The sequence below is a fragment of the Desmodus rotundus genome, chromosome 11, assembly GCF_022682495.2.
Source record: "Desmodus rotundus isolate HL8 chromosome 11, HLdesRot8A.1, whole genome shotgun sequence".
Taxonomy (NCBI): Eukaryota; Metazoa; Chordata; class Mammalia; order Chiroptera; family Phyllostomidae; genus Desmodus; species Desmodus rotundus.
This window is the reverse complement of record NC_071397.1, coordinates 35131306-35419663: the sequence shown is the minus strand read 5'-3', so window position 1 is coordinate 35419663 and position 288358 is coordinate 35131306. Positions and strand designations below refer to the sequence as shown.

Here is a 288358-nt window from a genome sequence, read left to right as displayed (position 1 = left end):
TTGACTATAAGAAAATTCTCTGAAAACCCCATACACACTTTCTGTGCCACAGCGGCAGATGCCTTTCCTGCAGAGTCCTTCCCTGCAGGTCTGCTGCAACTTCCAGGCAAGCACCAGCCTTCCTCGGTGGATGTCAGGATGCTAATAACCTGAAAAGCAGCTGCTCTGAGATGAATGTGCTACATGTGGCCTTCTTATGGCCCTGTGAGGGGACAGCGACTTTTCCACCTTAGTACAATGCCATCTGTACAATTCCTACATATATTCCCTGTCCACAAAATACCAAGTGAAGTGGGTATTTGGAGAGTTAGTGGCTTCATTTCATCAACAGGAAAGTTAAACTGAAACCACTAAACCAGAATAATATATAACAGCAAGTAGAAATAGTTTAGCTCTGGCATACCACTCACATTCCTACTTGATTTACAGAGCATTCTTATCTGAGGGGATATTTTTTCAGTTATGAGGTTGAAAAGCATAACATACAAGTTAGCTAATAGAATCTCTATGTGTGCTCTGTAAACCAAGCTTTTGGCCACGTTTCCATTCAGTTAAACAACCAGAATATAATGGGAGGATCATGCAGTTCAACCCTGATGGGCTATCTGGACACTGACATTTGGTTGAACCGTGGCCATCAGCATGTAAGGAATGGCACAGCTTCAGGGAGCAGAACTTGTTGGTGTCAATATGCAGCAATTCTGCTGCGTTTCCTTCACAGGCCTCACATTACCTACAGCTGTATGAAACATGAGTGTAGTTCCCTTTCCTAATGTACTTCTGAATAATAAAATACAGTACAGTCTTTTCTAACCACTGCATCCCACCTCCCCTGATTAATCACACTCCATCCATTCAAATGGCAGGAATCTTTTGTTCTGTTACTATTTTGCTCTATTAATCTTTTGTCTTATTAACTGCTATTACACAATCAGCTGCCCCTCCCATTAGTGATCTTATTTAATTCTTAACTGAATCTCAGTGTGAGGGATTATTATCCCCATTTTGCAGGAAGCCAGGGCAGCCTCCCAACGTTAAATGAGCTGCCCCAGGTCCCCCAGTGCCTCCAGTGAAGGACAGTGGTCTCTCCTTGAAGCCCGGTGCTCGCACCCCGGTGTCAGGCAGCCTTCTACTACATAGTCTATAAAGAAGTGCGGCTCTTCAGAATTAGGAGAAAGATATATTTTTTTAAAGATTGATCTTTTCTCTTCAAACTATGGAACCATTAAATTCAGAATTCTTAGGAAAGAGAGAGTCTTTTGTATTATCTTTGTAATTCCTTTCCCCTAAGTTTTCTGTGGTGCATACATCCTATGAATGCTTTTAAAGCAAGTTCTTCATCAGCTTTACTTCCTCAGGTACATTTATTAGATGTGTGTGAGGCTGAAAAATATCAGTCAAATCATTTGCAGTTATTTTTAAGGCATAATTATGTACAAAGGTTTAAACAGAAATGCTATAGAAAAGACTTCATATGAAATTCTGTGCAGCTTTTAATGTTACAAGGACAGGACTGGAAAGGATTTCTGTGGCTGAAACATCAGACAAATACTTGGGAGCTTCTTTTTTTAAAGAAATAATTATATGCAAGGGTTTAAACAAAATATTATGAAAATAAGAATGAATGTTGTATAAAAATATAAACAGATTTTATTTTTTTATTGTTGTTCAATTACAGTTGTCCCTATTTTCCCCCATTACTCTCCCATTCCTTACCCACCCCCACCAACCACTTTCAATGCTCCCCACTGGTGTCTTTGTCCAAGGGTTCTTTACACATGGCCCTTGACTTGACCCTTCCCCTGGATAGTACTGGATAAAATGCTGTAACTAAACAATACTTCTTTACACAGGTTTTGTGGGAAATATTTAAAGGAAAAGTTTCTAGGGAAAGAAAGGCTTAATTTTTTGAAAAGTCTGGCATATTGCTCTCCATACCTGTGAGGCAGCCAGGACCATGCTCTCTAGCTTTCCATCTACCTCTTAGAACAAATTGAAAAGGATATTTGAATTAGCTTTTGTCTTCTTTATCGATTTGCACGATTATTAATATAACCTCACATAGAAGTTTCTGAGATATCTGGTCCTTTTCATTTCTCTGCATTCATGGCAGCCACAATTGTAAGTATGTTACCTTGCAGGGGCAGAACTTTAACATTGATGAAATGCATTTCTAGTTGTAAACCCACTGAATTGGAAATGGACTATGAAAATGGACTATGTTGAATAAGGGTTATATAAGTTAATCAGTTTAAAGAAAGTCTATTTCAGATGGAAGATGATTAAATCCATGGTTTGGAGAGGGCAGGTATTCATTTCACATAACTGAAATATGTGGCAAAATATACAGTGCCCCTCTCCTCTATAAACTGATTTTGAAATGGAACAAGATTTTATGGAGTAGAAGATATGTTTTGAATGATGAATAGGAATCAACAAGTAGGAATCAATTAATAGGGGAGGGATGATTCTATATAAATGTTGCATTTAAATTTTGGGAACAGGAAGCAGACCAGTACTATATCCCTGAATCACTTTTGCCAAGGAACAGAATAATCAAATAAAAGAATCAGTTTGGCAGCATACTGTATTTTGCCATGTATAATGCGCACTTTTTTGCCTAAATTTTTGAGGGAAAAATAAGGATGCACATTATATATGGGTGTAATGGTTATATACCACAGGTATAATAATGGGCTTAACAATCCCCTGTATGATGCACACGAAAACGTGGCTGCGTATCATATAGAGCAAAATATGTAGCTAAGCCAGACCAGTGAACACAGGGGGCAAGAAAAACCCTCTTGGTAGAGAAATTGACCATTAGTTCAAGTGAGAAGAAATAAAGCCTAGAAAGGGGGTGAAGATTGTAGAAATGAATTGAGAAAAGCTATTGCAAGAATGTTGTGGAAAGCCCATGACGACAGGAAGCATGACTGGTTCGCCTCTCTAGCTTTCTACCTGGTTTAGTGCCTGGAACTTAGTAAAGACTGATTATTTATTGAAAGAATGAGTGGTTGAATGAATGAATAGATGAAAGCTATAATTTATAGGATTTAATATCTAACTAAATGCACGTACCTAAGTGAGAGTATGAATATGAGTCAGACTTATTGTGACATTATTAAAATTATTAACTTAGGAGCAGGAGCCAATTTTAGGGGAAGGGGGTATTTTCATTTTGGCAGGGTTGGTTAAAAAACCAAACAGGATATCCAGGTAGAGGTATCTAATAGGCAGTTGAAATATGAATTTATCACTAAGGAAAGAGTGTGTTTGTTGAAATAAATGAGACATCTTCCCAAAGTGCTGAGTTCACATTTCTTAGATATGAGATTATGTTCTATTCTCATCTTGATTACTTATGAAATAAACTTTCCACTTAATTTTTCCACTTGTTCCACTCTCATTCTGTTCTAGCCATCCACTGCTGCACAGCAAACCACCCCAAACTGAGTGGCTTGAAATATCAACTTATTAGTATTATTTCTCAGATTTTTTGGTTGATTGGACTCAGCTTGATGCTTGGAATCTTTAATTCAGTTGTGGTCAAATAATGAAGATACAATTACATAAAGACTTCTTCACTCACATATCTGGCGCTTGGGTTGAGATGGTTGGCGGAACTGAAAGCTGGTCGGACATCTGTCTCTCCAAGATGCCTCTCTACACAGGACTACCTTGGAATTTCTAATAGCATGGCGGCCGCAGCACAGTCAGACTTCTGACATGGTGGTTGGCTTTCCCTGGGGTAAACATTCTAAGGGAATAGGACAAAGCTACATGGCTTCTTACGACCTATGTGAGAAGTAATACTGCATCACTTTCACCATGCTGTGTAGGTGAAAGGGAGCCCAGATCCAAGAGGAGGGGACTACAAAAGGATCAATACATAGTTTATTAGGAGATCATGTCTGGAGGCCAGCTACCACATTTCCCTGTTACCTTTTTATTTTTTGTATGTGTATAGTTGTTCGGTTTTTAATTATGAAAGGTTTAAGGATTATGAAGCAAACATCTACTCATGTTACTACCACCAGTCAAGGAACAACTTGGCCAACATAGAAGAAACTCCTTGCACCTCCACCCCACCTTCTGTGTGTCTGTCCTGATTACAGTGACCTTCCTCCCACCGGAGGTGGCCATTGTCCTGACTTCTATGATAATCATATTTCCTTCTTTTTCTTCAGAGTGTCACCATCTACATACATATCCCAAAGCAATATAGTTCAGTCTTGTTTTTAAACTTTATAAAAATGGAATTATACTCTTTGTATTCTATTAATACTTGCTCAACATTATGTTTGCAATCAGAAATGTTACTGCATGTAGACATTGTTTATTCTTTTACATTGTTGTATGAATGCCATTGTGTGAATACAGTCAGATTTATAAAATATGTTTTTACTTTTATTTCACTTCTATCATCGACACTGGGTTGTTTCCACTTTAGGGCTGTTATATATAATGCTGCTATAAACACTCGGGACCATGACTTCTTATGCACATTTTCAACAGTTTATTGTTATACTTAGAAATATATTTAGAAGTGGAATTGATGGGACATCAGGAATGAAAGTTTTCAACTTACTTAGATAAGTCAAATTACTTATGTAAGTTCTCACTGCACCACCTCCTACCAATACTGGATATATTAAGTGTTTTAATTTTTACTAGTCTGGTGGACGAGTATTACCCTTTCAAAATAATTTTAATTTGAATTTATTTTATTGTTATTGAGGTAAAGTAACATCTCTTGTGTTAATTGACTTATTGGAATTTCTTGTCTTTGAAAGACCCATTCAGGTCTTTTCCTGATTTTGTAGTGAATGGTCTCTTTATTTTAATGATTTGTAGGAATTTAAACTTACTTTTTGTGTGTGGCCAGTAGGTCTTCCACTTTGTGGTTTATCATTCTCTTTTACGTAGAATGGTTCTTAATTTAAATGTATTTAAATTTACCAGTGTTGCATTTATCCCTTCATTAAAATGACATGAAAATTTGTAGCTCCTATGAAAGACCTGAGTTGAAATTGGAGTGTTAATGTATTTACAAAACAACAGACATTAATACACTGTTCCAGTTTTAAAAACATCACATAAAAGCACTGGAGTCAATGGTGTATTCACAAGAGAGAAAAAGAAGGCAGAGAGGAGAGAGAAGAGCTGAAAAAACTAGGAGCTGAAAAAAAAAGAAATAATAGAGAGGAGTAGTCTGAGACCAGGAGAACAGCCAATGTCGTATAGTGCCTCAAAAGAGGAAATGGAGCAAAGCAAGAGTAAGGGATGTTCTAAGTGCTGCTGAGTGTCCAGGAACCACAAGAGTTCAACTGTCCCTTCTTTTCTTTCCTTTCCTAACTCCTATCATGGAGTTAAGTGCTGCTTTCTAGCCCATCAAACTCTCTACAAGGGTCAGGTGGCCAATCCCTTCCCTAGCAGCTCCTTGGCTCCCTTGGTTCATCTGCTCCCCAAACTGTACCACAGATGGGGACATTGGGGGACAAGTTACATGTGTCATTCAGAATCACCAAGATAGCCAGAAAATTGAACACCAGGTAGTTTTTACTATTGATTTTAATGTGAGACAGCAATTTTCAGTGCTTTGCTCCAGTCATATCTGGGACTCAGATGTCAGCTTCTACTGTTCAGTTATTTATACTCCAGGGAAGTTAAAAGAGAGATCAAAACCAAATGACCCTGAGATCATGCTGAGAGATCATTAAGGCACCGATATGGAGTGGAAGGAAAATAGACTTTAGAATTGATTTGATTGAATCTGTTTTTTTTTTTTTTTCTTTTGGGGATATTATGGCCCTATCACCAAGCTACTTAATTTTGCCAATAAGTAAAACTTGATATAGAGTTTACATTTCCTAAGAATAATGGCGTTAGAGGGTACATAAACATCACACACTACCCTGGGCTTTCTGCACTGTAGTGGGAGAGATGTCTTATGTGACTAATGGTACATGATTTTTTTCGCTATTACTTTGAATAACAAGGTAATTTTAATGAGTTATTTCTTTAGCATATGTATATATGGTAATTTATTTAACCTAAGGGAGGATGACAAAGTAACTGCATTCCTAATAAAATACATTTTATGATCAAGATATTTTTTGGAACTTTTAATGGAGTTAACTTCTGAGGTTTTTATTTAAAGATACTTTAAATGTTTTTCAAGCCATTACCTAACAACACTATAATGTCTATGTGAAAAGTCTAAATGCCCATTATTTTAATAGGGAGTAATATAGCTCTTTATTGCCTTTTATTTCTGTGGCTTCTCCAAATAGCAGGCTGTCAAGAAGCTTTCTGATGTAATTACAGTTTTGAATAATAGCACCTCCCACCACCTGTTAGTTTTTGTTTCTTATCTTCATGTGTTCTGCAAACACAAGGAAAGCTTCTTTGGAAGTTCATGGTAAAAAGAATCCTGAAGGTTCTTAAGGAACTCGAACTTAGTGGATAAAAACAAAAGTTCCTATTTTCAAGTTCTCCCACTAGGCCAGTGTTTGAAAGTGTACATGTCTCCTGTTATGTGATTCTTACCTCAATTCTATAAAATAGATACCATTACTGTAAACCTAGTTTACAGATAAGGTAAATGAGGCTCTGCAAGTCATTCTCAGCTAAAGGAGTCTCCTGGGTGGAGTTTTTATCTTTCCTAGATCCACCCTTCAGAACTGATAGAGCAACAATATAGGCAGGTAAACAAACAAAAAAGCCGAAGGACAACATCTACTACAACAGGTTACCAGAAATTCTCTTGAATTCCAAAATATGCATGGGATGCATATGATACCAGTAGCTGTGCTTTGCAATGCAGAGAAAAAGTGACTCAAAATAAACGACAAAGTGTTAGGTTGGATAATCCATTGAAATATAAACTGGGAGGGAACTGTGCAGGCTCCAGTTATCAGGAGAGGGGAAAGGACGCAGGAGGACCTAACGATGTTTGTACAGCTGGACTGTGTGAACTTGCCAAACTCACCAACTGGAGCTCCTTCAGTCCTGTACTGAAGAGAAACTACTGGGAAGAGGATTCAAATTGAGTTTGTTAGCTTGATTTATATTCTAAAATAATTAGACATAAATTGTGAGCTCTCATTTGGCCTGTTGCCCTGGGCCTTGCAAATGTCAGTGGTGGGTCTCATGCTGAGTATGAGGGAGGCAGCTGCTGTCCACCCTTAGGCCACAGGAGCCCCACAGTGGCTTCAGGAAATCACAGAGCTGCTGCCCGTCCAGAAAACCAGGCTGTGCAGAGCCCACGCCGCCCTAGCAAATCCATTTTGCTTAGCTGATATGAGTTTGAGAGCATGGACTAATATTGATTTTCTTAATTTTCCAATCAGTAGAAAAAGAAACTTCTCTACAAGAAGTTCGTAGCTTTTCTTTTATACTTTTTAAAGGTCTCAGAGAGATAAAAATGTGATGGAATGATATTTGTCATAATGTGAAGAATTTTCTTTGTGTAGTGTCTCATCATATCATGGGGAAAGTGATATCCCTGGCAATATTCTCTTCTTTTTGTACATATACATTATTGTATTTTTTAAATTCTTAAGTCTTATTTATTAACTTATAAATAAGAACTTAATTCATTTTTACACCATTGCTGTGATGGACCTGTTATTTGTTTGTTCTTCTTCACTTTATCAAAAAGTTCTAATATGTTCAGGAAGGAGAGAGAAAAGGATTTTAGCACAGAATTTAAACATTCTCCTCACTATTTTAATAAAAATCACATGACAGAAGAACAAAAATAAGTCATCTCGTGAGGCAGTGCCCAGGCTAGGGGCTGGTTTCTCGTAGCTCCTAGGCTCTGACTGAGCCTCCCAAACTATGTGATTCTAACCCAGGACAGTTTTCTCTCACAAACAGCTTCAAAGGTTTGGCCTGAAGGAGAGAAAGTCTAGTTAGAAAACTTAGTTTTTTAGGTTTACCACAACAAATTACCATGTACTTTGCGGCTTAAAACAGCAGACATTTATTCCCTCAAATTTCAGGAGGCCAGAAGTCTGACATCAAGGTGCTGGCAGGCTGCGCCCCTCTCAGGGCTTCAGGGGAGAGCCCTTCCTTTCCTCTCAGCTGCTGGTGGCACCAAGCATTCCTTGGCTCGTGTCAGCGTGACTCCAGTCACTGCACTCATCTTCACATGATCTGTTTTGTGTCTCTATATCCTCTCCTCTTCTTGTAAGGACACCAGTCGTTGAATTGGGGGCCACCCAGTCTAGGATGATCTCATCTCAAGATCCTTAATTATACCCGTAAAGACCCTTTTCCAAATAAAGTCATATTTACAGGTTCCCGTGAATTTAAATTTTGGGGAGCTAAACCCTCCTTCAACCCTCCTGGAGACTGACATAGATAAGAAGGGAAGGATTTTTATATACTTGAAAATGTATCAGCGTGATAGATAATAAATACTGGGCTCATATATATACCATTATTAAAAACCGAAGAGCTTATCAACCTATTTAATGAAAGAAGACATGTACATTTTGAGTTGCTTTACTGTCACAGTAAAATTAAATACAATTTCATAATCATGAAATAAATTATGTTTTAGAGAAATTGATAATTCATGCTGAAGCTTCTCAGAATTGTGGGTTATTCATCAAAATCATCCTAGTTGTACTGGGATCTTAAATGGATAATCTTGAACCCTATAAATAAAATACAAGTCAGAAAATGCCAGAGACATTTTAATAAAATAATTTAGTTTAATGCTCTCATACTGAGTCATAGCTTTATTACCATTATTATTAAATATTTTTACATTGTTCCCATTTGGGATCAATCAGTTGTGAGATCAGTAACTTGTAAATGTGAAGTATAACCAGGAATTCTAAAATGGCTGGACTTTTTCTATAATATGAGGAGAAAATTAAAGAGAAAAAAATGTTTCAATATGAAGGTTCTTTTTCATATTTCCCAAATAGGAAACCTTAAAAAAAAGTCAGTTCATAAATAAAAGTAAATCATTGTTTTTCTAATGTGATGAGGCAGAAGCAAATTTTAAATAAAGGAGTAACAGTAAGGAGAAAATAATTGTATGTGCTATTTTTACTTTTAAGACAAAAGGGTGTGAGAGAGGGAAACGGGGAAGTGCAGAGGTGGGAGGAGAGAGAGGTAAAGAACACTCTGTCCCAGTCAGTAATGTCATGTTTGCCGCTCCTCTTGTAGTCTGGTAGGAGGTGCTTGGGTTTTCTGCTACCCAAGAAGGATTAGCTAAAAGGCAAGGAGGCAGTAAAGACTGGAACAGTAGAAGACAGAATTGGTGAGTCTGATTTGTTTGTAAGTCTGACTAAGCTCCTTTTTCTTTCTGTTTCTCAACAATAAAAATTCCGTGTAATCAAGATCTTACCTTACCTCACAGAAATTTTTGCATGTAAACTCCAGGAATTAATCTTTGGGAAAGGGAATATTGGAAACCTTGTGCTCCCTCTCAGAGCTGTTTCTTCAAATTTCCCATGATCTAGTTTGACAAAGACATTGATGCTCACCAAATGTTCTCTCTGTTCCCATACCTTTTCCAGTCCTCTTGCAGTGAGAATTGGGGATATGAATAGTTCTGATGAACGAAATGTGGGCTGTAGTGATGTGTCATTTCCTCTCTGAGGCAGGGGAGCACAACAACAACAACAACAATAGAAAAAACCTGCATGATTCTCCAGTTCTGCTCTTACTCCTTGAGGGTAAGAGTAAAGGTCACCTGTTGTTAATGTTGGAATTAGAAATTTGAAGCTGCCTGAATCTCTGAGACACCAGATTGACTTTAGCACTCTGGTGAGTTCCAAAACCCACAGCAGTCTTTGCATGAGTGAAAAATAAACTTTATATTTTAAAGTACATTTTATGATGTACTTTGTTGGGGGGCTTTAACGCAGCCCTCTGGTCCGCCACGGATGAAGAAAAAGACTACCAAGACATGATCTGCTTGGGGAGGAAAGGTGGCCGCTTCTCTCAAAGGAGAAGGGCCCAGAGCCTCTCTCTCCAGGGGCTTTTATTAGGTTCATTCGCATAGGAATGCAGATAAAGCTCATCAATCATTGTTAGCCAGTAAGGGTTAAACAATACATGATTTACAGAGAACTTTGAGGGCTTATTCTGAGTTATAGCCAATTAGTTAGAGGGCCATAAAACTTTAGGCGCCAGACTCATCTCAGGTCTGGACCCTTATCTTTTAAACTGAGGGTAAAAATTAAGTAGGTTTCACAGGAATGTATGTATTTTTATTAGGCCTGATTCCCCAGGGAATCTTCCCCTCCCAGCACAGGACTGCACTGCCCTCTGTTATTGTTTCATGCTTAAGTCAGGCAAGGGAAGTAAGGCAGCCAAGAGATTAGGAGACTTCTTGCAGACAGAATGAGGACTCAGGCTATTTCAAAGCCGAGGGGCAAGGGTCCATCACCCCCTTTTTCTACAGCCCCCCGAGTCCTTCCCTGCGGGCCTCTTCCGTGACCATGCCTGTCTTAGGTTGATTCTCCCTTGAGGATTCTTACCCTGTCATTGGCTAACTGGCCAAGCTCAGGGCCAAGCAGGGTGACGTGGGCAGAGGTGGCACTTCTGCCAGGGAGATAAGCTTTGTCTCCTTAGTGGCTTATGGTCCCAACTCTGATTCAGCCTTAATTATGGGGGTGATTACAGCCTCTGAAACCAGGCAGGGCGGTTCCCAACAGTACTTTATATTTTAAAGTATATTTTAAAGTTTATTTTATAGTTTAAACTATATTTAAAATAAAGAATAGTTTAAAGTATATTTTATGATGTAAAGTACAGCATAGGGACTTTGGTCCATCATATTGTAATAACTGTGTGTGATGCCAAGTGGGTACTTGAGATCTCAGGAGAACCACTATGTAAGGTATATGATTGTCCAACCACTTCTGCGGTCTACCTGAAACTAACACAAATCATCTGAAATGTAAACTGTAATTGAAAACAACTGCTTTTTAAAAACTCCAATCTTTTTAATGCTTCATGATGCTTTTGTTACTCTTAAAAGGAAAAGTATTCTTGTGATTCTGGACATGGCTATATGATTACATATTTTCAATTTTGCTAACAGAAAGGTCTGTGACTGCAAATTATTCTTACACTTTTCATAATCTTCATTAACTTAATCGATTTTCCACACAATGAAAGTTGTATGGAAAAACTATGAAATATAAATTTATTGATGTCAAATATTTTCTTCCAGATATTTGTAAATGGTAATGATGTAGAGTAAACCCTATCATCTGGAATGACTGGAGGGGAGTTTTGGCAAACCAAAAATTTAAATTCAGATAGATTTTTTTTACACTTTGGTAGAACTAATAGAATGGATTTGGAAAAATCACCAAAGCCCTGATCAAGTCATATAAATCATTCTTTTTTATGGAATTGTATGAAAATTGTAGATAGTGACCATTGTTCTTAAGCCCTAGGGCCTCCTGAATGACTGAGCCTCTTCTTTAATAAATTTTCATATCTACATTGGAACACCACCTGTTGTGTCCCTTTCCTGTCAAGTGATCTTGACAGGAAAGGGACATGTGACCCCCACCTATCCACCTAACCTGCAACCTCAGATGCTTTGGGCATCAAACTGCACATGTATATTAAGACTACGATAACTACTTGCTCTCCAGGTTCTCTTAGTAAACAATGGTAACTGTCACTGGTTAGAAATGGGTAGATGGCAGCTGTAGGACCTTTTCCTGTCAAAATCATTAACAGATGATATGGTTTGAGGAATATGTATCTCAGACTAAATTCTCCCAAGCAGGAAGAGAAACAGCCTGCTTTGTTGGTAGTGGAAATCCCTCTCTCCTATAGGACACCCATGTAACACTGTGAAAATAAACTACCATACAATTTCACACTGAGTCAAGAGGTTAAATTATGGGAGAACCAAGATGGCGGCGTAGGTAGACACACTGCGCCTCCTCGCACAACCAGAACTGACAGAAAATTGAACGGCAAGGAAGTCCGACACCAAGTAGATAAAAAAATAAACATTCATCCAGACCGGTAGGAGGGGCAGAGACAGGCACTGGGGCGGAGAGGACTCGTGTTGCTGTGGCAGGACCTAGACTGGCGGAGAGTGGGATGAAAAGGGCAGGCAGTCTGACCACTAGCAGACCCTGTGGCCCCACATGCGCACAGATAAACCGAGAGGGCCGTACTCAGAGTGGCGGTGAAAGGGGCAGGCAGAGTGGCGGGAGGCACCCCGCGGCCCCACATTCGCACACAGATAAACCGGGACACGGGCGGGGAGCAAAGCAGACCTCGTAACCCAGGGCTCCAGCGGGGGGGAAATAAAGCCTCAAACCTCTGATTGAAAACGCCCCTGGGGGTTGGGGCGGCAGCAGGAGAGACTCCCAGCCTCACAGGAGAGGTCGTTGGAGAGACCCACAGGGGCCTAGAGCGTGCACAAGCCCACCCATTCAGGAACCAGCACCAGAGGGGCCCAATTTGATTGTGGGTAGCAGAGGGAGTGGCTAAAATCCGGTGGAGAGGGGAGCGGGCGCCATTGCTCCCTCTTGGCCCCTCCACCACATATAGCATCACAGCGCAGCAATCAATGTTACCCCGCCCCGGTGAACACCTAAGGCTCTGCCCCTTTAAGTAACAGATGCGCCAAGAAAAAAAAAATTGCCCAAATGACAGAACACTTCAAAGCTCCTGAAAAAATACATCTAAGCAAGGAAGACATAGCCAACCTATCAGATGCACAGTTCAAAACACTGGTTGTTAAGACGCTCACAGAATTGGTTGAATTTGTTCGAAAACTACATGAAAAAACAAAGGCTATGCCAAGAGAAACAAAGGAAAATGTATAGGGAACCAATAGTGATGAGAAGGAAACTGGGACTCAAATCAATGGTGTGGACCAGAAGGAAGAAAGAAACATCCAACCAGAAAAGAATGAAGAAACAAGAATTCAGAAAAATGAGGAGAGGCTCCAGGACATCTTGAAACGTTCCAACATCCAAATTATAGCGGTGCCAGAAGGAGAAGAGGAAGAACAAAAAATTGAAAACTTATTTGAACAAATAATGAAGGAGAACTTCCCTCCTCTGGCAAAGGAAATAGACTTCCAGGAAGTCCAGGAAGCTCAGAGAGTCCCAAAGAAGCTGGACCCAACGGGGAACACACCAAGGCACATCATAATTATATTGCCCAAGATTAAGCAGAAGGAGAGAATCTTAGAAGCAGCAAGAGAAAAGGACACAGTTACCTACAAAGGACTTCCCATAAGACTGTCTGCTGATTTCTCAAAAGAGACCTTACACGCAAGAAGGGACTGGCAAGAAGTATTCCAAGTCATGAAAGGCAAGGGCCTACATCCAAGATTACTGTATCCAGCAAAGCTATCATTTAGAATGGAAGGGCAGATAAAGTGCTTCTCAGATAAGGTCAAGTTAAAGGAGTTCATCATCACCAAGCCCTTGTTATATGAAATGTTATATGAAATAAGAAAAAGAAGATAAAAATATGAGCAGTAAAAATGACAGCAAACTCACAGTTATTAACAACCACACCTAAAACCAAAACAAAAGAAAACTAAGCCAACAACTAGAACAGAAACAGAACCACAGAAATGGAGATCACATGGAGGATTATCAACAGGGGAGTGTGAGGGGGAGAGAGGGGGGAAAGGTACAGAGAATAAATAGCATAAATGGTAGGTAGAAAATAGACAGGGGGAGCGTAAGAATAGTACAGGAAATGTAGAAGCCAAAGAACTTATAAGTATGACCCATGAACATGAACTATAGGGGGGGAATGTGGGAGGGAGGGGGTGGGCAGGATGGAGTAGAGTGAAGGGGGGGAAATGGGACAACTGTAATAGCATAATCAATAAATATATCAAAAAAGAGAGGTTATATTATGAAATTGGGAGACACTAATTTTAAAGGTCATCCCCTGCTGCTTCACGTGAATGTTATGAATGGGAGTCAGGGTGGGGGTGACTATTTCTTTGCTTTCAGCATTCTAGTGCCACCCACCTTTTTCCCCCCTACTGGTGACATATGTTAGGACTGGGACAATATAAATTGGTACTATAGTACCAGTAGGTAACATCTGTGGTAGGATTTTCTTTCTGCTGTGAGTAACAGAAATAGAAATCATTTTGAGCTAAGTCTAAACCATGAATTCAAGAAAGGAGTCAACAGTTAGCTATTTTTATTTGCAAATTCCATGCTTTCAAATTGCACAGATAAGTGTCACTTAAAAAGAGTGTTTTATTCACTTAAATGAGGATTGAATGGAAGCTTTGGGTGACATAAGGACTTTATTCCAACAAGAGTGTTATTTGTGAAAGATAATAGGAAAACACATTAGTAAATCCATGGTGTATGCTTTGAAAGTCTTTCAGAAGTTGCATTCTAAGAGCCAGGTGATGACTGACCCACCAATGACTGTCTATGGAATGACTTCTTTTGCAGGAAAAGTAAGGCAATATGGTACTCAAATGAGTGATTAGATCTTAATTAAACTCCTGGGCTGGTAATTAGTAGGCAGTAAGGGTAATGTGCTTTTCATTATAAACAGACAAGCTGCACATCCATTCATTTTGGTTGTTTAGTGCTCTTTGCACAGGGTAAAAAACCCAGGAAATTAGTAGCCATGCTGACTTAGCCAAATAAATTCAGCAAGCTAGTCTTACTTTTTAATTTCAGTTGAGACTGACTATTGAGGATGATTTTAAAGACCAAGAAGAGGAAATTTTCATGGAGTTATATGTAACAAAAGGATGAATCCAATAAGCTCTACCCTATTCCTTTCTTCATTTCTACTTTACACCTGTCTGCCCCACCACGCCCTATACACAAAGTATTGAATACTAATAACAGCAGCTCATTGTTTCCTGAGTTTCCCTTTCGCCCTAAGCTTTCATTTCCTGAGAAGTGAAAGATAATCAGAGAACAGTGATAAGCTAGCAAAACGCCATTAATAGCAGCTTAGGTTTTACAGCACAAAAGGGGATACTGGGATGCAAGTTTTAAAAAAAGGATGCTTCTCCTGATGTGTTCTCCCCCAGGAATGGAAGGTTTCACTCCCTTTTAACAGGCTCTCTCTAGGAATACTCTTTGAAGGGAAAATCACAGGGCTTTCAATAAGAGTCTTTTCAGGGTTCCCCCCCCCCCCCCGCCAGACTGCATCTGTTTCTTTTCTTACAGTCTGATGGATCACAGTTTACTAAAAGGATTCTATCTACAAAGTAGGAGAGAATTATACGCTGCTTCAGGACCTGTTGCTGGTGGGAACAGGATGTCATAGTCTAGGATCTTTCCTTTATTTTAATTTAATTCTACACTTCAACTTCAGTCTACTTGAATTGGTAATAATAAAATAAACAAACTTTTCTACAGTCCAAAGAAAAGCATTTTAACTCAAGTCTTTGGAAGGTGAATATAATTAGAGGTAAAGTATATTTATAATGCACAATGCATTAAATGCATATGTGTATCTGTACAGATAGACAGCTTCTATAATTACCTGATAAAATAAGTACTAACCAACAGATGACTTTGAAAACAGGATAAAATATAGACATTAATATAATAATTAAAAATAAGCTAAAATTTTAAAACTGATACATATAAACAAACTGCAATTTTGAGTTCATTACATGCATTGTGTCACTTAAATTTCAAAATAATGCAATTAGTAGATACATTTATTTTGTCAGTCTTACAGATGATTCAACTAAGACACATTTAATTATGTAATTAAATATTTATTTTTGATTGATTGAATTAACTATTTACCAATTGAAGATGTATTTAAATACAGTCATGCATCACATAACAATGTTTTGATCAACAAAGGGCCACATGTATGGCAGGTCCCAGAACATAATAATGGAACTGAGAAATTCCTATTGTGAGGTAGTAGCCACAGCGGTCTTAATGTCGAAGTACAAAGCATTAATTGCATTTTGTGATGCTGCTGGTGTAAATAATGTGCTGTACTGCCGAGTCATATAAAAGTATAATAGCACAGCCCTGGCTGGTGTAGCCCAGTCGGCTGGAGCATTGTCCCATAAACTGAAAGGTAGCACATTTGATTCCCGGTCAGGCACATGCCTATGTTGCGAGTTGGGTCCCTGGTCAGGGTGCATACAAGAAGCAACCAGTTGAGATGTTTCTCTCTTATATAGATGTTTCTCTCCCACATCAATGTTTCTCTCCCTCTCTCTCTCCCTCCCTTCCTCTCTCTCTGAAATCAATAGGCATGTCCTTAGGTGAGAATAAAAAAAAAGTATAGCATGTAAATTATGTATAGCACATAATACTTGATGTGATAACAAATAACTATGTTACTGGTTTATATATTTATTATAGTTCTTATGGCTATTTTAGTGTTCCCTTTCTACGTATTAAAAAATGTTTGCTGTAAAACAACGCACCATGTCAGGCTGGCAATAGCCTCACGCCTTCCCTGTCTGCCTGGTCTCTTGGTTGCATTGTGTTTCCTTGTGCCTGATTTAACACCATGGTGATTGATTCATGGTGTTTGATTCATGGTGTTTGGTCCCTAAGCATTCCCACAACCATAAAGTCGCTTAATGATGCGTTTTGCAGAACACCTCCCTGTCATTAAACTTCCTGTGACTGTATATACTTATATATTAAATAGAAATTTACTTTAGATATTTATTTTTAACATATTTATATATTATATATTACTATATACTTACATACTATGTTATACACTTTATATAATTAAATATCTAGTTGGTAAATAATTCAATCAAAAGTATTTATTAAACTGCATTCTATATAGTAGTTAATTAACCTTGCTGCATCCATGTGTGTGCAGTAGAGAATATATAAATATATGTGTGTATATTTATTTTTACATGCTGAGGAGAGAAAGATAAAATTCTCATGTCCATGAGGTTCTTGCATTCTTACACATCTTGCAAGTGAGACCTTGTCTGCCCCTTTTTGTTCCGAACTGTTTTATTTTCAAGGATGTTTGTATAGTAAACAGCCTTGGAAGACAGAAATAGTGTATTTGGGGCAGAGATAGGCTTGTTTACAACCTTGGAAGACAGAGGTAGTGTTATCCTCTGAGCAGCAGAGAGGAATACACCCTATAAAAGATTCAGGTAACATAGCTCTCCCATCAGGCAGTGCGGTAAGTGTGCCAGAGTTACCTGATCCTCCTCACATTGCTGTGGGAATCAGGTTTGAGAAAGCAGCATGGTGAATGCGGATACTCTGACTACTGATAATTGATGTATCATAAGTTCCTTTGCCGGCATCCATGAAACAGTGACAGGCTAACTTGTTAGCTTACAAATAGGATAAAATCTCAGGTCCTTCGTAGGTTCTTGTCTGCTTTTTGATATACAGGTATATTGTGTCTCTTTTCTGATATTTCTCCAAGTTCAAAAAGTAGCAAAATTCACTTACTAATACCTTTATTTCTCTTTTTTTTCCATCCTACCAAATTGTGGAAAGGGCAAATGGAAGGAAATGTGAAAAGGGAATATAACTACAACAAAAAAAAGGCCTAAGAAATGACACTTTGGTCAAACTGACATATGCATGGACTTGGTGACTGTACTTTGGGGCTTGGTCTGTATCCCATGCTCTTCGGGCAGTTGGGACTAACTAACCTGCTGACAAAGCCTGTCCTCTCCTGAAAAGGTGACCTGGTCCACTTTCTTTCTCTAATAAGGTCCTAAATATTTTCTTCATAAAGTACAGGCTGACAGCATGGATACAATTTGGTGATAGAAAAACAGCTCTTTAAAAGAGCTATTCTGCTGAAGGATAGCAGTTCCCTGGAAACCAGGTAATAAATGACAACTGCTTCAAGTGACAAGTGAAGCTAATATCCTTCTTACACTCTCTTCATAATTCTAGATGTATTAGAAAATGATATCTTAATGGCAACTGCTATTTTTAGGTTTGTATTTGTAATAACAAGTGTGTTCTATAATCATGTAAATATTATGTTACTAGCATCAAAAGATCACTGTGAATTTTATGGGTGATTATAATATTTAAAGATAATACTAAATATACCTAGATCTTTGCTGTGGGAAACAAACCTTTAAAACATTTAGGAAAATTATGTACTAACTTCTCTGAATTTTTTTTATACCCAAGACAACTGGTTTATTTTGGGTTTGTTTGTGTAGGTTGATTTAACTGTTTTAATTAAAGGCCAGTGCTCAAGAGTTTCCTGCTTTCTTTAAACCTCCATTGTCCTTGAGTTGCTTGTAAAGCGGTTTCTTCTTATTCTGGAGCCTTGGGTAGAGGGTGTCTTTATGTGTTAGTTGGGATAATGCATGCTGTTTTAACAAACCAGCTTTCAAATTTCAGTGCCCTAATTAATGAATTCTTATTTTTTATTGATATGAAGTTCTGTGCAGGTCCTTTGGGTTAGTGTGGTAGAGAATTCTACTCTATATAGCCATTTAGGGACCCAGGATACTGGAGGTTGTACCATCATCAACACATGTCTTCCAAGGTCATGCTGGGTTAATATTCAGCTGTCAGAGAGGAGAAGAGAAAGTGCAAAAAAATTATTCCCACTTCAAAACTACCTTGACCCACCCTGGCTGGTGCGGCTCAGTGGATTGAATGCCGGCTTGCAAACCAAAGGATCACTGGTTTGATTCCCAGTCAGGGCATGTGTCTGGGTTGTGGGCCGGGTCCCCAGTAGGGGGTGTGGGAGAGGCAACCACACATTGATATTTCTTTCCCTCTCCTTCTCCCTCCTTTTCCCTCTCTCTAAAAATAAATAAACTCTTTAAAAAAACACCAAAAAATTATCTTGACTCAAAGTGTCACATATTACTTCAGCTCATATTCTGCTGGCAGGAGTTAACGGCCCCACTGAGATGAAAGGATGATTGGATGAAAGGATATCCATGACTGGACAGTCACTTCTTAAAAATAATCTCTGAACTACTGCTGAATTGGGCCATGCATATTTAGTGGAATAGCTGATCCTGCTTCATTCCCCATTCCCCAGGCCACCTTTAGAGACCTCCCAATATTTTAATAATGTATTAATTTTATTCTTGTGAAGTTTTGTGATTGAGCCTGAAAATCCTTCTGTAGCTATGTGGAAACACTGGTTTATTGTACTACAAATAACACAGTGAAAATTTCCACAGTTTTACACTGGTTATAATCAGTGCAGTCACAGTGGAACAGAGTATTAATAACAATTGTAAAAATATCCTTCATAGTTATCAGGTTTTTCAGAACAGTAAGCTAATGCACATGTTCAAGGAAGGAAAAGGAAATGAATAGAGTATATTCACTCACAGAAAAACATAATTTAGTTCTCAAAGTACGTGGTTATTAACTAGTGAATAAATCCATTGAATTTTATGGATGGTGAAACCAAAAACTAGGAATTTCAGCTGTTGTCCATGACCATTCCACCTATGGGAGATAGGAGCTGCAACTCAGTTCTTCTAGCCCTGTGCCTTTTCTGGCCCCAGCTGACAGCCTAGGCAGGTTAAGTGTTGTGGTAGAAGGCTCTCAGGCTTCCTGTGAGGCTGCCTCTGAATCTCTGTATTGTAGACTACAAGAAATTAGAGTGTCATTGGATGTAAGGATTTTTAATAATAATGGATTATTTTTGGAAATGTTTTATTTGTCTCTTGTTACTCAAAAAATTCATTTTCAAAAATGAGAGTCAAACTCACAGGAGAAGAAAAAAATATTTCAGATAGCCCTTGGCATATGCAAGCTAATACAGTAGAAATAGTTTTCATCATTAGAGGCCTTATTTAATGTTATCCTACGGGATCTACAAGTAATTCTTTCTGTACATAGTATCAGCACATACTACCTACTACATAGATGAGAATATACATAACTGAGTAAATGAGAGACAGAAATGGCATGCATGTGAGGAGTGTCTTGCTGCAGGCCATTCCCTTCCCTCGTGTTCATATTTTATTCTCAGGAATTTCAGAAGAGGACTTGTGGCTAATCTGGTATGTAGCAATACTATCAGTGGGCATTTTTAGGCGTATTGGAGCAATGGCTGAGTACTGTGTCTCTGTACAATTACATTTTTGGTGGTGAGGCTTGAATTGACCATTAAAATACCTGAAGCATTACAGGGGTTGTATTTTATAATAGAGGGTTCCCTCGATTGCCCATATGTAGTAATTCACAGATATAAGGTAATTTTCAGAATAAGCATGTTTAAGAAGGTGGAAGTGAGATTCAGTTACTATGTTTACTACATATAGTGAGATTTCCTGAAAGTACAACAAAATTTCAAAAATTAATTTTCAAAAAAAGATTTAGAGTAAAAAATGAATATATGACATGAAAATGACATCTGCCATAATTTAGTCTTGAGAAGTAAGAAGCACCACTATGTTTTTGAGAATAATTCCCTTTGGCCAGCTCCTTTATTTCTCATTTGCATTAATTATTACACTTGTAGTTATTCATCTGTGCCCCCTCTTCTCAGCAAGACTATAAACTGCATGAGGACAGCTTCCAAGTGAGTGCTTGTCGCCAGCGCCCCTGCCTCCAGCACAGCTTTCCTTCGCTGTGCTGACTCTATATAATAACTCTCAGATGAATTGGTGTACAAGGCACTAAACTCATCAAAACTATTTAAATGAATTAATGCATGCTTTGGAAAAGTTCAAGCAACACAAAGTATAGGGTACTCCTACTAGGCCTCTGCCATCCAGAAAAACAGTTGTTCATTATGTGAAAGAACTTTAGAAACATTATTTGCTTTTTGGTGCATTTGATAATCAGATAAATATTTATGGGAGCTACAAATGTATTTATCTATATAGCTTCAAATTGACAATGATCAAAAGATGAAGAATTTGGTTGAATTCTTCCAGTTCCTCATAGGTCATATTCTGCATATTTCTCAAAACAAAATCCTGATGTTGGCCCCTTCCTCCGTGATTTATCTATTTATTACCATGAGACCAGATCAAAGGTAGACTGAAACAATTGCCTTTCAACATTAGTTGAACTTTCAGGGGAGTCAGGAGAAATAACAATAGACAAAATTTACATATGGCTTTCTTAGCACAGGTTCTTGATTGTAGTTGTTTGACATTTTTGGCAGTGACTGAGAAATTTATTGTATCTGGTCATGTGGTCACTTCTACTTAAAACAATTTTTTTTTAACTAATATGCATCCAGGTAGATGCAAACAGCCCAGGCTAAAGGAACCACAGGAGGGCGCTCAGACACTGCACAGATTTACAGATTTTAGGAGCCCTTCTAATTATGAATTAAGTCTAATCATATCATTTGGTATTAGGCTATTGAAAATGTTTTGTGTATAGGAATATTTTATGAACTATTAAAATAATAGCACGATCAGTTGTGACCTGGGAATTTCTGTTCTACGTTGGTATAATGCGGTATGGAATTGTTTCACCAGAAATTAACTTATGGACATAGGATCTGTATTATCTGGTGCTTGTAAAAGTATATGTAGAGAAACTAAAGCTACATTTTTTCCATATGAATATATATTTTCAACCACAGTAGAATCATCTTATAGTATAATGTAGGATATTTTATAATCTATAGTATTTATACAAATAACATTCTCTGGTGCAAACACAGACCTAAATCATGCTGGTCTCTCTTTTATATAATAATTCTTTTTAGAGTTCTCTTGTTATTTGTGGAATCATAATGGACTGCTTCTCTTTTCATTCAGAATATGTACCCCATATTGTGCCATGTGTAATGCGCACCCACGTTTCTGTGTGCATTACACACGGGATTATCATACCCATTGTCATACCCATGGTATGTGATTATACCCATGTATGCTGTGCATCCTTATTTTTTACTCAAAAATTTGGGCAAAAAGTGCACATGTTGCACAACAAAATACAGTACTTTTTTCAAGGATTTGTTTGTAAAACCATAGTACTGAAATCTGTCTAAACCTACTTGGGTAGTTTAATTGGCATCTGCTTATTTCTTTTGGCTGTTCTGTATCTTTGATAAACTAGCAGTGATTTTCAAAGTATGGTTCCCAAACCAAGAGCATCACCATTACCTGGTATCTTGTTGTAAGTTCAGAGAACCTGGTGCCACCTGGACCTAATGAATACCTACCTACATTTTTAGCAAGGTCTTCAGTGTGAGTCGGTGTACAGTAGAGTTGAGGAGCACTGCTACCACTGTGCCACTGCTTATCTATGCCTCAAGAGTGCCTTGGTTTGGGGTAGAATTGGTCATCCATTTTCCTTGTACCATAGGGGCAGCATGGGTATCAGCTTTGGCCAATCACAGCACCATGACTGTAAGATCCATTTGCTTGATTCAGAGATGGTTAAGTGACCCAGCCCATGCAATCTGCATTGCCCATAAAGCCTGTGACAGAGCTATCAAAAGTAGCTCTTTTTCTATGGAAGTTGCTCAGTTTTCAGATTTAAGTCTCATAACCCTAATGGCAACATTTTCGTTGTAGTGGGAGAACCTACCTAAGAATGAGGGCAAGAGATGGGGAAGGAGAAATGGGAGGCAGGAAAGAGAAACAAGAGAAGAGGAAGGGAAAGGGAAAGACAAAAGGTATCATTAAGTATCTTGAAACCTTCTGAGCCTTAAGCCAGCATCGCCTATGGGATTTCTCAATTACATAAGTCATTAAATCCAATTTCTTAAGTTAGAGTTGGTTTTCTGACACTCGCAGAAATGAATGTGTCCTAATTGTACAGATGATAAAAGTGTTTCCATGAGGAATTCAATTACCAAACTACCAGTCAGCTATCTCTTAGTGTGCCTTACATTTAGAAACACGTCAGCCTCAGCCTAATTTACTCTAATGTATTCAACAAAGCAAGTTCATGTTTTAAATTCCTGAATCTCAAAACACGTGCTTTTTCGTGAATAATTAAAAATGTGGTTGTTAGTGATCTTGCTATAATGGCTGTCTTGGTAAGGGTCGACAAAAATGACAGGGATTAGTGTTTTTACTTGGTTATTAAAAATTCTTAGTGTGAACTACTTCCTGTCATCTCAATGATTTTAAAACTCTTAATACTTTCTGTAAATATATTTGACAATATTGACATACTTTTAGGTACACAGATTTAAAGAACATAGATGGAAAAAAACAACTCTACCTTCCTTCCCACCCTTCCTGTTCCTTGCTTTCTTCCTTAGCCTGACTCACCTTTCACCTTGAATTCCTTACCTTCTCTTTCTTTCTTTTGACTTTTATTCCTGGACCAAATACTTGGCATCATCAAATTCCAAAGCATATATTTATCATATTGGAATTAAATAATTTGTCATTTTTCCCACACTATGAAATTTTAGTTATCAAAATGTCCAGTAACTATTATATGTCCTCTTCATGGGAATGTTCAAAAATAAAAAAAAATACAAAGGAGCAATTAGGGTTAACTTAAATACATTAATATCATTGGGCTAATATATTAATTTAGAAATTATGCTGTAGATTCCTAAACTATTTTATTTTTAGATAACATTTTTACAAAAGTTAAGGCAATTTATTACAAAAGAGAAAGTTTCAATGAGCAGCACTGGCCATCCATCCTTCCACCCATCCATCCATCCATCTATATTTTTTCCCCATGGTAAGCCAGATCTTTCTATGTTGAGATAGACTAAGAGCAATACTAAATCCTAAACCTCAGAGAGATTCTCTCCCTACCTACCTCTTGTTGGTCTATTTTAAGTTATAAATATTTTCCAGACAGAAAGAACAAAGGCTAATTTTCATTAATTTAATCAGTCACCTGTTGAATACTTGTGTGTTTGTAGGTTCTGTGGTTAGATCTACGGATAGGAAAATTGTTAAGTCATTATTCTATAATGTGATATGTTTGTTGAGAGGTTGGTGCTTGGATAGGTCTGGGAGAAGGAGGCCTTATAACTTACCCTGGGAATTTTTAATAAAATAGCCAGAAGCCTAGATTTTTCTCCTTTCCCACCCAAGTCTGAGGATATGTTAAAATTTGGAGTGGTCTTTGTGAGAAAGTGTTCCAGGGCCTGGTTCCTTCCAATATACTCCAACTTGCGCTGGCTCCTCACCCATTTATAACTGTTTCATGGTGTTTCCATCAAGTGTTTGGGAGCAGAGGTGAGAGGGCAATTGGTTCTGTGCAGAGTGAAGTTGAAGAACTCAGGGAAATTTCTAGATGCTACTATGATTTTTACCTTTGTATTTGAGGTGGATCTTGAAGGATCAGAACAAAAATAATAGTGAAGAAATGGGGGAAAGAGCATTTCAGCCCATGAAAAGGGAGGCATAATTATTATTAAGTTTAACTAAGCTTTTCCCATATGCCACACACATTCCTCAGGTCATAAATGAAAAGGTAAAGGACAGAGATTACATGTTTTTGCCATAGTTTTGTAGGTAGTAAAAGATGGGGCTAGTTTGTGCATCCCAGCTTTCTATCCAAAAAAGTATGCTCTAAACCTGCACACTTCCTTGGCTTCTGTGAAGGTAGGTATTTAGGGAATAATGATCAGTTTGATGTACCAGGGCCACTGCTCATTGGGTTTATATGCTTCTGTGCCCTGTGTGCCCTATGAGAGACATATAAGGCTGATGAGAACTGACTCTATCTACAACATAGTGTTGGTCAAACTATTTATCTCCCAATATATTAATGTTGATTTTTCCTCCAGCACAGCCTATTGTCTAAATTAAAGCACTTTCCTCAAAATTCTCATTTTTCCTATGTCGTATTTCTGCCTCATAATGAGTTCTCCATGTGTGTGAGTTCCCTGAGTGCACACACACATTATGTATGTGCTGAGTCTTCCAGTTGCTTCTGCCTGGGGATAGCCTATCACCAGGCAAATGGTGCATTCTTGACATGGCACAGGCCATGGGCTAATGCATGGTCAGAGGCCGAGCAGCTTATTGAACTATGGATGAATGAACACCAGTGCAATGATCCTGCAGAATGAAAGTTTCTTTCCAAACAGAAGTCTGGTGGCTTGGCTTTTTAAAATAGAGTTTGATATGCAATATCTACTTTGTAGAGAGAATAGGAGTCTAGTCTCAAATGTTGTTTTACATGTGAAAGTGATGTCAAAGACTACTGCTTGCTCTCATTTTTCATAGGCCACTTTATTCAGTCCCAAATTCATTATCAAAATCCTTTGACCTTTAGTTATCTACCCCTCAATTTTATTGCATGTAATCTTGAAAGAACAGAGGATGTTTCAAATATTAACAGAGGATGAGTGTGTGGTTGTTACAGTAGGCTGGACACCTTATCTAGCCCTCTGTATGAATTTCCACCTCACTGCTTATGGAGACTCTGAAATGGCAAGCTTCACACAGCTCGAAAATATGTGCTGCCTCGATAGCTCATCCTCCTCTCTGTTTGTCACAAATGGCTCTTAGTGCAATGAGATATGAATTAAAGGAATGAAAAGAAGTAAGTTTTCAAGATATTTTTAACACTTAAAAATAATGTGCATATTTATTATAGCCAAATATTACATTCCGCTCATTCAAAAATTATATAGTGAAACTATAAACCTTAATATATACTAAGGTCAATGAGACACAGGAGAAATTCTTGGTAAATGTTAGTTATGTAAAGTGAAGCTGTTTATACAGCTTCCATTATTTGCACTTCCATTCCCATGATGAAACATTTGATATCCTAAGTAAGTATAACTTTCTTATTTTAATCAAATTTTCTTTGGGGGACCAGGGCCATCTTGTATTTTCACTTCCTGCTTGGTTATTATGTTATGAGAAAAAGGATTATTTTGTCTAAATGGACTTTAACATGGTTAAAGACTGAGCTGTTTCAAGAAAAAAGGCAAAGAGGCATGCAGCCTCAAATCCCTGTTGCAAAGCAACATTATTTCAGTTGGAGAAATTCCTTAGTGTGTTCCATATATAGTATCACTAAATGAGATTATATGTGTTAGATTATACATTTAAAAAATTCTGTATATGCTGGTCTTTCTATTTGCTTCCACAGGATACCTTCCTTTTGGAATTAGCTTTGAGGCCCAGTGAGTATAATTTCTGACTAAAGAATTCTATTTTCTCATGTAAATGGCTTGCATTGATAAAAAGCAAGGCAACTGTGCTTCTACGCAGTAGAGGAATATGAGAAGCTTTCTCAGGACAAGACAGAGGGACAGGGAAAGGGAGACAAGGAAGGGGTATCATTCTAATAGTGGCCAATCTTAATGGAAGCAGAGAGGCTGAGGAGGAGAAATCCCACCCCTGTCAGGATCACACGTTTCATTTCTCGGCCAGAATTTGCAGAGTACAGAAATAATGCTTATATCTGTTGGAAGGTGAGAATTGAGAAAGGACAATTTCAGGCACGTGCATATTTTTCAAGTTGACACCAATAAATTTTCATTTATCTGCAATGTGATCATTTCATTGATTTTGAGAGCTGGGGTGTTACTAGCTATCTCAAACATTTGGCAAAAGTCTTCTTAGTACACAAGATACTTACTGTCTAAAGCCCTGATCATACTGCTCTTTGTTCAGCTGTAGCTATATATTTCTTGCTGTTTAATGACCCTATTCTCTCAGTTTATTGAGCACTTAACATGTGCAAAGTTAATATAAGCATTATTAGGTCCAGTCCCTACATATACTTGTATGTGTACAATCTTATGATTTACACCATTTGAGCTGCATTTTTTCAGCCATAAAACTTCTTTTCATCAAAGCGAAGACTTTAGTAAAAAATCAATACATAACATAAACCTGGAAGAAAAGCAGTTAAAGTGCAAAATAAGGATTGTAGAAAATGCTTGCTAAAAAAAAAAACTTGATTTAGAATAGTTTTTGATTTATAGAAGTTATAAAGAGCACAGAGAATTCCAATATACCCTAGATCCCACTTTCTCTATTGATAACATCACATATTACTGTAATTAGTGATTTGTCACAAGGAATGAAACAATATTATTATGCTACTGTAACTAAAGACAGCACTTTATTCAGATATCTTTAATTTTTAACAAATGTCCTTTCTCTCTCCCAGGACCCTGACATTCAGGATTCAGCATACATTTAAGTGGGATGTCTCTGTATCTCCTGTTGGCTGTGCTAGTTACTCATTTCTCGTATTGGATTTAGACTGCAGTGATGGGTTTCGGTGAGAAAAACCAGAGATAAAGCACCATTCTCATCACAGCATATTAAGGGCACATCTTATAAATATGACTTAGCACTCTTGATGTTATCCTTTTTTATTGTTGTTTAAGTACAGTTGTATCCATTTCCCCCCCAGCTACCCCCCCTGCCCCACTGAACTGCATGTCCCGTCCTCAATCCTACCCCCATTTGGTTTGTCCATGGGTCCTTTATACTTGTTCCTTGACGACCCTTCCCTTTCTTTCATCCATTATCCTCCTCCCACTACCCTCTGGTTACTGTCAGCTTGTTCTTTATTTCAATGCCTCTGGTTATATTTTGCTTGCTTTTTTGTTTTGTTGATTAGGTTCCACTTATAGGTGAGATCGTCTGGTATTTGTCTTTCACTGCCTGGCTTATTTCACTTAGCATAATGCTCTCCAGTTCCACCCATGCTATCCCCAAGCTCCTTCTTTCTTTCTGCTGCTTAGTATTCCATTGTGTAAATGTACCACAGTTTTTTGATCCACTCATTTAGTAATGGGAACTTAGGTTGCCTCCAGCAGTTGGCTATTGTAAATTGTGCTGCTATGAACATTGGGGTGCATAGGTTCTTTTAAATTGTTTCCAGATTCCTAGGGTATAATCCCAGCAGTGGAATTGCCGGATCAAAAGGCAGTTCCATTTTTAACTTTTTGAGAAATTCAATACCATTTTCCACAGTGACTACACCAGTCTGCAGTCCTACCAACAGTGCACTAGAGTTCCCTTTTCTCCACATCCTCTCCAGCACTTGTTTGTTTGCTTATGATGGCCATTCTGACCAGTGTCAAGTGGTATCTCATTGTGGTTTTAATTTGCATCTCTCTGATGGCTAATGATGTTGAGCATCCTTTTGTATGTCTCTGGGACCTCTGCATGTCCTCCTTGGTGTCTGTTCAGGTCCTTTTCCCATTTTGAATTGGATTGTCTGTCTTCCTGGGGTGGAGTTGTGTGAGTTCTTTATATATTTTAGAGATTAGACCCTTGTCTGATGTATCATTGGCATATATATTTTCCCATACAGTTGGTTCCCTTTTCATTTTGCTGATGTTTTCTTTAGCTGCACAGAAGCTTTTTATTTTGATAAGGTCCCATTTGTTTATTCTTTCCATTATGTCCCTTTCTATAGGGGACATATTGGTGAAAATATTGCTGCTTAGAATATCAGAGATTTTCCTGCCTACATTCTCCTCTAGGACTTTTATGGTGTTGTGACTTATATTTAACTCTTTTATCCATCTTGAGTATATTTTCGTGTATGATGTAAGTTGGTGGTTGAGTTTCATTTTTTTGCATGTAGCTGTCCATATCTCCCAACACCATTTGTTGAAGAGGTTATTTTTACTCCATGTTATATTTCTGCCCTCTTTGTCAAGTATTAATTGACCATAGAGTCATGGGTTTATTTCTGGGCCCTCTATTCTGTTCCATTGATCAATGTGTCTGTTCTTATGCCAGTACCAGACTGTTCTGATTACTGTGGCCTTATAATATAGTTTGATGTCAAATATTGTGATCCCTCCTACTTTGTTGTTCTTTCTTAGAATTCTGTGGCTATTCAGGGTTATTTATGGTTCCATATAAGTTTTTGAAATGTTTGTTTTATATCTGTGAAATATGTCATTGGTATTTTAATAGGGATTGTGTTGAATCTAAAATACCTTTAGGTAGTATGGACATTTTGATGTTTATTCTCTCAATCCATGAACATGGTACATGCTTCCATTTGTTTGTTCCTTCTTTAATTTCTTGCTTCAGTGTTGTACAGTTTTCTGAGTATAGGTCTTTCACCTCCTTGCTTAGGTTTATTCCTTGGTACTTTATTTTACCTGTTGCTGTAGCAAGTGGGAGTTTTTGCTTATTTCTGTTCCTGATATTTCATTGTTGGTTTACAAAAAAATGTCTTTGATTTCTGAATATTGACTTGTACCCAGCTGTTATGCCACATTCATTTATTAGGTCGAGTAGCTTTTTGGTGGAGTCTATAGTGTTTTCTATGTATACTATCATGTCATCTGAAAACAATGACAGTTTCATTTCCTCTTTTCCAACTTGGCTGCCTTTTATTTCTCTTGTCTGATTTCTGTGGCTAGAACTTCCAATTCTATGTTGAATAGAAGTGGTGAAAGTGGACAAGCTTGTCTTGTTCCTGATCTTAGTGGGAAAGATTTTAGTAGTTTTTGTCCATTGAGTATGATGTTGGCTGTAGGTCTCTCATATATGGCCTTTATTATGTTCAGGAATGCTCCCTCTATTCCCACTTTGCTGAGTGTTTTTATCATAAATGGGTGCTGTACCTTCTCAAATGCTTTTTCTAAACCTATTAATATGATCATGTGATTTTTGTCTTTCCTTTTGTTTATGTGATGTATTACATTTATTGATTGCAAATATTATACCATTGTTGTATCCCTGGAATGACTCCTACTTGATCATGGTGTATGATCTTTTTAATGTATTGCTGGATGCAGTTGGCCAATATTTTGTTGAGGATTTTAGCATCTATGTTCATCAGTGATATTGGCCTGAAGTTTTCTTTCTTTGTTGTGTCTTTATCTGGTTTTGGGATTAGGATGATGTTGGCTTCATAAAAAGAGTTTGGGAGTGTTCCTTCTTGGATTTTTTGGAATAATCTGAGGAAGATAGGGGTTATCTCTCCCTTGAATTTGTAAAATTCTCCTGTGAAACCATCTGGTCCAAGGCTTTTGTGTGTCAGTAGTTTTTTGATTACTTCCTTGGTTTCATCAGCTGTTATCAGTCTGTTCAGGCTTTCTGCTTCTTTTTGATTCAGTTTTGGAAGATTATATTTTTCTAGAAATTTGTGCATTTCACCCAGGTTTTCACATTTCTTGGCATATAGTTCTTCATAGTAATTTCTTACACTCCTTTGTATTTCTGTGGTATCAGTTGTAATCTCTCTCCTCTTTCATCTGATTTTATTTGTATGGGTCTTCTCTTTTTATTTCGATGACCCTCTGTACTTCCGGAACTGGCATGGCTTTTCCCCTCTCCAGGTTGGGGAAGTTTCCTGTCATTTTTTCAAACACGTTTTCTATCCATTGCTACTTTTCTTCTCCTTCTGGCATTCCTGTGATTAGAATATTGTTGCATTTCATGTTGTCCATGTTGTCCAGCTCCTGAATTCATTGATCCTTTGAATTTTCCTTTTAGTCTCTGTTGTTTAATTCTGCTCTGATCTTGGTTATTTCCTTCCTTCTACTTGCTCTGGGTTGTCTTTGTTGTTGTTCCCTGAGTTCTTGTAGGCATAGGGTTAGGTTGTTTATTTGAAATGTTTCTATCTTTTTAGGTAGGCCTGTATTGCTATGAACTTCCCTCTCAGGACAGCCTTCACTGTGTCCCATAGGTCTTGAACTGTTGTGTGTCCATTTTCATTTGTTTCCAGAAAGTTTTCGATTTTATCTTTGTTAACCCATTCATTGTTTAATAGCATGCTATTTAGTCTCCATGAATTTGAATGTTTTTGAGTTTTTTCCTTGAGATTGGTTTCTGTTTCAGGCCCTTGTGATCTGAGAAAATGCTTGATATGATTTCAATTTTCTTGAACTTGTTGAGGCTTGTTTTGTGTCCTATCATGTGGTCTATCTTTGAAAATGTCCCATGTGCATTTGAAAAGAATGTGTATTTTGCTCTTTTGGGATGAAAGGTTCTATATATATCAGTTAAGTCCATTTGATCTAGAGCATTGTTCAGTGCTGCAATATCGTTGTTGCTATTTTGTTTGGAAGATCTGTCCATTTTGACAGTGGGGTGTTAAAATCCCCTACTGTAGTGTATTGCTGTTTATATCTTACTTGAAATCCTCCAAGATTTTCTTTGTGTATTCGGGTGCTCCTATGTTGGGTGCATATATGGTTATAATGTTTATGTCTTCTTGATGGATTCTTCCCTTGAGTGTTATGAAGTGTCCTTCCATGTCTCTTTTTATGGCCTTTGTTTTGAGGTCTATTTTGTCTGATGCAAATATTGCTACCCTGGCTTTTTTAACCTGTTCATTTGCTTGGAATATATTTTTCCAGCCCTTTACTTTCAGTCTGTTTAGGTCTTTTGTTCTGAGGTGGGTCTCCTGTAGGCAGCATATGTGCAAGTCATGTTTTCTTATCCATTCAGCTATTCTGTGTCTTTTTATTGGAGTACTTAATCCATATTAATGTTTAAGGTTATTATTGATAGGTACTTATTCATTTTTCTTCCTTCATACCTGTGTTCCTTTTTCTCTCACTCTTTTTCTTCCTTTTCTTATAGCAGTACCTTTAGCATCTCTTTTAGAGCTGGTTTGGTGGAGGTGTATTCTTTTAGCCTTCTTTTGTCTGGGAAACTTCTTATTTCACCTTCCATTTTAATTGAGAGCCTTGCTGGGTAGAGTAGTCTTGCTTGTAGGTCTTTGCTTTTCAATACTTGGAATATTTCTTGCCATTTCCTTCTGGCTTGTATTGTTTCTGTTGAGAAATCAACTGCTAGTTTTACCGGGGCTCCCTTGTATGTTACTTTCTGTTTCTCCCTTGCTGCCTTTAGATTCTCTCTTTGAATTTGAATTTTGCCTTTTTGATTATGATGTGTCTTGTAGTGGACCTCTTTGGGTTCCTCTTGATTGGGACCCTCTGTGCTTCCTGAAATGGCATGGCTTTTCCCCTCTCCAGGTTGGGGAAGTTTCCTGTCATTTTTTCAAACAGGTTTTCTGTCCATTGCTACTTTTCTTCTCCTTCTGGCATTCTTGTGATTAGAATATTGTTGCATTTCATGTTGTCCTGCAGTTCCCTTAAGCTATCTTCATATTTTTTTAGTCTTTTTTCTTGCAGCTGTTCTACCTGGGTGTTTTTTTTTCTACCTTATCTTCTAGCTCACTAATTTGGTCCTCTGCGTCATCCAGTCTGCTTATAATTCCTTCTTGTGTATTTTTATTTCAGATATTGTATTCATTTTTTCCTGGTTCTTGTTTATAGTTTCTATTTCCTTTTCCATACTTTTGTAGTTTACGCTCAGTTCCTTGTATTTGTCAGTGAGTTCTTTGAGCACCCTTGTAACCATTTTTTTGAATTCTATATCTGATAGTTTGCTTGCCTCCAATTCATTTAGTTCATTTACTGGGGAATCTTCCATTCCTTTCAACTGCATGTTCTTTTTTTGTCTCCCCATTTTTGGTGACTCTTTTTGTTTGTTTGTGATTCCAGATGCTCTGCTTTGCCAGCTGTCTTGGTAGGGTGAACTTCTGTGGTAGGGGTTCTGTGGGACTCAGTGGTACATCTCTTTGATTTCCTTGTCTGGATGCTCTAGGTTTGTCATTTCTACCATTTCTGTGGGCTCTCTTGTTGTACTTGGGCTTTACCTTCACCACTTGGGTGGCTCCTTTGTTGGTGAGTTCTCCCATCCAGCTGATTTACTGGTATTCACAACTCCAACCTCATCTTTTATGCTGTTGTACAGGTGTTGGTTAACAAAACAGTATTACCATACAAACTAACCTATGCCAGCAAAAAGAACCCCCTACCACATCAGCAGTCTCTACCACAATTGAACTAAGATTAATAAAGGTGGAGGAGACGTGATAAGAGTTGGGATAGAACCAAGGCAAAGAAAGGGAGAGAGCAAAATTTACGACATAAGTAAAACACAAAAGGGTAATGGGAACAATGGGGTAAGACAAGGGAAGAGTGTACTTTGAGGTTTGAAGTAAAATTGAAAAGGTACTGGACCAAAGGGAGCAAAATTGCAGAAAAACCACAACAGGGCCGGTAGTAGTGATAGTTGAGTGAAATTTAATAAAGGTGGAACAGGAATAAGAATATTGTACAAAAGCAAAAAGTGAGTATGAGATGTCTACAGTAAAGAAAAATGATTTTGAGAGAATGGGGGAAGCAAACTAATAAGAGTAAGGAGTAAAGCCAAGGTTGAGAGAGGGGGAAAAAAGAAAAAAATGAAAAAAAAAGGGAGAGAGAGAAAAATAAGATAAAATTCCTTACTCAACTGACCAGGATGAAGGCAAAATGGAGTTAAGACAGCAAGAGAGTATTCTGTGGGATTTAAAGTACAAACAAGTAGTGAACAAATGGGATTTTCTTTGGAGAAATACAGCAATTACTGTGATAGTTCACCCAGCTAACCACTGTTTATAAAAGGTGAAAAAGAAATAAGACTATTATTAGAAGGGAAAAAGAGGCCTGGCTGGTGTAGCTCAGTGGATTGAGTGAGGATTATGAACCAAAAGGTCACCTGTTCGATTCCCCATCAGGGCACATGCCTGGGTTGCAGGCCAGGTCCCCAGTAGGGGGTGTGTGAGAGGCAATCATACATTAATATTTCTCCCTTTCTCTTTTTCCTTCCCTTCCCCTCTCTCTAAAAAAAAATCTTTAAAAAGAAGGGAAAAGAAAAGAGTGTACATAAGAAAGAAGAGCACTTATGCAAAGTTAGATGGGGGAGAAATAGATGAGTAAAGGATAGAAATTTGGTATAGTATGTGAGAGAATAAAGTTAACCACAACAATAATACAGCTCAGGAAGATGGCAAAATGGATTAAGGCCAGGGAAGGGTGTTGTGTGGGATTTGGAATAACAATAGTGTAATAAGAAATATATAATCTGAATAAAAAGAATAAAAAGTAAAAGACCAAGAGTAATGTGTTATTTGGAATACAAGTGAAGTGAAAGAAGAAAAATTAAAATGCAAGATGAAAGGGAGAATAAAAAAACAAATCAATCAATAAAGACAAACAAAGCAAAAAAACCCTAAATAAACTGAAAGGAGAGAAATTTTTAAAAAACATGGAAGTTCTGAAAGATAGTGAAGTGAAATTTGTCTCAGCTGTTGGTGTTCCCTTCTGACTTCGTTTTGGATCCCTCTCTGGTTTTTCTCACAGCTCCAGGTCTTACTGTCTTACTCTCGGAAAAAAAAAAGCCTCCTGTTGATTTTACACCTGCCAAACTGGTTTTGTAGGTCTTCCATATTGCTGGGCTCTGTATTTTTCTTTTCCTGTGGTTCCACAAGGATGGGGGCTCTGTCTGAACTACAATAATCACGGGTGCCCAGTTTCCAGCCCACGCCTTCAGAACACTGTGCTGCCTGCACTGTCTACTCTGCAAGTTTGCGCTAGGCCTGCGCAGGTAACCCAGTTTTGCAACCCTCTGATCAGTCCTCGAGGTACACTGAGTGAGAGCAAATTGCGCCCACCCCTCCCTCTTTGTTGGCCTGACTGTTGAGTGAGTGCTTGGTCCCTGCCCAGAGGCTCAGTTCAGCTATCTGAATACATCTCTCCAGGTGTCCCTGCCTCTGCAAGCCCCTGCTGCCCACCTTTGATTAACCCGTGAGGCGCCCTGAGTGGGAGCAAATCAAGCCTCTACTCCTCCCTCTTCACTGGCCTGGCTACTGCATGCGCAAGATCCCTGCATGGCTGCTCAGTTCTTTTTTTGAGAAGTCCCCTTGGGTGCCACCTGCCACTCCTAACAAGTGCTCGGCTTTCCACGCAGTCCAATTCTCTGACCAGTCCAGAGTCTATCTGGGTCACGACCAGTCGCAGTTCATCCCTTCTCCTAGCTCGAGGTGTCACCTGGCTCCCCGGTATCTCTGGTAATGTCCCAGCCAGTGACCATCACCACAGCCGGGGTACACTGCTAGCTGTGTGTCACTTCCTGCCTTTTTATCCCCCCAGCGACTTTATGTGTCCAGGTCTCTCTTCTTGACATTAATTTTGAACTCCTGGCCGAGGTAATATTTGTCAGATTTCTCCACTATAACCTTACTCTCCCCTCACCCTTTTTTCTACTATACTCTTTGGGAGGAGGTCATGTGCTGCTCACACAGAGGAACGGGGAATTATGTTCTGTCTGTGAATGGGGAGTATTATATGAAGTATTTGGAATTCCTTTGGGTGGGAGAGGTGTTTATTCTCCCGATTTAATTACTCAGTCACTCATTTATGTCAGCATGCACTTGTGGTATTTATTTGAATTATTATCCAATATGAGCATATTATTTTGTTGTTCATATTTTTGTAACTTTGGCCATTGGGAGCCCCTTCAGTTGACTTCTGTATTCCTTTGATATAGTGTCATTGTGGTTTTGGGGTTTTTTTGAGGGGGCAGAATAGCACTACAAGATGCTCCAATTGCATCTAGTATATCCATAGACCCAGCCTTCTAGGACACCATTTCTCCAAGGTAGAAATAAGTGTAGAGCTATTCTGGTCATCTATTTCTTCTTGTATAAATTTTGGTAGTTTTGCATCTTTCATAGAACTGAATCATTTTATCTATATTATCAAATTGGTGAGAATGGAGTTTTTGTAATATTTCCTTATCATTAGTATTGACCCCTTTTTCATTTCTGATATTAATAATTTTTGTCCTCTCTCTTTTCGCTGGCTTGATTAGAGGTTTATCATTTTTGTTCATCTTTTCAAAGAACCATATTTTTAAAACAATCTTCTCTGTTGATTTTTATTTTCACTTTTGATTTCTACTCTAATTTGCATTTTTCTTGTTTTTTCCCATTGCTTTGGTCTTAAATTGTTCATATCTTTCTAATTGCTTAATGTCAAATCTTAGGCTTTGATTTCCAATCTTTCTTATTTTCTAATATAAGCAATTAATGCTATTAACTTACCTCTCTGCAATACTTTTGCTGCATTGCACAAATTTTGATGTTGTGTTTTGATTTTCATTTAGTTCAAAATATTTGAAAATTTCTTGTGGGTCTTTATAAGAAGAGTATCTTAAATTTCTAAGTATTGGGTTTTCAAGCTATCTCTCTGTAACTTATTTCTAGTTTCATATTGTGGTTTGAGAACATACTTTGTATTACTGTTATTTTAAATTTATCGACATATGTCTTATGGCTTAGAATGTGGTAAATTTTGAGGAATGTTGCATGTAATCCTGAGAATAACATGTACTTTACTGTTGAATGAAGTATTGTGTACATATCAGTTAGGCCAAGTCCATTGGTCGTGCTGTTTACATCATCTGTGTGCTTACTGCTTGCTGCCTGCCTGATCTGTCAAATAGTGAAAGAGGTGTTGAAGTCTCCATTAAGAATGGACCTGCCGATTTTTCCATTTAGTTCTATTAGTTCTTGCCGCATGTATGTTCACACTCTTTTGTTAAGTACATACACAATTATAATTATTATGTCTTCTTAGAGAATGGATTCTTTATCATCACGCAATGCTCTTTTTATCTCTGAATGTTTTGTTTGTTCTGAAGTCCTTTGTGTCAAAAATCAATATTACTACTCCAACTTCCTTTTAATTAGTGTTAGTATGGTATATCTCTACCTCTTACCCTTAAATTATTAGAATTTTTATATTCAAAGTAGGAGTTTACAGACAACATATAGTTGAGTTACTTTAATTTTGATATTTGCTCTAATAACCTCTGCTTTCAGTTGGTTTATGTAGACTATTCACATTTTAAGTGATTACTGAAATAGTTCAATTAATATTTACCATATTTGAAATTCTTTTTATTCACTGGATTTGTTCTCCCCACCACCACTTATGACTTACCTGGTTTAATTGATCATTTTATATTATTTTATGTCCTGTATTAGCATGTTCATTGTATTATGAAAATTTCAGTGTTTACCCTACAATTTACATTTTCATCTATTTTAAGTCCACTTTCAAGTAACACTATGCTCTTGACCCACAGTGAGTATATGCACCTTATAAGAAATTATTCTCAATTTCTGCCTCCTTCTCCTATGACATTTCTGTCATTCATTTTGTTGACGGGAGAGACCTGGTCCTTGGCTGACAGGTGTAAAGAGTTACAGATCAGCAAATCTATCATCGCACAATCAGTTTGTTAGTGATCCGTTCCCATGGAAGAGAGTGGGACTAGCTAGAGTGAGGGTTGAAAGGCGAAGTTTCAGGGCAAAGCAGGGAGGCAAAAGCAAGAGCAGCTGAAGACCAGGGTGGCAAGCCCCTGGATGGCCTGAGGCTGGGTGGCCAGAGAGCCAAGAGCGCCTGGGGCCCCCAAGAGAGAGAGTGAGCCTTTTGTTCTGTGGACTTATGTAGTTTGTGGGATTGGAGAAAAAGTTACATATTGATTAATGGGTAAATGTGGTGCCAGCTTTCCTGGGGGAATGTGACTACCTAAACTTAGGTATATGTGGGGGTCTGTTAACCCGAATCCCTATCTTGCTCCAGACTCTGTTTGTTCATCTTGTTATAAAACAAATACATGACAGGAGGCAGTTAATTAAAATTGGGGCACTTTCCAAAGTTATTTATAGGCTCTTTCTGTTATTAGGGACTCCCTCATAAAACAGATAGTGACCAGAAGTGGACAATTAACCAAAGTTGTTTTATGGGCTTCTTCTTTGGGCACCATGGACCCTCTCCTGCATTCTACGCCCTGGGATGACAGCACAGTTTCAATCCTTTTTTTCCCCAGATAGTGGAAACTACATAGAATTTCAAGGACTTCCTTTCTTTCTTGCTAACAGTGTTTCTTGTGATGTTGGAACACCTGGCAATATTATCAGACCAGGCTCAGGACTACTGAATTGGCGTGTGGGACATGTCTCCTTCCTCCTCCCTGCCTTGGTATACTATTCATTCTACCTAAGTGATAAAGGCATCTCCTGGCAACCAGGATGCTAGATGCTGGCCAGTAACAGCAGTGCAGTCTCAGAGTTCTTCTTGTGCTGTCTCCTGCCTTAATTTCACCTATTCACAATCATCTAATACATTGTTATTGTTACTGTTTTTAAAAGTTATCTTTTAGATAAAGTAAAGAATAGAAAGATATTTTACCTGTATATATTCCTTCTTTAGTGCTTTCCTTTCTTTATACAGGTTCAAGTTTCTGACATTTATCATTTTCCTTCTCTCAGAAGATCTTCTCTCAGTATCTTCTGCAGAGCAGATTGGCTGGTGATGCCAATTTTTAATTTTTCTTTTGTTTTCAAAGAATAATTTTGATAGATACAGAAATTTAGATTGATAGTTTTTTATTTTTAACACTAACTCACTGTCTTCTTGCTTCCTGTTTTCTGGTGAGAAGTCCACTGTAATTCTTATTCCTGTTCCTCTCTAGGTTAGTTAGGAGTTTTTTTCTTTCTCTTCTTTTTCTCTGTTGGTGTGCTTCTGTTTGAGTATGACATATCTAAATGCAATTATTACAACTGAATTGGAAGGGATATAGGATCTCACTGGAACAGTGGGTCATTTATAGAATAAATATTTGAGAAGAGATGGGCTTATGGAAATGGTGCATTGTACACTTGTAGATATTATTCAAACGGAATACTATGACATAGGCATGTCCTGGACTTATGGAAACTCTGAGGGGATATAACTCATGTTGTTCTGCAATAGGACTTAGGACAGAAAGGTAGGAGAGTGGAGAGATCATGAGGTGTGAAGTAGGACAGGCTCAACATATGAATCTCAGCCAGGGTCTTCTATCTGTGCATTTTTGGGCAAGTTATTTCATCTCCCCAAGCTGTGGTCTCATTGCTTGCAAAACAATACTCATAGTTGTTTCGAAGACCATAACAATATATAGAAATACTGAAAATAAAGCAACTGACACATAGTGTTGATAAAAGAATGTAGATCTCTCACTCCTCTTCCTCCTCCTCTCCCTCCTCTTCTTCCTCTTCTCCTTCTTCCTTTTCCATTTCTCCTCCTCCTCCTTCCTTTTGCTTCTACTTCTCCCCCTCCTTCTCCTCCTACTCCTTTTCCTTCTCTTCCCTTTTCTTTCTCCTCTTCCTTCTATTCTTCTCCTTTTTCTCCTACTGTTCTTTCTTCTTCTCCTGTAAACTAAAACAGTGAATCTTTTTATTTGGGAGTTAACCAGAGATAAGTCAAGTATAATATGAAGAGCTACCTATGTGGCAAAACTATGCCGTTACCATATAGAAATAGGTAGAATAAAAGCAAATGGAAGAGATCAGTCAGATGTTTGCACCCTGTGCCTGTACCGGGGGCTGTCACAGTGGTTGTCACAAGGAAGTGGGTGGATTAGAAGAGACTTGGCAAGTAAGCTGGCTGTAACATAAATAGAGTTTTGAATTTTATCAACATGCCTGGGCTTATGCTCTTTGGATTATCTCTTACTGCTCTGCTTTTCCTTCTGAGTTTCATCTTGCTTCCAAAAGGAAAAGACACATATTTGAGCCAAAGTGCTAGAGGTGGGATGGAGGTAGTATCCTTCTAGGGCCCAGCCAGGTGGCATTGGCATTGTAATAAAAAATGATACAACTCTAAGGAGCAAAGCCAGAGTGACTTAGTAACTGGAAGAGTCTTGTTTCTGTTAATTTAAGGGCCTGGGATTCTTTTTGTAATGAGTAACCCCTTACAAGAAGCAGGGAACACCACCTCAATTCTGTGTCTAAATTCTGGGCCCCAAATTGCACTTTTATCCTTCTGAAATCACGGATATGGAAAAAATGTGAGAACCTTCCAAGGGCATGGGACTTGAAAACAAGCATCATTAGAGAACAGTGGACATGTTTATTTTGTCTATAACTCATTTGCTCAATTCTTAATATGCTCCACTAAAGTCATTTAATAGAAGAATCCTCTTGCTTCATGCCAGTGTTCCCAGCCTTAGCTGTATATTAGCATCACTTGAGAAACTTTGTAAAAATATCAATGCTGATTTAATTATTCTGGGGCATCATTATTTTAAAGCTTCCATGGTTTTTAAACCACTGACATATATACACTTAGAGGTGTGTTTCCTGTTTCAGTTGCAATTTTAGCCCGTTGTCTCTTGGTTTGCCCTTTGTGGCACTAGAGGACAGCCAGTCACAGGCATCCTAGAACAGAGCTCTCCAAAGATTTGAAAGTAAATTAACCCCTCAGGCTCTTCCCTAAAGCTAAATCAACCTAGTACAGTTACTTCACCTCTTAGAAACCATTTTATCCTTTTCATTACATTTGTAATTCTAATGAGGTAGTCTTACAACTTTAAATCTCTTAAAAGGCAAAGACAAAAATTTTTTTTGGGGGGGGGATAGGCTTTACTTTAATTAGAATAGTAAAATTTATTTCCAATTCTTACCCATTATTCCCTTGTCAAAACATTGTTATAGTATGCTGACATTTCCTGTATTTGAAGCAGTTATAATTGGTGCCTACTTAATACCTATTATTGGTGTCCAGCTTATGTTATAATTAATTTTTTCTAAAAATTTATGTTGGAGATTTTCCTAGTTTTTTAAAGTCTGCTGTTGAGAAGAAACTACTTACATATTTCATTAAACTTTCGGGATAAGAGAGGGCACTGTTGAGCAATAAGTCTCAAGGAATCATTCTATGGAAAGCCCATTTCTGTCTTATTAGTATAACATGTGGGTATGATTCCTGCTGTAAATCCTTCCTGAAGCTTGTCAAATGGAAGCAAAAGCAAGGGGGAGAAAGTACCTTACATTTCAACTATCGAATGAAGAGTAATATTTCCCTCAAAGCAGTGAACCATTTAATTTCTACTAATGTTATCTGGGGAAAATAATATCAATAGAAGAAACTTAGAAACAAGAATAAGCACTCAGTTTCCAGAGACTCCAAAAATCCTGTTTCAGGGACACTGGAATAGAAATCTTCTCAAAATAACCTTGTCTGAATTTTTTTACCATTATTTACAAATTAAACTTAAGTTGTTAGAAAATTGTCAAAAATGCTTATATCTTTGGAGACTCAAACTCTGCTGACAAGAACTGTACTATGAAGGGATAAAGAAACTTATCATAAAATAAATAGTGGACGATATTTCAATACGTCAAATAAATGACAGCTAACACTTAGTGTACTTGCTTATGTGAGGTTTTAGATGAGAGCACAAATAATAAGCATTCACACATGTGAGCATAGACTCTTAGAAATAACTGTTTGAAAAATGAAATAGACTTATTCAGCCAAGATGGAGGTGTAGGTAGACAGACTGTGCCTCCTTGCACAACAAAAAGAAGGACAATAACAATTTAAAAACAAAAAACAACCAGAACTGACAGAAAATAGAACTGCACAGAAGTCCAACAACCAAGGAGATAAAGAAGAAACATTCATCCAGACTGGTAGGAGGGGTGGAGATGGGCAGGCAGGGCGGAGAGGACTTGGGGCAACATGGCCAGACACAGAGATGTTGCGGATTGTGGAACAAACAGGGCAGGCAGAGCAACCGCTAGCAGACCCCACGTCCCCACATTGGGGCATAGATAAACCTGGAAGAATACAGGGGAGCAAAACAGACCACGCAACCCAGGGCTCCAGTGCAGGGAAATAAAGCCTCAAACCTCTGATTGAAAACACCCATGGGGATTGAGGCAGCAGCAGGAGAAACTCCCAGCCTCACTGGAGAGTTCACTGGAGAGACCCACAGGGGCCTAGAGGGTGCACAAGCCCACCCACTCAGGAATCAGCACTAGAGGGTCCCAATTTGATTGTGGGTAGCAAAAGGAGTGACTGAAATCCAACAGAGAGTGAAGCAAGTGCCATTGCTCCCTCTCAGACCCCTCCCCGTCCTCCAGCATCTCAACCCAGCAACCAGCATTACCCCATCCTGGTGAACACCTAAGGCTCTGCCCCTTACTATGTAACAGATGTGCGGAGACAAAAAAAAAAAGTGGCCCAAATGAAAGAACAGATCAAAGCTCCAGAAATAATACAACTAAGCAATGAAGAGATGGCCAACCTACCAGATGCACAGTTCAAAACACTGGTAATCAGGAAGCTCACAGAAATGGTTGAGTGTGGCTGCAAAATAGAGGAAGAAGTAAAGGCTATGCAAAGTGAAATAAAGGAAAATATACAGGGAACCAACAGTGAATAGAAGGAAACCGGGACTCAAATCAACAATTTAGAACAGAAGGAATAAATAAACACTCAACTAGAACAGAATAAAGAAAGAATTTTTTTTTTTTTGTAAATGAGAGGCTTAGGAAACTCTAGGACAACTTTAAATGTTCCAACATCTGAATTATAGGGATGCCAGTAGGAGAAGAGGAAGAGCAAGAAATTGGAAACTTATTTGAACAAATAATGAAGGAGAACTTCCCTAATCTGGCAAAGGAAATAGACTTACAGGAAGTCCAGGAAGCTCAGAGAGTCCAAAGAAGCTGGACCCAAGGAGGAACACACCAAGGCACATCATCATTACATTACCTAAGATTAAGCAGAAGGAGAGAATCTTAGAAGCAGCAAGAGAAAAGGACACAGTTACCTACAAAGGACTTCCCATAAGACTGTCTGCTGATTTCTCCAAAGAGACGTTCCAGGCAAGAAGGGGTTGGCAAGAAGTATTCCAAGTCATGAAAGGCAAGGACCTACATCCAAGAATACTCTATCCAGCAATGCTATCATTTAGAATGGAAGGGCAGATAAAGTGCTTCTCAGATAAGGTCAAGTTAAAGGAGTTCATCATCACCAAGCCCTTATTATAGGAAATGTTAAAGGGATTTATCTAAGAAAAAGGAGATAAAAAATATGAGCAGTAAAAATGACAGCAAACTCACAGTTATTAACAACCACACCTAAAACAAAAACAAAAGCAAACTAAGCAAACAACTAGAACAGGAACAGAACCACAGAAATGGAGATCACATGAAGGGTTATCAACAGGGGAGTGGGAGGGGGAGAGAGAGGGGAAAGGTACAGAGAATAAGTAGCATAAATTGTAGGTAGAAAATAGACAGGGGGAGGGTAAGACTAGTATAGGAAATGTAGAAGCCAAAGAACTTATAAGTATGACCCATTGACAGGAACTATGGGGGGGGAATGTGGGAAGGATGGGGTGGGCAGGATGGAGTGGAGTGAAGGGGGGAAATGGTACAACTCTAATAGCATAATCAATAAATACATTAAAAAAGAAAAATGAAATAAATGTTGGTTATTTTTCAGATCGGCCCTAAAATAAAACTTTCTGGTGGGGCAGCAAAGCAAAGGGGATTAAGGAATCAGCAATGTTCTCACAGTAATCTTAAATAACTTGTCACAAATATTACTGACCACATAAGAAAAATTACAAAGTAAGTCTCTATTTCTATGTGTAGGAAATTTAATGTAAGCTGGGCCATTAACATGGGGTCTGGGTTGCATGGGAGAATGGGGAAAGCATATAAACTGATTTTTATGACTTATAAAATTAAGTTGTAAGAGTTATTGAGATCATTATTGACTAAACTTTATTTTGAGAATTATATAAGATTAACTTTCATGTCAGTAACTAACCTACCATTTGAATTCAAAAGAGGGATAATTCAATTTAATACTGATGATTACAGTCAAAAAAAGTATCCTCTGGAAAGCTCTCACACACCATATCACAACTGGTGCTAATGTGAAACCTATTCAATGTCAAACACACTGGGGTTTAAAGTTTCAATGGACACTTGGTCCTGTCCTCTGGGAACGGCCTCCCAGCCATAATGGTGGATCCATGGGAACCATAGTTCTATCACGTCGCTCTGATTCTCTGGCAATATCATATTGGTCTGGGGTGAACAACCGGCTCACTTGGTTAATCATTTTCCTTCAGGAATGTGAACCGAGGGGCAGAGCCTGTGCTTGCATTCTGAGTCCTTTCAATCACAAAGCTCTAGTGAAGCACCCATAAACTCTTGATGCAATAGATTCAGGTTCATTCTTTCTCAAGAGTTGCTTCTTCAGTATTTTAAAATTTTTGTAACATACCTAATATTCTTACAGTAAATTCTCTTTTGATAGTGCAGATTTCTCATGTTGGTTCTATTATTTAAAAAGGAAATCTTTACTAAGTAAACAATCATGACATTAGAGCTTAGGAAAGGCTTCAGGGAATCAGCCAGTTTTTCTCTCACTGAGCAGGAAGTACTTGACACTCAGAGTTTCAGTCAGCCTCTAACACAGAGAAGTCCAGACGTGGGATGGGAGCTGAGTGCTCCACCCTAGTTCCTGAGCTTTACCTAAGTTCCAAGAAAGACGTGGAACACAAATCACTTGGCTTAGTAACCTGCCCCCTACTATGTTTCCTTATCCTCATACAAATTTCTCACTTTTCATATTTCTGTTTTTTGTAACTTTTATTGTATGACTGAAGCAAAAGGACTGAGGATTTTCACAAATGCTCTCTCTAGCCAACCCCCCAAATTAAGTCTTATAGATTATTTATAAATGAAATGTATTTGGATAGGGAGAATCTGAAATAATAAATAAATGTATTAATTAACTCAACAATATTAAATCCTTAATTTATGCCAGGCACTGTTCTAGTTACTGGGGGACATGGTAGTGAACAGGGCCAAACTTCTCAGAGCTTCAATTCTAGCTGGGAAAAGACAGTTAAGATCTGTATGTCAAATACATAGTCTGTTATGTTGGAATGAGTAGTAGGAAGAGAAATACAGGAGGGAAGGGAAATAGACATGTGCGGTGTGGTGGTGTAATTTTGGAGGTGGTGTTTCTACCTGAACAACTCAAAAATAGAATTGCCATTTGTCAATCAATATGGTAAGATCAAAACAGATCCCAAAGGCAATTGAGATTAAATTGATCCCAAAAGAAATTAATTTAAATTCAACATGTCATCATTTTTGTGCCAACTTCCAGTACATCTGTGAGTGAAAATTTTCTCCCCAAATTAAACTAATCTCAAATGAGAGAATTATTTTGCTTTACTTTACCCTAATAATGGACCATCTGCTCAATGACCTTGACTTTCTTTAGGCTCAAGGGAGCATACTGCCACTCACCAAGAGAGAAGGCAGGGGTAGTTATTTCTCTCCTACTTTTAAAGAAATCGGCCACTTCCAATAAATGTAAGCCATTTTCCCCATAACCCTTAAAACCAATTGGTAAGTTTTCACAGAATGAAACCTTCTTTAGGTTGCATATAAATTTAGTGTTGGAACCTGAGTAGAATTCAGCCTTTTCAGTTTTTTAACAGAAAAACAAATGTGTGCCTTTCACTGAAATAATAATGAAGGCTTTTCTTTTTGTATTGTTTAGAAAGAGGGACAATTTTCCATCTTTTTTCAAACTAGATTCAAGAATCACAAAACCCTTTATTTACTCAACTTTCCCTCTCTCTATCCTTTTCATAAGCACTTATTCAACATCTAGTATGTGCCTGGCATTTGCTGGATACTGATAATTAAAAGAAAAAAATAAATTCAGTCCTACCTTTAAACAACTTATGTAGAAAACATAAATAACTAAGTATAAAATAAGTAACCACTCTTTTCTCTCAACAGGGCCAATCTTTCTGCAAACTCATCTCTTGTAATTCTCATGTCCTGAACCTTTTTGTGGCTTCTCATGTCACTTAAAATAAATTCCAAGGTCCTCAGCATAGTAGGGCCATGACATGATTTGACTCAGCTATCTTTCTGACTGCTGTCCCCACCATTGTGTTTTTCAGGACACGGACCAACTTTCTCTTCTGAGAGCTCCCAACATGTCCCTGCCCCAGAGCCTGTGCAAGTGTTTCTATCTCAAATGATTTTCCACTATATCTTTTTGTGGTCCCCTCCCTTCAGTTCTCTGAGCAAATTCTCTCTCCTCAGAATCCTTCTCTGATTGCCCCATTTCTTTCTATAGTAATGGGGAAATCAGGGAAGGACTCCATGATGTTGTACCACTTCAGCTTTCATAACATTTGTTACCACTTGTCAACATATTTATTTCTTTATGACATAATCCACTTCCCAGATTTGAAGTGGTATGCAGGAAGAGATTTTTCTTTGTGTTTTGTTTACATGTGTATGGCCAGCCTCTAGAAATGAGCCTGGCACAGAAGAAGTATTGAAGTAATACTACTGAAATTATCTCACATGTAATGATAGCACAGATGGGTAAGTGGAGTGGCCAGCAAGCTGTGAAGTCAGGGACAATACACTGAAGTAAAATGTGACAAGGGTGCAAATGATGAGCAGAGATTTGATTGATAGAGAAAGAAAGAAAAGGAATTTCATGAAAGATATATGTATACAAGGTGGGTACCCAATAATGTGATGAATTAAATTAACCCAGGGCATGGAACGCTTGGGGGAAATTAAGTTTAGTTTACCTAGAAGACACAAATATGCTAGTCTTGATTATTTGGGAATGAATCAGAGCAGTGGGGTTTCTCTGAGGTGAAGCATAGGGGGAAACCAAGAGAGACTCTAATGCTGGATAATGCCTTTCTTTTAAAACATGTGCTTTCTGCTAAACTTCTTACTGGTGACAAGTATCTCCATGAAGATTTGCCTTCAATTTTAATGAGTTTATGATAATTAAGTGGTTTTAGGAATGAATCCTTTTGTCTTACTACTATTAAAATTGTTTGTGAGCAGAGAGGTATACTCTCTACTCTTGCAGGTTTGAATTTACACTCTCTATTTTTCTCTTCCGGCTAGAAGCACAATGCCTGACACATGGCTAGGAGCTCAGTAAATAATGACTAGAGCGGGAGTTATAACTTTTAATTTTAAATCTAAATATTTTATTGTTTTAAAATGATATTTTATTGATTATGCTATAACTATTGTCCCACTTTTTCCCCTTTTGCTGCCCTCCACCCAGCACCCCCCCTCCCTCAGGCAATTCCCATTCTATTGTTCATGTCTGTGGGTCATGTGTATAGGTTGTTTGACTACTCCATTTCTTATACTGTACTTTATATCCCATGGAAGTTCTGTACCTACCTATTTGTACTTCTTAATCCCCTCACCTCTTTACCTATTCCCCCACACCACCCTCCCATCTGGCAACCATCAAAATGCTCTCTGTTTCCATGATTCTGTCTCTGTTCTTCTTGTTTGCTTAGTTTGTTTTTTTCCATTAAATTGTTGACAGATATGTATTTATTGCCATTTTATTCATGGCAATAAATACATATCTGGTTCATGATTTTGATTTTTTTCCCTAAGTCCCTTTAACATTTCATATAATAATGGTTTGGTGATGATGGACTCCTTTAGTTTTTCCTTGCCTGGGAAGCTCTTTATCTGCCCTTTGATTCTCAATGATAGCTTTGCTGGTAGAGCAGTCTTGGCTGTAGGTACCTGTTTTTCAAAATTTTGAATATTTCTTACCAATCCCTTCTAGCCTGCAAAATTTCTTTTGAGAAATTAGCTGACAGTCATATAGGAGCTCCCCTTTATGTAACTAACTACTTTTCTCTTGCTGCTTTTAAGATTCTCTCTTTATCTTTAACCTTTGGCATTTTAATTATGATGTGTCTTGGAGTGGGCCTCTTTGCATCTGTCTTGTTTGGGACCCTCTGTGTTTCCTGGACTTTCATGTCTATGCCCTTCACCAAATCAGGGAAATTTTCTTTCATCATTTTCTCAAATATAGTTCCAATTTCTTGCTCTTTCTCTTCTCCTTCTGTTACAAATATTGGAATGCCTGAAGTTGTCCCACATGCTGCTTACACTCTCCTCATTATTTTGGATTCTTTTTTCTGCTTGTTGTTCTGATTGGTTTTATGCTTCCTTATGTTCCAAATCATTGATTTTGATCCTCAGCTTCAACCACTCTCTGTTATTTCCCTGTCAAGTGTTCTTTATTCTAATTAGTGTATCCTTCATTTCTGACTGAAATTTTTTATGCTGTTGAGGTCCTCAATAAGTTCCTTGAGCATCCTTATAACCAATGCTTTAATTCTGCATCTGATAAATTGCTTATCCCCATTTTTTTTAGTTCTTTTTCTGGAGTTTTGATCTGTACTTTCATTTCAGCCATGTTTTCTTATCTCCTCATTTTGGCAGCCTCCCTGTGTTTGTTTCTATGTATTTCAGGGATGGCAAATTCACTTTCACTCGGGGACACATCAGCCTTGTAGTTGCCTTCAAGGGCCGAATGTAATTTTAGGACTGTATACATGTAACTACTCCTTAACTAGGGGCAAGGAGCTTGGTGCTGCTGCTGGGTAGAAACAAGGTCCTGGGCCAGATAAAACAAGGTGGAGGAATGGATTTGGCCTGTGGGCCTCGTGTTTGCCACCTGTGGATTAGGTAGAGCTTCTATGACTCCCTGTCTTGGTGGTGTGGCCTAATGTAGTAGGTGTCCTGTAGAGTCCAGTGGCACAACCTCCTATATCAACCAAGCTGGGTAGTTGAGGTATACACTTTGTGTGGGCTGAATGACCCTCCTCTTGTGGCTGAGTCTTGTTTGGTTTTGGCAGGTCAATGGAAGGGATTTATCCAGGCCAGTCAGCTATAAGGACTGGCTGTGACTACTGACCACCAACCTTTGCCCTCTGTGGAGGATCAGCTGGGTGGTGGTACTCCACCATAGCTGGGCAGGGTGGTGGTGCTCCAACATGTCTGTAGCTGTCCACTGGGTGCACAGGCTCTGGGGTTTCCTGGGTGGTGCAGCCCAAGGTCAGCCCCAACGTTTGTTTTGTCTGGGGCCACCCTGCCTGGGCTGTAAAGCAATCTGAGATGGCTGCTGCTCGGTCTGGGCTTGGAGACTCCTAGGCAAAGCCAAGCTGTGACACTAGGCTGGCTGCTGCTAGTGCTGGGCCTGGGGCCACTTAGCAAGATGTATAGGGGCTGGGGGCTCACTGAGGCCAGCTGTTGCTTGTTTGAGAGGATTTAGGAAGTTGTGAAATATGAGCAAGACCAGCCATTTATATGGAAAAGTCTCTGTTAAAAGCCTGAGTGCACCCTTGAGTTGGGTGGGACAGAGTCTCAGGGGATCTCCAGGTGGGGCAAACCACTGTGAATCAGGTTGATGGAGTTCCAGATATGGCAACCTCCTGCTGGCTCTGTGGTTCTGTGGGGAGAGGGTTCAGAAAAGGGACAGTGGCTTCTGCCTGCCTTTCTGTCTGGGAGAAAGCTGTCTCCTAGCTCTCGCCTTGATGTCACACACTTCAGTTTCTCCCTGTATGCCACTGGTTCCTTTCAAGCTGCTACCCCAATGCTGGAGCTCAGAGTGAGTGAGTCTGAGTGAGTCCGTGTGTGGATTCTTTAGGAGGAACTGCTGGGAACTCCAGAAGTTCCCCACTGGTTTTTGTAGCAAGAATTTATGGTGATTTATATTCTTGTCACTGGAATCCTGGGCTGGGGGGCCTGGTGTGGGACTGGAACTCCTTGCTGCCGAGATATCCCTCCTGAGTTTTTATCTACCACACAAGGATGTAGGACCAGCTTGTTCTGTGTCTCCTCCCCTCCTACCAGTCTGGAAGGATGTGGTTTCTCTGATTTTGTAGTTGTCAGACTTCCATTCAACTCAATTTCTGATGGTTCTGAGTGATGGTTGTTCTATATTTAGTTGTAATTTTGATGTGGTTGTGTGAGGAGGCGAGCTGTGTGTACCTATGCTGCTATCTTGACCAGAAGTCCACTCTAAATATTTTAAATGAATTAAGAGGGTATACTATTTAGAGCATCTTTAAGAATTTTGTACAGGAATATCCATCTTTCATTTATCCATCCAGATTTTCAGTTGCTGTGAGTATATAAAATGGTGCTGTGTCCTGCTGGTCAGAGTGCTCATTTGTCATGTTTGCAACAGGGTCATGTTGTTGCCACCCTTTAGAGATGAAGAGATGTCCCTGAAGGACAGGGACATAACTGTCCTGAAACCTTGGAGTTCCAGGAATCATCAGCACTACTGCTTTGATACAAGTCACTCTGCCCTCTAACAACTTAAATTTACAGGTGTGTGTTGCACATATAGGAGTATTACAATATTTATTCTGCCACCCACCCATATTTTGAATTCCTCAAGGATGGGAATAGCTGCTTATGTTTAACTGTGTCTCAAACATCTGACACAATGTATTTTATTTATTCAGTTAACACATATTTTTGAGGCTTATATAAGTCAGGCACTGTTTGGCATGCTTTATATGAGGCATAAGACAATGAACAAAACCCCCAAAACCCTTACCTTCAGTGTCTTGTAGTATAATGTGAGTAGGCAGGAAATAAATAAATAAATAAATAACGTGGTATATAAGATGCTGGTAAATGTTAAGAACAATAAAGCAGGGAAGAAGGTTGTTGAAGTTTGTCAAGGGGAAGGTTGCAGGTTAATGTAGAATGGATGGTCTGCGAAGTCTTCAGAGAAGACAGCATTTGTGAAAAGACGTTAAGAATGGGAGGTTGTACATTTGCCTGTAGCCACTTTCAGTGGTCTGGGTACAGATGGATGTTAGGTAGATAATTCTCCAGATATAGAAAGCAACAAGTAGAGAAGACCTGAGGTGAGGGTATGCTTAGGATGTTCTAGAACAATAAGTAGAACAGAGTGGTGCAGCAGAGGAAGTGAGGAGGAGAGGGAAAAGTGAAAGGAAATAGGGTCAGACAGGCAGCAGGCATTCAGAAAGTCAAGCATTTGTGGGTGATGCAAGGATTTCGGCTTTTTAAAGAGTATCTATGAGCCACTGGGTCATTTTAAGCAGAGGAGTGGCATGACTTGATTTATGGAATTGCTCTGGCCTCTGTGTCAGTGGGGAAGGTAGGACATAGAACATGAAGTGGTCTTGGAATGTGGATAGGACCAGAAGAGCTTCACCAAAGATTGGAAGAAGGACAGCACAGGGAAGGAGCACTTATTGTTGGCTTCTGAGTTCCAGAACTCCTTGAAGTTCAGTCTTTGAGACACTGAGTTGCCTGCTCCTTTCAAACAACCAGAGCTTTTAACTCACCCTGATCGCTCTCTCCTGATAGCTGAATTCTGACAAGTTTTACCTGTTACAGATAAGACATTTTTTACTTTGCTTTTTTTGTTGTTGTTTGAGTTGGGCACAGGACACCTTAGATTAGCAAATCAAAATTTACTAATTGTGCCCTGGCTGGGTGGCTCAGTTGGTTGGAGCACCATCCCATGCACCAAAGAATTGTAGGTTTGATTCCTGGTCAGGGAACATACAGTAGTCAGCTGATCTCTTTCTCTCTCTGCATCCCCCTTCTCTCCTCTCCTCCCTCCCTTCTTCCCTTCTCTAGAATCAGTGAACATGTCCTTGGGTCAGAATTAAAAAAAATTTTTAATGTACTAATTGTACAATATCTCTTCTAATAAGAATTGGTAGTTGTATTTTGAAAAAAGAATGATTTTTTAAAAAATATCAAACTGTGAATGAATAAATGTCTGGAGATAACCTAATGTCAAGGTTGGGCCTTATTTTAAATTTTGAGCCTGTCAGAAGTTCACCTGGTATTCCTGTGCCCTCTTCTGTAATCCTCACCACTTCTCCAGTTGCCCCTCATTGCTCAGGGCTTGGCCTCCAGGATATTTCCATCTTGCTCACTCTTAAGTAATTTCACATGTTGAAGCCTATTTTTTTTCTATACCTTGTATTCTGCTAGGTGCCTCAGAGTTGAAATTATTTTCTTAGGAGATATGGCTAAGGAAAGGTAATTGTCATCATTCTCAAATAATGTCATTCTTAATCTAGTTAACATGACTAGTGTAAGTTTGAGGAAGTTGGTTGCAGGTATATAGTTTGATTTATAAAACTTGTTGCCACCTTTCAAACCACCCAGAGTGGAGATGCCCACTGAGAGGAGATGAACGACCATTGGTGTCCCTGGGAGTATTGTTCAACCTGGGGTATGGTTTTAAAATATAGGATTTATTATTATTCAGGTACTCAGGTGTGGCGAGGCCAACAGGACAGAGGATGACTGCCTTTGAAAACACAGACTGTCACACCCACAGGTGCCTGCAGAGGAGGGAGCACACCATGTGATGGGGCTGGGTGGGGAGGCAGCAGGGTTAGAAGGAGGCAAGAGAACAGGAAAAACATGGGTGTTAGCCTTTATTGTCCTTTATTTTGGTTTCCATAGGAACAAATTGCATGAGGCAGAGGAAGAAGGTTTAAAATTGGCTCATTTGAATAATTTCCCAGGCTCTGGAATATTGGGGCTGTCCCTGGCTATCTGGTACCTGGCCCTGGTCTGATTAGGGCAGGTGGACTGAGGCCCAGGGTGTGAGAGCCCATTAAAGGAGCCGATTGGAGTATGGGCTCTGGATTGGCTGGTTTGCATATGAAAGATGTGCTGTCAGGCATAATTTACTCTGTCTCGGAATTGGCCAGCCTTGCCAGGGCCAGTCTCTCCAGTGTCAGCAAGGCCCAGGTGTCCAAGAAGCACAGAGGAGTGGTTTCAATACAGACACAGAGGCTTATGCTCTATCTATAGAAGAGTTCATGCCTCCTGCTCATGGCAACACATATCCAGTAACTCCCAATGGAAGAAACATTAAATGTTTCTTTTCTGAGTGTGACCTACAATAAGTAAAGCAGATATACTGATGAAGTTTTAAGCTTCTTACACAGCGAGAGAGATTTTAATAAGTTTCAGATTAGATTCTAATGTCCTGGAACCTGGCAGGCTGTAAACCTCTCTACTTGGAATAAATCCTTAAAAGGATCTCCGTCCTAGCCATGATGGTAGACAAGTCTGTGTCCTCAATAAAGATCCAAGTCATTTCTCATTCATATATTTGCCCCCAGTTAACTGTCTTCAAAAAATGCCTTCATAAAGAAAAAATCATTTCATATCACTTTAATCCCACCCAAGTGCTCTTGAAAAATGTGAGGAGACCTCACTACAACGGCTTGTGAAGTTCTCGTCCTTGCTTGGTGCTGCAGGGCTTATTTCTTTATTTCTCTGAATAATATCCGGACTGCTACAGGAAAAAATCCATCAATGCCCCTAAATTTGCACTTGTGTAGCAGTTTCCTCAGTTCTTCCGCTGGGTGGGAGAATGCATTGTGACAGCTCCTGTGTACCCTTGAACGATGGAAGGTGAGAGGGACTCATCTGTGGAGAATTTGGATCCACTTTAAAAAACCAGCTGTGGGACCTGCCAGATTTCTGCTATCTACCCCAGACATGATGCTCACTAAGAAACCCCACTGGCTCATGATTTATTGATTGGAGACCAAATATCCTAGAAGACTCATAATTTAGTCTTTGAATGGGCTCTTAAACTCACTTCCTACATCCCCCAGTAGATTATGCTTGTACCCATTTGTACTGGACTTAATCTGTATGAAAATTTACCCATTCTACTTTTTATCTGATTACTTAGATTGTTACCTAAAAAGCTTATGAAACTTTTCAACGATATGGTTTTTGTTAAGCTTTTGAAACAACAGGGTTCTTGTTAATATATGTAAACAATGGGGGTTTTGTTAAGATATTATTTGTCATATTAAATACTAAAATAATTTTTAAATAAAATGTCATTTCAAATCTAAGTTTTAATATTTGAGCTGGAATGTTTTCTCGGTATAGGGGTTATAACTCTGTTTATATGGGTCAAACTGAAGATATTTTTATTTCAAGATAGCCTTTCTTTGAATTTGGAGGAGAAAAAAATAAAAGTACCAGAATTTTCTGTTTTCTTCTCTACCTCACCAGATATGGAAGATATTTACTAGTTTCTGCAAATACTTGAGTCCAAAAAAGTGTCAAGATTGTGTGCCAGCATGAGGCACGAGAAATAAACAAACCAACCCCTGGTTTCTGAACAATTAGGAAGATTGAAACTAAAATGATTCTATACAAGTAATGCACCAGTTATACATAGGACAAATGAAACAAAATGAAGAACAGATGGGCAGATGACATGATCTACATTACAAACAACAGGGTCATTTTTAAATCTACCAAGTTAAAAAAAAAAAAAAAAGCCAGACATGGACTTGGGCAGAACAACTAAAAAACTGCCAGTATGGGAAGGGAGAAAAAGCATCTTTCAGCTGTCATTCATTCATTGACTCGACTTCAAACCCTCATTCAAAAATGTACTACCAGTAGCATGTGTTGTGCTAGGCACTGAAGAAACAATGGCAAACAGGGCAATGTTTTCTTCATCCTGGCACATAAAAGGCTATTTTGAGAAGATAACTCCAAACAAGTTATAACAAAAGGAGGGCAAAGGTGAACATTAAGTATGAACTACTTTGGGAGAATGCAACTGGTCTGGAGGATTGAGGAATGAAGGCATGTTTCCTGAGGCAATAAAGCCGAAAGAGGTAAAGGATGAATGGTTATTTGTGAGTGACTAGATGGAGCCAGACAGAGGTGGTGGTAGTGATCATGGACATATTGGGGAGTTGGAGAAGTGGCTTCAGAGGGAGGAAGGATATAACAGCAGGAGCATAAGCTCTGAGGTGGGATAAAGCGTAGCCTGTCCTGAGAACTAAATATCAGTCAGCACTTCTGGAGAAGAAAGGGAAGATACAATGACCGCAAGGCTAGTTAGTCAATGTAGAGCCTTAAAGTTCTGTCAGGAATCTCAACTTTACACTAGGAGAAATGAGAAGCTATTGATGCATTTTAACATAGGTTTGAAGTCTATATTTAAATTTAAAAACAAACAAGCAAAAGAACCATGCTAACTGTAGCATGGAGGCTGGATTGAAAACTAGCGATAAAGGTGGGGAAATAGATATGAGGCTATTTTATTACATCATGCAAGAGTGGATGGTTTTTGAACTGGGCTATTGAAGTGGTTGAGGTCTGGGACTACAGAGACATGGAGGAAATGAAAACCACAGCACTTGGAAATAGGCAGCACGTGAGTAACAGGAAATGGGAAGAGTCAGGAAAGATCTGTTTTTAGGTAGAGCAAACCAATGGTTGTTGGAGGGATTTACTGAGGCAGAAAACACCAGAAGAAGAACAGTTTATGGAAAAGTTCACAAATTCTGTTTTGGACATGCTGTATTTGAACCGCCAGTGTGGAAGTGCTGAGTCCTGACAAGCTGTTAGGTATGTACACCATAAAAAGTTCAGTCAGGGCTGGAGAACCAAGATGGAGGCATAGGTAGACACACTGCGCCTCCTCGCACAACCAGAACTGACAGAAAATCGAACAGCAAGGAAGTCCGACACCAAGGAGATAAAAAATAACATTCATCCAGAGTGGTAGGAGGGGTGGAGATGGCAGCTGGGGCGGAGAGGAATCGAGTTGTCAGGGGGGACCAAGACCCAGACTGGCAGAGTGTGGGATGAACTGGGCAGGCAGTCTGACCTCTAGCAGAACCTGCGGCCCTACATTCACACACAGATAAACCGAAAGGGCCGGACTCAGAGTGGCGGAGAATGGGGTAGGCAGAGCAGCGGGTAGCAGACCCCGCGGCCCCATATTCACGCATAGATAAACCAGGACTAACGGCAGGGGAGCAAAGCAACCCAGGGCTCCAGCGCAGGGAAATAAAGCCTCAAACCTCTGAGTGAAAACACCCGTGGGGGTTGGGGCAGCAGCAGGAGAAACTTCAGCCTCACAGGAGAGGTCGTTTGAGAGACCCACAGGGGCCTAGATCATGCACAAGCCCACCCACTCGGGAACCAACACAAGAGGGGCCCAATTTGATTGTGGGTAGTGGAGGGAGTGACTGAAATCTGGCAGAGAGTGGAGCCGGCGACATTACTCCTTCTCGGCCCCTCCCCCAAGTACAGCATCACAGCTGAGCAATCAATGTTACCCCACGCCGGTGAACACCTAAGGCTCCGCCCCTTAAAGTAACAGACAGGCCAAGACAAAAAAAAAAAAAAAAAGGCCCAAATGACAGAACACTTCAAAGCTCCAGAAATAAATCAACTAAGCAGTGAACAGATAGCCAACCTATCAGATGCACAGTTCAAAACACTGGTAATCAGGAAGCTCACAGAATTGGTTGAATTTGGTTGAAAACTAGATGAAAAAATGAAGCCTATGCTAAGAGAGACAAAGGAAAATGTACAGGGAACCAATAGTGATGCGAAGGAAACTGCAACTCAAATCAACGGTGTGGACCAGAAGGAAGAAAGAAACATCCAACCAGAAAAGAATGAAGAAACAAGAATTCAGAAAAATGAGGAGAGGCTTAGGAACCTCCAGGACATCTTGAAACGTTCCAACATCCGAATTATAGCGGTGCCAGAAGGAGAAGAGGAAGAACAAAAAATTGAAAACTTATCTGGACAAATAATGATGGAGAACTTCCCTAATCTGGCAAAGGAAATAGACTTCCAGGAAGTCCAGGAAGCTCAGAGAGTCCAAAGAAGCTGGACCCAAGGGGGAACACACCAAGGCACATCATAATTACATTACCCAAGATTCAACAGAAGGAGAGAATCTTAGAAGCAGCAAGAGAAAAGGACACAGTTACCTACAAAGGAGTTCCCATAAGACTGTCAGCTGATTTCTCCAAAGAGACCTTGCAGGCAAGAGGGGCTGGCAAGAAGTATTCCAAGGACCTACAAGGCAAGGACCTACATCCAAGATTACTGTATCCAGCAAAGCTATCATTTAGAATGGAAGGGAAGATAAAGTGCTTCTCAGATAAGGTCAAGTTCAAGGAGTTCATCATCACCAAGCCCTTGTTATATGAAATGTTAAAGGGAGTTACCTAAGAAAAAGAAGATAAAAAATATGAACAGTAAAAAGGACAGCATACTCACAGTTATTAACAACTGCACCTAAAACCAAAACAAAAGCAAACTAAGCAAACAACTAGAACAGGAACAGAACCACAGAAATGGAGATCACATGGAGGGTTATCAATAGGGGAGTAGGAGGGGTAGAGAGGGAGGAAAGGTACAGAGAATAAATAGCATAAATGATAGGTGGAAAATAGACAGGGGGAGGGTAAGAATAATATAGGAAATGTAGAAGCCAAAAAACTTATAAGTATGACCCATGGACACGAACTATAGGGGGGGAATATGGGAGGGAGGGGGTAGGCAGGATGGAGTGGAGTGAAGGGGGGGAATGGGACAACTGTAATAGCATTATCAATAAATATATATTTTTTTAAAAAGTTCAGTTAGAAGAGAGGTCTGGGCTTCTGTCAATCAGAGTGACCTACATGAAGTCACGCACAATTTCAGAGAATTTGAACAACAAGATTTATTTTTTACATGTCCTTTGCAGGTCAGAAAGGGAGCTTTTCTTTTCTTTTTTTTTTCCACCCAGAGTATTCACTCGGACCCCCAGGCTGATTGAAGCCTTACTTAGTTATGATGCTGCTGTACCCACTGGGGGCTTCTGTGTACACCATGGCAGGGCAAGAGTATGTAGAAGGCATATCAGCTCAAAAATATTCTGTTCGAAGTGAGCCTTGTCTCGTGATTTACCTTCCATCAACCAAGATAAATTATATGAACTCTGCTGATTTCTAGAGGGAGGTACGTGTAATTTCCAATTATTATCTAGGAAGAAGAAGAAATCCAGAACACTTTCTGTGAGTGCTAGTAACATCTACCACAGGACTGATGAGTCTATTTAGGTAATCTTAACATATGGCCCATGGAGCAGATATTCGTCACTTGTGGCAGTCCAATATTTTCTCTATATTTTGGTAATTTCTCACATTACTGATCTGTCTTCCCAATTCAGCAGACAGAATATTTAGATTCCAGAATCTCTTGCAGTTTGAGATGCAGGCATGTGACTTCGATTTCTTCAGTCATTTGAATCCACTTGAGATTGGCATTGGGAAGTTTGCATTGTGAAGAGGTGACTGTGAAAAGTGGAATTCACACTCTGCACACATATGACAGATATTCTGGTTTTTCCTGGGGGCTGGAGGGGCTGAGGGAGTGGAACATCAGGATCTGGTCCTAAGGGCCCTCAGTTCAAAGTGGCATCGCCAAGGCAGCTTTTCCAGAGTGGTCCCTGTGGTGTGGTGCCATTACTCCTGAATGGGCAATTTCCCACTCTTGCCCTCTGGCCCTTCCCTCATGTATATGAACTCCATAATATCCCTCTTTGAAAATGAATTTTCTACTTAAATATCAGAATATTTTCTAATGTTTACAATTAAGCATCCTGACCAAGATGGTATTTGGTCCCCGAAAGTCAACAAGCCCTCAAGGGCATGGGAGTCAGTGAATGTGTCATTTAAGCTGGTAGGAAGGCACTGGCCATCTAGTTAGTACAGAACTGGGAATTTCGGTGGTTAGTGGCAGAGCATGTGAAGTGGCTACTTAAATCACCCTCTAAAATGAAATGGCCAGTAAAAACAAGATTGAAAAAAATGTATTCAACAGCTGTTGAGGTAGAAGGAGTGGGAAAGACTAAGGATTATAAGGGAGAGAGGGAAGACTGCTGCTTCTAGCTATTACAGAGGGCTAAGCAACAGAAAATGGTGAGGTCTAAGTTTTTCATTCTTGGCTCAAGGCATAGAAACAAATTGGGAACTTTCTGTGTCTGTGTCAAAAGTACATGTTTATTCTTACAACAGGGTTGACACAGCCAGAATAAAATACACTGTCTGATGCTTTGGGTTGCTGAACTTCAGATTAGGTTGAATTCACATCTTTGTCAGATTTCTTAGTAACAGCATATTGAATGGAAATAAGTAGGACACCAGAATCAAAAAGAAGGTGTTTGGGAGAACCCTAAACACCCAAACTTCATGGACTGTCTTGCCAGCAAAACAGAATCTCTCCCCACCGCCTTTGTTTTTGTTGTTAAAGCCTTGCTTCAGGACCCCTCTAGAAGTAAGTACCTTGCAAGGGGAGCCAATTTGCCTCGTGCCCCTTCCTGTCAGCCCTAATGGCTTACATTCTATAGCTAAAGCCAGTCAGGAATTTTAATTGCTTCCTCAGTTGATTGACTGAAACTCATACATTAGGGTGGCCTACGATTAATTAAGTAAAAATGGCATAAGATCCCTTGAGTTAAAGTAGAAAATCAATCCAATAAATTATGGGACCTTTGGAGTAAATTTATCATGGTAATGCTAACTCCCAAATGGTTCCCTGAGAGATCCAGAAGACTTCAGTGCAGCTATCAATGGAAATACACTGGGAAGGAGAGACTTGGCATTATTGAAAAGCATGATGGTGGTTGTTTTGGATAGACTTTTGAAGACCTTTGAAATACTGCCTTTGAAATGAGCTCCCTCATTATATTGGAGAAAAGATATTGGAGAAAAAGTTTAAGATAAAGTAGATATGGGCCAGGTTCGAAATAGAGAATGTGATGGAAAATGTAGGTAGCTGTGTCACCTTTCATAGTAGGAGGCAACCATATTTTTATTATCATAAAGTTGGTAAATATGAGAAGATGGTAATAGATGATGGGCAGGTTTATGCTTGGTAACAGGAATTTAAGAGAATTCCCATTTAAAAAAAATTTCTGCGTAAAGTATGGGATAAGGTTATCTGCTAATAGTGGGGGCCAATGAGGAGAGGTCAGAGGTGTGCAGAAAGAAAAGGTAGTTTGAGAGAGTTTTTGCAAAGATGAGAATAATGAGAAATACTGTTCAGTGTGCAGTTATGTAGAAATTAATAACAATGAATATGTAATGGGACAGTTAGGTCTTCCCATGTGCTTCTCTAGGAATTCTCAGCCAGTGGGCGTAGGAGGTGGCACACAGCGCGCATCCCCAGGTGGAGAACTGGTGATGTAAGATACCTGCCACGGTCTTCATCAGGGAGACGTAGACGTGCGCACACTGTGAAGAAGCTCAGTACAGGCTCTATGAGGACACGGGTCAGGAAGTGATAGACCCTAATGGGGGACCAGTTCATAGAGAAGGTGTCCCTCGTGTGAGTGCTTGGAAGACTTGAGGACTGGGGTATATGTGAGGTGGAGGAGTGAGTACTGACTGACAAAGGTAAAGCTGTGTGAGAATGTCTTGGTTTTGATAACCACTCTGTGTATATTTTGAGTAATGTAGGGAATGGTTCTGAAATACTTCTCACACAATAAATGTTGAACTGGGGTTGCAAAGTTAATTCAAGTAATTTAGTGACCTTGTATTTTTATCTTGTAGTTGAGACTAGGACCAACTCCAGAGTCTAGGCCAACTTAAGAAATGAGATACATTCAGGCATGTAGCTAATATCAAGCAATCACTAGCACCTTGATATGATCAACAAACATTTTACTTGCTCACAGAGCCCCAGGTAGCTGGTAGCAATCCACTGAATAAACAAATCAATCAGCCAGCATTTAACATTGGAGGGTTGCAAACAAAACAAAAGAAGAAACAAAAACTTTCTTAACATATATAAGGATTTTACTTTCCAGTGCTAGGTTAGTGCTGAGTACATTTACTTTTATATGATGTTTCTTATTGTCCAAAGACACTATGACAAAATGTATCAGTTATGGTGTCTGGGAAGTAGTCTGTAATTAAAAATGATGGAAGTAACACAGAGAAAGTAAGATCTTTTTGGATATTTGTTAAACTTGCTAAAATATTCAAAGGCTGTGAGTGCATGTCTGAGATATTTCCATCTGTGTAATTTATAATGTATCCCATATTATCACACTTAGGTGTTTTCTTTTTTGAATAGTTTATTTTTAGTATTTAAGGAATACTTATGAGTGTTTTATCTGAAAGTTAAAGGACTTTAAATGTAACGAAATTTCTTTACTTCTCAAATATTATGTAATTGCATTAGGATTAACATTTCTCCTCCATAAATATCATGTAAATCATCCTATCATTCAAAATAGAAGTTGTAAAGGAATTTGACTTGCTTTATAAAACTGCTTCACAGCAAACTTTGCATTCATTTTATATTCACTGAAGGATATATTTATTTATCCCCAGTCAGTTCCTGCTTGAGATTCTGGTGGAACTTAGTTTTATCTCCTTGTATGTCCAAACAAACCCTTTGCTGACTTACTCAGGGCAACACAGAGTCAGAGTGACTATGACCGCTTTATAGGTCTGCTAGTGGTCCCTCCCTGCCTGCCTCCCTCCCTCCCTTTCCTTACTTCTTTATTAGTTATCTTTTTGAAGTAGCATAAGCATTCACAAATCTGAAACAAAGTTTAGGAAGTCCTTGACAATAGCCTATATCTCACCATATGGTTTATTTCAACTAATCTGTCTCCTGCTTTCTGCTAACGTTAAGTTAGCATCATTTGAATCTTATTTCATTATTTCATAAATTTTTAGATAGTAAATCATATCTATATGCCATCATGAAAGTATGTATTTTATTTTTGTTATTTTTGATTCTGTAAGAAAGGTTTCATGCTATATGTAATCTTTGGGGTTGATAGATTTACTTTTTACCGTAATTCATATTGCTGACTATCACTGTAGTTCATTTGTTTTAATTGCTGAATAAAATTCCATTGAGTGAAGATAATGCAATCTATTCACCTACTTGCTGATTTATGAACACTTGGAACCAGTGATTCTGTGAACATTCTTGAGTTAATAAATGTTCCCTTTTGCACATATGCAAGGGTTTCCTCTGGATAAACACTTAGAAGTGCAATTGCTACTTCATACCACACTTGTTTATATTGCTGGGAATATTTGTCAGGCTTTAGTTTTCATGATTTAAAGCTAAACTAAACTAAACTAAGACAGGAAAATAATAGACTTTCTTCTTCAATGGTGTTTTGTAAATAATATGACCTATATTTGGATTGAAAGTGTTCAATAGTAAATGAATATAGAAAATTACTTATAAGTGGGCCTACTGGTGCTTTGAGAAGCTCACTTGGTCATGACATTCTTCGTTTTTGTGGTCACTAAGAAGTGTACGATTCATCTTGCTTGTGAATCAGTTGTCATACTGACATAGTTACAACCAACATTTGGCAGGTATATGATGCTCTAAGGACATGGACAAGGATCAATTATATTTGAAAATATTTAAAATATTAACCATTATAAATAGAAAAACTTTCAGGGAAGACCTCTGTATTCATAACTATACTACTTCTTGCCTCATTGAATATTATTTTAACTTTTTAGATTTTCACTATTTTCTAAAATGTGATGTACTACATGCTTTTGCATTATTTCTACCTACTTAATCATTTCCACATTTGCTAGGATGCCAGTAATTTTATTTGCAAAAATGAAGTTGGTGAAAGTCAAGTCATGTTGAATCTTCTGGCAATAGGGATCAAATCTAGTTCCTGTTGTGTAATTACCCGTTCAGAAGGATGCTGTACTTGTAAAAATCACCTCTATTACAATATATGCTTTTTGACAGTCTAATGGATTTTCCATATTTCCTCTGAGTAGCAGCTTGATTTGATGATATTCCTTCAGACTATTAACAGATTCTATCATCATTCTGCCATAATTGATCACATTTACTGCTGTGCTTCCTCCCTTACCCCATTCTGAGAAGAAAACACAGATAAAATATAATCCCTTTTTCTATATAATTTTTCCATATAATCCCTTTCAATACACATTAACATTTGCAATGAATCACCCTTTGTATTATCAGCAGTAGTATCCATGAGCAAAAAAGGGCTTATATGTTCTTTGAATGATTAAACATTTGAAGTAGCCACAGTAAACAGTGACTGTAGAAAGTGAAGCAAACATAAACTATGCCTTTTTTCATATTCCTTATTTTCTTATGCCAAAGCTCTTCCCCATTTGGTAACCCCTTCTCCATTCTCTTGAACAGACAATGAGTAGAGAAGGGCCCTAATATAGTAGCAAACTTGTGGAATAGTGAATCAGCTACAACTGCTTTCAGTGTTCTGCACAGGCTTTGAATTTTATACAGTGAGTTTCCAAATGGCTTATTGTATCATGTAAACACCTTTCAACTAGCAAAAAAATTTTAAAAAAAGGCATCTTGATTTTTTTTTTAATGTTAAAAAAGACTGTGCCCGGTGGGGTGAGGTCATTCATGAAAGCAAGTGAAGATGTTATTTCCAAAAGAAGAATTAATGCCCACTATCAGACAGCATTCTGCGCCAGGACCCAGATTCAGTGGGGAACCTGCATGACGGTCAGGAGTCAGGGCAGTGAGCCTGACATGTAACCACACACAGAGAACTGTCTGCCTAGAGTGGGGCAGGGAAATCCATTCCAGAGCTCCCTGGTTGTTAGGCAAGGGGTCTCCTGAGTATGCCACTAGTTCTGGATCTCACTGACTGAAGATCTCTGAAGGACTGATTGGCCTATGGCAGGTCAGCAAATCAAATTCTATAATATAATAAAGTACATTGCATAGTTTCTAGTACATAGAAATTATGGCTTTTATTGATTATCCTGATCATCATAATCACCATTATGTAGCAGTTCAATAGGAAGAGATCCAGGCAGTAATTGCATTTCAGTATGGCTCAGGTTCGCGTCTACTTAAAAGTAATGTAGAAAACTTGGCAGAGAAGAAGATAGAAATAAGTAAACTTATTTAAATCTGTCTTCATTTGTAGCTATGGACACTGAACAAGTCATTGAACCTCTCTATGCCTGTTTCCTCATCTATACAATGGAATTAAGATGAATAATATTGCCTATTTTGTAGGGTTGTTATGAGGAGTAAGTGAGAAAACACATGTAAAGTGCCCACAAGATTATCTGATACATAATAAATACTGTCAGCGATTTTCAACGGGTGTGCCATAAGAATTTTTAAAACATGCAATACCTGACTATTTAGCCAGGGGCACTAACCTCTTTTCCCTTAGACTGTCAGATAAAAAATGACAACAGCCAACATTACAATAGCCATCAGATGTGAATGAATCAACATTTTATCTGTTTTTTTTTTTTTGTCAGGTACACCAAAGGGTGTACTGCAGAATTTTAGTAGTTAGTTTGTGTGCCATGAGACGAGAAGGTTGAAAATCACTGTGCTGGCTCATCATCTTCTTAACTTGTTATTTTTAAATTAGAGTTCACAAAAATGCTTTTCACACTATCATTTCATTCATACCAATCCTGTGGTGAGGTTATCCTTTTACAAATTTTAACAATGAAAAATGGACATTTTACTTATTTAACAGGGATAGAGGATACCCTCATCTTTTACTCCCTGTACTAGACCTTGTTAAATGCATAAGTCTATCACTGAAAGACCTCAGTGAAGACAGGAGAGACAAAAAGCACAGTGCTGGGCAGTAACATTTGATAATGGGTAGTTCCTTTGAACGATTTTAGTCTAATCATTTATGTATACATTCAGAAGACACTTGTTTCCCTAGCAGAAATGCAGATACTCTTTGTTCTTTACACTTTAAAACTGACAAACAGATGTTCTATATTGTAATGAGGAAATGAGAGTATGAAATTATTTGTCCTACAGCACAAGATAGCTTGGCCAATGATGGCCCTGCTGTTCTGTTCTGTTCTGTTCTCCCCACACCCACCACCCTGTCCTTTCATCTGTTCCTTCAAAGACGAGTTCTCTCCCGGATGTCATTGTTCTTTCAATACAGTGAAATGGGAAGGCTCTCAAAGGAAACTGGGATGTAAGGCTGATTGACAAGGCAGAATGCAAGGAAAAGTCTGTGTGCCCTAGATCAAAGGAAAATGAATAAACAAGAACTGCCTAATTTTTTTTGGGGGGGTATATATGACTGAGATGTTTTTACTTACTTACTTATATGTTTTTGCTCTCATAATATCGCTTTACCTCATCAGATGGGTTAGAAATGTCAGATACTGTCGACAGGATCATGCTGACCAACTGTAATCATGAAATAGAGATATTTTTTGTTCACACTTAAAATAAAGAAGTGTAAAGATTATAGAGCCAGTGCAAAGAAACTATGTTCCACATATGTTATTTATTTCCATGTCTAAGATTTATGAATTAACTCTAATCCATATACAGTTATCTGATTTTGAATGTAGCATCTGAAAGATTTAACTTGAATTATCCTCAAAAAGAGTTACTTGGACTGGCTTACAAAATAATCAGATACTACAGTAGAGTTTATACCTATTTCATTTAAATAAATGCCACCAGTTGGAAATCTCATGTGTCTTACTGCAACTTTTTTATTTTTCCAAACATAAAGTAATACTTCAATCCTATTTTAATTAATAGAGTGAAAATTTCCTACCACTGCAATGATCAAAAGTGCATGAAATGTACATCTAGAAAGAACTCTTAAAATCAAGTGCAAACTGGAGTTTTATTGCCAGGAGAACTTTATTCTCTACCCCGTTTCTACTTTTGCAGAGTTAGGACATGGCAGCTGTGGCAGCCAAGTCCTCAGAGTACACTGCTGACTTAGTTGCTTATTGTGCGTTTGAATCCCAACTCCGTTTTTTTCCAGTTATATGACCATGGGCAAATTACTTAAATGCTCTGTGCTTGCTTCTTCATCTAACCTGGGATAATATATCCTTATCTTTCTTAGAAGGACTAGCAAAATAATAAATTTAAAGAACCCACTGGACTGCCCAGCCCCTACCGGCACTCAGTATGCTGGGTGTTACTACCTGCCTTCATCAGGTGGTGGTGCCCAGGCCCTGGGTTATATGATATGTATGGAAGAGAGTCTGTTTGAAAGGAAAGTACCTCACGAGCCAAGACCATACTAGCTTCAGAAACTACTTTTAAGTTTTCACACGGGAATAATATCAGTCTATTTACTTGGAGTGGGAGGCATCCTCACATTTCTATAAAGTTAGTTCTAGCTCTGTTTGTTGTTTGTTTTATAATCGCAGGGCCTAGTCTCTGGTGCTGTGTCAAGTAGTAAGTCTTACTACTAGACTTTGTCAAGTAGTAAGAGAAGGTGCCTGGTCAGCGATGGTGAACTCTACTTCCGGGTCATGGTCCATTGTGGAAGGGGACAAGCCATACCTTTAAAGCCGAGTGCTCACTCCTCTTGTGGTAATGCCCTGGCTCTGGAGTTCTCCCGGAGGGGAGGGTCATGCCAGGGCAATGTTGGGTCCTGCTCTCTGTCCTTGATGCCAGTTGGAACCAGAAGGCACCAATGGGGCCGCCCTGCTTGTGGGGGCCCCTTTAAGATAATGAGCTAAAATGTAAGAGTGTTTTCAAACTTTAGAATTAGTTTCAAGAGATTTGGATCTTTATTTTATAAAATGAATGTTGAATTGAGTATGTGTTTGAGAGAGTATTAAGTACAAATACATCCTTTTCCCTGCTGGGTAAGTGGTGTTTCTATTGTTCCTGAAATGATTAAGCATTCATGAAAAGGTCTTAGTAGTTAAATCGTTAAAGCTAAAAGCAGTAATAGCTCTGTTCCCTTACCCCGTTAGGGTGTGGTCCTTATGCCATTCTGGAGCTCATGTTAATGGGGAAGCAACTCAACATGCAGGAAAGAAGTTAAGCACAAGAGTTGAGAACAGGCACTTGCTTATTATTTATCTACATGTCACCGTATTGCAGAAGGACTTAAAGAAGGTAGAATTTCATCTCTAGGATAGGATAATATATTTACTACTAGGCTACATTTACCGTATGTATAAAAACAGATCTCTGGGAATAAGATGAATATTCTGACACTATTTGATATTATTTTACCTAATATCTGAACTTAAGAGTAAAGTAACATCATGTCTGCATCTTTCTGCATGTTCATCACTGTATATACCAGGACTAATGCAGAAAGCTCCAATTAACTTACATCTCTTAAACTTGGATTATAATAACTTTTTAAAATACCAATAGGGAGTCATTATTTTAGTGAAGGAACTAAAAGCTAAATATAATGATGCTAATTTTTTAAAGTGTTATTAAGGTTGATAGATATTCTTAAAAATTAGATACTCATTTTAAGTAATCATGAATAATTAAGTTCCCCTAAATCCTCCTTTGGAATTTTAAGGCACATACAGAGAAAGTTAAATCATTCGTTAAGTAATTTGGGATGACTGGGTTTCTACTTTCCATATGATTTTATATGGATTAAGTTCTGTTCAGTAAAAAACAATGATTATAGCAGTGGTTCTCAAACCTTGGTGAGCATCAGATTCACATACCAGACTTGATAAAACAGATTTCTGGGCTCCATCCCAGCCTTTCTGATTCTGAGGTAGGTCTGGAGTGGGGTCCTAGAATTTTTATTTCTAACAGGGTCCCAAGTGTTGCTGATGCTAGTGGCCTGGAGATCACATTTGAGAACCACTGCTTTACATATAGATCAGAGACTGCTGAGGTTGATGTTGTAAATCTTGATGCCCCAATGGAATGGCTATGAAACACAATACTGCCTTAAATATAATAGATGTGCACCAACCAGGTAAGCAGCTACAACAAAAATTAGATAAAACACCAGAAGAAAATATTACAAATTCAGGGTAACATGTATATGAAATAGAAAATGAATTATTTCAATGTCTTGAATGTTAGACTCATATTTTCTTTTTACAGGCTTTGCTTATTATTAGTAATAGATTCCTATTACTTCTAAAGAAGATTTTCATATTAAATGAAAAACAACAAAAAAAGCCAAGATAATTTCCTATATGTCATACTCTGTAACATTTTGACAGTTCTAAAGAGCAGCCCATTCATTGACTAAATAAATTTAGTGTTGTCAAATTCCATATATAATTTTAAAAGAATGAATTGACTTTCAATCATAATAAAAATCCTGTGTCTTTTTTCAATATTAGGCTAATATTATCACTGTATCTCCTTTGGCAAAAATACACTATAGATATTGTTGGGTCAATATGTTGGGACTTTTAAAAGAAATTTCTGTTTTTACAAATCTGATAAAATATAAAACTTAATATGCTTATATTTTATATGTGCAAAAAATTGGTTTGCACAAAGTTGGTGCTTGATATTTGGTGAATAAATGAAACCATATTATCATAAGCCAGAGCCATCAATATTTTTAAAACATCTATGAATGTACATAAAATTCTGTAAATGTGAATGGTTTTATTTTCCTTGCCTCTCTAGGAATATACTGTCCTATCTATAGAATGCCAACAAATATGAATGAAAAGTACAATAGTTTGTGAAAGGACTGCATAAAGTATCACCAGTATCTAATTACAGAGCCAAGCACACAACAATCACACGTGTTTCCTCTCCCTACTGGGCTGAGCACTACAGCCTGACAGTCTATCCGCCAAAACTTTAGAGTGACTTTTGCACTTCTTAGAACATTAATATTTGAAGATGTTTTGACTGTGATAAAATGCTGTGCAATTCAGAATAGGACAAATATGCTGTAGCTCAGAGACAAGATAGCTGCTTTGCAGGGGTTGAAGATTCCAAACTAAGCTAATGCTGAACTGCCATACTGTAAGATTTGTAGTTGAGGGCAGAGAAAGCTTCGATGACAATCTCACAGGTGTGGCAATTGCAAGTGTTTCATGAAATGCCAGTTTGTACTGAAGAGGCAGTGAGGCACAGCAATGAAGAGTGTGGGCTGGGAAGATAGGACCCTGCCAGTGAAACCAGAGTCTTCTGGTTGTGTGAACTTGGGCAAGCTGTTTAACATTCCTTACCCTGAGCACCTCATCTCTAAAATGGAGGGAATAATACTACCTATCACATAGGTTTCCTGGGAGAATCAAATGAGTTAATATATACAAGAAGGTCAGATCAGTGCCTGGCATCTAGTTATTAATATGTATATGTAATATATAATCACTAGTATACAAATATATGTACAAAACATATGTGTAATAATGTAATAAATACATGTTATAGTAATATCACAATATATATTTACAAATATATAACAAACACTATATGATAGCACTTACCATTTTTATTATTTCCTCTATTTTAGGGCTGTACTATGGTCCTTTTTATTTCTTTCTTTTTTCTTTTAAAATTATTTTATGGTTTCAATTACAGTCTTCTGCATTTTCTCCCCACCCCTCTACCCCACCCCAGACAAACCCACCACCCCCACCCCCCACTTCCACCCTCCTCCTTGGTTTTGTCTATGTGTCAGTTATAGTAGTTCCTGAAAACCCTTCTCCCCACAATCCCAACCCTCCTGTCCTTGGGCTATTGTTAGATTGTTATTAATTTCAATGTCTCCGGTTATATTTTGTTTGCTTTTTTCTTTTGTTGATTATGTGCCTGTTAAAGGTGAGATCATATGGTATTTATCCCTCATTGCCTGGCTTATTTCACTTAGCATAATGCTCTCCAGTTCCATCCATACTGTCCTAAAGGGTATAAGCTCCTTCTCTCTCTCTCTGCTGCGTAGAATTCCATTGTGTAAATGTACCATAGTTTTTGGATCCACTCATGTGTTGATGGACACTTAGGTTGCTTCCAGTACGTGGCTATTGTAAATTGTGCTGCTATGAACATTGGGGTGTATAGGTTCCTTTGGATTGGTGTTTCAGGGCTCCTAGGGCATAATCCCAGCACTGGAATTGCTGGGTCAAAGGGCAGTTCCATTTTTAGTTTTCTGAGGAAATTTCATACTGTCTTCCACAGTGGCTGCACCAGTCTGCATTCCCACCAACAATGTACTAGGGTTCCCTTTTCTCTGAATCCTCTCCAACATTTGTTTGTTGATTTGATTATGTTGGCCACTCTGACCTGTGTGAGATGGTATCTCATTGTGGCTTTAATTTGCATCTCTCTGATGGCTAGTGATGCTGAGCATCTTTTCATGTCTCGGGGCCCTCTGTATGTCTTCCTTGGAGAAGTGTCTGTTCAAGTCCTTTGCCCATTTTTTAATTGGGTTGTTTGTCTTCCTGGAGTGGAGTTGTGTGAGTTCTTTGTATATTTGGGAGATCAGACCCGTGTCTGAGGTGTCATTGGCATATATGTTTTCCCATACTGTCTCTTTTCATTTTAATGCTGTTTCCTTTAGCCATGCAGAAGCTTTTTACTTTGATGAGGTCCCATTTGTTTATTCTTTCCTTTATGTCTCCTGTTTTAGGGGACATGTCTGTGAGGATGTTGCTGCATGGAATGTCTGAGATTTTCCTGCCAATGTTTTCCTCTAGGACTTTTATGGTGTTACTACTTTATTTAAGCCTTTTATCCAACTTGAAATTATTTTTGTGTACGGTGTACATTGGTGATCAAGTTTCTTTTTTTTTGCATGTAGCTGTCCAGATCTCCCAACACCATGTGTTGAAGAGGCTATTTTTGATCCATTTTATGCTCCTGTCTCCTTTGTCAAATATTAATTGACCATAGAGACTTGGGTTTATTTCTGGGCTCTCTGTTCTGTTCCATTGGTCTATGTGCCTGTTTTTATGCCAGTACCAGGCCGTTTTGATTACAATGGCCTTGTAATACAGTTTGATGTCAGGTATTATGATCCCTCCTGCTTTGTTCTTCTTCCTCAAAATTGCTGCAGCTATTTGGGGTCGTTCATGGTTCCATATAAATTTCTGAATTGTTTGTTCTATATCTGTCATATGTCATTGATACTTTAAAAGGGATTGCATTGAATCTATAAATCACTTTGGGTAGTATGACCATTTTGATGATGTTAATTCTTCCAATCCATGAGCATGGTACATGCTTCCATTTGTTTGTGTCTTAATTTCTTTCTTCAGTGTTGTGTAGTTTTCTGAGTACAGGTCTTTTACCTCCTTGGTTAGGTTTATTCCTAGGTACTTTATCTTTCTTGTTCCTATATCAGATGGGATTTTTTTCCTGATTTCTGTTTCTGCAGTTTCATTGCTGGTGTACAAGAATGCCTTTGATATCTGAGTATTGACTTTGAATCCAGCTGTTTTGCCAAATTCATTGATTAGGTCAAGTATTTTTTTGGTGGAGTCTATAGGATTTTCCATGTACACTATTATGCCATCTGCAAACAGTGGCAGTTTCGTTTCCTCCTTTCCAATTTGGATGCCTTTCATTTCTTTTTCTTGTCTGATTGCTGTGGCTAGGACTTCCAATACTATGTTGAATAGGAGTGGTGAGAGAGGGCATCCTTGTCTTGTTCCTGATATTAGTGGGAAAGCTCTAAGCTTTTGTCCATTGAGTATGACGTTGGCTGTAGGTTTCTCACATATGGCTTTTATTATGTTGAGGAATGCTCCCTCTATGCCCACTTTGCTGAGTGTTTTTTATCATAAATGGGTGCTGTACGTTATCAAATGCTTTTTCTGCATCTATTGATATGATCATGTGGGTTTTGCCTTTGCTTTTGTTTATGTGGTATATTATGGGTATTGATTTGTGAATATTGTACCATCCTTGCATCCCTGGGATGAATCCCACTTGATCATGCTGTATGATCTTTTTAACCTATTGCTGGATATGGTTTGCCAATATTTTGTTGAGGATTTTCGCATCTATGTTCATCAGGGATATTGGCCTGAAGTTTTCTTTCTTTGTTGTGTCTTTATCTGGTTTTGGGATAAGGATCATATTCGCTTCATAAAAAGAGTTTGGGAGTCTTCCATCTTTTTGAATTTTTTGAAATAATCTGTGGAGGATGGGGGTTAGCTCTCCCTTAAATGCTCTGTTGAATTATCCTGTGAAACCATCTGGTCCGGGGCTTTTGTGTGTTGGGGGTTTTTTGATTACTGCTTCAATTTCATCAGGTGTTATTGGTCTGTTCAGGCTTTTTGCTGCTTCTTCATTGAGTTTTGGAAGGTTATATTTTTCTAAAAATTTGTCCATTTCATCTAGGTTTTCACATTTCTTGGCATATAGTTCTTCATAGTAATTTCTTACAATCCTTTGTATTTCTATGGTATCAGTTGTAATCTCTCCACTTTCATTTCTAATTGTGTTTATTTGGGTCCTCTCTCTTTTTTTCCTCGATGAGCCTGCTTAAAGGCTTGTTGATTTTGTTTGTTTTCAAAGAACCAGGTCTGAATTCATTGATCCTTAGAATTGTGCTTTTAGTGTCTATGTCATTTAATTCTGCTCTGATCACAGGTATTTCCTTCTTTGTACTTGCTCTGGGCTATCTTTGTTGTTGTACTCAAGTTCTTGTAGGTGTAGGGTTAAGTTGTTTATTTGAAATGTTTCTATTCTTTTTAGGTAGGACTGTACTGCTATCAACTTCTCTATCAGGACTGACTTTGCTTGTGTCCCATAAGTTTTGGATTGTTGTGACTTCATTTTCGTTTGTTTCCAGAAACTTTTTGATTTCTTCCCTAATCTCATTCGTGACCCATTCATTGTTTAATAGCATGCTATTCAATCTCCATGAATTTGAATGTTTTTGAGTTTTTTCCTTGAGGTTTGTTTCTAGTTTCAGTCCTTTATGGTCAGAGAAAATGCTTGATATGATTTCAATTTTCTTGAACTTGTGGAGGCTTGTTTTGTGTCCTATCATGAGGTCTATCTTTGAAAATGTTCCATGTGCATTTGAAAAGAATGTATATTTGCTTCTTTGTGGTGAAAGGCTCTATATAAATCAGTTAAGTTCATTTAATCTAGGGCATTGTTCAATGCCACAATAACTTTGTTGATATTTTTTTGGAAGATCTGTCCATCTTTGACAGTGGGGTGTTAAAATCCCCTACTATAATTGTGTTGCTGTCAATATCTTTCTTGAAGACCTCCAAGATTTTCTTTGTGTATTTGGTTGTGTATATATTTACAATGTTTATGTCTTCTTGGTGGATTCTTCCTTTGAGTACTATGAAGTGACCTTCTGGGTCTCTCTTTATGTCCCTTTTTTTGAAGTCTGTTTTGTCTGATATGAGTAATGCTACCCCTCCTTTTTTTCACTGTCCATTTGCTTGGAAATTTTGTTTCCAGCCTTTGGCTTGCAGTCCAGGCAGGTCTTTTGTCCTGAGGTGGGTCTCTTGTAGGCAGCATATGTATGGGTCATGTGCTTTCTTATCCATTTAGCTATTCTATGTCTTTTGATTGGAGCACTTAATCCATTTATGTTTAAGGTTATTATTGATAGGTATTCATTGCCATTTTTTCATACTTGTGTTCCTCTCTCTTTCTTTCTTTCCTTAAAGCAATCCACTTAGCATCTCTTGCAGAGCTGGTTTGGTGGAGCTGTATTCTTTTAGACTTCTTTTGTCTGGGAAGCTCTTTATTTGACGTTCTATCTTGATTGAGAGCCTTGCTGGGTAAAGTAGCCTTGGTTGCAGGCCTCTGATTCTCATTACTTGGAATATTTTTTGCCATTCTCTTCTGGTTTGGAGCGTTTCCATTGACAAGTCAGCTGCTAACCTTATTGGGGCTCCCTTGTATGTAACTTCCTGTTTCTCCATTGCTGCCTTTAAGATTCATTCTTTGTCTTGGAATTTTGCCATTTTAATTATGATGTGTCTTGAAGTGGGCCTCTTAGGGTTCCTCTTGATTGGGACTCTGTGTTTCCTAGATCTGTGTTACTTTTTCTCTCATGAAATTAGGGAAGTTTTCCATCATTACTTTTTCAAATAGGTTTTCTATCCCTTGCTCTTCATCTTCTGCTTCTGGTATCCCTATTATATGGATATGATTACTTTTCACATTGTCCTGCATTTCCCTTAACCCCTCTTCATTCTTTCTGAGCCTCTTTTCCTTTTCTTGCTCGTTCTGGGTGTTTTTTTTACCTTATCCTCCAGCTCACTGATCTCATCCTCTGCTTCATCGAGCCTGCTTTTGATTCCTTCTATTGTGTTCTTCAGTTCAGAAATTGTATTCTTCATTTCCTCTTGGCCCTTGTTGATAGTTTCTATTTCCTTTTTCATGTTGATATAGTTTGCAGTGAGTTCATTGTAGTTTCCCTGTAGTTTGTGTTAATTCTCTGTGAGCTCATTAAGCTTCCTTATAACTATTGCTTTGAATATCTGATAGTTGACTTGCCTCTTTTCCATTTAGCATTGTTTCTGAGACTTCCTCCTTTCCTTTCCTTTGGGGATTCTTTGTGTTCGCACTGTTTGTGAGACTCTTCCTGTTAGCCTCTGCTTCTTAAGTTCCGTTTCAACTCCCTGGATTTATGTGGTAGAATACCTGTGAGATTCAGTGGTACAGTCTCCTTGATCTCCCCATCTTACTGATCTTGGACTGTGGTTTATGTTGGGCTGTGTATGTCTTTGATTTTTTGCTTTTGTTGCGTCTTTCTTTGTTGGGTCCTTCCCACCAGCTTGTTAACAGAAGGTCAGTCTGTCCACCACCTCTTTTTTTGTGTTGTGCAGGTGTGGGCAGGTTGTGCTTGAGTTTGTTCTTCCATGTGTACATGGTTTTGATGCTTTTCTCTTGCTCTTGTTCCTTTGTTTGTTCTGAGTAATTTCTCCACTATTTAGTTGTATTTCCAGATAGGTCCTGGGTTGATTTAGTGTGACTTGCACTCCCTCGTTCACCTTCTTCTGTTCTTGGCTGTTGGTGGTTCCTTTGTTGGTGGGTTTCCTCTTCCAGGTGGCATCCTGGTGTTCACAGCTTCTACCTCCTCTTTGTTGTGATAGGTTGTAGGGGGAAGGCAAAATGGTTTAAGACAACAGGAGTGTATTCTATGATATTTAAAGTACCAGCCCTTAGAGAAGAGATAGGAGATCCTTTGGATATGTATAGTGTTAACTGTGATAATTTTCCCACCTGACCACTTTTTAGACAGGGTGGAAAGAAAATAAGACTCTTGTTGCGGGGGAGAAAGATTGTGAGTTGGATCTAGAAAGCAGTGAGCTTGTGGGAGGTCAGATTATGAAGTAAAGTGAGAGCAAAGGGTAGAAAATAGGTGTAGTGTGTGAGAGAATAGAGTTAACCACACCAGTAATAAAGTTCAGGGAACAGTGAAGTGGGCTGAGATCTGGGAGGGGTTCTGTATAGTATTTACAGATGTATGGAACAGCTATTATTTGCCATAGTTGATATGAGCAACAATCATATGACAGAATCTATGTGATCTGGATAACTAGAATAGGGAGTATAGGTCCTAGAGTAGTGTGCTAATGGAACACAAGTGAAAGACAGTTAATTAGCAATACACTGTGAAAGAGAGAACAAGGGGAAACCAGTCAAACAATGCAAATTAACCAGTCAAGTGAAGAACACTAAACAGAAAGAAGAGAAATACAAACATACTAATAAAATGAGTGATGTAAGAATAATGAAAAAAAATAATAATACAAATATAGAATAACTTGCAAGTTCTCTGGAGTAACAAAGTGAAATTTGTTTCACTGTCTCAGCTGTTGGGATGCCCCCCCTTTGGGTCCAACTATGTTTTTTTCATAGTTCCAGGTTTTATTATCTCACGTGTGGGAATTAAAAAAAAGAAGAAGGAATGAAGAAGAGATATAAAGGGAAAGAAAGAAGAATGGAACAAGAAAGAAGGAAAGAGAGGAAGAAGGTGTTAAAAGAAAATAATTACTTAAAAAAAAAATCCTCCTGCTGGCTTCAAACTGACCAAGCCAGTTTTGCTGGTCTTTCTGTCTATAGCAGGTTCAGGGGACTTAGTTTAGCTCTTGTTCTGACCAGGAGTCAGCTAGCCTCCAGCCCAGCTCTCCAGCAGCCCCTCATCCTACAGGTTCAGGTGCGCACTCTCCTCAGGGCTATTGGTGCACGTGCAGGGCCGTCCGTGGTAGGCACTCTTCCCAGTGTCTTCGATATGGTCTCAGGTCCCTCTGAGGTACGTACTCTCCCCAGTCCCTTGGCTGTGGGCCTGGAGGCCCTCTGAGGTACGCACACTCTCTGGTGTCTTGGTTGTGGGCTCGGGCCTCCCCACACCCCCGCGAGAGCACCAGGCAGATGGGTGGAGAGGAGGCTGGAGCTGCTGCTGCAGTGGAATTCCCCAAACTGCCCCTCAGTGTCTTTTTCTTTTTGAGAAAATCCTCCTGCTCAGTCCTGCTGTCCCATACAAGGAAGGGCCTGTCCTCTCACACAGCCCACCTCTCCAGCTAGACCAGGGACTGTCCAGGTCAGGGCCCCACATGGCCAAACTCTCAACTCTCCCCGGCAGGCACCCACAGTCTCCGTGTGTTTACCACTTTGTCCTTATTCCCCTCCCTGCGACCTCAAGCAACCAGGTCTCTCTCGGTGCTGCTCAAACCTTGTTTGGCAAGGGAGGGAGCTGTTAGCTCGGCTCTCTCCCAGGAGTCCTGCGGCAGGCCCGGGGGGGGGTGGGTGGGGAACCAGGCCTGGGGCTACAGTTGCGTTGGTCCCTGGGACCTTATTGTCCTGAAGCAATCCCCTTACTGTTTTTTCAGTGTCCTCTACACTTTTTGGTCTCTTATCTTCATAAATGCTGGGGTTCTGTTGGCTGATCGCTTTGTTCCTCAGTAGATTGGCTAGGTGTTTCATCTGTGTGCAGGGGGAAGTGGACTCTGCTCCCACATATCTCGCCGCCATCTTCCCAATCCTATGGTCCTTTTTATTTCCCATACTATTCTAATCCAGTTTCAGCTCTGCTCAATTTCTGCTATCTCCATTGTTCTTATCCTCAAAGTCTTAATTGTAGTCATACATAAATCAAATCTTAATTGATAAAATATTCTTAATTCTACTTTTAATAATTTACTCATTCTTTATCTTTCACTGCTTTATTGAAACACAGTTAAAAATGTCTTATTTTATCTTTTTTTTTTTTTTTTACCAGCAGGGCACTTAGATCTCAACACTAAATTTACAACAGTTAACACTGTTAGAGACTGAAACACACAATGTGAAAGATCAGGAGTCATATAATTGACTGACGTTTAGTGTTTACCTAAAAATACTACCGAATGGAAATAAAATGTGTCTCCATTATATACATTAACAGTGATTCCCAGCACTTGTCTGTTATTCTATAATTAATATATTTCCTAGGCTAGTTTTCAGACTGCAAAGCTTTGAAGGCTATTGGAATTAAGAAATATGTTCTAGTTATAAAAGGCTTCTTATGCTCACAATGTGGGATGTCTGCAGTAGGAAGAGGGCCACTGCAGTTCCCTGCCCATTTACTGACCTTGACCTTGTCTGATCATATGGGAAAGAGAGGGTGGGGAGTGTCCTGGCCAGTGGATTTTGTGTAGTATCATTAACTGAAGTGATTTGTACAAATCCTAGGAATCAAATACTAGGAAAATTTCTTTTAATTCAGGATGTGGAATATCCTTTTTGTGTTCATCTGCAGTGTGTGGTGGAGTAAATTACTTGCCCCGATTCTCCACTCTCTCATGTATCCAGGCCCTTTGCTATATAACTTGCAAGTTCTTCCAAGCAAGGTGGAGGATATTTTCCTGTCCCTTTTCTCTGGCCTTGACCATTTGATGTACTCTGGCCAATGCATGTGGGCAGAAATTGCAGTGTGACATCTCAGCCTAGCCCTTTTCCTCCTGCTGATCTGCCATTGCCACAGAAGTGCTTCCCCTGAGTAGCTTCTCCCCCTCCACCTGGGCTCCACAACACGCACATGTGGGGGAGACCAAGACCTAGTTTACAGCAGGAACCCAGCCCAGCGGGATCTGCACCCTGAGCAGAGCTTCCAGCACAGTCCAGTTCAGACAAGCAGGTCCCCACGTGAGGCACACATATCTGAGAAGTAATTCTTGTTGCACATCACTGAGATTTTGACATAACAGTCGCTGACTGATACATACATTGAGTTTCAGTATTATAAAAAAAGGCTTTATCTTCTCTGCAAAGCTAGAAATAACTCCAAAAATAACTGAGAGATAATGATATGGTTTTACATGCAAAAAATACCAATGGCACTTGGGAATGGTAATTAACTTATGAAACAATTATCACACATAATTAATGAAGCAAATTTGTGTTTGTTGTGACCTAAATTGTACTATAGGAAAGTACATTAGGTGTGCTCATTAAGCTAGTGGGCTATGATTTTAATAATTGAAATAAAGTCAATGAAACAGTGTAACTGGAAAATTCAGCCAATACTTTTAGTAAGTGTGAATATACTTTTAGTAATATGAAGCAAATTGCTGGACAGATGTAAGAATTTATGAAAATTTCCGTAATGACTTAATTACATTTTAACAATAACAGGAATATTACAAAAAATCAACAATCAAAACAAACTTTTTCTTGAAAAAACAAACAGAACACTTAAACAACTAATTAGTACTTGCAAAAGGACTTGACAGATATGTTGATTATATAAAGTTAAAGGCAATTACCTTTATGATGTTAAAAATTTTATTCCTCCTACACGAGTCCTGTCTAAGATGACAGACAATGATGTAAGTGAAATTATTAAGAAAAAGTTCTAAAAATCTAATTTACCACCACTTATTTTTAAATACTGTATAAAGTAATAAAGCTTTAACATCTCTTCCATTACCTTTTAGTATTTATTACATGGACATATTTTAAAATGTATGTACCTTTTATGATATACACAATTAATGGTCCACTTTAGAGAATACTAGACATATATTGAGTACCACTGTAAGGTACAGTTACATGGGAATATGGCTGATTCTGGCAGATTACAGTATAGAAATATGACTCATAATGTTTTATACACAAGTTAAGGCTATTAAATTTAATTTATGATTATATTTAGAGATCCATTTAAAATGCTCATTTAAAATATTTTTGAAAATCTTTTAAGTAGAAGATCTTGATATATTCAACTTTAGTATGCTTCCGATTTTTGGTAAACAGCTAAGGAAGTGAGTTATTTTCAACAGTTTTTATTTCTATGGAGTTCAATAGTATGCCTAATCTCCATAAATAAAAAGTAAGTAAAGGAAATGTATCAGTGAGTTGGCAAATAGCTTCATCATGCTTCTGAAGAAATTTCTGGATTTCCTGGTTATCATGCCCCATATCTGAAGTGTTGCCTTCTTCATTTTCTTTTTGAAGAAGCTGCTCCAGAACCCAGAAGAGGGAGAATATATTTTCATAGCGTGTCACATCATAATTGGCTTGCTCCTACAAATAAACAACAAACTTCTTTAAAAGAATATTGGTTATAGCTCAGCATAGAAAAAAGCCAAGTAAAGAGATTAAATTTTCACATAAAAATAAATGCAGTGGACCCTTGAACGATCCAGGTGTTAGGGGACTGACACCACCTATACAGTTGAAAATGCACATGTAACTTGTGACTCCCCCAAAACTTAAGTTGTCCCTTGGTATCCACGGGGATTGGATTCAGGATGCTGAGTGGGTACAAAATCTGCAAATGCTCAAGTCCCCTGTGTAAAATGGTGTAGATTAATGCAGAGTCATCCCTCTGCATCAGCAAACTCCCAGCCATAGATAGGAAACAGTACAGGTATTCAATGAAAAACAATCTGTGTACAAGTATACCCACACAGTTCAAACCCATGTTGTTCACGGGTCAACTATATCTGACTTAACACCTTCTGTCTTCTTGTTCCTTTGGGATGGGAGAGGGGAGAGAACAAAGGAGAACATTTCTTTTTTTCAAAAACTCCAATCTTGAATTGCTTTTTTCTCTTGAAGGTTTACAAAGCTCCAGGTTCTTTCTCTGCATTACTGCTACAACTCATTACTCAGATGATTCTGAGAATACTTGGCATAGAGTCTTACACATACCAAGACCTGTGTGTAATTTCAACATTTCATCAAAGAATTCCAATTAATGATACTCCTGCTGATAAGAGGATTTTTAGGAAAAGGATTTTAGGAGCATGTTTCACTGTACAACTCAGTCTTAGAGCAGTTAGTTATGTATGATCTGCAAGCAACCAGACCTGATCACATCCTGCATCTACACAAATCAGGAAGTAATAGAGTTAAACTGTGGAATCAGATACACGGTCATAAGGAAAATGTATCTTGTAGAAGTTGTTATTTGGTCAAGATGGCTGAAGGTGAGACGAGTCAAAGGATGGGCAACGGAAAGTATAACATGAGGGAATACAGGAATCAGTGTAAAGATATAAACTGACTTTATCATTTGTTTTTTAAGAAATGTGTTGAAAACATTCACCAAATCTATGCACTGTGGTAATACATGAACAAAGAAACATTCAGTCACTCATTCACTTATTTATTTATACTCACTGGAAGACATCCTTATTGATTTTAGAGAGGGGAAAGGAAGGAAAGAGAGGAGAGAAACATCAATTGGTTGCCTCTTGTATGTGCCCCAACTGGGGATGGAACCTATAACCTAGGCATGTGCCCTGACTGGGAATCAAACCTGAGACCTTTCAGTTTATGGGGTGACATTCCATCCCAGCCAGGGTGAGAAACATTCTTGTACGGCCAGAGGAATGTATTAAATAAGGTTGTCTAATAGACAGAGTCAAATATATGCAGATAATTAATACTTTTTTTCAACTTTAAATCTAATAAAAATATAAAAACAGGAAACTGCAGATCAGTTTCATTCATGAGTATATACATTTCCAAGTTTATGAATATAGACACAGGATTCCAAACAATTACACTTAATCCAACAATATAATCAAGTAGAGGGTATTTTTTAGGTGATTATATAATAGGAATTCTATCAATATAATTCAACGTATCAACAAATTTAAAGTTAAAAACTATATGAACATGCCAATAGGTGCTGAAAAGATTTTTTTTCCGTTAGAGTTTACATTTAATATTATCTTGCATTAGTTTCAGGTATACAGAATAATGGTTAGACAGTCATATGCAGAGTGTTCCACCCCTATTATTTCCAGTACCCAACTGGCACCATACACAGTTATTACAATATTATTGACTGTAATCCCTAAGTTACATTTTACATTCTCACGACTATTCTATAACTACCAATTTGTACTTCTTAATCCCTTCAGCTTTTTCACCCAGCCCCCCAACCCCCACCCCTTTGGCAACCACCAGTCTGTTCTCTGTGTCTGTAAGTCTCTGTTTTATTTATTTGTTATATATAGTGAAACCATATGGTATTTGTCTTTCTCTGACTTATTTCCTTAGCATATACCCTGTAGGTCCATCCATGCTGTTACAAATATTTTGTTCATTTTTATGGCCAAGTAATATTCCGTTGTATATATGTACCCCCTCTTTTTTATCCACTTGTTTACTAATGGGCACTTTGGTTGCTTAAGGATATAGGTATTCCTTTGAATTAATGTTTTGAGTTTCTTTGGATATATACCCAGAAGTGGGATTGCTATGTCATAAGGTGGTTGGTTCCATTTTTAATTATTTTGGAAAAGCTCCATACTGTTTTCCACAGTGGCTGCACCAGTCTGCATTTCCACCCAGAATACACAAGTGTTCCCTTTTCTCCACATCCTCGCCAGCACCTGTTGTTTGTTGTTTTATTGATGATAGCCATTCTGACAGGTGTGAGATGATATATCATTGTGGTTTTAATTTGTGAATTTGAGCATCTTTTCATACGTCTATAGGTCATTTGTATGTCCTTTTTGGAGAGGCAGATCCTTTGTCCACTTTTTAAAATTGGATTGTTTGGTTTTATTTTGGTGTTGAGTTGTATGAGTTCTTTATAAATTCTGGATATTACACCCTTATCAGATGATCAATGGCAAATATGTTCTCCCATTCAGTGGGTTGTCTTTTCATTTTGTTGATCATTTCTTTTGCTGTGCAAAAACTTTTTAGTTTGATGTAGCCCCACTTGTTGATTTTTCCTTTTGTTGCCTTTGCTTTTGGGGCAAATTCAAAAAATAATTGCCAAGACAAATGTCAAAGAGCTTACTTCCTATCCCTTCTTCTAGTTTTATGATTTTTGGGTCTTACATTCAATACTTCAATTAATTCTGAGTTAATTTCTGTCTGTGGTGTAAGATAGGGGTCCAGTTTCATTCTTTGCCATGTTACTGTCCAGTTTTCCCAATACCACTTATTGAAGAGACTCTTTTCCCCACTGAATATACTTGGCTCTACTGTCATAAACTAGTTGAATCATATATGAGTGAGTTGATTTCTGGAGTCTCTATTTGGTTGCATTGATCTATGAGTCTGTTTTAATGACAATAGCATGCTATTTTGATTACTGTAACTTTGTAATATAGTTTGAAATGTTAAAGCATGTTGCTTCTAGCTTTGTTTTTTCTCAGGACTGCTTTGATTATTCAGGGTCTTTTATGGTTCCACACAAATTTTAATATTGTTTTATTTGATACTTTCTTTAAAAGTGCTTATAATAATAACTACTTCTTCAACTGTACTGTACCTCACACTCCTACTAATTGGACTACACATTATTAGATGATTACACCTAATATCTATATGCTCATACCCTTGATCTGAAATATACTCTTATCATCAACCTCTTAGTACCAGGTCCGTGGTCAGCATCCAGTGCCCAACAAAGGTGCCATGTATCCATCAAGCATTTCTGGATCCCACCATTTTTGTAGATATAAATTATTTACCTCATATTATGGTTCATTATATATTTGTTTTATTGTCTGTTTAGACTATAAACATGTTGAGAAAAGCCGATGTGTTCCTGTCTCTACAGTTTCTGTAATTTCTAGAAGAATGTCTTGTTTTTGATAAATGTCAATATACACTTCTTGTTTGAATTTAATGAGAATTGTAGTAATTTAAAAGGTACAATCGTACTCTAGACATATGCAGTAGTGCCTCCTTATTCACAAATTTGTTTCCCACAGTTTCAGTTATATATATGGTTTAATACTATCCACAGTATCAAGCATCACTGGGGGTCTTGAAACATCTCTCTCACAGAGAAGGGGTAGACTACTGTAATGGTTATGACCTGAAGGACTGTCAGTGGCATTTTTCAATGAAAAAAACTTCTCAATGCTTTCTTTATTCCAAACTAAAACAAGTCACAGTATGTGTTTAACCTAATCATGTGAACAATATTTACATATTTTTAAGCCTGTTCAGTAATGACCATGAATACTCCAAGTTCTTGTATGAGTTAATAGATAATTCTTCTTGGAACTATTATTATAAACATATATTTATTTAGACATTAACAGAAATTAGGTAGTAGTACTTAATGCAAATTCTATAGCTAAAAGGTAAATTTACTTCATCTACTTTGAAGCTTTAACTACAATAGGGGACAGTACTTTATCATGACAATAATAGGTAGGATGGTGCAAATGATTTTAGGGCTCACTTCTATTGATACTAGCTATATATTTAAGTACAATATTTTCTTATTGGGCCCTTGAAATACATTGGCATTTTGTGACCCAAATGATTACTCTGTTTTGAAGATATTTAGATTAATTTTTAGTTAAACATGGTTTCCATGTATAACATTTTTAAGAATGGTTAACAATTGCCAAGTGTGCTTGTCAGAGCAGGGAGAAGTTCTCCTCCCTGATAAAGGCCATCACATCCTGGGCAATTTCAGGGCAAGTGTGCAAAGCAGGCCGAGTGTGTTTTGGTACTTTCCATTTGCTTTCAGAATCTCACTCCGGGCGTGTTTAGCTCTGCTTCCAGATGGCCTGGCGTCCCCACTGTAGTGTCCCATTTCTCCAAGTTGTTTTGGACTTTGCTTCTTACTTTTATCAGAATTTATCTGTCCTGGGTTCCACTTCTGTCCTGAATGCCTATTCTCCTAATAAATAATTGGATAAACTCTTTTGGTCCAACATATTAACAGCTCATAGACTATTAATTTTAAACTAACTCCTCTTTTTAGGGACAGTAAGCACTTAACTCATGTGCCTTAGCAGCCCTCCCTCTCCACATGACTGAAGTGCATGTCTGTGGGGGAGGTCTTTCCTATAGTTACCACATATCCTCACACTGGCAGCTGCCTGCTGTGCTTAATCATATGATCAGATACTTTCAGAATTAGCTGAATAAAAACTAAAATAAATGGCATTAAGATGATAGCTGATAAATACACTTCTATATTTTGGTGATTTTTACCTTCTCAGTGTCACATTGTTAGAAAGTACCAAACACGAGTGGAACATACCCATCTGGAAAATACCCAGGTGTTTTGCCTTAATACCCTGCGGGGAAGACTGAATGAACCTCAGCATAGAAGCCAGGTGGCTGCGTGTATCTGATATAGTGCTATCGGTTTATCTCACTATCTAGGTCTTTTGAAATTGAAGGAGCCTCGAGAGGAAGCTTCTATAGTCCCATGACTATTTTTTATTACCTAATCCATTTTGTGTAACAGGGACCTTAAGAAGAGGAAATACTTTACTGGTAGAAAAATCACCAGCTATTTTTGTAGAACATCTTTAGAATTAAAATGTTTTTACTTTTATGTTTCCATTCCTGAGCTGGGCTTCAGAAAGTCTAAGTGCACAAATATTTTTTAAATGGTGAAAAAATATTATTATTTCTTTACCAGCTGCTAAATTTCAATTGAAAACTTTGATTCTGAAGTTAAGGCTACAGACATATAATGCCAGTTTCTTAATTACTTTTTAGTTGGAATTCAGTCAAGGTTAGCTAGACATTTTTGTAAAGAGTTACTATCCTTGAAGCAGACACTGCTAGTTGCTTACCTCATACCCATTTTCCCCTCCTTTTTCATCTACTAACCCGTTTTCATTTCAGGATAATAATGGAGCAACTAAAAATGTCCATTTTCTAGTCTCCCTTAAGGCTAAGGCTGGTCAAAAAGAGACGTAAATATAAGTAACGAGGTGGGTTTCTAAGAAAGCTCTTTAAGAGCAGGCAAAATCTGGTAGAATGCACATTTTGCCTTCCCTCTTCATCATTTTTCCTGCTTGGAGATACAGATGAAGTGCCTGCAAGTAGAAAAGTCATCTTGTGAGCATGGGGATGAGGGCCACCCATGGACCGACAGAAAGGGCCAGATTCTGGAAGGCACGGTACAGCTCCATACACCCACACTGGGAGGCTGTACTTTCCTGCACTATGTTGGGGTTCCCTTCCTCTACTTTAGTCATTTAAAACTGGAAACTTGAGCCTTTACCTAGGCAGGAAGGGAACTCTTTAAAGTTCAGTAGCATTGGACAGGTGCTGCCCTGTGGTCTCTGCTGTGCAGAGGAGAGTGAAGGTAAAGGAATGGGAACAGTCATGTTCCTTGCTGGCAGACAATGTAACACAAGGTGCTGCGCAGTGGAGGTGTGGCTCACAGTTTGGATGTTTGTATTTAATGCTGAAAAAATATGAGGATGACAGTTCATTAAATTCAACAGTTTGATCATTTACATGTGCCGGCCCAGGGCATGCGGCGGTGAAGTCTGACACTTTCAGAAATAAGCATGCTCCTACAGGAGGGGTGAAACCAGAATGCAACATTTTTTGTATTTCTACAAACTCAAGAGGCGAAGGAAAACTGGATCACTGCAGAGCAGAAAATCAAGTCAAAGAGTGTAGGCACATAACCTAATGTTAACTTCAGCGATCGGGAAATATACCTTTGGCTCAGTATCCTACATGTCAGATTTAATTAATAGGAGCAACAAGTAGTATCAACTAAAATTAGTAGTCTTGAAAAGAATGAATTCAACACAATACTTTAAAGGAAAAGGTCCACTGTCACCATAATAATTAAATGAGAAAAGTACCCCTGAATTTTAAAAACTTAGCCTTTTTTACCTAGTAGAGGCAAAGGCAGCAAATTTCAGTCAAGGAAACAAGGAGGATGAAGCACACTCTCTATCAGCAGTTTGCTATGCAGCCTGAAGGTTCTGACGCCCTGGAGAAAGCACTTGACGAGCTGACAAGTAATCAGGGGCTTAGCTAGGGTCCAAGCACAATACTGCATACGGTCATGCCAGCACCAGTGCTTGAGAGCACAGCAGGAGAGCCACATGCACATTACATCTAATGTAGTGTGTTATATGTGCATGTGTAAAAATATATAAATCATATATTTGAATATACCTATAATAATGTATTTAGTATTATAGATACCTATAATACATATTTATATTCTATTAGTTATGTTATATATTATAGATATCTATAACTAAACATTATGTAATTATAATGTATATAATGTCTAATGTATCTATAATTATACATTATAATGTATATGTGTATAATGTATCTATAATGATACATTATATCATTATAGATTAATGCATCTATAATTGTACGTTATAGATATCTATAATTATATATGCATGTATAATAATTATATATTCTATAATATATAAATGTGTGTATAAATATATAAAATCAATGAACTTATGTTTGTAAATGAAACACAAATTCATTTCAGACTATGTTTCCTACAAAGATTGTTACCATATCTTTTTCCTCTCTCTGCAGCCTGGGTGTCAGACCCATGCTAAGGAAGTATAAGGCAAAAGGCTGATCGGAACAGAGGGTAGTTAGTTAATTAGGGGAGATTTCGGAGAGATGACTTGTGAGCCATTGCTCAAAGAGAGTGAGGGGTATAGATTGATGAATCATCTTTTGCAAAGTGCCAGGCAAGAAAGAATAAAAAGGACTCAATGGGTATTAATCTATTTTGCCTTATACAGATAGTGGCATAGTTATCTGCCTTAAATGTTGGATCCTGGACATTGGTTCTGAGGGGCTTATGTCTAATTTGTGGGGTAACTTAGGTGAAAAGTTCTGAACTCTTGAAACTACTAACATTTGAGATCTTGATATTTTGCCTTGTGTCTTATAGGAAATAGTTCAAGTATGCAAGATTTGTACATAAAAATATTCATGACAGGAATGTATATAACTATGGATTTTAAAAATCTGTAATGAGCCTTGTTTAAAAAGGATGATTTTTCTCATTAACCAGTTTTACCTACTTTTTTCAAATTTGTTTTTTAAGGCTGAATTTATATAATAAGGTAATAGCAAAATGAGCATACTGGAAAAAAAAAAGGGCTATAGTGGAAGAGGAGTTTGGACAAGAATCACTGAGAGTGAGAGGATGATTTGTATGTTTGACAAAAATAGACACCAAGTCTTCAGCAAGAACAGATGTGGCAGAGGCTCTTGCTGGTTGAGATCTTTGAGAAAACAGAATCTTACTGAGCAAGGTTTTTTGTAAAGGCAGGCCATCTATTGAACACATATTCATGGCTTATTAAATCCAGCTGGCCATTTACTAGTTATGTGACCTGGGCAAGTTATTTGAACCTCACAAATCTCAGTTTCCTCATCTAAAACTTATAAATAATAAGAGTAACTCCTCTGTTGGATTGTTGAGATGATTACATGAAATCATATATTTAAAATGTAGCACAGGAGCATAGATTTTTCAACAAGTATTATCTATTATCATCATAATCATCATTGTTAAGTTTTTACCCAAAGTGAAAAAGACCCTTATCTATAAGGTACTTTGCACGTAGATGAAGGCTACTGGTATTTTTCAAGTACTATACTGCGGTCAATTACTGGATGCATCTCAAGCTGTATCAAGAACCTGAGGCGGCATCTTTATCTGCTTTCCTCTATCGAGAAAATCTTTCATAGACAGTAGTAATCTAGCAGAGAATTCCTTTTGGCTTAAAAGAGCGGTACTGAGGAACCTAAATGCGAGGTGATTATTTTAAAGCCTTTCTGATATTTCTGTAGAAGGCCCTACAGGATATGAACATCTGCAAAAAGGTCCATTCAGCCCAATCCCCACCTCCAACCCCCTATGAAGACATGGTATTTAAAGAGCTAGCTTGATTCTCTTTTTAATGTTATATTCTCTAATTATCTGACTAGTGAGAGATGTATCGACTTATTCAAGCTCTATTCTAGAGGCCAGATGGTAAAAAATAGTTTCCGATTCCCAAATAATATGTCCTTTTGGTGACTAACTCAGTAATATCATAGATTAAATCCTAAGACTTTAAAATTTTGTTTGCACATTTCTCTAGGTATTCTGTTATTTGACTCCTACCTACCACTTTTTGGGTGGTCAGAATAGCATATTGGTGGGTATGATGATAAATGGATCCCACACTGATTTTAATTCTCGAATTTCTTTATATAAAGAATAGACAGTCCCTAATACATGGACATACCATTTCTCTGTCCGAACAGATCTCTTGAGCCAACTTTAAATAGCTTTACACTGCATCCCCAATTGCCTTCTCAGGGTCATTAATCCCACTAAGTAACTTTTTCACTATCTTACAGTACAATATTAAACTTGGTCTAAAGCTGGAAATCTCTTTAAAGTAGTTTTGACAAAGCAATGCAAACCAGACGATTTGGTTATTAACATAAGTCTATTAAGTAAAAAAAAAAAATAGGGCTCAGAGACTGGAATAAAAGTGGCTAAGTTCTTTAAGGACTAATTCTGCTGAGAGTACTCAGCACTTTAAAATTGTATGTTTCTGCCTGCCTTGCCCTCCTCTCTCTCTCCCTTCTGTCCTATTACAAACATTTATTGAGTACCCTCATGTGCCATACCCTATAGTTAAGTGGTAGAGATACAGAGATGAATAGGACAGGATTCCTACTTTTATAAGAACTCCCAGCATGTGTCTAGGAAGACAAACAAGTAAATAAATTACAACAATGCAGAATGCATCCACTAAGAGCTGTAAAGGAACTCTAAAGAGAATTGAGTCATATGGTGAGAGAAGATGCTGAAGGGCAGAAAATGAGTTTAGTTGTGAATGATGATCCTTCAGGTTTGCTTGCTGTTAGATGGTATGACAGGATGTTTTTGGAGAGATGACTGGAAAATTATTGTCAGCATAGGTAAAACACCTCTTGGCTACTACCACAGGAGGCTCTGTCTCTGGTCAGTGGATAGGCATTGAAGCAAAGGAGAGGCAGAGTGCTTAAAGGCAGAGCAGGAAAGGTTATTACCAATCTCTGCAACAATTCACTCTGCAGAACACTCCAGCCTTCTCTAAGGCAGTGGAAACAAAATCTTAAAGAGTGTGATTGGTTCCATGAGGTCTGTAGTCACTTAAATGCTTGACACTCATCTTTCTGAAAGAAGGCACAGATAACAAGAGGAAACACGAAGTAGTATTCTTGAGAAAAAGAAATCAAAGCTGATGAAATACCTGGAATATAATACTGCAAACAGAGATCCAGATGGCCATTACTGATGAAAAACTAATGTCCAAATAGCCAGTGGGGGTAAAATCAACAAAAAAAATTCTTCTTTAGAACTCTTAATAAAAGATTATCCAAGGCAGCATGAAAACCTGCCCAACCAGGTAGAAGGCAAGAGCTAGAGCAGTATCAGTGACTGCCCAGCCAGGCAAAAGCTAGAAGGTAAAACAATTTCCTAGAGGCTGCTTAGCTAAGCTTTGGTAAATTTGCCTTAAGTAAGCAAGAAATGTATATATTTATTAGGAGCACTGGATCCAAAGCCTAAGATTAGTGACAACAAAGGGATGGGCTAAAAAGTGACCAGATCCTCTCCAATATTGTTTGGAAGTTGAAAGACAAATTTGATTGACCTCAGATAACCTCGTCATCTCCCAATGGCCAACTGAACAAGGTTGGGTTCACAGAAATTAAAAACCAATACTTCTGTCTCTTTTCCTTTCTGTTTTCAATATGTAACACTGCTACCTCAATGGAATCAGTCTATTAGAGTTTGCTATCAAAAGCTGAGTAAAACTGCATAACACAGAGTTTAGAAACAGAAAAGAAAAAAAAATTATCAACGTTTTATCTTGTTATTGAAATAGAGACTGGACCTAAAGCAAAGTGAATTATACATTTCTTGTGTTTTTAAAAAAAATCAATTGACCACCATCTCTCCTTTTTTAAGAAATCATATTTTTGAGATATTATTGACATACAGTCAAATTTGCCCTTTAATAAGCATTTAGTTTTATGAATTTGATAAATTACTTGTAGGAAGAATGTTATAGAAATAATCTGTTTTATTTTTTTAAAGTTTTTATTTATTTATTTTTAGGGAGTGGGGAAGGGAAGGAGAAAGAGAAACATCAAAGTAAGGTTGCCTCTCACACGCCCCCTACTGGGGACCTGGCCTGCAATACAGGCAAGTGTCCTGACGGAATCAAACCTGTGACCCTTTGGTTCGCTGGCTGGCACTCAATCCACTGAGTAACAGCAGGCAGGGAAATAATCTTTAAAACAAAAATCAATCCTCACCTGAGGATAAGATTATTGATTTTTTTTTTTTTTTACAGTGGTGGGGAGGAAGAGAAGGAGGGAGGTAAGGGGCAGGGGGAGAGATGTGAGAGAGAAACACAGACATAGATCCACTGCCTCCCATACACACCCTGACCAGGGACTGAACCTGCAACTTAGGTGTGTGCCCTGACTGAGGATCAAACTTGCAACTCTTTGGTGTACAGGATGATGCTCCAACTAAGGTACCCAGCCAGAAGATGATCATATGATTTTTATCCTTCATTTTATTAATCTGGTGTATCACACGGATTGATTTGCAGCTATTGAACTATCGTTTGTAAATCCTACTTGATCATGGTGTATAATCCTTTTAATGCATTTTTTGAATTTGGTTTGCTAATATGTTGTTGAGGGTTTTTACATCTATATTCATCAGGGATATATCTAAGAAAGTCACAAACTGTAAAGTAAATTTTTGTAAGATATTACTCTCACATTTCACACTTTGACAATCTCCCATCATACTATTTAATTAAATGCCCCTTGCTGTTTAAAACCCCTTTACTTCACTTGGATGTCTCTTTTCCAGCTCAGACCTTTTCAGCTAGAACTGAAAATGTGATAGGCAGTCTGGAAGGTAAACATTTATAACTAACAAAGGTGTTAGGAATGGGGAGCCATAAAGAACAGGTATGTATATGTGGGGGGACCCCCCAAAATGGAATTATCTTCTGGAGGGCAGGCTTCCCCTGCTAGGTGAGTGTTCTAGGATCTCATTTGTATCAATATATGAAATGGCATTGTTGTGAGAGGCTGTGTTTGGGTTCAGTGAATTTTTTTTGAAGACTTTCACTTTCATTTCATGGGAAATTTACAAGCGCACCTGCCCACACTAAGTGCTGAGTGTTTAGTAGTTTTTGACCAAAACCAAAAGGACCCCAGGCCCCACCCTCCCTATTCACCCAATCTCGCCCCAAATGACTATTTTTTTTTTCCCTGGATGAAAAATGTCCTCAAAGGGGAACGTTTTGCCCATATGGAAGAGGTGAAACAAACAGAAAAAATGACAAGCACTAAAAGGCATCAAAATCCATGAGTTCAAAAACTGCTTTGAATGGAAAAAATGTCTCAGTAGGTGTATTGCATCAAATGGAGAGTACTTTGAAGGTGACTGAAGTTTAAACATGTAAGAATAAATGCACAATTTTTTATAAATAAATTCCATTTTTTGGGTCCCCCCATAGAGTCAAATAGATATAACTACTTTTCTCATTAAAACCAAGGAGCAAAAAACTCCCTATAGGGAGAAATCTAACTAACTATGCATTTTATACTCATATTTTCCTACTAATTTGATCTAAGTAGTCAATTAAAATATCCAGTGAGTCAGATACAATTCATTAAAGAAAAAACCTTTAACATCCATTTGCAATGATTTTACATAAAATAAAATGTAAAAAAATTAGTGCACTTTGTTTAGTGTCATTTGCTAAACACTAAAGCTGGGAGGTTCTCCCAAAAGAAAGAGTTTTCTGATTGGAGGGGGTGGAAAAAAGTGCACACTATAATATGGCACTTAGAGACTCATAATTCATACTGAAATTTTGAGTTTCAGTAAATTAGCAAGTTTAATATGTAATTTGAGCATAGTATGTTTTTTATTTATTTATGGAGAATCAGTATTCTAAAGAACACACTGTTGACATTAATAAATGATAATAAATGGCCAACATAGGCATAAAGGACAGTAATGGAGTCATAGTTGTAAATAAATATCTAGCTATTTTCAAAGGAGAAAAAGATGGTATGGTTTCCTAGTGATCTGATATCAGCAAATGCATTTATTCCAAATAAATAATATATCATTACTGTGGGCTGCATATTTCATTTTAATGGAAAACTTCATCTAAAATCTACTTGATTTCCTATATGTAAAATGTAATGTTTTCTGATCCAGAGGCAAATGACCATTTCACCGAGGTGAACACCAAGTAAAGACGGTTTTCTCAACCTTTAACTGAGAAAAGTATACTATTTACAACATGATAGTTGTAAAATCAAAGGTGTAAGTATGTGTGTTCTAAAAGTTCTAAATTTGGCCTTTTGCATTATCAGAGAGAGTACCTAAAAAGTGGATTTAAAGAGGGTATAAAACAGATGACTGATTTGTAATTTGGTTGAATTTGAGCCTTGTGATTTGGCATTTTAACTGTGGTTAATATACATTTTTTTCTATATATAATATGAAAGAATTCAAAAATACATATTTCATGTCATCATTTTATAATTCTAAATGTTTGACTCAAGTGTAGAGACTAAAAAATGGGCAGATAGTACTCAAACTTTAAATATGTCTCCAGTATGTGAATATTAAACACTCATTTTGTTTAATATATTTAAGTATTTCCTATGAGGAAGTAATATATGCATATACATATTTTAAATATAAAAATGGTTTTGTTTTTTTTGGGTTAATTTGTTTTTTTTAGGTTACTCATGTTTAGGGAGATATAATAGCTTTGTTATGCCAAAGGAATACCCAGTCTCCTTAAGAAGTCTAGTCTCAGTATCACTGAAAAAATTTGGATTCTGATAGTTTTTAAAAGGTTAGCAATTTTAGAAATACTGAGCTCATTTACCACACAATCCTTTTGATATTTCCACCTTGAGTAAATGACTATGTGTTGCTTAACATATACATTCTCACACAGAAACCTGAAATATAAGCTAAATTTTAATAAGTCCAGATCTATACCCTTGTTATATTAGGTTAAACAATATCAAATTTTCTGTATTTGACAGTTTTGACCTACAAAATCAGAAATTTCATATGGCTCAATGTAATACTGTATATATCTCTATACCATAAATAAATAGAACAAATGAAACAACTAAACTCTGAACAAATATCTGTAAGTCATTTGAAATTAAAACATCTAGTATAAAACAAAGTGGCTACTTATTATTTAGCTGTCTAAGGGTCAGTGGTTAATTGCATGAAACTAACAAAAAGATTGCTACTTAAAGTTTTCACCATGTCTCTTAACAAGATTTGTATTATGATTACTTTTTCTGAAGACTTAGAAGCTCATCTTCTATTAATTGGGCATTTTAGCTGAATACCCATTTTAAATCAGGTACAATATTCCTCAGGGAAAGTGATGATTTATGATGGTTTATTTCCTATGATGATTTATTTATTGTTGAATGATTCCAGTTTGGAATATTGACAAGCAGTAGTATTTAATTTATTAATTCATTTTTGTCAGTTAAAAGTAGTTAGGCTTTAATGCAGGAGGTTACCTTCATTCATTCTAGATTTCTGTGTGTGTGTGTGTCTGTGTGGGATGCAAATAGCGAAACATATACAGAAGCCCATGACAGTCAGCTCTGCTCTGCCACAACAGTCACACCTGGGTTTGAGATTGGTCACTACGAAGAAATTATTTGATGCATTTTCTTGCTTATATGCTATATTAAATTTTACTTATTAAAATAAGGCTGTTAGTAAGTACTCTCATTCCATTTACTTCTCTCAGGTTCAACATATTATGACTTGATCACCTCTATTTTAAGGTCAATAGTATGCAATTTTCAGAAAATTCATATCAGGGATTATCTTTTCCAAGCAGTCATTTTGTTCTCACTTAAATCAATTTATTTTATTTTGTCTCAATGAGAATAAAAGAGTTTTGAGAGGAGAGAGAATCGTTCTCACATCTTCAGTGCCTTTTTCAGTGCTCCTTATCCAGGAAGTTTTCTAAAAAAAAAGGTGGCTGACTACTGGGTTTCTGGAGTACAGAATTTTTACCCTTTCCAAAACAAAACAGGAGAACAGACTGAGTCAACAGAACAGACTTCTTCCATCAGTCACAGAAACTGGTATTTTCAAAACACCCATTTTTCAAACAGTCAGAATTGACATTTCTGATAGTCAATATTTAAGCTGGTTATTCCAGTTTAAACTATTAGCTATCCAGTTGGATGTGTATGTGAGCTATAAAGGTCAGCAAACATAAGTGTGTGAGGAAATCTTCCTTTGTCAGCCACCATCACCTGGGTGACACTTAGGGAAAATGGATGGCATAATTTCTCTTCCTTCTGAAGACTGGCATTTCAACTGTCCAAAGATTACCTTCTGAAGTACTTGGTCATGGAAATTGGAACAATGCTATCTGTTAATGGGCTCATACCAACATAACCTGGAAGGATCATACAAGACTATAAGAAAATATAATTGTAATATTTTCCTGTTCATAGTGCGATTACATTTTACTTGATAATATTTGAAAATTTCACTCTGCATTTCCCTCTTTTATATTCCTTCTTTCCTTCCCCTTCCTCCATTTCACATGTTTTCTATTTTTCTCAGTCACTGGGACATTTTGCCATTGGAGTTGTTACGGTATTTGTTCATATTTTTCTACATCATGATGATTTATATTTTTAATAGCTTTAACTGATCAACAAACAGATGTCTTGGCAGCAACATTGTGGGTTTCCTATTATTGGACTTTCTATGAGGAGAGATGACATTTAAGGGAAGGCACAAGAAACTAATGTTTTTTCAGTACCAACTGTGGTTGAGGCACAGTGCTAGGCCTTAAGACATATGACTTCTTATTTAGAGCACAATGGGTTAGGTGGCAGTACTATCGCTATTTTATAAAGAACAGTGAAGCTGGGCTGCATCGTGATGGAGCTGTGATTCTCTCCAGATCTCTGTGGCCCAAAGCCTGTGTTCTTTCTTATTCTAAATTTCAGTATCTTGTGGTGTGACCTTGGAGAAGTCAGTTATGTATTGATTTATATCAGTATATGCCAGAAGAAGGATTTTATGTAAATAAATCTAATCTCTCTGGATTATACTTTCTTTGTCAAAAATGAGAATTTTAATTCAGTATTTCCTTGAATACTATGGTTTGGTAACTTCCAAATGGGCTAGAGCTCCCCTAAAATGCCCGGATTAAGTGACATATGTATCTCTCACACTGTATGATATGCAGTTGACCACTAAATATGTATTCAACAATGTATTCAAAGAACTCTCAATTCTTTGCACGTTGCTAAATTATTCAATTCTGTTGCTACAGAATTGTATTAGGATGTTTATGCAGCACGAAGTAATATGGAAGAATATTAATTCAGTGCGTATTATTAAAGACAGAAATCCCTTTTCAAAATTCTGAATTTCTGATGTTTTGAAGTATGACAAATCACTGCTAGTAGCTAAAAATTCTCTGTCTAGTTCACACACCTTTTGCAATGTTTGTTTTCACAATTTGAGAGACTTATAGTATGCCTTAAAGGATCTTACATCTTTTAAAGTCACGTCAAGTATAGCAAAAAGCTGAAGCCGTTGTTAAACTAGCCTTCAATCACAAATAGTTGTTTTACACTTACCATAGTCATTTATTCATGGAATCATTCATTCACATATTCCCTAACTGCCTACAATATGCCACACAAAATGTTGGGTCTCTATGAACTCGTGAATCAAAAAGGTATAAGGTATGCCTGAAAAGGAGTTTAAAGTCTAGTAAAGGAAAAAGGTAATAAACAAGTAACATCCCTTAGCCCCTGCCACACACACACAGTGATGAGCACTATGAGGAAAACTAATGGAATTCTGTGATGATCAAATGAGGGGATGGGCAGCTACCCATGATTGGATCATTAGGGGAGTCCAGAGCCCACAGAGGAGCCACCTTTGTGAAGAGAAGTGACCAACGCTCCAGGGCAGAGGGAATAACATGAATCGGGATGGATGACTGGGTCCTTGTATACACTTGGACCAGCCGAACTCTCACCCTTTAGCCATGACCCTTCAGCTTTTGAAATAAACAACCTGAAAATAGGCAAGCCCATCTACCTTCCTGCCGTCTTCAGGGCTCACAAAAGACAATTTTTGCCTACCTGCACAAACATTTCTCCTGAGAATAACTGCTTATGTCATGTTGTGACATGTCTACCTAAATCTATAAAGTTCAGTTGAATTTAAAATGAATATATTCTACAGCATAATTTTATTTTCTCAAGTACTATTTTTAAATGGACTTATGGTTCTTTCTTTTTTTTTCTTTGTAATAGGAAAAAAAGCATCCAGTCCTAGGATTGGCTGTAAGGTATGTAAATCCTGCAACCCACCTCCAGCTGTAAAATTCTATGATGATCAAAAAACAAGGTAAATCTCTTGTTTGAATGTTAAGGAATCCAACTCATGATGCTAAATATACAAATTATGAAAATACATGTAGGGAATGTATTATCATTACTGTAGAACTTCTCTTTAACATAATTTATAGACACTTGCCAAAAAAATGCTAAATTAACTGATGAAATCTCCCTCAACCTGAACCTATAGTTTGGAACCTAATCTGAAACAACTGTACTACAGTAATTAGTTTAAATGAAAAAACTAGTTTCAATAATTATCAGAAAATAATATGATGAAATGTTACATATAAAATCCAAGACATTTAAAAAAATACTTTATTGTTTTTCAATTACAGTTGTCTGCATTTTCTCCCCACCACTCTCCCCTACCCCAGCCAAACCCACCTCCCTTCCTTGCTTCTACCCACCCCCTTGTTTTGTCCATGTGTCCTTTATAGTAGTTCCTGAAAATCCTTATCCCCACTGTCCCCTCCCGCCTCCCCTCTGGCTATTGTTAGATTTTTCTTAACTTCAATGTCTCTGGTTATATTTTGTTTGCTTTTTTCTCTTGTTGATTAGGTTCCAGTTAAAGGTGAGATCATATGGTATTTGTCCCTCACCGCCTGGCTTATTTCACTTAGCATAATGCTCTCCAGTTCCATCCATGCTGTTGCAAAGGGTAGGAGCTCCTTCTTTCTCTCTGCTGCGTAGAATTCCACTGTGTAAATGTACCATCGTTTTTTGATCTACTCATTTGCTGATGGGCACTTAGGCTGCTTCCAGCACTTGGCTATTGTAAATTATGCTGCTATTGGGGTGCATAGGTTCTTTTGGATTGGTGTTTCAGGGCTCCTAGGGCATAATCTCAGCAGTGGAATTGCTGGGTCAAAGGGCAGTTCCATTTTTAGTTTTCTAAGGAAATTCCATACTGTCTTCCACAGTGGCCTCACCAGTCTGCATTCCCACCAACAATGCACTAGGGTTCCCTTTTCTCCGCATCCTCTCCAACACTTGTTTGTTGATTTGTTTATGATGGCCACTCTTACTGGTGTGAGATGGTATCTCACTGATTTTAATTTGCATCTCTCTGATGGCTAGTGATGCTGAGCATCTTTTCATGTCTCTGGGCCCTCTGTAAGTCCTCCTTGGAGAAGTGTCTAGACATATTTATTTTAGAAACTACACTTCTTTGATATAAAATAACTTTTAATAATGAAACTATCTGATGAAAACCAGCATTTCACAGCTTTACTCAGAGTGTAATTACAGTTTTGCTACTTCTGTAACACTGATGTTTGTAAACAGTGTGAATGGCATGTAATTATCTGTTTTCTCCTAATACTGTGTCTGAGCCTCTCTGTTAAATGGCTAACAGTCATTCCAGAATTAAACAAAGTCAAATTAAAGCTACATCCATTTAACTTTACAGTCTGGACATATCACTGTATGAAATAAAGTGACATTCAGCAGTATTGTGTAACTCAATCTAAACTTAATTGGTGGTTCTTGTGCTTGTTCTCGTTGGCATTGAGAATGTGGATTTAACACACATCATTAAAATGTTTGCATTTCAAGGGAATGAGTTTGCCCATGTCCTTTGTGTCTCTCCTCATCCCATCTATTGTGCTCCTTGAGATTAGGTACACTGTTGTACTTGCTCCACTTCCTCTCCTGTGGATGATGGGATTGCCCTGAGAGAAGCCTTCCATAAAGCAGTTGTGCCCAGCCTGTCCTCCAGATCCCTGACAAGACAGATTGTCTAGAACAGAGATACCAGTCTGTGGCCTGTTACGAACCAGGTGGTCAGCATCTGAGCTCCACCTCCAGGCCTGCCTCCACCCCCTTCCGTGGAAAAATTGTCTTCCAAGAAACCTGTCCCTGGTGCTGAAAAGGTTGGGGCTGATGTTCTAGGAGTGGTGGAGATCTGACAGGCATTCCATTCATGCCCATACCTCCCAATTCAATAGGTACTTCAGTGTACCCACTTCTACCCATCCAGTCAGCCATGCATGTATTCATCAAATATTTATTCCAAGCACTCTATAGGTTCAAGACCTCTGTGCTTGCTGCCCCCTCTCCCTGATACTCTTTTCACCAAATATTCAGAGTCCATCCCCTTCATCCAGGCTAGTATTCAAATGTCATGTGGTCCACACTGACCACCCTACCTAATGACATGGTCCCACAACATTCTATCTCCTTATTGCAACTTAGTTTTCTTCACATCACTTATTGAAATCATTTATATGAATCTTTTTCTCTAGCTTCCTCTAGAGAAGAAAGTACTTTGCTCATTGCAACATCCGCACCATGTAAACTAGCCTCTGACATAGAGTTGACATTCACTATACAAATGCGGAAGGAGTGAGGAACTTTTCCGAGGACCTCCTCTGCATAAGGCACTGGCTGGGTCAAGCAGGATATGCATCCAAGAGGAAGTCACATACCAATAGCAAGGAAGCCAAGACCCTCGGAAAGGACTGGGGCTGCATGAAGCACAGGTGCTGTTCTTCCAGTTACCAATCCCTTTTTTTCCACCCCAGTGGCTGTGCTGTGCTTGCTTTGGGCACTGCTGGTTGGGATCTTAAGGATTATCAGAGGATCAGGGACAAATGTGAATACATGCTTTTTATACATAGACTAGATAACTTGTCCAATCTTACATTCATTCTCTGGGAAGTTTGCTCAATAGTTTTGTCTATCTTCTGACTTAACGATGGGGGAAACAGCTTTAGAGGTGGGTTCTTATCTTTCTTTCTTTCTCATTACCCTCACATCTATACATTTTCCACTCTCAAATACAGAAATTGTATAACTTCTTTTGGAGAAAGAAGGTGGGATTGAGAGGAGAATTTACTGAACAATGGTCTAGACTGTTCTGTCTTTAAGAACTTGTCTGTTTAATGTTTGCAAAGTAAAAAAAACAAGGTATGTATTTTTTTTGCATGGCAGGTTTATTTATGTGTATATTACTCTTGGTGTATAATGGCCCAAGATTTTCCTTTTGTTTTTAAGTATTCATACTGATGATCTGTTCAGAGGCCCTGCAGTCTGAGTGTCAAAAGCATGTAAAATCAGTGTCGAAACATATATTACTCTGGAAAAACAGGTCAAAATAATGAATGTTCTATATCCTGAATTTTCTTATCTAAAGTTTAAATCAGCATATTTACTTGCATAATTAATGAAGCCAGTATAAGGTTTGTGAGTAGAAAAATGCAACTTCTCAATAATACTCATCGATCACTTACCTTTCTTGCTGGTGGCATTTCTCTTTTGTCTTCCCTATTAATTTTCCCCTGCCCATGTACAAAGCTTTCTGAAACTTGCCACAAAATATGTCCTAGAGTAGTGTTTCTCAAATCGTGTTTGGTTAAAAGATACTTTATCACAAGAAAATAAAAATATTTCATCGTCATTAGTTTGGTAATATTCATAGTAAAGGCTCTAAAAAATTCTGTAGCAAATACATATGCATAAACTTATTTAAACAAATGTTTCCTATGCCTTTATTTTGAATGCTGTTTTTTTTTTTTTTTTTTGATGGAACAACAAGAGCTATTGAGGCAATGACCTGAGGGTTATTGAATTGGGAAATGCTTTTTTCAGAGCCTTTTGCTTCACAATCTCTATGCCATCGACCCCCGCTTTTCCTTCTCCCAGGTCTCTGAGTGTGCCATGACATTACCTGCCACTCAGAGCCCACTTCATTCTCATGGGGGATTATCCTGTGTTCCTCTCTCCATCTTCCCTGCCCTTCCTTCTAATAATTATTCTTACTCCATCTACTATATACTAGGCTCTGTGCTTGGTCTCAGGATATAAGACCAGCAGATTCATTAGCTACTGCTGAGGAGTTTTAGGGATATTCCTCCACACCTAACCCAAGCTAAGGTGATAACTAGGCAGAAACAGGAAGAATTAGAAGTAATGCAGATAACAGGGGATATGTGTGTGTGTGTGTGTGTGTGTGTGTAGAGGAGTAATTGGGGGAGGGTTGTTTGATATACATGACACATTATGGGCAAAAAAGACCACATTACCTATAGGAATCTGCAGATTTCACCGCACTCTAGGGCACAGGGAGAGTGGACAAGGTAGGCCAAGAAGGAGAATGCTGGAGAGGTAGGAATTAGTGTGATCAGGGAGGGCTTTGCATATTAGGCACATCAAATTTATCCTCTAAGCCAGAGGTTCTCAAGCTAGATTGTGCATTTGCGTTACCTAGAGCTTACTAAAAATGCCTATTCATGTACCTGGCATCATTTCAGATTTAACTTGTCTGGAGTCTGGAGTAGGGCCTGCTTTTTTGAGTTCGTTTTTAAACTTCACAGATGATTAAATATGCAGCCAGGGTTGAAACAACTGTTGGATGACTTGGAAATTTTGGAAGCTATTGAAAAAATTTTAAAAGTATGAAACATGTTCAGGTTTATATTTTAGAAATAGTATACTTTAAAGGAAAACAAAGGAGTCTAGGATAACACAGTACTGCCTAACTCTAAGAATGCCTGGCACTTATAAACTGTAAGAAACATTTGGTGAAAGAATAAGTAGGAGCCAAAACAAACATTTGTGACAGACACTGAAGCCTTGGTTCCAAGGCTGGCCAAAGGAGGAGTGGCAGTGCAGTAGGGACAGAGCTTCCTGATAAGGAGAGAAAGCAGGTGAAAATCTTGAACTGTCCTCCTCTGTCAAAACCTTTCTCTATGGGCAGTTCAGTACAGAGGTTAGGGGCATAAGTTTGGAATCAGACAGACCTAGGTTCTAATTCCCATCCGACATTGTAACAGTTTACTCTTGGGCAAGTTATTTATTCTCTTTAAGCCTCACCTTTAATGTTTATAAATGGCAATATTGATAAGATAAATGAGATAATGCTTAAGATCATTATCTCATTTCTCCCTGGGCATAGGCTCAGTATTTTTTTTTTTAAACAAACACTTTGGGATATCAATACGGCAACACAAAAAAATTATATAGCTCATAATTACCACCAAACTGCACTTCTGTGTGAATAGTGATTGAGGAATATTCTCAACAATTAGCCTGATGAAGAGGGACTGTGGAAAGCTTGGAGAGGTCAGACCAGTAGATGATGTGGCAGGCTGTTGGACTGAGTACCTATCAGGGGTGTGTCTAACCCATGGCCCGTGGGCTGCATGCAGCCCAGAATGGCTAAGAATATGTGATCCAACACAAAATCATAAATTTACTTAAAACATTTTTTTTGCTCATCAGTTTTCGTTAGTGTTTGTGTATTTACTGTTTAGCCCAAGACAACTCTTCTTCTTCCAGTGTGGCCCAGAGATACCAAAAGGGCACCCCTGCTGGAGAATATATTATAAAATTTTATATCTGTTTTAATAATTATAAAATATGAACCTTATAGAAAATATAATATTTTCAATTGTCTATCAAATATTACAAAATCTGATCATATATTATTATAACTAAGTATATTAAGTAAACACAAAAAGAAATATGTAAGCCACATTATCTAATCAGAATGCAATAGAAATAGTGAGTAATAATAAAAATAGAAGCAATAACGAAAACAATATTGGTTAAGATTAACTATATAATACAAACACTGTTTTAGGCCTTTATTTGTTAATTTGATGCTGCCAACCACTCCCTGAAGTACTTATTATTATTGTCTGTATATTACAGATGAAGGTTAAAGAGGTAAGTTAATTGCCTATGGAATTAGAGGTAAAATCAGCATTGGAATTCAGGAAGTCTTATGTCATCTTATGTCAAAACTTTCACCTTAACCACTATTCTACATTGTCTGTCAAACTCTTGGAATTGAGGTGTTCCTTCTTAGAAAGAAACTTTAAATTAAAATACAGGTTTTCTTTTAAAATAACAAAAATATAATTCAAGAAAAAATTAATAAAGTCAAAAGTAGAAAATAATGAATTAAAGAATGAAATAAATATATAATACTTACTAAAGATTCAATGTGCTTTTACTGAGATATGCACAGCCAAAGTTACCATGTAATTATAAGAAGTGATAATTAGCAAAATTTCTTCGACTAGTAAGAATATCAGCAATGAAAGAGCTGTCATGTAGAATTTACTGTGGCCAGGTTTGGGGCTAAGCACTTCGAATGTACTTTATTAATTAAACCACACAATAAACCTTTATGATAAATACTATAATACCCATTTTACAGAGAAGGAAACTGAGTCATAGAGACTTAACTTGCTTAGGTTTACTCAATTACTAAGTGTCTGCATCAGGTTTTGAATTAATGTCTGCTTGATTCTAGAACCCAAAGTTGCATGATTATAAATTCAGCCATTCAAAAAAGCAAATAAAGACTGAAAAAGCACATGCAACAAAATCAATGAGTATTAAAATTTATAATTTAAAGAAAAATTTTAATGCACAGACATTAAAAAATCTATTGACTGATTTGTTTCAGAAAATAATTGACCCAAGTTGACCTAAGAAGTAGTTTAAAACCCAGTAACTGAAAAAAGTGGAAGGTACTGTTTAAAAACAAAACCTTTCATTTATCAACCTGACCAGGCAGGTTCCCCCCCACCCCCCAAATCCTGGCTTTCTGCTAATTTTAATTTTTTATTTATATTGACATACAATTTTTATTAGTTTCAGCTGTACAACTAGTGATTCAACATTTATATATTTTACAAAGTGACCACCACAGCAGCTCTAGTAACCATCTGTCACCATACATAGTTATTATGACACTGACTAGATTCCATATGCTGTACATTACATCCCTGTGACTTATTTTGTAAGTGGAAGTTTTTACTGCTTAATCCCCTTCCCTTTTTCCACCAATCCACGGCACCCTTTTCCCAAGGAAATGATCATTTTGTTCTCTGTATCTATGAGTTCAATTCTGTTTCATTTTGTTTGCTCATTTGTTTTGATTTTTAGAGTCTACATATAAGTGAAATCATGTAGTATTCATCTTTCATGATCCTGCATATTTCTCTTGAAGCAAAACACTCTCTACATCCATCCACATTGTTGTAAATGGCTATGATTTTACTCTTTTCATATGGCTGAGTAATATTCCATTGTGTGTGTACATATTATATCTTCCCCTATTCATCTAGTTATGGACAGTAGGTTGCTTCCCTATCTTGGTTATTGTAAGCAATGCTGAAATGAATATAGGGGCACATATATCTTTTTGAATTAGTGTTTTTGTTTTCTTCAGATAAACACAAAAAATGGGAATGCTGGGTTATATGGTAGTTCTATTTTTATTTATTTATTTTTTGAAAAATCCCTATCCTGTTTTCTATAGTGGCCACAGTAATTTACAGTCCCACCAACAATGCACACAAGTTCCCTTATCTCCACATCCTTAAAAACACTTTTTTTTTAAAATTTTCATTTTGATAATAGCTATTCTGATATATGAGGTGGTATCTCATTGTGGTTTTGATTTTCATTTGCCTGATAAGTGATGAGTATCTTTTCATCTTTGTTTGGACATCTGTGTGTCTTCTTTGGAAAAATGTCTATTCAGTTCCTCTGTCCATTTTTTAATTATATTGTTTGTTGATTTTTTTTGATATTCGGTTCAAAATATTATCTACTTATCAAATATATCATTAGCAAATATTTTATCACATTCAGTAGGTTATATTTTCATTTTTTGATAGTTTCCTTTGCTGTGCATAAGCTTATAGTTTGACATAGTTCTATTTGTTTATTTTTGCTTTTTCTGCCTAACTCAGGAGACATAACCAAAAAATATAGGTAAGGCCAACATCAAAGTTTACTGCCTATGTTTTCCTCTAGGAGTTTTAATTTTTCAGGTCTAACATTTAACTATATAATCCATTTTGAATTCATTTTTGTATATAGTATAAAAAGGTCTAGTTTTTCTTTCCTTTCTTTTTTAAATTAATTTTTTTGCATACATGGGTCAAGTTTTCCCAATGCCATTTATTGAAAACTCTTTCCCCTCATTGTGTAGGTTTATTTCTAGGCCCTTGTTCTGTTCCATTGATCTATGTGTCAGTTTCTGTGCCAGTAACATAGCATTTTGATTACTACAGTTTTATAGTATTGTTTAAAATATGGGAATTGGATACCTCCAATTTTGTCCTTTAATCTCAAGCCTGCTTTGGCTATTCAGGATCTTTTGTGGTTCCACAGAAAGTTTAGGATTCTTTGTACTAGTTAGTTAATAATGGCATTGGTATTTTCATAGGGATTGCATTGAATCTGTAGATTGCTTTTGGTAGTATGGACATTTTAGCAGTATTATCCCAATCCATAAACACAATATATCATTCCATTTATTTGTGTCTTCTTTAATTTCTTACATCAGTGTTTTATAGTTTTCATGTTTTAGGTGTTTTTCCTACTTGGGCAAAAATATTTCTAGGTACTTTATTATTTTTGATGTAATTTGTAAATAGGACTATTTTCTTAATTTCTCTTTCTGATAGTTCATTATTAGTGTGTATAGTAGTCCAACACATTTATGAGTATTAATTTTGTATCCTACAACTTTAATTAATTCATTTATCAGATCTAATAGTGTTTTGGTGGAATCTTTTTGGGATTTCTGTATATATTTTGTCATTGGTAAAAATGTGACAGTTTTACTTCTTTCCTTCCAATATAAATACCTTTTATTTATTTTTCTTGTTTGATTGCCCTGGCTATGAATTACAATACTATGTTGAATAAGAGTGTTGAGAGTAGGAATTCTTGTCTCATTCTTGATCTTAAAAAAAGTTTCAGCTTTTCACCATTGCGTATGATGCTATCTGTGGGCCTGTCATCTATGGCCTTTATTATGTTGAAGTATGTTTCTTTTATACTCACTGTGTTCAGAGTTTTTATCAAAATGGATGTTGACTTTTGTCAAGTGCTTTTCTGCATCTATAGACATGAGAAATGACTTTTATCCTTTGTTTTCTTATATAGTACATCATGTTAATTAATTTCCAGATGTTGAACCATCTTCCATTCCTGGAATAATTCTCACTTAATCATGGTATATGATCATTTTAATGTATTGAAGTGTGTTTGCTAATATTCTGTTGATGATCATTATATGACTGTTCACCTGAAATACTGGTCTGTAATTTTACTTTTCTTTTTTGTAGTATCTTCATCTGGCTTTAGTATCAGGGTAATTCAGGCCATGTAGACTGAGTTTAGAAGCTTTCCCTCCTTTTCAATGTTTTGGAATAGTTTAAGAAAGATAGGTATTAATATTTCTTTGAATATTTGGTAGAATTCACCTTTGAAGTTGTCTGGTCCTAATGACTCCTGTAAGGAGTTTTTGATTACTCAATCAATTTTGTTACTAGTAATCTGTCTGCTCTGATTTTCTGTTTCTTCTTGATTCAGTCTTTGAAAATTGTACATTTCTATGTTTCTGGGAATCTATTTTTTCTATGTTGTCCAGTTTATTGGCATATAATTGTTCATACTGTTCTTTTGTAATTATTTGTATTTCTCTGTTATTAGCTCTCACTTCTGTTCATTTCTGATTTTATTTATTTGGGCCATATATCTTTTTTTTCTTGATTAGTTTGGCTATAGGTTTATCAATTTTGCTTATCTTTTCAAAGAACCAATTCTTATTTGTTGATCTTTGCATTTTTTTAGATTCCATTTTATTTATTTCTGCTCCGGTACTTATCATTTCCTTCCTTCTATTCACTAGTCCCTTTAGAAAAAAACAAGACAAAACAGAAAGCCTTGTTCCTTTTGGTGTAAGGTAAGATTGTTAAGATTTTTCTTATTTCTTGAGGGAGGCTTGTATCACTATGAATTTCTCTCTGAGAACTGCTTTTGCTGCCTCTCACAGTCTTTGGATCATTGTATTTCCATTTTCATTTGTCTCAAGATATCTTTTTGATTTCCTCCTTGATTTCTTCATTAACCCATTGATTATTCAGTAGCATATTTAACTTCCAATTGTTTGGGTTTTTTTCTGGTTTTCTTCTTGTGACTGATTTCTAGTTTCATATATTGTGATTGAAGAAGATGCTTGATATGATTGTAGTCATCTTAAATTACCAAGGCTTTTTTTGTGACCTAACATGTGTTCTGTCCTTGAAAATGTTCCATGTGCACTTGAAAAGGATGCTGTATTCTGTCTTTTCAATGCTTTGCACGTGAGAAGGTTTATAAATGTCTATTAAGTCTATCCAGTCTAAATCCATTCCACTTAAACTGTATCCTTTGATAAAATTTACAGGCAGTTCCCTTCTGATAGACAGGAAGAAAGTCACTATTATAAATTAAAAATAATTTGAGATGGAAGTATGTATTAGAGAATCAAAAAGAAATAACCATGCTATAGACCAAATCCTACAAGCTAGCCAAAAATACTACTACTTTCTGAGGTCTCAATTTGTTATATTAATCTCATATTAATTTAGTTACACCTCTTTGCAAAGATTCTCATAGTATTCAGTAAACATAGCTTCCTAACATAAATCCTTTAAAGGCCTTCTTAAATTTCTTTTGAAATGGCATTGATGTCTTTGAACACTGTAGTTAGTTAATAAAGGTTCGTAGAAATCTGATCTAGCAAGATCATAAAGTACTATAATCAAATAAATAAGGAAAAAATCCCAATTACTATATAAATATATAATTTACTACTTTAAAACATACTAAATAAGTTAAATTAACTGTTAATACATGATCATTTTTGACATTATAGTTATTTTTCAAACAATATACTAAACTGCTGATTTAAAATGATCTAGTCGATTATATATGCCTTTGACCACTAGTAAGCATATTCATTTGGGGAAAATTTCTGTGTTACCAAAAATCAGGTGCACTTATTAGGTGACATGCTTTTAATATGCCATGGTGGTAAAAAAAAAAAAAAAAAGGTCTGAATTTTCATTCAAAAACATGTCAATAGAAACCAAGGTCATTATTTCTTATCCAAGGACATTTATTTACAGTGAATGTACTAAAGATTCCTAAACAAATTTCTTTCTATTAATTAACTGAAGTAACTTTATAATTTTAGATAGAAACATTCATGAACTATATGACAAATAGAAATTATACGTGAAAGTCATTTTTATGATTTTAGACATTATTTACAAATGTGAAAATATGGCATTATTATATTGTGCAAATTGCTAAAAAGTATATATACAAAGCCTAATGTTTCTATGTAACTTACTAATAACTATATCTGATCAGTAATGTCTTGAATGTTACTCTGCACAGAGTGTTCCCTCAATAAATATGGTTAAAAACATGGTTAAATCAGAAGGAATTCTGCATTTCAAAAATGAACAAGTGTATTCAGCAACTGTTGGGTTTTAAAATTATTTTTGAAAGTAATTTCATTTGGCAACATTTTATGGAGAAAAATAGACTGAGTCTACAAACTTGTTAAAAAGAAATTCAAGGCAATTCAGACTAACATATTTTGTAGCTGGCATAAGCCTTCTGGAAAATGTGGTCAAAGTGGCCTGAATGATCAAAAATAACAAGGTAAAATGGGCCAGAAGGACAGATATAACCAGGTAACCCATGTGGAGGGCTGATTCCATTACAGCCCACATACTTATGGCTTTGCTTTATCAGGGGGAAAATAGGTGACAAACTGTGGCATGGAACCTTTGAAATTGCCACTTCTAGGGAATCATCAGGAATACCTTTAAATTAATGACTCTGTAATTGAGAATCTGTATCAAAGCAACAGAAATCATTCTTACATGATGAAGTCAGTGTCCCAGTCTTTTGGACAATGTTCTTTCTACAATTAATTCATCGGCTCAACCTCTTACCCCTTCCAACTATTTGCTGAATAGCAACCACAATTAAACTATATTTTTAAAAAAGGTCATCCTCTGAAGGTCTTTTAAGAAGTCTCTAATCACCAAAATGAGAAATTTTGTCTTAAAAATGGTACGACTCAATGAAATATAACTTTCTAGGGTATACTGATATTCAGAATTGTCACAACATAATCTTAAATTTCTGCTCATAAACTTTCTCTGAAAGAATTTCTTAATGAAATACTACAGCAAATAAAAAATGGATTTGAAGAAGAAAAATATGTGGATACAAAAATGGGATACACACACATACATACACTCTCAGACATAACAACCAACTAATCAAACCAAAATTATGGTGAGCAAGGAAGCCAACACAGTGCAATGTTTAGGTCAAATAATTATTAATAGGCAATGCAGGAAGTACTAAATATGGTACTTACTATGGAAGTAATCTCACGTGGGCACAAATGGAGGGTGATACACATGTGTTCATGTTAGAAGCAGATGGAGAGGATGAAAGTACTTAGGTATTTTTCTTGCTTGGGGGAATACTGATTACCTCTACACACTGACTCAAAAGTTATACATTACAACAGCATATGTAATAGGATGTACATAACTTTAAACTAATAGATGGCAAAATACCCTCTAACAATTATGAAAGAAACAGGAAAGGGAAAACAAAATAAATAGAAATTATAATGATAAACAGAAAAAATAAAGAGATGGCAGGAGTAAGTACCTAAAGGTAAGATAAAGGACAACACATCACTGACTACCTTATTTAACTTGAGCTCCTTAAAGACCCTTAATTGCTTTCTTCATAAGGCTTATCAAAATTTGTAATTATTTTATTTTTTTTCAGGGTTCCCCTATTGCCCTGCTTCACTAGAATGTAAGCACCACAAAGAAAGGGATTACCACATTTTATTCACTTATATATATAGTGACTTGCACAGTGAAAACAGCTATATGCTGTTTTTACTCAAAAGAAATGTAATATAAAACGAAACAATGTACAAAATAAATTGTAGAAACACAGATGCGATAGGCAAATGGTAATACAAATCAATGAAGCATGGACACAGGCAAAATAGAAGTCAAGGTGGAAAGTTCTGAATAAGGTAGAAAGGTTTATTTCATATTAATAAAAGTTATAAATCTACAACAAAGATATATTGGTCATTTATCAATATGGCTGCAAAAAAATGAACCAAAAAAAAACCCCTGTCAAAAACAGGAGAATCAATGTGTCTATAACCATATTAAAATAATTTAACATTTCTAAGATGATAGATGCAGAAGACAAAAAATACAAAACATAGTTATTTTTTAGATTATATATACTGAAGCTCACATTATTTCCTTCCCTAATCTTTTAACAGAACTTAACTTCTAACCTGATACAGAAAATTCATGAGACATCCATACAAGGATTCAGGCCACGCTTTGGAGCTAACTCTTCTGGAAGAGATTGAACTTGAGTATTTTCACAGAGAGTAAGAATTTTCCAGACTTTGATCTGTCATAGAATTTTAATATAGTTTTCAAAGCACCCTGATGTGCATTGGCTCATATACTTTTCACAACCCTTGAAGCTTATCGCCCAAGGTTGCTTATTTTAACAACAGCAAAAACAAGAGTGTTATACTAGCTAGCTCTGCAATATCAGGGTTTTGTGACCTTAGGAAAAAAAGCCATTTGATATCTCTGAATCTTAGTTCCATATGTGTGTGTGTGTATATATATACATATATATGGAATAAAATATTGTGTAAAATATTGTATTAAATATTGTATAAAATAGCATATGTATATATGCTATAAAATATATGTGCTATAGAATATCATATAAAATATTGTATTATGAAATGTGTGGACATTTAGAAAATTTATATAACTCGGTGATCCAATATTTTTCAAAGAGCTAATGCTTGGGTAAAAGATCCATTCAAAGTGCAAGCCAGACAATGGATTTTAAGATGACAGAAAAGTATGAAAAGTTCACTGTATGGTTTCAAATCAGTGGACACAAAGAACAAACACATCTGGTGTTTCTCATCTTCAAACTGCATTAATAATACCTGTTAGAAATGCAAATACCAACACAGTTTTTGACTCCCTGACCACAGTGAGTGGGTCTTTTTCTGCTTTGAGAATCTCAAACATCTAATTTAGAACACTGCATATGGAAGGCACTAAAAATACTTGTTGATTTTATTTACTGTTAAATTCTAAGACACATTAAGTCAGATCTAAACCTTCCTCTAAACTGAAGTTATTCCTATTAGTTTGGTTTCAAAAAGTAGGAAGCACTCTGCCAGGTTTTTCTGAACCAAAATATTTCTTAAAAGCTTTCTTCCTATATTTTATAGCATATTTTAAGTAATAGCTATCCTCAGGATGATTATAGCACCACATATAGAAAGATAAAAGATTTAAATTTGGTATGACTTATGCATTTTTATTTTCAAAGCTTTTTTTAAACACTTCCCATGTCCTATTAATTTCTGAAGTTTTCCGATATAGAGCAACTGAGGCTCAGTTTTCTAACAAAGGTATATTTTAATTATTACAGCAAAGCAACCAAGCTCAGAGGCATTTTTATTTGTATAGAAAAGAAACAAAACAGTGTAATGGTCAAGTTAAAGGAAAGAACTTAATTAAAACTCTAAGAATGGAACTTTATTACATATTTGAGTCCTTAATTTGCCCCTCGTATGTATAGAACTTAGATGTTTGATGATTTTTTAAAAATATCCTAGGTCCACTTACAAATAAGCAAGTTAAGTTATATTTGAATTGGAATGTATGTCTAGGCCATTAAAGGAGTAACCAGATATCATGTAGTAGTAGTAGTAGTAAGTAGTAGTAGTAGTAGTAGTAGTAGTAGTAGTGGTAGTAGTAGTAATAATAATTCTTCACTGTTTCTGAAGCTATCAGTGTTTTCTTTCTCAAACCCCTACTTCCAACTTTTATAGGTGCTTTTCAATAAATGTTTTAAAAGGCTAAATGAAATAGAATATATAGTATAGTTATCTCCTTAGAGGCTTAACCATTTTGTACATGTTTAAGATGAAAATGAAAAAAAATTACATTATTTTTTACCTAATTCTGACACTGCTTTCACATTTTAATATTAGATGTGCTCATCGAAAAAGGGTTTAAAATTCACCAGCCACATGAGATGAATGTTTATGGCAACAGTGCCTCAAATGTTAATGTAATATTGTAAAATAGCAATTCCACCAAAAAAAGTGTCAGATTCTTAGGAATAAACATGCACTGACTGAGATGCAAAGAGGTTTTCCTGTACTACTAGAGAATCACATGAAATTATCACTGTGGCATGCCAAGCACCACTAAATCCCTAGTCTACTGTATATTATGTACTACAGCTCTATAATCACTGTGTCAAGGAGAGGCCCTGCTTCATAAATTTTCTTTGAGTTCTCATTTTTCCTTATTTGCATTCTTTGATCATTAAGCACTTTCAAGGAAATATATAAAAAATAAACTAATACCTGTATAAAAATCCATAAGCCATAGGTTATGATTAAAGTTGTAACTTCCAAGGAGAACATTAGTACACATACTGAATGTGATTTTTACCAGAGTGAGCAAGAATGCAGCTCTGACCTCATCAGTGCACTCTTCTCAGCACCCAGGCACTGTGCTGAGCCATCAGTACCCTTAGCTAACCTGAAATGTTTCCCCTAAGTCCTACCGTCACTCCTGGCCCACTTAAATCCTTTCTTTTCCATGAGGTTGTCAGGGGAGTGCCCAGCCACCTTATTTTCCTTTTTTCCTAAATCCTTTTGGACTTTCTCTCTCCATTAAAATACTAACATTCTCTATATGTGAATCTAAATATATAAAATAATATGAAAAAATTTGTTTCAACAGCAAATATTTTATGTATATAGTCATTCAAAACGTTGATTGATGACCTACTTAGGTTTGGACACTGCAGCAAGTATTACTCTTCACAATTAAACTGTAAATACCCCATGTGCCTTGGCCCCCAGGACATTCAGCACCACACTTGCCTCACAGTAAGAGCTCTATATATGTCAGATTAATGATGATGGAGAACAACACAGTTAGAAAGTAGCTACATAGTTCATATTCAAAATAACATGGTTAATAAATGTGAACAGAAGTACTATAGCATTCTAACTGGCAGTGCGAATCATAATTATAGATGAGACTACCTTCTGACTCTGTGACCTCTTTGAAATGTGGCTGTGCACTTAAATGTGGCAACTGCCAAATTTCCTTGAAAGAGGGGTTTAGATGGTGGCATTCTGGTTGGGAAAGGGGAGGTACGACATGGAAGACCTGAGTACGCTTCATCACAACCACAAAGCTCACCTTCCCACAGATTCTGGCAGAGTTGAGCCTGTTGCCCACAGCAGGGGCCTTAACAGTGTACCCTCAACCCACCCTTTCTTCTTTACTTTTAATCCAAAGTATTTACATTTTTTCATGGATTTATCCAGATGCTATGTGGCCAGCACTTTGGTAGGCACTGATCAAAATGTCAGGCACCTGTTAGGCCCTTTCCTCTTGCTTTACATGCTGTGTCATCTTGAATGATTTCTCTGCCCCTTGGGTGAACCATGTAAGGCTGCTGACAAACAATTTCCTGGCCTAGTCAATTGCAATGAACCTCACACCTACTCTGTAACCAACAGCTACAAGTTCCCAATTCTAAAATCTGAAACACTGAACTTTCACATGCACTAGGGCTTTCTTTGTGTTTCTTTCAGTCCCTGGACTTGTCACTTGACACCCCTAGGCCATCCAGAACACCTTTATCACTGTACTTTTTAATTGCTTTTGTTTTTTTCTACCAGGTTTATTGAGATATAACTGACATGTAACTGTACTAGTTTAAAGTGTTTAGCATAATGATTTGATATGCATCTATATTGTGAAATGATTACCACAATAAGTTTAACATCCATCACCTCACATAGTTACAAAGGCTTTTTTTATCTTATGATAAAAACTTTTAAGATCTACTCTCTTTAGCAACTTTCAAATATTACCATGCAGTATTATTATAGTCACCATTCTCTAAATTACACCCCCCAGAATTTATCTTATAACTGGAGGTTTGTATATTTTGCCCTCCTTCACCCATTTCCCCCACCCCTGGAAGCTACCAATCTGTCTCTGTTTCTGTGAGTTCAGTTTTTTAGATTCTTCATGTAAGTGATATCATATGGTATTTGTCTTTCTCTGTATGACTTATTTCACATAGTATAATGCCCTCAAGGTCCAACCATGTCACAAGTGGCAATATGTCATTTCTTATTTATGGCAAAATAGTATTTCATTGTATGTGTGTTTGCATGTATGTATGTACCACATTTTCTTTATCCATTCACCCACAGATGGCCACTTAGGTTGTTTCCATCACTTGGCTATTGTGAATAATGCTTCAATAAACATAGGAGTGCAGATATCTCTTTGAATTCCTGATTTTATTTGTTTTGGATATACGAGATCTGTCCAGCCATGTAGTATGAAAAATAGAGACATTTATTGACGAAGATACAAGATACAAGAAACATTGTACATAGGACAATGATGCCTCAGTCCCTTTCAAAGTAGACATCTTGGTACCTTACATAGTTCTTCCAATCACCTTCAGCTGCCCCATCATATTTTCCTGGTTTTCATCGATGGTCTGAAATTTCTTCTCTTTCAAAAGTGATTTTAGTTTTGGGAAGATCCAGAAGTCACAGGGTGCCACATCTGGGCTGCAGGGGGGCTGAGTCACCTGGGTGATATGATGTTTTTCCAAAAACGTCTGTACAAGGCATGGTGCATGAGTGAGTGCATTGTTGTGACAAAACTGCCAGTCACCAGTTGCCCATAGCTGCAGCTTTCTGAATCATCTGAATAGTTTCCGCAGAGGATCGTTCAAGCTTAATGCAAAATTCGATGCATATTTGTTGCAGATTCATTGCTCTACTTGCACAGTCATTTTGAATGCAATGGCTGCACAGCACACATGCTCACTCAACGGTGTCTACTGCCCCTGCTGACTAGTACAGTGAAGTCGTCATTGTTCATGCATGTGCATTACAGTCCACTCTCCTTGGCTGCCAGGTTATATCTGTGTGGCACAAACCATTCTTGTTATATTAAAAATGGCTGGAGTTTCTCCAGACGGGCCTCCTATACTCAGATAGAATGGCTGAATCATATGGTAGTTCTGTTTTTAAGTTTTTGAGGAAATTCCATAGTAGCTGCCCCAATTGACATTCCTATCTGCAGTGCACAAAAGTTCCATTTTATTCATATCCTTGTCAAACCTTGTTATCTCTTATCTTTTTCAATGACAGATATTCTAAGAGGTTTGAGAAGTTATCTCATCACTTTTTGATTTACCTTTCCCTTATTATTAGTGATGCTGAGCACTTTTTCACATACACATTAGCCATTTGTATGTCTTTGAAAAAAAGTCTCTGTAGTTTCTTTCCCCATTCTTTAATTAGATTTGTTTTTTGCAAGTGAATTGTATGAGTTCTTCATCTCTTTTAAATATTAACCCTTTATCATATATATGTTTTGCAACTATTCTATTCCATACCACAGGTTTCCTTTTCATTTTGTTGATGGTATTCCTTTGCTGTGAAAAAGCTTTTTAGTTTGATATAGTCCCACTTGTTTATTTTTGCTTTGGTCTTCTTTGCTTTTGGTGTCAAACCATTTCTTTCTATATCCTTCAATAAGTACTTTCTAAAGTATCAAATATGTACCATGTGTATCTCCAGATTTTTCAGGAAAGTACAGTCCCACATTAGTCTTTTACCTTGAAATCATACTTTTTAGGCATTCAAGGCTTTCTGCATAAAGTAGATGTAGTGAGGAGATATAGATTCCAGTGTTCTTTTCTTTAATTTTCCTCTTTTTAATTCTGAGTGAATCATAGCTTAGAAAACAAGTGGTGTGTGATTCAGGGTCAGTGAGAGTTGAGGATTATGGTTTGCTTCATTTTAAAGTGAAAAAATCCTCATTTAATACACACATTTATTTTTTTTCCATAGGCAAGTTAGGAAAATAGAACAATAGGTAAGGTATTTTTACTAAATTTGGTACAAGGACATGTAAAACAGTACTGGATTATAATTATCTCCAATAAAATGTGTTCTTAACTATCATACAAAGAGAGCAGTAGGAAGGACATGGGTGCTCCTGCCCATGGAGATTAGAGAAGACTTTACAGAAGGCATTAGGTTTTCATTGCATCATAAAATTGTTCAGAAAAAAAATATGATTTTACTTGGCACAGGAAACAAAATAAAAACAATTAGGAAAAGTATATTATTAAATACTTATGTAATTTTCTTATGATACTGAAGTGACTGACTCTGATGATTTCTTTCAGTCTTGAAAGATCTTATGACAGCCAATAAAACTGTAGCAATACATTCTAATGCTTATGGGAAAAAGAAATAATCATATTTAATTGACATTTTATTGCTAGCATAGCCAAATACAGAGGAAATAATTGGCTTTATTTTTTTGTACTTCCTGAAAACTTCTCTTGAATTAATTATAATCTAAAGCAAAGGACTGCTGTGACACTAGCTGCATACCTTGCTCCTCCACAGCTGTTTGCCCCTGCGTATGTACAGTGACTTCGTGCACCGCTTCAGACCTTGCAGAAAGAGCAGCACTGGTTCTTTTATTTAAGCACATTTTTCATTAACTCACCAAAATAAATAAGGAAATGTTCTCTCCTTCCTACTGCTCGTAAAAGAGCACCAAACCCTTAAATGGGATAGGAATTCTTCTTAAAAATTAATTCCCCAAGATTCCTCCAGTTCCTCACTAAAGAATCTATGAAGGCAAAAGAAACTCTAAACAAGAGACTGACTGAGCTGGACAGAGAAACATAATTCGTAATCCACTCTCCCGACCCCTAATTCTCCTGCACTTGCCAAACAGGGTGGGGGATACAGAAGCATGGATGCTGTGTATAAGACAAGAGGTAGCAAAAGCTCTGGATTGTCAATGCTTAGCACTCTAGTGTTACTATATTCCACAAACTCATCAAAGCACACTGGCCAAGAATACAGGATTCCAGTCAGGGTCAATAGAAAAGCACTGAACAGAAGTGCTATAATCTGCTTTCCAGCAGAGGGGTGAAATGTTTTTTTTTTACTGTCACCTAAGTGCATAATGACCAGGGACAGGGAAAACTGGGCATTTATGGGGAAATCCCCATCAGATCCAATGATAATTTTCTCATTAGAAGATAAGGAAAAAGGAAAAACCAATTAAACAAACAAAAATGTAGATCCCATGAAAACCAGGGAGGTGACATAGAAAAGAAGTAGTATCCTAAATACAAGCAAGAAGAGAAAACGACTTACTAAAGAAACAGTAAGTAGACAGAAGATGCTTAAACAAGTTCAGTGGCATCAAAGGATACATGTCCATTATAAAAAAGTGAAAGCCAATAAAATATAAAAATACAACATACTGAATTATAAAAAGCATACACACAATGAAATAAAAATGGAATGTGATGAAATGAGGAAAATTTATAAGACAATTAAAATTCCAAAAGGAAAACTGAAATCCACATTGAAGATAATAAACTAGAGAAGCAATATTATAGAAAAATGAATAAATAATGAAGAACTTGAGAAGTTCACTTGACATATATATGGGGCAAGGTCAAAGAGAAGGATCATCGTTGGTAGTGAGAAATAATAAGACTGAATACAAGGAGATGATCTGTTTGACAGTGCTGAAGCTGTCCCATTAGGAGATTTTGCCAATTCTTGCTGACCAGCATCTTGGGTTTTCCTTGGGTACCTCTACACAGGATAGAATACAAAGGCTGTTGCCTGTACAAGGTGGGATTTTAGAACTGAGGCACACACATAAGGATGAGTCCATCAAAAGTCCCCATCAGTAGGTGAACTAGGAAAACAAAAGAAAACTCAAAGAGCGAGAGTATGAATTCTTGCCTTCTTCACTTGGTTCCCAGTGGATAAGAAAAAAGAAAGAAGGCTTTCTGAAAATTTGGAGCCCTACCTTCACAATTTAGAGATTATGTTCACATATACTTTAAAATTAATATAGACTGTCTTATTCCTTGTAGGTTAAGTAGTTATAAGTCCTAAAGCCATTTGTACTGATGCTTTTTCCAGGAGGCTAAAGCAAGAGATCTTGGACTCTTATCTATTATCAATATAATATAAATACATATTATACTAAATCCATATAATATGAATATAGTATAAACCACTGCTTTTAATTTCTTTCTTCAACATGTGACAGGGACTGGGGGATAAATTCAGGCTTGGTCACTGTTATAAATATAACAATAAATATACTCTGATATATTCAACATAGTTTCAATTTTGGAATCAAAAACATGTATCAAATTACTGACTATTGACATATGTATTTGTTTAATGTTTTGTATTTACTCCATAAGAGTTTAACATAAAATTTCAATTTGCAATGCAAACTTCTGAATTAATAAGCAGAAATTTAAAGAGCTTAGAAATTTTAATCAATTTTATACAGAAAAAAGTCATCTGTATTTATAATAGCCAAGTGCTGGAAGCAACCTAGGTGCCTATTAGTAAATGAATGGATCAAAAAACTATGGTACATTTAGGAATTCTATGCAGCAAAAAGAAAGAAGGAGCTCCTATTTTTTGCGGCAGCACGGATGGAACTGGAAAGCATTATGCTAAGTGAAATAAGCCAGGCGGTGAGGGACAAATATCATATGATCTCACCTTTAACAGGAACCTAATCAACAAAGCAAACAAGCAAGCAAAATATAACCAAAGACACTGAAATTGAGAACAGGCTGACAGTGACCAGAGGAGAGAGGGGAGGGAATTTCAGGGGTAAGGGTGAAGGGTTTGCAGGAACAATTATAAAGGACACATGGACAATTAACGGGGAGGAGGGAAGGAAATGGGAGAGAGGTGGGGAGGGCTGGGGGGTTGGGCTGGGGTGGGGGGAAAAGGCAGAAAACTACTTGAACAACAATAAAAAAAAGTCATCTGTATTTTCAAGAGGGAGGAAATTAACCCCAATTCACTAAGCATTGATGGAAGGCTTCAGTTATGTTTTTAAGGTTTTGAAAGACATTTTACTGTGCCATTTCAGTGTGGACATAGAGCCTTTGTTTGCAGGTATAAAAATATTCAGGAACCCAAATCTAAACTTTAGAACATGTTTTATCATCATGAATTCTACCCTTAAAGAATTATTAATATCATGATTCCAAAACCTATAATGATTGTGTCAAGAGAAAGACAAACACAAATTCATGAGCCACTCACACAAGCATCAGTAATATTGCCATGCTTCGTGTGGGATCTCCTTCATATAACCCTTGAGACACTTTCCAAACTAAGGGGTACAATGGCCAAAAGTGGAGTGATCATGATGCACTCTGGAGAGTATCCACAAAACACCTGTTGGATTGGCTGCCTCTCTAAGTCTGATTCAGCTGCCTAGGAATTAAAATGAACAAACTAATAAAGAAACATAACCACTAAACAACAACTGCATTTGATTTTAGAATCATGCTCAGAGGAGAAGATTTTCCAAAACTACTGAACTCATTAAGCCAGAACAGAACCCAGGGCTTCCAAATGGCACTATGTTCTCTTTCCATCCCTTTTACCAATTGTCACATTTCTGCCTTCATCCATTAGCAAATCATGAATAAATGAATGATTACTTAATATCAGCTCATCATTTAAAAAAATAAATAAATTCATTTTTATATTTTGAGTTGCATTGTCATAGCTTCCTCTGATACAGCATCTAAAGTTAGAACATGGGGACTGTTATAACAGAAGTATAACACATGGAAATGTGTGGCCTTTAGTGATAATTCATCCTGGTCTTTATCTTTGATACATTGATTATGCCCCCTAGACAGAGACTGAAATGGTTATTTTGAACCACTTGTTCTTTACTAGATTTTATTTTTTTAATTTTTATTTTCAGAATTTATATTTGTTCCCCCACTCCCATCACCATTCTGCTCCTGCTTTTTCTCACTTCTTGCCAAGGAAAAGTAGGTTTCTCTAAGAGTCTTCACCATTCATACTGCTGGTGCATAGCTACATGACCTTGATCACTACTGAAGGGACTGGAGAGAAAACAAAAACAAACATTGCAAGGATCCCTGCCATACCCTCCAGCTCAGAAATGCTGCATTCCCAGTCCAGTTGCCAAGGAGAGATGTTTCTGTCCAAGCTTCCTTGAATGGCACTGACCACAGATCAAATCTCAGAGATGAAAGAGGGAAAAAATGGGAAACATATTCCATTGGTGTTTCTGTTCAGATTTTATCCTCAACAATTCACATGCTATTTTTTTTAAACTTCAGAGTCCTCAGGTTTTTATGTTTTTTTCAATTTTTTTAGTTTAATCAGCAGGGGAGAGAGAGAGACTACAGTGGCCTATTCTGTCCCATCCAGCATCCTAAGTCAAAATTTGGGTTTGGAATTTTAAGAATTTAAAATTTTATTATGCAAAAGCAGAATTATAAACAAGCATAATTTATTTCATGCTCTCCAATGACAAATCTTTCAACCATCTCCCAGTGCTCAGTGCCACAGTCATGCAAGGACATTCAGACATCACCACCAGACTAATTTTGGTATCTCTTCAAAATGTCTCTTAAATATTTGTTCAAGATTTATGCTGAAGGGAGGATGAACATTACAAACTTACATTCCTTGAGTAAAACAAAAATCTTTGTGGTTACCCATACCTGCCTTCTATAGAATATGGTTTAGGTACCACCAGTTGTCAAACATAATACCTGGAAAACTGTTCTTGAAAATGGTTCTAATATCATTAATTTTTTATAAATGCGTATTAATGTCAGTGGACTTTTGTATTTCGAGCTATATACCTTTTTTAATGTAAACAAATATCAATTTCTTTTTATAAATCTTTTTTGTTAGTCACCTTTTGTTTATAGTCAATAACATATTTGTTCTTTTTTAAAAAATTATTTTATTGCTCAATTACAGTTGTCTGCATTTTCTCTCCACCACTCCCCTGCACCCCAGCCAAACCCACCTAACTCCACTGCTTCCACCCCCTACTTGGTTTTGTCCATGTGTCCTTTATAGTTGTTCCTGAAAACCCTTCTCCCCATTATCCCATCCCACCTCCCCTCTGGTTACTGTCAGATTGTTCTTGATTTCAATGTCTCTGGTTATATTTTGCTTGCTTTTTTTCTTTTTTTTTAATAGATTTATTGATTATGCTATTACAGTTGTCCCATTTCCCCCCCCTTTACTCCACTCCATCCTGCCCACCCCCTCCCTCCCACATTCCCCCCCTATAGTTCATGTCCATGGGTCATACTTATAAGTTCTTTGGCTTCTACATTTCCTATACTATTCTTACCCTCCCCCTGTCTATTTTCTACCTACCATTTATGCTACTTATTCTCTGTACCTTTCCCCCCTCTCTCCCCCTCCCACTTCCCTGTTGATAACCCTCCATGTGATCTCCATTTCTGTGGTTCTGTTTCTGTTCTACTTGTTGGCTTAGTTTGCTTTTGTTTTTGTTTTAGGTGTGGTTGTTAATAACTGTGAGTTTGCTGTCATTTTTACTGTTCATATTTTTTACCTTCTTTTTCTTAGATAAATCCCTTTAACATTTCCTATAATAAGGGCTTGCTGATGATGAACTCCTTGAACTTGACCTTATCTGGGGAGCACTTTATCTGCCCTTCCATTCTAAATGAAAGCTTTGCTGGATACAGTAATCTTGGATGTAGGTCCTTGCCTTTCATGACTTGGAATACTTCTTGCCAGCCCCCTCTTGCCTGGAAGGTCTCTTTGTAGAAATCAGCTGACAGTCTTATGGGAACTCCTTTGTAGGTAACTGTGTTCTTTTCTCTTTCTGCTTCTAAGATTCTCTCCTTCTCTTTAATCCTGGGTAATGTAATGATGATGTGCCTTGGTGTGTTCCTCCTTGGGTCCAGCTTCTTTGGGACTCTCTGAGCTTCCTGGACTTCCTGGAGGTCTATTTCCTTTGCCAGATTAGGAAAGTTCTCCTTCATTATTTGTTCAAATAAGTTTTCAATTTTTTGTTCTTCCTCTTTTCCTTCTGGAAAAAGGAACCCTATAATTCAGAGGTTGGAACGTTTCAAGATGTCCTGGAGGTTCCTTAGCCTCTCCTCATTTTTCTGAATTCTTGTGTCTTCATTCTTTTCTGGTTGGATGTTTCTTTCTTCCTTCTGGTCCATACCATTGATTTGAGTGCCAATTTCCTTCACCTCACTGTTGGTTCCCTGTACATTTTCCTTTGTCTCTCTTAGCATAGCCTTCATTTTTTCATCCAGTGTTCGACCAAATTCAACCAATTCTGTGAGCTTCCTGATTACCAGTGTTTTGAACTGTGCATCTGATAGGTTGGCTATCTGTTCGCTGCTTAGTTGAATTATTTCTGGAGCTTTGAAGTGTTCTGTCATTTGGGCCATTTTTGTTTGTCTTGGTGCTTCTGTTACTTAAAGGGGCGGAGCTTTAGGTGTTCCCCTAGGCTGGGTAAGCTGGTCGCTGCACTGTGACACTGCAAGTGGGGGAGGGGCCGAGAGGGAGTAATGGTGCTGGCTCCACCCTCTGCCAGATTTCAGTCACTCCCTCCGCAACCCACAATCAAATTGGGCCCCTCTGATGCTGGTTCCCAAGTGGGTGGGCTTGTGCATGCCCTAGGCCCCTGTGGGTCTCTCCAATGACCTCTCCAGTGAGGCTGGGAGTTTTTCCTGCTGCCGCCCCAACCCCCACGGTTGTTTTCACTCAGAGTTTTGAGGCTTTATTTCCCTGTGCTGGAGCCCTGGGTTCCTCGGTCTGCTTCACTCCCCGCTGTTTGTCCTGGTTTATCTATGTGAGAATGTGGGGCCGTGGGGTGTTACCCGCTGCTCTGCCTGCCTGGTTCTCTGCCACTCCGAGTCCGGCCCTCTCGGTTTATCTGCGTGCAAATGTGGGGCCGAAGGGTCTGCTAGTGGTCAGACTGCCTGCCCTGCTTGTCCCACACTCCGCCAGTCTTGGTCCCACTGTGGCAACTGGAGTCCTCTCCACCAGGGCTGCTGTCTCTGCCCCTCCTATAGGTCTGGATGAATGTTTATTTTTTATCTCCTTGGTGTTGGACTTCCTTGCCATTCGATTTTCTGTCAGTTCTGGTTGTGTGAGGAGGCGCAGTGCCTACCTAAGCTGCCATCTTGGTTCTCTGAGAGCTATATATCTTGTTAAATAGTAACAATAACAGCAGCTAATAGCCACTGGGCACTTACAATGTAAATTTTGCTAAATGAAAATACAGATTATTTAATGAGATCCACAAAAACTGTAACTGATAGTACTATTTTTGTCAATATTTTAAGAGGGGAAAATTTGATGCTTAAAAGGGTTATTATTTTTATTTAATCCTTAAATTTTATATTTTTATTTCTAAAAGCTAAGGACATCTAAAAACATTACTGGAATAATATCATACCTAACAAAAATAATTCCTTAGTATCAACATACAGTATACAGCTTTCTCCAACTGTCTCATAACTGATTATGTGGTTTGTAAATCAGGTTACAAAATACAATTCATATACAGCAGGAACTGGCAAACCATTTTTGTAAAGAGCCAGATAGTAAATCTTTGATGCTTTTCAGAGCATATGGCCTCTGTTGAAACTACTTAAGTCTGTTGTTTTAGTACAAAAACAGCCGTAAACAAGACATAAATGACTAGGCATGGCTGGGTCCCAATAAAACTTTATTTACAAAAGCAGGTGGCAGGCCAGATTTGGCCCAAAGACCACAGCTCATCAATCTCTGACATACACCAACAGGTCAATATGTCTCTTTAGTCTCTTAAGATATAGGCTTCTCCCTCCTTTCTTTCTCCTTGCTCTTCTCATTATAATGCAATCTAGTTGTTGAAGAAAATGAGTTGTTTTTCCTGTACAGTTGTTTTCCTCTACATGAGGATTTTACCAAGTGGTTAAATGTAACATGGTTAATGGTTAATGTAACGTGTTCCTCTGTTCTGTACTGCCTATGCACTTGTAATTCATTCTGGAGCCTTCAGCTTTGATTTGTAGATAAGACAGACTACTTCAGAGGTCATACGACAATTTAACCTGGCATCTGATTCCAAAGCTCATGCTCTCAGGCACAATGATTTAACTTGGAGGCTTTTTTAAAAAAGATCTAGTCTTTATGTGGCAAATGTCCTAGCTAACTTTCACCTTTGTTGCCAGTGGAGCTCATATATTTTCTTATTAAGCAGTAGCTTTAGAAAGACTTTCAACAATGTAGAAATGTTTCCAGGGGTGTCCAAACTTTTGGTTATCTGGGCCACACTAGAAGAGTTGTCTTGGGCCGTACATTAAATACACAAACACTAATGAAAAAAATCTCATTATGTTTTAGATAAATTTATGACTTTATGTTGGGCAGCACAGCCATCCTGAGTGGCATGCCGTCTGTGGGCTGTGGGGTGGACACCCCTGGTAGACCAATCATGTACATTGGGGAGTTTTAAACCTTGTTTAATCCCTACCTAATATTTCATTGTTTGCATCAAAAACACTGATAAAGGAGAAGTGTCACTAATCTAAAACAGAGGTCATTACCAGGATTTTCTCCTAGGTTCTTGTTAAACAAAAATGACTACTAATCTCTGTTTGTCCACTTGAGCAGTTTGATGTAAATTCTGTTCTCCCTGATGGACTGCTGCTAAGGAGCCAGGCTTTCTAGATCTTACTATGATCAAAATATGTATACTTTCAGAAAGTAATGTAGTTCCCCTCTCAACTGAAATAGGTCAGCTGTTTTTTTGCTCAGAGCGATGATTATTTTTCTCTTTATCTTATTAAAATATTTATGGTATTCTACATTTTGCCATGATAAAGAAAATTAGTTTACTTTGGAGAAAGTATATACAAACTCATTCCAGATTTAGACTCTTTAATTTGCATGTTCTGTTTTTATAAATGAGTTGCTTAGCTTTTATTTAATAAGTTAAAAAGACATCTGTAAAGCAAAAATGCTTTCTGATGTGAGCACCAGAATGTTTTAGTTTTTCTTCTGCTAATATGCTTTCCTTCCAATTTAAAAAATCTATTTTTATGTAGAAATTTCATCTACTTTGTAAATACTAAGCTTCTGAAGTATTTAATATAAATACATGCATAATACTGTAAATGTAGATTTCACCTCATCCTTATAAGTATTCCAAAGCATTACTCATTTTTAATAGCTTGGCTACTGTAACCAAAAACATGCTGATTAGATAAAGGTATGAACTCTATAAAGGAGGAAAACATTTCTGTAAAATTTCCATTAAAAACTGAGATTTCATTTTACATTAATATAGTTCTGATATGCAATGGGACTTCTTCTTTTAGAATCTATTTTATACTTTTAATTCTGAAATATTTTTTCAACATAAAATATTTCATAATCCAAAAACACATAGCTCTTGGTACACACAATACAGGGTAGGTCAAAGTAGGTTTACAGTTATTTGCATGGAAAATAATACAATAATTAACAAACAATAATACAAGAATAAACTATTTCACATACTAACAACTATAAACCTACTTTTGCCCCACCCTGTATATTTTCTACACCTATTAATATTTTCTCATATTTACTTCAGATTCTGAATTAAAAGAAATTTTGAAAGTATGGATATACTGAAAGAGTGCCGTGTGTGTGTATGAACAGTTTTGTATATATAATTTTCAAAACTGTATATTAGAGTATTTTTCTTCCTTGGATACTTCATTCTTCTTTATAACTCAAATGATGCTTTCAAAAGTTATCACTGTTAATAGAGGAAGACCTAACATTCATTTTAACTGCTTCAGAATATCCATTTTTGATATAACATGTCCAGCCATCTTTTAAAAATAAACACTGTTATTTCCAATTTCTGACTATTACAAAAATGTTAAAATCTACAACCTTATACAGGTCTCCTCTGCACAGAGACGGTAGGCCTGCTGTATCTTGGAGGATATACGTCCTTCACTTTATCCAGTGATGAATTCCATTTCCCCCAAATCACTAACACTTGATATTGATATCAAGTTAACTTTTTAAAAAATTTGTCAATCTAACCAGTAAATCATGAAACATCTCACTCTTTTGTAATTTTGCATTTCCCTGGTACTGCTGAGGTTGAGCATCACATTAGTTTTCCTTTCGTGTTTCCTCTTCTATTAAACTGCCTTTTCACATTGTTATTTATTTTTCTATTGGCTTGCTTATCTCTTTTTTTATCAGTGCATAGTTCATTGCATCATCTTAGTACTCATCTTTTATTTGTTATAAGTCACACATATTTTTGAGGGAAGTACCATAAACCTATTTCCCATGTCAAAAATTAAAATACACCTTCTTAAAGAAATTTTCTTTCTCAGATTACTTGGTTCCATAAACATCTCCTAGCACAGAGATTTTCAACTGATGTGCTCCAAATTAAAAAATGATAACAGCCAACCCAGAAAGGGTTGTGAATGAATCAAAATTACACCTATTTTTTGGTCAGACTGGCAAAAAAATTATTTTGGTATGCCGCAGTATTTTAGATGTGTGCCACAAGATGAAAAGGGTTGAAAATTGTTCTCCTAGCACACGGAAGCCTTGGGAACTTGATAGTAAATTGGAAGGAAGAAGATAAAGCTGGTGGTACAGACTCGGGGTGTGCCCAGGAGAATGAAAAGGAGACTGATGACGAGGCCTATCTCCTCAAGTGGTCCTCCTGCTAGTTGCTCTTAGGAGGAAATTTCATCTATTGAATGTCCTTAGTAGAAAGTTGAGAGCTAAAGAATTACTTATACTAAATAGATTCAATCTATGAAACATTTCTTCATGGAGATTGCCAAATAATCTGTAAAATTATCTGGGTTATAAAATAGAGATTTGTAACAACTTAAAGCTTTATTGCAAGGAACACCTCAAAAATCTCACTTGAGGATCTCATGTATTTTTTGAGGATAGAAATAATGTCTCAAAACAAGGATCTTGGGAACCACACAGGATGTCCCACATCTCTTTCTCCTTCCTCTGTGCCCTGTGATTACCTTTCTCTTTGAAATTATTAGTAAAGCTGGTAATGAATAAGACCTCTCAGATTCATAGGGTTCAATCCAACTGTGAGTTTGCTCAGTGTCAGCAGCTATTTTGCAAGGGCTGAGCCTTGGCACCCCCACTGAACCTCTGTATTATCTACCTTGTGCCTTGTTCTAGTCTTTTTCCTATCTGATTTTACTTGACACACCGCAGAAACTTTCTATCGATTTTAGCTTCTTCATAAAATGCTGTCTTGGCCACCTACCAACTTATCCCTGCCTCAAGGCAATTGGTTGGTTAATGAGGCCCAGACTGGAGCTAGGACTGGAGTTAGGATTCTTCAATATTGATATAAAGATAAACGAATCATTCATGCTTCTTTTTCCATGTTACCTTTCTAATGAGCAAAACACTACTTTTGTTAAAATCTGAAAATAAAATACATAAATCTGCTTTCAGCAGTAAAAAAATTTAGCAATGCCTGATCATAAGGTCAGAATCATCTGTGAAAATCGCATACCATCTAGGTATGTACAGAAACCTATAAACTTATTAATAAAATTCTTAAAAACAAAACAGAATTTGCTAAAAACAAGCTCTTCTTTTTATAGAGATAGTCACACCCTGGCTTTCCTAGATAAGGAAGCTGCTTAAATCTTATCTAAAAAGAAGAAAGACACTTAAAGGAGTCACAAATTTTGCAACACAGTGTCCCAATGGCATAATAATTGAGAAATTAAAAATCAATGTCTTCATTCTGTTCTCAGATTTGAACCAAAGAAGACAGGCTTTTAGGAAATCAATATGCCAGAAGTCTATGAAATCCTACAGGGGCCACTTTTTCAAAGTTATTTTCATAATAAATAGAAAACTGAGGTGATTTTGTCACAAGATAGTAAATATACAATAATTAATGAGGAAAAAATTCTCTCACTCCAAAAAGAATGATAGCTACTAAGTCTTATTTTTTTAAATCCTCACCCAAGGATACGTTTGTTGATTTTAGAGAGAGAGGACATGAGAGAGAGAAAGAAAGAGACAGATAGACAGACATTGATGTGAGAGAGAAACATCGATCAGCTGCCTCCTGTATACACCCTGACCAGGGACCAGACCACAGTTAAGTATGTACCCCTACTGGGAATTGAACTTGCAACCTTTTGGTGTATGGGACGATGTTCCAATCAACTGAGCTGCCCAGCCAGGGCAAAACTCTTAATTTTAATCAATTGATAAAGAAAAGACTCCAAGCAGGGTAATACAAAATATGTATTTGTCAAAATATTAGTGAAGTTTTATCCTCAGCATTACATAAACAATTTTTCAAGACCCAAGAAAACAGCTTCAAAAAAACACAGCTATGGCAAAGGATGACAAGATAAGAGAATACACATACACTTTCTCAAAAATCTGGTTCACAGTAGATTATATATGAAGGAATAATTTTACTTCTACAGATAATATACCAGTTGCAGAAGGCAAATTAAAATTTAAACTGTGTCAGTGAAATACAAAAAACTAAAGTGGTCATTCAGTAACAGAAAACATGTCTAGTTTATCTTCCAGACACTGAAGTCAGACTTCCTGGGTTCAAAAACCTGGTGATGTTTACAGTGACTCTGGGCTGGCTATTTAAACTGCCTAATCCTGATCCTAGTACTACTTCACTGTGTAGTTGGGAGAATTAAATGACATTATGTAAACATTAAAATTAATAGTTACCTATTTTAAACAAAAAAGTATATGTAAAACCCTTTTTTACATAAACATATATGAACTGTTTAGAATAGTGTTTAACAACTATAATATATATTATTTTTATGTTGTAATTTCCTATTTTTCCCCTTACTATTCGAGTTTTCTTTTAACATATTTATAATAGTTATTTTGGTACTCGCATGCTAATTCCATTAGTTCTGCCATTTCTGTTCTATTTTCATTAACTGATTTTTTCTCATGTTTATGAGTTATACATTCTTGCTTCTTCATATGTTGTGATTTCTGAATGGCTACTAGACACTGAAGATAGCATGTTGTTAAGGTTCCATGTTATATTGTTCTAGCAGGCAGTTAATATATCTGTGAATCGGCAAGATCCTCTCAAGGCTTGTTTATTAGCTTTGTTAGAATCCATCTACCATAGACTATATTATCCCAGGACTATAAATCAACTGCTAATGTTGACCTGTTAGGGGCTCTACTGAATGCCCAGTATTAGATAAAGTATTGCCAGTATGCCTGGATAGAATTAAGATTGCCTTAAGCACTGTGTGAGCTCTGGCCATTGTTCAGCTCACAGCTTGTTTGTGGTAGTTCTTTACTGAGTAGTTTTTCTTCACTTGGCCTTGTGAAATGTCCTTAGTATTCAACAAATAATCAACAAACCTCTATAAATTTCCTGAGCTCTTTCTCTTCACAGTTTTCTTCTCTGCATGACCCTGACATCAGTGCTCCTGAGCTCCTATGTCTGCCCCTTCATGTTGGGAAGCTGCTATGATTTGGCTGGGCTCCAGCCATGCCAGTCCAGAAAGGGCCCCAACCCAAAATTCGAGGCCCTCACAGGACTCACACGATGTTTCCCTTATCTCTACAATCACAATTCAGTACTGCCTTTTGTCTTTAATTCACTAACTCAAATATTTGTTCAGATTTTTTGCTATTGGGAAGAATACTGTTAACGGTAAATTTTCATGACTTTTAAAATTATTTTTCAGACTTTCTGAGGAATTGTATTAAAATAATTAGACATTTTATATACTTCTCTAATACATCATCTTTATATGCAAATTTGGAATACAAATCACCAATAAGAGTTGAATGTAGTTAATTCGATAAAGTCAACTTCTGAAATATATCTCCATAAATCAGTTTCAGAAAATGATTTAATTTTATATCAGAGGGCAAAATCCATATAGCAATAACCCCTATGTCCAACAGAAGACTAAATAAATTAAGGAGCAGGAGCATTATAAAATACTTTTGAGTCCCTAAAAACATTACATTTTCTTAATAAGAAAGCAGAATACAAAACAAAGTACTATGTAATATCAATATTTTGGGGGAGCAAATGACTCTGTCCAAGAGATATAAAGAAAACATAAAATTTGAAGTATGATTTTAATATTTGTATTTTTATGCATAGATTTTCTGCAAAATCCACATTATATATAATAAGTATATATTATTTATATCTGACAAAATTTTTAAACCATTTTGGCTTGAGATGTATAATAACTAACATAGTATTAAAGTCAAACTTGTCTTATTTTCTTGTTTATCTGTTTTTCCCATTCCACCTTACTTTTCTGAGTCCCTGTTCTCTATGATTTCATGATTGCCATATAGTGATATTTCTCAATTTTCAATGTATGATCCTCTCTTTTCTCTGATGTTTTCTGAGATAATACAAGCTAAGTTTCATATTTCTGTCTGCCTACATTTACATTACTTCAATGTTTCCTCAACTTCAAAATATCCAAACTCAACTTACTTGGTTTACCAACAAGCACTCCCTCCCAGCTACCTAATTCATCTCAGTGATAACATCTTCCCTAGCTCTTAGTTTTACAATATTAATGTTTCCACTGATTCTCCTCTCTCCTAAATCTTTCCATGCGTCCTTTGGATAACACCTCCTATTTCCAGTGATTATTGCTGCTTGTGGAAGATTTATTGTAGTATACTTCCCAAATAAATGGCCTTCCTGTATTCACGCCCTTTGCCTTACTCTGACTCCATCTCTTACCAGCTTGTTACTGAATCTCTGATCCTTTTATGTAAGGGGCAACTTGGACTGACAACATTAGTAGTAATTCTATCATCCTTTTACAGTGAAAAAGATGAAAAAACAAAGGACTATGTTTTCTATACTTCATCGGTGCTAGGGTTCTGAATATGTTGTTGGTGCAGAAACAAATGCACTTACTAAAACTTTAGTTGAAACTGATTTACACAGTGAGACAGGTACAGGGCATCCATTTGGCAGTTTACAATGCAGCCAGACTGTTTTCTGGACCCTTGGTAGCAGCAGCTCACAGGTCACTATAGCAAAGGCAGCAATTCCTTTGGTAGTTAAATTCTGCTGCGTGGTTATGGGAGTCATGCATGAAAGCAAGGCCCGGAGTCTCTTCAGCCCTCCCTACAATTCCATAGCTATTCATGCATCCTTTTAGACATAAATTGGCTGAAGTTAACTAATAGTTTCCTTGTCTTTAAATAACAATACTAACATCTTGATGGGCTATTAGAAGAATTGATAGGGAAAGTTCATGTAAAACATATTAACACATATTACCAGCAGAAAAGTAGTTACTATTCTTGTATTATCTTAGCTGCATAACAATCAGAAAACCAGGGTTTGAGTTATGTCTTTAGCATATGTTCTTTCTGCTACCTTGGTCAAATTGTTTAACTGCTCTAAGGTTTGATTTATCTGTAAACTAGATAAAAATTATAACTGTTTCAAGGAGTTTTGTGAAAATTAAATAAAATTTCTTTTCTGTAGATTGTTATTCTCCATATGAATAATCTCATTAGGTTAAACTAATTTCCCATAGTATGCTCTGTTTTTAAACGCCATGACCTCACCTGTTTCCTCAGAATCCTTGCCACACATTTTTACAGAAACACCTGGTTCTCTATATTCTGCTATTCTCTCTTTCTCAACTCAAAGGCATTTTTCAAGTTATTCCTTTCCCACGAAGTCTTTCAGGGACTTGTAACCTACCTTGATCACTTCCTTGATCTTGGAGTTCCTGCAAACAGCACCATGTATTTTAATGCTTCATTTTTTCCCCCCAATTACTATACATGCCTTATTTCTTTCTCAAATTGGCTTTTAGGTCCTTGAGATCAATAGCAATTATTTTTAAAAAATTATTTAACAGAGTTCTTAAGAGAGTTTTATCATTTAGTAGTCACTTGAAAAAATTTCCAACTGGATGATTTACCAAGTTATTCAGTGAATTCAATTAGGTTATATAATATTTTGGGATATCATTAAATATAGAGAACTTAGATAAAAGAACTTGGTTAAAAGCTACTTGGAATTATATACATATGTTTTTATTATTAATTTTCCTCTTTAACAAAACATTCTCCCTGCCTCTGATTTCCTTTACTTATACTTAATTCTACCACAAAAACAACAATAATATTAACGAGCTAACAAAATGAATATATAATATACCAGTGTCAACAGTAAAATATGGGAATGACTGCTGCTCCTCAGACATATTCATCAAGAGTGACATAAGACTTGGCACATATGAAAGGGCTTAGAGCCCTGGTTTTCAGCTTTGGGTATACACTGGAATCACCTGGACAGCCTTAACCACAGAGACCTCCAAGTAATATGAATGGTATTTAGCGTGACAAGATATTTAAAAGTTAGCCAGATGGTTCTCAAAAGCAATTAGGAAAAAGAACCCTGGTCAGAGGCTGTTCTGCACTTAGCACCCTTTCCCCTTCCTGCTTTGCTATAGGCACATGCTGCCTGCGTGGAGATCTCAGGCCACTCACCTAAGCATTCCATTGCTGTCAGCAGTGGCACCATTGATACATATATACAAATACAGATGACAAGATGTTATTACTTTGAAAATTATTTCCTGAGCTATCTTTCTATAATTTCAGTAGGCAGTAATATTCACATACATTAGAAATAAGGTAATAACTAAAATATCAGATTTTCAAGAAGTGTGGAGACGGGGAGGAAAAGCCTATAGCTGTATTAACAATAAAGGAAAGTTATAGTTTCAAGTACCTGATTGATGGCCTCCAGATCATCAATGAAGCTATTTACTTCTGATAGAAGCAGAGATATTACAGATTTTCTTAACAAGCTGCAATTTCCCAGGGTTACCAGACTCTGAGAGACACAATGCTGTACCTGAAACTGAGGATAAAAATGAATAGGTTTTTACTTTTTTAAAAAAAAAAAAATTTTAATTTTTTTTTTAGAGAGAGGGTAAAGGAGGGAGAGAGGGAGACGTCGATGTGTGGTTGCCTCTCACACACCCCCTACTGGGGGCCTGACCTGCAACCAAGGCTTGTGCCCTGACTGGGAATTAAACTGGCGACCCTTTCATTTGCAGGCCACACTCTGTCTACTGAGCCACACCAGCAGGGGCAGGTTTTTACTTTTTATCAAGTCAGGTTAAAATACAGGGTCCAGCAAAAGTAACACCTCTGTTTTTTACAAAATCTTTTCTTACAAAATCATAAGCATGTTAATTCTGTAACATAATAATATCACACTCAAGCACACCACATGATATTTTAGGTGAAATGTTCAAATTATTACACCCATATAATTACCCTACCAACCACACTCAAGCAGGCATTACTTCTGCCAGACACTATATTTAGTGGGCATTTTCTAAGACTTCGCTACTGAGCTCCATGCTGTGGGGAGTATAAAAAGTGTCAACATAATTCTAGGTCAGTCTCAAGAAAAATTATGAAATAGGTAAGTCATAACAATAAAAATTTATATAGGAATTAATATTTTGAATTGTATGACAAGGTATTAAATGGAAATTTTAGCTAAGTATCAAAAGAGGATGTAATCATTTAGATGGTAAGATTACTACATACAGAATGAATAAAGAGATGACAAAACAAAACTCTTAAGCCTGTAGCCACTAGACACAGATTGTGTGTGTGTGTGTGTGTGTCTATATCTATCTATCTATCTATAGATAGACAGATATAAAAAAAGGGTGAAAGAGAGAAGTTTGGAGATGTTGGTGGGGGAGCTATTGATGTACTATTGTGTCCTATGTCCACACTGGAGAGGTACAGGTGGGAGGGAGGACTTCTCTATTCTCCACAAGCCAAAAGCTAGGCACTTTAGAGTGAGGAGAAAAAAAATGAGAGGTTCTAAATTTTTATCCAGGGGAAGCAAAAGTACTCACCATTAAATAAAATTAAAAGGACAGTTGGAGACAATAAACTATTTCACATATAGTTATTAGGAAAAAAGCCACTTGATTATTAATCACATTCAACGTATATAACTGTAACTGGAAATTCTTTAATATATTTTTTAAATAGCTGGGAGAAAGGAGGCTTCAAGGAGAATCTCAAACCCAGAAACAGCATCTACTTTGTTCCATATGAATTTAAAAACCATATTAAGAAGACATTACTTTTACATATAAAATGTTTAAATGATTAACATACTTAAATGAAACATGTCTCTCGTGAACTTTAGGGAATGTAGATTATTTCTCAAATTGACATATTAATAATGTATTTTAACTTAAAAGTAATCAATGATGATAAGAAACTTAATGGATTATAGAGTTCAAAAGCAATTTTTATTATAATTCTGGACATGCATAACTAGTTATTAATAAGTTTTCTTTTTGGAGGAAAATATTTTAGTTTTTTAAATTGTTGCTTAATTACAGTTGTCTTGATTTTCCCATTACTCTCCCCTGCCCTACTTACCCCCCTTCCATTTTCAATTCTTGCCCCCCTATTGTCTTTGTCCATGTGTCCTTTATATATGTTCCTTGACTTGACCCTTCCCCTTCTTTCCTCTGTTATGCCCTTGCCTCCTTCCCTCTGGTCACTGTCAGTTTGTTCTTTATTTCCATGTCTCTGGTTCTATTTTGCTCACTTGCTTTTTGTTCATTAGGTTCCTGTTATAGGTGAGATCATGTGGTATTTGTCTTTCACCGCCTGGCTTATTTCACTTAGCATAATGCTCTCCAGTTCCATCCATGCTGTCATGAAGAGTGGGGGTTCCTTCTTTCTTTCTGCTGCATAGTATTTCATTGTATAAATGTACCACAGCTTTTTTATCTCATTTACTTATAAGCATTTAGGCTCTTGCCAGCAGTTGGCTATTGTAAATTGTGCTGCTATGAACATTGGGGTGCATAGGTTCTTTTGGATTGATGTTTCAGGATTCTTAGGGTATAATCCCAGAAGTGGAATTGCCAGGTAAAAAGGCAGTTCCATTTTTAGTTTTTTGAGGAAATTCCATACTGTTTTTCACAGTGGCTGCACCAGTCTGCATTACCACCAACAGTGCACTAGGGTTCCCCTTTCTCCACAACCTCGCCAGCATTTGTTGTTTGCTGATTTGTTTATGACGGCCATTCTGATTTGTGTGAAGTGTATCTCATTGTGGTTTTAATTTGCATCTCTCTGATGGCTAGTGATGCTGAGCATCCTTTCATAGATCTCTGGGCCCTCTGTATGTCCTCCTTGGAGAGGTATCTGTTCAGGTCCTTTGACCATTTTTAATTGGATTGTTGGTCTTCCTGGTGTGGAGTCATGTGAGTTCTTCATATATTTTGTAGATCAAACCCTTGTCTGAGGGTTTTGATCTACAATATCATTGGCAAATATATTTTCCCATACAGTTGGTTCCCTTTTCATTTTGCTGATGCTTTCTTTAGCAGGGCAGAAGCTTTTTAATTTGATGTATTTCCATTTGTTTATTTTTTCCTTTACATCCCTTGCTCTAGGGGACATACTGGTAATAGTTTTCTAAATCAACTTACCAACTTAATAATAAAACCATATCAATATATTACCATAGTTATTTATCTTGTTATTTCTTAAATATGTAATTGGCTAAGACTCACGCCCTTCGTAACTCTCTAGTACCACGTATTATTTTCTGATTTTTTACATTTTTGTTTGTGTCTGAAAGAAAGAGTACTCTTTATCTAGAGTACTCTAAGCTCTAAGGAACCTCTGTTGAATATTTTGCTAATGCTCTAAATGTTTATTTATCTTCTTTCTCAGTGCTTCTTTATCAGATAACTTAAAGTGAAGAAAAAGTTCAAAGTAAAATAAAAGGGACTGTAGTGACTGAGCTAGGTTTGCAGAATCTGAATCCAACCCTGTCTGAATCAAAACCCAGCTCCACTGCTTATTGACTTATACTAGCAATGTACATAAGCTTTTATGTCTCAGGTTCTGCATTTGCAGAATAGTGACTGTCATAGCACCTACTTCCTAAAATTGTTGTACATGTTATATTAGACAATAAAAATGGTTAACATAGTGACAGGCACCTAGTAAGTGCTCAATAAGGGTTAAAAGTTATTATATCATAGGAGGATAATATAAAACCATTGAAGTTTATATAAGGTTAATTCACTAACCCTTGAAAAGTTAAATACTGTAAATGAAATCTGTTTTTCTAGAGTTAGTAGAGTCGTATTAGAGAACATTGCTGAGAACAAAATTTCATGAGAGAGATTTTCCATAATATAGCTATGAACTATTGTCTCCCCAATATGACTAAATTTCATATGAGAGCAAAAACTAAGTATATAATCATTAGGTAATTAAACTTTTGTGAACAATTTTATAAAAATGACCTCTCTTCTTCCTTACATCTTAATTATCACTTGCCTTTCTGTAAATACAGTGGAACTTTTGAGAGAGGCTGAAAAGGAGGCCAGGGCTCAAATAACATTATAGGTAAGGCTATTGTGGAGGACACCATGGAAGGACTCGTCTAACACCCATGCCATCATTATCTGTTCTAGCACATCCTCCTGTATTTCAGGGGCTGGAGAGCTAGAAATAAAATTTCCCAGTTTCCTCTGTAATCAGGGTTTTTGATATGATTTGCATCCTGCCAATCAGAACTAATCATTTGAGACCCTGATTTTGAAGAGACATGGAAGAGAAGCAAGGCCCAGGGCATGCATTTTGTTGGTGCAGATTGTGGCAGAGGTGGTATGGTTCTCACTCATCCTGCAGCTCTGTTCAAATGCTTCCTACTTTTGTAAATTCTTAATCTTGTCAGAAGCACCAAGTTGCTACCTGCATGGCTCAGTGGTTTAGGGCAGTCGTTCCTATAAACTCAGCCTTTCCAAAGTGCCTTGATCTATATATTCTCCTAGAAGACTTAGAGAGCTCACCATCAGACTGAAGTCTTGACTTATGCAGGGGTAGAAACTCCTACCACATGCCCAATAAATTTGTCTATCTGACCTGTGCAGAAGAAAGGAGGATTCTGAAGAATACCATAAACTTAATGAGGCAGTGTTTTTAATTACACAGTGCTGCTGTTTCAGATTTTGTTCCCTTCCTAGCATGAGCAATAACACTTCCTTTGATACTTGTTACACAAATTCTTATTTGGAAGTGTTTTTTTCTTTTTTGCTGTCTCAATAATGATAACATGAAGCAGTCTGCATTCACCCAGGAGATAGCAGTATACTTTTCATGTCCTATTTAAGGCTTGTCAACTTGTTTGAACTGAGCCATTATTTAGTTCATAGGATTCTGATCATCAAAGTCTTCCACAAGACATCATGCTCATGCACTGCACTGAGGATATCATGCTGATACGGCAGGTGTTTTGAAGGCCCTGGAAAAATACATACATTCCAGAAAGAGAATTGAAAAATTCAGGTGCCTGATACACTTGGGATGTTTCTGGGTCTTTGCATGGTTGAAGAACCCTCCAAAGTGAAAGAAAAGTTGCTTTGGTATACATTTCCTATCATTAATGAAAATATATAATGCTTGATGGCCCTCTGTGAATTTTTGAGGTAATAAAAATCCATTTTATTTACTTCTTGGATGCATATATTGAGTGAATCTTAAGGCCATAAACTCTGAGAAGGGCCTAGAGTAGTGTACTGTATACAGATCTCTAGCTGGTCTAAGTTGGGGAACAAGAAGTTCTGCTACTTGATCCAATGTTTGGGAGCTGATCAGTATACAATATGAAGCCTGTAACTAACCCTAATAAGAAAATCACAAAGGAGGGCCCTTGGCTTTGGGGAGAAAGTCCTATCTTCCTTGACAAGCGTATATTATCCTTTATAGAAAAAATATTTCCTTATGCTATTTGTCCTCACTACAGAGTGAATGACTTCCTTGTTGTAGAACACCAAGAACTACATGCCCAGAGTTGCTCATTTGAATTGGATGTTATTTAAAGTCAGATATTCACAGCAATACTCCATCATCAAGCAGCTGTACTAGATACAAAATCAGAATCAAGCAGGAACTAAATGTAGAAATATGTATTGCTTTAGTAATTAGTTCCAACTAGAATGCCATACCTTATAAAGTTGAATAATAGGAAATTTAGATTCTAAACCAGTGACCAGTATATGATGCTTTTTATCCCCTAGCCAGAATACATGGGTTCAGGAACTGGGGTATTAAAAGTGAGATTGGGAACTCTCAGTATTACATCTAATGATTCATTAGAAAAATGTTTTTGCCATACTTGTAACACTGGATTTTGGTTGAGAAGCCTAAATAAACAAATGAAAATGGTTCCTACGAGACATACAGAGGGCCCAGAGACATATGAAAAGATGCTCAGCATCACTAGCCATCAGAGAGATGCAAATTAAAACCACAATGAGGTACCATCTCACACCAGTCAGAGTGGCCAACATAAACAAATCAACAAACAAATGTTGGAGAGGATGTGGAGAAAAGGGAACCCTACTGCACTGTTGGTGGGAATGCAGACTGGTGAGGCCACTGTGGAAAACAATATGGAATTTCCTCAGAAAACTAAAAATGGAACTGCCCTTTGACCCAGCAATTCCGCTGCTGGGATTATACCCTAAGAACACTGAAACACCAATCCAAAAGAACCTGTGCACCCCAATGTTCATAGCAGCACAATTTACAATAGCCAAGTACTGGAAGCAACCTAAGTGCCCATCAGCAAACGAGTGGATCCAAAAACTATGGTATATTTACACAATGGAATTCTACGCAGCAGAGAGAAAGAAGGAGCTTATACACTTTGCAACAGCATGGATGAAACTGGAGAGCATTATGCTAAGTGAAATAAGCCAGGCGGTGAGGGACAAATACCATATGATCTTATCTTTAACTGGAACATAATCAATAGAAGAAAAAAGCAAACAAAATATAACCAGAGACATTGAAGTTAAGAACAATCTAACAATAGCAAGGGGGGGGGGACAGTGGGAAGAGGGGATTACAGGTACTACTATAAAGGACACATGTACAAAATCAAGGGGGGGGGTGGAGGTGGGGGAGGGAGGTGGGTTCAGCTTGGGTGGGGTGGAGAGATGGGGAGAAAAGGCATACAACTGTAATTGAATAACAATAAAAATTAAAAAAAAATGGTTCCTATGAGGGGACCCAACAATGGTTTTGTGAACTAGAAGTTGAGATTTCCCCCTGGCTATATGGAATTCTTCACGATACTCTACCAACAGCCAAAAAAAAAAAAAGTTCCTGTGTTAGCTAGGGCAACTGATCTCAATGGAAGGAAAATAGGAGTTTATATAATACAGTGGTATCAGGGACAATTATATGCAGAAGCCAGGGTTTGTCTTGTATTACTGACATGTCCAAGTGGTAGAAGCAAATGGAATGCTGTAGCAACTTCATGAAGTGAGACTACCAGAAGATCAGATCCTTCAGGGTTGAAATTCTGGGTAAATCCAACTAATTGAGGTTCTGGCTAAGGACAAAGTGGGAATGTGACTAGCAGTGAAGGAAGAAAATCAACACAAATTGTGTGGGGGGTGGGTATTTGTCAGAGATTTACTTTCTAATTTGGTTCATAAATTATAAAGTTTCAAATTAAAATTATGACAGAACATAGGTATGATCATCACATGACTACATGAAATATCATACCACATGAAATGATTGAGATTTTGAATCCTTCCTTTTGAGGTCTACAAATTTTTTTCTATAGAGCATTAGTGCATTGTGTTTTCATTACTATTGTTGCTATTGATATTTTGAGAAAGTTTGAATAGCGAAAAAGGGAATATATGAATGTTAAATAATCTGAGCAGTAATCCATAGCAGATAGACCGGAATATCCATTTGAACATTCTTCAAGCATGCTTCCTGAGCTAAGGAGGCTAAAACTGTATCTCTAAAATTCTCTATCAGAGAAGAATGTGGATGTAATTTAAATTATCCCAATCAGTTGATATTTTGTAAGACATAGTCAGAATTACTTGGGGTGAAAGGCAGTTTTCGGGGCATCCCTTCTGAATGATGATATAGTTTCCAGCAGATGCAGCAGGATTCTGGGACAGCGATGGTGGGCCAGTCTTCCTGATTCAGGAGCGTCCTGGTGATAACAAAAGGCCTGAAGTTCTGGGACTGACAGCTTTGGAAATTCCTATCTCTGCTGCCTCAGTCATGGCAGATGCAGCAGCAACCCTGATTCCATGGTATGGTTTATAAAAGAGGATTTTAAGACAGATATTAGAACTGTGTTTAAAGCTAGTCCTGACTGAAAAGATATAAATTACTGGTAGAGAAAGAGAAACTATTAAAAAGGAAACAAATAGAGATTTAAGAATATGCGAAATAAGAATTCAAGGTGGATGGACTTAGGAGCAGAAGGAAGTGTCTGAGGAAAGAGTCAATATACAGAGGTCAGTAGAATTTATGCATCTGAGGAATGGAAAGAATCTCAGGGACATATAGGGTAATATACAAATATCTATTGTGAGTGTAATTGGAATCCAGAAAGAGACATAGGACAGAATAGACATTAAATGTTTGAAGAAATAGTAGTTGAAAATTTTCTAAATTTTCAGGTGCAAGACATAAATGTACAAATTCACGGATCTCACTGATCCCCAAGCAATAAATATACAATAGTATGAAAAATAAATGCCCGAATATATCGGACCCAAACCCCTGAAAATGAAAGATGGAAAGACAAACTTAAGGTAGCCAGAGAAAAATGACACCTTACATACAGGGACAATTCAAATAACTGTTGACTTTCATCAGAAACTATGGTGGGTAGAAGAGAGGGATTAATATCTCTAAAGTACTGAGATAAAAAGAAATCTCAACCAACATTCTATACCCAGTAAAAATCCTTCAAGAATGAAGGTAAAATAGATATTTTCAGAGAGAAAGTAATATTAAGAAAATGTATAAACAACAGACCCATAGTATAAGAAGAGCTAACAGAACAACCTCCCTCCCTTCCTCCCTCCCTCCCTTCTTTCCATGCTTGGTAGAAATGACACTAATGGGAAATGAGAATCTTTAGGCAGAAAGGAAGGAAACCAAAATAGTAACTATCTGGGTATACGGAAAAGATTACTTTCCCCTTAATTTCCTTAAAATACAGCTTAATGTTAAAAAAACATTCTTTAAATGACAAAGTACAAAATACAGTATTACAGGTGGACATGATACATATGACAATTATAGCATGAGAAATAGTGGCATGAGCCAATAATCAATTTATTACCTGAGGTCCAAATTCATCCTTCATTATCTGATTTGCAATAATGGACAGCATTCTTTTAAACATCCCTCCTTTACATGAGTAACATACTAGAGGATACTGATGGATCACTCCAAGAGACATAGGCTTTCCTGGTGATTCTGGCTGCTGCACAGTGAGGCAGTGGTGTGCATTTGAGGACATCTGGCGAGGTTTAGCCCTCCTGCCCACCCAGAACATTAGGTCCTTTGAAGACCTTGCAAATTCAGCCTGTTCTGGCAATAACCCTTCCGTGACCCTGTCTTCACAGAAACTGGAAACCTGAAGTTCTCCTGCCCACACTAGCACCTGAACTCCATATATATATGCATGTTTGTATAGGTATGTATGTGTATATATATTCATTCATACATATATGTGAATGCAGTTCTGTGACCAACACATTACCTAATTCCAGAACCCCCAAAAAGAAATTCCATCAGCAGTTGCTCTCCATTCTCCATTCCCTCAGCCCATGACAACCACTAAATCTACATTCTATCTTTGTGGAATTGCCTTTCTGGACATTTCATATAATAAAATGATACTATATGTGGATTGTGTCTGACTTCTTTAATTTAGAATAATTACTTCTGCAAAGTTCATTATATGGATATACCGCTTTTGTTTACCCATTCATTAACTGATGACATTTGAGCTTCCCATCAGTGTACTACCTATTGACCGTTGGGGAGTTACCACACTTCTCTGCACCTCAGTTTTGTTATCTGTAAAAGGGGGATAAAAATAGCTACTATTTCTTAAACTTTTTTGAAAACTAAATAAGTTAATACATGTACATACTTGCAACAGTGCTTGGCACATAGAAATGTCCAATTAATGTTAGCTATTTTTGACTCCTAAGAAAAGAAGATAGCCAAATGCAAGTACAAAAGTGCCTTTCTTTTCCAAACTACATGCAGCTTTACAGAGAGCTTACACCTCCTCTACCCTGTTGGTTTCATACAAATTTTAGAATTTTTCTATTTTTGTAAAAAATGTCATTAGAATTTTAATGGGCATCAAATTGTATCTAGTATGGTCATTTTAACAGTTCTTCTGATCCACGAATATGGTACATTTTTCCATTTATTTGTGTCTTCAATTTCTTTTATCAATGTCATAATTTTCAGTGTATAGATCTTTCGCTTCCTTGGTTAAATTTATTCCTAAATATTTTATTGTTTTGATGCTATTGTGAATGGGATTATTTTCTTTATCTCTTTTTCAGATATTCTGTTGTTACTGTACAGAAATGCAACAGATTTCTGTATGTTGATATTGTGTCTTGTAACTTTGGTGAATTCATTATTTAGGCCAACAGTGTTTTGGTGGAGTATTTAGGATTTTCTATATAGTAGATCATATCATCTGCAAAGAGAAAATTTACTTCTTTCTTTTCTGATTTGGATGCCTTTTATTACTTTTTCTTGCCTAACTGCTCTGGCTAGGACTTCTAATACTATGTTGAGTGGTGAGAGTTGACTCTCTTGTCTTATTCCTGATTTTAAAGGAAAAGCTTTCAACCTTTCACCACTGAGTATGATGTTAGCTGTGGGGTTGTTATGTGGGGTTGTTATGTGGTCTTTATTATACTGAGGTAAGTTCCCTCTTTATCCAATTTGTTGTGAGTTGTTTTAATGAAAGGGTGTTATGTTGTCAAATGCATTTTCTGCATCCATTGAGATGATAGTATGCTTTTTATCTTTAGTTCTTTATATGATGTTTCACATTTAATGATTTGCCTATGTTGACTCATGCTTGTATCCCAGAAATAAAATGGCCTTGATCATGGTGTAATGAGCCTTTCAATGTGTTGTTGAATTTGGTTTGATAATATTTTGTTGATAATTTTTACATATATAATTATCAGGTATATTGGCCTCTGGTTTACTTTTTTTGTAGTGTCCTTATCTGACTTTGGTAGCAAGGTAATATTGACCTCATATAATAAGTTTAGGGATGTTCCTTCCTCCTCAATTTTTTGAAAGATTTTGGGACAGACTCGCATTAATTCTTATTTAAATATTTGGTAGAAATCACCAAGGAAACTGCTACAAAACTAATCTTGAGGAAAACATCCCCAGTTTAGTTCTTGGGAATACCTACAGATGAAATTTAGACAAACATGGGCTAATACTAAAAAGTGACCACATGAATGTGAATATAAACCATCATCTCTTAAACAGCAATGACAAAAATGGATCTCCCAAAACTCAGACATTAATTAGATAAAAGCAACTGAAACTGAGAAGTAAAAGATTATAAATAAAAACTCATTGAATGACAGAAATAGCAAATTAGTCAGAGGTAAAGTGAAAGGTAGTAAGCTGGAAATAGATATAAAGAAATCATTCATAATGTAGAAAAGAGAAAGATTGTGCGAACATTAATGGAGGTTAAGAATAAGGAGGTGTATATTTATAAAGACTTTTTATTGAGACATCTGGAGAAGAAACAATGTAAGAAAATATAAAGGAAGAAAGTTTTCCAGGCATAAGAACAGTAAAAACTCACAGATAAGGGAAGCATAATATATGTTCACAGAAAAGAACAATTAGACTGACACATAAATTCCTCGATAGCAAGAATAAAAGCCGTAAGTCTTTGGCATATTGAGTATCTTCAAAATACCCAGAGAAAATATGTATTAATCCATAACTGTGTGTTAGACACAATTGTGTGCTAGACACAATAATCTGTAATTTTGTTCTTCAGAAATTAATATATTTTTAATGAACAAAAGGTGGTTCAATACTTCTAGAACAGTACTAAATGGACCTATAAAGGCTGAACTTAAAAAAAAAAGAAAAGAAAATGATCCCTGTAGTCTCCTTTTATTTGGTATTTTGAAAAGGTTTCCCTTTTATATGTCCATTTATTTTAAAGACTTTTTTAGACATACTTTTATATTTCATTTTAATCTACATCAAAAGAAAGTATATCCTGATACTAACATTTGTTGGATGTTAGTAAAACTATAGAGTACATATCCAAGAAAGATAAAAATCTGGGACCAACTAAATAAGGTTTAGGCTCTCAGAGAGCTCATAATAAAAGCAAACTTAAATAGTTCATGGAAGAAATAAATGAAGTAAAGAAGATAAGAAAAGCCAGCACGCATGAAAGTTTGACACTGTGAAAATCACAAGTTCTTTCAGAATAAATGAATCAGAATAAACTATGAAAGCTCAAAGTAATCTTCCTAGAATCAACAAAAGGTCAGATATAGGAAAGAGAAGGACTTCTACAGGTTTCAAACAAAATTGATACACTGAAACCAATACTAAGATATATCTAGAAAATAATAAATTCCAAATAAAAAAGAAAGTCTCTTTTTATTTCCTAGGCACTAACTGGTAGATATCTTTAACAGAGGAAAGATACTCCCCAATTCCAGTTCTATAGCATCACTTAAAAGGATCTCCTTTATCATATAAGTTGACATACTCATTGGGTGGAAAAGGGCAAAGAGATGGAAACTCTGGATTGAAAGAACATGGAATGATCACTGGTTAATTAAAATATCCACATCAAGCTGAATTAAAGGTAGTTTGAGGAGTTATTTTTTTTAATCCTTGAAATAATACCAGGAAATAATACTAATATCCATTAGAGTTCTGGTCAGGTAATGACTTTTCTAAGTTTTGAGCAGTAAAATGAGTGAGACAAAAAAATAAAGAATCACCTATATAAAAAGTGTATAGTAACTAAGTGACTAAAACATCGTGAGAAAGAAATTAAATATGACCAAATTAAGAGTTAATGGAGAGAACCAAAATGGCGGCGTAGGTAGACACACTGCGCCTCCTCGCACAACCAGAACTGTCAGAAAATCGAATGGCAAGGAAGTCTGACACCAAGTAAATAAAAAATAAACATTTATCCAGACTGGTAGGAGGGGCAGAGACGAGCAGCCGGGGCAGAGAGGACTCCGTGGTCCTGGCCGGACGGAGACTGGCGGAGTGTGGGACGAACAGGGCAGGCAGTCTGACCACTAGCAGACCCTGTGGCCCCACATTCGAGCACAGATAAACCGAGAGGGCCGGACTCAGAGTGGCAGAGAACGGGGCAGGCAGAGCAGCGGGTAACACCCCGCAGCCCCACATTCTCGCACAGATAAACCAGACAAATGGCAGGGAGCAAGGCAGACCACACAACCCAGGGCTCCAGTGCAGCAAAATAAAGCCTCAAACCTCTGAGTGAAAACAACCCTGGGGGTTGGGGCGGCAGCAGGGGAGACTCCCAGCCTCACAGGAGAGGTCGTTGGAGAGACCCACAGGGCCCTAGAGTGTGCACAAGCCCATCCACTCGGGAACCAGCACCAGAGGGGCCCAGTTTGATTGTGGGAAGAGGAGGGAGTGGCTGAAACCCGGTGGAGAGTGGAGTGGGCGCCATTGCTCCCTCTCAGTCCCTCCCCCACATACAGTGTCACAGCACAGCGTCACAGCGCAGCAACCAGCGTTACCCCGCCCCGGTGAACACCTAAGGCTCCGCCCCTTAAAGTAACAGACCCGCCAAGACAAAAAAAAAAGGCCCAAATGACAGAACACTTCAAAGCTCCAGAAAAAATACAACTAAGCGAAGAAGAGGTAGCCAACCTATCGGATGCACAGTTCAAAACACTGGTTACTAAGATGCTCACATAATTGGTTGAATTGGTTGAATTTGTTCGAAAAGTAGATGGAAAAATGAAGCCTATGCCAAGAGAAACAGAGGAAAATGTACAGGGAACCAATAGTGATGCGAAGGAAACTGGGACTCAAATCAATGGTATGGACCAGAAGGAAGAAAGAAACACCCAACCAGAAAAGAATGAAGAAACAAGAATTCGGAAAAATGAGGAGAGGCTTAGGAAACTCCAGGACATCTTGAAACATTCCAACATGCGAATTATAGGGGTGCCAGAAGGAGAAGAGGAAGAACAAAAAATTGAAAACTTATTTGAACAAATAATGAAGGAGAACTTCCCTCATCTGGCAAAGGAAATAGACTTCCAGGATGTCCAGGAAGCTCAGAGAGTCCCAAAGAAGCTGGACCCAAGGAGGAACACACCAAGGCACATCATCATTACATTACCCAAGATTAAAGAGAAGGAGAGAAACTTAGAAGCATCAAGAGAAAAGGACACAGTTACCTACAAATGGGTTCCCATAAGACTGTCAGCTGATTTCTCCAAAGAGAAATCTTACCTTACAGGCAAGAAGGGACTGGCAAGAAGTATTCCAAGTCATGAAAGGCAAGGGCCTACACCCAAGATTACTGTATCCAGCAAAGCTATCCTTTAGAATGGAAGGGCAGATAAAGTGCTTCTCAGATAAGGTCAAGTTAAAGGAGTTCATCATCACCAAGCCCTTATTATATGAAATGTTAAAGGGAGTTACCTAAGAAAAAGAAGATAAAAAATAGGAACAGTAAAAATGACAGCAAACTCACAGTTATAAACAACCACACCTAAAACCAAAACAAAAGAAAACTAAGCAAACAACTAGAACAGAAACAGAACCACAGAAATGGAGATCACATGGAGGATTATCATTAGGGGATTGGGAGGGGCAGAGAGGGGGGAAAGGTACAGAGAATAAATAGCATAAATGATAGGTGGAAAATAGACAGGGGGAGGGTAAGAATAGTGTAGGAAATGTAGAAGCCAAAGAACTTATAAGTATGACCCATGGACATGAACTATAGGGGGGGAATGTGGGAGGGAGTGGGTGGGCAGGATGGAGTTGAGTGAAGGGGCGGAAAAGGGACAACTGTAATAGCATAATCAATAAATATAAAAAAAAAGAGTTAATGGAGGCAGTCAAAAATACTTAAAGTGTTAAAACATTATTGAGTACCCAATATTTTAATACAAAATGTTAATAGGTAATTCACAGAGAAGTAAACAGAAATAGTAATTGAACATTTGAAAAAAAATGTTCAATACCTCACAATAATGAAAGTAAAATTAAACCAAAGAACATATTTACTGTATATTTATATTAAAATTGTATTTTTTAAATAGCTGAATATCCAATAACATGGGAATTACTTTGCATCCACTTTGTAAGTACCACAAACATTACAATTACATAATAACATAGAATACTAACATCATTACACACAGTAGAAACATACAAAACACAAGTGGTTAGTTTTAAAAATAAGAACAAAATTTTATATATTTACAAAGACCAGGAAGGAAATTTTAAATTTCTGGAAAGGAAGGTTTGTGAATATTAATTTGACTTCATTTTAGAGTTTTATTGATGTGACATTTCTATTTAAAAAGCACAAGAAAACATGAATTTAAGAGACCAATTAGATTGATACAGGGTGCGGCACAAGTAGGTTTACAGCTGTAAACCTACTTGTGCCGCACCCTGTAAATGTAAATCAAATACTGTTATAGTTCTAATGAGACACATGATGTTTTACCTTATTAAAAGATATGCAAAATAAGGCTCCTATTTTGAAAGGTCTCCAATGCTTTCAAGATATGCTCTAAAGGAAAATTAGATAGATATCAAGTAAACTTTTCTAGAACACTGATTTTAAATATCAATTTTCAATGACACGGCAGTAAACATACACGTACCAAAACATAATGAAAATCCTGATATACAGGTGATGTAGCAATGTAAATTTTCCAGACTAATAGTGTAGATGACACATATAAAATAAAATAAAAAACAACACTAGGTCCAATTTAATAACACTTTGCAAAAGCTGTGTTCTGTTCACTTCAATGGCTTTGTTTACAGATTCTGATGAGCTAGATCTTACACACTGGCTGAGATTTCTGCAGTCCATCAGCAATGCAGTTCAAGTCAGTATCACAGCAAGGACAGTGAGCAGAACACAGGAAGAATCTGCCTGAGTGAGTGTGTCAGGAGAACTGTGGAATGCTGCACTTGAAAATGTGGTAAGCCACAGGATATACCTAATACCTGGGCCCTAAAAGCTGGTCTGCCTGCATTATTTTAGCCTATTTTAAGGGAGAAAAAAAAAAGTAAAATAGTTTTGGAGAAGAATAAAAATGTTGGGACTAATAAGAGTGAGATTAGAGAAATGAGGACAGGTTTTGGAGTCTATAAATGCTAAGTTAATTATTTCTCTGTCTGTGGCATGTGGCAAACTTCATTCGAAATGGTACAGATTTACTAGAAATGAAGACAGCACCTGCAAAGTTTAGAGAAAACCTGACTGGCCATTGTGACAATGAGAACTCAGGTCTGCAGAGCTGTAAATGGAAAGACAACCTGGACGAGGATTCCGTATCAAGCAGTTAAGTTTACCCTGGGTATAAGAAATGAAATCTCGAGGTCAAAAGCTTAAGGATGCTCATTGCTACTCAGGAAACTTTACTGTTTCTATCCTCAGAGGGGGATAAATCATTCAAAAACATGCAGGGTACTGTCAAGGTTCTATAAAGTTTCTGCTTTTCAGGGACTTCTCTGAACCTAACCACAGAATGTGACAAATGTTGCCTTGATATTTTTTCAATACCTCAGTAATACCAAAGACCATTTCTGTATAGTAGGAATAGAACTGTACCACAGATAAAATGATGGTAAACAGGAATGTTTAAGAAAGTAAAAACAAACAAGCAAACAACACATATACACACATGCCTACCTCACACCAGTGTCACCCAGCAATGAATGCAGGATGAATCACAGCTACATTCAGTACTATTGGGTCTTACGAGAGTGCAGAATTAAATCTATACTTCAATGGTCAATTAATCTACAATGAGGGAGGCAAGAATACACAGTGGGAAAAACAAGTCTCTTCAATAAATGGTGTTGGAAAAATTGTACAGATATATGTTTATATATATAAAATTATACCACACTACTTTCTTACACCATATAGAAAAGTAAACACAAAATGGATTAGTTAAATGTAAGACCTGAAAACATACAACTACTAGAAGGAAAAAAAATGTGGACAGTAAACTCTACGATACTGGTTTTAGCAATATATTTTTGGATATGTCTCCTTTGGCTAAGGCAGCAAAAGCAATAGTGAACCAGTGGAACTACAGCAAACTTAAAAGTTTCGCAAAGTGACCTACCGAATGGGAGAGGATATTTGCTAATGATATATTTGATAACAGGTTAATATCCAAAATATATAAGGAACTCATACAACTTAACACCAAAACACCCCAAACAATCCAATTTAAAAATGTGCAGAGGACCTGAAGAGACATTTCTCCAAAGAAGACATACAGATGGCCAACAGATGCATGGAAAAATGTTCAACATCACTAATCATCAGGGAAATGCAAATCGAAACCATAATGACATATCACCTCATACCTGTCAGTATGGCTGTTATGAAAAACAGAAAACAAGTGTTGGCCAGGATGTGGAGAAAAGGGAGCTGCCATGCACTGTTGTTGGGAATGTAAATTGGTGCAGCCACTATAGAAAATGATGTGGAGATTCCTCAAAAAATTAAACTAGGCCCTGGCCAGGTAAGTCAGTTGGTTGTTAGAGCATTGTTCTGACACCCCAAGGTTGCAGGGTTCCATCCCCAGTCAGGTGTGTCCAAAAATCAACCGCTGAATGCATACCTAAGTGGAACAACAAACTGATGTTTCTCTCTCTCTATAAAGAAAGTCAGTAAAAAATTAAAAATAGAACGACCATATGACAGTGAAATTATGTCAGTAATTTCACTCCTAAGTATTTATCTAAGAAAATGAAAATTCTCATTCAAAAAATATATGCACTTGTTTTTCCCTTGCAACATTTTCATGATAGCCAAGATTTCGAAGTAACCTAGTTGTCCACTGATAGATAGATTAAGTAGATGTAGTAATAGTCTATAGTGTCATATTACACAGACATAAAAAATGAAATCTTGCTATTTGCCACCACATGGATGGACATAGAGAGTGTTATATTAAGTAAGTCAGATGGAGAGATAAATACTGTTTGATTTCACTTATATGTGGAATCTAAGAAACAAAGAGAATGAAACAAACTCACAGAGAACAAACTGGTGGTTGTTAGATGCGTCAGGAGCTGGGAGGACTGGTATATACAAGGGGCAGGGGATTAAGAAATACAAACTTCCAGTTAAAAAATAAGATGCAAGGATTATGTACAACAGAGGGAACATAGTAATATTGTGATATCTATGTAGTGACAGATGGTTACTAGCCTTAGTGTGGTGATCACTTTGGAGGGTATATTAAGATTTAATTACTATGTTGTACACCTGACACTAATATAACACTGTATGTCAACTTTAATTTCTAAAATTCAGAAAAGTATAATGGTGCCTGAGGTTTTAGCTTGAATAACAATGTATTTTCTTTTTACACTCTCTATAGTCTCTAGCCAGGTAATAAGCCAAGTCCTTGATTCTGTGTGAAAAGAACTATGATGTAAATTATAGCCTGAAGTAGTAAGCAAATTTGGTCTTTAAAAAATAAATATGATGGTAATAGCAGATGATGACAAGAATTTCATCAGGATGAGCTGGAGTTAAACATTAAACAAGGATTCCAAATAGTATTTATAATTACAGTAAGTTTACAGATCAAAACACTGTTAGGGAGTAAACTGTTTACATATTTAATTGAGGTCAAGTCAGAGTACTTATCTCCTACTGGATCTGAAGCTTTGACTTAGTCATCTTAAACGGTATTGGATTGGACTGGGTATGGCTCAGTCAGTTCTGAAATGATAAATTTGAAGCTCAAAAATTGTCAGTAATAGTTAAATATTTACTATTAATAGTAATAATTTAAAATATCTACTTATAAGAGAATGAATAAAAAGCAAAAGTGAAGTTGACAATGTATTAACACATCTAGGCAAGGTAGTATTTTAGCTTAATTCAGCTATTACTTAGCAAGTTAACTACAATTATGTGCATATAGACAGGAGAATAACAACCCACATTGCTATGTATGGGGGGAGGATGAAAAATAAAACCGAAACTACCTAGATGAAGACAGGAGGATTGCTTATAGAAATCTTAAGAATGAAAAGGATAAGTGAACAGTCATTACTCTAGAATAAGTGGAAATCAAGGACAAAACAAGCCAAACTTTTATAAATAAGAAAAAGAGAGAACTGTTTAGTCTAAAATGTCAATAAGAAAAGACACAGTAACCCATTTTTGTTAATAAAAAACATCTTGGTCATAAAATATTAGCACCACACTTCTAGTGTTCAACCAGAGTGATATAAAAGATATTATGGAAACGCCTTAAAGGGCTAGGAGCAGTACTATTTATAGTGAGGGCACATTCAGAAATTACTTTTGGCTTCTGATGGACAATAAATCTGCCTCAGCTCAACAGAAATCAGCCCACAGGCCAAAGAAAAATGAAGACCCAGAAGACAGACAAAATCAAATCAAGCCCCAGGAGTCCACGCCATTCTTCTGACACAGCCTCCCAGGCCACCTCTGCCTGCACACTGTGGAAGCCCCTGCCCCTGCCTTTGTCTCTGCTGCATCCTTGATATGTGAAAGAAGCTACTGATGTAGGGTAGCCAACCTCACTTCCTCTTCCTATAATCACTATCAATTTTTCCCTTTGTTTTCTCATCTGTAGGACAGGGATGATATACAGGGAATACTAATTAAAAGGTAGGTAGATTCTTGAAAATAGCTGGATTGTGATCCAACTGTAAAGAAATTCCCAGTTACTACTTTTCTCAGTCACATGGGGAAAAGGCAATGAAGAGTCTAAGTGAAACAACATCATGCCTGCCAAAATTATCAATTCAAACAAAGGAAGAAATTTGTTAGAAGTACACAAAGAATCTGCCTCTAAACTTCAAACTGTACATGTTTTTCCTTATAGTCTTCTACTTGATTCTAATCCTAGTCAGGATTCCTATTTTTATTCTCCTTATTACAGCAGTGCTCAAGAAAACCCATTGTTCAATGTGCTGAGGGCCTGAATCTTCTACCAAGATTCTTATTGGACTGTCCTCTTTATACTGGTACCCACACATTCCTGCCCTCAATTTGTGTCATGTCCTTTTGTGTTTGCAAAAGTATGGTAACTGAATTACTAATTTTAAGATCTCTTCTCTGCAAACTATAAATTATATACAGAAAAGTACTTCGTTACACACACACACACAAGCATTAACATTTTAACAAACAGAAAATAAACACTCGTGTAAGCACCAACCCTAGGTCAAGAAATAAAACTTACCAGTGCCCCTCTCTCACTCTCCAGAGACACACACTTTTCTGTCTTTTATGCTAATAACTTCTCTCTTTTTTTGAAACAACAACAAGAAAATTACAGGCTAATATCCCTAGTGAACATAGATGCAAGAATCCTCAACAAAATTCTAGCAAACCATATTCAACAATACATTAAAAGGATCATACACTATCATCATCATCAAGTGAGATTAATTCCAGGGATGCACGATTGATTTAACATCTGCAAATCAATTAATGTGACACACCAGATTAACAAAATGAAGGATAAAGATTATATGATCATCTCAATAAACGCAAAAAAATCATTTGACAAAAGTCAACATCCATTTATGACAAAAACTCTCAACAAGTAGGTATAATGGAGCATACCTCAACATAGTAATGGCCATATAATTACAAACCCACAGCAAACATCATATTCAGTGGTGAAAAGCTGAAAGCTTTTCCTTTAAGATCAGAAAGAAGACAAGGATCCTTACACTCACCACTTCTGTTCAACGAAGTACTGGAAGTCCTTACAAGAGGAATTAGACAAGAAAAATAAGTAAAATATTTGACAAAGAAGGTAGGAGCATAAAATGGAGCAAAAATAGCCTCTTCAACAAATGGTGTTGGGAGATCTGGACAGCTACGTGCAAAAAAATGAAACTCGATCACCAACTTACGCCATACACAAAAATAAACTCAAGGTGGATAAAAGACTTCAATATAAGTCGTAACACCATAAAAGTCCTAGAGGAAAACATTGGCAGGAAAATCTCAGACATTCCATGCAGTAACATCCTCACAGACATGTCCCCTAAAGCAAGGGGACCTTACTCATTTAGGGGACCTAAATAAATGGGACCTCATCAAAATAAAAAGCTTCTGCATGGCTAAAGAAAACAGCATTAAGATAAAAAGAGAACCAACAGTATGGGAAAACATATTTGCCAATGATACTTCAGACAAGGGCCTGATCTCCAAAATATACAAAGAACTCATACAACTCCACTCCAGGAAAACAAACAACCCAATTACAAAATGGCCAAAGGACTTGAACAGACACTTCTCCAAGGAAGACATACAGAGGGCCCAGAGACATGAAAAGATGCTCAGCATCACTAGCCATCAGAGAGATGCAAATTAAAACCACAATGAGGTACCATCTCACACCAGTCAGAGCGGCCAACATAAACAAATCAACAAAAAAATGTTGGAGAGGATGCGGAGAAAAGGGAACCCTAGTACATTGTTGGTGGGAATGTAGACTGGTGAGGCCACTGTGGAAAACAGTATGGAGTTTCCTCAGAAAACTAAAAATAGAACTGCCCTTTGACCCAGCAATTCAATTCTGCTGCTGGGATTATACCTTAAGAACCCTGAAATACCAATCCAAAAGAACCTATGCACCCCAATGTTCATAGCAGCACAATTTACAATAGCCAAGTATTGGAAACAACCTAAGTGCCCATCAGCACATGAGTGGATCCAAAAACTATGGTACATTTACACAATAGAATTCTATGCAGCAGAGAGAAAGAAGGAGCTCATACCCTTTGCAACACCATGGATGGAACTGGAGAGCATTATGCTAAGTGAAATAAGCCAGGTGGTGAGGGACAAATACCGTATGATCTCACCTTTAACTGTAACATAATCAACAAAAGAAAAAAACAAACAAAATACAACCAGAGACATCGAAGTTAAGAACAATCTAACAATAGCCAGAGGGGAGTGGGGAGGGGACAGTGAGGAGAGGGGTTTACAGGTACTACTATAAAGGACACAAGGAAAAAATCAAGGGGGAGGGTGGAGGCAGGGGAGGGAGGTGGGTTCAGCTGGGGTGGGGTGGAGGGATGAGGAGAAAATGCAGGGAACTGTAATTGAATAACAATACAAATTTAAAAATTAAAAATTAAAAAGCAGTAAAAAAAAAGAAAAAGAAGTAAAAGGCATCCAATATGGAAAGAAGTAAAACTGTCACTATTTGCAGATGATATATTATATATAGAAAACCCTAAAGACTCCACCAAAAAACTGTTAGAACTAATATTCAGTAAAGTAGTAGAATACAAAATAAATACAGAAATCAGTTGCATTTCCATATACTAACAACAAACTATCAGAAATAGAAATTAAGAAAACAACCCCATTCATAGTTGCATCAAAAGGAATAAAATACATAGGGATAATTTAACCAAGGAGGTAAAAGATCAGTACACTGTAAATTATAAAACACCAATAAAAGAAATTGGAGAAGACACAAATAAATGGATAGTCTATGCTCATGGATTAGAAAAATTAATATTATTAAGATGTCCACACTACCTAAACCAATTGATAGATTCCATACAATGCCTACCCAAACAAAATCCCAAAGCATTTTACACAGAAATAGAATAAAAACCATAAAATTTGTATGGAACCACAAAAGACCCTGAAAAACCAAAACTATCTTGGGAAAAAATAACAACTAGAAACATTACACTCCTTGATTTCAAACAGTAATTCAAAACTATAGTAATCAAAACAGTCTGGTACTGGCATCAAAACAGACACGCAGATCAATGGAACATAACAGAGAGCACAGAAATAAACCCACACATACATGGTCAATTAATTAATGCGATGGGAGTCAAAAACATACAATAAGCAAAAGACAGTCTGTTCAATAAATGGTGTTGGGAAAACTGGACAGCCATGTGGAAAAGAGTGAAACTGAGTCACTATATTACACAACACACAAAAATTAACTGAACATGGATTACTTGTTCAAAGTTACTTGAATGTAGTAAGACCTGAAATCATAAAAATCCTAGAAGAAAACACAGGTGGTAAACTCCCTGACATCAGTTTAGCAATTTTTTTTTACATACTCCTAATGCAAAAGCAGTGAAAGAAAAAATTAAGTGAGACTACATCAAATAAAATGCTTCTGCATAGCAAAAAAAAAAAAAAAAGCCATCTACAATATGAAAAGGCAACCTACTCAATGGAGGAAAATACTTTCAAGTCATACATCTATCTGACAAGGGGCTATTTTTCTAAATATAAAAAGAACTTACAACTCAACAAGAAGCAAAAATACAACACAAATCATTCAATTAAACATAGGCAGAAAATCTGAATAGACATTTTTTCCATTGAAGACACACAGCTGGCTGACATGTTCAACATCCGTAATCATGACAGAAATGCAATCAAAACTACAGTGAGATATCACCTTGCACCTGTTAGAAGAACTGTCCCCAAAAAGACAAGAAAAACCAAGTATTGGTAAGAATGTGAAAAAAGAGAACCTTTGTGCACTGTACTTGGCAATGCGAGTTGGTGCAGCCACTATGGAAAACAGTATGGAGGTTCTTCAGAAAATTAAAAATAGAGCTACCATATGGTCCACCAATTCCACTTCTGGCTATTTATCCAAAGAAAACAAAAATACCACTTCAAAAGATATATACCTGTTCATTGCAGCATCATTCACAATAGCCTATAGAAACAACCTAAGCTCCAGCAATGGATGAATGGGTAATATAGAAAATGTGAGATACACACATACACAGTAATATTATTTAAGCATAAAAACAAAGTAAATCCTGCTGTTTGTGACAACATCGATGGAACTTTAGAGCATTATGTTAAGTGAAATGAGTACAAGAGAGAGAGACACACAGAGTATAATCTCATTCATATGTGGAATCTGAAAAAAAAAAACAAGCTCACAAACACAGAGAATGAGTTTGTGGTTGTCAGAAGTGGGGGTTGGGGGTGAAGGTTGGGAGAAATGACTGACTGGAGTCAAAAGGCCCAAACTTCCACTTATGAAATAAATTAATTTTGGGGATGTAAAGCATAGCGTGGCAAGTATAGTACCATACTGTAATGCATATTTGACTATTGCTTGAGAGTTAATCTTTTAAGTTCCCATGATATGAAAAAAATTTTTTTAACTATGTATAGTGATTGATGTTAACTTATTAAGTGATCTTTTTGCAGCATATATACATATTAAATCATGTTGTACACCTGAAACACTGTTGTATGTCAGTTATACCTCAATAAAAAAAAAGTATCTTCTAAATCTTCAGTGCTTTAACTCTCTTCCCTTGACTCCACATGGGGTTACATAAGAATCAAGGTGATGATTTTTTTATACATAATAAGTTATATATATAATAAATTTTCAAAAATTTAAAAATAAATGTAAAATTTTGAATGTTTAAAACATGAATGAATCCTAGTCTTCTCTCTAATTTATATTGATTAACTTGATGGAACAAATCAAGAGCTGAAGAACCAATGTTTAAAACCATAGCTGAAGGTAGTGTCCTTTCGTAAGAGATGTCTCTAAAATATTAGTTATAATTTGCCTAAGTTTGTCCTCTGGTTAACTTCTGGCTCTTCATAGTGATTAGCATTACAACCCTCAGAATGAAGACCTTTCTGTACAAATACCTTGTTGGGTGTAAAGGGCAACTTTGGAACTAGTGCACGCCAGTGTGCAACATGCCTTGTGGGAGTTAATGGACAATGGAAAGTTAAAAGAGTTACAGGATGGTAGAAGTTTGTGAAAGAATTTTTAAAAAGTAACACCATTGGAGCAAATCCGGCCAAAAGATCAGTTATGGGGGCTTAAGGGGAGAAAGAAGTAAATTCCCACTATTTGGTATAATCAAGTAGGCCATAATCCTTATGAGATAGACAGACAGACAGATAGGATTACACTTTGAGAAAGTAAAAACCCAGCTGCCAATCAGACATTATAATGTTCTTAAAAGAACATAAATAATTTTCTATCACAATAGAGCCAAGTCATAGCATTGTTGTAAAATGACTAACGATTCCTCCTTTTGCAGAATTGCTGCTTCCTTACCAATGAATCTTGGGCCCTGCTTTGTTCTTCCCCAGTTCTAAACAGAATACTGAGGTTGTCATTTTTTGAACTGCCCAGGCTTATTGACAGTATTCAAATCTAGAATTGGTTCCCAAATCCCTAATCTCTCTTTAGAGTCTGTAGCACAGACCCAAACATTATGTAAAAATTCCTCTCCACTACCTTTCACTGCAATGCTCCTAAGGTTCCCCTGGAGGTAAGTTACAGAAGCTGAACACTTAACAGTGAATAGAGGTGTATTCTGGTGGTCTTTGGCTAGTGGGTTTCTACAATTTAAAGTCTCTTGGAAAATCTTCTCATATTTGAAAACAAAAGAAGGAGATTCTCTAGCCCCACTTTTGAGTCTACTCAACAAAGTCATTGTTAAAAAATATCACTTTGATGCATATTAAAATAAAATATACAATTAGGTCCAACTGTTTCCTAATGATAAACAGACATAAACAATGAGAAACAGGCCTCTGCCAGAAGTATGAGTGGAAAAGTTTAATACCAATTGTAGCTAGAAAAGATGGCAGGAGGAAAATCATTTCATATGTAGTTTTGATCAGAGAAGTATAATCAAATGACTTGCAATACTTACAAATCATGCAACACTTAAAATCAATCAATGTCAGATCTAGTCTAAAGGGAGGGGGCACTCAGGAAACGAGGATGGTTACAATCAAGGCTTCTGCGTATTCTTATAACGTGATGGTGGAAAGAATCAGGATTCAAGAGCTCAGTAGGGTTTCAGAGTAGGTGGCTTCATAAGAATGTCCTAAAAAGGTATTGGGCCCAGTGTTTGGGGAGAGCCAAGAGACTGAAAAAAAGGAAAGTAGTATAGTTGATTTTTGTTTGTTTGTTTGTTTGTTGCCTCTCCCACTGACACTTTGGAAACTCATTCATAGCTGTCAATCCTGAAAATTGAAACCAGCTGGTAAGCAGGTAAGCAGTACTGGGAGCCATACAGGCACCATTTCCAGACTTTATGTTAATACTGGTTCAAAGATTTCCTTTCTGTCCTTGTATTAAAAAATACTGGGACAAGGCATTTAAGAACCTTGCTGCTTTCTCCAGGAAATACCTGCTTTTAGAAGATATAATTGTGGTCAACCAAAATAATTTAATGCTTGTTTCAGGATCCTCACCTAGCTACACCCTTCAATCCAAAGCTATCAGATCACAGATTCTTCCCAGTCCCATTTAATTTGTCACTTGGCAAGATCCACCTGAAAATCACTGAGCTCAGGCCCTAAAGTTCTACAAGTATAAATAGCCTTCCTTAATTTTTCCACTTGGAAACACTACCACTAGTAGTACCACTATGTCAAGGGGCTGTTCTATAAAATTTGCTTTGCTTCATCAAGAGTTTTCCCAGTGGTCTTTTTGAGGACTGAAAATCAAAAGGCCATGTGGCTTCACCTGCTCTCCTAACGCGTCCACACCACTGCAGGGAAGTATCCCTGGACTAGGAAACACAAAGGCTACCTATTGCTGTTTCCTAGGGAAATTACCAGAGATCTTCTCAGTATAAGCATGTTGATCTTTACCTAGCCACCCAACCTAAACTCCAACTCCAGGGAGTCAAAGTTTGTATCACTCCTAGATGACCTGCCTCAAGAGTAGGTCATTTCCTCTTCTCACTCTAGATGGAACCCAGTACAGCAAGATTGACACAACTCCCTACAGAAGCTATGCACATAGTTTACTATATTCTTTTATTTTTGCCTTGCAAAGTTCTGCCTACTTAATCTTCTCATCCAAATTAATATATTAATAATCACTGAGCCATATGATTTATATAATCAAAATAAGTACTTAGTATTTGCATACTTGTCTTTTTTTAATATATTTATTGATTATGCTATTACAGTTGTCCCATTCCCCCCCCAACTCCACTCTATCCTGCCCACCCCATCCTTCCCACATTCCCCCCCCTATAGTTCCTGTCAATGGGTCATACTTATAAGTTCTTTGGCTTCTACATTTCCTACACTATTCTTACCCTCCCCCTGTCTATTTTCTACCTACCATTTATGCTACTTATTCTATGTACCTTTCCCCCCTCTCCCCCTCCCATTCCCCTATTGACAACCCTCCATGTGATCACCATTTCTGTGGTTATGTTTCTGTTCTAGTTGTTTGCTTAGTTTTCTTTTGTTTTGGTTTTAGGTGTGGTCGTTAATAACAGTGAGTTAGCTGTCATTTTTACTGTTCCTATTTTTGATCTTCTTTTTCTTAGGTAACTCCCTTTAACATTTCATATAATAAGGGCTTGGTGATGATGAACTCCTTTAACTTGACCTTATCTGAGAAGCACTTTATCTTCCCTTCCATTCTAAATGATAGCTTTGCTGGATACAGTGATCTTGGATGTAGGTCCTTGCGTTTAATCTTAGGTAATGGAATTATGATGTGCCTTGGTGTGTTCCTCCTTGGGTCTAGCTTCTTTGGGACTCTCTGAGCTTCCTAGACGTCCTGGAAGTCTGTTTCCTTTGCCAGATTAGGGAAGTTCTCCTTCATTATTTATTCAAATAAGTTTTCAATTTTTTGTTCTTCCTCTTCTCCTGGCACCCCTATAATTCGGATGTTGGAACATTTCAAGATGTCCTAGAAGCTCCTAAGCCTCTCCTCATTTTTCCAAACTCTTGTTTCTTCATTCTTTTCTGGTTGGATGTTTGTTTCTTCCTTCTGGTCCTCACCATTGATTTGAGTCCCAGTTTCCTTCGCATCACTATTGGTTCCCTGTACATTTTCCTTTGTTTCTCTTAGCATAGGCTTCATTTTTTCATCTACTTTTCGAACAGATTCAACCAATTCTGTGAGCATATTGATAACCAGTGCTTTGAACTGTGCATCTGATAGGTTAGCTATCTCTTCCTCGCTTAGTTGTATTTTTTCTGGAGCTTTGAAGTGTTCTGTCATTTGGGCCATTTTTTTTTCTTTTTTTTTTTGTCTTGGCGCTTCTGTTACTTAAAGGGGCGGAGCCTTAGGTGTTCACCGGGGCGGGGTAACGCTGGTTGCTGTGCTGTGACGCTGTACGTGGGGGAGGGGCCCAGAGGGAGCAATGGCGCCTGCTTCACTCTCCTCCGGATATCAATCTTTCACTCTGATACCCACAATCAAACTGGGCCCCTCTGGTGCTGGTTCCTGAGTGGGTGGGCTTGTGCACACTCTAGGCCCCTGTGGGTCTCTCCAACGACCTCTCCCGTGAGGCTGGGAGTCTCTCCTGCTGCCGCCCCAACCCCCAGGGGCGTTTTCAATCAAAGATTTGAGGCTTTATTTCCCCGAGCTATAGCCCTGGGTTGCGAGGTCTGCTTCGCTCCCCGCCGTTCGTCCGGTTTATCTATGTTCGAATGTGGGGCCACTGGGTGCTACCTGCACTCTGCCTGTCCCGCTCTCCGCCACTCGGAGTCCAGCCCTGTGGGTTTATCTGCATGAATGTGTGGCCGCAGGGTCTGCTTGTGCTGGGACTGCCTGCCCCGGTGGTCCCACACTCTGCCAGTCCGCCACAGCTACGCGAGTCCTCTCCACCCAGGTGCCGGTCTCTGCCCCTCCTACAGGTCTGGATGAATGTTTATTTTGTATTTCCTTGGTGTCGGACCCCCTTGCCGGTGGATTCTCTGTCAGTTCTGGTTGTGGGAGGAGGTGCAGTGTGTCTACCTACGCTGCCATCTTGGTTCTCCTGCATATTTGTCTTTTTAAATAATAAACCTTATTTTTTTGTTTTTAATTCTTTATAGATGTAACAATCATAGTTACTATTATTGTTCATTTACAGTTGTCCCACCATTTTCCCCATTGTTCTCCCCTGCCCCCCCCCAACTTCCACAGTTAATCCCCCCACTGTCCATGCCCATGAGTCTTCTATTCATGTTCCTTGGCCTGCCCTTTCACCTTCTTTCCCCCATCACCTTCCACCCCTTCCCCTCTGGTCACTGTCAGTTTGTTCTTTATTTCAGTGTCTATGGCTCTATTTTGCTCATTTGTTTGTTATGTTGATTAGGTTCCTGTTATAGGTGAGATCATATGGTATTTGTCTTTCACTGCCTGGCTTATTTCACTTAGCATAATGGTCCCCGGTTCCATCCATGCTGTCACAAAGAATAGGCAATCCTTCTTTCTTTCTGCTGCGTAGTATTTCATTGTATAAATGTACCACAGCTTTTTTATCTCATTTACTTATAAGCATTTAGGCTCTTGCCAGCAGTTGGCTATTGTAAATTGTGCTGCTATGAACATTGGGGTGCATAGGTTCTTTTGGATTGGTGTTTCAGGATTCTTGGGGTATAATCCCAGCAGTGGGATTGCTGGATTGAAAGGCAGTTCCATTTTTCATTTTTTGAGGAAATTCCATACTGTTTTCCACAGTGGCTGCACCAGTCTGCATTCCCACCAACAGTGTACTAAGATTCCATTTTCTCCAAAGTTTTTACTGTATTTTTTTCTATTACCATTTAGTACACTTATGCACCCCCCGCCCCAGCAATCACCACAGTGTTGTCCATGTCCTTGAGTTCTTTTTCCTTTTTGCTCAGTCCCTCCAACCCCTAACCTTTCCCCCTCCTTGACTATCATCCTGCTCTCTCTCTCTCTGAGTCTGTCTCTAATTTGCTTGTTGACTCTTGATAATTAAGGAATATAGGAACTGTCCCTTTGTGGATTCTCCAAAGAATAGTTATTGATATGGGTTCATGGAGTGGTTATATAGTCCAGTGCTGAGCTTTTCAAGAATCATTCATGCATATTGAAAAGCAACTTCTTAGGGAAAATAAATTTAAAAGAAAACTATAATCAATAGGTTTTGGCTCTAACTTCACAGAAAAAGATGGTTATCATTATGTAAGTACCATCTTTTGGTACTTTTGAACAGAAATAAGATATATTTCTGAAGATGGCGGCGTAGGTAGACACACCGCACCTCCTCGCACAACCAGAACTGACGGAAAATCGAACGGCAAGGAAGTCCAACACCAAGTAAATAAAAAATAAACATTCATCCAGACCAGTAGGAGGGGCGGAGACGGGCAGCCGGGGCAGAGAGGACTCGCATGGCCCTGGCGGGACAGAGACTGGCAGAGTGTGGGATGAACAGGGCAGGCAGTCTGACCACTAGCAGACCCTGTGGCCCCACATTCACGAAGATAAACACAGAGGGCCGGACTCAGAGTGGTGGAGAACAGGGCAGGCAGAGTGGCAGGTAGCAGACCACTGCCCCACATTCTCGCACAGATAAACCAGACAAACGGCGGGGAATGAAGCAGACCACGCAACCCAGGGCTCCAGTGCAGCAAAATAAAGCCTCAAACCTCTGATAGAAAGCGCCTGTGGGGGTTGGGGCAGCAGCAGGGGAGACTCCCAGCCTCACAGGAGAGGTTGTTGGAGAGACCCACATGGGCCTAGGGCATGCACAAGCCCACCCACTCGGGAACCAGCACCAGAGGGGCACAGTTTGATTGTGGGTACCAGAGGGAGTGACTGCAATCCAGCAGAGAGTGGAGCCAGCACCATTGCTCCCTCTCAGTCCCTCCCCCGAGCACAGCATCACAGCCCAGCAACCAGAATTACCCCGCCCAGGTGAACACCTAAGGCTCCGCCCCTTGAAGTAACAGACACGCCAAGACAGAAAAAAAAAAAAAAAATGGCCCAAATGACAGAACACTTCAAAGTTCCAGAAAAAATACAACTAAGCGAGGAAGAGATAGCCAACCTATCAGATGCACAGTTCAAAACACTGGTTATCAAGACGCTCACAGAATTGGTTGAATTTGTTCGAAAACCAGATGGAAAAATGAAGCCTATGCTAAGAGAAACAAAGGAAAATGTACAGGGAACCAATAGTGATGCGAAGGAAACTGGGACTCAAATCAACAGTGTGGACCACAAGGAAGAAAGAAACATCCAACCAGAAAAGAATGAAGAAACAAGAATTCGGAAAAATGAGGAGAGGCTTAGGAACCTCCAGGATATCTTGAAACATTCCAACATCCGAATTATAGGGGTGCCAGAAAGAGAAGAGGAAGAACAAAAAATTGAAAACTTATTTGAATAAATAATGAAGGAGAACTTCCCTCATCTGGAAAAGGAAATAGACTTCCAGGACGTCTAGGAAGCTCAGAGATTCCCAAAGAAGCTGGACTCAAGGAGGAACACACCAAGGCACATCATCATTACATTACCCAAGATTAAAGAGAAGGAGAGAATCTTATAAGCATCAAGAGAAAAGGAGACAGTTACCTACAAAGGACTTCCCATAAGACTGTCAGCTGATTTCTCCAAAGAGACCTTACAGGCAAGAAGGGACTGGCAAGAAGTATTCCAAGTCATGAAAGGCAAGGGCCTACATCCAAAATTACTGTATCCAGCAGAGCTATCATTTAGAATGGAAGGGCAGATAAAGTGCTTCTCAGATAAGGTCAAGTTAAAGAAGTTCATCATCACCAAGCCCTTATTATAGGAAATGTTAAAGGGAGTTACCTAAGAAAAAGAAGATCAAAAATAGGAACAGTAAAAATGACAGCAAACTCACAGTTATTAATGACCACGCCTAAAAGAAAAACAAGAGCAAACTAGGCAAACAACTAGAACAGGAACAGAACCATAGAGATGGAGATCACATGGAGGGTTGTCAATAGGGGAGTGGGAGAGGGCGGGGGGGGGGAAGTTACAGAGAATGAGTAGCATAGATGATAGGTGGAAAATAGACAGGGGGAGGGTAAGAATAGTGTAGGAAATGTAGAAGCCAAAGAACTTATAAGTATGACCCATGGACATGAACTATATGGGGGGAATGTGGGAGGAAGGGGGTGGGCAGGATGGAGTGGAGTGAGGGGGGGGAAATGGGACAACTGTAACAGCATAATCAATAAGTATTTAAAAAAAGATATATTTCCACACACATCTCTCAGGATCCTAAAATATATGACTTTATATATTCTGAGCTTATTAAATTGACTGAAAAAGATCCTAGAAACTAAGTATACACATCAAATAATTATTGTGAATGTGTAAAAATTACCAAAAAATTGCTAATGGCTGTATATCTTCACTTGCATATAAGCACTAATTTTAAAATATATAAACTATAGAAATAATTCCTGAAATTGTAGTCTTATGTGGGATATAAAACAGAAAGCAACAAATGAACAAATAAAAACAAACCAACCAACAAACAAAAATTCATAGACACAGACAAGAGTATGTTGGTTACCAGAAGAAAGGGGGTACGGGATAGTAAAGGGTACAGGGGGTCAAATATATGTTGACAGAGGAAGATTTGACTTTCAGTGGTGGACACACAATGCAATACATAAATCGTGTATTTAGAAATGTATACTTGAAACCTATATCATCTTATTAACCTATGTAACCCCAATAAATTTAATTTAAAAAGTAAGAAATACTGGATAGGCATTTTTACCAAATTACCTATCACCCTATTTTTGCCCCATTTTTACCCTATTACCTATCAAAATATATATGGAATATTTTGAGGTTATCTCATCATCTATAGAAGCTACAAACCTAATCATAAAGTTTTATAAACAACATCAAAACATACTTTATAGAATTCATTACATTAGGTAGCATTCTAAGTATTCTCTCTAGGATAACTCTCTGGATCCTCAAAAATACCTTATGAAGTAGGTACAGTTCTTTACCCTCTTTAACAAAAGCAAGGAACTGAAGTTCCAGAGCGGTAAAGTGACTTTCACAAGGTCTCACAGTAAATATATGGTCAAACCAGGTCTCAAAACCAGACCATTTCACAATCTAATACAAGAGTCTGTTTCCTTAACTAGATGTCAAATGAACAAATAGACATGTATGCTTAAACAAATTTGTTTTCGAATGCTAGAGATGCAGCTATAAACACAGGAATGATGACTCTGATATCTATTTACACAACTTTAATAAATTGTTAAAAGAAAAATTAGAGTACAACTGAGCTTTAATTAAATACTCTTGAATATCCAATCATACAATCAATTTCAATATAAGCAGTTCTGATTTTAAGTAGATTTTTTCCTTCTCTTCCTGCTCACAGCAAGAGATCTAATCAAGAAGATATATTTAAATGCATTAATTTGGAGACAGATAATGGAGTCTTACAATTTATAATATCCAAATACAAATAAAGATATATACTGCTGCTTATGTACCAGAAATAAAATTTACTTCATATGTGGACACTTCCTTTTATATTTTGTAACCTACTTAGATATTAACCTTTCATTATTAAGAATTCAGGGTGTCTATGACATAATTTTCTCTTTAATAGCAATAACACTCTATTAATTGGGCCAAGTACTGAAAAGGCCCCCAAAGTCTGAGTTTTAATTAGTTTTTATATTAAAACATAATAGCTTAGGGTGGCGATTTTCAACCAGTGTGCCATAAGAGGCACACTGGTGGTCTGTGAGAAATTTTAAAGCATGCAATATCTGACTATTTAGTCAGGGGCATTGACCTCTTCTCCCTTAGATTGTCAAATTAAAAAATGACAACAACACAGCAAGAGATGTCTGGTATGAATGAATCAAAATTATACCTATTTTTTTGTCAGAATGGCAAAAAATGTATTTTTTGGTGTGCTGCTGATTTTTTGTAATTAGTTTATGTGTGCCATGAAATGAAAAAGGGGAAAATCATTGGCCTAGAGACTCAGTATAAGCTTGAGATTAACATTGATATTAAAACAAATGCTTCTGAAATGTATTGACTAACTTGCCTTTTCCTTTTTATTCTCTGGTACCAGACAGATAGATGCCTCCTTTACCTCCTGAGAAGCTCATATACAGTTTTCTTTTATGCTGTTTCTCTTAAAGATGCTTTCTCTGGCAGCAGCTGGCCTGAGATCAGTTTCTAATCATGGTGAACTGGGACAAATCACTCCCCTAGTCCCTTTTTTCCAGAACATTTACCATTCTGAGGTCAGAGCAAGTTTGCCTGAATCCCCAAGAGGTGGCCTGGAAGAAGATTTGGAGGTCCATTCAAGTGTTAACTACAGATTTTTGCTGCTTGGCAGTAGAAAAAGCTAGACCACCTCCAATGTATACCTCTCACTCACTAGAACTATCTTGTCACGTCTCTTCTCACCTGGGAAGATTCAGTAGACATTAGTGAGATTCCACATCTGATGGTGGGCAACACACATAATAAGCCAGACTTGCTCAGCATGCATCGATTTAGCTCACTTTAACTTACATTTGTTTAGGCACGCCCATCAACGTAGGTGTTGTATTTCCAGTGGTGTCATTTGCACATGCTATCAGCACAGATGCTGAAGGAAGCTGAAAATCTCATTATATCATAAAACTGGAGCTGCCAGACTCAGCAAAGTAAAATAAAGGAAATCCAGTTACTTTGAACTTTAGATAAACAATGAATAATTTTTAGTATAAGCATGTCCCAAATATTATATTTTACTTGGTAACTCTACATGGAATATGATTATTTGAATTTGGTAAAAGATATTTAAGCTCTTTCTGATATCAACCAGTTTGTAGGTCATCTTGTTTGATGTAAAGACTAGTGAGAAGATGTGAAAAGATGGGCTTCTCAGCCTCATTTCACCTCTAACCATACTGACACTACTCCCTAGCCTCTATGAACTGCAGTATACTTATGAAATGGGGAGAATGATCATTTTTTATTCTCCCGTTATAGGAGACAGAATATAAGGCTGAGAATCAGCTAAGTGAACACAAGTTAAATAATTCTAAAAACTAAATATAAGACAACTTTATCCATAAGTCAGTATTAACCTGTATATTTTTAATAAAGGAAGTTGATGTATTACTTTTTCAAACAGAAATCAGAATTTATCTTTCAAATTAGTGAAACTATCACATTCTTTGTTCAAACTACTTCATTCTGTTTCTACCCAAACCACTCCACTTAACTATTATTGTAAAGGTCACAAAGGTCTCCTTAAATAAGCTAAGTAAATCCCAAACCTGTATTCTTCATTACTTGACTCTGTACATTCAGTTCACTACACTTATTACAACATGTAATAGTTGTTTTATACATTTATCCACCAGCACCTCATCTGCCTGACACAACATAGATGTTCAGTAAATATGTTGCATGAGTAAATAAACAAAGGTCACTTATCAGTCCTCATGTAGCTTGTCCTCTGTAGTAGACGCTATGATAGCCACCCAGATTCCCATTCAATCAAACAACTGTCCCAGCTGCTAGGAGTGCTGTCAGCAAACAGCATTCAATGGCCAGTTCCTTCAGATACTGCCTCAGATGCAGGGGCCACCTCCCCCAAAGTCATTCCCCTTCTTAGGGTGGCCCATATTCCAATGGAAGTCTAATGACCTGGCCTTTTGGCCTAACTCAGGACAACTCTAACAGACCATTCTAGCTCCAGAGCTCCCTTTGGGGTCAGCCAAGCTTGTTTTTGGAATACATGCAGACTCCATTTCTCCTGCTAATCCTCCTTCTGACCCTACCGTGACTCCTGGATAAATATCCTACACATGGCACTTCTTTCCCCAATCTGCTTCCCAAGGAATTCAACCTGGAACATTCTCACAAGACAATTTAATAGAGATGAAACTGCCTCTTTGAAGCAACCTCCTCTCAGGTTTTTCATCTGTTGCCAGTCTTCTTTCCTCTTACAAAGAGTAAGATGCTAGACAGACACAAAGCTGTCCTGCTCCTCTTCTTCTTTTTTCCAGTACTCTCTCTTAGTTGATCTCAACCATTCCTGTATTTCTTGATGTTAAGAGTTCCCACACTGATCTCTAATCCACACTGCTCTTCTCAATTTCACACTTGTACAACCAACAGTTCAGTTTAACAGTATCCCCATTTGGTGCCACCATTGGGAAGCAGGGACACCCTCACTGCCTTTCAGTCAATTCTTTGCATGCTGCCTACTGATCTTTTAAAAACGTAAATTAAACAATATTATTCATCTGCCTCAGTGACTTTCCATTTTATTTATGGAAAAAATTTTAGGTCATTTTTCAATCTAAATGTAGGTTAAATACCTTTCATAATAGTGAATATTCACATTACATATAAAATCATGTATGTTCATAATTATTCAAATTGGGAAGCTTTTGAGAGTGAAACAGAGTACTATTAACAATCACTCCAGGAAAACAGATAATCAGAACTACCCTTAACAACCAATGACATATGTTCATTCTAGGTATAAGGTGTTCACTGCACTGTTTTCAGACTCTGCACTTACAAAATGCCTACACATAGTTTTAATGTTCTAATGTTCACGGCCTTTTTGTTGATTTACATCCTAAATGATATAGTGGTAAAAAATGTAGCATCTACATTTTGTGTGTGAAACCCATAAAGAGGTCCCATGGAGCTGTGGTATTTAACTAACTTGGTGCTCCACAGCCTTTGGGGCTTCCTGGCATCACCTCTGGGATGTTTTCAAAATGCATGACTATTGGACCTTTCCAGAACCACAAAATCAGAATGTCTGGGGATAGGCCCAGGCCTGTGCATTTTGGCAAACTTTCCCAGGGTGAGAACCATTGCACTACTCTTTGATAAGCACTGTTGCAGCCACTTTTTAAATTAAAGGGAAACATACACGAACATTGATTTTGTACCCTGTGACCAGTGCTTGGCTTTACTTTAGAATATTTGAGTAAGAACAGAATTTTTTGAGGAGTAAGGATAGGAAAAACATGACTGGCAAATGTGGATTATTGTTAAGATGGAGGATTCATTACATGGTTGTTCATCCCTACTTTTGCATATGCTTGAAAATTTCGATGACCAAAAGCTTTAAAATGCTGGAAACACCCTAAGTGCTCATCAGTAAATGGGTAGATCAAAAAACTGGTACATTTACACAATGGAATATTATGCAGCAGGAAAAAAGAAGGAACTCCTACCCTTCACGACAGCATGGATGGAAGTGGAAAGCATTATGCTAAGTGAAATAAGCCAGGCAGTGAAAGACAAATATCATATGATCAAACCTGTATGTGGAACCTAAACAACAAAACAAACAAGCGAGCAAAATATATTCAGAGACATTGAAATAAAGAACAAACTGACAGTAACCAGAGGGGAGGGCGGAGGGGGTAACGCAACAAAGAAGGGGATAGGTCATCAAGAAACATGTATAAAGGACCCATGGACAATGACAATGGGTGAGGGGTGAGAGGACTGAATGTGGGAGGAGGGGTGGGTAGGGCAGGCAAGAGTAATGGTGGGGAAATGAGGACAACTGTAATTGAACAACAATAAAAAAATCACATTTGCAGGGATACACCTAATAATATATAACAGGCTTCTGTCTTGCCATGCAATGTAGACAAAATTTAAGAGAAAAAAAAGGCTTAAAAATAAGAGTCAGTGGTAAACTAAACAAATAAATAATAGACTGATCAACTAAAATGACCACGTCCAGCTAACTGTATTAATATTTCTCAAATAACTTCAACTTGCCACTCCTCCTCTTGCCACTATCCTTATTTCAGGACTTTATTATCTCTTACCTGAAATCTGAGTTTACTTTTTAACTCACTCTGCTATCTCCTAATGGATGTATTCATTCATTCACTCATTCTTTGAAATATCTTTATAAAGCACATCTATTTGCAAGAACTAGGATATGTCAAGAAGCTAGTATCCTCTCACTGCTGCCAAAGCTGGTTTTGTAAGTCATAAATATGATCAGGCCATTCCCCAGGAAAACAAAACAAAACTATCATTCATGACAGGATTGGCACACTTTCTATGTCAGGTAATAAATATCTTAAGCTTTGTGAGCCAAAAGCTCTCTGTCACAACTACCCAATTTTACCATTGTAATGCAAAAGCAGCCACAGACAATTCATAATCAAATGTGCACTGATGTGTTCCAATAAAACCACATTTACAAAAACAGGAGGCAGGCTGGATCTGACCCACTAGCATAGTTGGCCAACCTGATCTAGGTTAACCACCAAATCCCTTAAAACAGTAATCCAAGGTTCTCAACAATCAAGTTCCTTTATAATAGTAATCCAAGGTTCTAAATAAATATGACCCCAAAAGGCTCTTAATAGCTGTATTTCCTGCCACAGTACCAACCTCTGGAAGCTCCTCCCTATGTTTTGTATTGCCATAGACTTGATAAACTTTTGGTGGAGCACATATCAATACTCTAATACCCATAACAAATATTATCCACATGAAGCCTTTGATAGATTTCTATACTTACCCTGAATCTTGGCAGAGTTAACACCTCCCCAAACATATATTGAATATATATACAATGCTATGAAGGTACTTATCACATATCACACATTCTCTAAGTTCTATATCCCCACCATCACCTGTAATCAAAAGGTCTATCAAGGGTATTTCTGGGTGCTCAAAAATATGAATTAATACAGCACTGTGGACACTGCCACTTCTGCCTCTCAGAGTAGATACTGTACTTCTTTTAGTAAAAGACAACTGAACAGTACAATGGTCCCCTCTTCTCTACAGTGGATATTGTCCAAGACTGGATGCACCATGCCACAGAGAGTACCAAACCCTATATACACTATGTTTTTTTGTATACAGACATATCTATGATAAAGTATATGAATCAGGCACAGTAAGGTATCAACAATAACATAATAAAATAGAACATATACAACAACATACTGTAACAAAAGTTATGTGAATGTGGTCACTCATTTCAGGGGATCCCTGGATGAAATCTCCTCTCTGCTCAATGCTTTCTGGCACACAGTTGGAACTGCCAACAGATGGAACACATTCTTTGCTCATGTCTCCCCCCATAAATTTAAAATGCCTTTACCTTCTTAACTAAGCATTTATTACACATTGTGACTGTAACTTTTGCAGTCTGAGGTGTGAGAACAAAACTAGCATGGATTTTCTTTTCTTTCTTCACAATTTCAAGGATAGACAATTCCTTTTTATGGAGCTTAACAACACCAGCATGTGAATTTTTTTCTAGTTGAGAACTTCCACCTCTTCACTTAAGGCAGGCACTTCACAGCTTCTCTTTGGCATACCAGAGTTGCCAGCATCACTGTTCTTTTGCTTTGGGGGCCATTATTAAGTAAAATAAGAGTTACTTACACACAAGCACAGTGATCCTGCCACAGTTCATCTGATAACCAAGATTGCTATTTTTTTTAATCCTCACCTGAGGGGTTTTTTTCATTGCTTTTAGAAAGAGAAGAAAGGACAGATAAAAACATCAATGCAAGAGAGAAGCATCAATTGGCTGCCTACTGCATGCATATGGACCAGGGATCTATGTGCTCCTACTGGGGATCAAACCCACAACCCAGGTAGGTATGTGCCCTGACTGGGAACTCAACCTTCAACCTGGGAGGACACTCCAATTGAGCCACATCAGCCAGGGCCTGAGATTGCTGCTAAGTGAATAAAGGGTGTGGACCATATACAGCATGGAAATGCTGGACAAAAGAATGATTCACATCCTGGCAGGACAGAGGGACAGGGTGAGATTTCATCATGCTACTCCGAACAGTAAACAATAAAATAGAACCAGAGACATGGAAATAAAGAACAATCTGACAGTAACCAGAGTGGAGGGAGTAGGTAACAGGGGAAAGAAGGGGAAGGATTGTCAAGGAACATGTATAAAGGACCCATGGAGAAAGACAAGGTGGGTATTGAATGTGGGAGGTGGGGGTGGGTAGGGCAGGTGAGAGTACTGGGAGGGAAATGTAGACAACTGTAATTGAACAACAATAAAAAATAAAAGTTACAAATTATTTACAGAATTGTTTATTTCTGGAATGTTCCCTGACTATTGGAATGTGGGTAACTGAAACCTCAGAAGCAAAGGATAAGTGGGGACTACTATACTTACATACTGGCAATATGAAAACTTTTTTTTCCCTTAAAATCCAAAGTAAAAAATATGCAGAAATAGGACTTCATGGCAATTAAAAGCATGATTCTTATGCACTTTAAGTACATGCTTTGTTTTAAAGTTATTCCTTTAGTCCTTTTTTCTTTTTTTTTGGTCAAGACCCCAATGAGCTTTCTGACTGCATCTTCTCCTCAGGCACAGCAACCCAAAACAGGTTAGATAAAAGGGACAGTGAGAGGTCAGGTTATTCATCCCTTTTAACTTAGGAAGAAACATTTTTAACATACCAACAACAAAAAAAGAAGAAATAATTCTATTTTTAGGGATCTCAAGAGAAAGTGATTTTACAACTTCCTCTGGTAATCTGTTCTAATGCTTAATAAATTTTGCTCTCAGAAAATCTTCATTATCCCTTATACTACAGAATAAAATGATTTTTTTTCTTGCCCTGTTCTTGAGGGAGATGGAAAGCAACACACATTACCTCGGTAAGAGACATGAATATGTTTTAAAATTTAATGAAATTATCCCCAACGTATCTGCCCTCATCCTTTTAGAATTTTTACTTCTTGAAGCAATAATCATGGTTTCAAACTGCGAAGTGTTTGAAACTTAACTCCAAATATTTATTTTTCTGGTTTAAACTACTGATACTAAATAATTGCTTCTACTGCCTTTCATTTCCTACATTTTAAAAATAGGAATTATTCATCAGAATATAAAATTCTAATTATTATTTAAATGGAATTTAAAAAAATTAGAATTTAAAATACAACTCCTATTCTTTGTTTAGCCCCTGAGCAATAATGTTCTTCCAACAAAGGTGTTTTTAAACGTGATAATACACAGAAGATTCTTCAAATATCCATTTTTATATAGTAACATGTAATTGAAAATAAACTAATATAGTGTTATCTAAAGTGGGAGGTTGAAAGCTCAATACATTGTAATCACTCACTTTGAATATGAAGAACACATGGCAGGCAATGGTGATAGTTTGCAGAGTACTATTTCATCTGTATTTAAACCACTATAGTTCAATGTAATCAAAAGGCCGAAGGGATGACATGGAGGAAGAAAATTCTTATTTGTGTCTAGGTATTATTCTTCACTTATTTTTCCTTTTCCAACCAAAAGAAATTTTCACTTTAATAGAATAATCTTATCTTTATCATCCAAGATGAAAATACTTTCTATTATTTTATTGTACTTTATTATATAACACAAAATTTAGAAAAATACACTTCTTGATATGATTTCAAAGTTTTAAGGTTAAAATGTCATGTCTAATAGTGATGCTACAAGTACAGATAAAATCTGCTGACCAAAAATCAATAGTACATAAAATATACTTAATTGGCATATTTTATCAAAATTAAGAGACCTATAAACATACATATGAATAAAACTCTATTAAATAAAATTGACATATGATTATCTTAGATGACTAGAAAACTATGATGTATCATGTACAGATCAATGCCTCTCAAAGTAGATATGCTTCACAATCATGTGGAAAGCTTTTAAAATTATACTGATACCTAACGCTATCACCCAGAAATTTTGATTTATCTGGTTTGGGTCCTGGTCAACAATTATGTTTATAAGTTGGCTAAATAATTCTAACACATGCAAGGGATATAAACCTCTGATGGAGCTAGACAATGGAAAACATTATGTAAATATGCAAAAAAAAAGGGGTGGGGGGAGAAAGAAAAATAAAGAAAGAAGAAAAATGGTTTTGTATTCAGCATGCATTGGAACTGGCATATCCCTCCAGTCTTAAGGCAAGTTCTAACTCATGAAAGGGAAACCCCTTTACACTCAAGAAAAATGGAAGTTTCTTGGCAGGAAGGAGTAAATGTGTGGAAAGCAGCAAGGGTGCTGAAAGAATAGGCCCATGAGAAATGAAGACATTGACTAGTTTCTCTGATTCTCTTAGGAAACAAGTGATTTATTGTTTCTACTTTTTATTCACTCCATTCACATCCCTAAGTTCTGGATTCTACCATCTTCCTACAATTTAATATTTTGTTTAATCCTTGGAATGTATAACACTAAGCTCTCGTTTCACCAGCAGGTGACTCAAGTTCTTTTTGAATTCTAAATTCCAAGAACAGCAAATTGGTCTGTCCTTGCTTGAATTAACCATCCTCCTGATTTTGTGTGTGTATATGCTAAGAGATACGCCCAAACAATTGCTTGGTTCACCAGCATTATTCCTGACAGAACATGTGACCAATCTGATCATCTCTTAACTTTGCTTTAATTTTTTTTCCTGAAAAAATATAGACTGGCTTCCTGGTGTTTGGAAGCTTTAAATAAAAACAGTTAAAAAAATCTGTAAGTAAAAACAACTCCTAAAATAATGGCTAGGAAATAAGCAGTCATATTATTTAACTATATTTTCAGTATTTATCATATTCTTTCCAGAGTATCACAGGACACTGCTAGCTATATTGCTAAATATAGCAATAGAACCTAAATGGCAATTTGTTCTCTCAAGTCTGCATTAAAAATCCTAATTTATCTTACACTTTTGAAATGATTAGAGGGAGGCTAACGTCTCTCAGGTTGGTTTGTAGCTAAATGCACAGCTGTGATTCCTTGAACATGGGGCATAGATGTGTTTTTACCACATCTGTATGTCTTACATCCAGAACATGTAAGGGGTAAATGCTGAATAATGTTCAGCAACTTGATATCAGTATTAATATGCCAACTTGATTTCATTAATAACAAGTAGAGTCATTCTGAGTAAAAGTTAGTGTTAAAAGTCTATAGATACTTAGTGAATAATTTTAAGTTATGAAAAAAGAAAACACATAAGCTGTACATTTAGAATGGTAAAAAGAAATAGAGGAGAGGTCAGTGAACTTGATTATTCCTTATTAGTTAAAGTAATTCTAAAATAGTTAAGTATATTTTGAAATGGAATTTCTTTTTTAAATATGAGTCATCTCCTTATATTAAATTTTGAATGTATCATTAACTATGACAAATCAAAACACTGTAACACTATTAAAATAATAAATATTTGTATAAACTTGATTCAAAATGAAAATTAAAAGGCATGCATATGATAAATTAATCACAGACAATTTTTAAAAACTGATCTAAAGTTAGTGAGAGGGCTTGGGGACAAATCAGTAAGACTAGGCTGCATTGATATGAACCTTAAAATAATAACTATTAAGACTATTTTATAAAAGTCATCACTATTTTAGTTTCAAAATGATAATTTTTATTCCGAGTTACTCTGTTAAAGCCATAAATCATTCAATCCACACTTCCCCAACAGCAGCCATTCTTAATTTTTTTTCCCCACAGAGATCTTACATAACACTTCTAGGTTTATCCCTGTATGTTTTTTATTGCTGCTGTAAGTAGACTTTTTTCCTACCCAATTTTCTAATTGGTAATCATTGGTATAAAAGCTTTGAATTTGAATAATGACTTTATATCTAAGAATATTGTTAAATTATGTTATAATAACTCATAGGTTCTCTTGGACTTATCACATACATTATCATATTGGCTACATATATGGGCAGCTTTACCTCTTCTTTTCTAATCCTAATCTTTTCTTGTTTTATTACATCCACTAAAATGCTGTATAGAAACACTAATTCTTGACTTTCCTATACTACTGCTTACTTTAAAACAGTGATGATTATCCAACACCTCTACCTGTAGCAATGTTAGTGTGTTTATTAGCATAGCTAATACCCACTTGGATTCCTCTTAAGGAAGGCACTAATAATTTATTCAGTATACATTACTCTGCATATTCTACAATCAAGGTTATTATGCTTACAATTTTATCTTAATGAGGCTTTGTTAATAATTAAGAAATCATGCATGAATTCACCATCTGCTATCACGGTGACAGTAACTGAAAATTTGGTTAATTTATACATTCCTAATAAAAACCTCCTCACTCCACTATTTTCTCCCCTTAGTGAATTTTCTCTTACAGTTCCAACTTAAAATTTAACCAAATAGTTCCCATGCTATACTTTTAAAATTATTTATTATTATTCTTTCTACTTTGAAACAGAAATAGTGGATACTTAAAGAGACATTTAGGTATGTTAAGTCAAAGACTGTCAAAGGCAGAAACAAGATTAAACACTAGCTGTGCCTCAGGATGTTGCTATGCCCTCCTTCGAAATTAAATAAATACGCCACGGGCACACTCTAAAATTCTAGCACTCTGAATCTGATGGGAGCTGTCTGGCTGATTCTGATGTCTATTGAGAACTGGAGATCTCTGAGCAAGCAACAAAGCTAATGACTATTTACAGTAAGCAGAATGACAGCTCCTTGTTCAATTTTACTGCTTTCTATCTGCCTGCTGCTTTCTTCACTTTTTCCAATCCAGCTCCTCCAAGCTGCATTTGCTAAGTTATTCTTATCCTGGGGCCAAAGGCCTTCCTTATAAAGACAAATAAATCAAAAGTTCTACTCACTTTTCCCACTCCCAAAATATAATGCTAGTGATTTCTCCCACAATCTCAAATTAGCAACAGTCCAGTGGCATAGACACATACATAATATCTTGCTTTTGCTTGTTCATTCTAGATAACTCTTTTATAGAATCACATAGCAGAGTCAGATAAAAATGAAGAAAGGGGTACTGAAACATGAGAAATTTCTATTCTGTGTCCTACCATTTTCCTTCTCAATGGCCTGTTACTCCTCTTGCTATGCCTTCCCTCATTCCAAAAAGTTTATTGCAAGCATCTAAAATATGATACCTCTGCATACCAACTTAGGCCTGTTATTCCAAGCTATGATCTGCAGTTGGGAATTGCTTGAGACAAATCCTCACAAGGATTTTAATGATCACCGTGACCTTTATGTCTCATTTCTTTCTCCATAATAAAATAACAGCATGTGCACAAAGCTTCCAAAATTTACAAAGTGCCTCCAAAAACATTTTATTGTCCCCTAATCCATTTTCAAATGAAAAACTGCACAGAGGTTATGTGACTTTCTAGTACATGCAAAACTCACTTCCCCACTCCAAATCCCTAGTGATTTTCTGTATTCTATACCATCTTAACCCAATGTAATGGGGCAATTTTAGTGCCAGTATGTTTCGGACAACTTTTAATAAGCCTCTAACCTTGAGTAAGTAATGTGCATTGCAACTGATTTCTTAGAAACAGTGAAGAAGTAGCTCATTAGAAAGAGGAAGAAATAGGTTTAATAAGGGTTTCCTAGGATGGCAACTGAAGAAGACCCAGATGGTTGATTATATTTATCTTCTATTTATCATGGGTTATAAAAGGAGAAATTATGCAAGTAAATATGATACTCTGAAAAAACAACCTAGGGCAAGTCAATTTAATTTGATATTTACATTTTATAGTGCTCAGCATCCAGTCATTCAGTGTTACTTACCAGATTGCAAATTTTAAGAGAACTTCGTAATAACTTGTGTGATTGAATTGTTGTTCTGCCAGGTTTAATCAACACTCCTGCACCTAAGAATGTACAGTATTTCATCTGTATTATTCCCTTGGTATTTAATTAATTCACAAACAATGAAGCCTCATGTTCATTGGTTTGAAATGCATCAAGGAGATACATTAATCTATTTTTAAATAGCATTTGTCCACGAACAGAAAACCTCTCCAGGTTGCTGAGTCAGGTTATGTCAACACAAATACTTGCCAAAAACAGCATGTGATGGCTGCTCAGCTCAGTGTCTCCTCAGTAACAGCTTAAACTAGACAACAAACACCACAGTGAGAGATTAGTGCTCATTTTAGCACCTGAAAACTTCAGGATACACACTAAATCATCTTTAAAAATGTCCTTTCCATTACTAAATGGTGTGTGTGTGTGTATTTTGTTTTTAAAAATACACTGTTCTTCTAACTCAGTGGTTCTCCATGATATTGACAATTGTAATTGCCTGTGAGACTTCTAAAAATATCAGATACCCAAAGATTCCATTTCAGTGTTTCTGGCATGGGATTTAGGTACCAGTAGTTTTTCTTAAAACAGGTTAAGGACCATATAATTTCATGTCAGTTAGTAGAAATTATTTGAAGATAAATTCTACATTGAAGATCTCTATTACTCTGTCCAACTACACTTCTCTTAATTCAATTATTCAGATTAGTTTGCTATAAAAAGAAAGTTTCAGTACTGTTTTCTAAGGAACTTATTTCCTGTCATAAGACTGGCACTAAATAAGTATTAGTATATTTTTAAGTAACTGCATATAAGCCTTGGTTTAAATGTAGCATGTATTAGTGGTTAGGTATTCTGGCTTTATTGTTCGATTTACTCTGAAGCAATAAAAAGATTAGACTGTCAACCTTTACTTCCTACTATTTGTTCACTCTGATGTTCTTTCTCAAGAAAAAATGCTTATCATAAAGTAACAGATATTCATAAAAATGGCTAAAATAAAATAAACCTTTTACTTTGGACAATAACTGATGTCCTGTTTCAGAAAAATTTGCTTCCACAATCCAAAGTAAAACTCCCAGTGAAAGAAAGTAAGAGATCTTTCTAAGCCTATTCTGGTGTCAATTATTTACAAAGCCAAGAATTGAACACATAGTATTGTTATATTTCCTACATTCACTACCATCTGAAATTATTATAAAGCCATGTAGAGAGATCAGTTTCATCATGTTTTTCATAGCTTTCTTAAGACTCATGGAAAAAATGAACATATCTGAAAGATAAAACAAGCTGTTTATCATGAAGGAAGGTGTATTTTAAAATATTTTGCATTTGCTCCTTATATACCATTAGGTATATATCTATCACAGACTGAGCATATATTACAAATAAGGGTGTATGTGCTCACTTGTACCCAAGTTCATACAACTGAATTCCTTCACTTAGATGAGCCTACATTCATTGTTTTGTAAGTGTTAGGAAATAGGGAGGAAGAAATTCCCTGTCCTACAGACAGTGATCACTGGAATGTGTAGGAAAGCTCAATTCTTCTACTTCCAAAACAAATGCATACCATGGTTTCCCTTGAAACTGCAGAGGGCTAACCATAGCTGCAATTGACAATACAAGGAGTTGGGGAGGGTAGATTTACAAAGAAATATAATGATCCCTGCCAAATTTCAGGTAAATGCCCTAAGAGATATAAAGTCAATATAAATGGTAGCTTATAATAGCACTACATGTGTTTAGTTACTCAGTCAAAGAGTACTATAAATTTCAAGTTGCTAGACATCTGATTAAAAGTAGTAAGCAATTGTACACATATTCAATGTTATTCATTCAATACTCGTATTTAATCTGTTATTTTATTTGCAATGCATGTTTGGGCAATGGCCATACTTCCAAGCTATATACAACAACCATTTTGTTTATAGATGATAATAAACATGCTAAAACTGTGGGCTTAACAGATATGAGCCCATCCTCCTATATTCCAATCTCAGATGCACACTCCCCTTACCCCCTGAAGGCAGCTTGTGACTTCTTCCATCCTGACCTCTTCCTTTATCAAAACAGAACAAAGTTCAATACATTTGGCCCAAATCTCAATCACAGTGGTATAAACTCTCCCACATACTTTCATTTTCAGGTTTTGTGGAATAAGAATGTTTGCCTCCTATGAAAAGAATTTCAGACAAAAATGAGTAGACTAAAATTTATCAAATTGTGTTTTAAGTATATGCAGTTTATTTTATAACAAAGCTGATTTAAACTCCTAAGTAGATGAATAAGATATTTTTCTGAGATGGAGATCCTTCTCCTTATGTATAAAATCACATGATGTCTTAACCTGATACTAAAGATACATCTACTTTCATTGTTTTAGGGTGCCTATGCCAAAAAGGGTTCAGGCTCTCTCCTCCTCTGTCATCTTTCCCTTAACCCTAACCCATAGTTTGACTTTTATTCCTCAAGGGAAATCTAAATGCCAGATTCTAGACAGCATTTATAACATCCCCCCACCCCTGCCTCCATTCTGTGTCATCTCCAGTATCTTGTATCTCCTCAGGGCTGACCCATGACAGATAGGCCATCTATGCATGTATATCATTCTAAAATCCTCCAGCAACCAGGACAGACAGAAGGTGAAAATTCTTCTCACAGACTTGCCCAGTGAAGGTATGGGGGAGAAAGAGATGCTCTGAGCTTAAAGGATAGACACTGTACCAGTAGACACACAAAACTAGGCTTCTGGGACCTGGGGTTATAGAATCCAGCTTTGGGAAGGCAGCTACTGCTTTTCTAATGAAAGGAGCTTCTTGAATAGGAGTATGTGGGTTGGATCCAGGTTCTGCCTAGCAATGCTCACAAAAAAGTTATTCCCCTCTTTACATCTCATTTCTCCATCTGTAAAAAAAGATAATAAAAATATCTTTCCTGGGTTGTTATAAAGATTAAGTAAAATAATCAATGAAAAGCGCTTAAGAATTCAATAAATGTAAGCCTTACTATGGGGAGTTACAATCAAAATTTGTCTTTTAATGCAGTACTTCTTAAACTTAAATGTGTATCTGAATTACCTGATATGCACCTTGTAAATGCACCTTGTAAAACTGCAGAATCAGGTTCTGCAGGTCAGGGATGGGGTTTGAGATTCTGCGTTTCTGGCAAGCTCCCACACGATGTCACATCACTGGTCCCTGGACCATATTTTGAGTAGTAAGGTTTTAACATATGTGGCAGCAAACATTCATATTCTGTGCTGGAGAATAGTACACACTATTTGGAAAATCTAACGGCATTAGAAAAATAACAAAGTAAAGGGAAGGAAATGTCTGACTAGCTCTACAAAAGCAATTCTGAATTATCATGTGATACAATATTAATATATGTATTTTACTTCAGATTAATTTTTACCAGGATTTACCCTATTTTAAGAGTTAATTCTATATATAAATATTAATCTACATATGGGAGGCTTACTTGAGCATGTTTGGTGATTCTGGCATGATGACCTTGACATACACTTTGAACAGAAGGAATGTTAACTACTCATGCATTAATCCAATTATTCAATTCAATTAAACTCTATTAGAATTAGAATTATTTCATTCAATTAGACTACAATATGCTAGGAACTGTGCTAGGCCCTTAACTTAGTTAAGCATGAATGAATTGAAAGGCTGTGATATAGAGAAGAGATAAATAGTAACCAAAACAGTAAACTGGTCAGTAGATTAATACCTACATAACTTCAAAAGAGAAAACATAAGAGGATAAAAGAAAGTACCATGTGTCCACATCTGCCTGTGGCCAACCTCCCAGCCAGTCTGCATTCATCATTACAATAACCTGGTTTTTCTTAGGTTGATCAGAAGGGGTCTCCATTTCTTGCAATCTCCCAGGAATGCCTATTCTTTTCTAGGCAACATCTCTATTAGGTGACTACTGCCTAAAAATTCTGACTCCCAGACACTCCTAAATAATTTAAAATAATTATCATGTCAACTCAAAACAGTCACAGATGTTTCTTCATTGGGGTAAATAAGTATTTGTTTGAAAGTGTTAAGAATCCTGTGTGAAAAATGAACTACTATGGCTATCTCAATGTCATGTTCTTCTGTAGTCCGTTTTTAACGGTTTCTTAACTAAAGTACAGAACTAAGGAATTAAAGGGTAGAATCCTAAGAGAACGAAAATAGCATTTGAATAGAATTGAGAGAAAAAACCTTGAAAAGGGGTAAAATATTGACAACATTAAGATAAGTATGGCAAAAATGTCATATCCTTCTATACTCACTAGTCATGGAAAAGCAATCAAAAGGTTCATCTGTCTTATGTAAGCTCATGCAAAATTATATACAAATATGATAAAGTATTTTAAAATATATAGTTTGAAATTATTATTTTGAATTATCTGTACTATGTTTCCTCAGCACTAACTCAAAATAGCAAGCTGTTTATGTGCAAGCAGTAATATAACCCCAGCACATGAAGATCTGTCAGTGCTGCTCAGGGTTCAGTCCTAGGCCTTCCTTTCTTTCTGTCTGTGATGCTTTACATAAACTCCATATGCCGTGGAGGGCTAAATATACCTCCAGAACAGTTCTCTCCTTTGAGATCCAGATTGATAAAGCCAACTGCTGTGCTTTGCATATCCATTTTACAGTCATCTTGCAATCATCATAAAACTCACTATGTCTGAAAGGGCCCTGGCCTCTCACCCCTTCCACAGCCTATTAGTCTTCTATCACCCTTCAATCTGTAAATGACACCTCTATTCACCTAGTTGTTAATGACCAGAAACTTAGGAATACTAATGTTGGATGCCTACTTCTCACTTATCCCCTACATTGAATCCATAGCTAAATCCTGTAAGATTTTCCCTCTAACATACTTCATTTTTCTAGTTTTTTTAATTAAAAAATTTAAGCATGTTATCAAATAGTTTTATATAATTTATCTCAAAGATGGTTGTCCCTAACCCTTCCACCATTATTCCCATTTGAATCTCTTTAGTTGAGTCTTTGGCGTTTACCTGCATTATTCTAAATAACATACCTTTTTTCTTTTCTCATTAACTTTTTAAAATTAAATTTATTGGGCTGACATAGGTTAATAAGCTTATATAGGTTTCCAGTGTACATTTCTATGATACATGGTCTATATCTTGTATTATGTGCCCATCACCCAAAGTCAGATCATCTTCCATCACCATATGTTTGACCCCCTTTATCCTTTACTACCCACCCCAGCTCCCTTCCCTCTGGTTACCATGCTGTTGTGTCTATGAACTTTGTTTTTCTTGTTTGTTTGCTGCTTTCAGTTTTATATACCACAAAATGGATCAAAGATCTAAATATAAGACCAGAAACAATAAATTATATAGAAGAAAAGATAGCTACTAACTTTATGGACCTTGGTCTTAAAGAAGATTTTATGAATTTGAACTCAAAGTCAAGGGAAGTAAAGGCAAAAATAAACAAATGGGACTATATCAAACTAAAAAGTTTCTGCACAGCCAAAAACCAACAACAAAACAAAAAAGCCATAAAATGAATGGGAAAAGATATTTGCAAATAATACATTTGATAAAAGGTTAATATCCAAAACATACAAAAAACTCACATAACTCCACACTACACAAACAATCCAATTAAAAATTGGGCAGAGGACCTGAAGAAACAATTCTTCAAAGAAGAGAGATAAATAGTTAACACATGTATGAAAATATGCTCAACTTCAGTAGCCATTAAACAAATGCAAATCAAAACTACCAGATACCACTTCACACCTGTCAGAATGGCTATCATCAATAAAGTAATAATAAGTGTTGAAGAGGTTGTGGAGAAAAAGGAACTCTCACTCACTGCTAGTGGGAATGTAAACTGGCACAGCCACTATTGAAAACAGTATGGAGGTTCTTCAAAGTTAAGAATAGAGTTACCATATGACCCAGCAACCCCTCTTCTGGGTATCTACCCCCAAAATTTAAAAACATTTATGTGCAAAGATATATGCATTCCTATGTTTACTGCAGCATTATTTACAGTGGCCAAAACATGGAACAACAGAATGTGTTTCACTGGATGATTGAATAAAGAAGGTACAAGTCATATATTCACATGGGATACTACTCAGCCATGAGAAAAGATGGAATACTGCCATTTGCAACAACATGGATGGACCTTGAGAATATCATGCTAAGCAAAATAACTCAAATATAAAAAGTTAAACAACATACTTTATAAAAATATTGATTTTCTAATATGGAAGCTTAGGATTTGACTTTCTTTGCACTGAACTACTCTTCTCTCCTCCTCCCACCCACATACACTGTCCATCCATAATTTTGGATACATCATTACATGTTTACATTATTGTAATAACATAAATGACAAGACATGTAGATTACCATGTAGTTTTCCTTTTCTGCATTTTTCCCTATAATTAATAATACCTTGTTTTATTCACTGGCTTAGTGTGCACTTAATAAAAAATTCACCCAAAACTCTTCATGGGTTGTCTTAATCTGTTCTGAAGATGTCTACTGATACCCTTCTATCAATTTTGTTTTCATAGAAGGTCTCTTCTGACTTATTCCAATCCATAATGGTTGCTCTCTAGGCCTAGTGTACAGCCGTCATTCTGAAATTGCCTTTCAGCATCATCATCTCTCATTTGTTGTTCCTTAGTTTCTGTATCTTATGTCTTTTTTCTTGGTTTACTAGCTCACTTTGTTGAAGAATATCATTCAGTAGTGTCCAGAAAAGTGTGCATGGGAGATATATTTTGAGACCTAGTATGCCTGAAAATATCTTCATTTACCCTTACACTTGATTGGTAGTTTGATCAGGTATCAAATTCTGAGTTAAAAATAAATTTCCTGAAGAATATTTGAGAAGGTTCCACTGTCTCCAGTTTTTCCATTGTTTTGCTTTTGAAAAATCTGAAATATTTATATTCCTGATGTTTTGTTTGTGAACTTCACTTATTTTCCCTCTTCTCTGGAAGCATATAGTGTCTTTTCTTTATCCCAGTATTGATGGCCTTAGTATAGGTCTATTTTTATGCAAGTACAAGCACTTGGTAGGCGTTCTATTTGTAAACACAGGTTTTTCACTTTTCAGGAATTTCTTAAATTGTATCCTCAGTGATTTCCTGTTGTTTTTTTCTTGTTCCTTCTTTCTGTAACTCCAGTTATTGAAATGCTGGACTCCCAAAAGTGACCATCTAGTTTAATTTCTTTTGCCCTCATATTTTGTTTTCCTTTTCCTCCATTTTCTAGGAGATTTTCCTACCTAAATGCCCCAAAATATGTGTGTTTTCACTATCATATTTTTAATTTTTCAAAACGTCTTTTTTATTCCCTAAAAACTTTATTTTAAGGCACCATTTTCTCATGGTTGCAAAACATGCTGTTATCTTTCTGAGAATATTTATGTATGTGTATGTGTGTAAATATGTATATACACACATACACATATATATGTATATATATATTTTTAAAGATTTTATTTGTTTACTTTGAGAGAGGGGAAGGGAAGGAGAAAGAGAGTGAGAGAAACAGCAACATTCAAGAGATACATCAAGTGGTTGCCTCTCACACACCCTCAACTGGGGACTTGACCTGAACCCAGGAATGTGCCCTGACCAGGAAGGAATCCAACCAGCAACCTTTTGGTTCACAGGGCAGCACTCAATCCACTGAGCCACACCAGCCAGGGCATATGCGTGTGTGTATATTTATATTTATATTTATATTTGTATTTATACTTACATTATGCATCTCCTGTTCTGTGGTCCCATCAAGTTGTTTTCAGGATCTAACTTTCATACTAGATATCATCAGGTATCTTCTAATCCTGCATTGTAAGAGCAAAGGCTGAAAGCTGAGTGAAAGCCATTGGTTTGTGGGTGCAGCCAGTGCTGTGTAAAGCTTTTGCGATCTGGCTGCTTTGTTGCCTTTAGGGACCCTTTCTTATCAGTACATTCATATTTTTCTTCTTGTGATAGTCCATTTCTCTGGGAAAGAATTCCTTTCTGCTAAGTAATAAAGGTATTGTTCCCAGTGTTCTGGAGCCAAATGGGGGGAGGAAGTTGGGAAAGTATCAACAACTGTACACCTATGTTCACTTAATCCCCGTTTTTAAAATACATGTAGTACCTTCACCCTGAGCTCTAATTTGTCCAATAAAATACCTTTAAAACAATTATTTCCTGAGAACAAATCTCCAGTCTTTTCCTGGTTGTGGGAGGGGCATACCCTTACCATGTAAGGTAGAAGAGATCCAGGGCTCTAAGTATTTCCAAAGCACACTTCTGACCAATCCTCCTTATTTTACCTTTAAGCATCTGACCTCCATTCCCTCTTCCAGAACTAACTAGTAAATTTTTTTAAAAAGTATAATGGACAAACACTACGTTAGTATCAGTTGTACAACAGAGTAATCCTACTTTTATATACGTTACTAAATGATCACCACAATAATTAGTCACCATCTTTCACTGCATAAATTTGATATTTGTCTATATTTTCTGTATCCCCCTTGCTGTACATTACATCCTCATGATTTGTTTGTTTTATATCTGGAAGTTTGTACCTTTTGATTCCCTTCACCTATTGCACCCATTCCCCAACCTCCCTGTCCTCTGACAATCATCAGTCTGTTCTCTGTACCTATGAGTCTGATTTTGTTGTGTTTTGTTTGTTCAGCTTTTTGTTTAATTGTGTTGTTTAATTCCATATACAAGTGAAAACAAATGGTATTCATCTTTTTCTGTATAACTTTCTATACTTAGCACAGTATCTTCAAGGACCATCCATGTTGTTGAAAATGACAAGATTTCATTACTTTTTATGTCTGTGGAAGGATCATGAGATGATCTAGCTACCTGCTACAGTACAGAGAAGCTTCAGAAATGTCATGACAATATCAATTAAGACAGAACTGCTGCTAAAGAATGTTCTAAATACAAACATTTGATCAAGTCAGAAGATAGTATTTAAGTATATGGGAGCATATGAAGTATATAACTTGTCATTTATTTTCACTGTCTTGTTTTTAACTCAACAAATGCCACATTTTGTTGCTAATGTTTGCTCAGCATTACAGCAGGAATAGTGGAAAAAACAGGATATGGTCCCTTCCTCAAGGAGAAGAGTAACAAAAAGAAACATTTATTAGACCCTTACATGATACCAAATACTTTGCTAAGCACTTCATTTGCATTTACTCACTGAAAATTCCCAACAGCCCTATGAGTCATATGATAAGTCATATTTCTTATTTCCATTTCATAGATGTGGAACTTGATGTTAGTTAACTTAAGGTCAACACTAATAAAAAAAGTTTTGGGATTCTAACTTAAGCTATTAATCTCTGTGATAAAAACATATGAAAAGCTAAATAAATTTTTTAAAAATCTGAGCCATTCCAGATAAACTGAAGTAAGATAGCATATGGCAAATTGAAAAGTGCATTATGTTGACAATAATAGCAGAAGTTCAGAAGAGGAGCCTATTTCAGGATCAAATTGATAAGGAAGAATTTATTAGTGAAGTGAGATTGGAGCCATGTTTTGAAAAGTGAGTAGGATTTAGATGAAAAAAAGATACTTATTTGGGCAGGATGTGCCAATCAGTCTCAGTGATTTCCCAAATGTTATTTATTGAGTTGGCCAAAAAGTTCGTTTACTTATTTCCACATGATGGCTCTAATAGTGCTTTGTTATCTCAAACTTCATTCGAAACAATTTTGTTAGATTACATTGTGACAGCTGTCATATCAGCATGCATTTTAAAAAACTTATCTAAATTGGTGAATTTTTGTGCAGCCATTTTAACTGAAGATAGAAGAAGATACACAACACTTTTGGCATAATGTTTTATTATTTCAATAACTGAAAACATAACTGAAATGCATTTAAAAAAAGATTTGTGCAGTGTATGGAAAAGATGCTATGACTGATCAAACATGTCAAAAGTGGTTTGCAAAGTTTCTTGGTACTACTGACATTTTTGCCAAATAATTCTTTGCTGTGGGCTGTATTAAGCATTGGAAGATGTTTAGCAGCACCCCTGGCCTTTACCTCCTAGAAGCCAATAACAGGAGAGAGATAACATACTCAAAATATCCAAATCAATAAAGTTATTGGTGAAAATGAAAAATGTGTCTTATATTATGGAAAAAAACTAAACAGACTTTTTGGCCAATCCAATAATTCTGGGGATCACAGCATCCTTTCAGAATCACATAAAACTATGAATACTTCCCTAAGTAAAAAGCACATACTCCCACACATAAAAATGTACATGTAATTTTAAATTGTACACCTAAAGATCTTTGGCCTACAGAAGAAACTCGGGTATTAACAAAACATACAAGAATCTGCATTACCTGGCCCTTGTTCATCATATTAGATTCATTCCTTGCTAAGCTCCACTCCTTCCCAACCAAGTCCCCCAAACTGCAGCAGTTGCAGGGCTCTCCATGCTTCCTCCTGCTTCATGGCCTCTGCTCAAGCAGTCTGCATACCCTCCCCAAAACTCTCCCACAAATTATCTGCCAGGTGGCCAGTTTAAATCTTATCCATCTTTCTAGGTTAGTTCAAAGTACTAGAAAGCCTCAAATAGGAAAAACTGATCAACTGAGATACAGAAGTCAAGACCAGAAGAAACTAGAGGCAAAACAGTGATAAAAGAAAATATAAACATTTTATATCTTATTACACAGGGTCCAGCAGAAGTAATGCCCCTATTTATTACAAAATCATAAGCATGTTATTTCTGTAACATAACAATAACACACTCAAGCACACCACATGACACTGTAGGTGAAATGTTCAAATTAAAACTACAAATTATTAAACCCATATTATTACCCTACCAACCACACCCAAGCAGGTGTTACTTCTACTGCACCCTTTATATGAAAGAAGAATGGGGAGCTATATAAAGGAACAATCAGGAGACCAAGAACTCAAAAACTAAAAATATTTCAGCAGAAATAAAAACTTCAATGGAATGGCTAGAAAATATTAAGGAAATCTGACAGAAAACAAGAGTAAACAGTAAAATAAAAAAGATAAGCAATTTAGAAGATGTGGTCTAGAACAAGGGGACCGAGAAGAGAGAAGGCCAAAATACATGAGAAAAACTGATCAAAAACTTTTCAGAACTGAAGGATGAAATTCCAGATTCAAAGACTCACTATGACGCAAGAAAATGAATTTTAAAAGACCTACACTGAGTTGCACCTTCCTCTAGTTACATAGCAACAGGAACAACCGCGATCCAACATGCTCTGGGGGGTGCATGAGGGTAGACCAGATTCAAGGAATTTATATCAGTATTACATTGGAATTCTCATTAGCAACAATGTAATCCAGAAATTAGTAGAAAAATATCTTAAATTATATGGAAAAATTATTTTCCAACTGGAAATCTATCTTAATCCATAAATAAAATTTAAAGTTGGAACAAAATATTTAAAGCAAACACACACATTTTAAAATTTCACATCCAAGGAATCCATTTTAAGTGAGCTTATAAAGAATGTTCATCACCTCAGTCAAGTCGTAAACCAAGAAAAGAACTACAGGATATCCAGGGACTATTAGATGTAGCACGAGAAAGCAGGGTGGTGATTAAGGAGGGATGTGGAGAAAATGCAGACAATTGTAATTGAGTAACAATAAAAAAAAAGAAACAAGTTGAAGTTCAAATGTATCAGTGAGTCAATAAATGTTACTGAATTAAACTTAAAAAAAAAAAAAAAGAGGTGGAACTGATAAGTGAATTAATTTGTTTGGCCATACTGAGAGGATGTTTGCAACTGTGTCAAAGAGTCTGAAAGAAGAATCAATTATAGGTACATCAAAAAACAAGCAAATGAAGAAATATTAATTTTAAGCAATTATCTTTAGAAAAAGGAAATGAAATTGTGTATGACATGTCTCAGTGCTAAAAGTTTCATATTTATAATAATATAAATATGTGATCTTGATTTAACCAAAACATTATGGTAAAAATGAGAGAGTCGGTGGAGGAGGGCAGCTGTGTACAACCTAAATCTTCCATAATACAAAGTGAACAGATTTAAAAAAAAAAAAAAAAAAACCAAGCTGAGAAGTAGCAGTGTAAAGTTTTTATTTAAACACACAGGTGTAAATTGTGGCGGAACAAAAATAAAGATCTAGCTGTGATGATCTCTAAGGGGTAGTACTAAGGAGCTGGGTGGTATGAAGCAGGGATAAGTCTTTATTATGTAAGTATGAAATATTAGTTGACTTTTAAAAGTATATTCAATGGTTTCCACTTCTGGGAAGTGGACTGACTTATCTCTGTTCCTCTCACTAAGTACAACTCAAAACCCTGGGCATTATAGCTAAACAAACCCAAGAAAACTGACAGGCAGGCCAGCTATGGGCCTTAAGACCAAAAGAAGGACAAAGAAGTGAGTTTCCTATTTTCTTTTTGCCTCATATTTGGAACTAAAAAAACCGTCAACTCAAAATGACAGCAGACATCAAAAACAAAACAACAATTATGAAAGCCCACTGTCTCTACACAAAGGACATTAAAAAGGCAGCCTAGTAACATGTAAAGTTTTTTTAAGAATTCCCTCCTTAATATAGCCAGACACCACAGAAAAAAAAACTTGTGGCCTACTCCACCCACACAAGCAAAGGCCAGGTGGGGAGCCTAGACCTCCACCCTTACCAAGTTATAAGGGGATGCCCCAGAGCCACCACTAGGGACCGTGTTGAGCACTGAGTATATAAACTAAGTAAGGCATGGTATGTGGCCACAAAGACTATAGATTTTAATGGGGAAAAAACAAGTCAAGTCAATAGCTATTGTACAGTGTGATATGTACTATGATTAATTTATGTGAGGGATATTTAATTATCAAAAAGAAAGGAAGACAGAAACAGGGTAGGAGGAAAGGCTTCTTTGAGGAGCTAATCCTAGAGCTTAATTTGTAAGGTTAGGTGAGGTAGCCAGATGGAAGAAGGGTATTCTAGGCCAAGGGACTGACAGGTACTAAGGCACAGAGGTGAGGAACAGAATAAAAAGTACTTGGAAAACTACAAATGAGTCTGTCTGCCTGGAACAAAGTGTGCTTTGGATGGAATGGAGAAAGATAATGCCCAAAAGACTGGATCGGGGCCAGGTAGAGAAGAGCTTTACTGACTATGGTGAGGAATGTGTATTTTCTTATAAATCCCTGAGGAGCCACTGAAGGATTTTCAGCATTTTTTAAAGATCACTGTGACAATGGTGAAATGGGTGGGTTAGAGGAGGATCAGATGAGTCAGGAATCTGACAGTAGGCAAATGCAGGAATCCAGACAGGAAGAGACAGCATTTAGACCAAAAATGGAGGGAATAGAGGAGTTATATAAACAATGTCTGCATATATCCCATAATCTAGGTCGGTTTTACAAATCTGAGATTGTGAGGAGAGAAAATGAAGAGCAAAAGCATAGCCATAGACAGTGCTGCTAACTAGCTTTGTGGCCTTGGGCAAATCCCTGATTTTCTCACTTTTCTAATCTACTAAATGGAAATAAGAATGACAATCATGCTCCTCTCAAAGAGTTATTGTATCAATATATAAGATAATGGATGTGAAAACACTGTAAAATGATAAACTTAGTGCACTATTTCCTATTGCTGCTATATCACACTACCACAGACTCAGTGGATTCAAACACCAAAACTCTATTCAGTTAGAATCGTAGAGGTCCGAAGTCTGACGTGGATCTCACTGGGCCAAAATGGAAGTGCTGGCAGGCCTGTGTTCCTTGTGAAGGCTTTAGAGAAGAATCCATTCCCTTGCCATTTCCAACCTGCATTTCTTGATTTATGGCACCTTCCTCTAACTTTAAAGCCAGCAGCACAGCATCTTCAAATGTCTCTTGTTTTGCCACTAATGCTCCTGCTTCCCTGTTTACTTAGAAGGACTCTGTGTGAGTACTGAGACCACCTGGGTAATCCAGGATAATCTCCTTATCCCAAGGTCAGCTAATTAGCAACCTTAATTCCCACCCTACCCCTTGTTCAGGTAACATAACATATTCATAAATTCTAGGGATTAGGGTGTGAACATTAGGAGGACCCTTACTCTCTTTATCCTACATACAAAAGATTCTAATTTAATTTGTACTTGGCAGTCAATTGTTTTTCTTAATTTTCACAATATGGCCAAGAATTATTGTACAGTTTAAACAATAAGATATCTGAAGATAATGTATTCTGAGTAACTCACTAATATGCCTGTAAGATTTAGCAATATATGCTAAATACTTAAAAGTTCAATGTTAACTACAGACTTTTTTCTAAATATAATCATTCCCATTTCTTCAAAACAAGTGAAAAAATTTAAGACAAAGATACATGCAAAATCTAAATAAAATCATAAGCATTCTGGTGTTAAACTTCTATGATAGTTTCCTGGCCTATAAAGAAATAGGTGACAGGCCCTGGCCGGTGTGGCTTACTTGGCTGGAACATCATCCAGTAAACTGAAAAACTGCAGGTTTGATTCCCAATCAGAGCACATGCCTGGGTTATGGGTTCAGTCCCCGGCTGGAGTGTGTGCCAGAGGCAACTGATCTATGTTTCTCTCCCTTTCTTTCTCCCCCACTTCCTCTTTAAAAGCAATGAAAAAATGTTCTCAGGTGAGGGTTAAAAAACAAAAGAAAAATAGGTACAGTACAATGCTAGGGGTAGCTTATGCCTTTTCTAGTCACAGAAATCAACATGTTTTGGAGTGTCAAATTATAGGAAAGGGCAAGCATTCAACCAAATAGATACCTCGAAGGTAAACATTTCTGGCCAAAGGCAAGTATATGGGCAGGTGAGGAAGGTACTACACTGAGCCTGCCAGCAGAGCACAGCTCAAACAAGTCCAGACTGCTCCCCAGGTGCCGCACAGTAGGCCTAGTGTAGACCTTTGTAAGCTATCTTGTTTCAAGATATCTTCTATATCTGTCAAATATGTCAGTGTACATTATACCTTCCAGACCCCTAATGGTTATCCTAAAATTATAATACAGATGTCCTCCCCTTTTCACAGGGAATTTGTTCCAAGTCCCCCAGTGGATGCCTGAAACCATGAATAGTACTGAACTCTCTATATACTATGTTTCTTCCTATACATACATAATGAAGTTTAATTCATAAATTAAGCACAATAAAAGGTTAACAACAATAAAACAGAACGATTATAACAATATGCTGTAATAAACATTATGTACATGTGGTTTCCCGCTCTCTCTCTCACTGTACCGTCCGTATTCACCCTTCTTTCTGTGATGATGTGAGACGATGCGATGCCTACGTGATGAGACGAAGTGAGGACAATGACGTAGGCATATTGGTGTATTAGGCTACGATAAGGATTACTTGAACACAAACACCGCAAGCCCAGGACAGTGGATCTGGTAACCCAGATGGCTACTAAGTGACTAACAGGCAGGCAGGCTATACAGTGTGAATACACTGGACAAAGGAATGATTCAAGTCCTGGATGGGGTGAGACTTCATCACACTACTCAGAAGAGCGTCCCATTTAAAATCTATGATTTGTTTATTTCTCAAATTTTCCCCTTAATATTTTTAGACAATAGTTGACTGCAGATAACTGAAATCATGGAAAGCAAAAATGTGTATAAGGGGAAACTTCCGTACAGACATACGTCTAAGATAACAATTCCTAAAAAAATTGTTATTAAATAAAGTTTCCAAAGTAACACAAAATTAATAGGATTTATACAAATCTGGAAATTCAAAAATCCTATTTTTCCCTAAACTTACTAATAATTACAACAAATTTAATATCAGGGAATTATTTAAAACAATTTCCAGGGTCTTATTTCAATCTTCCTATTTCTTAAATCCTCACAGCCCAGACATAACTGACCTCAAAATTTGGAAGATACCAAGTTCTCATCATTCATTTAAGAAACACTAAGTGAGGTAAGAATAATTTTACAACTAAATGTATTGAGAACATGTGGTTGAAAATTTATATTTTGTTTAAAGCCTGGCTATTTGTGAATTACAAATATGTGAAACCTGTCAGAATATTAAAGTATTCACTCACACCTTTTCTTATCACATTGCACAAACATAAGTTCACTTTAATGAAATCAACTTCAGGGCTCAAGTTTTTAAGTGGTACAATTTAATTAATTCTAATTTAATTCTAATCTATGGAAATAGGTTTTTCCAAAGAAGCATACTCTTTCTAAACTATGCTATTTTGTTTTAATCAATCAAGACTAGGATCAATGAAAACGCAATAATAGGAGTTATCCTGTATTTCATGTCAGAATATGTTATTTCTTGAAACTTTGCTTATTACACAAGGAAAGGCAAAAAACAGAAAAGCATTTATAAAGAGCAATCATTATTCAATTTTTCTAATAAAGAAGCTTTATGAACATATCTGGGAGATGATGGTGATGGTCACAACAATGACAGAAGTTTGAATGACTTAGTCTAAGATGCTTTTGTTGGGAAGGAACAAAAATCCAGAAAGAATGTCATTAAAACCTATTTATGAGTCATCACCCTAATTGTAAGTCCAGTGCACTATTTTACAATTCTCTCTCTAAATGCAAAAATCACCTCTCCAAGAAAACAACAAAGCCATTCATTTACTTATTCTTCCACTGCTGACCAACTATTCAACAACAGCTTGCACCATGATAAATGTTATTGACCTATACTTCAGACCCCTTTGTACCATCAGATGCTTCTTCTACATACTCCTTTTCTTTCATACATTCACAAGGCTACTCTTGTGTAGTCCAATCCTTAAGTAAAAGACTAGGGTGAAAACCTATCTGCATCATCTGGTAACTGATAAGCAAAATAAATGTGAGCATCTGAAAGGTTCCAAGTCACACAAAACCTGCTTAAAATAGTTTTACAAGAAGAAAGCAAAAAGAAATTAAGGAATGTTAAATATCTGAGATACTTATTGATGGTTAAGAAACAGATGACATATATCAAACAGTACTATGGAAATCTAATTCACCATATCAAGTAGAAAAAAAAATTCAGTTTCCTAGACAGGAAATTCAATGTCTTTCACAAATGCTAAAAGGTTAATCATAAAGTTTTCTGTAATACTGATCAAATCATACCTTAAGAGAGAAGGGAAGAACAGGTGGATGTGCAACAAATTAGATTATTACTTCAAATTTTGTCAGGGATTTGAAAATTCAAGTAAAGCTGACACTGTACAAAAACCCTGAGCATTAGATAATGGCACTGAGAACACACACTCGAAAATGATATATCAAAAGAAACAAAGTCCAACAACTCTTCCTATAGTGAAACACAGTAAATTAGACCTTTCAGTTTCCTCTGTGATATTTTTAGTAGTCAGTTCAAAAGGAACAAAATGGCCCTGGCCAGTGTGGCTCAGTTGGTTGGAGTGTTCCATAACCAAAGGGTTTCCGGTTTGATCCCTGGTCAGGACACATATAGGAGGCAGCCAATTGATGCTTTTCTCTCACATCAATGTCACTCTCTCTCTCTCTCTCTCTTTCCCTCTCTCTCTAAATGCAATGAAAACATGTCCTTCTTGGGTCAGGATTAAAAAATTATTTTAAAAGGATTAAAATGTAAGGGTATTTGGAGTTTCTCAAACAAAGGATCAGCTAGTGAGGAAAACAGAAAGTAATACAAAGAAAACTCCATTACGTCTCAAGAGCCAAACAACAAAACAAACTCAGGCCACCTCAATGTCACTTATGAAAAAAGAATCCTTGTGTCAACCTTTCTAAGCAATGGTAAATAAATAAGAAAAAACTATAATAAAGTGATATATTATGTGTTCCTTAGCCAATTTATTCAATTAGCTCACATCTGCAGAGGATCCATAGGGTATCATGCCACTTACTTGAGCAATTCTAAAAGAAAAGAAAAATATTCTTTTTAAAAAAAATTTTATTGTTATTCAATTACAGTTGTCTGCATTTTCCCCCCATAAGAAAAATATTCTTTGATTTCCAGGAATCTGCTAGTCAATTTCAGAAAAAGAAAAAAAAAACTCAATAGCATACAGAAAATCCACCATGAGAAATCACTCATAGAAGTTATAGATTGGGAAACCATCACTCATAGAAGTTATAGATTGGGAAACCATCAAGGTTAAAAAAGAGATTTTTTTAAAAAACAGATTTTTTTAAGCAACAGGAAGTAAACGTAGAAAGGACAAAACAAAAGAGAAGAATCCAAGGACGTAGACAAAGAACAGAGAAGGTAATTCAAAGTAAAAAGACACAAACCTGAAGCCCAGGCATCTATGTAGAGAACAGTGCTGTTGCAATCAGAGGCCACAGGTGGGGACATGACAATGGGTAATAGCTGCCAAAGGTCCAACTAAATACTCTGAGCCACAAGGCTAAAGGACAGCAATAGGCATAATGCAATGGGAATGTCCACCAAAATTACAGATTATTTCATAAACAGAAGAGATTTATTACTTACCCGATTTATATGGTTGTTCCTTAAAATAATCTGTAGTAGGGTCTTCTCAAATTCTTCCAACTTCTTGGAACACTTTTTAAGAATATGATTAGATAAGTCACAATCACTGATCAATCTAGCTAAAGTATCAACAGCTTCTGTCCAAAAGCTTGAACAAGGAAATTTGGGTTCACGGTAAAAAGTGATCAGGCCATCTAGCAACTGAAAAACAGAATCAGACACTGTTGAAGAGTTGTTTTCAAAGTGGCTTAAGTCTGTTTTGAGACTCCCTGATTCTGTCCAGCTCTTCAGCTGAAGTAAACGATGCAAGAACTGCATGTGAGAAGACAAAGGATTTTCCGAAGTCACACAATGTTTCTTCCCAATGGGCAATGATGGAAAGGGTGTGTGGGTACAGCTCTCCACAAAATCCTGTGATATCTCTGAAGGTTCAGTCCTCTGCTCATTTGATAAATCACACCCAGAATCTTCCAGCACAGTTAATGTATTTTCAGAAGTTGCTGGTTCCTGAGCCTGTAACTGGGAAGATGAGTCTCCTGAAATAGAAAAAAAAATACATGTGTAATATTTCTGTAGCTAAAATATTTTTATATAAAAACTAGACATTGACTTTCCTAACTCAAAATGCTAAATGAAGCACGTACATATGTATTAAACATTTAAAACAGTAGTATAAAAACTAAATAGATGAAAAACTGAAATTAATTGCTTAGACTTACGATAGACAAGATCTTCATCTTTACTAGTAGAAAGCAAAGGTGACTCACCCATATCGCTCTCTCTCATTCAACTAGGTGCCATGCTTGAAAGATACAGAGGGGAAACCACAAAGCCCTGAAGGAGGCTGCTATCTAGTACAGAATCCAGCAAAGGAATAAGGTGTATCTTGAAAGAGATTTGCTCAGGGCACTATGAAAATAGGAGGACCCTGTTTAGCTTAGTGCATTCTGGAAGAGGTGATGGTGGAACTAACTTATAAAACATAAGCATAAATTCAAAGTTAAAAGCTAGGGGAATAGAGGAAGACAGAGAACTCCACATACCAAAAGGGTAAACAAAAAAGCACAGGTTTAAGAAGAAAAAGAAAAGCACTGTGTACATAAGGACCCGCAGTAATTTTACATTCCTTTTACAAAGAAAAATAAGGCAAGAAATTAAGATGGAGAAGTATGTAGAGGAAGGTCACAAAAGATCTTAAAATACGTATTAAACCCTAGTTTATAGGTAGAGTGAAGAGTGAGTGTAATTTAAATTTGAATAATGTAAGATCACTTTGGAAAAATTATACATATCCACACATGTACTTATATACAAAAATAAACAATTTATATGTGTATGTGTACTTATTTATAATATCAATCTAGCTATAGATCCTTGACACTATTTCTATAACCACTAAAATCTTCTCATTGCCAGAGAAATACTGCAGTTAAAGGTTAACCTAGTAACTTTAGGTTTTTCTTTGATAGAGATGCCATCAGAAACACAAATAAGGTTGTTTATGAAAAGATTATCAGTAAAATATACAAAGTTGAAAAATTCTCATTTTTAAAAATTAAAAAAAAATTTTATTGTTGTTCAAGTACAGTTGTCTCCACTTCCCCTCCACCACTCCCCCAACCCCAGCCATCCCCATTTCCCACCCTTGACCCTACCCTCCTTTGGTTTTGTCCATGTCCTTTATACATGTTCCTGAAAACTCTTCCCCCTTTCCCTCCCATTATCCCTTCCCACCTCCCCTCTGGTTACTGTCAGTCTGTTCTCAATTTCAATGTTTCTGGTTATATTTTGCTTGCTTGTTTGTTTTGTTGATTGGTTTCCACTTATAGGTGAGACCATATGGTATTTGTCTTTCACCACCTGGCTTATTTCACTTAGCATAATGCTGTCCAGCTCCATCCATGCTGTCGCAAAGGGTAGGAGCTCCTTTCTTTCTGCTGCATAGTATTCCATTGTGTAAAGGTCCCATAGTTTTTTGATCCACTCATTTACTGATGGGCACTTAGGAATTTTTATTGAACATTCACACATGCAAGTATCTATGAAACCAAATTTGAGAAATATTCCTGTCAGTAATAGAAGCAGGAAAGAGGCACAGAACAGTGTGGTACAAGAAAGTGAAATGGTCTTATTTTCATTTCACAGATCCCTCTATTGGCTATCTGAAGAGCAGATTGGAGGAGGACACAATAAGACACTGAAAGATCAGTTAGAAGGCACCTCTGTTAGTCCTAGTATCACGTGATGAGAGAAATGAACCAAGTAGTAGCGGTGGAAAGGAAAGGTAGGGACTGACCAGGGAAATAAATACAAAACATCGAAATATAATCTGGAAGCCAGATGACTGACTAAAGATAGGCAATAAAGTAAAAAAGAGGAATAAATTCATCACATGGTTCTAACTTAAGTGACTGGGTGTTACCAACTGAAATGGTAAAAATACAGACAAAATAACTGGCTTAGAAGAAACTATGAGAAGTTCAGGTTTGGTCATGTAAACTGTGAAGCAACTGGTAGAAATCCGGGCAAAGATATTCATCTGGAAATTGGCCACACGAGCCTAAGTGTGGAGAAAGGTTCTAGACTGAAAATACATGTTGGGAGTTATCAGTGTGTAGGTAGTATCTGAAGTAATAAAAATGGTTGTGAACACTTGTGAAGAGGACAAGCAGTGACCAGAACAAGGGATCAAAGAGGGACACTGAGGAGTATCAATATTTGAGGGCTGAGTAGAGAAAAAAATAATCATCAAGGAGACAGAGAGAACAATTAAAGAGGTAAAAGAAGAATAAAAATGATAGCGTTATGGAAGTTAAGGAAGCAGTTTTGAGAATTACATGCAATAGAGAAGTCCAAGAAAATAAAAGCTAGAAAAACTGTTGGAATTACAGATTAGAAAATCGCCAATGATTACATCCATAGCAGCTTTGGTTGGTCAGGGTGGTGGACAGAGGTCAAACTGCAGTGGACTGAAGGGTAAATGGGCAGAAAGTAAGGGAAGAACGGTAAGACTTCTGAGAACGTGGGTCAGCAGAGTAAAAACTGAAGAGTAACTGAAGGCAATGGGATGTGACAAATTAAGACAAACGTGACCAATTATAGACTCCGAAGAGAAAAAATAATAGAGAAGCAAGTGTTGGAAATATGAGAAAAAATGAAAGTGCTAGGCGGGCATGGCCCTAGAGAAGGCAGAAGGCTGAGTCGAGGATCCCAGTGGATGGGTTGTGCTTAGTGATGTGGAAGTACTTTTTTTTCCTTGAAAGCCGAAAGAAACATGATGAGAATATATAGGGATAGGAAAAAAATGCCACTGTTATTTAGGAAGTTATAGTATATTTCACCTAAAAAGTTACACACACACACACACACACACATATTTTTTAAAGCTAGAGACGGGGAACACTAACTGGACAGGGCATAAGAATAATGATGAAAGTAACATTTTCTACCCTCACTACCAAACTATCTAATTTGTAGCTCTTTTGTCCATCGGCAAAATTAAAAACTGATGAGACAAAATCAGAGAATTGAGCTTTAATTTGGAATTCATTCACTTAACAAGTGCCTACTATAATCACTGCAGGTGTGCAAATGTGTGCTTGCTAATTATCACTACACTATATGTACTTCATATTGGGAGTAATGCAGTTAAGTTAAAAAATGTGGTGGTACCCAGATCAGTGAACTACCAGCGAAGTGCTTAACTGCACGCAGCTATTTCTGTACTAAAACAGGCAGACAGCCTGCCTATTTTAAGCCAATGGGCAGTTTCTTTTTTCATATAAGCAAGGACAAACATTTAAAATGACTTCTTACTACGTCTATTTTACTCTTCAAAAAGGTAGAGGAGGGGGGTTACTATGGTAATTACTCACATTGATTACATTTTTTAAATTTAATTTTATTTCCCTATTTATTTGTTTTATATTTTTCTATCACTATTTATGCTCCCTGTACTCTCTTCTACTTCCACTCACTCCCTTCCCCTGCAACCACCACACTGCTATCCATGTTTATGCGTTCTTTCTTTCTTTAAGCTTAATTCAAAATGGTACTCCACTAAGAAAGTGAACACAAGTTTAAATATTTCATTAACCTCAATTTTTCATCAATGTAAGCTGAATCTCATGGTTGACGATTTTAAGGAAGGCTCATAGAAGTTAATTCTACCAACTATTAAATTCAGAAGCAAAAAGCTGCCTTCTAGTTTATGCTTTTCACTCCTTACTGGTGTGCCTTTTGGCAAGTGGCAGCCACACCGTCTCGTCTCCTCCATGTGCTAATGGGGACAGATTTGAAGGGAACCATTCACATACTCTGGGGAGAGAAATACACAGCACCAGCCACCACTGTCCCTGGCTGCCCTGTTTCTGGACCCTCAGGAAAGAGTGATGAGGGCATTATGTTGGAGATGCCACAGTATAAAACCATACAGAAAGGAATCTCCTCTCAGTTCCCTAAAGGAATACATAAACTCCACCCTGAGATTTTAAACAATATGGCTTACAGTATTCAAGTCACTCTACCAATTGAATAGAAGAATCTTAGATTCATATTTCACTTTACGAAGTAGTTTCACCACATAATTCAACTGTTGTTCCCAACAATGCTGGAAGATATGTTATTACCCGTAACGAAATGCAGGCTCAACTTGATTAAGAGGCCTGACAAAACCCATGCAGTGAGCAAGTGAAACCAATTCTTCAGTTCCAAGTCTAATCATGTTCTAACCACAGAAAAGAAGCCTGTGTGTTTCCAGGCTCTGTACATTTCCATTACAGTATTCATCTATTTCTATGTGGTCCACTTCTTCATGAGCTCCTGAATGGCAGAAGTCCTGTCTCTTGTAATTTTTGTGGTCATCTCACTGAATAGCAGTACTATCTGTAGAAGATACCTTATTGGGAGAAACGCCTAGTGCTACAACTTGCAGCCCGGTTGTGACTCATCTTCTTCATTGTAAATATTCATTATGACTTAGGATCAACTCCTTTGCAATGTATACCAAACCACAACAATTTTATAAATAGATAAGAAAAATAACATAGGATACATACAGACAGAAAGAATATGGTTATTGCAATTCATTTAAAATGTTTCAGAATACATGCTAACAAATAGCCAATAATATGTTTTTTACAGCATCTACCTCTTTTAACCAATAACCAATTTATTTCCTCTCCTATTTGTTCTCAGTGATGCAAACTTTGAAGACTTTGAAAACACCATTTGCGGTGGAAACCAACACTTCCATAACAGAAAGCACTCACTACCTAATAAAGTAAGTAATAGTGGGCAAGTATCACTATTGTATATATCCTTGTATGATAGAAAAGAGAGATAGGAGAAAAAAACTTTCTAGAGAAAATTAAACATTTTCAGTGATACAGAATATTGACAGGTATAATCTCTGACAATAGTCATTAATAATATATTTATTCATACAAACAATTTTTAAATATCCAAGCTTATTTGAGTAATATGTAGCATGGAAAAGGACAGTAACATACCCATCTCTTTAAATGAGTCTTAGAAACTACGTTTGGATTCTTCTACTCATTTGCTTAGATGACTCTTCTAAGCCTAAATCTCAAAGCATCATACATACCCAGAGAGAAATTAGAGCCATGCCACTGCAACATTCTGCAATTCATATTTTTCCAGGACGGACTAACATGAAGCAGAAGTCAAATGCTGCTGCTTCTTTTAACTTCTTATTGGGCTGAAAGGACTGAAGATGGTAACTTCTTTTCAAGTCACTGGATATTACCTAACATGTTTTTCATTAGATTTAGAAGAGATAAACTACACACACATCCCAATCCAGCACAATCTAGCACATGTTAAATATTCAAACTACCAGGGCTGTGAAACCCACAGCCCACAGGCCAAATGCGGCTCAGGATGACTATGAATGCAGCCCAACACAAAACTGTAAATTTACTTAAAACATTATGAGATTTCTGTGTGTGTGATTACATGTCACAATGTATTTAAATATATCGCCCAAGACAACTCTTCTTCCAGTGTGGCCCAGAGACGCCAAAAGGCTGGACACCCCTGCATGTAAAGCCTCCTTTTGCCCCACCCCGTATTACTATTGCCATTACATGATTATAGACATGGAGAATGTAAATTATGCTAAAGTGTGAAATTACATATAAAATAATGAAATAATATATCAAATAAAATTATAGATTCTGTTTAAAATATCCTATAGTTCTCTTATATATTGGAGTCCATAGACATTCAGTTCCATTTTATTTTATTGAGCCCTCAACACTTCCATTTTCTTTCAGTTGTTAGGTTCCATCTTAACCCCACTTCCATTTCAGAGTGAATCTCCAGTATACTCAACCAAATATTGTGATCCAGTGCCCTCTTCCCACACACCTGCCCTAAAAATGCCCATCCCTGAATCTACAGCAAATTTATTTCCTGCTGTCCCCCCAAATATTCACACCCACATCAATTCTTGCTGCCTTTTGTCATCCATTTCTGCAGTCCCTATTCAATTATAAAACTAAACCTACAGAAACAATTATCCAAAAAGCATCCTTTTCCATATATCCTAAAGGTCACACAAACTTCATGCTATGCTCAAAAAACTAAACAAATCTTCATGTACTGCACACATAAACAAGCAATTCATGTTTGTCCTACATGTTGTCTATCTCAGCCGATAGCAGAACTATTTCTCCAGTCACCAGGCCTGGGGTGAGGGATTATCCTTGGCTTTCTCTATCATGCACATTCAGTGAAATGCCATGTTATGCTGATTCTACCTCTGATACAAGTATTAGTCAGGACTCTCCAGAGAAACAGAATATGCACACACACACAGAGGTATTTATTGTAAGAAATTGACTCATGTGATTATGAAAACTGAGCTGTCCCAAGATCTACAGTCAGTAAGCTGGAGACCTAGGAGAGCCAGTGGTGTAGTCCCTATCCTATAAAGCCTGAGAAACAGGAGCTCTGAGAATGTAAGTTCCAGTCTGAAGGCTGGCAGGGTCAAGCTCCTAAGGCAGGAAAAGACCAATGTCCCAGCTCAAAGGCAGTCAGAAAGAAGGAATTCACTCTTATTCAGCCTTTTTGTTCTATTCAGGAGTTCAACTGTTTGCATGAGGCCCATCCCCATTAGGGAGAACAATCTACTTTACTTGGTCTATTCAAACTTTAATCTTATCCAAAAATACCCTTATGGACATATCTAAAATAATTTTTGACCAAATATCTGGGCAACAGATGGTCCAAACAAGTTGACACATAAAATCAACCATCATTACACATGTCCGACTCTGTTTTTCTCTAGTTCTTTCCACCACTTTAGTTCACACCATCACTATCTCTTGCTCTGATTACTGCAATGCCTAACTGTTGTTTTCTAGGCCACATTCTGAACTGGCCCGAGAGTCACCCCGCTAAAATTCTAGTTTAATCACAGGATTCCCATCCTTAAAACCTTCAAAAATCTTCCCTTAACTAAAAAATAAAAGTCCTCCAAGATCCTCCACTTAGCCCCTTCCAGTATTTGTCTCCTGTCTACTTTTCTAGTGCCTCCATCCTCACTCTTATTTCTATAAAAGTAATATTAAATTCTTACCGTTTGCCAAAACACACCGTACTTATTCACACAACTATGCATTTGCACAAGGTTTTCCTACTATCTGGTGTGTTCATATACTCTACCCCAGGGATGGACTGATTCTTCAAACTCTGCTTCAAATTCTGTGAAATCTTCCCTGTTCATCCCAGAGCAGAAGAAATCACACTCTGTCCAGGTTATCTTGTACCTTACACATACTTCTATAAATGCATCCACTAACCTGTTTTGAATGTATTAGTAACTCCCCACTGGAATGGAGAAATTCTTCAGGGGAGACACAGAGTTACTACTCTGGGTATTTCTTTTGCATGATGCCAGTTTCTACATGGTTGGTGGTCTAAATATTTGAGATTATATATATACAAAAAATGCAATCAAATAGGGTATCTTCTATTCTCTGAAATGTCATCTGTCATTACAGGCATATATAAATATATAATTTGCCACTACCAACTACGATTTCTTAGCAGTAAAGATAATTACATGCACTGATAAGCAGAACAATTTAAAAGTAATGTTTATGCCACCTGGTGGTCACATGGGAAATGCAATTTTAAAGCACTACACAATTCATCTGAAAAGAGTGTTTCACTTTAAAGCAATTATCTGTCTTCTGAAGGATATATTTTAGCCTGTTGCAAAGCATATTTGAGAACCACTGACAAAAATTTTTAAAGATTTGTTTAATACCACTCTATAAACCTGCATCACAATTCTAACTTTAAATACACCAAGTGAGACAGCAAAGTCAAATGCATGAAATTATAAGCTAATGGAATAATATGTCTTAGCTGAATTACATTCACCGCATGAGGTTTTTAAAACAAAATGGTGTATTTGTTTTTGTATTTGTATTTGTCAGCATGGTTCAGGACTATATGACCGTACAATTCCTCCTGCCTTCAGGTGCTCAAACTCTAAACTTTTCTAGTTATCCCCATCTCTCTCTCCCAAGCCATCCACTAGGTTGCCAATATAAACCTTCCTCATCATTGTGCCTTTAGCTTTCTTCTTGTGTTCCAATTTCCTGGATGTCCCCATCTTTCCTGCAGGCTCAAAGAATTCCTTTCAGCAGATGACTCTTAAATTTCTATCTCTAATCCTACCTTCTCCCTCAAGCTCAAGTTCCTAGGTATCTCAACATGACTTGATCCCAGCACTTTAAACCTCACACACATCCAAAAGAAATCATGTCCTTCACTTAAACGTGGCCCAATTTTCAAATAACAGTATGACTGCCCTTCATCTTGAACATCTGAAACCTAAGTATCAACTTTGACTTCTTTGTTGAACCCCATATAGATCTCATTGACAAACAATATTAATCCTGCCTCACTCTTCTGTTCCTTGGACCTACTAAATTTATTCTCACTTTGGGAGCTTTTGTATTAAATGCTCCCTCTGTCTGGGATGCTCTCCTCACCCCAACCCCAACTTTCTTAAGGCTTCTTCCTTATTACCATTCAAGTGTCTGTTTAAATGTCACTTCTTCAGAGAGGCCTACCCTGACCACCCAATCTAAAGAAGCCAACAGAATAATCTTTGTCATATCTTCCTGTTTTAATTCTCTGAATTTCACTTTTCACTGCCTGATCTTTACCTGCTGCTATAATCTGTCTCGTGCACAAAAATGTTCACTCCATGACAGTCTTGGACTGCCTGGTTTACTGCCATATCCCAGAGCCTGGAATATTGCGTAAGAGCTTAATAAATATTTACTCAATAAATAAAAATCACTTTATAGCACCTCTTTTATCCCATGCCAAAATAATTACATGTGAGACCTGGGCTATGACAATGATATTCTTAACTGTAGTCTCCTTCCTCTTCCAAACAATTCTGAATATGACTAGCTGATTAACTCTGCCTAAATAATCTATTCACAGGTCACCCAAAGAAATCACTTTCAGAAAGCATACTGCTGGCACATGCCTAGCACACACCCAGTAAATGTTCATTTCCCTTCTATTTTCCTGCTGGAAAATCTCCAAAGGTTCCTTGCTGCCTACAGAATAAAGCATGTTTTCCAATGGCTGTCACACCTCTTCTTAATAAGCTTTAACCTAGTTTTTCATCTCATTTTCCAGAACACTACTGCATGCTCTATATACCACAGTCAAGTTAAACCACTTGCCAGTAAATTCCTGTGTCTGTACTTCACCCTGTTCCTTCTTGCCTGAAATATCCTAATATCCAAAGCTTTCTAAATCCTACCCATCCTTCAAGGTCAGCAACTTCCTCAAAAAAAACTTTCAAAAGTCCTGTTCTCTAAAGCAAAACAATCACTCTCTTTCTCCTCTGAACATCAGTTTCTCTCTCTGGACCCCCGGGTCTCAATGGCTCTAAGTAGTGACTGTGTGATCCCAGGGGCAGGGCTTACATCTTCCTTCTCTTTGTATTCTGAACACCACTTGTAGCTAATAGCTGCTGACTAAAAAGGGGGTGAATATGTGAACTAAAGAATGTCTCTAAAGGAAGAATTATTAAGAAAAAAATAGGAGCTGAGAAGAAGAAGCAATCCCTCTTTGGATTCTGTCATTTAGGGGGCAAAGATGTGCAGTATAGGTAAAAAGCACAGTCCTAATTTCATTTCCTCACAAACTATCAGGTTGAGAGACAGTGGAATCTTACACCACGATGCCAAAACCACAGCCCGACAGAATAACACCAAATCCTTGAAAATACAACACTCTGCCAAGTGAACCAATGAATCCACCTCCATAACTGCCATTCAATAGCATATGGACATTATGAACACCAGGTGGAATTAGTAATTCCAGAAATCAGCAATACACCACATACACTGGCCTCCTAATACTGTGAATGCCAAACCACACAGCTTTCTACAGTCTAGCCCCAATTACTTTCCTGCTAAGATTCCACAGATCTCCATCCTCTCCTTGATCAATCCTCTACTTTGATTTCACCTCTTGACCCCGGGGTTCCAACTGCTCACATCTATGCTGCTGTTCTAAGCTGTCATAGTCCCCCAAGCCTCCCCCCCTCCGTTAAGACAACTGAGGTTGACATTCATTCCCACCCATATGTCCTCCTTTTGACTCTCTCTAATGAAAAATCAGAAGCACTGAGGTCTTTCATCCAGTGCAGTGTTTCCCCCACCTACACATCACCATAGGTGGAACAAACTAAAATTAAGGATTCCTAGGCATGGGAAAGCAGTGTTTCCAGGGGAGGTCTCCAGGAACTTGTATTCTAAAAAAAAAAAAATCTCAGGGAAGTCTCATAATTGAGCAAGCCTCAAAAACAATGCTTTTCTCTACTACCACATCACTTGTTTCTTGATGGGCTCAATATCTCCTAGTTTATAAGAACTTATATGAAAAGATCTTATACTGGTGGTTTTCAATCTTTCTTGCACATTACAGTGACTTTGGGAACTTTTTAAAACTCCAATAACAGACCACAGCCCATGCTAAGTACATCAGGATCTTGTGGGGGGATGGGGGTGGTGCAGACAAACATCAATATTTTTTAAAGTTTTCCAAGTGATTCTAGTGTGAGAACCACTACCTTGGATTAATTTATGTCTGTTCTGCTTTCTTTGGGTAGCAGGGAAGTGGGCTGTGTCCCATTCCTGCCACCTCTACTTTCACCTTCAAACCTCCCAGAAATGTCTTTCTGTTTCCTCTCTATGCATTCTTGTTTAATTCATGTTTAATATTTCCAAGTTTAGCTGGATTCCCTCTCCCTTTTCAGGGTTCACCTTTGCCAGTTTACTTTCTATTCTGCAGAACCAGAGCTTTACATATGCTAGCTGCCTCCTTCCTGCCTTGTCCTTGGCCAGAACACTTCCCTTGCTGACCACAGCCTCGGACGCCTACCCAGCATTCCTGCTCCTACTCCCACTTGTATTCTTCACCCAGCCGCCAGAGCAAGAAGTTTAAAACTCCTGCTTAATGGTCCAAAGGAGTCCCACTGAACAAACCTTACATAATCTGGCTCTTGTCCTCCCTCTGGCCTCATCTCCTACCCTCTATTCCTCACTTGCTCTGCTGGGTAGCCAACTGGCCAGTTCCTGCCTCAGGGCCACTCGGATGACTCTGCCCCTATAGGGGTACGCGCCAACTGCTTCCCACTGAGGGCCCCCTGACCACCCTGTTTAAATTAGCATCCCTGCCCCATGCCCAGGCACTCCACCGCTTCTACCTCATTTATTTTCTTCACAGCTTTTAACACTCCCAAAATTTTTCTTGCTTATTGATTTATGTATTATCTGTCTCCTCCATTGGAATATAAATTCTATTTCTTCTATTTTCCACCATTGGACCTCAAGAAATCACCGTTTTTGTTGAAGAAATGAATCGACTGACCATGAATAAATATAACCAAAACCAAAACCTCTGGAGCATATGTAGCACAGGTAGTATCACATGTGTCTACCTCAGGAGATCCTGCCTCTTAACCAGGCCATAGAGTCATAATAAGCAGCAAGTAGGCTTTTTCTTCTTTTCCAACCTTGAAAGTCAAGAACAATACTGAGCAAATATCATATATTTAAGTACTTACTGATTATTTGGGCTATTTTAGAAGATCTTTAAAAAAGATATGTGAAATTTTTTACACTAATTTTCAGATACAGGTAATCCTCTGCCTAAACTATATGTTTACAATATCACACCGGAACAAGAAGTCTCCCATTTTAATTCACCTTCTAATTTTTTCACCTTTCAATTCCACTAACTTACATTCATCTCATTAAGAACCTTACAAGTTGTAAATCTACAATTGCACGCTTGATCTATATGTGGCCATTGAACTGCCTGATATAGAGCCAGGCACATATTTGTTCTAATGGATACACATATGTTCAAGTAAAAAAATATAGAGATCTAAATCAGAACACTACTACAGGAATGTCCCAAGATCAACTGCATTTCTAGGAATAAGGACTTCCTCTGCCTAGAACATTTTTTAAAGCCTGTCTTACAGAAGTTTTATGGTTGTGAGTTCTGGTTTCAAGATTTTATCTACCTATTTATTATTTATTTAAATCTGACATCAGGCTGTGGAATGTAGGCTTCATTTAAAAACTACCCCAAAATTGCCCTGGATGGGTGGCTCAGCTGGCTGGAGTGTTGCCCCAAATACTAAAAAAAGGTTGTGGGTTTGACACCTGGTCAAGGCACATACCTAGGTTGCAAGTTTGATCCCCGGTCAGGGCGCATATGGGAGCCAGCCAACTGATGTTTCTCACATCAATGTTTCTCTCCTCTCTGCGCCCCCCTCAACTCAATAAACATATACCTGGGTGAGGAAAAACAATAAAAAAATTACTGTGCAAAACTAGAATCAATGTTTTTCCAAAACCTTACTGATAATCACAGATAATAAGGAAACTACTTTCTATGAAACAGAAAAAACCCCACAAAACTCAGGCAAAGTTAATTTTTTACTATCACTTAAAGTATGATTTTATTTATTCCCATGGTGGGCATTACTATCTTCCAATGCCCCCCCCCTTTTTTATTGTTGTTCAAGTACAGTTTTCTGCCTTTTCCCCCCACCCCAGCCCAGCACTCCAGCCCTCCCCCCTCCCCGTTAATTGTCCATGTGTCCTTTATAATTGTTCCTGCAAACCCTTCGCCCTATTCCCCTGAAATTCCCTCCCTCTCCCCTTTGGTCACTATCAGCATGTTCTCAATTTCAGTGTCTTTGGTTATATTTTGCTTGTTTGTTTGTTTGTTTGTTTGTTTTGTTGATTAGGTTCCTGTTAAAGGTGAGATCATACGGTATTTGTCTTTCGCCACATGGCTTATTTCATTTAGCATAATGCTCTCCAGTTCCATCCATGCTGTCATGAAGGGTAGGAGCTCCTTCTTTCTTTCTGCTGCATAGAATTCCATTGTGTAAATGTACCATAGTTTTTTGATCCATTCATTTACTGATGGGTACTTAGGTTGCTTCCAGCACTTGGCTATTGTAAATTGTGCTGCTATGAACATTGAGGTGTATAGGTTCTTTCGGATTGGTGTTTCAGGGTTCTTAGAATATAATCCTAGCAGTGGAATTGCCGGGTCAAAAGGCAGATCCATTTTTAGTTTTCTGAGGAAATTCCATACTGTTTTCCACAGTGGCCGCACCAGTCTGCATTCCCACCAACAGTGCACTAGGGTTCCCTTTTCTCCACACCCTCTCTAACACTTGTTGTTTGTTGCTTTGTTTATGATGGCCATTCTGTTTATGATGACCAATGTGAGGTGGTATCTCATTGTGGTTTTAATTTGCATCTCTCTGATAGCTAGCAACACTGAGCATCTTTTCATATATCTCTGGACCCTCTGTATGTCCTCTTTGGAGAAGTGTCTGTTCAAGTCCTTTGCCCATTTTTTAATTGGGTTGCTTGTCTTCTTAGAGTGGAATCATGTGAGTTCTTTATGTATTTTGGAGATTAAACCCTTGTCTGAGGTATCACTGGCAAATGTTTTCCCATATGGTTGGTCCCTCTCCCTTTTTATTAATTTCAGAATTAGTAACAGTTCATTCTGTCCCCAGGTAATGGCTAAACATGTATCTTCAAATATCGATAACTTAGGCTTCTGCAAGGAAATAATAATGTAGTCCTAGGATACACAAAACATTCATAAATCCCCTTCTAATCTTCAGTCCCAGTGACTAAAAGTAATGAGTCTCCCAAGTATTATAATATGAGCCATAAGACACACTAGTCATTTTTCTAGTGCCTTTCACAGCCTTGATGAATTTACCTATTATCTCCCCACAGTGCCAGGAGTCCTTGTAAATTCTGTTGACTCAGGTGAAGGTACTCTGCTCCAGGACCCTCACTGACCCTGCTGGGCTCAGAAATCACTGTTCCTTTTCACATGGAGATGTCACTCTAAGAGGAGTGAGGCCATGGATTTTATAGTTGCCAAAATAGAATTATACAATATTAGTTCATTGAATATAAGTTCCTTTTCCCTCCTAAAATGCAAAATATTTTGACCTCATAATCAACGAGACCAATAAATAGCATAGAAATGCATCACTGTTATCACTGCTAACTAAAAAATTGTTTCCTCAAACTGTCAATTTTCCATTATTTTGAATTCCCTAAAGCTAGTCAATTATTCAATAAGCTGCATTATTTCTTTTTGTTTCAAAATGTACCTTTGGAACCTTTCATTCCCCTGACAGGATCCAATCCATGATCTTTTCATTTCTTGCTCGGAACACTACCATTCTTCTCCTACAGGGCTTTCCTGCCTTCAGTGTCTTCCCCTCTCTTATATGCAATGTCCTGTCGCTGGATTAACACCAGTCTTAGTCCATAACCTTTTAATGTCTCCTCATTTTTGCAATAAAGTCCAAACTTCATAAAGCAATACTATCTTCTGGGATCACACACCACACTCAAACCTCAGGATACACTTCCCTTCATGGGTTAAGCATACTCCTGCTTACTGAAGTTGTGTGTCATTCAAAGCTCTCTCACATGCTATCTCTTTCCTTGAATGCTTCCTAAACATACCCACAGTTACCTTTCCATTGATAGTCATGAAATTTATTGCCTATTACATGTGTATGGGTCTTCTATGTATATTCTGCTGTTCTCAGCAAAGTTGCCAATGAATGAATAAAACTCCTGGTCATTTGATTTAACAGACAATTCCCAGTTTCCATATTGCTTGACCTCTCATCTCATGCATTTCCTCATTCACTAAATATTCTCTTCACTTGGTTATGTGATTAGGCAAAAATCCTAATTATCATTTTTGCTCTATTCATTTTGCCAACTGCTATAGTCTGAATGTTTTTGTCCCCCTAAAATTCATATGTTGAAATCCTAATGCCCAAGGTAATGATATTAAGAGGTATGGCCTTTGGGAGGTGATTAGGGGATGAGGGTGGAATCTCCAGAATGGGGTCAGTGCCATTACTCTGGAGGCCCCGAGAGCTCTCACCCTTCCACCATGTGAGGACACAGCAGGAAGGTGCTATCTTTGTAATTGGCCAATTTTGAATCTAGGAATTACATGCCTTTCATTTCATCCTGGAATAAAACATTTGAAGAATGACATAATAGCTCATCAGATGCCAAAAGTATATGAACTAATTATAGGCTTGCTATGAAAACCAAGAATGATTCACATGTCACAGCCTGGAGATATATGCATTTCCATAGCTAACATTCTTTTTATTTTAAATTATAGCCTATCTTCCAATAAAGCCCCAATGACAACTCTTAAGTATGGCTATGGCCAAAAGTCATATACTTAATTCTATAGAGTCTGTTCTCTAGCACAGGGGACAAAGTAAAAATATCCTTCATTCCAAAAAAGAAGTATAGCCAGAGACAGCTCAATAATCAATTATTACATGTGAATTATGATTAAAATATACACATATTCTTGTGAGTAGTAAAAAGGAGAACTCAAAGCCAGTTTTCTGCAAATGTCTTATTGCTAACCAAGCACAACTCATTACCACTGATTTTACTATTGTTATATTCCTGAAAATAAAGCCCTTTCTCAGGGGTTCTGGTTTCTATAACCTTAAGGCTGAAGTATAAAGCAGTACAGCATTGCTTCAGTATTATGGTTTATTCATCCATCAGTCATTGTAAAAATCAGTGGTCTAGGAAATTAAATAAACTTGACCAAAAGAGCAGCATAATCTCTTACCATTAAAAAAATGAAATTAGCACACATTTTTCAGAGAGAAAGCCAAACAAAATATATTCTGCCTTGCCAGAATAGATGATTTTATAGATTTATACTATTCACAATGCTGCAATTTGTAAAGGCACCAGAATAAGGGCTAAAAGGACTTAAATGATAAGGTATGGTCTCCTACCATCAAAAAACTATGGAAAAGACAAGCCAATAACTAACTCTATTATAGGTCAAAAGGCATGTCAAACATAGGGCAGGTGACATGCTCTAAGAATACAAAGGAATTAGTTCAAACTGGGAAAAGAGAGAAAGATTTCATGTAGTATGAGTGTCAAGGGACCATAAAGCTTTCATTAGAAGCCTTTCATACCAGAAAAGAGCATGAATAAGAGGCGAGGGACACGGGCAATGGCTCAGAGAAGTTGTAGCTGGAACACTGGGGATGCAGAGGTATGAAGAGAGTGAGGATACGGGTCTGAAAAGAAAAGTCTGGGTTCACATTGGGGAGGGGCTTGAATGTAATCTGTCCCTAAACAACAGAAAGCTATCCACTGTGTAAAGCATGATCTTAACTGTGAGGAAAAACTGCAGAGGCAAAAAAGGGCATAATATGATCTACAGGGGATTCCTGAAACAAGAGAAATATTTTATAGAAGAGAGGAAATCATAGGGCTTTTGTGGAAGGAAAAGAACACTGTAAATTATGTAATTGAGAAGTCAGAGCAAAAGAATAGAACTCAAATTAGAACTTTTTATAACAATATAGAAGAGGAAAGAATGAAAATCAAGTTCCATTAATATAACTTCCAAAATAATTAAACAGTATAACAGCTGAATTCCTACTGAGATGGCCAGGTCTGCAACACACTGAGGACCTTCTACTTCTGCTGTTGGACCAGAACTGAGAATGTGGCAATGGCCAATCGTTCAGTTTTACTACTGGAAAGAAAAACACACCCTTAAAGCTTTGTTCTTTCTTTTCCCACTTGTATAATCTGCTCAAACAGCTAGATCCAGGACTTCACAAGATACAACTAAACAACTAAAATTCTTAGTCAAAAAAACCCCCAAACAAACAAACAGAAAAAGTAAACTAGGTTCTTCTGATATTAAGGAATCAATGACAACTCCCATCAGAGTATCAAGGCCAAGGAGGAAGGAAACTAGCATTTTTTTTTTAAGTCTATGTGTCAGGGAGCTGGGTGCCAAACATTCCCCATTAAACTTCACCATGACCTGTTATTATCCTCTTCTTCTCCATCCTCATTTTACAGAGAAAAGTGATTTTCATGGAAGGTAAGTAACTTATATAAATAACTTAGCAAATATTGGTAGATCTGAGATTCAATCCAGATTCATCTAATTCCAAAATCCACGCTCTTTCCAGTAAGCGCTCTATGTTAGCATATGCCCTCAGCAACCCTTCCTCCAATTAATAACACCTCTTCTTCCTTTCTTGGGTCTTCCTTCATATATTTATGCATGTTTATTCTTAAATTAATCATTGAACATCTACTGGGCGCTAGACCTTGATGATGACCATCCATCAGTGTGTGAAAATGTTTTACATTGAGCATGGTGCTCTAAGCATTGTCCCTTTCCTTACTCAAACATGTAATCAGAATGGATGTTACAATTACATCATGTCTATTTACATCCAAGATGCATTCTGGTAAACATACAGATTCATAACAGTCATGCCATAAAATCTGAGCATCTGCCACTTTCCAGTAAATATAGGAAATTTTAGTTAGGGGGGAAAAGCATTTACTACAGAACTGTCTAAAAGCTAATATACTAAGTAATTTAAATAGTTGAGAATTATTGATAAAGTTGTTAACAGAATTAAAATCAGAATCCATGAATTAAAATCATGCTGCCACAGTAGTTTTAGTTTAATTTTAACTCAAGTACCATTAGTGTGTATGCATATATATGTTAAGTACCCTCTTAATTAACTATTTACTTATGAACTATGCAACAGAAAATGTCTCTGCATCAAATGCTATAGGATTTTTAAATAATATCCCAAAATATTGCCAATAAGATTTCGTAGCTAGCTAACATAGGAAATCACCTGCAATATATAAATGAAACGAAGGAATGATATTTGCTCCTTTCTAAAGAAACATGTTCACTCATCACAGGCTGCTGAATAACTCAAAGACCACAAATAGTATAGCAATAATATAAAAAAGATGATTTGAAAAGCATTCCACAAATTGTTCAATAAGCTATATACTACAGTAAACAAATAAAATTGAAGGAAGAGCAGAAATACAAATATTTCCTGATTTTAAAAATGAGAATGCCTTGCTTTTGGAGGCTGGAAGAAGCTGCCTACTACTATTATTTATCCTTACAGAATAAAAAAGGGCATTAATAAAAATGCCAGTTTCATTTTATAGTTGTTCAATATTCACACAAAAGAGTTCAGGAGCCCCACTGAAGGCCCAGCTCCAAACCCCACTATGCCGCCAGCACATCCAAATGCACAGGCATGTGAGCAGCCCTCCCCGCAGCTGCCACACAGCCTACCTCCCCCACTCACAGGCGTCATCCACGGTCCCAAGTCTCACAATTAAAGTGAGTTAGTGTAGACCAAATCTACAGTCAGATGTATCCCCACAAAAGGGCCAATATCAGTGTATTCTACTCTTTCAAATAAATAACTACAGAATACTAAATACTCCAATAAATCCAATAAAATAAAGGATTAAAACTAAGTGGGATTAATAATGAAAACTGCTAATAAGGGCATTTGGGTTGGATACAGGAAATAAAAGTCTACCTTAAACCAATGTTTCTCAATCCTAGTTGTACTTTAAAATTACCTAGTGATTGTGAAAAGATACTGATGCCTTGGCCCACCCTCCTGAGATTCTGACAGAATTGGTTTGGCGTGCAACTCAGGCATTAGGATTTTTAACAGCTCCCAGGTAATTCTAATGCACAGGCAGAGTTCAGGGCCACTGACTGGAACTTTAGCCTTTTATGCCTACCAGCACTACAGAGGCGGCGCCTTTCAGAAAGTCATTTAAAAATAAAAATACATTTACCAATTTTAAGTTGTAAATCTGTTTAATGATACTTCTCTTTTTCATATAGGTGCAAAAGGCCTAGATTCACATTTAACAGCATTTGCTGTTAAAAAGGCAAGTGAACAGTTAAGTTTGTCATCACTGTGTTCACCACCACAGACGCCTGTGCATAGGCAAGGCACTCTTCTTTAAAGGGAAGTTTCAGGGACTAGAAAAGTACAGATCACCAAGACACACTGTTCTCTGGGTCCAGCTCCTGCTGCATCTCTCGCCCCATCAGGCATCAGAGAGCCACGAAGTCACAGAAAGGAGCCTACCAACACAGACTTCACCTCCTTTGGATTGACTCCTGCTTGGAAATTACAGACATGATGAGATGCCTTGTGGTTCACAGGATAAAAAATAATCAGATGAGGATAAACATTTTACTAAATACACAGGTAGAAATAACTTCAGAGCTACTAAAGGCATAATTATTAGCAAAATTAGGTATTAAAATATGAAAAGTGCCATCTAATTTGTATGAAATGGGCCAAAGAATAGTTCATTCTATCAAAAATATTATTTTATAGAAAGAATGAACAAATTATACTAAATTCCAGCAGGAAGGTATCTTATTAGAATAACAATGGCAGGGAATAAGGATGCCTATATTCTGCAATGTTCTGCTTTATGATAATGTTTTTTAAAACTCCAATTACAATAAAAAGTATATAAAAGGATCGAAGACATTCTTTAAATTTTAACCAGTTATTTTTTTTTCACCAAGTGATTGTATCAAATAGATGTAAGGTGTTGACATGTTTGTATGCATTATATTTTATATAGAAAATCCCACTTTAGGCCATGAACATTATTTATACTACAAATATTTACAAGCCTAATCAGAAACTATAATTAAATATCAAGCTGAGAAACATCCTTGAAAAACTACTGTATGTAAGATCTCACTGAAGCAAGCACCAAGGGAGGGCACAGAGGAACTCAGTCTTTGTTCTTCATGTGACTTATTAACTAAAAAAGCAATGAGTAATTTTTAAAGCTAGGATTTTGAAAGAGTAAGAACCAGCTTTCTCTGGAAGCAACCTTTTTCTTGTTTATTTCAAAGCACAAAACTCGACAGACATAGTCTAAACATATTAAAGACACATCGGCAATATTTCTCTCTGACTCTAGAAGAAATGGAAGAGACCAAAAACAAGAAAAACTACCATATGCTTACCATAAAGTAACTGATTTGACACAAAGGAGTCGCTCACTGGCCCAGAGCTGCTCCACCGCCATGTCTCCTGCACAGCACACACGTCCCACAGCAGAGGCACACTCTGATTTCCACACTAACTCTAAGAAATGCTCACAAGCAATTTAAATTTTAAAATTCACATAAATCATGTTTCCAAAATAGGAGATTCAACTGCAAAGACCACCATTTACCTGCAGTATAAGAAAAGTGTAATTCCCCTCCTTGTAATGAATGCTACCACACAAATCACAGAATGGATGTGGGTCCCACACACACACTGCCCAGCACTGCTGGTTTGGTACCACTGTTACTGAGATATGTGCTTTGTCTCCATGTTCCCTTTAGGAATTCATTCAAATTCATTTTACATCAAGGTTAGCTAGTTTAGCCCTCAGTGCAACCCAGAATATAATAATGCAAGTATGTGTGTTCACAGTTACAAATGCATGATGAAACCTTTATTTATGAGTAAATGTGTTTTTGTCTTATTGTGTAGTATGCTAACCTTAATTTATGGCAGTATATTTCTTTTTAGCTATGTTACTTTATATACACCTTAAGGATTGGGATAATAGTATAGTTTAATCAGAATTTAAGGTTTTCTACCAATTTCCAGTATACAGCATACTGCATCCCTATCCAAAAATTTTCTTACAAGATGTCCTTTAAATTACTTGACATAGGTATAAGAAAGGATGTTTTCCCTGCAAAAATGGTGGTGGTGGGGGGGCTGTCTCATACAACTGCACAGCTTATACCAGAAACTATGTATGACATATTCACAATCCTTTATCATGGCACATATTATTGCTTATTAGGAAGGGAGGAAGACAGTAAGGATGGATGCAGGGAGAGAGGGAAAAAGGGATAAACAGAATGGAGAGAAACAGAATCTATAGATATAAAGAAAACACAGTCAACTTACTTAGGGGATTACCCGGGCATTCAAGATACATGCTTTCCTGAAAGCCAGCCTAGACAAGGCAGATGGCTGTGTCATGCAGTGAGGCTGAAGGCCCAGTCCAGGGAAGAGATTTGGGTGGGTGGGCTGATAATTTCCATCTGGAACACTGCATACTGCAGGATGCTTGGCTGCCCTCACCTAAGCCTAGCCTCTGAGGCTCCTGGATTCCTTCCGGCCCAGTACCTACTCCAGGATTTGTCTGGCCCTTCTTATTCCCTAGCTCCATACACCATTCCTACCAGAGTCAACTTTGTTATAATAACTAAGATGTTTACATTTCTAAGTCATTGCCTTGGCATACTAAAGCTTATTCTGAGTTTTTAAACCTTAACTCTATTTATATTTTGAATAGTCTAATTTCAAAAGATTAATTCAACTTTTATATAATTAGTAAAACATGTCTAATATACAATTATCTATGCACTTTAAATTATTTTGGAGCCTTTTAAAAATTTAGTTTCAATTACAGTTGACATTCAATATTATTCTGTAGTAGTTTCAGGTGCATAGACAATCACATATGTTACAGCGACCTCTCCCAGTATTTCAAGTATACACCTGACACCATACATAGTTACTATAATGTTATTGACTATATTCCCTATGCTGTACTTTACATCCTGTGACTATTTTGTTACTGCCAATTTTTACCTTTTAATCCCTTCGCCCTTCTCACCCATCCCCCCAACTCATCTCCCCTATGGTAACCATCAGTCTATTCTCTGCATCTGTGAGTCTGTTTCAATTTTGTTTGAGAGCCTTTCATTAGAACCAATATTAAATTGTGGGCGCCTCGCCTTCTTGGATGTGTATGTACATTATGCATGTGTGGTTTAAATCAACTGCAATTTAAAGAAAATTTCCATCATTATATTTGACAATTTATATTAGAAGACCTTATGTGAAAACTAAGAAGAAAATGCTTAGGCATTTGTTTTCTGTGTTCTTTCAGCATCTGTAAAACAGTGAATGCTCCAACATATGAATGCTGAGTTCCACAAACGTGACTGTTAAGTCAGTTATTTGCTATGTCTCCCCAGTACATGGTCTGGGACTAGGAGAGAACAAAGAGATGGGACAGAGGTTGAGTAGGTGGACCAGAAAAGTAGCCATCAGGAGAGAAAGACAAGGTCCATGTTGAGTCTGATGAGGTGCACATGGGCAGCTGGGAAGTCCAGCCGCTGTTCTGACCCTGGGTCCATACCAGTATAGCTAAGAACCTTTTCTTACATCCAGACTTGCATAAGCTGAGAAGCAGGGTCTACAGCAGGCAACAGAACACTGAGAATTGAATCTTTAGGGTAATAAAGCATCCAAAGGGGACAACTAGGGAGAGGGTGAACAACCATAAGCATTGTCAGCAGGAAAGGTAGGGACTCTCCTAAAGCCATCTGATTAGATTGGATGTTTCACAGGACCCCACACTAAGAAGAGCTAATTTCACCCTAAATCAAATGTACCGCTCTGCACACCACCCCCATTCACTCTATGTGTGTGCTCTGTATTCAATGATCTTCGGAAATAAACATGTAAGGCAATGAATTAATTTAATCTGATGTTCTCTTACTGTCTCTTTATTCCAGACAGTTACTCCACCAGTAACCTATCTATCATTTATAAAGACACACTGAGTACATAAAATTGTAGGGGGAAAAGCACATACCTGACACTTCCATCCATCTCCTTCCCCCCTGTGAATGCCAAGTCACTGTATAATAGCAACCTCCAGATTCCCCTTACCTGCCTGCCCTTCTCTGTCCTTGTCCCTTTCACACACACACACAAATTTTAACCCTAAATCTGCTTGTTGAAGTTCTATGCCATTTATCCCACTAACAAGGCACTGCTCCTGTCACCGTGTCCCCTTTAATCCCTAGTCAACATTGAAGAACAGTCGCTAAATCTTCCTGGCCTGTCTCTGTGCTCTGGGTCTTACTCACCCACCTACTGAGACCTAGATGAAATCCTTGCCAATATCGTGAAGCCATCTTTAAGAAACTGTTCTAGCCTGTCCGGTAGAGCCCAGTGGATTGAGCACGGGCCTGTGAAGCAAAGGGTTGCAGGTTTGATTCCCAGTCAGGATACATGCCTGGGTTGTGGGCCAGGTCCCCAGTAGGGAGCATGCAAGAGGCAATCACATATTGATGTTTCTCATCCTCTCTTTCTTCTTCCCTTCCCCTCCCTCTAAAAATAAAATAAATACAATCTTTAAAAAAAAGGAAACTGTTCTAAATTAAAGAACATAGTTTTTCTTTCTCATTTTCTCCCCTATAGATCAAGAAGATTCTTGGGGGCAAAATTAGTGTTGCTCAAATTTATTCATAACCCTACCCTTTCTCCCATCTATGAATTAGGATACAAGGAAGAAAATAATGGATAACAATGGCTTAAACCACTGTTTATCTTTTTAAAAAAATCTTAATAAAGTAAACCTAGAGTTGCTTTGATTGCCCAGCAACATGGAAAAGGACCCAGGTTCTTCTCATCCTACTACTTCACTATCCTTAGCATGCTGACATTAATTTTCAATATTGCCTCACAGTTGCAAAATAGCTACCACTGTTCCAGATATCATGTCTTCATGTGGCAGTGCCTAATACAGGAAAAAGGATGACTGAGGTAAAAAGAATGTGTAATAGCTCTCTTTCACGAACCTCAGTCTCTTTATACAAAGAAGCAAATCTTACCAACAGCTCATAAGACTGCTTTTTACTTTTCATTGGCTTGTGCCCAACCTTACAACAATATTGGCAAAACAAGTCTAAGGCACTCATGGATTGACCCACCAGACATTAGCAATTTCTGCCAAAAAAAATTGGAATGCTTTAGTAAGGAAGAAAGCCGGATATTGAGTAGACCACCGTGTCTGCCACAAATCACTGCAAGGCTTTTGAGAAATGTCACTGGATATGTGGGCTTCTTTGATCCTCCCTCATTCTGTCCTCCCCTCCATTCCTCCCTCCTTCATCCTTCCTCCCTCCTTACCTCCCCTCCTTTCCTTCCTTACTTACACTAGTAAGGAGCATTTAAGTAAAATGAAAATGTGGCATAATTCTAAACAAGTTCTCTTTATCCCTTCTCTGTATAGTCTAGCCCCTTAATAAATATAAGTATATTTCTCTTTAAGAAGCTATAAAAAATAAGTTACAATAAATAGGTGGCTTCCTAAAATACTTTAAAAATTATATCACACTTTCTTATTTGTTTACTTTGACATTTCAGCTCTGCTTTATTTAATTCTGGGTTGCTCAGTTGCTTCAATGGGTAGTTGATGCTATAAATTAAGTTCCCCAGCCTCTCATTCTGTTAAAAAGCATTCCATTCAAAATTTATTAGGGCCCGCTGTCTCCAATCACTTGAGAACAGTTGCATATATAAAGTAACCCTTATAATTCCATAAAGAAATATTTCATACTATAAATACATCTATAATATAGTTTTAATTTTCAGGTATGGAGTTTTCTCAGACCAAGGCAAGTCAACCTTTCAAGTGATACATCTTTAAATAACAGCTGTGTTCCTCCTTTATTTTCCTATCAATCTAATATCCCCCTTAAGTTTTTTTCTTTCCCCTTTAAGAGTGACTCTATGTATCTGAATCTGTCCATTTATTCCTCATTTTTCAAGTTTAAGCTAGCAGATAAAGACAGACTACTTCCAAACATCTGTGACGAAATGCTTTACCTGAAACTCCTGCTGTGAGTCAAACTGATTTTAATTATATGATATTTGAAAATTTCTCTCACAGGCGCTGTGACAGCATTCAGTGTAAGAACAAGTTATCACCTAGGCTCTCCCTATTAGGCACACTCTTATTCCAAACAAAAAATACATACCACTGTATCACTGGTTTAAATAGAGCCTTCTCAGTAAATAACAGTTTTGATATCACAGATTTTTATGATATTTGCACCTCAAGATTACTGGAAATTTTCATATGTGTATATTATTTCAATCATATAACGTTACAGAAAACAATTAAGAAAACTGATTGGTTGCCATTCACTGGGTACCATTACCTAGAAAGACTCTAGAGAGACTAAAATGTGGCTATAAATCATAGAACACTATTTTCACTTGCACAATGAGATTTTTATAACATCTGGGTATTAGGTTAGTGAGCTTTCCTGATAATCCCCAAACTGAAGTCAGTGACTCCTCTAGTACCCACAGCAGCCACGTGTGCACCACACCTGCATGCTCCTAACTTGACAGTCACATTCTTTTCCACAGCTTCTTTTCCTCTGCCAACCCTAGAATGTTGGAACCCACAGTACTCACACCCCTCAGCTCTATTCTCCCTATGAGTCTCATCTACAACTATAACTTCAACTATTACTTAAATGTCAATGACGGTTAAGTTTGTGTCTCCATTTCCAGCCTGCTCATCCCCTTTGAATTTTGGGACCATACTTCTACCTTCCTTCCAGGTAATCCCTATATATTTAGGGATTAGACTACATTCAGACAAATCTGGACTCAACCTTTTATGCTATAAGCTTATTTCTGCATTTGCTATCTGGATTCAAAGCATCACAACCAATTCAATAACCAGAATTAGAAACCTCAATTGTCCTAAATGCCTCTATCTCCCTTCAGCACTCTCTGAAATCATTCATAAATGTCTCAAGTGTGTACTCTGAAATCATTCAAACCTCTCTGACCTCCTTTTAGTTCTCACTATCATAGATCTTACACAACTCATCATTCTTCACATTGGCTTTAGTAAATGCTTTTAAAACTTGTCTCCTTGCCTCCAAATCATTGCTATAGTACAAATAGCCTCTGTGCTCCACTTCCATTTGACATATATTTATTGAGCACCTTCTGTGTATCAGGCTTTGGGGTGGGCGTTTGGTAGAGAGTGTTTAGCAAATCAAAGACCTATACTCCTTGGTGAACTTAGGCTCTAGCTCAGGAGATTAGGCAGCAACTAAGTAAATAAATAGTCCATAGGGGGTGTTGGATTAAAGAATAACTGGTGGAGGGTGCTATGTATATGAAGTATACACTGAGGAGGTGTCATTTGGAATAAGACCTGTAGAAAGGGAAGACGCCAATCACTAACAGAGTCAAAGAGAAGAACAGAACAAAGGTCCAAGGCAAGAAGAGCCTTCAAGGGCTATAAAGAGTCCCATGGAGGCTGGAACAGAGTTTACAAGGGGGTAATTGTATGAGACAAGGTGGTTGAGGTGAGTGGAGGCAAAATCATCCACAGCATCATAGGCAATGATCACAAGTCTGTATCTAACGTGAAGCAGAGGAGGGTTTTCCATAGGGGAGTAACATGATCTATTTTACTTTTTTGGTTTTATATAATCACCAGAATTATATTTCGCAATCCAAATATGAGAGTCAGTCCTCTGCATCAGAAGAGTTATACGGCTCCTGATGAATGAGGTGATCACATGTCTGAGTTTGTTGAAGTGGGCCCTGGTTTTTGCCTCTTGCCCTAGTATAATTATTAATAGTCCCTTCCTTTTACTCCCAAAAGGGTCCTACAGAGACCATAAATTGTATGGTCAACTCACTTATAGAAAATACAGTAAAAGTCCTTAGGCTGACATTCAAGGCCCTTCTGAACCTGGTCTCAATTCACATCTCTTCTTTTCTCCCCCATCACATCTCTACCTTATGGTTTTCTAGGCACTTGAAATATAATGCTGGCAGTATCCTGAACAGGACGTGCATCTTCCATGGCTGTGCGTACTTGGGGACCATCTCACTGACTAGTGGCCAGACCCAAGATGCCTTTCTAGAAACCATGCAGAATGAACAGCTTTCCCCTCTGTACTTCATTAGTAATCACAACTGAGTTAATTATTTATAAGTCTGTTTTCCCTGCTAGAATAGTAGGAACCAAATGGCAAGGACAGCAGCTCCTCTTATGTTTTTGGGTCCTCACCACCCACTGTATGCCTTGTCCAAAGCTGGTACTTGATATATGATTGCTAGATGAATTATTTAATATGAAAGCAGCATAAAATTCATATAACAATATGGTTGAACAATATGATAATTTATCGGTAAACTTAAAACATTATTGCCTTCATATCTATTTTCACTCTCTAAGTTCATCCCACTGTCTAATGCAGCTTCATTCATTACGAAGTGACAACAAACATTTATTAGATGGCTAGAAGTAAAAAAACTTTATATGGCAACAAGTAGTCTACTTTTAGGAAACTAAATGATCTCTAAGTAATCGTGAAGCTGAAATATAACAGATGGATGTATTACCAAAAGGCATTTTCATATACTCACCACTCTTAAACGATCCAGAACAAATCCTGCTCAGAAGAAGTTTTTGACGTAATTGTAGAACTTCAGCTTCTAAGGTTTCAACTCTTTCTCTCCATTTCGACTCCTGCCCAGATACCACCTTTGCAAGGTGCTCTGTGTGTTCTCTGCTGCTTCTGTCTGCAGGTTTTGAGTGGATAATTGCCAAGGCCAAAGCCAGCCTGGAAATTCTCAAATACCATACTTGAGTATCCATCCTGGCTTTTGTTCCTGTGGTCAATGAGAAAAAAAAAAGTTATAGTAATGAATTTTAACTTTTGCACTTCATTTCATTTGCTTAAAATTGATTTCATATACCGAATAACACTAATTAATAAGTTTATAATACAACTTGATACTAAGTAACAGAAAACTTTGTGCCCATAGATAATCTTATAGAATTATTTATGATTACCAAAAGACCCCATCAAAACCCACAAAACCTGTCACCAGCTTGATCATCTAATGATAGATTTATTAATTAAATTGTGACCTATTACACAATTGAATTGAAAATGTTTTTGAAAATATTTAAAAGTATGGGAAAATATTTCCTACATGATGTTAATGGTAGAGTAAAACATAGGCATAAATACAGTAAAAGTAGATATTTGTTGGAAAAATCTATAAAGATTGAAATACGTATAGATTTAGAGATGGGTGGGAGGGAAGGACAGAGAGAAGAGAAAGAGAAAAGGGGAAGGAGAAAGGCAGACTATAGTTATTAACCCAAATACAAATAATACATTGACTATGAGTTGAGGAAGTCAGACTTTATTTTTCTTGTTTATACTTTTCTATAGTTTACAAGTTTCCCACAATAAGCATTATAAAACATACTTCATAAGACATAAAAATGCCTTAATACTAATCCTATAGAAATATTCCCTATTCTATTTTTTAAATTAGAAATTATAGGAGAAATGAAGATGGGTTTTGAATATAGTCTCAGAGCTCTATACCAATCATTTTGCGGTTGTGATAAGAAGCTCCAGCCTGTAGAGCTCACATCCTCAGTCCTGAGACATCTTTAACTATAAAACACACCATCTGTCCAACAACAGCTTGGGAGAGCGGAGGGAGGTTAGGAATGAAATAATAACATATTAAACATACTCAGAAAATTTAAACTATCAACGAAGTACTTTTGAAATTGACCACTGTCAAAGGAATGAGAATTTTGTCTCCTAGGTTTTCTAATCTCCCTGATCAGCCTTCCCCACAGTCCTCTAGCCTGTGAAGTTCAGACCTTTCCATGTCCACAAGTGGATGTATGCCCCTTCATTGAGATGTGTTTGGTATTCCTTCCACTAATTCAAAGGACACAATGTATTTCAGAGGTAGGGCACAAAAACTCTCCAGCATGACCAAGCAGCAAGCTACTAGCCACTATATCCTCAATGCATGAGCACTTACTGGCTTATAGTAAGCACTGTAGTAAATACTTGAATGAGTAAGAGAATGAATGAATATATCAGTATAGGTCAGGCAGTTAGAGAGAGCTGCTTGGTCAGCTCTTAATCCTGGCTCTCATCAGTAAATCTTTGTCAATTACGTAGTAGGGAGAATAACATTAGAGGAGAATGGATTAGGAGGAGAATTTAATTAGCTAACCTGAAGGTCACATCTCTCTTCACTTTGTGATGCATTCTTTTTTTGACTACTTCCAGTGAATCTACCTTTCTACAACCTTTAACTTTCACCAAAACAATTCCTGAGTAAAGAAAATATAAGAAAGATAAAATCTAGTTCATACACAGGTTTAGGTCATAGGGTAAACTATAGGGGAGAAAGCCAAATTTTATCCCATTGTGAACCCTACAATAAATACATTAATTGCCTTCTCAGAAAAGCAAGAAACTGAAGAATAGTGGCTAAATATTAACTAAATCACTGAGATAAATATAATAAGACAGAGTCAGAGTACAGGAGGGGGTCCCATGTACTATGATGGTGGAACGTGCATTTATCAATATTGGTCCGGGATATACCAGAGCTCTCACAAAGCCTGAAAAGACATTACAAGACTTTTTAGTTTCAATAATGTTTGGACAGAGTCTAACATACAATTTTTGAATCAGATCCAGCTGACAAATCCCCCAATTACTGTTATGGTTTCAGTACATACCGCACTGTGAAGCGCTGAGCAGATTAACATCATGTGAAATTTTATATTAAAAAAATCAGGAATTACTCAAGATTTCAAAAATTCCCACTTGAATTATTAAGGGAGCCTTTAAAAGCCTTCCCAGCAAAGAAAGTTTGTGCCTGACAAGAGGCTGGTAAAGATAAAAGAAGGCTAGCTTTATTTTTTCTTTCTGTTTCATTTCCATCAAGATGGGCCAATTAGCTATTATTTTCCTCTTACTGAAAATGTTAAATAATCACAGATTTTAATTGTCTCTCAATACTGTTTTTTTTTCATGCAAACCTTCATCCCTCACCTTTTGATTCCCAAATACGTCTTTTTTTTTTTTTTGGCATAGGAATGGTTTTATCTGGATTCTGGAAAGGAACTACTGTAGAATTTCACAGAGAAAAAAAATGCATCAAACACATTTTATAAATCAGCAAAATATATACTGGTTCAGAAATGCAGAGTCATGTATATATAGAACATGCAGCAATCATCTTCCACTATGTAAATCCATAGAAGCAACAGAGACCTGATACCTACTATTAACACAAATTTAAAAAATAACTTGAAAGAATTAAAGGTGTTTTCTAGTTACACCACTGGTATTTCACACACTGATGTGTCCATAATCCTTATCACCAAAATAAGCACATTGTTCTTTAGGGTCCATAAAAAAGTCTGATAATCTACCTAACTTAAACCCATACCCTCTACAAATCTGAAATCTTTATGAGGCTACACTTTGAAAATGGGAAAAGTTACATGTCATAAATTTAGGAAGATGATAGAGTAAAGCCAGAAACCAAGGAAACACCCAGAAGAGGCAAAAGAGAGAGGTTCAGCCAATCCCAGGAAAGAGAGGAACAGCTGGCTTCTGGGAACCAGCTAAGCAGGTCCTGAGCTTCAAGAAAAACAAGAATATAAAAAGGGGCGTAGGTGAGGCCCAGAGTCCTCTGGAAAAGGTAAATGACCCTATCCAAAGAACTCCCATTTCGGGAATGCCACATTAAGAAATTAGATGTTTTCCAGCTACTATTATGTAACACCATCTTAGACTTCACTTCTGCATACACTTAAAATATAAACTCAAGAAAGTACAAGCAGCCCCACCGAAACATTTTTCTTTAAGGCTTATTTTTAACTCTGGAAAGGTGTTCTAATTCTCATCTGTCGCACTTATTTAAATCTCACCAAGGAGAGCACCACAAGCAACTGACAATGCTTCATAGCTTCTCATAGGGCTTCATTATACAAGTAAATCTGTGTTTTACTTTCTACTTAGATTTGCATTTGAAAAATATATTAGAGTTCTTCTTTTTTTAAGTAGAGCCTATTAAAAGAGAGGCACTGTTTCACAAATACTGAGCACTTTGATTCCAGACATCCTCTAGCACATGATATCCTTTGCATTTTTATCCTTTCAAACTTAGCTCCTCCACTTGCTCCAAACAACACACACCCAGAGGCAATACAGCCTTTTTTGTAAGTAAGTAATCACTCAGGACTGGTCCTCACACCTTCCTCTACAACTGTCTGTTCCCACCTGCTCCTCCCCAGACTCTCAACTCAGTTCTATGACTGTATATCCTTTGAAATCAGTCGGGGACAGACTCAACTACTTTCACACCACAGAAATTACATCCTGTATCAATACAAAGCTCTTCTCCACCAAGAATGTGTCAATTCACAGGATCCATGCTACTTACCCTCTGTCCCACTCTGTAGCACTACAACTCCTAACCAACTAAGGCATGCCAGAAGAAGCTGTAAGCCAGTCCAGTCCAGAAGACCAGTATGGTACCCTCCTGAGCAATAAAAAACAGCATGAGGCAAGCATCCTTGGGTACCAAGGGAGGGCATCTAGAGCATCCAGCAATTAGTCTCTAGCTATCCTCCCACTATTGGAACCAATACCTACTTCCACCCATGTAACAGGACCCATTTAGATAAAAAATGACATGAAAGCTCTGTGGCCTAACAATTGTTGTCTACTTTCCCCAGGCAACTACCTGAACTTCCCAATTCCCCATTTGTTCCACCCATGAGAATTTGCCTATCTAATATTTAGCTCTGACCAATGTGAGATTACCAACCCCCAAACTGGCTCATGATGACACCATGGCTGGCCTATACCGCCGTGCCCATGGAAAGTGCAGGCAGAACTGCAGCTGCAGAGGCATCATTTTTTAAAAGTAATGTCATTTATATTAAGAATTTCTGGAACCTTTTTTATAATGTTATCTTGTGACCATGAAAGAGGTCTTTTATTGAAAATATCATCAATCTATTTCATCTTATAAACAGAACACTCAAACAGGAACAAGCCTTAGCTTCATCAGTGGTGCAGTTTTACTCCAGGGTAATCTATTGAAGTCATTTGTTTAAAACCACAGGAACCTCTCAAAGTAGCTTATGCTGTAAAAGAAATTCAGATCTTTAACTTATAGTTTCTGAGTCTAAATCTACTTGTCCTTTCAATTACTATAAGGAAATTATAAAATTTGGGTTCTATATCCTTACAAATTTTACTAAACTATTAAGAGAAAATGTACTGAGAAAATAAAGAAAAATCACTAATTGACCATAATCATATATTTGGCAATTTATTTCAAAAGAAAGCTTTTACCCTAGATGGTCCACCTAAGTTATCTGATGTGTGTCTGCAGGGCTAAATTGCAAATATTTAGGTTAAGGTAATTAGCTATTTTTAGTCAAACATGGGTTGAAAGTAAAAATGCAAACAGTAAATGTAGGAAATCTGGAATAGCTTCATTAATAGCAGACAAAAGAAACTTCGTGACAAGAAAATATTATCAGAGATGTAGAGGAACATTGCATAATGATAAAAAAAAGTCAATTAATTAAGAAGGTTAACAGTCCTTAATGTGTATGCATATAATAGCAATAACAGAATTTCAAAATATACGAAGAAAAAATTGAAAGAACTTAAAGGAGAGGTACACAAAAATCATAATCATATGTGAAGATTTTAACACACTTCTTCCAATAACTAGTAGAGTAACTAGACCTGGAATAATAATGATGATAATATGAAAGATTTGAAAAATACTACCCTCCACCTTGAATGGATTGGCTTTTATAGAACATTACACCTTATACACAGGAGATGCATATGTATTCAAGTTGACATGGGACATTCAACAAGACAGATCATATGCTGAGACAGTAGGTTCTCTAACCACAAGAAAAACAATTAGAAATGTCTAGAAAAATCTCTCAAATATTTGGAAAATAAACAACACACCTCTAAGTAAAATAGTGGAGAAAGAAAAACAAATAAATGTAATTAGAGTATCTTTCAAACTGAATGATAAAAGCACAACACATGAAAATTTGAGGGAGAAAGCCACAAGAACTTGTAAAGGAAAAATTATTGCTTCAAATACTTATTGTACAAAAAAAAGGTTTAAATTCAATGACCCACACTTCCACCTTAGAAAATTAGAAAACGAATAGCAAATTAAAAGCAGGGAAGTAAGCTGGTCCAAAGGTTGTGGGTTATTGTTAAGCTGATTAAAAGCAGAGGAAGTAGAAGGAAGGATAGCATAGAGATATAATTAAAATGCAATTCCATAAGAAATAAACAATACATAAAATTTAAAAGGCAAAAAAATTTAAGATTAATAAAAATATTAAATGTTAAGAAGGACTTATCAAAAATAAAATAAATAACACCAATCATATCAAGATCAGTAATAATAGGAGGGATTTCACTATGTAATGTCCAGCTATTAAAAAATAAGGCAAAATTATGGTCTATGCTAATGAATTTGAGAACTTATGAGAAAATGGATGTATTTCTTGAAAAAATACACTGACCAACACTTCAAAATAAAGACAAAGAATTCTGAGTAGACCTATACGTATAAAATAAATTAGATGTTTATTAAAAACCTCACCACAGTCATACAAAAATTGCATTTCCATATGGTTTCACTACTGGATTCTATAAACAATGAAAAAAGGCATTCTACCAACTTTGTATAAAATCTTTCAAAAAATTAAGGAGTGATGGTAGAATAAGCCTCACAAACTCTTTTTGTAAAAACCAGAGAGAGGCAAACTACTACAATTTGTTTTATAATTTGATATGTATATTGGTATAACTCTGATACCAAAATGTATAAAATATTGTAAGGGAAAATAAAACTATAAACCACTACATGTAATAACAACAGATTCAAAAATCATATACACAATACTAGTACATCAAAGCCAGCAATTTATAAAAATTATCAGCATTATCAGCAAGCAGAGTTTGTCCAAGAATGCAAAATTGGTTTAATATTCAAAATTAAATCACTGTAATTCATTATAGCAACAAAATAAATTATTTAAAAATCAACATATGATCATCTTAGTTTCATAAGAAACATTTGAAAAATTCAGTGATTTATGATTTAAAAAATACTTTTGATAAACAAAAAAAATAAGGGAACATACCAACTGTAATGAAGATCTACAAAAATTCACAGGAAGCATTACATTTAACAATGAAATACTGAATGTTTTACCTACCCCTAAGACTGAAACCACAACAAGGACATCTGCTCTTCTTATTTCTACTAAATACTTCACTGGAGATAACAGGCAGTGAAATAAAGAAATAAAAAGATACATAGATTGGAAAAAATGAGAAGTTCTACTTATTAATATACAACATGAATGTCTATAGAAAACCCTACGCAATCTTAAACAACTGAGAATTTATGAGTGAATTTAGCTACGGCTTAGGACACAAGGTCAATATGTAAAATATCTATTGTTTACACAAAATCCATTCGTTAAAAATTTTAAAAAGCAAACTAATTAGGAATAAACTTAACAGTATATATGAAAGATGTCCACCTTGAAAACTATAAAACATTGTCCAATAAATGAAAGGTCTAAAAATAAATTGAGAAATATACTGGGTTCATGGATTGGAAGGCTTAATGTTAAGATCTTTATTTTCCTCAAATTGACCTATATTCACAATTCTAATAAAAATTTCAAGCAACTTTATTTTTAGAACTTGATAAATTCTAAATTTTATACTGAAATTGTAAAAACTAGAAAAACCAAAATGATTCTGAAAAAGAACAAAGCTGGAAAAATCACAATGCTTAATTTCAACACAAATATAGACAAAGCAATCAAGATAATATGGTATTACAATCAAGATAGAGCAATGAAACAATAGCAAGTTTAGAACTAGATCCACACTTTCACAGTCAACTCATTTTCAACAAAGGCATCATGGCAATTGTACTTTCAACAAACAGTGCTAGAACAATTAGAATTAGTTAAATACACAGGAAAAAATGAACCCTGCCATCTATTCTAAATCTCACCCCAAAATTAAATTTAGTGGAATCATAGATCTAAATGTAAAACCTAAAACTAGAAGAAAACAGGATAAGTTAAAGGAAAAGAAAGATTATTTAGCGAAGTTATAAAAAGCACTAATTATTAGAGCAACACTGATAAATTAACCATCAAAGTTAAGTCTTTTAAAGAATCTCATAAAAAGATGTTAAGAAAATAAAAAGCAAAACCATGAACTATAAGGAAATGTTCATTCCCTATGTATGACAAAAGGACTTGGATACAACTACATGAAGAACTTATATAAATCATTTATAAAGAGACACTCCAACTAAAAAAAATGCTCAAAAGATGTTAGTAGAAGTCATAAAAGAAGCTATAAAGACTCAGTAACTATACAGGGATGGGCAAAAGTAGGTTCACAGTTGCGAGTACATGAAAAAGTTTATTCTTGTATTATTATTATTGTATTACATATTAACCTACTTTTGCCCACCACCGTATGAAATGGTATTAGAGAAACACAAATTAAAATCACAGTGAGACACCACTTCATACCCACATGAATTAAAATAAAAAGTGAGTGAAAGCAACTAGGTGGTGGAAATGTAAAATGGCATAACCATTTTAAGAAAAGGTTTCACAGTTTCTTAGAAATCTGAACATGTGTATCCTAGAAAATCCACTCATTTATTTACCCAAAAGATAGAAATATATGCCACGAAAAGGCTTTCCAGTGGCAGTTCTCCTGAGGAGAAGGCCTGTAGGCAGCAGCAATGGCACCTACGTTTAAGGGCAAGATCCTATAGCCCCACTTCCACAGGGATGACAGGATCCCACAGCCCCACTTCCACAAGGATGGCTTGATCCTACGCCTTGCCACACTGTTTAACCAGCCCACAGGAGATATGCAGACATAAGGCACAGCAAGCCAAAGTGTGCAGAGTTTCCCCTTGCCCTGTGTCCAAACCCCATCTGGCCCATAGTGAGATGCCCCACGGTGAGGTACCACACAAAATGCCAGCTGGCAGGGGCTTCGGCTCCAAGAAGTTAACCTTCAGCAAAAGGTGCCCTGGATCATTGGGATCTCGGTGGATTAGAGGAGGAGGGACAAGTCCACCCAGTCCCTGCAGTTGAACGTGTAGTGGCTGAGGGAGTACTGTTCCGCTCACCCTCTTTCCCAGGAAGCTCTTCACCCCCAAGAAGGCAGACAGCTCTCTTTCCCAGGAAGCTCTTCACCCCCAAGAAGGCAGACAGCTCTGCTGAAGAACTCAAGAGGCCACCTAACTGGCACCACCAGTCATACTCATATGGAACATCTACAAGAAGGAGAAAGCCAGGGTCATCGCCAAGGAGGAGGAGAGCTTTTCAGGGCCTTGGCCAGCTTTCTCATGGTCTGCACCAATACCTGAATCTTTGGCATCCAGGCTAAAAGAGTCCAGGAAGCTGTAGAACAGGATTTTGAGAAGAAAAAATAAAGTCCTTTTGGCTTCTTGGGATATTTAAGAAAAAAAAAAGACTTGTACAAGAATGTTCATAGCAACTTTATTCAAAATGGCCAAAAACTAGACATAACCCATGGGCTCCTCAATAGCAGGATGAATAAATTTTGGTATATCCATACAATGAATACTTCTCAAAGTTTAGTATATCAATACAATGACATACTACTCAGCAATAAAAAGGAATGAACTACTAATGCATTCAACGTTATGAATAAATCACAAAACATACTGAGTGAATAATTAATATACAAAATTGTATATACTTTAAATGTCTATAGAAACTAATCATTGGTGAAAAATAAGAATTACTTTCATCTAGGAGATGGGGAAAGTGATTAAATGGAAAAAAAGAATGAAGACATTTTCCAGGATAAGGGTATAACGTCCTACATATCTTGATATGGTGCTGGGATTCACAGGTGTGTTAATTTAGTCAGGCCCATCAATGGTACACTTAACATTCTCTACTCCATTGTATGTAAATCTTACCTCAATAAAATAGGGGTTTCTAGCAAAGATGGGGTTTAAAAGGGCCAGAATTACAATCCACCTTAAACAACTAGAAAGCAAAACATAAAATATAAACAACAGTTTTCAAACATTGATCAGAAAAACAGTGCAGGACTGTAATTCCCTAGAGAAGTGAAATAAGCTAAGCCCCACACTGTGCCAACCAATTGTCTCAAGGCAGATTCTAGGTCATAACAAAGAGGCGGAACCCAAAACGGAGCCTGAATATCTCAGTGAACTAAGAAGACTAAGATCAGAATTCAGAGAGGCCAGAGATACAAGATTTGGTCAGGATAGAGTATAATACAGGAGAGAACTGTACAGAGAAAGAGCTCTGGAAATCTGCTTAGGAGTTCCCTCAACATCATGGCTACTGATTCGTCCATGTGTGGATGAACTATCTTAAGGCCAGTGGTTCCAATGATTTTACATCTAACAGCAAGAAACAAGGATGAATCTCTAAAAGGAATTTACATGAGGAAAGCTTAAACAAAGTTATCCACTTGCACTCCACTTTGATTGCATGTGGCTACTGCTGTGGGCAAAACATCTGAGAAAAGCAGGCCAAGAAAAGACAATAGGTGGAAAGGCAATCCATGGAAATGTGGTTCTTCACAAATGTAGATCACACAAGCAGTTCAAAAACAAAACAAAACAGAATTAGTGCTTCCTCCTCCCTTATCCTGTTTCAGTGGTTCTCACATTTGAGCCTGCCTTGGAATCACCCAAAGCACTTGAAACACAGATTGCTGGCTCCACCACCAGAGTTTCTGATTTAAAAGGTCTGGAGCCAGCCCATTACTTGTGTTTCCCACATGTTCCCAGGTAACACTGATGTCGCTGGTCTGAGGAGTACACTCAGAGAACTACTACCGCACTCTGTTCCTGGAAACATACCACTTTCAGAAGACTGTAATTACTTTATTTAAACAAAGGTCCATTCCAAAACTGTTATGACTTTCAACCCAAAAACAAGAATAAAATGAACAATAGAAGATGCTCATATTTTAAGCAGTTTCATTGTTCATCTCACAATAACCTGAATTGAGTAAACTGATGTTGACAAAAAAAAAATGTTAACTGCATGTGAGCCAATTTTGACTGTCATTTTTAAGAAAATGGTCATGCTTGATATTTTCTTCTTTAGCTTTAAAAAATAATTTTAAATTTTATTCCCTCAATATGAAAGACTTTTTTTAAAATTGATTTTAGAGAGAGGAAGAGGTAGGAGAAAAGAGAGAACTTTGATTTGTTATTCCACTTATTGATAGTTCACTGCTTACTTCTTATATGTGCCCTGACCAGAGATCAAACCTGCCACCTAGGTATATTGGGATGACACTCTAACTAACTGAGCTACCCAGCCAGAGTTGAAAGATTTCTTAAACTAGATCCATATGGTATAAATTATAAAGGGGGCCATGACAAATTTTACATTAAAAAATTTAAACATCTTCTTTAAAGGACACCACAAAAAAGTAAAAAAGTAAGCCACAGTCTAGGCAAAATCTTTTCAATACGTATGGTCAATAAAGAGTGAATATTCAAACATCTAAAAAATATCTATAAATCTAAAAAAAGAAAAGATGATCCACTAGAAAAAATGGGTAAAGAGATGAATAAGCAAGTCGCAGAAAAGCTAAGAAAATGTCTTAGACATATGAAAGACTGTGATACATATATGCAAAGAGACACATTAAAAACTTCACAAATTCATTGTTTACAATGAAAATTAAAAATAATTTAAATATCTGTTAATAGAAGAATAGCCAAATAAATTGTGGTATATTTATGCAATCAAATACTATTAAGCAATAAAAATTAATTAACTGGAGCTATACAAATCAAAATGAATGAATCTCATAGTTAAAAGAAAAAAGTAAGAATTAAAAAGGCATATAACTTGATATAATTAGTATAAAGAGTACTGTGTATTGCTTACTAATATAACTGTATGTAGAAAGGTACAAAGAAATGGCATGGGGTGATACATTCCAAATTTAGCAATATGATTACTTCTGCAGGGGAAAAAGGGGTGAAATCAGAAAGGGAAAGGGTTTCTGCTGACTTGCAAAAATCTAGTTGTTTAATCTGAAAGTCAAGTACACTAGTATTTATTGTATTATTCTTTATGTCTTTTTGTATGTCTTAGAAAGTCAGAGCATATATTTTAAAGATTTTATTTTCTTTCAGAATGATTGAGTGATTTTAAAAACAAGGGCCCAAAGATAAAATTTAAATAAAGAATTCATGTAGTTAATATAGTCAAGCCAACCCAACTGCTAAAGGAAGGAAGAATTTACTGTGATTGTTACCATAAAATGTGGAAGTTGTCTTTTTAAAGCATTGCTTTTTCTCAGAACACTATTTTTCAGTTCTTCCAAAACTCCTCTGAACTGTGTCTTCCACATTTACACAGAATACACTGTTAATAAGCTAATTATTACCTCTTCCACATTTTAAAAGAGATAAGCAATATTTTATATTTATTTTCAGAAATGGACTGCAACTCTGAAAGTATGTACAAAGAGTATCTGAACTATATTTTTAAAGTATCCAAAAACACTTTTAAAGATAAATAAGGCTAAAATTCAATTAGAGTGCCAGTTCATAGAATTCTTATTAGAACCTGAACACTAAAGGATACAATGTGTTGTGGCAAAAAAAACGTAATCAACACTTAAGACATAATACAAGGTCCACCACTTCCAGGAAGTCTTCCCCAGCCATTTCAGACCCTAGTGATTTTCCCTTTTATCAACAATTGTTGGAGTACCTGAACCACTCACTGATTCTGGCTCTTCTTAATAAGGATCTGTTTTTGTCTTTTCTTTCTGTTAGAATTAACTTCTTTGGGGGGGGGGGGGCGGTCACAGGATATGTTGTCTTTCCCTTCTTCACTTCTCCATTAACACCCCTAAGAAGGTCTGAATAAGTAGGTATATTCTCACCTGAATTGAGTAGCAGGACTAAGGCCCAGGGTTCAGAATGGCAAGCCTGTAGGCTGAACCCAACTCTGCCCTTGGCCAGCTGAATGACAGGGTAATTTCCTCTCACTGTGTCCGTAAAATGAAAAATATACACTTGACTCTTCAACAACACATGGTTTAGGGGGTGCAATCTTCCCACACAGTCAAAACTAGTGAATAACTATATACTGACTGGTAACATTCTCATAAAATTGTTTTAAAAAGCAAAGTGAATGATGGTTAAAATGCATGTATGATAGTACCTGATTAATAGGCTCAAGAACTGTTATTTTTGCCACTACTAGTTCTATTACAGCTATGCTATTACACTGCAATTTATTTAAAGGGAAGGAATGAGTCTTGTAACCACATAATTCCTAATTTTGTGCTCTTGTACCCAATTTTATTAGTTTAAGCATTATATTGAGTAATGTCCTCCGTGACACTCAATTCGTAAGCTTGACTCCACATGCGGTTCTGGTATAACTAGAAAAACAATTAGTTATTTTGTGCCCAAATGTTCACTTTTCTAGACAAGGGTAATTGTTTACTTAACAAAAGCTTCCATCATAACTGCTGTTATTAAAGTCTGCACTGACCTTGTATCAGTGATGTGCCTACTGAAATTACTTTGTATAATTCAAATATATTTTGTAAAATCATAAAGACATTTTCATACATCTACTACATTCATCCACTACTAGATTCTTCTAAAACACATATTCCCTGCCGCTAAAACAGAATGTAAATAAACTGTTCATTTGATCATTATTCCCCCATGTCAAGTATATTTGCAACACTTTGGTATTGAGCAATTATAGACTTATAACATTCTGTGGAAAGCTCCTTTGTGATTAAAATATATTTTAAAGCAAATTAAGAGTAAGTTTAAATAAGTGACTGTGGGATTCTTATGGCTCTCTGACCAAACATGATCCTGCAGATTTTAATTTAGAACAGTTTGACACGGCACTACCTGCTGAAAGCATTATTTGATCTGAGTAGATATGCAAACATTCAACAACAAAAAAGCATGTGTCAATAATTCATAGGTGTAGAGTCAACTTTCTTGGGTAAGGAAAGTGTATCTTTTATTTTTTTTCCTATATCCCAAGACACTTTTTTGCTCTGTGGAAATCTTTCCCTCTTTAGTCTGCCAGTACATACATCACCTGTTACAATCACGTGTTCTGCTGACTTCAGTTTTAGGCCATTAAGACCAGGCGGCCAGCTAGCTCTATGTGCAAGTCACTAAACCATAAGACAGCAATCAGTTTGGAAATTCATCTCTCGCTGCAACCCCAGTAATCTTAACCCTCAAATCACCTTCAAGTAGATGAATGAGATGTTCCTAACCTTACCCTGAAAACTCTATCCAGGCAGGTAACATGTTTCTTAGACTCTGTTCATGTTGGGACACAAGCTGAGATCCCAACACCCTTCTGGCCCAACTTACCCTACTTGTAGGGCTAACTACACTGGCATTTCTGCCTTCCTTGCTGTGTTAAATTCCCTTCACCCACTAACTCCAAAATCTATATTGACACAGAAATAGCCAATTAGCTGGGGCTACGATCACTTTGAGACAAAGGTCTATAGCTGTAACATACACTGTCAATCAGAAATCTAGATGATAAATAGCTACAGTGAGCACATAAACAGGAAATTCAATTATTTGTTGTTACTTTAAAATAAAACTTTACCCACCAAACTGTGACCTTAAGTCATTAGAAACTGAAGTCAGTGATAAACTACATTTTTTTCCATTTTCAAGTGTCATTTTTTAATTTGAGAATTCTAACATTTCACTCCAGGAATCCAGCTCAGATGACTATTCTGTCAGAAAACAGCCTTGCAGCACAAGGAAATTAACTGACCAATTAATTTATGAATCTGAATTATAAAAAAGAACAATTCATGAATTTGCCAGCCATACCTTTCTTCTGTTCAAAAAACTGGGAAGCATGTCACTGTGCTTTTTAATAGTTACACCACATCAGAAACATAAACATGATGGTAATTCATTCATTTACTCAACAAGTAGTTTTTGATCACCAGCTATGTCCAGAAGTAATAGAAACAGGTGAATTCTTGAGTTCACAGTGTTTACATTCTACTAGGGGGGGGGGAGTCATAAAATAAGTAAGTAAAATATTTGTATGCAAATTGTGATAAGCACAGCTGAAAACACTAATTCAGGTTAAGATGGAAAGAGAAGGGATTTGATGCAACTTTAAATACAATACTCAAGAAAGGCCTCAATGAGCAGATGACTCTTGAGCAAAGATGCAAAAGGAGGGAAGGAAGCACATTTGGCTGAGGTGGAAGAATGTGAAAGAGCAGGCCAAGGAAAGGGGAGGTGACAGGCCTGAGGCTGGGCTGTTATCTACAGAGCACTTTCCCCAGCACCTTCTTACTTGACCCCCATAATAACGCTGTATTTTAGGGTAGTTATTATGTAGATGGTACAGATGAGGGTCTGAGGCTCAGCTGTGTTACTACCTACCCAATGTCACACAGTAAGCAGTAGTGCTCACCCCTTAACCTAGGTGTTACGGCTCAGTCTAGTTTTTTCCACTGCACCAACCAGCACACTGCTCTGTCCAGTTTTGTGTGCTGCAAATTGTCAGAAGCAACAGATTAAACCAGACTGTCACTAAGGGTGGCTATAATGCTGATGGGTCTGGAGATATCACGTGGAACTGCTGAAGAAAAAGAAGAGCTGGAGGAACACCACATTTGAAAGGCTGCCAGACAGAAGAGGGAGAGAGGTGTTCAACATTTCTCCAGAAGCAGCAACCAACACATGGAAGTTACACAGAGAAACATTTCCAGCACATAGATGAATAAGACATCCAGTGATAAGAGCTGGCCAACAATGGAATGGGCTATCTTGTCAAGTTATAAAACTCCAGTTACTGGAGTTACTTGAGGAAAGGCTGAATGGCCATCAATCTGAGATTCAGACAGACTTCAGCACTTCAATACAGTGAAGGCTACATGGACTGACCAATGTCTTTTCCAAGTCTGAATCCGTGATTATACAAGCAGTCGGCAATATATCAAGGCAGCTAAAAGTTCCAGCTGTGAAGTCAGACAGCTTGGTTAAAATGCAGTCTCTACCACTTATAAGACATGTACACTTAATCTCTATAAACCTCAGTTTGCTTATATGAAAAATGAGAAAAATAATATAAGCTTCTTCTTAGGGGCTATGGTGAGGATTAAAGGAAAGAACCCATGTAAAGGAATTAACATGGTTCCTGGCACACAGGAAAAGCTCAGTAAAATTTAGCTTATACAGATATGTATATTTGGGACCATGAGTATAAAATGTATATGTGTATACACATACACATAAAATGCGTGCAAATTTGTTTCCCTATGTTCAATGTCACCAAAGCTGAGTTCTTACAGCATAGTAAATTACAACATGATAAAACTAACCATAATAGTAATAATAAACACTTAAAACAGTCAACATCTTGGCCTAATTACTGCATATTTTGTCTCTCTTTATTAGGAGGAAATATGCAGAAAAGTTTATCTTTTAAATATTTGAGGAACCAATTTAAAACTTATGAAAGAAAAATCAACATTTTCTTAATTGAAACAACTATTAAAAACTCAGAGCCTTTCAGCATAAGAAAGAATACCTAATAGTCTGCACCTGTATCTAATGTGTGTATACACATACACTCTCTCTTTCTATTTTAAAATTAGGGAGCTAAGCTGGAAAGCCCAGAGTTACTTTTAAATGCTGTTTTTTAACTTTTATTTATTTTCAGAGAGAGGAGAAGGGAGGGAGAAAGAGGAAGTAAAACTTCCATGGGTTGCCTCTCCTACACCCCCAACTGGGGACCTGGCCTGCAACCCGGGCATGAGCTCCAACAAGGAACTGAACTGGTGACCCTTCTCTTTGCAGGATGATGCTCAACCAGCCAAGCTATGCTGCTCAGGGCTAAGTTATTTCTTGATAAGCAAAATGATTCCAGATATTTCTTATCAGGGTCCAGTATTGTATGCATAGGTGTCTCTATTAATAGAAAATGAAAGAGAAATAACTATAGAAAGATATGCTGGAATCTGGAGATTCTTCTAGATGGCAGAAAATGAGTTACAAATTTAGGTAGCTTTGTCATCACTCTTTTGTCATTCTGGATAAACTGACATTTATTATTTATTGGGAAAACATTCAAAAATGGATCTGAATGATAAAAGAAAGCCTCCACTTTAGGAAAAAAACATAGACAATGTCACTATATGTTATTTCTGCAGCAGGGTGCTCAATGTTTTTATTTATTTATTTATTTTTATTTTTTTATAATGATTACATATTCAAATTTTATTTATTTTCTTTTTTTTTATTGTTGTTCAATTACAGTAGCCTGCATTTTCTCCCCACCCCTCCCCAGGCAAACCCACCTCCCTCCCCCGCCTCCATCCTCCCCCTTGGTTTTGTCCATGTGTCCTTTATAATAGTTCCTGAAAACCCCTCTCCCCACTATCCCCTCCCCACTCCCCTCTGGCTATTGTTAGATTGCTCTTAACTTCAATGTCTCTGGTTATATTTTGTTTGCTTTTTTCTTTTGTTGATTATGTTCCAGTTATAATGAGATCATATGGTATTTGTCCCTCACCGCCTGGCTTATTTCACTTAGCTAGAAAGTCAGAGTATGATACATTATAGAAAAGGAAAACATTACTTTCAATAACAGTATTTGTATGATACAACAATGTATGTATGAACTTATACCAATCATCGTGGCTAATCCTCCCAATAACCCTGTGACATAACTGCTATTGTCCATTCTTTTTGAATATGCAAATACATATTCAAGGAATAATCTGCTCAAAGTCACATAGTAAGAAATAATGATATGCTTTGATTCTAAAACCTTTTATGTTTCTCTATTGTCTGTCATATGGATACATTAAATTGCTATGTTTTGGCACAGATAATCTATTTTAGCAGATTTCAAGCACAATAAAATTTATTTAGCACCAAAACTAGGTTGAATATATGTCATGGACTCTCAAGAGCTTGGTGTCAGCAGGGGTGATCCAATCTGTCCCCAGTGACAGAATCAGGAGTCCAACTCAGTCTCCACAGACATTACAATACTGAAAATTTGATTACCTAATGATCCATTCTTAGAAACTCCTTCCTGACATGCTAATAACTTCTTCATATTAATCCCAAGTCCACCCTTGAGAGGAAAACAGTATGAAGTTCACTTTGCCAAATCACTCACCAACGACTGGAAGTGAGCAATCATGCTCTGCCCCGGTAAAATCCCCCAGACCATTTCTCATAATGTCATAATATTGAGCCCCTTTTCATTGTGACAGCCACCTCTGATTATGCCCTGATTTGTCAAAATCCCTCTTCAGAGAGACACCCAGCAGTAAACCTCTAATTCAGCCATGAACACAGTTACAACTCTTGAACCTTCTCTTAATGCCACCGGAGATGGTATCAAGTTGTTAACAGTCAAGTGGCAATGATGCCTTAGATGGACATAATAGAGAAACAAATTAAACTCTTTTTTTTTTCTTTTACCAAAATTACTCCTAAGCTAGAACTGTGGACACACAACTCTAGCTTCAGATTCTGTTGAGAAACAAAACACTGCCATCCCTCTAGCTTCACTTGGCTCTGCTGCCTATGGACAATGTAGCCACAGACTACTCTTGCCGCTATTCAAAGCTGCTATTCGAAGCAACTACAAGCTCTCACCATTGTGAGCCTTTGTCCAGAATGTTTGCTGTCTGACAGAAACACCGTTCCCCAAGCCCCAGCCTGCAGACTCTCCACTCACCCCTCAAAGCCAGTTCAACTGTCCCTGTCTGAAGTCCTGTAAATTCACCCCTCCTTTCTTCTATTAACTGCTCTCTTATCGACATTTCCACAGCAAGCTGGAACCTGGAACCAATCTTATCCTAAGATAGTACCAAATAGCCATTTAGAGTCTCTCTCCCCTACTAGACAGCAAGTGAGTTCGCAGAGACATGGACTGTGCCTTCATCTTTTATTATTTCTAGCACTGGGTCAGTGGGAAAGATTAAGCCACAATATACACAAATGGCTATAATAAAGGGTTGGAAGTGAAATAGTTCACAGAAAGGAAAGATTAATTCCATCTAAGGGATCACAGAAAGCTTCATGAAGAAGACAGTCTATAAGTGAAGACAGGTGAAATGAAGGTGATGTAATGATAAGGAAAGGAGGGCCTGCTTGGCTATAAGGACAAAGGGACACGCAACATACACACACATAAACACATATATCCAGGCACACTAACACTGAAAGCACTCTTAGATGAAGTATGTTTTTTCCTAGTGATTCCCAGGGAGACAGGAAAAAGTAACTGCATACCAATCAACCCTAAAAACCCCCATCACAAAGCTTTTCAAATATGTCTTAAAGAGACAAGAATAGCACAAGAACTAAGACAACAGGTCTAGGAGCCGAGCATCCTAGCTCCTTACTAGCTTTGTGACCTTAAACAGGTTACTCAACCTATCTATATCTCAGTCTGTCCATCTAAAATGAAAATCAAAATAGTACTAAACTTATAAAGTTTCTGAGGAGATGGAATCAATTAAAGCACGTGACCCCCATGAACCCTATCAGGCACAAAGTAAATACTCAATGCAATGCTTGGGTCCACTTGAGACTAGTATGTGGCCATGATTCAACCCCAGGCCAGTTGTCTCCAAAGTGTGTGTCTCCGCATGGGTCTCACTATAAACCTATTAGGAGCTCAGGAAAAGGGACACGTATGGGTTTATGTGAAAAAAGGGAAAAGTACCTCTGGAACAGGCCTGGAAGATCTGAAAAATGAGTATAAGTCAGAGGCAAAGGGGGCAAAAATTGCACTTCAGATGGGGTGGACAGTAAGAGCAGACAGCAGAAAATAGCATGGGTATTTGTGGGAGAGCACATGGATCTCCTTCACTAAAGAAAAAGATATTCTAGAGAATAAAGGGAAATAATATAGAAAAGGAAAGTTGGGATCTTGAAGGTCAGTCAGAGGACTCTGAATAGACAGATGTGGACAGCTGGAAGCAGGTGTCATCTTCTGAGTGGATGAGTGAATGATCCCAGTGTTTTAGGAAGAGGGTTAATCTGGGTAGAATGGAGCTAAAGGACTAATGACACACACAGTAAACAAGGGCTAGAAGGAGAATGAGGCTGGGGTGCTTTAAGTGTGCACAAAGAATATGGAAAGCTCTGCTCTGAGAGATGTTTATGACATGTCAGGGCTTGCTGTCAAGATTGGAAAGAAGGGCTTCCGGACAAGGTAGAGGCGTAGGTAGACACACTGTGCCTCCTCACACAACCAAAAGAAGGACAACAACAATTTAAAAACAAAAAACAACCAGAACTAACAGAAAATTGAACTGCATGGAAGTCCAACAACCAAGGAGATAAAGAAGAAACATTCATCCAGACTGGTAGGAGGGCTGGAGACAGGCAGCGGGGTGGAGAGGACTCGTAGCAGGGGGCTGGCGGACCCAGCGAGGTGGCGGATTGTGGAGCAAACGGGGCAGGCCAGGCTACAGCTAGCAGACCCTGTGGCCCCACATTCACACATAAATAAACCAGGAGGAACAGCGGGGGAGCGAAACAGACCTCGCAACCCAGGGCTCCAGCACGGGGGAAATAAAGCCTCAAACCTCTGATTGAATACAACCTTGGGGGTTGAGGCAGCAGCAGGAGAAACTCCCAGCCTCACAGGAGAGTTCATTGGAGAGACCCACAGGGGTCTAGAGAGTGCACAAGCCCACCCACTCGGGAATCAGAACCAGAGGGGCCCAGTTTGATTGTGGGTAGCAGAGGGAGTGACTGAAATCCAGCAGAGAGTGGAGCAAGTGCCACTGCTCCCCCTTGGCTCCTCCCCCACATACAGAGTCACAGTGCAGCCACCAGCGTTACCCAGCCCCTGTGAACACCTAAGGCTCCGCTCCTTTACATAACAGGCCTGCCAAGACAAAAAAAATGGACCAAATGAAAGAACAGATCAAAGCTCCAGAAATAATACAACTAAGCAATGAAGAGATAACCAACCTATCAGATACACAGTTCAGAACACTGGTAATCAGGATGAATTGATTGAATTTGGTCATAAATTAGATGAAAACATGAAGGCTATGCTAAGAGAAACAAAGGAAAATGTACAAGGAACCAATAGTGATGGAAAGGAAACTGGGACTCAAATCAACACTGTGGACCAGAAGGAAGAAACAAACATCCAACCAGAAAAGAATGAAGAAACAAGAATTCAAAAAAATGAGGAGAGGTTTAGGACACCTTGAAACGTTCCAACATCCGAATCATAGGAGTGCCAGAAGGAGAAGAGGAGGAACAAAATATTGAAAACTTATTTGAACAAATAATGAAGAACTTCCCTCATCTGGCAAAGGAAATAGACTTCCAGGAAGTCCAGGAAGCTCAGAGAGTCCCAAAGAAGCTGGACCCAAGGAGGAACACACCAAGGCACATCATCATTACATTACCCAAGATTAAGCAGAAGGAGAGAATCTTAGAAGCAGCAAGAGAAAAGGACATAGTTACCTATAAAGGAGTTCCCATAAGACTGTCAGCTGACTTCTCAAAAGAGACCTTCCAGGCAAGAAGGGGCTGGCAAGAAGTATTCCAAGTCATGAAAGGCAAGGACCTACATCCAAGATTGCTCTATCCGGCAAAGCTTTCATTTAGAATGGAAGGGCAGATAAAGTGCTCCCCAGATAAGGTCAAGTTCAAGGAGTTCATCATCACCAAGCCCTTATTATAGGAAATGTTAAAGGGATTTATCTAAGAAAAAGAAGGTAAAAAATATGAACAGTAAAAAGGACAGCAAACTCACAGTTATTAACAACCACACCTAAAACAAAAACAAAAGCAAACTAAGCCAACAACTAGAACAGGAACAGAACCACAGAAATGGAGATCATGTGGAGGGTTATCAACAGGGGAGTGGGAGGGGGAGAGGGGGGGAAAGGTACAGAGAATAAGTAACATAAATGGTAGGTAGAAAATAGACAGGGGGAGGGTAAGAATAGTATAGGAAATGTAGAAGTCAAAGAACTTATAAGTATGACCCATGGACATGAACTATAGGGGGGGGAATGTGGGAGGGGGGGGAATGTGGGAGGGAGGGGGTGGGCAGGATGGAGTGGAGTGAAGGGGGAGAAATGGGACAACTATAATAGCATAATCAATAAATATATTTAAAAAATTGGAAGGAAGGAGAAACTGAGGAAAGGCTTGAATATTGTTCCAATATTAGGTTGATGATGTGATGGACCCCACTCAGAAACACTAAAAATACCGGACAGTACAGAATGTACAAAATAATACTGATAAAATATTCACTAAGACTTCTTGAACTATTCTCCAAAGTCACTGCCTTGAGTCTTTGCTGAACCTTAGCTCTTTATCAATGACAGATGAAAATGAGGTCAGCACAATAATAATTAAGGAACCCGGGTTCCTGCCATGTAGTTTGAATCAGTGCCTCTCTCAGTAATCTTATACAGTTGTCATATTTTTACAATATGCTGCAAAACTGGAGTTTGTCTATTATGTACCACTAAAGATTTTCACACCAGCAATCTAGTATGAAATGTACTGCCATGGTCTTTGCATGGAAATGGTTGCTTCATTTGCTACCTAAAGTTAGCCTATAGTTACTTGCATGCATGCTAGGTTAGAAGTATTACAATGTGGATTTGGGGAAACTGATTTTGATGAGAATTTATTGGAAATATATATAATTTTAAAAACTTATTCATTAGATGAAACAGAGCTTAGCAATTATCAAATAAATAGATGATGGATAGTGGATGTATTTTAAATTAAAAAATACAACAATCTTTATAAGAGTGTGTTGTCTGGAAGCCATATTTATAACAGAAATAAGTTTTTAGGAAGCAGCAACTTCTTGAGAACTACTTAAGTGTTTCGTGCCCCATTATAAAAAGGCAGAATGTCATGAGAAACTTCCATTCTGCCAACAAACGTTCAACACCATTTATTCGTTGTGCTAGGCGGTAGATATAAGGATAACCCTTCCCTCAGGAGCACTGCTTCTAGGACAAGGCAAACAAATAAGAAAATAAATAGAATACAAACTAATGCATGAATAATAGAGCTCTAGATAAAGTACACAAACAGTTTGGAACAGAAAGAAAGTAGTTTTCACCTACCACTGTACCAAGAGATAAAAAGAAATGGATCATATAAAATCAGCTATTGTAAGACCCATTTTGACAAATTTGAAAAGAATCACAAGTATGTTTTGTTTTGGTTTTTAATCATGCAATAGAAAGGGGAAAGGAGCAGTCTCTGAAATATATTTCTGAACAATTATACTAAAGATTAAGAAAGTCACATCTCTCTCGCCTACAATCAAAACTACTTTCTAATGGGTTGTTTTCATTATCTTATTCATCCAGATTAAACCAAAGATCACATTAAATACAAGAGGATTTATTTTCCAGAGTTCTGCCATGGTGAAAGCAATCTAATCAAAAATAAAATGGAGAATAAGCTCACTGAATAAATCAGAAGGAAAAATTAAAGAACCTGACAGATATTTTGGAGGCCTGTTAAAAATAAATTGGACTTTCATTATAAAAATTGATTTAAATGAATGGTATACTTAAGAACCTACTTTAGAACATTTCCTTAAAGTCAATTTGATTATCAACCATAAAATATTACTCAATATACTATTTTGTTATATTTCCAAAATCAAGAGGTATAGTAATAGACATAAGCACAGAGTGAATGTTCAGAAAGAAAAGGAACAAAATACTAAAAATCTATCAGTATACTGATATCTGCCATTCGGACTTTAAACCTAAATAAAATGTTGAGCAAAATACCTTAAATACTGCCTCCTTAAGTAATAAAAGGATTAGTGTACTTTTGATAGTTGAGGAAAAGCAAAAGAATATTGAATAACAAAAGCCTTCTAAAGGTCTGCAATTTGTAAAAGACTTTATTTTCTTGATAGACAGCCTTTAAATAAAGATAAATCCAATAGTAGGAAAAAAATTAAACCACCATCAAAGACAACAAATAATATGATGCAACGCTTAAATCAGCAGAGGTGGAGAGTACAGAGTGGGGCTGGATCAAGTTCCCCTTCACATTTGCAAAGCAAGGAAAGAGGAACTGTTGATCTTTCTCATATTCATTCATTGGAGGTAGTAAGCCTTCTAGGTAAGGTTATCATGCTCACGCCCAACTCAGTGGGATCAAACAAACATATGGAAAAAAAGATTCTGTTCTAGGCACCCCACGTTTAAACAGATAGAGATGGTAAAGGAACTCAAACACTCTCTGCCTAAGAATAGAGGAATGAAATATAAATTGGACTTGGTCCATGAAACTCCAAGGGACAGGACAAGGACAATGGATACAAGTTGTGTATACATATTCTATCAGTCAGATGTGTCTAAAGATGAGTTTAGGAGTAGTGAGTTCCCTGTTGCATAAGGTGTTCAAGTACAGAGAAATACAATTGGGAGGGAACAGAATGGACCCAAACTCTAAACAGAAAGTTAAATGAATCACCTTGTGGGTGATCTTTCACCTGAGATCCTGTGATATAAGCAACAGAAACCACAGACACTGACTTTGTAGGGCTTAAAAGTGACAAACAATAGGTGTCTGAAAACGGTGCTAAGAATACTGTATCCATCATGGTCCAGGCAGAAAGCTAATTGTACCTCAATCTGGGTAATGTGAGGAGAGTCTAATAAACTGACTATTTATAAAAGTGTGGGCAACCCAAAAGGGGTAACACAATGTCCCAGGAGCTGGTAATAACAGCAACAGAGCAAGGGCATCCTTCGCTTGGGGGAAGGCCTAGGCCAAAAGGGACAAGAGGAGGGAGCAGTTACCAGAACTGGGAGAGAAAACATGGTGAGGAGAGGGCTACCTGACAGGAGCTGTGACTATTCATCCTACTGGATCACACTTTTGACTGTGGAGGGAGCAGGGGCTGGTGTGATGCTGCAGGATGAAGGGGTAGGGAGGAGATCTAGAAGGCCAACAGGCGCTGTTCAGCACAAATGCTAGCAAAGCCACATAAAACAGGGCAAACAATGAAAGCCCTGAACTGGGTAAGAAGAGGCTGGAATATATTCTCTCTCAGGTCCCTTCCAAAGGATGTAATACTGTATGCATTTTAACTGGTGGAAATTCACAGATCTATAGTTCTTTACTAACACTATAGCACCAGCTCTTTTTCATTCCTTGGGCACTGCCCTGGATTTGTTCTCTGAACTAAGCACTCAACTCCAATACAGTCATATCACCAAATACACACTATAGGACCTGAAAATCTGAAAACAGAACCATCTAGCCTACCTTAGTCAAATAACTTTCCATTGGATATCCTTGCTAATTCAAGATAAGTCCACCTCTGCTTCACAGAGCTTCCAGCTGATAATCAGTTATTACGATCTATAACAAAGGAATCTCATAAGTGATATACATCAGAAGTTGGCAAACTGTGGCCGACAGGCCAAAGCTCAGTGGCCTTGCTTCCATACACCATGTTTTATTGACACAGCCACATCCACTCATTTATGTATTGTCTATCGTTGCTTGAGCGCTACAACTTCTGAGCTGAATAGTCGCTACAGGAAAAACACGTCTGTAATGCCTGAAATGTTATCTCTCTTGCTCTGAACAGAGAAAGTCTGCCAACACTTGCTCTAAATAAAACCTAACGCTTTAAGGATATATATTATACAACACATATTGTCACTTAAAACACCCCTGCTGGGGTGCCCTGGTTACAAACCAAGTCATAAAGGGGGTTGTGTTCCTGCAGGGTCATATTTCTACTGCTACAAGTTTTGTTTTGTTTTCCCCTTCTTTCACTGTAAAGGCAGAAAACAAAAAAGTACCATGTAGGTAATGTCTTCTATTAACAGCTAACTCTCTTTAGATGATGTTCACATTGTCTTACATTATATCTAGTCTTTTGATTGATCAGAGTTCTTTCACATCACAGAAGGCCCATTTTTGCAAAAGATCCTTTTCTCTGAATCACACCAAACAAATGTTGGCAGGGGTGACTTTAGGCTATCTTTTAAATTGAACAATAAAATTGATTGTAAAAGCACTTAGCCAACACTTGAGTGCTACATAAATACAAAATCCCAGAAGCAACAGTACCTTCCTTCCCTGCAGACAGAAACATGAGTGGATGCTTATTCCCCAATCACTTGACTCAGAGAGCATTAAATTTTTAAATGAAAGAAAAAACAACTGGCTTTTGTTGGCTAAAATTCTTAATAAGAAATGACACGATCTGTGCTGACTATAATTCCTTCAAAGGATGGTAGGAGGCTAAGCCAGTGGTGGCTGCGGCTGACTATCGATTTGTCATTCCCCAAACCCTTTACTTCCCCCTAATGGGAATCAATGTAGCATGAATAAAATTAAATGGCCACTTAGTTCATATTTAGACATTTAGTTTTTCCATAAAATAAGACACATTTTTCATTATCACCAATAACTTTATTGATTTGGATATTTTGAGTATGTTAGCTATCTCCCACTATTGGCTACTAGTGAGCAAAGGCCAGGGGTGTTGCTAAACATCTTCCAAAGCATAAGACCCACGGCGAAGAATTATTTGGCCAAAAATGTCAATAGTACCCAGAAACTTCACAAACCACTTTTGACACATTTGATCAAGCAATAACTGGCTTGAGAAAGATCCTTGCAAAGCTTTGGTTTGTAAAAATTTTCCCAATTTCCCACCAATCCACTGATAAAATAAATTTCAAGCGCTCAAGGAGGGAAGACTGAGCCCAACAGTGAACACAGAACCAAGGATTAGATAATTATAGTGAGACAGCAAGGGGAAGGGATGGCTGACTTGGTAAGAAGACAGTACTCTTTCAAGGTACTAGATTGAACATTCTATCTTTGAAAATGCCTTCCTTAAAGCCCTTAAACCTTGTCAGTTCCATCTAATACATATTCTGTTAACATTCCACACTCTTGTTTCACATCAGTTATCACAACTACAGCTGTTTTCCTTATTGAATTAGTTGTTGGATATCTATGATTCTCAGTGGCAAGTGAGTTCCACTGAGCTCAGTACCTGTCTGTTGAGAAATCGCTACAGCTAACAAGTGATAAGCACTGAAAAAAAAAAAAAATTAGGTCAGTGGAGTGACCTAACACATGAATGAATAAATAATCAGATCCTAGGCACTCTGCTAGCATGTAAGAAAGCTCTGGTTATTTTGTGATAAACTCCTCAACACTAATAGCCAATATCTTCCTGTCTTTATACTCTAATAGCTATGTTCTAAAAATATATTGGGTTGGCCAAAAAGTCCACTGTTTTTTCCATAAAATAAGACATATTTTTCATTATCATCAATAATAATGATAATAATAATGATGATAATGATTTATTGATTTGGGTATTTTGAGTATGTCGGCTATCTCCTGCTATTTGCAGCTAGTGAGTAGAGGTCAGGAGTGCTGCTAAACATCTCCCAAAGCATAAGACCCACGGCAAAGAATTATTTGGCCAAAATGTCAATAGTACCAAGAAACTTCACAAACCACTTTTGACACATTTGATCAGTCACAGCACCTTCTCCATACATTGCACAAATCTTTTTTTTTTTTGCATTTCAGTTTTTACCTTTCTTGAGGACACACCAAAAATGTTGCATATTTTCTTCCATCTTCAATATTAAAATGGCTGCACAAAAATTCACCAATTTTGATGTTTTTTAAAAATGCACACAGATATGACAGCTGTCACAACACAAGCTAACAAAATTGTTTCAAATGTAAAGAAAACTGAGCACTACTTGAGCCATCATATGGAAAAAACATAACGAACTTTTTAGCCAACCCAACACACTAACTGCATACCAATGCTTTGTATCTTCTCTACCAAACATCTCCTCTCTATTCTCTCAATCTCTCTTTCTGTACTGACTTTTACCTCTCAACATATATATTCATGCTCTCAGCTGTAAAAAAAAAAAAAAGGTGATGGAAGGAGACTTAACTTGGGTTGGTGAACACACAATACAACATACAGATGATATACATAGAATCATCTATATAGAATGTATAGATGTATAGAATGTATAGAATGTTATAGAATTGTATACTGGAAACCTATATGATTTTACTAGCTAAGGTCAACCCAATAAATTCAATAAAAAAGAGAGAAAAAGACCCTCTCCAATCAACCCCCTCCAGAGTGAGCTATTCTTACCAAAGTTGAAAATGACATCATATTTGCCAAACCTTAGAGCTGCTTCAAATTCTTCTACTTCTCTGCAGCATCTTACTGTAAGGACCAGTCCTCTGTTCTTAAAACACTTTGCTCTCTGACTTTAGTGACACTGCTCCCCTGATTATCCTTCTACACCATGTCCCGTCAGTTCTACAACCTAATATATCAAAAATGTCTCTACTTTTTCCTCCAACCATTAATGTCTCTTGTCTTTATGACTGCATCAGCCTTCTGATTGATCTCTCAGCTCCCTCCAATCCATTTCTCACAGTGCAGTCATATGTTTACCTCAAAAATGCTCCAAAGTGACCTGGGCTTCCTGGTTCTATTAAATTATAATTCTGACCTTCAGCTTCAAGTGTCTTTGGACAGCAGAGTTTAAATTTGACATACACATGCCCTATGAAAGAGCTAAAGCATTTTCTCTGATCTTCACCACAATATCCACTGGACTCTGAACATCTTTATATACGCTAAAAGATATTTAAGGTAACATCTTCTAAGCTTTAACAAGGCCTCCAAAATACTGGATTTGGAAATCTGGTTCCAAATATTGGTATTCCTGCCATCATTTTTGAAATAAGAATAAAAACCATACTCAGAATATCAATCTGTGCTCCTGACCTGCATTCCCAAATTTTACCTCTTAATTTTGTCAATTGTGGTCCATTTCCCTGTTGTAAAAGTCATCCAGTTTATACAAGTTCCAAATTACTGCACTTGAACTAAATCCCTTCTAAGTCTCCCCAAATAAAAACAAATAGAATAGTGGATAGCAACAAGCAAATCTCTGCCAAGTGACTGAGTCTCATTGAAGCTACACGATATACTGGTAATCTTTCAATTTAATTAGAAAAAAGGGCAATAAAAACAAGCCTAAGAAAATAATCAATGTGTGTAATTACACACAAATATTGCTATTGACAAATATATCGTATTCATGACACAGTCCATATTATTGTTTCTTCTACATGAGCATTCTACACATATTAAAAACAGTATGTTTCTTTGTAATTTGTACATCCTAATACAATTCATATCCAAAATATTTGTGCACTACCAGACTATAAAGTTATTCAAAGCCTTTCATAATTCCAGCTACTTCTCCCATCTTGATTCCTGACACTTCGCTCTACACACTAAACACGCACACCCGGCTTCCCACCTTTACTCTTTGCGACCCCTTCATCTGTAAAGTATTCCTCACTTCTGCCCGTATTTACCAAATATCTGGTACTTACTCCTCTTTAGGTGCCGGTGTCTCCATGAAGCTTTGCTGTCCACAGCATTTTATATAGTCCTTCTAATGCATTTCATCCTTTCCCTTGAATGTTTCTTACGTATCTATGTACCCATCTCTAACACAAGTCTTTGAGAGCCTTGAAGGAAACCGTGTGTCCCATCTTTGACACCTACAGCACCTGACAGTTCCTCCAATAAAATCGGTGCTCAATAAAAGATACGCTCAATGAATGGATTTGCCAACCCCACCAACGGCCTGAAAACACGGGCCGCTCCTTCTCCAGGAAGCCTCAGGAACCATTTTAACGGTCAAGCCAGGCTCGAACATGCTCTGAGGCGTGGAGCATACCAGAGAAATCCACAAACTCGGGGGGCGACGCTTCAGTAGCTCCAGAAGCTCCAGCGGGGCTGCGACTGACTGAATTAGGTAGAGGTTAGCCCCGGCAGGGTGCGCGGCTCCACTCGGCTGCCCCACCCGGCTGCGAGCGGTGCGAGCTCAGGTCCGGCCTCAGGCCACGCCACAGGCACGTGCGGCCACCAGCGGAAGCGCGCGATGCTGGCCGCGGGGGAGGGAAGGGGCGCACGGAGTTGCCCCACCTACCTTCAGGGCTCGGGCAGCTAAGGGCGGATGCCCTCAGTGAGGAGCCCATGCAGGAAGCGCTGGGGTGGGAACTGTGCGCCATTTCCTGTGGCGGCAGAAAGCTGAGTGCCGGCCCAGGGGGCTGGGCACCGGGCGGTCGAGTGGGCTGCTGCCCACCTCCCCTGCCTCCTGTCCTTAGAAAAATGGCAGGGAGAAATCCCCAGAGACCGCGAGTCCCAGAAAACCCCGCGGCCCACTCGGCAGTGAGCCGGTGGGCTTGCCGCGTGTGGGCAAAGCCGGCTCTGGGGGCAGATGGAGAGAGAGAGTGTCCCCAGCTCTGTGTGGTAGCCCGGGAGCCTGGTAGTTCTTCAAGGCTACGCTAACGGAAAGGAAAACCGGGTCGATTTCCTAAGAGTGCGCCCCCTAGTGTTCGCCGGAAGTGAAATCGAGACCTAGAAGAAAAAGAAAGAACCCTTGGAGAGGCTTCCCCTGGAAAGAGATCCATTGATTCTGATGGGAGAGGGGAGGTTAAATTCAAGACCTGAGGAAAACATAAGTTATAAAACAACTTTTCCTTTTCCAAAAGTGAAAGTAAATTTTTATTTCTTGGAAGAAAGCGTGGCTATTATAGTGATTTTTGCTCACTGTTTACCTTTCATGTTGTATTTTTCATCTATATTTTAATCATTTTGCCTTATATCATTCTAAAATTCTTCATACTTCAGCATCACAACCACATCTAGCATTCTCTATAGTATTCTTTAGTATTACGCACAGCACTTAGTTTCTGTTGGGTAGAAGTCTCAACATATATTTATATAAGATACAAAGCATTTCTACATGGAGGTCTGTTCAGTTTATTTTACTTCTAAATGAATGAGTGAACTGTATTAAGATATCCATTTTCACCCAATCAGTTACTGTAAATTTCTTTAAAAGGCTAAGCATCACTGCTCATTAAAGAGAGTCAATAATTTTAAGTCTATTGTAATTTGTTTAATATATCATTCTTCATTAATCCTGCAGACATAAATTTCAGGTAAGCCGAGACTGAATTATCTTGTACTCCAAATTAATGAACACTAGATTAATGTTTCACTGTACTCTCTGTTCCTATTTGAGGAATGTAAAATTTAATCACAGTTCATCTATCTAAACTATCAAAACATAGTACAATCCCTGAAATCTTATCAGAAAACTTTAGAGTCAGTTATAACAAAATTGTATATTTTTTCATTGAGCCTTATATAGATATCTATAGGCCTGAGTAACATTTACAAATTTTTTGAGCTTCTGAAGAAGTAGTGGTTATGGATTTTACAAGAGTATATATAGTAGTTCCCCCCATCTGTGGTTTTACTTTTCCTGATTCGATACCTGAGGTCACACATGGTCTAAAAATTTTAAATGGGAAATTCCTGAAATAAACAATTCATACATTTTAAATTGTGTGTCATTCTGGATGGTGTGACAAAATCTCATATTAGCCCTTTTCATCACCAGAAAGGAGACGGAGCTTGCATCATTTAGTAGTCATCTTGGTTAGCAGATCCACTGTCGGGAATCCCTGTGCTTGTGTTAAAATAACCTTTATTATGTGTAATAATGTCCCCTAAGTAACAAAGTAGGGATTCGAGCAATCTGGATATGCCAGAGAGAGACCATGAAGTTCTTCCTTTAAGTGAAATGGTGGAAGTTCTCGAATTAATGGCATTTTACCATCTCACTTCATCATGAGAAGGATGAGTACAATACAATAAGATATTTTGAAAAAGAGACGACATTCACATAATTTTATTTTTAATAGTTTTTAAATCCTCACCCAGAGATATGTTTATTGGTTTTACAGACAGAGGAAGGGAGTATGTGTGTGCGCGTGTGCGTGTGCAAGAGAGAGAGAGAGAGAGAGGGAGGGAGGGAGGGAGAGGAGAAACATTGATGTGAGAGAGAAATATGATTTGGTTGCCTCCCATACATACCCTGACGGGATCAAACTTGCAGACTACGTATGTGTCCTGATAGGGCACTGAACCCACAGCCTTTTGGTGTACAGGATGATGCTCCAACCAACTGAGACACATAGGCAGGGCCACATAACTTTTATTAGAGTGTATTGTTATGATTGTTCTATGTTGTTATTATTGTTTTAATCTCATGCTGTGCCTAATTGATAAATTAAACTTTATCATAGGTATGCATATATAGGAAAAAACATAGTATATACAGGATTGGACGCCATTTGTGGTTTTAGGTATCCACTGGAGGTCTTCGAATGTATCCCTGGAGGATAAGGGGTGGGGACCGCTAGAATGGAAAATCATATTCATGAAAATTATACAAGTTTTCTAGTAATTATTGTCTTACTGATTCCTAGTGGGATTATATAAGCAGTCGATACATGTTTGTCGAATATACAGGGTGTGGCAAAAGTAGGTTTACAGTTGCTCATACAGAAAATTAATACAATAATTAATAAATAATTAGAATAAATGTCATTTTGTGTACTCACAACTATAAACCTACTTTTCCTCCACCCTGTAGATATAAGTGGATCCACAGTATCTTAAAACAGATAATTTATGCTTTTTATAGAAACTACTTTTATGAAAATGTTATGATCTGGCTATGTGTGCCATGGCCCAAACAACTTTTCTAAAGGAGTTTATAAAGAACAGAGGAAGGTGGAAATGTGCAAAGGTGTATCTAAGCACTCTTAGCTCTTCCTGTGGTTCTTTGCATTTGAATGCAGAATATTCGAAAGGGGCTTGAGTAGAGAGGCAGAACAGAACATTTTAGAAAGTCATGTTCCTGTCATGTAATAGTTTTAAGAGAGCAAATTCATTTAATGCCAATCGATAAATTGCAAAAGAAATTACTAATGGTACCTATGTATGAATTTTCAGGTTTTATATAAAAATACACACAAAAAAATGGTTTACCTCAGAGTAAAATGTAAAACCTTAGATGGAGAACAGTAACTTATTGTTAGCCAGTTTTACATAAACCTAAAATAAGTAAAATGGATAAAGTGAGTGCAGAAAATGTAATCAAGGACCTATAGTAATTCTAAAAGGGCTATTATAAAGAGCAAAATATCTGATGAAACATCAAATAAGGATGTATGTAAATTATGCTTTTAAAAGCCTGTTGTTAAAAATATTATTTGTTTAAAAAACAATTTGCATTATTTTATAATATAAAATTGTGAAAATAGTGTAAAACATTCTACCAAGAAACAGAGAAACTTCATAAATAATTCCTAGGCCAATACTATTATGCAGGAGAAAATTAACTCTGTGTTCAATTCAGCAATTCAAGAAACATTTATTATGTTAGGTACTAAGTACAAATAAAAAAAGTCTTTTTCCTCAATGATCTTACCATCTAGTAAGGGAGCCAGATTTTGCTCTCAAATAATAATAACTAGCAAATACTGAACATGCTGACTATACCACGTGATGATGGACAACTGATTGAATTAATCCTCACAAAATCTTTTTGGGCCAGGTACTGTGTTAAATCCTTACTTTTCAATGAAGAAATAAAACATTAGATTGTTTAACTCATCCAAGGACATTCATCTTGAAGGTGGTGAAGCCTTGCACATCACTCTGTTTTAGTCCCAAAGGCAGAAACTTAATTTCTCCACTCTAGCATATCCAGGAAACTAGCTAGGTCTCTCTTTATCTGCTACTTTTTAATTCCAGGCTCTATTCAGAGTGTTCTATTCATTAATGTCTTAACATTCTCAGTGGTATCTGAGGTACCTTGCTCTGCAACATTTTTATGTCTTTTAACTGTTTATCAGACTTCTCAGACCCAGGTCTCCTGTAGTTAGACTTCTACATGGTAATTTTCATACCTGCTTTAATTTCACACCCATATTTATCATCACTCGCTATTCTATCACTAATATTTTCTTCAAATTGGTGTAATAACCTAATATAATTTTCAGCAGATTATGATCTTATGGTGATTAGAATTAACACTATTCCACAAAACCCTACATATCATTTTATTCAGTAATTCAATTGCCATTACCATGAAATTAGTAATTTATACCATAATTTATATAATTATTCAGAGTTAAGATGACATCTTGCAACTTTTTCCCAACCTTTGTGAGTATGATTTAAGATGAGCAAAATCCATAAAAGTTTCCAAGTGTTCCAGATCATTAAAATATATTAAACACATGAAAAAAAAGGACTATGCTTTTAACCACTTAATTTTGAATTGTAGAAAAGTGGAAAGATTGAGACTATGGTAGAGGAAAGGAGGCTTTTATAACTATGAATTATATCTCCTTAATATACCTAAAATCACATATTGTAAAAATATTCCCCCAATTACTTTACCTAAATACTTATATTTGAGAAGACTTTCAAAAGTATTTCATAGAAAATTTATGTTTTAAATTTACAAAGAATGTTAGGTTTTTAAGAGAAACATACCAAAAAACCAAAAATATGCCTATCTGTAAGTGGGTAATTCTTTTTTATGTCTATTTTTATTTATTTTTATTTTTTAAATTATTTTATTGTTGTTCAATTACAGTTGTCTGCATTCATTTTCATACAAATATTGCTTTTTAAATTTTGTGATTATACACTCAGTTTGTAGATTTTTTGTTTTCTCAGAGAAGGACATTAATGAATTTCTGTGCTTTTTTTGGATGAAAAGTTTGTTTTACCACTTGAATTGATGAAAAGATATTCAAATCAAATTAGACTAAGCCACTAAAGTTATAAACACTTTAGAAGGCATTTTAGATCAGTTAGGAAAGAAAGATGCTCTATTAGAATATCAAGTTAAAAAAAGCTTAGACTAATTTGGGAAATCACTTTGGCAATTTTAACATTTTGGAAATCATTTTAACAATTTCTAAAACTGGCTTCAGAGGCACATATAAGAAAGCCTTCTGTGAAGATGAAAGAGAGCTTGCAGAGTGCAGACTGCTCAGTTACTATTGGATTCATTATGACTTTCTGAAAGACTAGATAACAATTGCTAATAAAAAAGGGTAAGACAAAAATGGTACCATGGAAAGGATGCACTTTTAAAGCATTAATTTAAAATGAAAAAATATATAGCAATTAGGCAGAAATATCAGGAATTAAATGCTGGTGAGGTCAACCATTACAAATGCATAGTTACCCTAGCCAGGTGGCTCAGTTGGTTGGAGCATCGTCCCATACACCAAATGTTGGGAGTTCAATTCCCTGTCCAGGCACATACCTAGGTAGAAGGTTCAATCCCCAGTTGAGACACATACAGGAGGTAACCAGTTGATGTTTTTCTCACACATTGATGTGTTTTTCTCTCTCTCTCCTCCCTTCTCCTCTGTCTCTAAAAATCAATAAATGTATCCTCCAGTGAGGATTAAAAAATGCAAAGTTGATTTAATGGGAAATTTTAAAGTGACAATATTTTGGTCTTATTCAGTGACAGAAATATTAATCTGTGTAAAACAGAACATTAAGATTATTTAAGAAAAAATCTTAATCATATTTAGGGAAGGAAAATGTAGAGTTCTAATGAAGAGTGTGAATCTGTTTTCAAGCTCTGTCCAGAAAAATTCCACCATTTTAATATAACAAGAATGGTTCGTGCAATGCCAATGTAACCTAATAGCCAAGGAAATTGGACTAGAATGCGTATGTGTGAACGATGACAATTTCTCTGTACTAGTAAGTGGGGGTTGGTAGACACCATTGAGTGAGCATGTGCACTGTGTGGCTGTCAAATTCAAAATGACCGAGTGAGTAGAGCAATGAATCTGCGTCAAATTTTGCCTTAAGTTTAACATTCCTCTGAAGGAAGTATTTGAATGCTTCAGAAGGCTGAAGCTATTGGCCAACTAATAATTGACAGCTTCATCACAGCAGCATGCCTGATCATGCATCACATCTTATGCAGAGGTTTTTGACAAAACATCGAATCACCCAGGTGACTCAGCCCCCCTACAGCCCAGATTTGGCACCCTGTGACTTCTGGCTTTTCCCCAAACTAAAATCCCCTTTGTAAGGGAAAATATTTCAGACTGTCAGTGAGATTCAGGAAAATATGACAGGGCAGCTGATGGCAACTGGGAGAACTGTGTCAAGTCCCAAGGTGCCTGCCCACTTTGAAGGAGACTGAGGTGTCATTGTATGTACAACATTTCTTATATCTTCAATAAATGTCTCTATTTTTCATATTACATGGCTGGATAACTTCTGAACAGACCTTGTATATACATGCTGCACTATATAGCTCATTAAGACATAAATATCTGAAGGAATCAGAAAGATAGATATTAAAAATACTGAGGAATAGAGAAAAGCCCATTTGTTATATTCTTTTACTAGCAAAATCCTTTTATTTCTTGAGAGTTGAATTTGTTGAAGCTGTTTGTTTGATAAGAGGCATATAGTATAGTGTTTATGAGTATGGGCTCTGAGCTAAGACTGCCTGCTCTCTGTTCCTAGTTTTGTCTCTTAGTAGCAAGTTACCCAGGTCAAATTACTCACTTTTTGATATTTCAACTTCCAAATCCATAAAATTGAAATGATAGTAATTTCACTCATATTAAATGGTATAATCCACACATAGAACCTCAGTGTCTAACATACATGAAGTTTTAAGTAAATATTAGCTATTTTTACCTGAATTACTATCACCCTTGCATAGTGATTTTTTAGCAACTTCAAATATGAAAGTAAATAGGTTACTGTAGTTCATATGGGTCTGTTTCTACACCCCTAAGCAAATGAGTATAAACTACTATTCATAAGAAAACCATCAGTTCCTTTGACCCTCAATAACAAGAATTCATAAGTAAATCTGGGTCTCCCAAAGGAACACAACTTTTACAATTTTCCTAGCTTTTCCAGGCCCTTTTTTATTCATTGCACCACCAAAATCACAAAGAAAAATTTTGCCTTGGAGCCAAGGTTTTTCACAAAAGGCACAGTAGAGATTGAAAAGATATTACAACCACCTACAAAATAATTTTCTGTCAACTAATGGTAATTGGTGCCAATTCAATGCCATCAGTAATCCCTAATTTGGGGTGCACTGAAGAAAGAAACTACCTCAGTGCAAACAGCTCAGTGCTGATATACCATGGCTGTGAAAACAGCACAGCTCACAGCCTGGCTGTGAGGAGGCCCTGGGACCAGGCCCTTCTTCAGCTAGACAGTTCAGCTCTGCTCGGCTCTGGTCTGCTCCCCTCCTCTCTGCTCCAGCACAAGACTTCGGTGTTTCAGCTCTAGCCAGGAAAAAGTAAGTCTTCAACCTTCTGTGGACTTCTGGAGACTCCCGGAGACCCCCACCCAAGGGGAGCTGTCTTTTATAGATAGAAGTTCTTACACATGGTCCCTGATGGGTTTGTCCTCATGCAAATGAGCACTTCCGATCCTCACAGTTTGATTGGTCCAAAAGACACTGTCCTGATTGGTCAGAATTGAGCCACTGTGGTTGGTTAGACCTGCGCAGTTCCAATTGGATGGGGAAATCCTCAGTCCTATTGGTTAAAACAGGATTCCAGAAATTCCTTTATAAGGGCCTGCTCAGATGGCAGAAACACAGTGCAGGCAGGTAGATCAACACAGAGGCAGATAGTTCAGCACAAGGTTCTCCCTGAAGAGCAGTTTGTGTGAGAGACCCCTGTGCAGAAATGGCTGCCAGCCTCTGTTTTGCATGTTTGTTTTTAATTTGAACACAGCCTCCAGAAGCCCTCTTAATAGGTATCTTCTTTTTCAGGGTCTGCATTTTCCCCATTTTGATCAGAACATGTTGGCAGACAGTGTTGATGATCAATCAAGTCAGTTTGTCCCATGACAGTGCCAGAGTCACTTGGTTACTTGCTCTGGTTCCATCTGGTCCCTTGGTGGGACTTCTGTGGCAGGACAGTATCCAATAGAGCAACTAGAGCCATTTGCTTATGGGGGTCTCAGGTACCTGTCACATTAAAAAATTCAGTCTCATAAAATCAACCAAAACAAGTTGGGAAAGGTTAAGGAACAACAAAGGCACTTAGTTCATAAGAGAAACCAGGGGTGATTGACAAAGGCATTTGTCATCATAACCATTATGAATTACAAACATAGAGGGGATACAGTGACTTGATAGATCATTCCTATCCTTCATGCAACCATTACTCAAGTTTTTGTCGGTTTTAAACATTTGGTTATACAGCAATACCAGTAGCTTGACAATTAGGATAACAATTTGTAACCCAAATCTTAAAATAACTGAGCCCATTTAGGAGCCAACTGAAATGTCAGAAAATTTAAATTCTAATGAGTCAGACCCTGGAATGCCCCTTAATGGACCTGGCATGGTTAAGGAGTTCAGTTATTTCTAATTCTACCTGGGAAGATGTAGTTATCCCAGTACATCAGGAGATACTCGCTATAGCACAAATTCCTCTTTGGGCCATGAGCAAATAATCAAGGGCAATTCTGTTGTCGAGGACTACTCATGCCCAGGAGTCTAAACTTGTTTGCTGGGCTCAAATGTCTCTGGTAGTTGAGCAAGCATTTTGATTGGTGGTTTTAGTTGGTTTTTGAATTGTATCTCATTAAGCAGTACTGAGGTCATCCTATGAAAATACAATTCTGAGAAAGTGATTACCCTTATTTCCTGAAAAACCTGCTAGCAAGTCACATTCCACAGAAAGGCCATGAGAGTTATCTTCACAAATGGAAGAATCCTCATCAGGGTAGTAATCCACAATGATCAGGTCTTCTTTTTCCTGTGATGAGAACTTGGAGGGGTAGCTGTTATCATTTTGAAGATAGTAAAAGAGGATGTCAAGTGTCTCAAAAGGCATTGTCCAGTCAGCCTCCAGCTATCTAGACAATCAAATACGCAAGGCTGATTTATGTATGCACAAACAAAAATGTAACCTGTGGGAACACAAAGAGTGTCTACAAGAGTTGGTTCATTTATAGATTACTTGGGCTTATAGATTCCACTTAGAATGGCCTTAGAAAGGGGAGTTCCACAGGGCTGAAATAGGAACAGTCATGGTTAAAATAGTTGCAACCCGATCCAAGGCATTTAAGATAAAGGTAGCATGCGATAAGGTGTGTCTAGCAACTAATTCAACTGTGGGAGATGGTTGAGTCCCACCTGGGGAGAGTGTGACTAGTACATAGGGTAGATTTAGGTAGACACAGGGGAAACCTTGAACTCCTTTTTGAAATTTAACCTGATAAGTTTTACAAAGGGGAAGTTTGATGAAATCAATAGTAAAGTTAGGGACATTAAGAAATTGCTAACAGAAATAACTATGGATCATCAATTTTACCAGAGTTAGAAACAGCAATTGGATAGCAATCCAGCAGATATTTTCCATGAGGAAGCTCAGGTTTAAAATCATTGTATAATAATACGTCTATGCCTAAGGTTTCCCATTTACAAGAGTTAAAACAGCAAAAATCAGGAAGCAAAAACAGCAAAAATCAGGATATATAACAACTAAAACATACAATTTAACACATAGGAAAGGGGACCAGCTTGTTATGAGAATATTAAGATTATTAAAATACCCAAGAAACACTTCACTGGCCCATGCTTGGATCCTGGGAAAAGCTATCTGTTTTGAGTGCCATCTGCTTTTTGTCTGAGTGGTTTTCTCTTCTGGATAACTTTAATTTGAGGTCTCCTCTAGGCTGAGGTGTCCAATTAGGTGAATGAGGTACAAGTTTGGGAACCTTTTAAAATGAAAAACATGAATTTATGTATCATTACTTTTTTAACCTTGCAACTCAGGGATTAGTGAACAATACCCAGTATGGTCCCTTCAGCAGGACTAGAGGCAGCCCTTGTGGAAATTTCCTTTTTGATGGACCATGCATCCAAGATCTTGGACCATGGATTCATGTTCAGTGTCTTCATTTCCTGGGACCAAACTGTGGAAAGATTGTTCTATGAACCTGCCTTAATTTCAAGAGCCTCTGTGAATTCTTTGCATTAAGTTAGAAGATCTCCTTAATGAGGCAGGTCTGCATGTTCCCTGATCTAACCTCATAGATTAGGTCTTCTGGTAACAGTTTTAGAAGGTGACAAACAATGTTTACCAAGAGGAATATATGGTCTCTGGACCATAATTTTGGTACATGTAGTCAGCAAAAGTCCCAAATTGTAGCTGATTAGCATGTGAAAATTTAAGGCACAGGTTACCCATTTTGCACTCTTCCTTAGGGGAAGCATTCGCTTCAAGTGCCCATTAGGGTGAGCATCCTCACATAAGGTTAGTGTGGACAAACCTTATGGACAAGGCGTAGTCCCAGTTTGGAGGGTGTTCTTCCTAGATACCAAACACAACAGAGGAAAGCCCTCCCTGTAGAATATCCTTCCCTGATGCCAAATGTGACTCAGTTCACCCGTCCTAGGCATCAAACCTGAATTGTATGGAGGGGCCCTCTTTGTCCAAATGAATGAACAAAGATCACTTGGATGAGGGTTTCATACCTAAACCAAATAAAGTCTCCAGACCTCAATTGCAAGTGTAGAAGGTCTTGGATCTGATAAGACTTGCCCAAGATCATCAGGTGCCACCAGAGAGACAACTTGAGCATGAGGTCCTTGTGCAGGTGCCAGATGATTTGGTTTCAGGATGGTGTCAGGAGATCAGGTTGTCACTTCAGAGTCCCATGTTGGGCACTTTGGAATGTTAATTGATGGTCATTGGCACCAATTCAATGCCAACAAGAACCCCCAATTTAGGGTGCAGTGAAGAAGGAAACTTTATTTAGTGCCAATGGCTTAATGGTGATATAGCACAGCTATAAAAACAACATGGCTGTGGAACAGCTCAACTGTAATACAGTACGGCTATGAAAATAGCACAGCTGTGAGGTGGCCCTTGGGCCAGGTCTTTCTTCAGCTAGGCAGCTTAGCTTTGCTTTGGTGTGGTCTGGTCAGCCATGCTCTGCTCCACTCTGATGTTTTATCAGTGTCAGCTCCAGCTGGGAGAACAGTCTTCTCTCTTCTTCAATAAGGGGAAGTGTGCCCCTGAGCCAGAGGGTAGCATGCTTATATAGACAGAAGTCCCTGTCCTTGGTTTCTGATTGGTCTGTTCTCATGCAAATGAGCACTCCATCCTCACCATTTGATTGGTCCAAAAGGCACTGTCCTGATTAATCAGAATTGAGTTGTGATGATTGAATGGGGAAATCCTCATTTCTATTGGTTAAAATATGATTTCAGGAACTCTTTATAAGGACTGAGTCAGGTCGTAGAAACACAGTGCATGCAGGTAGTTGTGCAAGCTGTGCATGCAAGTAGTCCAGCAAAAACTTCTCCCTAAAGTGCATTTTGCCTGAGAGGTCCCTGTGTAGAAATGGATACTAGGCTCAGTTTTTTGTTTTTTGTTTTTTTTTAATATGACCTACAGCCCAAGAGAAGAGAAAGAAAAGCATGTACAGTTATGATATGTTGAAGACTAATTTTACACATTATTTTGTGCTTTATCCTCCCTTTTTGATTTGGGTTCAAGTCTTAACCAAGGTTGTTAAAGCTGCAAATCTGAAATGTGAAGATAATAACAATACCTGTTGTTTAATGATGCCTCAGTCTTCCATAATGACTTTGCATACTTCTCATGTAAACCTCAGAACTTCATAATTATTTTATTTTCCTCCATTAACAAATCGCAGAAGTTAAGTAACATTCACAAAATCATGTATAAAAAACCAAGGCTCCAATCCATTTCTGAGTAGTCACCTTCTACTGAAGCAAATGTCCCTCCTTCCCCCAACCCCCCAGCACACAAACACACTGAGATTAGGTAACTTTTGTCTGGGTCAGAGGACCTAATTTGCTGGATTTTCTAATAATACACCTTCAGGGTTAAGTGAAATGCCATTGTACCTCATGACAATCTATGAGACTAACTGTGCTCCTAAAACCATATCTCTGTGTATTCTAGTTAGCCCACATTCATTTATATATACCTTCTTCAAAATGATTTTATGTGAAAAGTTTTCCATTTGATTCTACTGGTATTGCCTTATTACAGTGGAATAAATTTACATCACAAATGGCAATGGCCACTTTCTTCTTTATTTACATTACAACAAAACAGTAAACATATGTTGCTCCTATTGGTAACTTGAAACCAGAAACACGCTCCTTCTATGCTCACTGCTGAAGGAGCTGTGATATCTTGGAAAAGACATTGCATTTTGAGTAAGAACACCTGGGAGTTAATTTATATTCTGCCCTTTATTACACTGTGACCCGAGGAAAATCACTTTACCTGTCTGAAAAACACAGGATTTGGGCAAGATGATATCAGAAATTCTTCTGTGCCCTAAAATTCTAATTGTGCCCCAGACCATATTCAAGCTGCCTTAGTTGCTCCTGAAATATGTAACATGAACATGTTGTTCCATGGGCCTTAGAGAGACTGAAAACCCTGTATTTATTTCTTGACTGCCTCTACTGGAATTCTGATTGGACACCCATGTGGTACCATGCAAAACAGTGGGCAGACAATGAAAACATCACCATTAAGGAAGTCACATGCTTTGGGGAACACAGACAAACAGCACCACGGCATGGCATGTGTTTTGATGGGACTACACTGGGTGACGTGGGAAACATGGGGCGGACATCAGACCCAGTTGTGGCAACAGAATTAGGAACGATTTTTTACTAATAGAAGAAGTAATGTCAAAGCTGAATAAGATGAGTTATGCCACAAGAGGATAAACTATTTTGGGGGGTGGGCAGGAAATGCCCAGTCCCAGATCTCAGGCCCAATAGGATCTGGTATATCTAAATGTGTAACAAAATCTATCTATTGCCAATTTTTAATTACTATCTGTTTGAAACAAACAACCCCCCCCCCACACACACACTCCAATTTATATCCTCAATATATGTTACGGAAGTAAACTGAGCTGTGCTGTCAGATTAAGCCTCAACGTTCATTTTCTTACCTCCTACTTAACTCCCTGCTGGAAAAGTTATCTCCAGTTGTTTATTGTGAAAAGGTCTCTGGGCCCTCGAATGCTCATCAGAAATTACAGTATTCTGATTTATTCTAATTCTTACCTGTCTTTTCAAGTTCTTCTTCGGCTGAATCAGTAGGTTTTGTTCATGAATCATAATAAATTTAAGAGTTAAAACTGAAGGTTTGATGCTATACCTTAAGAAAACTACAGCTTTGTCCTCAATGATTTCACTATTTGATTATCTTTTAGAAGTGCTATGTTTCTCTGTATTGCTTTTTACTATGTACTATCTAATGCTTCATCCAGATAAATAATACTTTAAACCTAAAATGGAGGTGTTTGCCTTCTTGGTAAACACATCAGAAGCATATTTTCTTCATCTTTTTCTTGCTCTTGCTTTTACGTCCATCCTCAAGCAAATTCTGTCTTTTTGTTTGTTTCTTGGTTTCATAGGTCATATTAATGGAACAGATGTAGCAACAGTGGGAAAACATATTTGGAAGACCTAAAACCTCATTTATAAATTGTCCCTGTCCTAGCACTTCCTAGAGTTGCTATGTATCTGTGCACTATTCAGAGGAGCCCAATATCCCTAATAATCTTTTCCAGTTTGGAGGGACGTGGTGTCTGTGCCAGCCTTGGCTCTGGTCCCTGCTGCACAACTTTTCTTCAGCATCGCTACAGATGAGAGGAACAAAAACCAGGAGAGTGTTCATTGAAATATTTATGCATGTGTCTTAGAATTAAGGAGTAAGAATATTCTGGAAACTACTTTTAAAATCAAATCTGTAAAAATATTATTTTAATGTGTTGCTCCAAATAGGTACTCTGTCTTTTAAAACATCTAAATTATGTTTGAAATAGCTTGATGAAGCAAAATGTAGTGATTCCTGATATAACATCAAAAAGTCACTCAGGTTTTTATTTTTTATTATTATTTTTTAATCCTCACCTAGGGACAGTTTTTCACTCTTTTTAGAGAGAGAGAAAGGGAGAAATTGGTGTGAGAGAGAAACATCAATTGGTTGTCTCCGGTACACTTCAAGACCAGGAATCAGACATGACTGGACCAGGACTGAACCCACAACCTAGGTATGTAAACCTGACTGAAAATTGAATCCACAAGCTTTTGGTTGTGGGATGATGCTCCAACCAACTGGGCCATACTGGCCAGACCAAGAAGAGTCACTTAGGTTTTTAATAAAAAATAATAAAAATAGAAGCACTGAAGAGGCAGGTGAGAGAAAGCTGTGATATTAAGGACTAGCCTAATTTTTTGTTGATTATATTAATTCTTGTCCAAATACTTTAAATTATGAGTAATAAAAGAGACGTGCTTTATGAGAATGGTAAAAGAAGTATGAAAAACTCTTCTCAAAATCCAATCCTGCTTTAAGCTTGAGGCACACATATCCTCTATCCAACTAGCGATTCATTCCCGTAAATAAGTTATTTAGGAGTTTCAAAGGTAGTGGAGCCTTTTCAGCATTGTGGTTAAAAGTGCAAATTCTAGAGTTAGATGACTTCAGTTCAAATGCCAGCTTTACCACTCACTGGCTTGTGCCACTTTGGAAAACTTAACCTTGCCAAGCCTCAGTTTTCATATCTGTAAAATGAAGAACATAATAAGGTTTGTGAAATTAAATGAGAGTAATTTACTTGAAGCACGTAGCAGAGTCTGACACACAGAAATGTCCAATATGCTAACCATTATTAATAGATAAACAGGACACATTAATATCCTTACTATACTCAAGACCTCCTGCTTAATTATTGTTGTACTTGTCCATGAGAGACATTGATAATATGTGGGTATGTGTCAGGGTGAACATATGTGTATTTGTGGAAAGAGTAGGTAGTATCATGCCTATTTCTAGACCTTCTACTGTATTCAACTTTCCCCAGACAATATATTTGATTGTGATTTTTGTTTATTATGTCTACAAGCCCAACTTATTTTAGAAATTTGGATTGGAAATATTTCTAAATTTAGAACAGAAGAGAAAATTAGGTACAAATGTTCTGTACTTCAAAAAGTATTGCCAGAAGCATATTATAACTATGAACAGAAAAATTGCTATATTAAAAATTCATAACTTAACACATTAAGGTTTTATATCACCTCAGTAACTAATTAATTTACTGAATCAATCTAAAAGTATGAAGATTGTTAAGTAGGAAATATGATGAAATAGCTAGTCAATTTTTAAATATCAAGCTTGATAAGCTATCATTCTCTTTTGTTTTGAGTTGCAAATTAAAACAAATATAGTCAAAAATGTTTCCATTAAAGTGGAGAGAGAGAAGATACAATAAGTGTATGCTTTAGGGTGATGCCCACACATTGCAGGTGGTCAGTAAACATTTGCTAAATTGAGCTGAAATACACAAAACAAACTTAAGGATGACTAGAGTGGGTTGAAGAACAAGTGAGGAATAAGATAGTGGCCTGCTTAAGGGTAAGAGGCTGTTTGGGAAATCTTTAAAACTGGATCCATAGTAATCCCTGTCATGTCAAGAGCATTGAATTCCTAATTAAATCTCTAATTTTGCAAAGAAAACCAGCTGCATTCAGCAAGGGTTATTTTTGTTTTTAAACAGTTTTGTTACTTTTAGTCATGTAACTTGACCTCTCCAAGTTTCCATATTGCCTCATCTGTAAAAGGAGGGTGACGATAATGCCCCACGCTATTGAAAATCCCCTGAATCAGCAACACCTGAAGGAGTTTATCAAACAAGCTTATCTATACCGTGGCCCATTTGGGCCTCCCGAATCAAAATCTCAGAGGCCGAGCCTGGGAGGCTACATTTTAAGAAGCCCTGTCCCCTCCCTATGTGGTTCTTACACAGACTAACCTCCCTCTCATAACCACCGGTTCTCAGAGTTCCCATTAATGATTGATTCGGGAAAGAAGCGGTGGATAGCATCAATCAATGGAGCCAGAGCACTCTTTCTTCTTGGAGTAGAATTCGAAGACCTAATGACTTCCTAAAAATTAAAAAAATAGAATACCTGTTTATATGGAAGCAAAATAAACAATATTATATAGTAAACTGTAATTTACTGCCTCCAGAATCAAGAAAAAGTAATGAAAAATATTTTCTCATGTGATTAGTATATTGCATGTTTAAAAATTTATGGTCATTCCTTAGAACTTAGGCCTCTCATTACCACACATCCATGAATTGCTACTGTGTCTAATTTTTCAGTTTCCAAATCTATGCAGAGCACATACTCTGTGGCTAGACATTGTTAAAAGCACTTTAGAGATTCTAATAAACTGAATAATGAAGCAGCAGATATGCTGCTTTTTTGATATGAGTTTCAATTCCAAACATATGTTCATATTGTCTTATCAAAAGAAGGATTAATAGAATGTACATTTTCTTCACACAATATTCTCTCTTTAAAATTGGAATGTAAGCAAAAGAATGCATTTCTGTTTGAATCAATTCTATTTAACTATTTGGCTGCCTTGTTACAGTAAAAGTAAAAAGGCTCATACAAAATTATTCATTACATGTAGAAAAGAAAGCCAAGAACACAAGGGGAAAATAATTCATAAATTATTAATCTCTATGCATGTATAGCAAGAAGTATGATACTGCTGAGGTAATTTAGTTTAATTGTTAATAATAAATGGCTTGATAATGATTTTATTCAAACTCTTTGAATACTTTTTTGTTTTTAGAATAGAATATATTATTACCCCTGGCTCAGCTCCAGGAAAGATAAAGGAAAAACACCTTTGCTCAATGTAGCAAAGGCCTTCAATGTAGTTGCCAAAAATATACTGCATGCTTTGTAGAGTGTCTGACTGTTTTTAAGCAGTAGCATGAAAAGAGAAACTTGAAAGTGGAAAGAAATGCATTCAAATTTTGAATTAGGTCAAATGATTTTTTTCTGTTGGCAAGTGTTTTCTGTCTGCTTGTAATAGAAATGTGTTTGATTTTTAGTACTTTAGTGCATATGTCTATTAAATTTTTACCAAAGACACGCTTGGGTGCAAGCTGCTCGTAGTGTTCTAATAGATGTGATACTAAATTGGAGTCCGAACACCAATCTGGCTTGCTTGTTTTTTTCTTTTTTTTTCCATCTGTCTCTCTCTCCTTTTTTTTTTTTTTTTTTTTTTTGCTACTTCTATTCCCTGGCATGTCATTTGGCCCTTTTGATCCTCACTTTATAATCCTCTTTATTTACTGACTCAACAAATACTTATAAGCTTAACCTATGGCACTATGTTACATAGAGTAGGTGAAAAAAAGAAGAAAAAAACTCTCCTTCCTTCCAAGAGTTTGTCCTTTGATACCCCCAAATATTCCAGACTTTGTTTGAAATAGATCAAGTTGAACCAGTCAGGTTCAAAGCATATGAGAGCAAATTTTAGTCCACATGGCTTTTACTTCCAGCCCTAATCTGGTGTATAACCCTGCCTTGTATTTTCATATCTTATGTCCGTGCATCGAAATTCATTGCATTATCCAAATATCACCTCCAAAATGTCTTGTGGGGTGAAAATGTCTCTCAAAAGTCATCAGTACTCCTTAATTATAATCTCTGAACTTCCAACAAAATGGTAAACTGCAACCCAGTGTATATTTCTATGGATTTTTGACATGATTAATATATTGATCAAATTTTTAGCCATCTATAGCATATAATTATACTCTGTATCTATGCCACCAGTCAGTTTCTCAAGCTTATTTTTATCAATAAAAATTGTTATTTTAAAGTTAATGATAATAATAATTAAAGGTCAGTCACAGAAATTTAAGCTTCTAACCTAACTTTGGAAATAATTATGCTTGAATAGTGAAGGAGGGGTATGGATTCCCTGCTCTCTACAGGTTACTGTAGTGCATGGAGGACCTACCTGGTTTTACCCCAAACCAGAAATGGCTGGAAAGTGGAGTCTGCAGAAAAGTCTTCAGATTCAAAGTAAAGCCAGAGCCATGGCAGGTAAACAGACAAAAGCGGGAGCAGGGTGTGACTGGGAGAGGCACCAGAGAGGTAGGAGTGAGGGAAAGCTACACAAAATAGAGCAGTTCAGAAATAAACTGGCCCGGGGTCCATAATCATCCACGCCTTGTCCTGAGTGGGCATTAGGTGGGGTGTTTGGCTGTCTTCAAACTAAAACACTAGGATGAATATTTTTGGTTCACAGCCACAGGACAAGAGAACAAATACTGGTCCTGCCCACGATACCACTAATAATGGGTATAGTCATAAAAATTTTACAGTCATTCATTTCCTATCACAAAATGTAAAAAACGTCAATTTTTAAAATGCTACAACAATATCTAGGTTTCTAGGCATTATTCAGGGTAATCCACATTACTTATCCCTGCTACCAATATTCAAACCACATGCTTTGAGGTGACAAGATTGTAAAAACTCACCAAGCTCCAAATGTACAACCCTTTAAGCCAACAGAAAATGGTAGAATTAAAGTTCTTCCCTGTCTACACTTCAAGAAATCTACATTAATTTAATAGATATATATTTGTAAATATCTACACATTTTAAATATTGCATATTTTCAAAATTTTATTTTGCTAATAAAGATATTGAAAAAGCATATTAAAGAACTAACTCCCATCCTCTAATGTAAAGACCAATAGTCAATTATTTTAAAATTAGGGAACATTTTTCTTTGAGGGTACTGTCCATTTCTCTGTGCCTTACTGATACAAGTATAAATGCAGAGCTTCATACACTAAAATTATAACAATTTTCTTTTGCCATTTGTCCCAGCCTCCATCTATTCATTTTTTCTGTCCATTAATAACTCTAGCAATAACATTTCCTCATCTATAAGAATAAGAAGAAGCCAATTCCCACATCCTTCTTCCCAAGTCCCACCAATATTTCTCAGAATTACAGAGTGTATTAGACTTAGAATATTTGTCATGAATTAATGTATATTGTTACTGTATTTCTGATTTTATTTTATTTTTGGAGCACTTCATTGTGCCCGCCATGACTCCCAAGGCTAGCTCTAGGAGGGGTGGGTTGCACTGGCCTCTAAGAGTCCACAGAGTTGACAGTAATCCAGGGATTGGTGGGGCTTAACTTTGACTTAGACTCTCTTTGACTGCTGCATCTGTAGCCTATGGCACTCTGCTTCTCACGAGTTTATAACTCACCAGAGTTGCTTAGTTGAGATTTGTTCACTTGAAAACAACAGGGAATAATATCTCTAGTGGTATGAGGTTGGAGTGCAGACCTAACGCCGCTGCAAAAGCCTGTGCCATCCCTCACCAATCAGTGTCCCTCCCTGGATGCATTTGGCACTCTTGCCTGCCCCGGTCCCTCATGGCACTGCTCAGATGCCCACGGTGTCCATTGGTCTGGAAGATTTTGACACAGGAGTTAATTTGAAAGTGAAGTGTCATGTGACACTCTGGAGGGCAGTTTTAGAAAAAATTGGAAATAAAGTTAGAACCAGAGCCACACAAGTATCAATAGCTTCAGAATACCAAAGTACCTGTACAAACCACCCAGACAACAAATGTCCACAAACAACTGAAACCTACTGATTCTGTGAAATCAGTTCAGATAAAAATGTTGGCTCCAAAGGGTTTTTCACCCACACCTGAAGATACCTCCACGAAGGACAAAAACCTCTGCCAAGCTTCTCTGATGCCTTGCTTTGCAAAATCGAGGATATTGTAGTGAAGACTGGAAGACCCCTCAGCTCTGCAGCGACTACATTAAGGATATCCATCAATATCTAAGGCATCCTGAAGTTCTGCCATTCATAAATCCACATTTCTTTCTCTCTTTTTTAATCCTCACCATATTTTTATTGATTTTAGAGAATGGGGTGAGAGGGAGGTGGGGAGAAAGAGAGAAAGAGAGAGAGAGAGAGAGAAAGGGAGAGAGAGAAAGAGAGAGAGAGCAATCAGTTGCCTCCCGTACATGCTCAACTGGGGTAGAATCCACAACTTAGATATGTGCCCTGAGCTGGGGTGGAACCAGCAACCGTTTTGGTGTACTGGATGATGCTTCAGCTAACTCAGCCACATGGCCAGGGCATAAATTTCAGCCACAATTCTTGAATAGACAACAGGATATAAAAAGATGTATATGTGTCATCCTGATGTGAATCTAGTCCAGGTTTAGGCTGCTACTCTGTACATATATGTTGCTATTATGGACCAATTTTTACAAGTTCAGCCCGTCTCTCCTAAGAAGCTTCAGCTGGTTGGGATTATAGCTCTGCTCTTGGCTTCCAAGCGTGAGGAGATGTTTTCTCCAAATATTGAAGCCTTTGTATCACAGACAATATGTACAGTAGTTCCCAAGTCTAAGAAATGGAAACTCTAATTTTGAAAGAAATGAAATGTGAGTTAGGTTGACCTTTGTCACTACCTTTTTTAAGGTGAGCATCAAAAGCCAGGGAGGATGAGGTTGGAGGATGAGGTTAGCACTTTAGCCAAATATTTGATGGTGCTGACTCTCATTGAGTAGGAAATAGTGACACATTATCGCCCTTCTAAGGTGACAGCTATTTCCTGTCTGTCCCAGAAGTTTCTAGGCCAAGGAAATAGAATTTTAAGTAGCAATAGCACACTGAAACACAGAGAATGAATTATTGGAAGGCATGCAATACATGGCCAAACATGCAGTGAAAGTAAAGGAAAACTTAAATGAAATTTATTACCATCAAGCATAAGTATGCAGCCCTGGCCAGGTGGCTCAGGGTTGGAGCAGCATCCCATACACCAAAAGGCTGTGGGTTCAATTCCCTGTAAGGGCATATGCCTGTCTGTCTGGAAAAAGTCTAGCCATTGTGAAAATAAGAAGAATGGTTTGCGTGACATCAATGTAACCTGGTGGCCAAGGAGAGTGGACAGGAATGCTCATGTATGAAGAGTGATGACTTCACTGTACTAGTCAGTAGAGTGGTAGATGCCACTGAGCAAGCATGTCTACTGTGTGGCTGTTGTATTCAAAATGACTGAGTAGAGCAACAACTCTGCATCAAATTTTGCATTAAGTTTGAACATTCCTCCATGGACACTATTCAGATGATTCAGAAGGCTACAGATGTGGGCAACTGGTGATTGGCAGCCTCATCACCACAAATGTGCCTGCTCATGCATCACATCTCATGACAAGTTCTTTGGTGAAATATCAAATCACCCAGGTGACTCAGCCCCCCTACAGCCCAGATTTGGCACCCTGAGACTTCTGGCTTTTCCCCAAATTAAAATCACCTTGGAAAGGGAAGAGATTTCAGACCATAGATGAGATTCAGGAAAATATGATGGGGCAGCTGATGGAAATTCCAACAAAGGATTTTGCATTGTTTTGAATAGTGGAAGAGATGCTGGGAGAACTGTTTGAGGTCCCAAGGTGCCTACTTTGAAGGGGAGAGAGGCATCATTGTTCTATGCACAATGTTTCTTGTATCTTCTTCAATAAATATCTCTTTTTTTATAGTACATGGCTGTATACTTTGTGGACAGACCTTGGTATACCTGAGTTGCAGGTTCACTCCCTTATTGGGGTACATACTGGAGGCAACCGATTGATGTTTCTCTCTCACATCAATGTTTCTCTCTACCCACCTCTCTTTTTTCCCTCTTTCTCTTTTCCTTCCTTTCTTTCTAAAATCAATAAGCATCCTTGGGCAAGGATTAAAAAAAAAAGAAGTATGCAAGAAGCAAACTTTTGAAGATCAACACAATTCCTCAGGTGAACTCAAAATTTACCTTTGGTGACACCATGGATAGAAAGGGAGAATATTATACTAAGTGAAATAAGCCAGTCAGAGAAAGACAAATACCATATAATTTCATTTACATGTGGAATCCAATAAACAAAAAAAACTAACAAACAAAACAGAAACAGACTCATACATACAGAAAACAGACCTACAGCTGTCAAAAGGGAGAGGGTAGTGGGGCTGGGTGACAAAGATGAAAGAATTCAGGGAAAAAAAAACCCTCATGGATGGACAACAGTATGATCATTTCCAAAAGGAAATGCGGGGGGGTGAGGGGGGATAGAAGAGGGTAAAGAGGGGGAATAAATGATGATGGAAGGAGACATGACTTGGGGCGGTGAACATACAATATACAAATGATGTATTATACAATTGTTAAACCTATATAATGGGTACATTTATTAACCAATGTCACCTCAGTAAATTCAATTTAAAAAAGATGAATTACATTGATTTTCTAAGTTTTATGAATCTGGTATTACTGGGATAAAAGTGATATATTTTTATATATTATTAGATCCAATTTAATAATATATTGTTTCAGATTTTTATATCTAGCCTGACTCGTATGGTTCAGAATGCTGGTCATTGTCCCGTAAACTGAAAGGTTGCCAGTTCGATTCCCACTCAGGGCACATGCCTGGGTTGTGGGCCAGGTTCCCAGTTAGGGATGTGCGAGAGGCAACCCATCAATGTTTTATTTCATGCATCAGTGTTTCTTTCTCTCTCTTTCCAACTTCCCCTCTCTCTAAAAATAAATAAATAAAATATTTTTAAAAAGAAGTCAAAGATTTTTATATCTATTTAACAAAAAAAGAGCTTGCCTCACTGATGGGAGAGTTACAGGCTGCTGGGGCCCTGGGGAAAGCACTTCCTCTGTGCATTTTGTCCTGCTGATTTGGAACTCTTGAGTTTCTGTATAGTCCTCTAGTCTATTCTGTGAAACCTCTTCTCAACCATACTTATTTTTTTGTTAGAAAGTATTTCCTTTATTGTATTTTTTCCATTACCTTTAATTCCCCTTATTCTGTCCTCCCCCAGCAATCACCACACTATTGTCCATGAGTCCTTTTCCCTTTTTTCTCAATCCTTCCACCTCCTAACCTCCCCCTTCACTAGCTGTCATCCTGCTCTCCATCTATGAGTCTGTTCTCATTTCCCTTGTTAGTTCAGTTCGTTCATTAGATTCCACATATGAGAGAAATCATATGGTATTTGCCTTTCTCTTACTGGTTTATTCTCTTACTGGTTTAACCCATTTTCACTTTGCATAATGTCCTCCAGGTTCATCCATACTATGGCAAAAGGTAAAATTTTCTTCTTTTTTATGGCCAAGTAGTATTCCATTGTATAAATATCCCATAGTTGTTTTATCCACTCATCTACTGATGGCCACTTGGGCTGCTTCCATATCTTGGTGATTGTAAATAATGCTGCAATGAACATAGGGGTGCTTATGTTCTTCCAGATTAGTGTTTTGGGTTCCTTTGGATATATTCCCAGAAGTGGAATCAGTAGGTCAAAAGGCAGATCCATTTTAATTTTTTTTAGTTATCTCCATACTTCTTTCTACAGTGGCTGCACCAGTCTGCATTCCCAGCAACAGCATAAAGGGTTCCCCTTTCTCTACATCCTCTCTAGCACTTTCTAAATGTATAGTGAGAAAAAAAAAATAAAGCTATTGATTTCAAAACAACAGCAACCGAATTCTCAACTCACACTGGGTTAAATGATAGGAATGAATATATAAATTTGCAAAAAGAATGTTCATATCTTTACCTGAGTGGATTTCAGAACTGTATGATTTAGCAGCTGAACAATGTCTTTAGAGACACCAGATTCTTTCCATTTCTCCATTTTCCTTTTCTAATTATTAGATTCAGCCAGAGTTTGTGGTTAAATAAGTCTTTTCAGAAACAATCAGGACTACCTAGTCTCTCATTCAAGACCACTGAGGGACAAGCTGACACTCTACCATTTACATTTTTTTTCTCATTTCAGCACACACTGGTAATGAATGTATCTCTCGAATATATGCGACCTATGCTGTAATTTTTTTGACCGCAACCTCTGCAGGGTTAAAAATGAGGAAGAACTTCCCCTAATGCCTTCAGAAACCTCTTGTTGCATCTGGTTTCTTATGAGATTCTTTCATTTAATTTTCACAATGATTCTATTAAATACATACTATTCTCACTGCCATGTTGCAGATGAGGGCACCGAGGGACAGGTTAAATACCTTGTTGCAGACCACCCAGCCAGTAGTGAAACAGGGACAGTCTCATCACACAGCCATGGTAATTGTAGATGGGTTCTTACATACAGACTGGAACTAAAGAAATCCATTTTCTCTGGAAGTTTATGTCATAAAATCAGGTATAATAGTTGTGTCATTGCTTAGCTACATTATAGATGAAATAAGGGTTTTGGGTACCATTTTAGGACTCCAAGATTTCTTTCTAAAACTTATTTCTATGGGGAAGCACATCTTGTTTCAAAAAGACAACTTTAAAAATACATTTTTTTACTTTTAAAATAAAAATTTAGAATACACAACTCAATCAAAAGTTAAGAGATCCTGCTTCATAGTTGGGTGACCAACTATAATAGACCAAAGATAGCATAGAATAAAGTATGATATCAGAGGTTTAAAATCAAAGATTAAGTTTTTAAATATTCAAATTTTCTTAAAGACAACTAAAGTACTTGAACTTCAAGAAATTTTCTGGACTGTTGCTGGTCACCTTTTGATAAGTGATTATTTGATGAAAAAAATAGTGGGGAAAGTTTATCAACTTCCTTTAATTTATAATGTACCTTGGTAGTTGTGAAATAAATTTTAGGCCTAGCATGGAGCCACTCCTGCCCGGAGTGCCACATCAGCAACCTGAAACTTATGGAACTTCCGCGTCCTTATAAATGCTTCACTAGACCAGAAAAGTAGCAGGTCCTCCCTCTGCATTCTGAGGGGGCTGGTTCCAGGATCCCCACAGATACCAAAATCCAATGGTGCTGAAATATTATGTCACATAACATGATATAATATTTTATATAACCCATTTTTATGTAGGCTATAACAGGGCATATCTACACATCCTTTGATTCAAGTAAATTCAGTGTAGTGTTTGATATGTGGCAAATTTAAGCAATGCTTTTGGGGAGGAACTTTCTGAGAATTTAAAAAAAATATTTTTGATTCATGGTTGGTTGAATCCGTAAATGTGAAACCCATGAGTTTGAAACCTGTAGATATGGAAGGCCTACTGTATATCCAATCAGCCAGTTCCCATATGCCTAGCTCACTCAGGGCTCTATACTTATTTCCTTGTTCATTCTACTCCAAACAAGGAGGACTATGTGGCCCCAACCAAGCAGATATTTTCTATTCATTTTTTTCACTGTGCTTTAATTTGACAGTTCTCTTAAAGTAGACTGTCCGCTTCAAGAAGTGTTGAATAAAGTTTGTTTGTATTATCTAAGGTACTTAATTTTTTTATAATAGTAGGAATAATAAGTAGGCATGAGGAGAGTAAATGGAATAAATGCTGAATGAAAACAAAACCAACAAAACAATCAATTGGGAAAAAAGAAGTATTGTGGGAGTACAATTAAATACAAGTTACGAATGAAAAAATACCGTAGGTATGCAATACAAAACACTGATTCAAGTAATGAATTAAATGATGACTTTAATGTGGAAAATTAATATCAACCCTGGAGTCTGATGGCATATATAGCATAAAGGAGAAATTTGCAAAAAGTGATATGGTAACATTAAAATATGTGTGAAGTTTTCCCAGCAATTGCTTCATGGAGGAAGGGATAAATTTCAGAAATTTCTTGAAGGGAAGAGTAAATTTAGCCAAGTGAGATGAAAGGAAAATGATCAAAGTTTGCCCCTGATTTGTTTGCTTGAGGCAGCAACAATAATGGGTCAATAATGGGTGGGAAATGTGAGAAGAGGAACTGAATAGAATCTTTTTTCCCCCATTTATGGATAGTTAGAAGTACAATCTCGTTCATATGACAGCTGAAAGTAAAAAGTCAAATCTATAACAGTAGAATTAATGTGGCCCATGTACAATTATATTAAAGCAAATCAAATGATACAAAATTAAAAGCTTCCATTTAAAAGATTCAGTTTCATCCATGTTGTCACAAAGGGTAGGAGCTCTGGAACTGGAGAGCATTATGCTAAGTGAAATAAGTCAAGTGGTGAGGGACAAATACCATATGATCTCACCTTTAACTGGAACATAATCAACAAAACAAACAAGCAAGCAAAATATAACCAGAGACATTGAAATTAAGAACAATCTGACAGCAACCAGAGCAGAGGTGGGAGGGGATAATGGGGGGAAACAGGGGAAGGGTTTTCAGGAACATGTATAAAGGACTCATGGACAAGGTGGGGGGTGGAATCAGGGGAGGGAGGTGGGGATGTCTGGGGTTGGAGGGAGTGGTGGGGGAGAAATGCAGACAACTGTACTTGAACAGCAATAAAAATTTTTTAAAAAAAGATTCAATGTAAAACTTTCACTTTAGATGAGCTGTCACAAAATGACCACCCAGATTAGAGAATGAAAAGAATTCTAGATATGACAAAAAACAACAGAAATTAAACAAAAGAAGACAAAAGTAGTGGGAAAGCTTTAAAACTGTCACAATGGAAGTATTTTAAATCAGAATATTTCAGATGACTCCTTGTTAAACTTGTTATTAAAGACCTTTTGATTACAACACAGCACCTAAGGGAGGTAACATATTTTAAAGTGTCTATCAGTATGATAGTTACCACTAAAAAACAGTAACTTCTTTCTTGTTTGATAGAACTCTTCTTTGAAAAAAAGGACGTTATACCTGTTTGATTTCCAGTGCAATCAACTCTTTTTAAAATGTTTATGTCACTTAAATCATGGAAGTTATCAAAGTTTTTTGCAAAAGATATTTTTTAACTTATGGAAAGAAGTTAACTTAAAGAGTTAACTCTAGTTCATATTGAATCTTGTCAATGTAAGTAAAATTCTCAAAGATCGGATATTCTCTCATTTACAGTTGGAAGCAAACTACTAAATTGCTTCAAAAATATTTTAGGAGGGACTGGAAAGTTTGTTCTGTGGTGTTTTATGAACTTAGTCTTTATGGATTTGATATGCTGTACTCGTTGAACATTCCAATACTTCGCACATTATTAACAGCAGCCTCTGGTGTAATATCCCTGCAGTACTGCTTCAGTGATTTGCTTTCACATGAAGATTTTATGAACTTTAGAGTAAAACTGATGTGTTTTGGGCACTTTCTTCTAATGTAAGAATTTCGGGGAAAAAGATCAGAAAAAAAACAATTTAGAATGTAATATTACAGTAGATAAAGTTTGCAAGAACAGGCATTCCTAAATGTTCAAATTATGATAGTCAGTTACTTGTTCATAATGGTAATAACAATAACTTTAAAAATGAGTCTATATTTTTACATATTTTTATTTACTCCCTATAAATCACTGTTTTACTTGTTTTCCAAGTAGGAAATGTAAATGTGAAGTGATTTGTCCATGGTCATTCATTCATTTTCAAATTGAACAAGTTATGATTTTATAAAATAATTACTCAGGCATTGTAATTAAAAACACTCCTCAATAAATATGAAAGTCCATAGTGCAATTATGCACATATGTCCATAGTTCTTGTACGAATAACTTAGTCATCTCATCAGAGTAGCTTACTCCTGTAGCAAGAGAAGAGAGAGCTAGTTTCGCGTGTAATTTTAGTGGCATGCTCCTGAGGAAGTCCACGAGTGGTGGCATTTCCTATGTGAGTGGAGTGTGACAATATCTCCTCGGTTAATGCCTGTGGATTCCAAAACATTCAGTCTTACCGTTGTGAAATGGGGATGGGGAAGTATCTTAGCTCTTTGTACAGAAATTCTTTGTTAATTAGAGCTCGTGGTCAATATTGATTCTTGTAAAACTTTAGGTCATAGACATTTGTTTTGCTTCTAAAAATAAGAGATATTTCTTATATTTTCCTTTTACTTTTTAATGTTAATATACTTGCCATTCAATATATTATTATTATTGATGCAGTAATTATACATGTTAAGAAATATTCAAATATGTGGGTACTGAAATATCTTTTATGCTCATCATAGCATGTTTAATAATATTTTTAAAAACCCTAAATGTGTTACAATAGAGTGGTTAAATAAATTGTGAGAATCCAAAACCATGGAATGTTATTGTACCATGAAATGAGTTAAAAATCGTTTTAAGATATGCAAAAATTCTTAGAATGCAATATAAATGAAAACTAGGGCTCAAAAGTGAATATACATGATCCAAACCATGGTAAAAATTATGTGCATAGATAAAATGCTAGAGATACACTCCTTGTTGGTAATAGTTTGTTTTGACTGGTAAGAATTGTGAATGATCATAATTTTCATCTCTGTGCTTATCTGGATTTTCAAATTGCATCTAATGGACATGTATTTAATTTATAATCAGAAACACATATTATGCTTTGAAAATGACTGGTTCTGTTGATCTAAACTTTTAAAAAGTAAATCAGATTTTTTTTGTTTGAGTACATTTTCAGGGCCAGTCATTTCTGTGACTGTACATAATTTCAGTTCTTTCTCAATGTGGAAGATGAGAAGCAATATCAAAGAAAGCTATGATTATTGCTATTTTCTTTCTTTTTTAAAACTTCAACTATATTTACTTTTAGTGGCAGGTTAGTCATGACAAATATTGCCAGATATGGTTAGGGACAATTCTTTTTTAAAATATTTTATTTATTTTTTAAAGAGAGGGGAAGGGAAGGAGAAAGAGGGAGAGAAACATCAATGTGGTTGCCTCTTGTGCGCCCTGCATTGGGGACCTGGCCTGCAGCCCAGGCATGTGCCCTGACTGGGAATTGAGCCAGCAATGCTTTGGTTCACAGGCCTGTGCTCAATCCTTTGAGCTATACCAGCCAAGGCTGATTATTGCTACTTTCTATAAGATCATTTTATACTCTAATGCTTCTTGAGCAAGTGCAAACTACATAGGTCTTCGTAAAGGCTGTGAAACATGACATGACTGATGAACAACAACAACAACAAAAATTTGTTTAGTATCTAGAGAATAGAGAATTCATGTTCTCCCTCTCCTCAGTTACATAGTTTACTTTCCAAAATGAGTTTTGTTTCAAGGACATACAGTAAAATTTTCTTTTTTTAATTAATATAAGATATAAAAGATTTTGAAATTTTTAAAAGTCAATATCTAGAAAACATGATACATAATTATATAACAAGAACATGAGTAAAGCTTATATTCTTCCCTGCACAGAGAAATTTATGTTAAAGTGGATGCAATGTGAATGTCAATTTGACATTCCTCCATTGGTGTATACTGCAGTTCCTCAACACTGCCTAACAAATTGCCACAGACTCAGTGGCTTAAAAACAACACAAGTTTATTCTCTCAGAGTTCTGGAGGATGGAAATTTGAAATCAAGTTTTCATTAGGGCCACGCTCCTTCTTAATGCTCTAGAAAATAATCCTTTCTTACCTATCCCTAGTTTTTGGTGGTTGCCTGCAATCCTTGGAGTTCCTTGCCTTATACCTTCATTACTCCAATTTCTGCCTCTTTTTTCACATGGGTATTTTCCCTCTGAGTCTGTCTGTCTAAATTTCCCCCTTCAAATCTATTCACTCTGATTCAGTATGTGCTCCTCTTAACTTGATTACATCTGCAAAGACCCTATTTCCCAATAAGGCCACATTCATAGGTATCAGGGATTATGACTTCAACATATATATTTCTGTGGACATAGATCAAATCATAACATATGATCTCTCCCTTCCATGCTGCCTTCCTTCCCTTCCCTTCCCACCCTCCCTCCCTTCCTTCCATAAAGGAGACACTTTCTTCTTTTACTGTCCTTGGAGCTTCAGTCTCCCAGATATATTTACACTTCGTTAGCTACTCCTCTTAGTCTTCCTGCTGGAGCCCCCTTTTCTGTTAAGCCTTTAAAATTTGCTGGGCCTGGAACTTGTTCCTGAGCCTCCTCTCTTTAGAATCCTCATGTTTTCCATAGGTGAGCTTATTCATTTCCAGGCTCCAAATATCATATATATGACCTTGTATTTTGAAATTCCTTGGGACCAAATATCAGGTAATTGTAATTATACTATGTACTACTATGCACTCATTCCCTGGATGATGCTATTTATTTCAGGTTTTTGACCATTTTATTTACCACAAAAAAAATTTACACTTATCTGTCATCTATTATCTGAATTTCAATCCCCCTTTTCACATGCCTAACAAGAATTTGTTGTCTCGCAGGCATCTCAAAACAAACTTGTTCAAAATTCATAGTAAAGGGCTCTTCCTCCCATTCTTAAGGGGTTTTCTCCTACAGTGTTTCCTATCTAGGGGATGGCCCCAACTTCCACTCAGTTGCTGGTATAAAAATTGTTATCTGTCATCTATTATCTGAATTTCAATCCCCCTTTTCACATGCCTAACAAGAATTTGTTGTCTCGCAGGCATCTCAAAACAAACTTGTTCAAAATTCATAGTAAAGGGCTCTTCCTCCCATTCTTAAGGGGTTTTCTCCTACAGTGTTTCCTATCTAGGGGATGGCCCCAACTTCCACTCAGTTGCTGGTATAAAAATTGATCTCAGTAAGTTTGGGCATTAACCCTATTTGGTTTGCTTCTAAAACTTTGTGGAGAAGAAGAAACCTCCAAGGATTCTAAAAACAAGGACCAGAGGTTTAGGAGAGTGGAGAGTAATAGGGGCAAAGAGAAGAATGTCTTAAGAAGAGAGTCATCTCTTCTTTAAATGATGTCACATTCCTTCCAATGAAAAATAGAAAATTTCTTTTAAATAGAACACATAAAGTCAGTAGTGACTTTAGAAGGTGAACTTTTAATGAAGATGTGATCGAATGGGTTGAGGTATAAATACACGGCATCGAAGAGGAATGGCATCAAGTCTCTGGAGAAGCTTGGCTTGAAGACAAGGAGAGAGAGATAAGGTGGTAACTTGATAAGAGATATGAGGAGCAGAGATAAATTTGTTGTTTATTTGTTTCTATTGCCTTTAATTTGGGGGAAAAAAGCATAATTCAATGTTGATAAAAAAGGACCAAGGAGAGCCAACAGAGATTGATATAAAGGAGGCAGAATACTTGACGGAATAAAAATCTTAAGAATGTAGATTGGGATAGAATCCAAGAACGTGTGATAGATTAGACTTTCACCTCTGAGGTTAAAATAAAAAACTCCCCCAAAAGTTTAGAGAAAGGAGGTCTGGGAACATATGAAGGCTTATGTTTATTTTTCAATATTTAAAAAAATAAATTAAATAAAAGCTTCAAAAAAAGAAATAAAACTCCTTCCCCTGAAATAATCACAGGTTCAGATATACTTCTGGATTAAGTGATGGCATGCTTCTGTTTTTTTTGGGAATTGTGAGGGAAGGTCATCCACTGAAAGTGATTCATGAAGGTGGTGCATAATGTTTGTGGGGAGTGAGGAAGATGGGAAATAACTTTCTTTAGAGATTGGAAGAATGAGCTAATTAGAGAAGCATGGAAGAGTATCTGGTATTCTTGGGGGACAAATTGCAACTGGTAATTGTGGCTTCAGAGTAATGTCAATATGCATATTTATTTAGTTTACTGCTCTGGTGAAAATGGCTTTATACACTGTGTTAATGTTTTAAGAAAGTTAGAGAGGTGGTTGTCACCTAGGGAAGCCACCTGGATGCTGCCAAGGGAGCATTATGCAGGGACATGAATCTTGGTAGATTCACAACAGACTGGAGGCTAGATTGCTGCTGTGAAGGATCGGAATTTTGATCTATCAGCCTCTGAAGGTGCATACATATTTTAGGAGCAAACCTATGTTACTCACAGATACAATGTGTAAGACAGATCACCATTTATTATTTATACTACTCACTAGAATTGATATGCTGAAACTGGCATGACTTCTACTTTTTCCTTGATGCCTGGAATCCCATATTCTAATCAAATAGTGGCTTGATGAACATGAAATTAGAGCAAAAGAGATTAGATGAATGAGTCATATATTGGATGACGTGGAATGTGTAACAACCTTGAAAATAGGTGCACTTTTGCTCTAAGGACAGAGATGCCGGATGAATTGGGCCAGGACACCCCATCTTTGGGCAGCAATAACTTGGGCATGGCCAGTGTGTGCTCTGCACCTCACTTCTTTTCCAACTTTCCTAGCTTCTTCATCGTCCTTCCAAATGACACAGGTATTTTTGTGGGTTTTTTTTTTTTTATGAGAGTTACTTTGGCCTAGGACCCACTATATAATACTAAGTAACTTTGCATATCTCTGCTTTATTCCATTATGGGCACATTCATAAGTAATTCCCACATGGTAATCTTATTTTTTCTCTTTTCCATAATCTCTAAATATAAATTACCAAATCAGATCAGTCTTATCTGTACTTTATCAAAATTAGTTATGATTTAGTTATAACTAAATAGCTATGATTAGTTATGATTAGTTTATTAGTACAACTGAGATATATCATAATTTCTCAGTTTTCCCCTGATTTTATAACAAGTTATTTTTAATTCGTGACCAATTAATGAGAAGATAGGTAATAATTATAATCTTAAAATTTGTGATACAAGATGATTAAGATAAATTGTTTTCCTTAACAGTTATCAGCAACTTCTAGAGAAAAATTTACAGATAACTTACTGTTAATTAGCTCGTTTTACACAGAGTAAACATACAGCACTTTTAACTGTACATGTAAAACATCATGTCCTGTTAATTAGCCTGGTTTACACAGAGTAAACTCACAGTGCTTTTAACTATAGCAATAACAGTTTAAAAATGAAGTGTGACATATAACATTCTGTCCTTTGACTTTCTCATACTGCAGACCTAAAATGCCAAGCAAAGAAATCCTGAATCCTGTTTTCCCAGTATCTCAAACTAGTTCTACCTAAGTGATTTTCAAAAATTCACTTTAAGAAATTTAGTGGCCATACGAACATATTAGAAGAGAAATCACTATCCTTATCAGAGATAATACACATTTTTTGAGTCTTTTGCAGAAGCCTAACAGATATTTTTATTTCTTTTAGTTACATAATCTTTCTCTGTGTCTTAAATCTATCCAGATTTTTAAGGCTCCAATTATTTCTTTCCTGGATAAATGCTAAAAGACTGTTAAGCAGAAATAATCTTTTAAATTTCTCTTCTAGAGGCAACCAAGAGACCTAATTTATAATCTATAAGGTCTTTGCTACAAGCCAGGCCAGAATAAATCAGTGCTGGGGACCCATTTCCACCAGTGATCTCAATGTCAAATGTTTGCATTCTACATTAAGGACAACAATAAAATAATAACAGTCACAAGTATAATAATGATGCTACTTTTCACTGAGCACATATGAAGCAGGAACTTTGTTTGCACTGTTGCATTCAATTCTACTTCATTCTTCAAGCAAACCGTCCTAAGATTCAGTTGCAGAACAGGCCCTATACTGTCCAAAGGCCTGTGAGTATGGCTCCTAGACACTTCTGGGAAAACACCAATCATTGTAACTACTAACCTAGGAGGTCTTGAATCTACTTAGACCAGGCTCTGTTAGGCTGGGGTGACCAATAATAAATGATAAGTTCATTCAAACCTAGCTAATATCATGCATTAAATAATTCTGGGATTGACGAGGGACATCTGACTCAGGTCAAAAGGTTTCCAGCATGGTTTCAAACCAGGCTATTTGTAGGGTAACCTCAGTCTTATTTATGTAAAGCCCATATATAAGAAAACCCATAGGCCTCCTGAAGTTCTGATGTTACTTCATTCCCTCACTGTGTTACTAACCTCCAGCCATTTCCAGCACACAATCTCCCATCTTACCTGTAGGGTTAAGCATCTCCCTCTGCCTTGTATAATGCTCATCTCCCAGGTGTCCTTGCAGTGCTGACTTCCTTCTGTATTCTTGAGATGAGGAAAATCTATTTTATTTGCTCAAGTGTTTTCTCTAATGAAGTATTTCCAGTAGTCTGAGACTACTTTTAACATCTGTAAAGAGTGGTTACACAACATTACTATCCCTCTTTTTGTTAATCAAGGAGAAAAAAACTGGAAGCCAACCAGGTAAGCAAAGTTACAGTGGCATCTAGCATTCAAACAAAGATCTGTAATGTTTAAATATTATCATCCTACATTTCACTATGAGACTCTGTGATATGATGTTGGCCCCTTTCTCTCTGTTGAGGGATCACTCTAAGTATACTTCTTACCCTTAAGTTATGCCCATAGCTATAAAGCAGTGATTCTCGACCAGGGAAATTTTTACTTCCAAAGCACACTTGGCAATATCTGTAGACATATTGCATTTTATGATGGGGATGGGGAAGTGTTGCTGCTAACTAGTGGGTTGAGACCATGGATATTGCTAAACATCCTGCAATGTACAGGACAATACCTTACAACAAAGAATTACATAAAATATCACTAATGTCAAGTCTGGGGTAAGCTGCGCTAAGCTTTTGGTTCTCTGTAAAATAGAATGACACTTTGAATATTTGTGAGGCAGACATACTTTATCTCTAACTACTCCCACTTCCCCATCTGGACATCTCTGCCAGAGGGCTGATCTTTCCTCCTATACTGACCTCTCTGGAACAATAAGATGATGCTCATTAAAAGTTCTTCACGTATTACAAGTGTATTTTTAGCACTTATTTATACCAGAATTTTATTGAGTGACAATAGTAATTATATAATTATCAATATGTTTTCCATAATCCTCATAAATATGTAGGGAAGAAAAGAAAATTCTAACTCAACTTATTTTTTCACTGAGCTCTTCCTCTATTGATAATCCGATGCTCTTCCTCTATGCCAAACATACAAAAATAATGAGTAACATGTAAAAAAAGAAAATTAAAATGCACTACTGTGTTTAATATAAGATTAGTATGTTCATAGATTTGAAATGAGAGAAAAATGTAGGGATAAATGGGCTGCTTTTTTGAGTACAGAAATAAGCACATGTGAAGCATTCTACCCTGCAGGAAAAAAGGGATTACAGTCTTCAGCCCCAACAATAATAACAACAAAACAAACAACTTTATGAAAAAAAAAAACGAGCAAAGAACTTGAATAGACAATTCTTCAAAAATGACACACAAAAGGCCAACAAGCACATGAAGATACGCCCATTATCGCTACTCATGAGGGAAATGAAATTAAAACTATAATTAGATACCTCCTCACACCAATTAGGATGACTATCATAAAAATAAAAACAGAAAATAACAAATGTTGACAAGGATGTGGAGAAATTGGAACACCTGTATGCTGCTGGTGGGAATATTTTGTGGTGCAGTCACTGTTGAAAACAGTACGTTGGTTTCTGAGAAAAATTAAACATTGAACTGCTACATGAGCCAAAAATTCATCTTCTGGGTATATTACCCCAAAAAATGAAAATAAAGATTTTAACAGAGAGTTGTGCATACATGTTCATAGCAGTACTATGCATGGCAGTCAAAATGCAGAAGCACCCTATGTCCATGACCAGGTGACAAGCAAAATGTGTTAGACACACACAATGGAACATTGTGTAGCTTTATGAAATAAGTAAATTGTAACATATGCTACAACACAGACAAACCTTGAAGACATTCTATACTAAGTAAAATAAGACAGTCACAAAAAGACAAATATTGTATAATTCCACTCACATGAGGTACGTAGAGTACTCAAATTCATAGAACTTAAATGGGATGGTGGTGGCCAAGGGCTAGGGAGAAAAGGAAATAGGGAGCTATTGCTTAACATGTACAGAGTTTTCATTTGGGAGGATGAAGTTCTGGTGATGGATTGTGGTAATGGTTGCCCTACAGTGTGAATGTACTTAATGCCACTGAACAGTACACATAAAAATGATTAAAGTAGCACACTTTATGTTACATATATTTTACCACAAAAAGAAGTCCCAGTCCAAAATAAAATGTCTATCAACACTCAAAGAGATAAATTGTGTTATACCCATACAATGTGACAGCATGAATAGATTTAAGACATAAAGTTGAGTTAAAGAAGCCAAAGAATGCATGATGTAGGATTCCATTTATATGAAGTACAACTTCATATAAAACTAATCTATGATTATAGAAATCAGAACAGTGTTTACATTTGTGGGGAACACTGACTGGGAAGGGGATCTGGGGAAGCTCCTAGGGGCTGGAAAAGAGCTGCATCTTGATGTGGGTGGTAGTTTACACAGTGTCTACATATGTGTACTTTACTGTGTATGTTACACATAAATTTAATTAGAAAAAATCACCATGCAAGGCTAAGGACTTAAGCCAGTTCTACTTTTTGCAAAAAAGAGTTGGGAGATGTTTTATACTCACGAAAAGAGGTTGGAAAAACTTTGCCTGATGCTTTAGTTAAATAGAGCTCTGGCACAAGGATGCAAGGATGAAGCTAGTATACAAAGACATAACAGGAAGTATAATAGATTCTACCTGAGGCCACCACAGGGTCAAGCTATTCTACTATCTTGGTAATAGATAGGCAAATCCCCAATATCATTATAATGGTTGTCTTGGTGTGTATGTGTGTGTGTAATGAGGACTTTAATTTAAAACCTTAACATGATTTTATGTTTCTGAGGAATGACCTCCTACTATCTACCCTAGGAGTCCTTTTGAAGGGGGTGGATGGGTGGTGGGAGAGCAACTGGGAATAGATGATAAAT

At 37.1% G+C, this 288358-nt stretch overlaps 1 protein-coding gene and 2 pseudogenes across 1 annotated transcript; 2 read left to right on the top strand and 1 right to left on the bottom strand.

Annotated features, from left to right (window-relative positions):
- Nucleotides 1-78114: 78114 nt before the first annotated feature.
- Nucleotides 78115-222548, bottom strand: MEI4 (meiotic double-stranded break formation protein 4). The gene is made up of 4 exons (XM_024576656.3): nt 222311-222548; nt 194557-195092; nt 131249-131380; nt 78115-78437 (listed from the first exon to the last, which is right to left on the bottom strand). Exons 1-4 carry the CDS (start codon nt 222540-222542, stop codon nt 78168-78170), a joined length of 1170 nt encoding a protein of 389 aa, XP_024432424.2. The 5' UTR covers nt 222543-222548; the 3' UTR covers nt 78115-78167.
- Nucleotides 222549-230566: 8018 nt separating this feature from the next.
- Nucleotides 230567-231268, top strand: LOC112319228 (large ribosomal subunit protein eL13-like; annotated as a pseudogene).
- A 39916-nt stretch (nt 231269-271184) lies between these two features.
- On the top strand, nt 271185-273621 carry LOC112319274 (G2/mitotic-specific cyclin-B2-like; annotated as a pseudogene).
- The last annotated feature ends 14737 nt before the right edge of the window (nt 273622-288358 follow it).

Bases quoted from the DNA above. Each gene is read 5' to 3' on its own strand.
- MEI4 (XM_024576656.3), bottom strand. From the start codon at position 222,542: ATGGATACTCAAGTATGGTATTTGAGAATTTCCAGGCTGGCTTTGGCC. The intron at 195,093-222,310 runs GTGAGTATATGA...TTTCTATTTCAG, and splicing joins TTCTGGATCGTTTAAGAGTG to GAGACTCATCTTCCCAGTTA. The intron at 78,438-131,248 runs GTACTTGAAACT...GTTTATTTGTAG, and splicing joins ATCTGGAGGCCATCAATCAG to GAGCAAGCCAATTATGATGT.